This window comes from Diadema antillarum, unplaced genomic scaffold (genome assembly GCF_040938485.1).
Source record: "Diadema antillarum isolate AM-2024a unplaced genomic scaffold, OU_Dant_1.0 scf00000008, whole genome shotgun sequence".
In the NCBI taxonomy this organism is placed as follows: domain Eukaryota; kingdom Metazoa; phylum Echinodermata; class Echinoidea; order Diadematoida; family Diadematidae; genus Diadema; species Diadema antillarum.
Window position 1 is genome coordinate 2,648,894 of NW_027270897.1, and position 288,358 is coordinate 2,937,251.

Below are 288,358 nucleotides of genomic sequence, written 5' to 3' on the forward strand. Positions count from 1 at the left end.
CACACTGCCCAGTCGACTGTTGCGTGCGGGCGGGGTGCGCTATGCTCAGCCGCTTCTCACATCCTGGTCACTGATTGGTTGGTGAGGAGACCGTCGACGCTGATGTGCTTGAATAAACTCTTCGGGGGTTGCTAGGGCTTATCTTCTATTGTCCAGAGGTGAAAACTGACTTGCGTGTCCCTTGATCGCGATTACGTTGAAAGGAAGACTTTTAGGGTGCTTTTCTCGAAACAGTGATTTTCCAGACGTCTCGACATGCTCTCTTTTAAACATCGATATCTCCGAATTTTTATAAAATGTGTTATATATCAATTTAAAGCAGAAAGATTAGGAAATTATATCATGCAATTTTCAAATAATCGACCTCACCCGACTTTAGGATCATTTTGTTGTAGCGGGTCACACACACACACACACACACACACATATATATATATATATATATATATATACATATATGTAATCATGCATTATACATTATCTTTTTTCTGTGCATATCATAACACTGGATGTCATGTTGCAACTGATATCGTAATGTCACGTGGATGAATATAAAACTGAGTTGACAACATTTTTCGCCTGACCATTGGATTAAGGAGTCATAATGTGATGTTTCAATAATGCAACTCTAATTGCGTCAAAGTCCACACATACTTTAATTTAATGGATAGTATATTCAAGTAAATAAACTTTTTTTATAGAAAGAATGAGAAGCTTCAAAGTATCATGCGTACTGAAAGCTATTCTTGAATCTAAATGTAATGAAGAATAGTAACGAGTATACTTGATACGTGATATATCATAAATTTGAATTGGCGATCAACGACAAAATTAACCCGTTCCTTACGGGAACCTGGTTCCCGTGGGAGCAACTGATATACGGGAACCTGGTTTACCAGGTTCCCAAAATGAAGACAAGGGTGCCTGCTTCAGTGGCCTAAATTCATGTTTCTTTGTGTTAAAATGCTCAGAAAAGTGGGTTTGATAAAAAGATCAGAGTTTATTCTATCAGGATTTGTTCTCCTGCTGTTTAAAAAAAGGGGGTTTTACAGTATTATGTACCTTTTCGTGATTTACTTTTTTGCCTGTTCTGCTGTAAACTCGTACGAACATGTACATAATGATCAAGGCCGAGATCAGTTGGAAATGCGTGTTCGCTGACCCCAGTCACCTCATTCAGGTACCTGGTTTTGTGTAGAACAAAAGATTCTGAGAGCTCATCAGCGCACGCTCTATTCATACCTCGCGGGCACATGTAGTTGACTGTAGAAAGGGGGACACAATGAACCGCTTGAATGCCTTCACACAGCTGGATTACCAACTTGCGTGCCTCTCTGTCGACGGGCGAAAAGAATCTCGTTTGGGGGCATTAAAGGCACTCAGAGAATTGCGGAAGGAACGGGTTTAAAGACTTTGATATTACAATGTGAGTGATTCATGATTCCAGTATACTATGCCGTTTGTGGGTAAAAATAATGTTAGTGTTTATCAAGTATGTAAATAATTATGTACATGAACACGTAAGAAATGTGAAAGGTGGTTACTCATCACTTAAGTCTTTATGTGCCACGTTCGCACGTCCGACTCAGTCGACGGCTTGCCAACTTCGCATATTCTGCTCAACAAACAAAGCCGCCAAGACCGATCGATAAACCGCTAATTACTGCTAATCCCACGGGACAATGAAAGCGTTTCTCGTGCTTTTGTTCCTCTCATAAACGGCTTGCATTCTATGTGGTGATCGACTATCAAGCGATGTTCCCGACTGGATTTGCTCGTACATTCTAAGTTTCTGTCACGGTTTTATGTGCAAAAGTCATGCCTTTATACTAATGTAGCAACTGGTCATTCAAAAGAAAAATTGAAAATAGGCTCGTCATATAATTTATATCGAAACGAAGCTTGGCATTCTTCTTTAACTTTGCCTACTAATATGCCCATCCTAACAGAACTTTTGTAGAAGTTATACAGATTGGAAAAACATAATTCTTTCTCAAAGCATGACAACCTTCGTGTCTCAGAATAACGTGGCACTCAGGGGGTTTCCACCATGGCACATAAAGAGTTAAGTAATTTACCTAAGGATGTATATTCTTGTAACTCGAACATGAATAAAACAAAATAAGGAAAAAAGGCAAACGAACAGGCACGGAAAAATGTGAATGTTACAAGTCATTTTGAGTGGTATAGTTACTTCGTTATGTAGTAATCCTATAACGACCTGAATTTCAAAAGTACCCTATTTCATTTGAGAATTTGAGAAAACGAAAAAAAAAATATTATCATGAGAGTGAACTGTTTCCGAAACATGAAAATGAAAAAATGAAAAACATGAAAACTTATGAAAATGTTACGAATATATGAAATTTAATGCAAAGTCGTCATTTGAATGAATATCTATATTTGCTTTTTTTTTGGGGGGGGGGGTCAAAGGGTCTTCAAAGATGATAGCGTTATACTTTGGACTTCGGCCGTTCTAAACTTATATTCAGGTATTCAATCATCCAAACGATTTGTTGTAGAGTGAGATTTGACATCGCTATAAAAATGGAGTTGATTTTATTTCTTTTAATAGCCAGTGAAACTCGATATTCTCGCCGCTTGAAATCAAAACACAGTGTTGTAGTTGGATTTGCATTTCTTTTTCAATCTCTCTTTTATGTGTCCTACAAATTATGAAACTGTTATCATCAGTGAGTAAGGCTAACTTCAGACACTAAGATTAATATGTTCAGCACTCTTGGTAAAATATTGTTAAATACACAATGATCCCACTGTAAAACTGTTCCTAAAGAAATTTCCTTTTTACATCACACAACATTTCTTAATCATACCTGTAGTGAGAAGAAGGAAATACTATACTTTTCTTGCTGAACGGGAAATATAAATTGTAAAGAAATATTTGTTACCACTAACTGAAGGATACGCACTTTTATGAATATCCCTCTTTATGTCAGCCTTTGCCAATTTAACGCATAGGTTGCTATAGAAAAGAGTTGTGTCAAAACAAAACCAGAAGAATCGTTTGAAACTTCGATATACAATTAATTTGAAAAAAATATATATATATATATATTGAAACTATAGTTGTTAACACTGTACATTAATTTATTGCACTATCAGACACTTGAGCGGTTTTAATGTAGTTGCCATGTATGTAAAATATAGGACGTGAATTTGATTTCACTTCTTTTATCAACACAGTGACTGAAATGTACGCGGAAATAAAATATATTAGTTGAAAGCAAAAAGTAGTCAACTTGGGTATCACTTGCGAGTTGGGAAAGAAAGTGGATTCAAAACGAATCTAAATAAGTCATCAAAAATATTTGATGTAGAATATAGAGAAAGGTATCTTATATTTCAAGGTTTTATGAGGTAACTGTTTATTGGACGTCATATCATCTAAGTGTGTTGATCGACTTCAGATAAGGCAGTTTGTTGTCCCATTTATTTCTTCGGTTATAGAAGACCGTATATCAGCAGTTGCTAGTGCCCGTGTGATCTGTGTGTTTTCGTAAGAGTTTTATCATAATCAGGGACTTAACCATGTACATTGTATTATTATGCACATGATATTATTTTGTAGGTTGAATTCCTTCGAAGCTCATGTGGAGCTGCATCGATGACGGGCAACTCAAACTCATTCTTTTTGGCAATGCCACCCGTAGTGGTTCTTTTCCCTTATTTTTCTATCTGTTTATAGGATCAGTCTTTCGATTATGGTCCATGTACCCTGTGTGACCTAGGGCTACATTTCTCAAGCAAATCCATCTGAAATTAGTTCGTATGGAAGCTTCATTGTTAATCATCCAAAGGTCTACAGCCACCTAAAACGTCTGATAACAGGCAGTTCCGTCTTTATACACATTTATTCTAATATCTAGGATGTTGTTATTACCACTCAATTTACAGATTTAGGTCAAGTGTTGAACATAAATGTGTACCATTGTGAAATCTTGATCTAGCAATGGAGACGCAAAGTTCCACCCAATTAAAGTCAAGGGTCATGATAATTAGCTACTATCGATAATTAGCCTCCGTGTGGACATACCTAAAGTATAATAAAAGCATAACTGGATAAGGGAAGAAGAGAGGAAGAGAAAGAATGAAATATAATAATATATACATATATATATATATATATATATATATATATGACCCGATACAACAGAAGGATCCAAAAGTCGGGGGAGGAAAATTTTCTTAAAATGGCATGACATTATTCCCTTCCTCTTTTACTTTAATTTCATACATAGCATTTAGAAAAAGTACTCGGTTGCGGAGATATCGATGATTTTATTAGCGCATGTCAAGTGGTTAAGGAAATCACAGTTACGAGAAAAACGCCTTCAAAGTTTTCCTTCCGACGCTGTCATGATCAAGGGGAGGCGAGACAGTTTGCACCGCTTGACAATAGAAGGCACGCTCCTAGCGACCTCCGGGATGTTCATTCAAGCTTTAATAGTGCCAGCGATCTACGCATGACCAATCAGTAATTAGAATGCCAAGCACTGACCAATAAGATCACTCCCTCGTTGCTAGGGGCGGAGTCTACCTGCGGCGCTACATCCAAATTTTCGGACATGTCTCTGTTATGTTGAAAGTCGGAAAATTATGGCCCAGAAAAAAAACATTAATTTCTTGCCTTTCCTTTGATCATTTAGCTACAAAATTTCGGCAGATGATCGACAAAACATTAAACTACAAAAGTATGCCAAAACAGAAATCCGATTGTTTTGACCAATTTTGATGATGTGGCTTCAAACTCAATTTTCTCGGCTCAGCCGTCAGCGACTTTAGGATCCTTTTGTTGTAGCGGGTCACATATATATATATATATATATATATATAACATGAAGAGTTTAATTACACAATGGGCTTAGCGGGATTTTTAAACATTTCTTTTAGATATTAACATAATGAATTATGGTGTTTGTTGTTGTTTTTTTAGCAGCTTCAATAACTCTATCTCAACAAGAACGACCTAATGTATATATATATATATATATATATATATATATACAATAAGAAAGGAAAGGCAGACAGAGATAAAGAGAAAGGGAGAAAAGCAAAGGGAAATATTTGCGGTATCAAGAGGTATTATGATTGCATAAAAGGCCACGGCCAATGTTGATTCAGGTTTCCTTTCAGTCTTGTTTGTTTTGGATATATCATTATCCCGAAAGGGGGGGGGGGCTACAAATAATTTCATATGCTCATACAGTCACCGACATTTTCATTCTTAGATGCTTAAGACTGAAACAATGCAATTATTTTATGATCCCATGCAGTTCAAAAAGTAAAGAAAAGGCCGAATTTTCACATAATTTAGGTAAATAAAAAAGATTTGATTTGTACAACGTAAATATGATAATGATAATGAATAACGGATATATACTCGTTTGTTTTGGTCATAACAATTTTCCCTTTCAATGTAAACCTATTTCTTTGTTGACTAAATTGCTTTTGTTTTATTTGTGCTGTAGTGTACTACACAGAGTCCAGCGTTTCTTTTGTTTTTCTACAACCCCAGTTCGGGAAGCGATAGTATATCACAACAATGTTGTCACATTGAAAATGCATTTCCAGGTTGTTTCATGTACAACACCTATCGGTCATTCAACTAGACAAACATGTTTACGGGTAGGGATAACGAGACAAAAAGTGCGAGTGAGTGAGCGAGAGAGAAAACGAGAGTGAGAGAGAAAAAGTGCTAGGACAGGTGTAAATGTTTTACAAGTCGCGCCATCGATGACCGAGAGGAGTTCATTTATTTTTGCATGTCAATTAATGTAGAAAGAAAAGACAGGAAATAGCTCCAGTTCCGGGAGAGTGCGGTATAGGTGTTTTCGTTCAAGTCCTTTTAGTTGTATCAAATATTCCAAATGCCTCGAAAAGGAGTGTCGTAGTCGAGTAGCAATTTAACAGTAGAGTTGGATCTTTTCGTGGCAGACACCATTTTGATTTCACCGAGAGAACATTGAGTTAGCTCCGTGATGGCAGAAAACCAACCTGCCACACCCAGGCGCCAGTTGGCAAGATAATTTTGTGTCTAAGCCCAATTTCGTTTGCGGCCAGGAGCCGTCCGTCCACCTTACCGTCAGCCTGTATACTGGCTGATTTGAGTTCAGATTTTGTTTGCTGCCAGAAGGCATATTCCAACAGCCTTTGCAGCCTTCCAGTAGCCAAGAAGAAGAGGCATTTTGGTTATATTACACCGGTCATTGGTAAGTTAAATTGCGATTTTATTTCTGCTTTGTCGTGTGTAAGGATGTGAATGTGTTTCAGGGCACCACATATAGCCCCGGAGAACCCCGTGAATAAGGGATAAAGTATATTATAATGGTGTACAGTTTTTGAAAACGATGCGGTGATGTTTGATAAGCTATGCACTGTTATATTTCCAATGCTTGAAACATTTCATTATGTGAATTTTGTATGTTAATTGGATAATAATGCAGTTCTCAAATTTTCACTGTGATGTCAGGATTTTAAGCTGAGAATGTTTTTGTGTGTGTGGTTAGAACACACCCCATTGGTATATGTTGCATTTAAACAATTTTGTAGATGGCGCCGAGGCCGAGGTCGAATCTACTCCCAGGCCGACGCATTCGCAGCAGAGCGACTGTGCCCGCCCCTCGCTAGGGAGAACTTTCGACGCCAATGAATACGGAACGCGGGTCCCTCGCGAGACTTTGGAGCTGGAACAGCAACCTCGCATACAAGGACGCTCCACCCACGAATCAGTTATGTTCTGGAAGCGAATAGTTTGACAATTAAGGTGACTCTGTGGACAACGCAGGTGAGCGATGAACCTGGCGGGTGCAGGACACCCTGTTGATATGATTGGTTATGACGAGGAAGTGTCGCCGAAGTAGAGAGGTGAAGGTCATGTTAAATTGGTAAAAGGATGAATATGATGTGCACATAATTCGAATGTTGGTATTTATACACTCCATGATAGTTGCGGGTTAACACAGAACCCGGATGTAAACGGAAGCAGTGTAATTGAAGGCAAGTGTTATAACCGCGGTAAACCGTCGTGCGTGCAGGCTGGTCATCTCAGGATCAGCACTACGGTGGTGTGAACCATATAGTGTTGCGCTTGATAGCAGATAGTGTATTGTCAGGGATAACGAATTAATAGTGAAGCTGTTATAATTATTCAGAAGAAGTGTCAAGCCAAAAGTACAGGTGGAACCGGACCAAGACAGGGTCCCGTTCACATGGTTGTCGAATATAAGAGTATTGTAATTTAATTTATCCCACTCAGAATTTTGATTTTGCATTTTATGTTGGTCACAACTCCTTGATTTCAGTCTTGTAAATATTCTACAAATGGTTTATTAAATTGTACATTAAAGTGAATGGCACGAGTGTGATTGAGTATTATTTAAGTCCGCCCATGTGACAAATGTAAAGATCGTTTAGCATATTTCATTTTCCAGCATGATTTGAGAACACTTGGCTTACCGCTTTTAGAAAGCATAAGAAGAATATCACCCTTGACGTGATTCATGTCACTAACATGTCGAGGAAACTTATGCTTTTTATCAAACCAATGAAAGGCATGGATATATTGTTGTTCTGCAGTGACGTTACAAACTGTTGCTGCCTTCATCCAACGATGGTAAACTTAGAAAAAAAAATATATCATTTTTTAATCGATGTTCCGATTTACCTCAATTTTCACAGTTTTTAACTAATATTTCTGCACATTTCGCATAGATATTTGGGATTTATTCTCCACTAAAAATGTATGTTATTCATTATTAAATCTATCCAATTCATTATTTTGATATGACAATAGTTTGCAGTCGTCGCCTACGTTAGAATCTACTAGTGCAAACTTGTTAACATTTATTAGAATAATAGCAGAAGCTGTCTCCGGCAAAGTGATTCCATAACGGGAAAGTAAGCAGTTCGATATGCATTGAATCATTGTACATAAGACATGCGACACAATACACAGATATCAATACGCGCAAGATGAAAATCTGCTGATGGAGAAAAAAGAGAGAATGAAAAAAAAAATAAAAGATGCAAAATTGCAGAAGGAAGAACACATTGAGAAAGTAGCACTATGGCGGGTGAACTTTTGTTACATATTTAAATTTGTTAAATTATGACTCATGCTTAACGTTTGCTGATATAAGATTATGACGATGAAGAGTTTGCGGGTGTGTGTCTGTGTCTGTGTACTTTTTCATTCAACTTGTGTTCGAAACTGAAAATTTTGGAGACTGATATCAGTTTCCTGTAATAGAAGAAGGAAGATTAGTGTTACAATCAGTTATTTTTCTTATCCCGTCTGAAGGAGACATCATACCATTGTTCTAATACTAATACGGATTTGAAACTATGTTACGATATGGCTTTGATATCATGCGGACATTTTGCGATTGTTTTCATACGAATTGGAGACATGAGTGACACCCTGAAGTGCTTATTCTAGCTTGTTTGAAGCCTGACAAAATCAGCAAAATATCTCATTCAACATTGATTCAATGAGCTCTCAGCTTGACTAAGTTCCGATTACATAATGAGTCCCCCACCCCCATCCATCACTATAATGTGATTGCTGCTCCTTCTTCAACTGCGCTAGAAGTTTTTGAAGAAGTTGGAGCGTCGGTAACTCCGCACTTATCCGTAAGCCTCTGCAGCGAATGCCTTTACTGGATGCAAATTGTATACCGCCCAAACGGTTTCTGAACATATATAGAGAAATTTGTTCCGTTTGAATACCTTGGGAAAAATGGCTGCCATGGCATTACTGTTTGCATGTGTCATCTCTAGTATCTCCCCCACTTTCTCAAATCATGCAGTCAGTAAGTAGCGTTAACATCATAAATACTACTACGATAGTAATAAAAAATGTTAATGTTTAACGAGTATTATTGCTACTAAAGAGGATTTCAGTTGCTATGACGTTCTATATTTCATAATTCGTAGCATGGTTATGTCTAGAAGAGCAATACAGACCAGAGTGCATGAAACTCATATTTCAATTTTCCTTTACACACTGTCATTGGTTCATTATTGTAACGAGCTGGGGTGATTATTTCAACTGGAACTGGAGATTATCATGCGTATTACAATGCATCTGAATACTGAAGTTACAATTGAATGATTTAAGAAGAATGATGAGAATAGATTGTAATCAAACTTAGCTTGATAATCGTAACTAGTTCAAAGTGTGTCACATTTGGCTATGCACCAAAGTACCAACTGAAAATCGTAGGGTCAAGTGTATCGACTTGAGGTAATATTCTAAAATATGATATCATGTTTTATCTTTAGATGGTCTGTTCCAAAATCACCGGAAAGGAACAGATGATAGAAAATAAACAAGTAAAAAAAAAACTTCGCTGTAAGAAGAGGACTAAAAAGTTCAGGGTCTTTCGAGCGTACTTAATAACAGTCATCCTTAATTTTGTGCATAGCACAGAGATTAAGTAATGAATGCAACCAGGATTTACTCACTTACTTACTTGCACTCTTAAACAATTAATGACATTGTGAACCATTGAATATATCAGAACAGTTTGATATGACGAAACAGGACTACAAATGAAAAAAAAATATCATACCATAGCAATCTTAGCTAGCTATTAAAATCATTTATGCCATGTAACCGTACTTGTCCCTGCCAACACTGCCTGATTTGTCTTTTTTATATCCTGCAGATATAACTCTGAACTGTATGGAAGGGTCTGTGGAGCGTATGATTTCGTGTAATACAAACTGTTTCTCCAGCAGTTATGGTTGGGTCATACAGGCACCTATTGGACGGCGAATTCTCACTAAAATTGAGTCTCTCAATAACAGATGGGTTGGATTACAGGTATCAGATGAAATAGCACACAAAACTTCTAACATCCGTATCGTAAGTCACCTGCCGTCTTCGCCCTTATTATCACTGGCCCATCAGACGAAGCTGACTATACGGTATATAGGACTATATATCTAGATACCCTGCAAAGTTCAACATGACCGTGAAATGTTATGATGGTAAGTATAAATTCTTGGGTCGATGTGATTATAGATAGTTGTGGTTCATACAGATGTATCGTACGCTTTAATACAAAATTGCTGGTTTCATTTTGTTATGATCGTGGTTTTTTTTTTTGTTCCTGACCGTCGCATCTATTTAGTAAATACGTATTGGTAAAGCCTTATTAATTACGATACATACGCCTAATTTCAATAATTGCCGTAGAATGAACGGCATGAGATATCTTCATTAAATGTTTATAAAGTGAATAACATTATAAATGAGGCCCTCTTCCTCTTCAAGCAATGGCTTCTGATATTGGTCTCCTACACTTCTGTTTGATATACTGAGAGCTGCTTAACTTGTCTCTTGACCAGTAGGCACATGTACTTCTAAAGTTTAAATAAACATGAAATAACACGCAGACGAACATAATATTATGCTCGTGTTCATTTATCGCATTATCATGGAATGATTCCATTCATTTAAGTCACTTTCCTGTGTTAACTATTAGATCTAAGCAATACTCGATAAGTTTGTTTAATTGACTTGTGTTATTTCTATGCATAAAAACGCAGAAAAATCAAACAAAAATCAACCGATCGATCAATCAATCAAGCAATCAATCAATCAGTCAATCCATTCATCAAAATAATAACTTGCACCGCGGAGTAAAAAGCAAGGCCGGTTTATACGGTGAAAATTAATACATAAATTATATCTCACTGCTTCTGAGTGTTTAGTGTCACATCTTTAATATAAAAGAGTTGCTCTGTGATTATTGGAATGTTGTTTTTGGTTTTCTTTGTCCTATGAAAAACTGCTACATGTAACTAATACATAACTACTATACAGTGCTCACTAAATGCCGAAATCGCAGAGTCGTAATCATAGAACATGCAACTTCAACAGAGAAAAGAAAGGTTTTCTACACAACATTGTACTAGTTTGAGTCGTATGTGGGAATGGCAAGAAGACAATGGCGATAATAAGATAAGAGTATGCGCATCCTTCCGTAAAAATGGAACTTGATTATCGGATATTGCATATCCCGACATTTAGTATTTCACTTACAATAATATTATTGACTATTAGAATAAAAGTGGACCATTCCGAGTCGGATCTTGAAACATTTCTGTCAAAAGTGGTAACACCGGTTACTGTAACCATTACCAGCCATCAGGAGGCTGAAAATTACTCCATCTCTTGCTACCTATGGTGTTAACCCGTTGAGAAAAAGCTGATTTTGTTAAAACACGTATTTTCCAGAGACATCTGCTCGAGTATATTTGGGCCTAGTCTTCAAGTGGTTATGGTAACATTACTGCCTCAGCATGCTTATGTGTTATCTTCGTTGAATGAGAGACGATTTAACAGTAATAAAAATAAACAACATTATCTTTTCTCTGTTTAGTGGTAAGGAAAATGCTGGACACGGTTCACTAAGAATCAACGCGTGGTGACAGATTTATCCCAACCCCCCCCCCCCTTAATCATGTAGGTGTGGTATGTCAGAAGGGTAGATTTCGTATTGTATGTGCGCGTGTGTGTGTGTGTGTGTGTGTGCGTTGGTGGGTGTGTTTATTATGAACTCGTTACCTACATACAGTTTCTTCAATAAACGAGTGTTGGATTGATTGGTAGTAGAAGATCAAACGTCAAAAATGGTACATTGTCCTATTGTGACCCTACCGCCGACTTTTACCACTTCAGTGGCTTTTCTGAATGTAACAACAATGCAAGCACTCTTCAAATTTCATTGTTCAGCAAATTTTCACAATTCTAAATCCCTGATATAGAATCAATGGATCAATAAATTTAGAAATAGCTGCTTTCTAATGGAGCGCTTTGAATTGAATGTCTACACAAATATAGTCTTAATCTATTAACTTCCATGAATGTGCAAGAATTTGGGAGTAGATTTTATTTTGTAAATGTGCCCTTGCATCACAAAAAAACTCCACAAAAAGTAACACTAAATAAATTTTTAGTTAAGGGCAGATTCTGAAAGAACAAACTCTAAGCTTTAAAATGGTGTATAGCTCAATTAAAATGGACTCTCCTAACATATCTAAATATTGGAAAGAAAGTACACACTCTGGAAAAGTGTGAACCGAGAAAAGAGGCTCTGAAGTACAGGGTCTAGCTGTTTATTTAAGCATTTATTCTTTACCAAGCCGTGCTAGCTGTGAGATGAATGGGACAAAAACAGGATGTAAACCACTGGGGCAACAACAATGAACGGATTATCAGATTAAATTGAAATTGAGCATGCTCTATCAACACATTCTGTCCATGAATAATAATAACTTTCAAAGTAGTAGCTTTATCCCTTCAAAAGTTATCAGACTTGAAAGTGAAGAAAGTGCAAGTGGTTATCAAGAAATGAAAACGGGCCTCTAAGACATACCTGATCTCACTACTCTACAAAAAAAGGTTGTAGAAATATTGCTTAAATGCACTTTTGTATTCATTTTATGATCCCAAACTTAAGAATAATGTAGAAGAAGGGTAGCTCTTTCATAAAATATGTGACCCTGCATCATAAAACAAACAAAAAGTCGCCAGGCATGAATTTTTAGTTAAGACCATATTCTGAAAGAGCGGACTTTAAGCTTTAAAATGATGTATAACTCAAATCAAATGGACTCTCGTAACCAATCTAAATATTGGAAAGAAAGCACAAACTCAGGAAAAGTGTGAACTGAGAAAAGAGGCTCTGAAGTACAGTGTCTATTCAAGCGCTTAATCTTTACCAAACCATGCTGGCTGTGCGATGAATCGGACAAAAAACAGGAAGTAAACCACCAGAGTAACAACAATGAAGGGATTATCAGATTAAACTGAAATTAAGCATGCCTCATTAACACATTCTGTCCATAATTAATGCCAACTTTCAAAGCAGTAGCGCTATCCTTTCAAAAGTTATTAGGGTTAAAAGTAAGAGTGTGTACAAGGTTTTTCAGAAATGAAAAAGGGACTCTAAAGACGCACCTAATCAAAATATTCTATCAAAAATGTTCGAGATTGACTGCTAAAAAACACACTTTCCCGCCCGTTTTATGACCCCTATTTTAGCATACTGTAAAAGAAGACTTGCTCTTTCAGAAAATATGAAAAAGTCAAGATTGGATAGGTTGACCCATTCCACTAATTTTCAGTCCTCACGCAAAATCAGCGTGTGCGACTTTTTGTTCGGTTTTGTGATGCACGGTCACATATGAAACACTTAACATTGACTTTGTTGACCCGTTTCATCTTTTCTTAGTCCTCACATAAATTCAAGGGGTGCGACTTTTTGTTCGTTTTGCGATGCACGGTCACAAATGAGGGTGCATATGTGAGTGCGTAAAATGTATTTTCTCATGAATCGTTACTTGGACAATCCCTACAATAAATTGGGGCTGCATCAATGATTATAAGATTTTTTTTCCCATCAAAACAGCCACTTTACCACTGGTTTGATTGGCTTTTGCCAGTCCAGTTATGGCTAAGAAATGCAAGAAACTCTTAAAAAATCATTGTTCAGAAAGTTCCGAATCTCTGTTTTAGAGCATTTTGGCCACAAATCTGTGAATATAGGTATTCTTCAGAATTAATGTCTACACTTTCACCATTATTCACTTTCAAGAAATACCTTCTTTGAGGCTGGTTGACGGGCCCTCTCCGCTGGAAGGTTTAGTTGTCATCGGATCAGACGGATATGTCTGCCACGATGGATTTAACGCTAGAGCTGCTGACTTGGTCTGCGGGGAGCTCGGTTTCCCAGCGGTAGAGAAGTATTCGGCTCAGACTTTGCCCAGTACAGCAACACGGAGAAAGACTCAGCGCGTATCGTGTCCACCTCAAGGTATAGCTTTATTATCAAGCACGTCGATTTAATGAAAAATAAAAACAAAAACGCATACATGCAATATTTTATAACAAACGAGGTAAAAAATGAATACAGTTTGATTGAAATTGTGCATAACAAAACCAAAAAGTTTGCCAGATTGCGATGCATTTTCGGTTACCATTTGTCCAGATAGTGATCGACATTGTTACCGGAAATGTAGAATAAAACAAACACGTGAAATAATTATTCTATTTACAATAGGAGTAGATAAGAGAAGACACAATAATGAGCCAGCTTTGATTCATTATATCAATCACGTTTGCAAATTTCAAAGCCCCTTTGATAGAACGAGACATTTGTTTGTTTCCTATATAGCTTCTGATAATTACTTTTATATCACCAATGTCCGATTCCACTAGAAAATTGCTGCTGCTTTTGTATGGCGTTCTTCGCCCATATAACGTGACAACTAAGTTGTTGTTGCATGCGAAGGGTTTGATAAACACATTTAAGATCTTTAACTGCCATTAATGCACAGATTCCAACGGGTTCCAACGTTTAAGCGATTGCCCAATGACAACTACCGAATGTTCCTCTAACAAGGGAGTCACACTGAAGTGCCGAGGTAAGGTTAACACAGCAGAATGTGATTGTCGTTATACTTTTCAAAATTCTTCATTTAAAATACCAAATAACACAGAAATCTATTTAATATCTATAACTTTATTCAAATTAATTTCATGTTAATTTTCATGTCTATGAAACAAACAGACTTCTAGGCTGTGGTGTTCATTTCTTCACAGATATATTGAAGAGTTGCAAAATAATATTGTATTGCAAACCAAACAAACATGATTATGGATCGAACTTGTCGTGGTGCAAATTAACTGTTCAATTCAAGTTTTGACAGGAGTTGACGAGAAAGAAATCAATAATGTTAATTAAGCAGGTCATAACCATCATAGCTTGTTTCCCACAGAGCCTGGATTTCTTGGATGCTACGAAGGCAACCAACAGGCATTTCCTCTGCTGTCTGAACTTGGATTCGACGTGCATTCCGATGAGAAGTGTATATCTACCTGCAGAAGTGAATCAGAACAAAATGAGATTGCTCTCATACACCAAAGGACTTGCGTATGTTCACGGTCCAAAGCGTATGTGGATGTACTTTCTGACAGAAGTTACTCACACAAATGGACATGCCATAGCCAGGGGGAGGTTGGATCCAGTCATTTTGTCTACTATTTATATAATAGTAAGTTCCAAAATTAAGGAAAAAAATCGTCGTCGATATGAATTAAGATCAAGTTTAAATTACCTATCATTAACTCACAGATAATCACGAGTATTATTTTCCTGTCAGATTCTCATTTTGTGATTCTAATTCTATTAAGCTTGGATGACCAACCAACACGAAATTAACGCTGGAACTACAAAAATGCACTAATAAGTCTTTTTAAGGCAATTTCTTTTGATTATGGTTTTGTTCATTTGCACTAATTTACCCTTTATTGTATTAAAAAACCCAATAGATGACAATGAAATAACAACTACCCTGAACACTATGAACTCTGTATATTAAACAATATTAATTGGTAGCTACAAATGTACGGTCTTCAAATTTCTATATTAGAGGGTATACATAAATCTACTGGATACAAAAAGGGTAAGCTAATATTGAAAAAAAAAACATTGTACCATACAATTATACTTTCAAATTTTGAATTTATGCAGAAATGAGGTACGTTACTATTCTAGCTTCTTCCGGTCTTCTAGAGCACAACCAAGTGAATTATGTTGTGAGTGTGGTGGAAGTGGTGATGGTGCTGGTGGGGGTGTTATTATATTTTGTTCACATATGCTTATGTTCACATATTGACACTAACAGCATAAATGATAATGACTGGTACAATGAAATATTCAGTAATTTATTCATTGACATAACTACTTCGCGCATATACCAATTCATCGTGTATGTACCTGTAATTGTGATGCTGTAATTAAGCAACGTATACAACGGCTCAGTGTGATCCAAAAAGGTTATGAGTTGTATTGGCCCTTTTTGTGTAAAATGCTGTTCTAAACAAAAGAAAAATACATTCATGTCCTCTCTCATCGTTACCAGGCGGTGAACAGATAAATAATAAGTGTGTTCCTTCATGCCTTCTTTTGACATTAATCTGCGCATATTTCAACAGGCAATCCTGCTTTTTTTTTTTCTTCCTGTTATAGTTTCGGTAGGATTTTGTAATCATCCCGGACATATGATGAATGGTCACTGGAACTCAGATATCACGACATATGGCTCCAACATAACTCTCACCTGTGACAAAGGATACGCCATCAATGGCAGCGCTACGTTCCAGTGTGTGGAGCTACCCGGATGGTCGACTTACTACCCGGTTTGGAACACGTCAGTCCGGTCTTGCCAACCGTTCGAAAGTGAAACAAATGGTCTGTACTAGTAAAGTTAAAAGTAACCCTTCTTTATTTGAAAATGAGAAGGATGACATTTAGAAGTGCATTATATGTAGGTCTATTGTTTCCACAAAATGAGGTACATTTGTATTATATCTTACTTGTGCAATCCCAAGAAAGCTTACCAAAAAATGAGGTACTGTAAAGCATCTCACAAATTGGCTGTGTTATATAAGTATGTAGATTAACAGGCCGATGATCCTGATAAATTTCGTTCTGAAACTTTATTTCCTACTCAAATCTATTTTGGTATGGACATTCCCACAAAAATGGACGAGACTCTTATCATCACAATTACATTTTCAAACGTAATCTTTACTTTAAATTGTGCATTTGGGTTTTGGTTCTAACGGGTTTAAAAGTGATGTCATCTTCAAACGAGTTAGAATATGAAATCTAATAATTCCCTCTTCCATGAATTATCATTACATAACATACGGAAAATGTTTGACTAAAATACAGCATTATAATCTACATCTATAACAACAACAACGCAAATTTAGTTAATTGATAAGTTTTAGGCAATTATTAAAACTTATCTGCAATTTCAACATTTCGAATATAAAGAGGGAGTTTGTTCCAAAGAGATTGCAAATGACAGAAAAGCGCTATCACCATAACGGGTACGGGTGCCGGGACCATGTGATATTTGCAGAGTGGAGGGAGAATGGAGAAAACGGGTTAAGTGGAGGAGCGGAAGAAATCAAGTCTTTGAGAAAAATGGGGCAATATTCATTATTACATATCTTATAAACAATGAGAAGGATTTTAAAGGTGATATGATGATGTAGGGGAGCCAGTGGAGGGATTGGAGAGAACTGTAGTAAAGAAAAGCGAGTGTGTATGTGCATGTAAATAAATCATTTGCGTCTTGTTTGTTTTTGTTTTTTCTTATGACCTTCCTGCAACTTAGGAAGTAATGGCAACTTTAAGCCTTTATTTCAAATGATTTGATAATTTGCAGATTTTATTAATCTGATATGTCCTCGTGGCTTGTGTAAAATAAGTGTACCCATGATTCATTCTTCTTCTTTTTTTCTAATTCCAGTTTTACGCTTTGTGTTTGTACGCACTTTGTTTGTAGACACTGAATGGTATAGTACCAATTTGTCCACGTCAACAACACAAACTGCAATCAACACTTTCAGTAAGTATTACAATATTACAGCTTGCTCTTTGATTAGAAACAACAACATCCCTTGTTTTCGCATGCGTGTAAGTGAGTGTATATGTGCGTGTTAATATGTCTTCTCTTGGGATCTTAATGGTATTATTGTTTTCGTTGTTTTATTTCACTAACCTATACAGCAGTAACTATGCAGAAAATTGACAAATGCGAGCCCGACATCATTGGACATGTTGCTGGGCTCACGCATTTGTTTTTTGTTATCATCTTTCAATCAGAACAACGCAATAATCATTGACTTTGTTGTCCACAGGTGTCTTTATAGTGGTGCTCCTTTTTGTGTGTGTATTTCTGGATATTTACATGCCTGCACAGGACTATTAGTTAGTTATGTCATCGATGACAGAACTACTTAGGTCGTTGTTCTTCATTACTTAACATCCAGACAGCAGAGAGGCTACTCAAGAGCTAACAACAGTACGTGAGACCTCCATATCTTATTCACGTGAGTTCTACGTCGATATTGATAAAATACGTTCAATGAGTATTATCTTTATTTGCCGCTGCCTTTCTTTTGCACTCTTTGTCAATGGCTTCTGTGAACACAATTAGTTAAAATGCTTTCCTACATTAACTTTTCTTAACAATGGAGGTAAATGTCATTTAATGTTCTTAGGTTTCTAAAATTTGATTTGTGCCGTGTCACTTTTGGAAATAGAAAAGGAAAGGTAAACTAATACCTTGATATAGTTATGGCATGGTAATATTCACTTTTCATAGGTTTCTTGATGCATATTTTCATATGTGACCGTGCACCTCAAAACGAACATAAAGTCGCACACACTGATTTTGCGCGAGGACTGAAAATAAGTGAAATGCGTCAACCTAGCCGAACTTGACTTTTTCATATTTTCTGAAAGAGCGGGTCTTCTTTTACATTATGCTAAAATTTGGTATCATAAAACGGGCAGGAAAGTGTGTTTTTTTAGCAGTTTATCTCGAACATTTTTGGTAGATTAGTGTGATTAGGTGTGTCTTTAGAATCCCCTTTTCATTTCTGAAAAACCTTGTCCACACTCTTCACTTTCAACTCTAATAACTTTTGAAAGGATAGCGCTACTGCTTTGAAAGTTGGCATTAATTATGGACAGAATGTGTTTATGAGGCATGCGTAATTTCAATTTAATCTGATAGTCCCTTCATTGTTGTTACTCTGGTGGTTTACTTCCTGTTTTTTGTCCCATTCATCGCACAGCCAGCACGGTTTCGTAAAGATTACGCGCTTGAATAGACACTGTACTTCAGAGCCTCTTTTCTCAGTTCACACTTTTCCTGAGTTTGTATATTTTTTTTCTTTTATATATTTAGATAGGTTAGGAGAGTCCATTTGATTTGAGTTATACATCATTTTAAAGCTTAAAGTCTGTTCTTTCAGAATATGGTCTTAACTAAAAATTCATATCTGGCGACTTTTTGTTTGTTTTGAGGTGCAGGGTCACATATACTTGACTGATACAAAATATAGAAACCTATGTGATATTTTTCGTTTTCATAGGAGATAATTCCGAAAATGTGATATCATAAAAATATCATAATATGCGATATGTAGTATTCTCATTTTTTTTTTTGCTCTTTTATAAGTGTTTTTATAATGAACTGATTTACAAGAAACATACCGCCTCCGTCGTTTACAGGGTACACCTGGTATACTTTCTCATTTCAATATTGAAGCATGAACTATAAACCTGACACCCAATAGCTATGTCAAGTACATGGGTATTTTTTTCTTTAAAGTAATATGAGTGCTCGTTGTTTTTAAAAGGCAAATCATACATGGAGTAAGATTATGTTGTTGACGCCAATTTACAATGTCCTTGTACGCAGACAAAGGTCGGTATGTTCAAGATACGACGGCACGAGAGACGACGTCTTCTTTAAGTGAGTTTGTTTATCCAAATGGCTTCTCTACATATGTACGCTGAAAGAATTTAAGCTTATTATATTATACAAAAATGGTAAATGTATATGGATAACTTTCTGCACTGTCTCTCACTGAAGTGATATTTGTTTAATAGAATTATCTCTGAATAATTTTCTAAGCAGATACGTTGGCATATATGGAAGACATCAAAACGATAATCATTCAAAAATAATATAAAATACTATCAAGCTGCTTAAGACAAAAGAAATATATCGATATCTCAAGTATTAAAAGATTTTGATGTTGGACTGGATCTAATAAAGACACACATCTTTTCATTTAGCAATTTCAGTATGACATAACTAATCCACAAACACACAAACAAACACACACACATGAAACCTTATTAACCGAAGAACTACAGTCATTTTGCTGTTCTACATCACTTTAAAAAATAGGCAATGGACAGTCTACGCAAGAGCTCATGACTTTTCATGACACCGCCATCGCTTCTTCAGGTAAGTTGTTTGTAGTTATAAATGTTAAAGCGTTAAATGAATAGTACCTTTACTTGCTTCTGCTTTGCTGTTGCAAGTGATAATGTTTTGTCAAGGGTTACTGTGAGCACATAACAAATGCTATGCTATGTCATAAGCTGCATCACAGAGCCTACAAGAAGTGTAGCGGTGGATTTTGCAATATACGTCAAAATAGGCATTGTGGTTGCCTTCGGTCGAACTATTTTAGTTCGCACAAAATATGGGTTGTCTGAAACGTGGAGTACAATAAAGCAGTGGATCCAGAGTTACATAACATGTATAACATGTCAATGATAAAGTTTCCAAACAAATTCAAATTTCAGTATAACCGCTTCCATTAAGATTTTTAAATATCAAAACTACCGAGCCGCGTTAGTTGCAGATTTAGTTGAATTATGGCAACTTTATCCTACTTAATCCAGCCTTATCCAACTTTTATATATTTTTCCAGAAAATGATAATTAAGAGCCTGTGTAAATTTCTAAGCTATTTTTTTACAGTCAACTCCAGACTTCAACCCATACACAAACAACCTAAAATGTACACAATACACCCGGTATTGGCATTCAGTAGAGCTCCCCCCCCCCCCCCCCCCCTCACACACAAACAAAAAACCACAAAGAAAAAGAAAAGAGTAACAACAACATACTAGCACTGGATGGTTCCATGCAATAAATAGTAAAGCGAAGTTAAAAGAATCAGTTGCTAATACAATAAAATATCACTTGTCGAATACACAAACAATAATTTCAAAGTATGTCGATCCCATCAAGGTATGATATCAATTCTTTTGTGTTATGAAAAGATATGAAAAGCATTCATGAACTTGTTGAGATCTTCTAACCTAATGAATCATCGTACAGATTCTCCAGTTCCTGGAAGTGAATTTATTACATACATCCTTGGAGCCTTACTGGGTGTCGCTCTTCTAGTCCTTGTCACAGTTTCCATGGCATGGTGTCGCTACCAGCAGAAGAGGTGTGTCTTATTTATTTGTGTAAAGTAAGGTGTTATCATTTTCATCGGTTTTGTTTTTTTCTTTAGAGGAAGACAGGTGTTAACATCGTTACTTTATTGATGATATGATATGGTTTGAATTAATGTAAAACAATGTTGTGCACGTTGTGTGTAAACATCATGATACATAGTTATAATCCTGCCTGAAAGAAGGCATTGTTCTACAGTGTGTTCAAAGTGTGTTCACATAGTCAACTGTGTGAAAACGCTCGAATTTATCAGAGTTAAGATAGTTTCACACTGTGGTGTGGTTTTCACAGCACCTTCACAATGTAATGTCATGCTTAATACTGTAAATTAGATGATTCACAATGTGTTCACAATCTGTTCACACTGTGTTTGCAAGACACTGTGTTTTTACCAGCAGGATGACCATGAATCATAAAGATCAGTCCTACTTAAAGGACAAGTTCACCTTCATAAACATAAGGATTGAGAGAATGTAGCAATATTAGTAGAACACATCAGTGAAAGTTTGAGGAAAATCAGACAATCCGTTCAAAAGTTATGAATTTTTGAAGTTTTTGTGCAGTAACCGCTGGATGAGAAGACTACTGCAGTGTATGTATAACTTAGATGTCACATGCGTACAACAATATAAGGAAAATATTAAGAGAATTTCACAAAATTCCATCTTTTGAAAAAAAAAGTACACATTCCCCTGACTCGTTACCGACAAATGTTATGGGTAATATTATTCCCCCCGCCTTTAGAAAGAGGCAAGTCAAGTGCTCTTTTATTATGCGAAAAAAAGTGAAAATATGTTACATTTTCTTTTACATTTTCTTTATACTGTTGTACGCATATGACTCACAAGCTGTAGTAGTCTCCTCATCCAGTGGTTCCAACACAAAAATTTTAAAAATTCATAACTTTTGCATCGATTGTCCAATTTTCCTCAAACTTTCACTGATGTGTTCTACTATCATTGTTGCATTCTCTCAATCCTTATGTTTATGAAGGTGAACTTGTCCTTTAATGATTTATGGTCATCTTGTTATGGGTAAGAAGGCCGATGTTATTGGATGAATAGGTCTAAATAAATTATTGTAAATGTTAAAATTTCATATTTTGCATAAAAATATACACGAAATTGTAAACATATGCACATTCATAAAATAAACTGAATTGACACGAACACTATCAGAATTCACATGCAAGAATCTAGACGCTTGTATTAGGTAAACATGATATCAACATGACTATAAATATAGGCCTAGAAGTGTGTGACAAACAAATACTGAATGATGTGCGACCTAACGGTTCTCAATGTCACGAATAATTGTACAATACATTAATGCACATTATTATACATAGGTATACATACATGTATATGTGTATTTCAATGTCCAATTAACGAAATACGAAAAACAGATAATAAAAACGGACTTATGTACTGAAGAGGGTGATACAAATTCATTGAATTATTTCTTGCATAACTTATTCATTTCATTCATATCATTTTATTTCATCTCCGGCCGAAGTAATACAATATGAAAATTGCATATAAACAAAGTAAAGTACAATGTAACTTTTACATATGCGAATGAGATTTAAATGGACGTCATTTGTTTACAATGAAACAATAAACATGCTTTAGATGAAGAAATACATCTACAAAATGTGACCGAATCATGACAAAGAAAAAGTCGGAAATGGAGAACTATGCTGCCAATGAATGAACTATGGTGCAGAAGTCTATTTCATGGATTGCAATACAATGTATTACCAATAAATACTTGCGTCATTACGTTGATGTCAGTGATACTCTGGACGTCACAATAAGATATTAGCCTTTTATGTATTTCCCTCTCCTAATACTAGAAGACGCGGAACATCTCGAATTTCAAATCGGGCAAATGACTACTCAGATGACGGTCAACTGCAGATGCATGCTGTAAACACTTCAATCCGGAATCAAAGAACGACGAATATCGTTCCCTCTTCGGGTATTATCGCTGGCGCAGAGGCTCTTCCGTTACCTAGTCGTGAGGAAAAACATATTTGGGGACGCTTCGCTTGAACAAGAGGACCCTTACCACATCTACCAGGACACTGCGGAGGTAGACAGGGAAGTTCCTCAACCTGCCGGCATGACTTCGATGACTGCAGAAAATAATTTGGCTTGGCATGAATACCACAGCTTGCAAGAAACATCGCTGCAACAGGCAGTGAACAACTATGAAGACTGTGTCTACCAGGACGTAGACCTTGATAATAGAACTGGCAGTATGACGAAAGATGGCTTTAATTCCTCTGCTAAAGCGTGTTTGTTTGATGATAGCTGTTATAATTCGCTGAACTTTGGCGAACGGCCTGACCGTGTCTTTGCTCAAATTGGCAATACGTGTTTGGACAGTGAATATGATTCCATCGATCGTATCTCTCGGGACGACGTGGCACCGATACAAGATCCGGTTTTCTCAGCCTCTTCTTCCACTTCTCGCAAAGACGACAATATGGCTTGTTTCATTCCAGCAAAATCCGAGCCTTCTGACGATCTTCTGGAAAATAAAGTATATTGTGAAAACTCTCATGATTTCGACTCTGGCGAATATAGTCGTATCAGAGAAGATGACAACCACGATACCAAAAACCTAGTTTGCTTCACCAAAGAGCCTAAACCTTGTGAGGAACTGTATGCAACTGTGAACAAAACAGCAAATACATCTTCGTCAGCATCCCCACCATGCGAAGAGTTGTACGCAAAGGTGGACAAAAGAAGGGGAGAACACACGGACGTCAAACAGACATCGCGGGAGGAATTGTACCTGAATGTTACAAATATCATTTAGACAGACGCGAGAACATCACTTGCGTTTTACAGTGCTTCATTGATATCAATATCTCATTGCAGTTTTATGGTGTAATTGTTAAGTACCTGTGTTGTTTGTCTGCTCAAGATATGGATGTCTTTAGTGTGGAAAAAAAAACACTTTTGTTTTGTGAAGTGTTAAATTCTGTATTTTGAAGTGAATAGCTAGGACTGGCGTATTGTAGCTATAACGTTATGTAGTGCCACACAAATCTCTTCAAAACTTTAGCTAACAAAATGTTTCATTACACCTTTGAACTTTGATTATGACTCCATGATTCCATAAAGTGGCACCCACTGTGTTCAGGTCCGCGTGGTAGAAATCAATATTTTGTTATACTCATGAGTATGGGCAAAATCGGTGAGAGAGAATGATGAACTATCAAGTCTCATGCGTGCAAGTAGCATCCTGGTTTTATGAGTAAGTAGCTACGAATCTTTTTGATGTTTGAATAGTAGACTAAAAATGTTAATATAAATGTAATACGACAACATCCAAAAATGACATGTACAATAGTTGTTTATACATTGGATTGAATAATTAATGACTCCAGTATACAATGTGCCTGCTGTTGTGGAAGAATAAAGATGGAAATACATTGTTATGTAGTGTTATGGAAATTATTCACTTTCGATAATTAAGCCATGTAACCATATACATAAACAAGAACTAATTTTCATGTCCATTTTATTAGTTGACAATGTTCAAGTTGTTGACCTTCAATAGGATGGAAGCCTCTGATACTACAGAATCATGCATTTTCTGAAAGAGAAAGTCAAGTGCTCTTCCGTTATCCTAGACAAATGGAGAAAAAAAAAACTTTTGAATATAATTGTGTCCATGCGTGACGTCACAAAATATTAACGAGTAGATCAATTGGGCCTGTTTTGTGTTCTCCTTGGTCGGGATCAATTTCTCACATTGTATAATATACGATCATTGTCGATTATATACACAGTGACACGGTTACAGAAATGGCGTCTGATTCACCATTATTTTTTTGTTTGTCAATAGCGTGCTATAGTAAGCAGAAGTATGAATGGTAGGTCCTAGAATACAGCAAACGACATAAAGGTTATTATGTATGTAATAAAAACAATTTTGATGGTTTCATCGTACTTGCTCAAACCAAAGTGAAGTTAAGAAAAGGTCCAGTGGTGTCTTTGAATTTTTCTTTTTGTAATCTGTGAGTTTGAAGTGCTTAGTAGAAATTCTGCAATGAGAACTTCTGCAATGATAAACTTAAAATGAGATATTTACATCAGTATCACTATCGGAAGTGTGAAATGCGCCATGCAAATGTACCAAACAGCGTCATCCATTGAAATAGCAACAACCCATGTCAGCATTCTGCACTTTGAAAAGAAAAGATCAACATCGCAGATGACCGTCGATCATAGAATAACGTTCATATTAGCTTAGATAATTGTTGTACATGTACAATAAAAAAAAAGAAAAAACAGAACAATGGAAATAAATGTCTGGGCATGTATGTGTGATTTTGTGTGGTATATTTCCATGCTTGGATGGGCACGGGGAATTGTTTTCCAGAATACTAAAATCGACTTGCGCAAATGTATAAAGTGAGAGAATGAATTGGATGCATCAAATGAGATGCAATGCATATGTTTGTTTGTTTGTTTTTCAGAGGCAAAGTCGCAGTCACACTCACACACACGCACACACACAACCATACGTCTACAAAGTCATCTGACGTTTGTTAAAACGCCGTTATCGAAAGTATCTCAAAACCCCTGTCATATTATTACCTTGACGCCCCGTGCACTTTCTATCCCGAAGACACATCACTGTTGTGGGGTAACCCGAAGGCACAACATGTTTGCCCTATTCAGTACTGATGATGCCTCCAAAGTCAGGCAAGACTTGAAGCACTAGTTCACACATAAGATCAAAAGCTTATTGAATGCTGCCATTCTTTGTGAGTAATTTTCCCTTTTTGTACATATGTGATGACTACTTATATAAGTCAGGCATGGGTTTGGAAATCATGCTGAAAAGAACAAAAGCCTATTGAAAATTTGGGAATGAAAGAAGGAACCACTGATTATTCCTCTTTATTATAGTCTCGTTTAGAGACAGTGCAAAACTACATAATTTCTGTGGTTAACAATTTGAAACCAAGTCATCATAAAGTTATGAACATTTCTGTAAAATCGCAAATTTCCATTTTATATGGAATGAATTCAAATTCAATCATAATGCCGTGATGACAATTCTATGCATTAGCATCACAATAAATTGCTTTTTCGAAAGAGCTTAGTCAGTTTGCATCTTAATGCGTTATGTGCAGATGATGATGTGTGTGAGTAGTAGCGTGTGTATTCATCATGTACGGGCGCGTGCGTGTGTGTGCGTGCGTGTGCCTGTGTGTGTGTGTGTGTGTGTGTGTGTGTGTGTGTGTGTATGAGTCTGACATGCTGTGTGTGAATCCTTGTGTGGTTTGACATATGTGGCATAGTTGATATTGCTAGGGATGTTATTAAGATCGGCAAAACCAAATAAAAACCCAAATCTCAACTGTTTCAATCTTACATCACATAAGCAAGCTATGCTCTGGCACATGTCGATTTTTGCACTCCTTATTACTTACCAGTTGCAGACGAAACAAAACCCCAGCTTTAGTGCGTTGAAATAGTCCTTAAAGGTGAGTTAGGGATGGAAACAACCTATGTAAAAATTTGAATAAGTATAATCAATGTTAAGTATTGTTATATATCGTCGGCCTCATGCCAAAAGGGCCCTAGCAGTGTACAAAGTCTATGGTGTTAAGGCCCTTTTGGCATGAGGCCGATGATATACAAAATGTGAACAATAATTAGAATGAAAAAAAGAATTCTAGACTAAACCGTATACAGTCTTGGTTTAATGGGAAAAATCGTGATATCTCCTTATATTTTAGGTTTTACTACGAAATTTTACTACCAATTACAAGATGAAAGCCTTATCAGCTCAAAAACTGATTTACAACGTGTTTCACAACTTGCTACATTGGGGTTGAATAATCGGAACATGACACCATTCTTGCTAATATTCAGGCTGCTTGCCTATCGATACTAGATTGCGTCACTTTTAAAGGGATGGTATAGTATCGGTTGAGGTGAGAATTAAACTTTTAACTTTTTGCAAGATACTTAGAAACTGCTTTATGAAATGTAAAAAAAAAGAAGCACAATTCCTACAGGAATTCAAAGTTTATTTGATGAAATTCGGTTTTGAAAAGGCTTGGATATGCAAAAACAAAGCAATCCTATCATTAGTATAGCTTCGTTTTGCATATCTCAGCCATTTCAAACCCAATTTTTATCAAGATTTTCATCAAATATACATATGATGCCTCTTAGAAGTATGTGTTCTGTCATATTTTACAAAGAGGTTTCTCTTTCTCTTTCTCACAAAGTCATTATCAAAAAACGTTGGTAACCTCAAGCCCAATCAAACCCGAAACTGTACCCTACCTTTAAACCTCGTCGATGTTCCCTTCGCTTATAGATTGCAAAATATGTTACCGGTTTCTTCATCAGTAGCAGCAGCTCTGCCTCACCCTTAAAAAAATTCGTTTTAGATTTGTATTAATGACTTCAACGATGGTGAAGTAAAAAAATTATCATGTACATATATATGTAAATATAAATTATATATATGTATATATATATATATATATATATATGTATATGCATTATATATATATGTATATATATATATATATATAAATTATATATATACATGATATATATATATATATATATAAATTATATATATACATTATATATATATGTATATATATATATATATATATATATATATATATACATATTTATATATATCCGTATTCAGTTAAAGATTGAAAGCAATTGTAGATTTACTGATCTACATGTAATTTCACATTCAAATCAATTACAGTTGAGTATTTATCACATGGGCAGAGAGTGATATATCTTCTTCTTTTCCCGTTGCGACATTTCTGTTATTACATCATTAACATCGTATAACAAATAACATCATTATATCACACAAATCCCACCACGCAGTGGTTTGAAGTGGCTTGATTCTCGTTACTTCGAAACTGAAAGTTATGGAAGAAGATAATGAGCTAACTCATAGAGCACATAACAATGAGATTCTTTGTCCATTTTAATTACTTTAATAGTATGCATACCTGGAAGTCCTTTTTCTCAAGCCGTAATTAAACACTGATGTGAATGTAAGGGTGAAGGAGTCGTCTTTCTGTTGAGAGAAAGAGAGAGAGAGAGAGAGAGGGGGGGGGAGGGGGAAGCAAATTGTATTTATAATGATTCAATGCACGGAATTCATAAAAGTGGTCAGTGTACCTTCCTCCAAAAACTGTCTGGAATTAGGCTACTTGAATATCAGAGCAACATTGCTCTGACGAACTGCAGTTTGTCACGCACACATGAGTGTCTGCGCAATTTTTAATACGCGTACTTCGGTCCTTCTTGCCGATCATGATCATTGTTGTAATTGTTTCTTGTAATAGAATAAGGTTCGATCACTCCGCACTCCGGGCAGACCTGGGCGTAAATCTTTATTGAGCAAAGGTATTACAGAAGAGTCAAGGGCAGGGATAACCAACAGAGAAAAGGGACTAATCATCAATTTAGACCGAAAGTTTGCAGTTGATACCGCGACAAATAATGACTTCGAATATCGCACAGGACGGAAGGATGGTCTACCTAGCATGGTTTTCTGTCGTTTTCTTGTGCTTATTTCCTTCACTCACAGTGTCAAGGCCTACATGTACGTATGTATGTTTTTTTCTTAGTTTAGTCGGGTTGCATTGTCATTAAAAGGACGGGATCGCTGAGAAAAAAAAGGCTTATCTCCTTAATCCTGGGAGTTGAACTTTTGGAAAGTGCTATCTTTATGTTACTACTTTTTTCCTGCTTTCTTTGTTAAAAATTAAAATTTTCTAGCTTGTCCTCTGTGCTGATGCGTACGTTCGTTTTGTTTTGTCATGTTTATTTGCCAAAAATAAATGTGTGCATGTTTCTCTCTTTTTTTTTCTCTCTCTCTGTACGTGTTGTTGTTGTTGTTGTTCGTGTGTGATGGAGGAAGGGTTGGTACATGCAGGGTTCTCGTCAGCATAGTTCTAGTCTAGTTCTCTAGTTTCTTACCTTCTGTCATTATAGCTGCTAGCAATTTGTGTTGTCATTACTAGATTTAATCGTTATTGTCAACGTAAATAGTTTTGCCTGTGCTACAATCTTATAATCCTACATCGTAGCACGGGCTACATGACATGACATATTATGTAATTGATGTACCATGTTTTTTGAAGGTTATTGTGTGCCTATGATTGCCAAGACTCAGAAACCGCAACTGATAGCTTGAGACTCAAAACACTGCTCATATATTTAGTATGCGTTCATATTATTTAGCTCGAATATTTTATACCCCTTTCTACAACGACTGTTGTGATTTCTCAGTCTTAAATTCATACACAATTAAAAAGAAAGTTTCGTGAATGGAAAGCTAACACCTCGAAAGCCAATGTGGTTCTGTCCTGTAAAAAAAAAGAGGATTTCAAATCAAGTAAAAAAATGTGAACATTTTTTTTTTAAAGTGACAAGTGTACGAGTAATCATGGTAATATTGCCTTCTTCTTCAAGTCATAAACTTATCACTAAATCATGATGCACTCCATCTCTTCCTCTGTATCCACTTTAGATTTATCCCTAAACTGCTCGGGGGAACCACTAGAGCGAGAGCTGTCGTGTGACAGATATTGCGTCCTCAGAAGGGACAGCTGGATTCTACAAGCACCTTGCGGGTCGAGAATTTCACTTGAAGTGAAGTCAATCAATAACCTAGAGTTAGGGGTAAATTTGCACGATACGATAGCAGACAAGTCATCTATCATCAGGATTCAGCGTGGCGTTCCGTCTTCTTCCATCTTATCACTTGCTCATCAGACGAAGTTCACTATACGTTATATATACTTACCCAGTGAAATTCAACATCAGGGCAAAGTGTAACGAGGGTAAGTACAACTGTATTCACTGATATCTGTATGATAATGATTACAAATACAGTTACATAAACGAACCTACCTGTATATCACATTTTTCAGTTTTTTTTTATTTCTATCACTTGAAAAAGCGCATAAAAGGTTGACAACAGAGGAAACGGTCGACATGTTCTGGATTGAAAGTCGAAAATACAATGGGCTGATTGCAACCCAATGACGTTAACTCGAGGGTGGAATTGCACTTTTTTCCTTCCCCATTATCTCCTCTTACGTCAAAATAATATGTCGCCATTATTTAAAAAAAAAACAACAGTCCCATAGCGTCCACCCTTGCTATTCATATTTCTACCTTTGAAAGAGTTAGTGAGCATACGATGCATATCTTTCAAACAAACAAGCAAACAAACACCAAACAACGTATTACATCGACTTTCATCAAGTCCCTAAACATCCTGATATCAATGAGCTCCTATGGCTATAACGAAGATAATGCACTATTGACATACCGGTCGTAAAATAAAAGTAAAATGCGCAATTACAAAGCAAATGTGATGTCTCTATCACGCCGCTACACAATAAATTACTCACTTCTTTAATCTGATTATCTTGTAAATTGTGATTACTTGTTACTGCGTGGATTTGATGATTTCCCCAACCAATTCAACCATAATTCCAAAATTAAAAAATGCCTTCCTTTTCAAAATTTATGTAGCGAAAGCGGTTACAGCTCGTTATTCCGAAGGTTCGTTGTTCCGAAGGCTCTTTAGACCAAAGATTTGTTATTTCGAAGGTTCGTTTTTTTTTTTTTTTTTTGAATTTCATTTTCGGAATGACGAACCTTCGGATTAGCGAACCTTCGGAATAACGAACTGCACCCGCGAAAGCAACGCAAAGCAGAACATCTATGTGGAAGATATTGATGGAACACTAATTACAATAAAACTAATGATCTTAGCCGGAAGGCCGAGAAGTGAACAAAATTAAGCATGAGCACATCATGAACTTATCTTAAAAAAAAAACCAAAAACAAACCAAAAACAAATCTTACTGCAGTCTTTATTGCCTGTCATTAAGACTGTCAGAATTAAAATTTAAAACGTGTAAACAGGTGTCTTTAATATTTAATGTAGGAGTATACACTTTAGGTAGAAAATAAAACACTACCAGAGGTAATCGTTCTTATTTCGAAACAGCAACTCCCAGAGTAATGCTTGGTTTTAATCGTGCTATAATTTCATTGATATGTTTCGATGTGCACGTAAAGACAATGTGTTATCATTTTAAAACTGTTCATGTATTCATCATTCGCTTCAAAAGAAACACCTAATGTGACCCTGGGTGATGGACCCTCTCCCCTTGAAGGAATGGTCGTCTTCGAAAGGGACAGATATGTCTGCTTTGAAGGATTCAACGCAGGAGCTGCCGAACTGATCTGTGGAGAGCTCGGCTTCCCAGAGGTTGAGGAGTATTCGGTTCAAACCTTGCCAAGAACAGTACCACAGAGCAGGACTAGACGGTTATCATGTCTTGATGGTGATTACAGTATTGCTTATTTGTAAAATAAAAAAAAAAATACACACAAGGTTATTCCTTTTAAATCATATAGATTTCGAAGCCAAATGATATTGTGGCATTACAGACTGTCGGAGGTCAAGTCTGCAGTTAAAAATTTGTGAGTGAATGTCTGTCACGAATATTCATACTGCTACCATTTGCTCTCTCTTTAACCTCCAGATGGACTTCATGCAGTTAAAAATGTTTATCATAATTTATGTGCTTTCCAGACATTACTTTTATATTCGTTGGTAATTTGAATGTGTATGAGTTTCTTTATGTCTTTAAAGGACCATTAATGAGTTCCATTATTGTATATTAATAACCAGTTCCAGGCAGGTTTCAACGTTTGAAGGATTGTTCATTGACAGCCGATAACTGTTCCTCGAATGAGGCTGTTAGACTCCAATGCCGAGGTAAGCCTATTATTACACGTTGATATAATTATGTTAATACACTGAAAAAAGCCCACTTTCAGCAATAGAGACGAGGAACGTTCCCAAATTGCACGGAACATGTGAAAATGTTGTCTTTTTTGGTTAATACTATCATTATTATACTCTTTGACGGCAATATATTCGGTAGTATGATACAATGACGACATGGACGAAGGGCACAGTGCATGTTTATGCTGACCACATCTTCATCCTGTAAACAAGGAATCCATAAATTAAAGTATGAACGATTTTCTTCTATTTCTGCTCCGAGTTAAATGTTGGTGTATTGATAAAATGCTTTGAATCAAATGTAATGGGCAGTCTTATCGGAAGTAAGTATGTCAAATATCAAATCAAGTCAAGTCAAATGTCATAATTCATTTAACAAGGCTTGGCCTGATAATCATTACCAGAGTATGACTGGTATTTCTTTCCCAGGCTACTATCACTTTTCTTTGAATTTTATAGGAAACCTAGATTTCCGAGATGCTACCAAGTCCATGAACGGACATTTCCTGCTTTGTCTTTCTTTGAAGGACATTATAATAAAATCTTATGTCTATCTGTTGTAACAAATCAGAGAATATGATCCTTCTGTTCTACGCAATAGATTTACACAAAATATTTTCCGTCAGAGCCTTACGGAGAGATAGGGTCTGATTCTCAAGCATGGACATGTCCCAGTCAGGCAGCGCATGAATCCGACCAAGAAATCCATTATTTATTCAACGGTGAGTACGAAAGTCTTATAGACCATGCATTGGAATTAGAGAATTCAATAATAAATAGATAATTATTGATATAATAGTGTAGCTTTGGTCTCGGATGTGTGTTTTATTTTACTGCAAAACGAAATCATTTAAAGGGGATTCGAACATAATTATTTACTTAAGTGATTTCAATACTGCTTAAATGCACATGCAGATCGTAAAAATAGGGAATTCATAAAATTTTGCATAACCCTATATCAATTTGTGTGGACATACGGACAGAGTTGTGTTCTAAAAGGAAGGTGTTCGTGTTTACAACTCATGTACGTATATTATATATACATATACATATATACTCAACCAAAAAAGTAAGTTCCCCCTTAGCATTTTGTATATATCTCAAAAATATTTTACCTATTTTCATAATTGAAACGGGTTTGGATAGGGAATTTATTACTCATTTCATGAATGGCATATCATTGCCACCAGATATCACTATTGGTGTGAAAACGCATTTTATTTCAAAATGCATGGAAGAAAAGTTGCACTTTAGTGATTGCATTGACTTTTACACAAATAATCAAACAATTACTCATGGCAGATCTTTGACCTCTCCAGTTTCCTGAGACCCCTAGTATCCTGGCCAACTCTTTATAACCGGAACCCCATCTTCAAGGAAAGCTGTAGCTCTCCCTTTTTCAAAAATTTGCAGACGCGGCATGATGAAAAATGGCCATAAGCACATTAATGTGATCAACCCAAATTGGAATTAAAAAGCTTAGACCAACATTTTCATATTAAAAAGGCCTATTGTTTAAAAAGTATGCATAACATCTCTTTAATAGGGAAGCATTGTACCTGAGCATAATAGCATAGTAGTAGCATAATAGGGAACATTGTACCTGAAAAATTTCCAGACAATTACATAACAATTTAAAAAGGTCATGTGCTAACTTGCGTAGGAAATGTTCACAATATGCTTATATAACCTTAAATGCAACTTGTTTTCCCATGCATTTTGTCATAAAATGCATTTTTTTTTTCACACCAACAATGACATCTGGTGGCAATGATGTGTCATTCATATTGTGAGTAATAAAATTCCCTATCCATTCCCGTTTGAATTATGAAAATCGGTATAATACTTCCTAAGATATATCCAAAAATGCTACGGGGGGGGGGGGGGGACTTACTTTTTTGGCTGAGTGTTGTTTTATTCAACTCAACAGTTCCGGTGGGGTTTTGTGTTTACCCCGGTCATGTGAGAAATGGTCATTGGGACTCAAATATGACAACTTTTGGGTCTAAGATAACTCTCAACTGTGATGAAGGTTACAGCATCAATGGCAGTGCGACACTGCAGTGTGTGGGTCTACCCGGACGGTCGACTTACTTTCCTATTTGGAACATGCCAATCCCATTCTGCTGGAAATTCGAAAATGTAACAAAAGGTATGTTGTCAATAAGCTTGTATCATATCAAAGGCGAACGTTTCAGTTGGCTGCATTAAACAGAAGTTTTGGAAGAGAAAAAGAGGAAGAGAAAGAGAGCTGGAAATTTTTTTTATCATATCATAACAGAAATCTCTGGGGATTTTAATTTCCAAAAATTCCCTTGTCAAAGTGATATCAGTCGAAATCAGAAGCGCTTATTTAGGCTAAAATTTAGACCTACTGTTCACTAAAATTAAAGAATAGTGAATTACGTTGTGAGCTGTTCATAATTCTGTAACTAAAGATAAGAAGACTGCGAATACGAATACCTTAAATTGTAATGACGGTCTTGCCGTAAGACGTCGAAAGCAGAATAAGTTGATTTTGCGAACAATTTGAGTAATTTTGAAATGCAGTAACTAATAACCGTCATTCTCATGTTGTTTTTTTTTTCTATGGAAGTGAATTATGAAAGTAGCAACTAAAATGCGACGAAATACTGTGGTTGCAAATTATTTGCACACTTCAACTTTGAAACGTATAGGTAGTTTCTTGTTTTACACACTGATTTGTCTTATCCCTTTGCAACCTTCATTATGTTCAAGTTTTTGAAAGTCCGCATTTGATTTTGTAATTTTGGTACTTGACGCAGGGCTCCATTGCAAAGCAGGCCACTGTGGCTCTTAACGGGACAAGCCTGCTTTTAAAGAAAACATGAATTAATAGAATGAATAAGTGGAATGCGAAATCAGTGTCCATGAAATGTCGTTATTGGGATATAGTTTTGAGGTGTTCGTACTTCTTGTGCCATCAACAGCGTTAAAAGACAGACCGAATCTCACAGCGTCCATAAGAGTGTTTCATTATTATGATTATGTGCCAGATGAGTTGCCGCTCTACGTTGTAAACTAAAAGCTGTTTGCACGTTTTTGTTGATGCGTAGGTGGAGCTATCAGCACAACGCCTACACAAAATACAGATTACATTTCCAGTGAGGAGCATCTTAAATACTTACAAGGTACTCGTGTGCTTTATCAGAGTTGATGCTGTTGTGTTGTGATGTGATGTGTGTGCCTCATTTTATTTTGTTGTGTTGATTGTGCAAATACTCTCCTTGTTTTAGTAATTTGATCATCGTGAAATGACTACAATATCATTAACTTCGTTATGTAATAATGTTTTGTGCACTGTAGAAATATCAGCCATTGAACAATGAATGCCATTATTGAGGGAAAAAGGGCAGCAGCAACAACAGCAACAACAACACAATTAATTTCATTCAATTTTTCTTTGTTTTTTTGTTCTGTTTTTAATAAATACCCGGTAGCACAGGGATGGCAAAGAAATCCCAATTTAATCGATGCTCATTCGTACTTCCCGAGATACATTTAAAAAAAAAACACACACACACAGGCCTGCTAGAATAGACTTGCTCGTAAAGGAATATAAATATGTGCATCGAATGTTACGCTTATCGGTAAAGTTCAGATCTAGACGACATTTTTTTTTTTCCAGGCTGCATGTGGCGCTTATAATGCATCATGCTTCCTTGCCGGGATTTCCGAATATGGCCGAAAGTGGTAAGCATTCTTCCCATTACCTAGTCTCCCCACAACCTACCGGGTCGTTTATTTGGTACTAGGGGGAAAACGCGTCGAAATGTTTTGTTGCCTACGAAGAGGCTTAAGCAAGCTTTGGCTAGGTCTTGGCATCTTTCATTTAAAGCAATGTATCCCCGTATTGCCGTTGTTCTCTTTTTTTATGGCACAGGCGAGGGACTGACAACTCAAGAATTAACCCAAGTGCCAGAGACCACAGCCACGTCATTTTTAAGTAAGATATTCTTCAGTCGAATACAATGTGTATACAGTGGCGTATCTAGGGGGGGGGGGGGGGGCAAGGGGGGCACGTGCCCCGGGCGCCACTTTTTGGGGGCGCCGAAAACGAAAAAAAGAAAAGAAAAAAAAAAGAAGAAGAAAAAGAAAAAAAGAAGGGAAAAAAAAAGAAGAAGAAGAAAAAAAAAAACTCGCCCGGACCGGGAAGGAGGGAGAACGGGGGTGGGGGGGGGGGGGGGGGGGGAGAAAACCAAATCAAACAAGATGAAAACAAAAAATGACAATGTTTATTGTGTTCACACAGGAATTCCATGTTTTGTAAGCTGAAATTTTGGTTCGCTCGTTGCGCTCGCTCGCCAAAATTCATATAAAGAGAAAAAAGAAGATAAGAACAAAACGTGATGATGACGCGGACAAAATGACAATGTATAAGTGTTCACACATGCCATCGTTAGAAGGCAAAATGTTACACGGAGCAGCGGCTGCAATTTTATTTCTTTCGTTCTTAAGCGATCGCCTATTGGATCAAACGAGGGCGCCAAAGGTGTCGAACATAAGGGGGGGCGCAAAAAACCAAATCAAACAAGATAAGAACAAAACGCGGAAATATACAAATTTCGGCTCACTCGCGCGTACTAATTTAGAGTATTATTTTTTCAAGTCCTCAGTTTGTTGGTATAAATCGTTATCTATAAGGCCGTCACCATTAATTTTCTTGATTAGAATTGTAAGATTTAACAAGCAAAAAAATGACAAGAATTCCATGTTTTGTAAGCTGAAATACAAAAATTTTCGGCTCGCTCGCTGCGCTCGCTCATCAAAATTTATCACAAAAAAAAACTAAGAACAAAACGTGATGATGACGCGGAAATATACAAAAATTTTCGGCTCGCTCGCTGCGCTCGCTTCGCCAAAATCTATCTACATTTATTACATTTAAATCACCCTCATCTATAAGGCCGTCACTATATCTTTATTAGAATTGTAAGATTTAAAAAAGCAAAAAAATGACAAGAATTCCATGTTTTGTAACCTGAAATACAAAAATTTTCGGCTCGCTCGCTGCGCTCGCTCGCCCAAATTTATCACACAAAAAAAGATAAGAACAAAACGTGATGATGACGCGGAAATATACAAAAATTTTCGGCTCGCTCGCTGCGCTCGCTCGCCAAAATTTATCTAAATTTATTACATTTAAATCACCCTCAAAAGACCCCTTTTAAGTGCTTGAAAAAGCATATCATGTAGACTTTTTTAAAGTCCCTACCGGGATGGGCTTGGGGTTGAACACTTTTTCAGAAATTAGGGGCGCAATTTTCGCGCTTGCCCCGGGCGCCGTTTTCCCTAGATACGCCACTGCATACACACACACACATGCTCTCTCTCTCTCTCTCTCTTTATATATATATATATATATATATATATATATATATGTATATATATATATATATATATATATATATATATATAAGTATATACATGGATATATACATATATGTATATATATATATATATATATATATATGTATATATCACTCACACAACCTTTCGTTTCAAGTATACATTCTGAATACACATTTTCATATTGCTTTTGTATGACACGTCCCAGCGTTTATTCAACGATCATTTTAACCATAATTAAGTTTTTAAGGCCTATAGATCTGTTGTTTCTTATGTTAAGAGAAGAAGATTGAACAAAAAAAAATCTTTTTAATTAACCTCCCCCATAAATAGAATAAATGTTCATGTCGAGAGGATTGTTGATTTTTATATATATTGTATTGTCATTCTTCGATAAAATCACTCAGCATTCAAAAGCAATCTACTTTCCGCTATGGTTTTATGCTTTAGTATTTAAAGTCGGTTATCCTCAAAGTGTATAGAAGTGAGTACTATGATGCAGCCACTACATTATGCTGTAGCATTAAGAAAACCCCCAAAAACCCAGGTACGAATAGCAAGATAAAATACCTAGAAAAACAATTTACACTGTGATAAGGGAATATTTGACCCAAAAAAGACACACACATACAACTTTTTGTACACACACACGAATGCTGACGACGGAAAAATGATTTGAAAGACTTATGAAGATGTAAATAACTTCGTAAACGTTTTTGCCATAATAACCATGCCTCATTTCTCGATGAGCATGCACTTACAACTACATGATAGCTGACACAAATGTGACCCTGCACCTCAAAACAAACAAAAAGTCGCCAGACATGAATTTTCAGTTAAGACCATATGTGACCCTGCACCTCAAAACAAACAAAAAGTCGCCAGACATGAATTTTTAGTTAAGACCATATTCTAAAAGAGCGGACTTTAAGCTTTAAAATGATGTATGACTCAAATCAAATGGACTCTCCTAACCTATCTAAATATTGGAAAGAAAGCACAAACTCAGGAAAAGTGTGAACTGAGAAAAGAGGCTCTGAAGTACAGTGTCTATTCAAGCTCTTAATATTTACCAAACCGTGCTGGCTGTGCGATGAATGGGACAAAAAACAGGAAGTAAACCACCAGAGTAACAACAATGAAGGGATTATCAGATTAAACTGAAATTAAGCATGCCTCATTAACACATTCTGTCCATAATTAATGCCAACTTTCAAAGCAGTAGCACTATCCTTTCAAAAGTTATTAGAGTTGAAAGCGAGTGTGGACAAGGTTTTTCAGATATGAAAAAGGGATTCTAAAGACACACCTAATCACACTATTCTACCAAAAATGTTCGAGATAAACTGCTTAAAAAAACATATTTTCCTGCCCGTTTTATGATACCAAATTTTAGCATAATGTAAAAGAAGACCCGCTCTTTCAGAAAATATGAAAAAAGTCAAGTTCGACTAGGTTGACCCATTTCACTTATTTTCAGTCCTCACGCAAAATCAGTGTGTGCGACTTTATGATCGTTTTGAGGTGCACGGTCACAAATAATAAAAAAAAAGAGAGTTACGCATGTTTGTTTTTTTGTTGTTTTCTTTTACGACTACATCCGATATGGAGAGGTTTACAGTATGTATAATGTGGTACGGGGGAGGAGGTGGGGCTAGATACCGAGAGAAAATCATTGTTGCCATCTGTACCATTTTTCTTTCTAAAAATAAACTGCCTTTTGCTCCAAACAGGAGATGGAAAGCCAACTGAAGTTGCAGTGGTATTACCAGCAACAAACAACACCACTCCAAGTAAGTTACATACTATGTAAAAGCGTTAGCCTGATAGCTCTTCTCTCTAGGTATACTACCGTTGCTCCACATTTTCCTTAAGGAGTTTGGTAGAGAAGTATAAAGCCAGATAAAAACATAACCAAATTTGAGGATGTGTGTTTGTGTATTTAGATATTTTGTGCACAAGGCATAAATACAAAGACAATCAACGTTAAAGTTTATCTTTATAAAAGGCATTTAAATAACTTATTGTTAATTGAATCGAACGCTTGTATTTCTAAAGCAAAAACTTTCATTTTCTGTCATTTTTCTTTTAACATAATAATTATCTTAGGCTTCTCTTAACATCGACTTCGCTGACGAAAAACTTCGTTGTTTATGTTGTTGAAACATTGATTCAAACGCAAACCCCCAGCAAAATACACATAACAACTTCCACCTTTTGGTACCACATTGTCATTATGAAGTTTACCGAAGAATACCGTTCCTAATAATCTTTTTGCTCGGTTTTGTGTAAACTTATTGTATTCTTTGTGACCATGTCTGTATCTGACAATGGATGACATATCATTGTTATTCGAAACAAATCTTAACAGCCTGATTGAATTTGTCATCTCTTAAGTTGCAGACAGAGAAGGATTCAGGAATAAAGCGCTACTTTAGGCCTGCGGATTGAGGCTGAATTTGGGGGTCAACTGGCAACTATCGTATAACAAACAAATTTTGTAATTTTTTGAAAGTATATGTCTTAACAAACTTACCAGTAAAATTTACCCGAAATTTCTGCGTCGGAACATGCTCAAATGACGTCATCAATATGGCCACCCCAAAACCAAAACCAAAAAAAAAAAAAAAAAAAAAAAATCAATGAGAATTTTAGGATATCTCAAGTGTTCATTATACAACTGACATTATAATCATTAGATAAGTTGCCAGTGTATGTATTTCTTATTTCCTGCCTTTCTTCAAACAAAATTGGGCCCATTTGTGACCTCTTTTCAAAAAATCTGAGCCCAAAGTAGGTCATTTCTATGGCAACTTTATGCTGAAAACATTTTTTTTTCTCAAACAAAAAATGCAACACCCTCTCAACGATAAACACCATTCTAAATTTATATAAGTATGTAAATTTAATAGACTAGAGTTGAGACCTAACCTGTGAGAGACCATAGCTACCATTGTTACACTCAAATTTGCCTGTAGCCATTACGTGAGTATAACACAGCTGTCCAGATATCACAGTTTTCATTATTAGTGGTGTATTATGTATATTCCATCTCAGTAGCTGGATTTTTTGTTGTTTTTCGTTTTGCATTTGGCACAATCATAAGACAATCTGACATTTCGTTCAAGCCAATTAGGCATAGAACATAGATTAAGTCAATTTCTCATATTAGATGAGACCCTCCTCCACCTCAGCCCCCCTTGTTAGTTCATGGCTGTTCCTTTCTTACAGTCCTGTTGGGTGTTTCACCAAACTTCTCATTGGTTTCAGTTTCACTTCACTGGTTTCAGTCTCGCTATCTCACTTTTTTTATTATGTTTCAGTCACGAGGACTTGATAAGTGAAACTGAAAACACTAATTGACACTGATCTCACTGAAATCAATGTCGGTGAAACGGGTCTTGCATGGATTTCTGTACGATATCAAAGCAAGCTCATTATACTCGATGGACTACTACAACAAATACTGTACTTCTGAAAGAAATGAAGCACTGTTAACAGGATACACATTTTCACATAGATCACATTAGTCCAGTCAAAATAGGGTTTCACCCACCATACTAATTGCAGTAGGAAATTCCACTACAGTGCTACTTGTTATGGGCTACTAAACACCTTACTCAAAGTCCCAAGAAATCCAGTGGGGCATAGTGGCTAAATTTCCATAATATGCAAATTAGCACCCATTATGATAAAAATACAGTGTTTCCATGAAAACTATGCTTCTAGGTTTTAGATTGGAACACCGAAAGTGTTGAAACCTATGTTTATAATGTCAGTTAGTGTGATGCAAACATTCGCCATGACATGTACGTAGTCTGGGCCTCATTTGCATAATATGCAAATTAGCTCCCATAGGCCTAATGATAAAAATACAGTGTTTCCATGAAAAAAAAAAATGCTTCTGGGATTGAGACTGGAACACCGAAAGTGTTGAAATCTATGTTTACGATGTCAGTTCGTGCGATGCAACTATTTCCATGTAGGCCCTACATAGTCTGGGCCTCATTTGCATAGTATGCAAATTAGCTCCCATAATGATAAAAATACAGTATTTCCATGAAAACATTGCTTCTAGGTTTCAGATTGGAACACCGAAAATGTTGAAACCTATGTTTGCAATGTGAGTTAGTGCGATGCAAACATTTCCACGTAGGCCTATATAATCTCGGCCTCTTGCATAATATGCAAAGGGTTCCGAGCCAACGGAATATTCTAATGCATCAAGGTGCCCGATATGAGCATATCAAGAGTGTTCAAATATGATATTTCAGTTTCTCTTCACCAAACACAAACTTTACAGCCTTAGTAAACTAGCATGAATAATATCATAAAATTAGAGTTTGTTATCCACCAGATAATGATAGCTTAAAAGTACGAAATTAAACAAGTGTCAACATCTATAACTTGTCTAATTTTGTAATGAATGAACTCTATTTGGAGGGTGGTTTGCTCGAATCTTGATGATTCATCTCTTGCATCCTTGAGGGTTTTGAGATATTGAAGATGGCACAGTCAAAGGAAACCCTGTAGGTAGTGCCCAAAGTCACCCCAGTCGATCATATTATCCCCACGACCATTTACACAACATGCATCAACCAACGCGATTTCCGTTGTTTTAAGCGTACGAGATTTTATTTTTTTTTAAGTCGTTTGGCCGTCTAGCAAAGACTCTTTTATTTCCATGAAATAGAATTGGCATTGACAGAGACATTTTCCTACAATGTGTATAATTATCTTTAAAAAGTGGTGCACAGTCAAAGCGACTCGTAGGGAGGTACCCGAATTCATACCTATACTCTCACGGATCGGTACAAAACATAATTATACACACGTGAATACAGCTGTTTGAAGCGAAAAAAACTCTGTGCATAACGTCCTTTTAGTTTCATTTCCATTAAAATTCAGTGAAAGTTATAGAAGAATTTTTGTTCTACAATATCTATAGAGTAAAAATGGTTCACATACGAAGGCAACCACGTGGAGGGCGCCAAAAATTACCCCACCCAAAGGCAGTCTAAGACATGCAATAATCATGCACCAACGCAAATACATAATTATGTTCTATGGGTACATGCCTTTAAACAGTCCTTTTGGTCCTCTAGCAAAGAAACTTTAATTAAATGAAATTTAACGGAGTCAACAGACGATATATTGCTCTGCAATTTTGACTTACACTGACATAGTTAGAGTGGTTATCATTCGAAGGGAGCGTACTATATGGGAAGTACCCACATCAATTGCCTCTATACATGACTCTTTGTAAGGCAAATATCAACGCAATTACAGTCGTTCCAAAAGTGCATGTCTCAAAAAAAAAGTCGTTCCTTGAGTTTTATGACTATCACTTGAGTTTTATGTTTATGTATAATTATCGTATGGTGCTATCATCATTGTAAATTCGTTTCATTCGACATAGTTTTACGCACCTCATTTTCTTTTACAAAGAAAGTGATGTCTCGATCTGTTCTTGTTGAAAATGAAATAAAAATTAAATTGAGTCGTATTGAATTGGATTCCTGCCATATCAAGACACTTTTTTTCTATAAAAGTTGCCGGGGTAGAGATAAAATAACAACATTGATCTACAATGTCTATGCAGTCCAAAGGGCTCACTTGCAGAGACCACCTTAGGAGAGGTGCTCAAAGTAACTCCATGCATCCTAAAGGCGATGAAAAACATGCAGTATACAACCGAGAAAAATGTTTCATGGTTACATACCTCTGAAAAGCTCTTCCGCCTGTGTAGCACATACGCTTTTATGTTCGTAAAATGCAATTAAGGTGATATAGGACACGTTGCTTTACAATATATATTTTGTCAAGCCCTTGGGAAGTGCCCAGATTACCCCTACCCTGACCGTCGTGGTCCTGAAACAGATTAACAAAACATGCATTTATGCCAAAGCAAACTCACTTGTACATGCATGTAAAGTCGTTTTGCCGAGTGGTAAGTAAAGACACTTTACTTTTCATGATTTCTAAATGGTAGAGACACTGCTTTGCAATCATCATATAGTCAAAGGGGTGCACATTCAACGGCAACCGAGTGGGATGTGTTCAAAATCATCTAACCCCACGGCAATCATATGGCAATATAGAAACATGCACTAGCATATAGCACAAATATGTTTCAATTTTCCATGCCTTCACATTTTCCCGATCGTTATGGTTGTAGAGCAATAGCCCTTTTGTTTGTAAGAAATGCAATATAATTACAAAAAGAAAACTATATTGTCAAAAGGGTGAACATTCAAAAGCAATCCCTTGGGAAATCTCCAGAATTACACCGCCGCTCAAGACCCGTAATTACATCACACGGATACTATGAACGCAAATGCCGACGTTCTTTCGTGCATGCATGGTTTTAGAAGTAGTTGCAGCAATACAGCTACACACTTTTATATCAATGAATGTCGTGGAAATGATAGGAAAAGCGTTGCTTCAAAATATGTGGGAGGATGTACATTAAATGCCAATCCTGTGGGATGTGCCCCCAAAGTGCACCACCCTCATGGCAATATAGAAAACATTGAATATCAGTAACGCGAATACACTATATGTTCCAAACATATATGTTTTCAAACTTCGATCGAGCCGTAAATCAAGGGCACTTTTGTTTTCAAAAATACGTTGTACTTAATAGAGGAGACATTGCTCAACAATATCCATATCGTCAAGAGGGTGAACATTAAAAGACAACCCCATGGGATTTGTCCAAAGTACACCTACGCTCAAGCCCCCTTAAGACAAAATATAGATATTAGCAACACAAACATCGTTGTTCTATAGCGTGGATGGTTTTAAAAGCAGTTCCGGCAATATAGCAAATACACTTTTTAACAATGAAAAGTCATGGAAATGATAGAAGAGGTTTAACTTTACAAGATCTATGCAGTGAAGAGGGTGGACATTAAATGGCAACCCTGAGGTATGTGCCAAAAATATTCCACCCTCACGGCAATATATAAGACATATAAAATCCTATAACGCGAATATTATTATATATGTTCCAAACGTGTATGACTTCAAAATGTCATCGTGCCATACAGCAAAGGCACTTTTATGTCCAAGAAATACAACTTATTAACAGAGGAGACATTGCTCTACAATAAATAAATTGTCAAAAGGGTGAACATTTAAAATTAATCCCTTGAGAAGTGTCTAAATTCACACCTAAGCTTACGCCCTCTTGTTACAGAACACATAACATTAGCAACGCAAATACCGTTGTTCTAGCGTGAATGGTTGTAAAAGTAGTCCCGGCAATACAGCAAATACAATTTTCATCGACGGGAAGCAATGGAAATGATAGAAGAGACTTAACTTTACAAGATCTATACAGTGAAGAGGGTGCGCATTAAGCGGCAACCATGTGGGATGTGCCAAAAATACTCCACCCTCACCGCAATATAAAAAACATTGTAATATCATATAACGCAAATATATATATGTTCCAAACGTGCATGTTTTCGAAATTCCATCGTGCCGTATTGCAAAGGCACTTTTGTATCCAAAAATGCAACCAATTACTAGAGGAAGCATTGCTCTACAATAGCTACATTTTAAAAAAGGTGAACATTCAAAGGTAAGCTTTGAGGAGGTGTCTAAATTTACACCTACACTCACGGCCTTTATTACAAAATACGGATATTAGCAACGCAAATACAGTTGTTCTAACGTGAATTGTTTTAAAAGTAGGTCCGGCAATGCAGCAAATATACTCTTACATCAATGAAAAGTCATCGAAATGATAGAAGATTTACCATACAAGATCTACATGATAAAGAGGGTGCTTATATTGAAGGGCGACCCGGTGCCGTGTGCCCCCAAAATGCCCTTTATCCCCTTGGCAATATAGAAAACATATATTATCCTATGACGCGAATATATTATGTTTCAAACGTACATGCTGTCATGCCTTATAGCAAGGGCACGATTGTTTCCAAGAAATGCAATGTAATTAATACAGATTGTCACATAGTTCTTTACCTCAAATGTGACATCCATATTAATATATTTTGATAAACAGAATACACAAGCAAAATGACACTTGACAGATATGTTGAAATTGCACTCTCATTCCATTGCGTAAACCTGTTTCCGAAGCTCTTTCTCGTTGCCATGGAAACAATTTTGGTGACCATGGTTAGCCTTACAATGAGTTGAGTCATCTAGTGACTGGATACGTTTACTGGGCACCTACTTATTTGAAAGTTATTAAGCTTAATTTATAACTATTTGCGTAGAAGGAATTACATTTTATCATTTAGGGGTTTTTTTTTTTCATGAAAGCGTTACCATGGCAATGACTATATTCCCCCATATTAACACATGATTAAGACGGAAATTGGTTCGGCACTTCGCTGAAACCAACAAGACACATCAAAAAATATATATTTAGGCATTCTTATTATATTTCAACAAATTAAATGAAAATTATGAAAACTATTATGACTTTTTTGTTTATTTCTACTACGTCAGTGTAAGGTTGCTATAGAAACGCTATTGGTATGCGTACAACTCACCAGCTCAACTGAAAATGAGCATGATTGATGGCTGATGACCTGAGGTACATGAGAAATAGCATTACTGTAGCTAGAATTACCTCCTTTCCGAAATATTCAATTTTTATTATTAGAGATGTCGAAGTGACAATTACTCTGGCAAAATTGCAGATCTTAAGAGGCCATTTTGATGACGTCATTTGAGCATGTTCCGATTAGATTTTTTTGGGTAAATTTCAGGTGGGATATTGTCAGGATGTATACTTTTTAAAAAAGTTAGAATTTGCTTGTTATACGATAGTTGCCAGTTGAACCTTTTTTAAGCCACTTTTTGGCCATCGTCTGCAGGCCTATAACGTCATCGGTGGTCTTGGGACTTCTTCTTCTCGCTATGTTGGGTATTGGTATGCTTCGAAAGTTTCTCAACAAACGAGGCAACAGTGTGACAGTAAGAAGTGCATCTATTATCAGTGACGTTATACTATGAATTTAAATCGATATCTTTTACCTGTAGATATATATCTTCAATTCTAAAATGAAATGTCTTTCAGAATATTCCTTTGGAACTAACGGTATCATTGTGCCTTGAAAATCAAAACAGTTTTAATGCAAAGTTGAATATCGCCTTTATGATATTAATCCTGTCAGTTGTTATTTCTATTTCATTTTTTTTTTGGGGGGGGGGTGAGTGTAGTTGTAGAAATCAATGTCAAGTACAACTTCTCTAAGTACTCTGGATAGTGCCTTTTTTTCACCAAAGACACAAAGCAAATTGAATAGTCCTATTTTACACGCGTCTCTTGAGGATGATCAAGTATATCGAGTGATCGTGTTGGCGGTGCAAACATTGTTATCCACATTTTCCTGTGTGCTCTATGCATCCTTACAGAACCACAATCATGCAGAGGAAATGGGCAGCGTGAGAGATATTCCTAGTTCTGCATCCGTGTACTCAAGGCAACGAAAAGAAATACCAAAGATGGATAGAAATGTTTCTAACGCAGAAAATTCCGGTGAAATTACTCCAGACCGCCAATTCGAGACAATTCAAGAACAGCATACACGCTCGGAGTACGAGAATATCAGGAAAAATGAAATGACCCTAAAGCATTCCTTTTATTGTACGTCCATCTACTCAGCGAAATCAAGAGAAAATCTTGAGGTAGATGAAAATGGATATCTTATCCTCGAAGCAAATACCGGTGAAATTACTCCCTACCAATCTTAAATCAACCAATACCACATTCACATCCCGAGTACACGCTTAATGGTAGAAATGAAAAACGTTTCCATCTCAAAATGAGTCTTGACGATCCATTATATTCTACAATCATACGGATGCACGTAACGAGATCGTCACCCACGAGTCATACAGCCCTCGAGTCATAGAGCTCAAGAGTCAAACAGCCCATGAATTATACAGCTCACGAGTCATACAGCCCATGAGTTCTATATTAAGCGAGAAAGGCCTAGGAGACCGACAAAAACCCGTCTTGTATCTGTCGAATTCGTGGGCTTTATTTGCCTAGTGTTGAACTCATGGGCTGTATGACACGTGAAATATATGACTCATGGACCTGTTTTCAATGTCGAACTCGTGGGCTGTATGACTCGTGTGTGTCGGTCTTGTGGGATGACCCCAATCATACATTCAAGGAAATCAAGCGAAAAGCCTGGACTGGAGGAACACGACTGCCTCGCTCCAGAATCAAATGCCGGTGATAATACTCCAGACCGATTCGAGGCGATTCAAAGACAGCAACCATGCACCGAAGACACGCATAGCGGTTGAGGTAAGAATAACATTACATTCGCAACACACAGAAATAACCTATTATATTCATCATCTATCTTCTGAGGCAAACCAACCGAAAAACCGGAGATTGATGATCATGGCTTTCTTATTCTCGAAGCAAATGCCGGTAGGATTACTCCATACCAATTCAAGAAATTCCAAGAACCGCAGTCTTGCGCCGGGTACACGTCGGTCGGTAGAACTGCAAAACGTACCTCTCTTTTGACGAACCTAAATAATCTATTGTACTCTAATGTATTTACTCGGACGAACCAAGCGAAAGGATGGAAGTGGATGAACAGGGCTATCTCATTCTCGAGTCACATACCGAAAGAATTACTCCAGGCCAATCCGAGACCCTCCAAGGACCGCAGCCTGTTTCTGAGCACACGTTTATCGGTAGAAATAAAAATGCGCACATCTTACCTGAATGATCAGTTGTACTCTACATTTATCTACTCGGGCAAATCTAGCGAAAAGCGTAAGGTGGATGAAAATGTCTTATCTTGTTCTCGAAACAGATATTGGTAGAATAATTACTCCAGATCAATCAGAGACACTCCAAGAACCGCATTATTGCCAAAAGTACTCGTAAATTGAACCGCGCATATTTACACGAATACCAGACATGCCACATGCTTAAAAGCGTGATCTAGACTTTGCATAATAGATATTCATTGTATACCTTTTCATCAATAAACTAATAATTATAATAATAGGAATTCAATTCAGTTATTGATTTCCATCAATAACAGAATGTACAAGATACAAGGCTATACACTTACCAACTCCACTGTTAAACAGTGTGGAAGGACAAATTATTTTGTTTATTGGATTTCATATCTTTCCATTAAACTATTAGACCTGTCACAATTATAAAATATCGAAAAAATTACGAGACGATTATGCACAAACAAATCATAAATTGTTTATAAATTAGTTGAAATTGATCGATGGTGTCCATTTATTATTTCAATTTGTAATTCCGTTTTGTATTTAACAGCCATAGATTGTTTTTGCGTGTCATATTAGCTGACTGATTAATGTAATCAAATCTGATGTGAAAGAGTGTATTTTGTTTTTATTAAATTGATATTGTTTATAAAAGATTTTTTTCTCTTTCTCTCTCGCTCTGCAAAGCCATTTTTTTGTGTGTGTCAAATAGTGATATCCGGTAGGGCAAGTCAAAAGTCTATGAAGCGGTAGTTGTTCTTTGCCATTGCTATTATCTCTTTCTTAAACGTTACACGTTCAACAACTAAACACATTTGTTTAAGGGAAATGTCTCACACTAGCACATGCACTGTATATAATAATATTATTATGGGTATAATATTGTGTACACGATTATTACGCGTATTCTAATATTATAGTAACGCAGACTGATAAAGTTAGAAAAAAAATTGTCTGTTAAGTTATGAATGCGAAAGATTTCAATCCTCTATTATATATATATATGTGACCGTGCACCTCAAAACGAACATAAAGTCGCACACACTGATTTTGCGTGAGGACTGAAAATAAGTGAAATGGGTCAACCTAGCCGAACTTGACTTTTTCATATTTTCTGAAAGAGCGGGTCTTCTTTTACATTATGCTAAAATTTGGTATCATAAAACGGGCAGGAAAGTGTGTTTTTTTAGCAGTTTATCTCGAACATTTTTGGTAGAATAGTGTGATTAGGTGTGTCTTTAGAATCCCTTTTTCATTTCTGAAAAACCTTGTCCACACTCTTCACTTTCAACTCTAATAACTTTTGAAAGGATAGTGCTACTGCTTTGAAAGTTGGCATTAATTATAGACAGAATGTGTTAATGAGGCATGCTTAATTTCAGTTTAATCTGATAATCCCTTCATTGTTGTTACTCTGGTGGTTTACTTCCTGTTTTATGTCCCATTCATCGCACAGCCAGCGCAGTTTGGTAAAGATTAAGCGCTTGAATAGACACTGTACTTCAGAGCCTCTTTTCTCAGTTCACACTTTTCCTGAGTTTGTGCTTTCTTTCCAATATTTAGATAGGTTAGGAGAGTCCATTTGATTTGAGTTATACATCATTTTAAAGCTTAAAGTCTGCTCTTTCAGAATATGGTCTTCACTAAAAATTCATGTCTGGCGACTTTTTGTTTGTTTTGAGGTGCAGGGTCACATATATAATGTATACCGTATGTCCCCCCCCCAAAAAAAAAAAAATACAACGGGGCCCTCCGCAATGATATCTTTAAAAATAGTGAATCAATCTAAATACTATAAAAACTATAAAAACTATAACTCATTGCCCACATCTTACAGAAAACCCCATTCGATTTACTGCAGTGGTCAAAGAGATATACGGAATTTTGTAGAGTATGTCGGGAATCTCTTCCCTCCAAGTTCTGTCTATTATTCACACACAAGATCATCGAAGTGCTAAACTTGGAAGAATGATACTCATGACATGCTTCACAACAATCCACATTTCTCTGTGACCGCTTAACCAAATCGAATGGGGATTTCTGCTAAATAGAGCTGAAGTATCATTTAAAAAAAAAATCATATTGGGTGTTATCAATGCGAAAATCTGATTTTAATTTTTTTGTGAGATATTGCAGTATGTCCCCCCAAAATAAAAATTTGATTTTCAATTTGATAACACCCAATATAATCGACCTGTCTAAGTGTTTCTTTAGGGTCTTTAAATATAACATTTTAGCTCTATTTTGCAGAAAATCCCATTCAATTTGGTTAAGCGGTTACAGAGAAATGTGGATTGTTGTAAAGCATGACATGAGTCTGATTCTTCCAATTTAGGCAATTCAATGCTCTTGTGTGTGAATAATAGACAGAACTTGGAGGGAAGAGATTCCCGACATCCTCTACAAAATTCCTCATTTCACTTTGACCACTGAAGCAAATCGAATGAGTTTTCTGTTAGATGTGGGCAATGAGTTATAGTTTCATACCCTGAATTTGTATTTAGATTGATTCACTATTTTAAAGATATCATTGCGGAGGGTCCCGTTGTATTTTTTTTTTCGACATACTATATATATATAGTTTGGGACGAACACCGATCTAGGGCTTTCAATAGCTCAGTCGGTAGAGCACCGGTCTAGTAATCCGGAGGTCTCGGGTTCGAATCCCGATGAAAACCCATTTTCTTTTCTCAAAGTTTTCACTATATATATATATATATATATATATATATATATATATATATACATATATGTATATGTTTTTAAACAAAGAATGGGAAAACTGACCAGAAGCAAATGATAAATAGTGAAAAAAATTGAGCAAAGAAAATGGTTTTTCATCGGGATTCGAACCCGAGACCTCCGGATTACTAGACCGGTGCTCTACCGACTGAGCTATTGAAAGCCCTAAATCGGTGTTCGTCCCACCGATCGAACACCGATCTAGGGCTTTCAATAGCTCAGTCGGTAGAGCACCGGTCTAGTAATCTGGAGGTCTCGGGTTCGAATCCCGATGTAAACCCTCTTTCTTTGCTCAAAGTTTTCACTACATATGAATATATATATATATATATATATATATATATATATATATATATATACATATATATTGACTGGCCTTTTGTGTCAATAAATCTGATCATTGGTAGGAAAAATCAATAATCTATGAAGTGATAGTAATGTTCTTTGCAACTGAGGTTTTCTTTTAACGGTAGACGCTTACATCTCAACATCCCACAGCGTTCTGGAGTCGAAATAGAATAATAATTTTGTAATGTGTAATGAAAAGAAATGTTTTCATTTTCGCAATCATTTTAAAAGTAATATGATACATATTATATATCTTCAACTTATTTGCCAGATTAGAGTATCGAGTAAAATAGAATTAACAAATTAATTGTCAATGCTAGGGTTACACTCAGATAAGCGTCGTACTTTCATGTTTCTTGCAGCGACATGTTTGAGCGTATATTATTTGTATCCCTCCCTCTTTTTCCCTTTTGTGTCTTATTTTAACTTGACAGAATGTCTGTGTGTGTGTGTGTGTGTGTGAGTGTGTGTTTGTGGTACCGAATAGTGACACGAATATCAGTTTAATATAGTTTTAACCACTGTTTCAATAAAAGAGAAATATGTAAAGGCTATCAACTGTCAAGTTTCTTCAGGTGAAATAAGTGATAAGGAGAGAGTTAACGTTGGACGATTCTTCACAGAAATCATATATCAAAGGCTTACATTATAGCACGATGCAAACATATAGCTCTAATATAATATGCTCTAAGAAATATAAAGACATAAGAAAGACATAAAGACATTTTAATCTATCCATTGCATTTATATGATATAAGTGTGGGTGAGTATGTGTGGGTGAGTATGTGTGTGTGTGTGCGTGCGTTGTGTTTACATGTGGTTATGGTGTGACTTGTGCATGCATGGTAACAGAATATCAGATTATCTTCAAAATTTAGAATGTTGGTGATTTACCACGAAGAAATGGAAACATAACATGGCTGTTGATAATGTAGCGTAAAAACAAAACATGGAAAAAACTAAAGTTATCAAACCTCAACAGTTTCTAATATCTCAGAAGGACAAGCACATCGAAATATAAGACAACTGTCAGCGATCAAAACGTCTTCGTCTTGAAAAAATGATTTTTTTTAAATTATTATTTGTATAAGAATAATCAACGATGTTGAATCACCTATGTTGAATCAAAGCAAGTCTGCAATCAGAAATGTATCTTTCAAAAATACGAATCATGCTTGAATTTTGAATCATCGTGGTATTTACAGAATTATTCATTACTTCTAAATATACAAAAAGAAAAGATAGGGTCCCAGAAAGTTAGTGCCACGATTGCCATGACAAGCAACATTCAAAACGCAATTTTTCTTCTTCAACAATGTGCTGAAATATCGAAAATCAACTGTCACACTCTCTTGTTTTCGCTTTTTTGTTTTACAAAACAGGAAAATCATTGACAAAGAGTAAATACTTTTAACGGGACATGATTCAGAAATTGAATTGTGACAAATTAAGAATGAGAGAAATTATGTCAACAAGTAATGCATCATTGCTGCTGATATTCAATTTATACAAAAAAGTATTAGCACCTTGAATACTTTAGATGGCAGCAAAATGAGCATAAAATCTTTCTGGGTGCAATGCAGATAATATTGAATAGAGGAAATATTTGTGCACGAATTCAAAGCCGCTACTATTGATATTCTGAATATAATTGTGATAACTTAGTTGACGGCAATACTTCTAAAGCGTGTTGGTGTTCCCTTCGGTTATAAAATGCAAAATATGTTACGGTTTTCTTCATCAGTAGCAGCAGCTATCTCCCCCACCCTTAAATACATTCATTTTCTGTTTTCAGATTGATACTCATATGACCAGACCAACGATCGTGAAGTTGACATGATATTATGTGTGTGTGTGTGTGTGTGTGTGTGTGTATGTTTGTCTGTGTATGTGTATGCGCTCGTGCGCGCGGGCGTATAAGTGTGTGTTTTACACACACACACATTATATCATGTCAACTTCACGACGATTATTGGTGTGGTCATACTAGTATCAATCTGAAAACAGAAAACAAATGTGTTTAAAGGTTGGGGATATATATAGAGCTCGACATAAGCGATGTATTAGCAACATAAGCCGGCACTTACAGTACGACTCAAATTTTCTGTTTATTTCCAACTAATATAAGTCTTTTCCTCCAGCCACTAAAATTCTGGATGTTAGGATTTTTGTGGCCGAACGGTCCACCGGAGAACAAAAAATCAGTGTCGAGCTCTTACTATTATCATTATTCAATTCAAGATCTGAAGTATAATGATTTGCATGTAATTTCGCATCAACACATCAAAACAGATTTTTCTGTTGAAAAATGGTGACATATCTTCATTTTCTTGTTACTAGTCAGGTCGCTTAATGTCAAAATTTGGGCTTACCGTTACAAAGCGGATAAAGCACTAAATTTGGAGAGGTGGTCCCCTGGGACCTACTCATTGATATTAGAGTAGGAGCCCTCTGGAATTTTTCGATTTTTATGGTAAAAATGCTAAATTTTAATATTTCTTTATTATATGACAGATATATACTGTGTTGCGTATAAGTAAGGGTACGATAACATATAAGTTAAGATTTATTTTTCATGGAACTGAAAACATAAACCCAAACTTCAGACCATGATCCACATCAAAGCATCTGAAACATGGAGTTAGTGGAATTAATTACCGATCAAATGTAATATACATATATTTTTAGTTTCTGAAATAGACAGTTTTACTACTCAGTGGCGGATCGGGGTGGGGTGCACCAGGCCCGCCCCTTCTATTCTTTAGCAAAACAAAGAAATAAAAGGAAAAATTGAGGAGGAAGGCATGCGCCCGCTTTTATCTTGTAAAGGCGCCCCCTCCTCCTTGCGAAATTCCTGGATCCACCCCTGTTACTCCCATGCTCTGAGACCCTAAGACGCATTTTAAACTGAAATTATTTTCAGTGCAGTAAAATGTATTTGTGCATACAGTGCACTCCAGAGCTGTTATGACGAACACGGTAAGAATTTTCGTAATTACTGAGTAAAAATGAGGTCCCAAAACTATAATGTTATATCTTCCTACATACTTTACTGTTCGTTTTATAATATAACGAAATGTCGATATAAGGGGGGGGGGATGCCGGTCCCGACGACGTTTGTTATAACGGGATTGCATTTATACTGCTACTACTATTACCTTCATCATGATGTGCTTTCTGCTGTATAACATTCCAAAGCAAGATGTACGTGTAAGGCCCACAGAGATCAATTTTACCAGAAAATGTCTTTGCTGCCAAGTGCATGAAAACATTAAGAACAGGGTGGAGGATGTCCTTCATAAAGTTTCAACATTCGACGCTGATAAAAATATCCGGGACATGATCAAAAAAGCTCAATATCAGCTTACTAATGGTCAGTACAGCTGCAATTGACACTCGCAAGCCGGCCAGACGCCAGAAAACAGATAAGAGGGCTCCCACGTAATATTGTTTTATGATCTCAAGGAAACCTTGTGCCGAATTTGAACTTTATTATCTGCCGTGTAAAAGCAAAACGAAAAAAGAGCACTCAAAAGAACAAGCAAACAGCAATTTTCTAGGTAAACCCGCCCCTTTTGTAGTCCCCCCCCCCCCGAGTTCAGACACCTATATTACGCAAAAAATGTAAACAATGCTCCTACCACAATGTCCAAATAAAGTTTCTTAGCCAAACAAAAAATAAAAAAATATACAGATATTGTCATCGAATCACCTATATTGCATGAAAAGCGCCAGGGGTTTACCATAAGTGCTAGCCATTTAAAAATTTGATTGTGTGTGTGTGCGTGCTTTCCTTTAAATTGCAGGAGGACTTATACTTAAATATAGTTTAATAGTCCTCAAGAAATCCGTGCGCCAAATTTGATGCTTTTATCTGAAGTGTATAAAGCAAGACGAAAAAAAAAAAGAAGCACGTAAACGAACAAGCGAAGCATCACTTTTAAAATGGGGGGGGGGGTGCACCCGTTTGTCCTACCTCCCTACCCAGCCGTTCAGAGACTATACTACGCAAGAATATAAATAATGCTCCTACCGCAATGTCCAAATTCACGTATCATCTACATGACATGAAAAGTGAGGAGTTTGCCATAAGTGTCGGCCATTTTGAAACTTGATCTTCTGTGTGTGTGTGTGTGTGTATTTTCCTTTAAAGTTCCAGGAGAGCTCCTATTCTAATATTGTTTCTTAGTCCTCAAGGAATCCATGCGCCGAATTGATGTTTTATGCGTCTTGTATTAAGCACAACGAAAAAACAAACAAACAAACAAACAAACAAACAAAAACACGCAAACGAACAAGCGAGTCACCACTGTTTAAATGGGGGTGAGGGGGGGGGGCACCCCTTTGTCCTACCTTCCTCCTCAGCCATTCAGAGACTACATTATGCAAGAATATAAATAATGCTCCCACCGCAATGTCCAAATTCAGGTTTTAAACCAAACAAAAATAAAGATATAATAATTATACTAAATATTGTCATCGCATCACCTACGTGGCAAGAAAAGTGAGAGGTTTGTCATTCGTGTCGGTCATTTTGAAATTTGATCTTCTTTGTGTGTGTGTGTGTGTGTGTGTGTGTGTGTGCATGTGTGGAGTGTGTGTGTGTGGGTGTGTGTGTGTGTGCGTTTCCCTAGGCCTTCCAGGAGGGCTCCTTCTCTAATATTGTGTCCTAGTCCCGAAGGAATCCATGTGCCAATTTTTATGCTTTTATCCGCCGTGTATAGAGCAAAAACGAGACAAAACATGCAAAAGAACAAGCGACCAACCATTTTTTAAGGGGGGGGTGGAGGTCCCGCCCTTTTTGTCCTACCCCTCCCCAAGCAGTTCAGAGACTTTAGATTACGCAAGAATATAAATAATGCTCCTACCGCAGCGTTCAAGCTTATACGAGGTTCTAAAGCAAACCACAAATACAAAAAATAATATACATATATATACACTGTATAATGAAATTATTGTCATCATATCACCCATATTACATGAAAAGTGAGGGTTTTGCCAGTTAAGTGTCGGCCATTTTGAAATTTAATCATTTTAGTGTTTTCCTTTTCCTAAAATTCCCAAAGGGCTCCTATTCTATGGTATTGTTTAATAGTCCTCAAGGTACCCAATGTGGCAAATTTGATGCTTATATCCGCCGTGTAACGGTTATTTCACTATTAAAGCGACATGACTATTACTACATTTTTGTGATTGCCTCCATTCTTTCAAAGAGGGGATAGGTTTAAACATCATTTTATTATTCAAATTCCACCATGCAGTGGATTGAAGTGGCTTGATTCTCAATAACTCGAAACTGAAAGAATGAAAGAGTATAATGAGCTCACTCATAGAACGCAGAAAACAATGAGATTAACAATGAGTTACTTGTGCCTGCAAGTCTTTTTTTTTTTCTCAAGCCGTAACCAAACACGGATGTGAATGTAAGGATGAAGGAGTCGTCTTTCTGTTAAGGAGAGAGAGAGAGAGAGAGAGAGAGAGAGAGAGAGAGGGGGGGGGGGGCATGTGCAAATCGTAATTATAATGAACCAATGCATGAAATTTATCAAAGTAGTCACTCTACCTTCCTCCATTGTCTGGAAATAGGCTACGTGAATATCGGACCGAAATTGTTTTAACGATCTGTAGTTTGTCACGCACACACGAGTACCTGCGCAATTTTTAATACGCGCACTTCGGTCCTTCTTGCCGATCATAATCATTGTTGTAATTGTTTCTTGTAATAGAATAAGGTTCGATTACTCCGCACTCCGGGCAGACCTGGGCGTAAATCTGTATTGAGCAAAGGTATTACAGAAGAGTCAAGGGCAGGGATAACCGGCACAGAGAAGGCACTAATCATCAGATTTGACCGAAAGTTTGCAGTTGATACCTCGACAAAATGATGACTTTAAATATCGGAAAGGACGGAGGGATGGTCTATCTAGCATGGTTCTCTGTCGTTTTCTTGTACTGTTATCCGTCGTTCACTTTGTCAAGAGAGACATGTATGTATAACATTTTGTTTTCTATATGGTTTGTCGAGTCGCAATGTAATTGGAGGGAGGGGGTCGCCGGTGAGCACAAAGACTTCTCTTCCTGATCCTGAGAGTGAAACTTCTGTTCTTTTAATTTTGCATTTTTTTAGAAATTATTTTTTCTTGTTCTGTGTGTTGATCTGTATGTTCATTTTTTTGTCGTGGTTGTTTGCATAAAATGATTATTATTTTCACGTGTGTGTGTGTGTGTGTGTGTCGTGCGTGTGTGACGGAGGAGAGATGTATGTGCATGGTTCTAGCCTTTCCGCATTACACAATCCATTATTTGTTTATGCAGTTTCATACCCAATGTGACTATAGTTTTCAATTTCGTTGTCATTAGATTCAATCGTTATTGTCGACGTAAATATTTTGCCTGTGCTACAGTGTAATGTGTCATAGGTGTATCATGCTTCTTTTAAGGTAATTGTGTGCCTGTGATCGCAAATACTAATGATCCTTAACAGATAGCTCAAGACTGAAACAGTGCTCATAAATTCAGTGTGCGTTTATATCATTAAGTTCGAATGTTTTAAACCCATTTCCACAATGAGTGTCGTGAATTCCACAAACAATTAAAAAAAGGTTAATGAATGGAAAGCTAAAACCCTTAAATGCACCTTCAGAACCCAACAATAATCTTTTATTGAAAAAAAAAATCAACTCGAGTTAAAAGAGATGAAACGATTACTAGTATGTGAACATTCCACCTAAAAGAAAAGTGAAAAGTGACAGGAGTAATGTTACCTTCTAGCATGTTGTCCTTCAACTCATGACTTATCACTGAATCACGATGGACTTTATCTCCCCATCTTTATCCACCGCAGATCTATCTCTAAACTGTTCGGGGGAACCAGTACAGCGCGAGCTGTCGTGTGACAGATATTGCGTCCTCAGAGGGGACAGCTGGATTGTACAAGCACCTTGCGGGTCGAGAATTTCACTTAAAGTGAAGTCAATCAATAACCTAGAGTTAGGGTTAAATGTGCAGGATGAAATAGCTAACAAGTCATCTATCATTGTAATTCCGCGTGACTTACCGTCTTCTCCCATGTTATCCCTTGCTCATCGGACAAAGCTTACTATACGTTATATATACCTTACCAGTTAAATTCAGCATCAGGGGAAAGTGTAACGAGGGTAAGTAATCATTGATATCCTTATGATTATGATTACAAGTACAGATATTGAAGTGGGCCTACCTGTATTTCACATTATTCAGTTTGTTTTATTTTTATCACGGAAAAAAGTGCATAAATAGGTTGACTACAGAGGAAACGGTCGACATGTTCTGGATTGAAAGTCGAAAATACAACTAGCTGTTTGCAATCCAATAACGTACAAGCGATGGTGGAATTGCACTTTTGTCCTTTACCATAATCTCCTCTTACATCAAAATATGTCTCCATTATTAAAAAAAAAAATATCAAAGCGTTATTTTTAATGAGTGAGCATACAATGTATAGATTTCGATTTTGAAAATTCGTCTAATTCCGCATCTCACAAAAAAAACATAGTATGTCAACTTTCATCAAGTCCCTATACCACCTGATATGAATGAGCTCTTACTGCTATGCCGAAGATAATGCACTACGGACATGGCGGTCGCAAAATTAAAGTAAAATGCGTAGTTACAAAGCAGATTAAATGTCTCCATCACGCCTCTTACAAAATGAATGGCTCACTTCTTCAATCGGATTATCTCCATAGATTGTGATAAATTGTTACTGCCTGGATTTGATGATTTCCCCTATTAATTCAACCATAATTCAAAAATTGAAAAATGATTTCCTTTTGGAAATTATGTAGCTAAAGCAATCTATGTGGGAATATATTGATTTCACACTAGTTACAATGATACTACACATGATCTTAGCCAAAATATCGAGAGGCGAACGCGGGGCTTTTTACAAAATTAAATATGAGCACACCATTCACTATCTTTTTAGTATCTTATTCCAGCCTTTATTGCCCCCCATTAAGATTTTAAGAATTGAAATTTAAAACATGAAAACAGGAGTCTTTAATATTTCATATGGGAGTACATCTTTAGGTAGAAAAAACAACCCCACTACGAACGGTAATCCTTCTTATTTCGAAACTGCAAACCCTCCCAAAGTCCTGCTTGGTTTTAATCGTGCTATAATTTCATTGATATGCTTCGATCTAGACGTAAAGCCAGGATGTTATCATTTCAAAAATGTCTATGTATTTATCATTTTCTTTAAAGAAACACCTAATGTGACCCTTGTTGACGGACCCTCTCCCCTTGAAGGGATGGTCGTCTTCGAAACCGACAGATATGTCTGCTCTGAAGGGTTCAACGCCAAAGCTGCCGAACTGCTCTGTGGAGAGCTCGGCTTCCCAGCGGCTGAGGGGTATTCGGTGGAAACATTGCCAAGAACAGTAACACGGAAGAATACTAGACGGTTATCATGTCTTGATGGTGATTTCGGAATTGCCTGTCTGTAAAATAAAAAGTACACATAAGAAAAATGCTTTTGAAATCACCCCATCGACTTCAAAAATAAACAAAGCTATGGTTTTACAGACTGTCACACGGTAAATCTGCATTTACAGAACATAGTTAAAAAATTGTCATTAAAAAATGTCCGTCAGAAATATTCATGGTGTTAAGATTTGCCTTTTTCTTCAACCTCAAGATGGACTTGATGCAGTTAAAGCATATCTTTATAATGATTATGTGCTTTTCAATTCAAACCAATTTAATTCAATTCAGATATTTTCAGATTTTACTTTCAGAATATGTTTTTGTAACCTCGCTTTGTATGAGTTTCTCGATGACTTTAAAGGTTTATAAATGAGTTCTACTATTACATAGCATTATATTTATCAATGCATAGTTCCAGGCAGGTTTCAACGTTTGAAGGATTGTTCACTGACACCCGATGACTGTTCCTCGAATGCGGCCGTTAAACTCAAATGCCACGGTAAGCCTATTAATGCAATTGCACGTTGAAATTTGCTATATCAATGTGCTGAAATAATACTTTAAGCCACAAAGACTAGGAATGTTGGCAAATTGCAAGGGACATGTGTGTTTCTTTTTGTTGTTGTTATGATCAACATTCAACTAAATACTATTTGACGGCAATATATTCGATAATAATATATTGATAATACAGACGCCATGGACGAAGGGCATATGCTGACCATATCTTTATTCTGTAAACAAGAAATACATAAGTTAAGAGTATGAAAGAACAACATATTACTTCGAATTCTGCCCTGAGTTATTGGTGGTGTCTTAAAGTGCGTTTAATCAATTGTGATGGGCAGTCTTATCAGAATTAAGTGTTATAATTTATGTAACAAGGCTTGCCGTGATAATCATGACCAGAGTATAATTGGTAATTTTTCCCAGGGTACTATATCTTGCTTTGCATTTATAGGAAATCTGGATTTAGCAGATGCTAACTGGCCGACGAACGGACATTTCAGGCTTTGTCTTTCTTTGGATCTGACTTACATTGTAATAAAATTTGTATGTTAATCTGTTTCTACAAACCCAAGAATATGACACTACTGTTGTACGTAATAGATTTACACAAAATGTTTTCCGTCAGAACCGTACGGGGAAATAGAGTCCGAAGGAAGTAATTTTCAAACATGGACATGTCCCAGACAGGCAGCGCATGAATCCGACCAACAAGTCCATTATTTATCCAACGGTAAGTACGAAATGCCTACAGACCATATATGAATTATATATAAGCATAATAATGAATATATAACAAATTAAGATAATAGTATGACAAAAGTCGAGAGAAAAAATAAGCAATACAATTATTTTTTCCTTTTCCTTTGTATGAATCGTATAGGTGTAAGGAACTGCGTGCTACATGTAATGGGCGAAAGGATGAATCAGTTACTGATTAGTAAATTGTGTTTGTTTTGTGACATGTATTTGCATGCAAGTAGCATGCAAGTGAGCGAATGGAATAATTATGGTCGGTGTATTTAGTGACGTCGCTTCTCTGCATTTGCCAAGCTTTTGATCTTCTTTGCTTTGGTCGCAGATGTATGTGTTTTGAAGCAAAACGAAATCATAATAAGAGGGATCCGAAAATATCTACATTAATGATTTGAATATTGCTTTATTGTAGTGTACACCATTAAAAAAAAAAAGGAATTCGTGATATTTCACAACATCCTACACATGTTTGCATGCAGATAGAGTTGAGCAGATAGAAATGACATCCAACTTATAACCATGATAACTGCATTGCTTGTGTTCGTCAACACGACAGTTTCGGTGGGGAATTGTGAAAACCCTGGTCATGTACCCAACGGTCACTGGGACTCTAATATGACAAGCTTTGGGTTTAAGATAACTCTCACCTGTGATGAAGGCTACAGCATCAATGGTAGTGCGACACTGCAGTGTATAGGACTACCCGGACGATCGACTTACTTTCCCACCTGGAACGTGTCAATCCCATTTTGCTGGAAATTCGAAAATGCGACAACAGGTATGTTGTTGATTTTCAGCTTGTACTTTGTCAAAGGTGAAAAATCCATTTGGCTACATTGAATATAACACTGTATAACACTGAGCGTAAGAGCGGGATTGAGGATGATACCTCGTTACCGGACATGAAATATGCATTCATGGGTTCACTCAAATTTTCACGAAAAATCTAATGTCTGAGGAATCAGCCGTATAACATTCCGAACAATGTTGCAATTTGGCATAAAGTCAAAAGTGTAAGTGAACAGCAATGATGTTTTAGATCTGTTCATGATTCTGTCCCTTTATGTAAGAAAACTGTTTTTCTCATATCACGTTATGATTCACCAAAAAGAGGATAAGTATCTAATGCTTCGTTATTTGATTGTTAATTACAATGTAGCTCTGAAAGATTGCCATACTACATCAGAGCTGCCAAGTCTCGCTGATTCTGCAGGAGGCTTCCTGAAAACGTCAATATATCCTCATGTCTAGATAAGAACATATCAAAAGTCTCACTGATTCATTTGCCCATTGAGATTCATTAATTACAAAAGTATCCCCTGAATGATCTTCGTTTAATGATGGGAAAATGTTGGCAGGCCTGCTACATACTCCATAGACACTTCTAAAAGGCGGACAAAATCAAGTAATACTAGTGACAGTGTTTCATATCTCTAAAGTACGACAGAAGGTTCCCGCTCTACTTTGGAAATTTAATCAAGTCTTAAACATTCATTCTAATGTCTAGGTGAAACCATCAACACAATGCCTACTCAGAATACAGATTTCATCTCCAGTGAGTATATTCAAAATGTTCACAAGTTAGTTGGTGGTATAGAGTTGCTGTTGTTGTTTGGTGATGTGTGTTTCGTATCTGTCGGCATGTTAGGCCAAAAGCTTTGTTTTAACCTTGTACTGTTTTGGTAACAAGCTGATTTGTTTCATTCAGGATTGGTCTAGGAATATTTCCATAATATCAAATCAAAATTCCTCAAAAATGGCAAAGGGGCGGTTTGATTGCGTCACAAAACTGGTTATTATTTCCTATTCTTCTCACTGCTTTGCAATTGTTAACTTCTACTATGTCTCAATATTCTAAGCTAATTAGAAATTTAACACACGAGTACCAATAAAAAACATTGAACTTTTCTTTAAAGTTTTGAAATCTTTATATGTGTTTTAGAGATAAAGACCCCCCCCCCTGAAAAAATACAAAAATACTTATGGCTGTCATTTATTTTTTAAATATATTTGGGGTTCCTCTTCTATCAATATGCATATAAGATGCGAGAATGTTTGCATAACTTCGGATATGCATGGAAAACGGGTCATTTGGAGAATGTAAGCATACCTGGTGTTTTTTTGAAGTTGTATTTTCTTGCTAACATATTGAATCTTGTGGTACAAGACCCTCTTGCGCTTGTCGATTCAATGCTTCACTGATCCCTTGTTAACGCATAATTTTTTTTTTCAAAAAAGGCAATAGCTATCCCTTAATTCCTCATTGAGTAAAGCATTGAAACATGTTGGTGCCTTCGAATATATTATATTGAGCCAAGTTTGACTCAGTCTGTCTGGATCTATGTCATTAGTTTTATTTACCCATAATGCCCCTGTGTTTCTCCTATAAAACAGGCGAGAAACTACCTACCCAAGAATTGACGACATTGCCCGAGATCACCGACACGTCGTTAATAAGTGAGAATAATAGCATAGCCAGTATACATCATCCTCTAAAATAAACAAAATGAAGATTTGTCTACTTTTTCCTTCCTAACACTCTAGATATTGTTCCCTTAATGATTACTTCAATTACAAGAGTCTTTTCCCCTGCTACAGACCTACAATTTAAATCTGTTTATTATTGATTACTGTTTTTTTAATGTAAAGACTTGTCTATTAAAAAGATAAGAAGACTAAAAGTATAAACCTTTCATACTACCCATTCACAAATCATTGTAATGTTCTTCATGCCCACAGGTTTGTGATTTGAAACTACATATTGTATTGTCATTTACTGAGTAACATTCCAGTGCAACTTGCTTTCAGTTTGTCTTGTTTCTTTTGCCCTTAAGCACACTTACAAGACAAAGGACACCCACTAAATTTGACAAATATATGAAGACCTGAATATAAGAACGACCCAAGTCCAATTTTTGGCCAAATTCAGTTTGACAGGGGAAATTGTAGCTTATGCATGGACTCATCTTGTGTATAAATGATAAATCCTAATTGCACCCGGAAGTGCCTGAAATAAATGAGTTAAATCTTATATGAATGTAAGAATGAAGGACTTGGGTCATTCTTACATTCATATTATAGCGCCCTCTCTCGTCCTTCTCACATCTCTATAGCAGAATATCATGTATATGAATCAAAGAACGACCCAAGTCCATCACACAAAATGGCCTCTCCACAATTAATGTAAATGTTGATTGTCATAATAATGTATGTTCTAATTTGTATAAGCAATGTTGCCTTCCCATCACAGTTAAATAGAATATTATTGGACAAATAAAAAAATATATGAAGTTTTTTTAAGTTTACTCGAAATGGTCTTCCATGGACTTGGGTCGTTCTTTTATTCATATACTCATATATGTAAGAGCATTTCTAAAATTCCAACTTATAAAACGTGAAAGCAAGTCATAGAATGTTAACTTTAATTTCAAATACCCATATAAATTTGACAGATATTGACTGCTATTTGGGAAAAACAAGTACTCGTGTAATGAAAATCGAAATTCAATCGTACTACAACTTGAAAATCTCTGTGATCGGCATGGTATCCTCTTAATAAACATCTCCTCATCAGTATGCGCATAAATCAAAACAACACCAAGATGTAAGTAAATAATTATTTACTTCATTGACGTTACTTCAGCGTAAATCATGTGATGATGTCATAATGCACAAGTGGACTAATTTTCGAGAGGGACTTAATCATTGTGGCTGTCTGTACTAAACTTATATTACTATTTTTCCTCTTTTCATGAACAGGAGATGGAAAGTCAACTGACGATGCAATCATACGAGACACGCACGTAACGACTAGAAGTGAGTTGCATATCTCTATCATTTTGATACCATCTAATGTATATACACATATTCGTTATATTTATATTCAATAATTTAGCAAAAAAGATTATACTGAAAGGCGTTTATTTATTTTTTTTTTTTAGATTGACGACGAAGCAATTCATATTATAATATTCATAATCATAATAACATATATTTTTTCAAACACGGTGTTTCACGTTTTCAGTCACGGTCCTCACACATGGGCACAAACCTGATTTATTGCGTGTGCCTTGTTGACATTAAATAATGTTAATCTGCTTGTCTGTTATGAAGAGAAAAAAGGTAATTATGAATTCGGAATGTAATTGGTTATAGTGTCATCGTAAAACAGAACAGCAAGTTATGACTCGTGATACATTAGAGCTAAAGTTAAAGGTAAAAAAAGATGGGCACTTATGTGTTTTCGTGTTTTCGATGAATGGATAAAAAAAGATACTTTTACGCTAAGAGTGATACTGTAAACTACTTGGGAAACATTTCTTAAAATGGTTTTCATGGATGAGATTTTGACATGAGACGAAACAAAGATTTTTTGAATGGGAACGTGTATTACCTCGTCAACCTGAACGATTGGCAGCTTAAAACATCATAGACAAGTACCAACTAGAGTGATTTCAAAGAAATTATTAAAGATTCCTATCTTACTTCTCAAAATTGCACACCTTGTGTTGACCCTTCCTTTTCATATGAAATGTAATATTCGTTTTTATTCTTTTTTTTTAATATTATTATTGCAGTTGCGGGATATCATTTCATTATTGCTTTCATGAGAATACACTCATCTCATTTTGCTATGCAATAATACTTTTCTTTTTTACCAATGTTGACAAAGATTTAATGTTATGGATCCTATTCCAGTTTCTGAAGTTCCTGACTCGACTGAGAGAGATGATGTCATAATTACAATGGGGACTCTTCTGTGTGTTGTTCCCATACTGCTTGGCATTCTGTACATGACATTGTGCAAGTTTCACAGCAAAAGGTAAGCGTTTGCATCATCCTGTATCCTGTGTACATGTGGGTGCGAGTGTGTATGTCTGTATGAATTTTGGGAGGGGATGTTTTGGGGTTGATGCGGGAAGATATGTAAAACTATATTGCCATCAATTCATGTTCTTCCCTCTAATGTATCCATTATAGTTGTGTGATATTTACGCCATTGTCCTGTCGCTTTCAACTTGGTAGTGCAATGTATTTAATGTTTGAAATTTTGAGTAGTAGCAGAATAAGTTATGCATGTGTATGTAGCCGGGGAAAATGTTACCATATTCCCAAACTATGTGAATGGATATATCTTCCGTATAGAACAATCTAAAAGAAGTTAATATGTTGCACAAATGTATATTTGTGATGGTGAGTCAAGAGCCTTTGCATAAGCAAGCATCGTGTGTTCGTGTGTGTGCTCGTGTGAATGTGTGTGAGACGATCGGAGGTGTGTGTTTGGGCATTGCTGCATAAAGGTAATATTGTCACCCAGAGACACTTTGTTTTCTTTCCCTCTAAAGTGTCAACTGTAGTATTTTTATGTTTGTGCCATTGTAGTATTATTTTCAACATTATCAAATGCTTGAAACTACACAAAATGAAGGGTAGGCAGCCCTGGAAAACATAGTACATTTTAAAAGTGTGTGAATGGATATCAATATGCAGACAAACTATTAAATTTATTTTCCGTGTAACAACCCGAACACCATTAATTAAAATTATGTTGCAGACACTATTTATGATGCTGCGATGTATGTTTCCATCCCATGTCATGAATAGAGTGTTATTATTAGTTGTTTATGGCAGGATGTACTTTGTTTCTTTTTTTTTCAAACAATTGTATCTTTCTTATCATTGCCGTTACAGACGTAGATCCTCACAAATTCCAAATCAGGCACACAACAGACAGCTGCAGATGCATCCTGTAGACAATTCAAACCAAGTTTTGAGCTCGACGGATCATGTTGTATTGAGGAATACTAGTACCGACGCTGTAGCAGAGGGAAATCCTTTCACCAACCACCATGAAAGTGGCGTCATGACTCATCGAGAGAACCCGTATCACATCTACCAGGATGCTGCGGAGGTAGACAGTGGACCTTCCCACGCATCAAACTTAGAACAAGTTTCCCCTTGCACAGCTCCATTACAGAGCAACGTCACTTGCTCTGTACTCCCCTCTATAAGTTTTCCGTATGATCATGAGAACCGTGGTCTACAGGACACATCATTTGACGGAACGGTGAGTGTCTATGATGACTGTGAATACCAGGATGTAGACGTCTGTAGAAAAGATTGCTTGACGAAAAGGGGCTCTAGATCCCTTGATGAGGCCCACTTGATTGATGAAAGGTGTTATAATTCGTTAGATTTCGGCAAACGGTATACCCAAAAGATTGATATCAACAGAGACAGTGAGTACGATCACTGCAATCGTGTCTGTATAGATAAGAGACTGCAATGTTCCCCTACAGGTCTCCCAGCTTCTGGTCCAGCTTCTCACAGTGAAGTTCACTCCGACAGAAACGATGACATTTCGTATTCCTGCGTGGATTCCATACCAACCGTGAATTGTGAAGAGACCTTCTATTATCAACTACATCCTGACGAAGCTAATAGTATCGAAACGTTCAACAGACCACAGTTCATGAACGCTTTCGACTCAGAGGAATACTGCTTGCTGACTCCTGATAAAGGTTCCACCCATGACAAGCATCCTGAAAAGAAAGATGACATCTTGAGCGACTGCAATGACTCCGAGAATTTCATGGGTTATGTTTCAAATACCAGACCATGTGAAGAATTGTATGCAACGGTGAACAAAACAGTTGGGACATATTCTGCAGCAAAACCAGCAACATGCGAAGAACTATATGCAAAGGTGAACAAAACAGTTGAGGTATATTCGGCAGCAAAACCAGCAACATGCGAAGAACTATATGCAACGGTGAACAAAACAGTTGGAGCATATTCGGCAGCAAAACCAGCAATATGCGAAGAACTATATGCAACAGTCAACAAAACATTTGGGGCATATTCGGCACCAAAACCAGCAACATGCGAAGAACTATATGCAACAGTCAACAAAACAGTGGAGGCATATTCGGCAGCAAAACCAGCAATTTGCGATGAACTGTACGCTAGGGTGGACAAAACAAAAGGAGGCCACAGTGACAGTAACGAGACATCACATGAGGAGCTGTATATGAACGTTATGAATACATAGATGAATCTTTGAATATGTTGTACTAACCACCTATTTATACAGTCACAACACCAGCAGAAGCGTCTAACGGGTCAGTATCCTAATGTTCGTTAAAAACATATCTTATGCATTTAATGATGGGCATTTAGAGCATAATTATTTTAATGTTGACGATGATAATTTCAATAATACACTTTTTCAATATGTAAATATGAAATTTGGGAGAACAAACCCGTGTGGATTTAGTGTTTTTATTAATATACCCACGATTTTTTTTTAATCTGATTTTTTTTTTGTTGGGGGGGGGGGGGCTTTGTTCTTTAGTTTGGCACATGGAAATGTTAAAACTTACAAGATAAAGGAAAGCAAGTAGGCATTGCCAATTTGAGATTTTCAAGGATAAAGTGCGCCTTGTGACAATACCAAGTTTTCGTGTTGTCTGAAGATTTCTTTGTTGTGGTCTTTACCTCATTCTCCTTTACATTTACACGGTGAAGAGAAAAATACAAATGCGTTCCAGTCGAGCCTTATGTTTTCTTTTAATAGTACAAGTTTAAACGACCATGTTATTACTATGTCTTATTTTAGTTCAGTGGGATATCAAAATTTGATGGGTTCACTCGTTTTGAGGCTGATATAATCCTCTATTCACGAATCTGACTTACCTACTAGTGATTAAATCTTACTTGTCAACTCTACTTTTTGTTTTGTTTTGTTTTGTTTTGTTTTTTGATGCTGGGAACATGATAAACGTTCACGTATATATTGATTTATCCAACTACTTTCACCAAATGGAATTTATGACAGCATTATGCCATTTCTCATGAAAACTGTGCTACGTCTTTGAGTGGGATGTTCGAAAATTATTTTCCAAACTGTGTCTTCTTTTATTTTGAACATTAATTTTGCCAGGTAGATCAGAGGGAGGTTTTAGAACAAAGACGATACAGCGAATCATGACTCTATTACTCGCCATCGCCATTCATTGCAAGCAGTTAAAGATTGTACCTGATCCGAAAATCTGAATCATACGGAATATTTTTCGAGATTGTCGAAAGCGTCCATGCGGTTTGCAGATTTTGTGTACACACAAATTGATGTCCCATTCAATCATTTTGATGCAGCAGTCGATCAGAGAAGAAAAATAAATCATTTTCGTAGTTGTTATTGATAATGCTATCGTACGCGACAGGGTCTGGTTCGCTTTTTCTGCTATCCCTGTGAAAGTTTTAAAATGTTTATATAATGCATATTTCAAGTGTCAAGTATTGTTCCCGAATACGAATACACTGTAACGTCTATAGCCTTTACTTTCTGTTTTACTATATTTTTAAATTTCAAGTAGAAGATGGTGAAAGTGCCCTCAATGAGCATGTACTTCACTTACTTTCAATACAACGAATTGATATAGGATATACACTGCAACTTTATATGCATTTATCTAATCACGTACTCCATTCACAATAATGCTAGTACACATGTGTTTTCTAATACTAAAAGTCTGATGACCTCTAAAAGAAAAACAGTAAGAAAAAAAATGGGTGCATTAGATATATATAAGGCCTACGGTTTGGAGACCGATATAGCATTAATACTATTTATGACATGATGTCATTCGTAGTGCTGCTGATGATGATGACAATAGTAATAATGATAATAATGAGAAGAAGAAGAACATTATTAATGATAACAACAACGATAATAGTAACGATATGTACATCATTACGCGCCGTCGATCTTGAGACTTAATCTGAGGCGCAGAGACCTATCAAGAGAATTACAGTTATACACATCAAAGTGAAAAAGAGAACGAAAAACAGAAATATGTACAATATGTCTGACAAATAATTAAAGATATTGTTAAACATTGGGAGCAATTATTCAAAAAGAAATGTTCAGCTATCACATTTGATTCATATGTGTAGGTCAGTTGCATTACAAAACATCCTCGCATATATGAATTAAAATAAAATTAAAACATAAGGAGATATCACTATTTATCTCAATAAACCATAACTAAAGACGGTTTATTCTACACGATCGTTCAATACGATCATTTTCTTCAAGAGCTGAGGTAGTTTTTTAGGTAATTGTTCACTATTTGAAGAGCACAGATTTCTGTTAGGAACGTATTCTGGGACAAGGATATACAGCTTTCAATGTGTGAAATAGGCTTGTAAAAGTTATTTCTTTGTACACCGATAGCCACTGAAGCCAATTGAGGTAGTGTTGGCAAAAAGACTGAGGACCCTAGCGGTAGATTTTGAGCATGTTGTAGTTGGCAAGTTGGTATTAGATGAAGCCTTAAATAATTATGGATTTCCGTAATCGATACTGGACATAACAGATGAATGGATAACAGAGGGTGCATGTGATTAGTTTCTGATACTGTGAATACTGCATAACTGTATCTAAATTTTGCCTAGATGTGTGAATAAAGGTACATAACGTAACGACAATGTTATATCACACATGTGTGAATAGCAATTATCTACAGCCTTATGTTTACATGGCGTGCATGGTGTACATTATTGTTGGGAGGCAAGCATCATAAAGGCACATTACAGTACTGAATAAATTTTGGAACAGCATATACCGGGTGTCCCAAAAAAAGCGGAACGGTGGATTTTCAGTACCTTGCGGTCTAAAAGTTATATATCTTTTGACATCATTAGAAAGAGAATCTTCCGCAGAAGACTGTTATACCAAATCATTCAATTTGGTTCAGTGCTTTTTATTCACGCCAATTTCTGAAAATGCAGTCATTGTCAAATTTCGCCGGATTTTGGCGACTTATGAGATAATAATTTGAGTGCGACACGCAATCCATACGGTGAATATTGTGTAAGCTCGGTGATCCATGTCAACAAAAGATACAGTTTTCACACTGGGCACGGGCCAGGAAAAAACAGTGTGTGTGTGTGTGTGTGTGCGTGTGTGCGTGTGTGTGCGCGCGCTCCCGATATGAAAGCTGTATCTTTTGTTGACATGGATCAACGAACTTACACAATTCACCGTATGGAACGCGTGTCGCACCCAAATTATTATCTCATAAGCCGCAAAAAATTGAAAATGACTGCATTTACAGAAATTGGCGTAGAATATAAAATACCTCAACAAACACAGTGATTTTGGTATCATGGTCTTCTGCGGAAGATGCTCTTTCTAATGATGTCAAAAAATATATCACTTTTAGAACGCAAGGTACTGAAAATCCACCGTTCCGCTTTTTTGGGGGACACCCGGCAGTGCCCGGTATACGTACATCCACCACCAAATAGGCAGATGCTTATACGTGTTCATGCACATACCGTATGCACTCAATATATGAAGAGTTTGTTTGCAAAAACCGATAAGTCCATATTTGCCAAATTGAGATATTTGCGATTAAAGGTCAAGAAAAATATAGAGAATAATAAGAAAATGTTTGCCTTCAAAAATGTACCTGTATATGTATTGACCAATATATCATTTAAAAGGTATTATTTTGTACTTTAGGACAGAGACCGTACTTCAAAATCTTCAAAAATGGACTTATCAGTTTTTGCGAACAAACTCTTCATATACTGCTACACTAAATATATGTATGATTCCTTTGCAAGCTAGAAATGATAATGCAAGACGTTTCCAGAAATAAAAGATTGCACGTCTCCTGAGACTGGTTAGATAAACCAACGTTCACGCTATTAGCATCATTTATCATTATTTTTCATAAGTGTGTGTGTGTGTGTGTGTGTAAGTGAAAGTGTGCATATGAGTATGAGAATTTTGTGAAATATTAGAAACATTCCCCCACCTTCCCCACCTACAAATGTGTACAGAACAGCCGGTATTTGTGCAACATTCGTGGTCGTTCTTCGGCGTTTCAACGGCTCGATCTGTTGATTCAAGTGCATCTAAATGCATCTTGAGGCATTTCGACGTCCACGCTGCAGTATATATGTGACCCTGCACCACAAAACCAACAAAAAATCGCCAGACATGGATTTTTAGTTAATGGCGGATTATGAACGAGCAGGATCTAAGCTTTAAAATGATGTATAACTCAATTCCAATGGACTCCCCTACCCTACCTAAATACTGGAAAGAAAACATACATTCTGGAAAAGTGTGAACTGAGAAAAGAGGCTCTGAAGTACAGGGTCTATTCAAGCGCTTAATCTTTACCAAGCCGTGCTAACTGTGCCATGAAAGTGACAAAACACAGGATGTAAACCATTGGAGCAACAACAATGAAGGGATTATCAAATTAAGCTGAAATTAAGCATGTTTTATTAGCACATTCTGCCCATTATTAATGTAAACTTTCAAAGTAGTAGCGTCATCCTTTCAAAAGTTATTAGCTTAAAAGTGCAGAGTGCGCAAAGGATTTCAAGACATGAAAAGTGGCCTTTAAGACATACCTGATCATTTTACTCTTCCCCCAAAAGGGTTGTAGAAAAACTGCTAAAAACACACTTTCCCATTTATGTTAAAATGCCAAACTGAAGAATAATGTAGAAGAAGAATAGTTCTTTCAGAAAATATGAAAAACTCAAGATTGACTTGGTTGAACCATTTAACCTTTTTTGAGTCCTCACGTAAAATTAAGGGGTGCGACTTTTTGTTTGTTTTGTGATGCACGGTCACATATATATATATATATATGTGTGTGTGTGTGTGCGTGCGTGTGTGTGACCGTGCATCGCAAAACAAACAAAAAGTCGCACCCCTTGATTTTACGTGAGGACTCAAGAAAGGTGAAATGGGTGAACCGAGTCAATTTTGAGTTTTCCACATTTTTCTGAATGAATGTGCATAACATAGTTGAATAAATATCAGGGAAAATACTCCAAAAGACATATACATCTCTTAATCATACTATTTTACAATTACTTTGTTTTCATTATAAATGATCAATTCATCTTAATAATACAATGGTTATAGAACGGGTAAAATTTTGAGATCTTATTGGTTGTGTGGATCTTATGTGTGTTTACTGACTTCATGACGATAGGTACTGTAAACATGTTTTTGCGTAAACTTGCAGCAATGACAATGACAATGGCATTTTTGTTTCCCTTGTCACCCGTACCAGGTTTTTTGGGGAACTCATAAGAAATACATCAGTGATAAAATTTCAAAACTATTAACAATATTTACAATGATATTTACAAAACACGAATGAATACTAACAGGTATAATTTCACTAACTTAATGTACATTACATTTGAAAACGGAAAGGAGATTGTGCAAAATAGTTTTTCCTACTTACTGTATATAAACACAAAGAAACACTTTAAAAAAAATCGCTGAAACTTCCAAAGCACAATGAAACGTATCGCATTAACGTATTATTTACAACCGGTGCAGAACATAAGCAAAAGCGGAGCATTATCTCATTGCATTTTTTTTTGTTAACTTAATGAGTTCGTGAAATAAGCAATCGTTAGCGTACTTTGTAAGAAATTTGATTGGATTTGATTTGAATTTATTTCCACTTTGTTGTCACGAAAGTGTGAAATAAACAAATAATTTACAATGATTATAACAATCATATTTTTTATACGATAATATTTTGTCCATTTTTATGCACAAACATAATTAAAACAATAATACATGCACTAATAACATAACTTGCAATACTTGGAGTCGTAAGAATCAAAGTGAGGGAAACTAAATCAAAAGCAAAGCTTGTGTTACTTAGCCCCCCCCCCCCCCAAAAAAAAAAAAAAACAACAACAACAACAAACAAACAAACAAACAAACAAACAAACAAAAAGAAAGAACAAAACAAAACAAAAACAAAACAACAACAAACAAAGTGTTATCATTTTAAGACACTACAGAATATATTCTGGAATGGCATAGAGAACCAAAGCAATAACTGAAACTGAAGCTCTGCATCATAAAAGAAATCCACCCAAAAAATAAATAAACTTCAACTGAAAGAAAAAATATTCCTTACAGGTTGATAAAAAAATTACAAAAATCGGGTAAGAAAATAAGGAAGATATGACATTTTGAAATTTCACTTTTTTTTTTCTGGAAACATTTCTTGACCATGCAGTCCTTATGAATATTTGAATGAAAGAATGCAATGATGTCCTGCCCTCACGATGTTTTGTTGTTTGTTTGTTTGTTTGTTTTGTTTTGTTTTGTGTTTTTTTTGGGGGGGGGGCTTTTGAACCCACAAATGTAAAAACGTTCACAAACGTAAAAACGCCCACAAATGTAGAAATACATCGCCTACAAATGTAGAAAATCGCCCACAATTGTAGAAATTTGACATCGCCCACAATGTAAAAAACGCCCACTAATGTAGAAATGATTCCAAAACGTCGCCCTCAAATGTAAAAACGTCAAAATTAATACGTTGATAGACCTACTTCTTATCTAACTAGCACTGTGCTTGTAAAATAATGTGCACGACTATGCGTGTGTGGGTACGGTGGGGAGATGTGTGTCTGTATGCATGTCTGTAGATGTGTTGCAGTGTGCTGCGTGTCACACCTTTCCGGGCAAGCTACGTGGGCTTGTTGCGAGTACAGTAGGGATTTTCCAGCACGCAGGTCAATTTTCTGCGGGCGGACAAGGATGTTGGCGAGTTCCGTAGGTCCTACACTGTACTTGCGTCTTACCTGCTACATAGATGCGTGCTACCTGCGTGTATTCTGTGTGACCTGGATGAGGAGCTTCGAAACCGACCCGTTTTCAGTTTACGAGCGACATACGAGGAATGGGGGTGTTTCACAAAGCTGTTCTTACAGTTAAGAAGGACTTTAGAACGACTGGTGATCAGTTCTTGTGCTAAATTATGAGATTATGATAAGTAGATCTAGATCTATAGCACATAAGAAGTGATCACCAGTCGTTCTTAAGTCCTTCTTAACTTTAAGAACAGCTCTGTGAAACACCCCCAGGTACTTGCGTTACAGCAGCGATACCTGCGTGGGAGTTGCTTGCGAGGTGCTGCCGCTGGTGGTGTTCTGCGTGTACCTTCTGCCGGCATACCCCATGCGAATCACCCGCAGAACACCAGTAGGAGGCCCTTAATTACGGCGGCAGCACCTCAGTAGCAGGCAACTCCCAGGTTGCAGGTACTTTGCAGCTGTAAAGCTCTCACGCAGGTCACACGGAATACACGCAAGTAGCAGGTCGCAACAAGCCCGCGTAGCTTGCCCGGAAAGGTGTGACAGGGCCTTAAAATTTGCAAAGCCCCCCCCCCTCCCCCCCCCTCCAGTCAGGCCCTCACTTACAGAATTCCTGGATCAGCCCCTGTGTTCAGGACCCCCAAAATGAAAAAAAAAAAATCATAAACGCCCACAAATGTAGAAATACGTCAACCACAAATGTAGAAATTTTCTACGTTTGTGGTTGATGTATGATTTTTTTTTTACTACATTAGTGAGCGTTTTTTACATTTGTTGGCGCTTTTCGTTTTTACATTTGTGGTTGAAATTTCCACATTTGTGGGCGATGTATTTTTACAATTGTGGGCGTTTTTACATTAGTGGGCGTTTTTACAGTTGTGGGTTCAACAGGGGCATGTAAATTATATATGAAATTTGGAGAAAAAAAATATTTCAGGGCAGTAGGAAGGAGTTAAGTACAAACCATAAACAAATTATATTTACTAGAAGAATACGACATATTTCAACTTGCAAAGTCATTTCCGCTTTTGTCCTACTTGGATTTCATAGCTTGAGCGAGAGCTTCTTACGTGCCGCGATATACAAAACTTCATCCTCTAGCAACCACCCAAAGCTGTTTCGCTGGTGATGATGTGATTTACGTTAAGAATTCATTAAAGAAAATGATCCAATAATTAAAGACTCATTATTCAAGAAGCTCCAGAATATCATGTTGGAACATATCATATATCGTATTTGTCTCGGTGGCTGACGGGACATAATCCTCGTGCACAACCTCACAATTCAAATCAAATCAAATGAGTGTCAACTATATGTGACCCTGCACCTCAAAACAAACAAAAAGTCGCCAGACATGAATTTTTAGTTAAGACCATATTCTGAAAGAGCAGACTTTAAGCTTTAAAATGATGTATAACTCAAATCAAATGGACTCTCCTAACCTATCTAAATATTGGAAAGAAAGCACAAACTCATGATAAGTGTGAACTGAGAAAAGAGGCTCTGAAGTACAGTGCCTATTCAAGCGCTTAATCTTTACCAAACTTTGCTGGCTGTGCAATGAATGGGACAAAAAACAGGAAGTAAACCACCAGAGTAACGACAATGAAGGGATTATCAGATTAAAGTGAAATTAAGCATGCCTCATTAACACATTCTGTCCATAATTAATGCCAACTTTCAAAGCAGTAGCACTATCCTTTCAAAATTTATAGAGTTGAAAGTGAAGAGTGTGGATAAGGTTTTTCAGAAATGAAAAAGGGGTTCTAAAGACACACCTAATCACACTATTCTACCAAAAATGTTCGAGATAAACTGCTAAAAAAAACACACTTTCCTGCCCGTTTTATGATACCAAATTTTAGCATAATGTAAAAGAAGACCCGCTCTTTAAGAAAATATGAAAAAGTCAAGTTTGGCTAGGTTGACCCATTTCACTTATTTTCAGTCCTCACGCAAAATCAGTGTGTGCGACTTTATGTTCGTTTTGAGGTGCACTGTCACATATAATAATTCCTCGAAGAATTGTATTATACATAGATATAGGTAAATATTGCAGATCGCTTATCACTTGTCAAGATCAACTGTATTACCACACATTTTCATACATGTGATTAAAATTATTTTTAAAAAATGGTTTACACGTTTTTGAACATTTATATTGAGTAATCAACGATTTGGTACTAAAGACAGTTCGTCCTATGAAATATATTTTTTGCAAAACAAGCGAATATTTAAAAAGAATATATATAGTTCATGATTTATTCTGTGTTATGTTTTGCTGGAAAAAAAAAGAATGAAAATAAATGAATTGAATTGAATTGAATTTTGCATGTATAAATATTTATTTTTTGACGTTCACATAAAACAATTTTAGCTCTTAGTATTAAAAAAAAATGAGTTAATTAACAGGTTAATGTCGACGGAGTAGCGTGTTACGATTGCCGTAACAAGCAACATTCAAACACAGTTGCTTTCTTTTTTAATCATGTGATGTAATATTGATAAACAACTTACAGCCCTTCGCTTGTTTGTTTGTGTGATTCTTATTTCCGAAACAGTAAAATTAAAAACAAAGAATAGTTAGTAATATAGAAAATAAATATAATGATAGTTATCTAAGCACAATAACAATAAAGTGACGTGTAGCATGGAATGATTGGCAACAATGGAAAAGGCTATTCAGATCTTTCTACATGATAGATCTCTTCTTTCATTGGGTCCCTGATGGGCACGCATTACTTAATCTTTTTTTTTTAGTAAAACCAAGAGAAAAGGCCACAAATATTATTGAAAGTGAAAAAATGTCGCTCGATCCTATTCCCTGGGCCTCAGAGAAGGAAGTCAGATCACAGATTCCTTGATCGTTTGTGGTCCGCCGTGGTGACGGACAGATGAACCACTCACCGCTTCGCCGGTTGCGCTGTGTTTGTTGTTGTTACACGGACGGAGCGGTGCGAGTACCCTGCGATGCGCAGCTGCCCGGAAGCTCGAGTTATATACACACACTAGGAATACACATTTTGTCGGAAATTACTGGAGAAGACTGAGAAGTATTATTATTTTCATGAACAGAGCACATTATTCTTTCTGAAATTTTCTGAGTGACAATTTTACGTACCGTGATGAGAAGTTGAAAACGTCTTTCTGTTTCCATGTTGGTTCGCTAAATTTGTTTGAAGTCAGGTTGGGTGAGCCATCTCAAAAACAAAAGAGATAGTGAACAACAACCATGACTTACGACTTTCTCTACATTTTGTTGTCATCAAACCACAGAATTCCAGCGAATTAGATCATACACTTCTCATGAGATCGTTTCGTGTAATGTCTTATAAATCAAAATAAAATTTGGACGCAATGCGCATCAAAAGAGTAGAACAGGATTTCCCAACTGGTTATTAATACGTTGCAACGAATTTAAACACCGAGAAACACTACTGGCTGACAGTAAAAAAAAATAAAATGAATAGATAAATAAAATCAGGCGCTGTTTAGGTGCCAGCAAATTGTGTGGAGACTGCAAGAAACGTGTAAAAGAAAACAACAGACCATTCACAATAATGGTTTGAATTTGAACGTTTCTATGACTTAAATGTATTTTGCCCAAGAAGAAGGCTCTTTATTTAGTGTTATCGCCCAGGTCAAATGCTAACAGATTTGATGTATCTATTTTGAACATTGGTTCAGGACGAAAAAAATTTGCCACAGCACAATACCATTGAATGCACCATGTACAGCAATATTTAATGAGATCGATTACATTGTATTTGCTAACCTAGCCGACCTCCGCACTTTAGCTTCACAACTGTATATTGAGTTACTTGTTCACGAACAGGTCATCATACTTTGAATTATGATATACTGTGAATTTGCATTTGTTTTAAAACAAAAATATCCGATAAATGTTTCGTCGTCTCTACAACGACCGTGAGTGGTCAATTCATTTCAATGCGAAGGATTTCTACAAACTTTAATCTTGTGGAAAAAAATGCTTGTGACCCTGGATCACAAAACCAACCAAAAGGCGTCAGATATGGATTTTTAGCTAAGGGCAGATTCTCAAAAAGCAGATTTTAAGCTTTAAATTGGCATATAACTCGATACAAATTGACTTTTCTAACTTATATAAATAAAGAAAGGAAAGTACAACCCCTGAAAAAGTGTTGTCGAGCGCGGGCATATTACTTACTTTAAACGGGGCAACTGTCTGTGACTTGCGGCAGCTTCGGGCCTCCTACTTGCGTCCTACTTGCTGCTTGTAAATCGGACTTGCGTGCACACCTCCGGACAACTACTGGCGAGATACGCGCTAGTTACTGTCAGGTGCGGGCCAACTGCTGGGAGGTGCGGGTAGCATTTTTTCCCCGCAAGTCAATCCGCAAGGCTTCCCCAGATGCGGCGTGACAAGGCCTTGAGCATGCTCAAAACTCGTTCCGGGTGAGTCGCAGGGGTTTGCCCGCAGAGGTACATGCAGAACACCAGTAGGAGGCCCTTAGCGCCACACCTCGCAGGCAACTCCCACGCAGGTACTTTGCAGTCCCCGTAAGTCGCTCGTAACTGAAAACGGATCGGTCTCAAATCTCTCACGCAGGTCACACGGAATAGACGCACGTGGCAGGTAAGTAGCACGCGTCTAGCAGTAAGACGCAAGTACGGAACTCGCCAACATCATTTTCCTACGTGCTAGAAAATCCCTACTCGCAACATGTCCGCGCAGGTTACACGGAAAGGTGTGACAGGGCCATTAAGCAATGAATGAATTGGCCCCTCCTTATTTACAAGGTTTGTTAAAAACAACCAACATTATTGTTCGCTTAGGTCCCACGGACAATTATTTTTACCAACACCCAATACAGATCATTGCAAAAGAACGTTTTCTTTATAGAGGTTCTTTCCAATTTAAATGTCTTCCTTCTGAGTTAAAGTTGTCTGATAGTGTATTATCTTTCAGAAGTAAGTGATAAAATGTTCTGTCCATTGTTCTTGTCCATTTTAGGTATTTCGTACTCATTTTTAAAGGGTCATTTTATACGTGTATTTTGTTGAATTAGTTGATTATTCATACTGACATTTTTCGTTCCATCAATATTCTCGGGACCCCTTGGAAGAACAGCGGTTTCCTTCTTGTCACAGCTTAATTGGCAATTCCTCCGTATCCATGTATACCTGATCTCTTTTATGTACTGTCTCTGTATGTGCCATGTCTTAAGATTTTTTTTTTCACTCTGCCTTTTTTTTCTTAGCGCTTCAATACGGAAGTTAACAAAATAATACAAATACAAATCAATAAAAGATTCAAGTATCAATATGAAATTTAATGACTCAATGCCTATTCACATCTGATAAGATCACATACTGTTTTTGAATTGAGTATTGTCAGATGTAGAGGTGGAGATATTATAGTTTTATTTTCTTGTCGTTACATTTCTTCGATTGCATTGCCTATTCTTTGAAAGAGGAAATGAATGAAGACAACATTATATCACACAAATCTCACCATGCACTTGGTTGAAGTGGCTTGATTTGCAATACTTCGAAATTGAAAGTTATGGAAGAGGATAATGTGGTAATTAATACAACACATAGACAATTGAATTCTTTGTTTATACATAATTGTTCTCTCTGAACGTACTTTTTTCTAAAGCCGTAACCAAACACGGGTATGAAAGTGAAAATGAATAAGCCGCCTTTGCGTTTGACAGAGAGAGAGAGAGGGGGGGGGGGGGGGGGGAGAGGGAGAGAGAGAGAAATGAGGGAGGGACTCCACGGGCATATCGTCTATTAGTATTGAACTAATGCATAACATTCATAAAAAAGTGGTCCCTGTATCTTCCTGTATACAATACTGCCTCGGAAAAGGCTACATGAATATCGAAATGCAAATCGTCTTGACGAACTTATGTACTTTGACACTTAAACGAGGGTACCTGCGCAGTTTTACCACGCGCACTTTGGCCCTTTGTCATTTTTGTGTCGATTATAATCATCGTGGTATTTGTTTCTTGTTATAGCATTACGTTCGATCACTCCGTATTCCTCGAAGACCTGGGGCTAAAACTTTTTTTGAAAATAGGTATCACAGCAGAGCCACAGGTAGGGATAACCGGCACAGAGGCGGTAACAATCAGCAGATCGACGGGAAGCTTGCAGTTGATACTTCTACAAAATAATGACTTTGACTATCTCAGCAGGTGAAAGGATGGCCTACATAGCGTGGTTTTCTGTTGTTTGTTTATGCTTTTACCCGTCGCTCACTTTGTCAAGAGATACACATGTACGTATGCATATCATTTTATCTTAATTGTTAGTCGGGGCGCGTGGCATAAGAATTTAGATCTGCAACGCGAAGGCTAATATGACGTTAATTAGGAAAAAAAAAACACCCTCCCCCCCCCCCCAAAAAAAAAAAAATAATAATAAAAATAACAAGTGTTCTGCTTCGCAAATATAAAGCTCGGTATTGTAATTCAGGGGAAGGGATTGGTGAGCACAAGGACTTTTTCAATAACGCTGAAGTGTACCTTTCAAATTTATGCTGTTCTCTTATTTTTTTTCTTATCTATTGCTTGTTGGCGATTTGATTTTCTTAGTTTGCTTCCTCTGTTGATATGCTTGATGGGGGTCTAGGGCTATTACCCCCTGGGCAATTACCCCCGGACCCTTCCCCTGGCCCTGATCCTAATCCTAATCCTAATCCTAATCCTGAACCTAATCCTAACCCCAACCTAAACTCTCAACCCATAACCTAACTCTAACCTTTTTTTTTTTAATCTTTGCTCTAATCTTACCACTAACCAGTACTTAGCCGGGGGGGGGGGGGGGGGGGGGGGGGGGGGATTGCCCTCTGGGGGTAATTGCTCGGATACGGCTTGATGGTGTTGCTCTGTCATGCATATTTGCCGAAAGCGCTCGAAACTTGATCTATCAGTACATTCATAATGTACTCTAGTAAGGGTTTTTAAAACTTAGTTCCACTATGACTATCGTGATTTCCCAATCATTTATTGCCTCACATGATTAAAAAAAATACTTTTTTTCTGTGGCTTCTATTAAAATGGAAAGTAAAACCCAACTGGCAACTTTTCCTGGATACAAATCAATTCAAAACAAAGAAAAAATAGGTGAAATGATATCTGAAGATTTCTGGCAAAAAAAAAGTGAAGCGTCACGTGAAGTACTGATTTTTTTTTCCAATTTCGTTCTTCTTCAATTCATGATTTATCACTGAATAACGATACACTCTATCTCCCCTTCTTTATCCACTGCAGATTTATCTCTAAACTGTTTCGGGGAACCACAAGAGAGCGAGGAGTCGTGTGACAGAGATTGCGCCCGCAATGGGGACAGCTGGATTCTACAAGCACCTTGGGGGTGGAGAATTTCATTTCAAGTGAGGTCAAGCACTATCAGAGGGTTGGAATTCAACGTGCAGGATGAACTAGCTAACAAGTCATTTAACACCGTGATTCAGCGCTTCCCCCCGTCACCTCCCATGTTATCACTTTCCCATCAGACGAAGCTAACAATACGGTATATATGCCTCCCCAGTGAATTTCAAGATCAGCGGGAAGTGTAACGAGGGTAAGCATTCATATCTGTTTAGTGCTTGGTATTGACATAGGCCTACTTGTATTTCACTTTGTTCAGTGTTTCTTTATTTTAATCACGCGACAGAAATGTATAAGGGGTTGACTAGAGGAAAATCAATGCCATACTTTGGTTTAAAAACCGAAAATACAACTGATTGCATTCCAATAACGCACAAGCGAAAGGGGAATGGCACGTGTGTTTTTTTTTTTACCAAAGTTCCCCCCGCCATGTCAAAAATATGCCTTCTCTGTCGTTAAAAAAAAAAGTTCTTTCACATCGTCCACCTACGCTATTAAGATTTGCACCTGTTAAGATTTGGACTATGGAGGGAATGAGTGAGCGTACGAGGAAGGCTAAGATCTTGAAAATAAATCCAATTCCGTATCTCGCGAAAAGAACAGCATGTTACGTCGCCTTTATAAACCAAGGCCCTATACATCGACAATACATGATAATAACTAACTTCCAGCTTTTACCGGAGGTAAGGCAATAAACATAATCGTGCATCATAAAACCAACAAAAAGTCCTTCGCATTGATTTCGTGTGAGGACTCAAAATAGGTGGAACGGGTCAACCTCGTTAATCTGGACTTTTTTTCAAATTTTCTCAAAGAGCAAGTCTGCTTGTACATAACGGTAAAGTTTAAGGTTATAAAATGAACGGGAATCTGTGTTTTTAGCAACTTTTCTAAAACACCTTTTTTATAGAATAGTGTGATTCAGTATGTCTTAGAGTGCTGTTTTCATTTCTTAAAAACCTTTTACACACTCTTCACTTTTAACCCTAATAACTTTTGAAAAAAATAATGCTACTGCTATGAGAGTTGGCATCAGTCATGGGTAGGATGTGTTTAAAATGCATGAAGACTTTCAAGTTAATCTGATAATCCCTCGATGGTTGTGCTATGGAGTTTTGTATATTGTTTTTTTGGTCACATTCATTGCTCACAGCGCGGTTAGATTAAGCGCTTGAATAGCCCCTATACTTCAGAGCCTCTTTTCTCAGTAAACATTGTGCCACAGTGTGTGCTTTCTTTCGAATAATCTAAATATCTGAATTAAATCATACATCTGCTCTTCAAGAATCTGCTCTTTTTGTTGGTTCTGTTTAAATATTTCCACAGGAAATGGCCGATGTATTTAATGATTACTTTGTCAACTTAGGACCTGATCTTGCTAGCAAAATACCAAATACCCAGACAACTTTTCATTCTTTTTTAAAAGACAGGAATGTACAAACCATGTTTTTCATTCCTATTGTTGAAGAAGAAATCAAAGAAATTGTTGATAACCTAAATATTAAGAAAAGTATAGGTAATGATGGTATTTCGGCTTTTCTTCTGAAGAATATAATAAATGAAATAATTTCTCCACTCACTCATATTTTCAATCAATCTTTATCTAGTGGCAAAGTCCCAGATAATATGAAAATCGCTCGAGTTGTTCCCATATACAAAAAGGGTCCAAAAGAATTTGTGAGTAATTACCGCCCGATATCTCTCTTAACCTCAGTCTCAAATATTCTTGAAAGGCTTGTTTACAAACGAACTCTTAGATTTCTTGTTAATTGCAATATTCTTTCTAATTTCCAATTTGGATTCAGAAAACAACATAGCACAACTCACGCATTATTAGCCTTCATTGATAAAGTAGCTCATGCTTTAGATGATGCTTCCCACACCATCGGTGTTTTTCTCGATTTTTCGAAGGCTTTTGATACCATTGACCATCAAATTTTGCATTATAAGTTAAGCCATTACGGTATCCGTGGGAGGGCTTTAGAGTGGTTTAAAGACTATCTCACAAACAGAAAACAATTTGTTTACATAAATGGCTATGAGTCAGGTATGACGTCAACTTCTTGCGGTGTCCCCCATGGTTCTCTTCTTGGCCCACTTTTATTCATCCTGTACATCAACGATCTCCAAAATTCGTCACAGATTCTTTCTTTTATTTGTTTCGCCGATGATACAAATCTATTTCTGTCTCACCGCAATCCCAATACCCTTGTAAGTATAATGAATAATGAATTGAAATCTGTTCAGTCCTGGATTTACGCTAACAAGTTATCATTAAATGTTGATAAAACACATTATATGTTATTTAGCAATTCCTTGCAAGTTATTCCTGATGATGTTAAGATTAATGATATTAACCTAACCCGAGTAGATAGTACAAAGTTTTTAGGACTTTACATCGATAGTGACCTTTCCTGGAAAACTCATTTTAATTTTTTAAGCAAAATTTTGTCACGAAATACAAGAATCCTAAACAAACTGAAACATTTTTTGCCCAACCATATCTTGCAGATTGTATATTCAACCATGATTTCCCCATATCTTAATTATGGAATTCTTGCGTGGGGTAACGCATCTAAATACTTACTGGATTCACTTTTTCTTCTTCAAAAGCGAGCGATCAGAATTATTAACCATGCTGGGTATTTATCTCACACTAACGCCTTATTTCAGAAAAATAAGATTTTAAAACTGATAGATTTGTTTGGTTATAATTTAGGTATTTTTATGTATAAATTTTCTTCAAAAGATCTTCCTGGTGTCTTTTTACAGATGTTCATAAGAAACAATTCTGTCCACCACTATCCAACTCGCCAGAGTGACGCTTATCACCTTCCACGAACTCGAACAGTTTTCGCTAAAAACACAATTATGTATACAGGTCCTAAATATTGGAATGATCTCCCAACAGAGGTGAAAAGCTGTCTGTCATTATCATCCTTTAGGGTGGGATTTCACGGAGCACGCGAACGATTTGCGAATGACGCGAATGGCAAAATCCAGCATTCGCATTTTAGTCTGCAAAAGATCGCCAAACAAACGTGAGGGTTCGGAAGCGTCGTCAATTGTTCGCGAATGTCGTTTTTACTTCGGCGATAATTTCAAAAAAGTTTGAAATTTTTTGCGAACCTTTTCCGCACACTTAGTCGGGATTTGCTCGTGAATTGTTCTCGAAAGTGTCTTTAAAGCTTCGTCATATGCGCAAGACCTTCGCAAGACACGCGCGATGTTCGCAAAATGTTCGTGAAACCCCAAACAGACTCCGAAACTTCGGAGAATGTCTCGCGTATGTTACGCGAAATCTGCGAAGTTTTTCCGATCATTTTACGACGTAATCGCGAACTGTTCGCGTACCTTTTGAGACATTCTCGCGAACGTTTAGCGCACGTTTGAGGGATGTATGCCCTGTACGTTTTCTACAAATAAAAATCGTAGTATACATCTAAACATCAAACAATTAAATATTAACAACTATAGTAACGAAAGAAATTAAAGACTAGCAAAGAGAAAGAATATTTGATATACAAAAAAAAAAATCGCAGAATACACTTAAAATCAATCTTAAAGGGAAGGTAAACCCCAAGAGCAATGTGGATTGAGTGAAAGCAGCAGCATTAGTAGAACACATCAGTGAAAGTTTGAGGAAAATCGGACAATCGATGCAAAAGTTATGAATTTTTAAAGTTTTTATGTTGGAACTGCTGGATGAGGAGACTACTAGAGGTTATGACGTATGAGTGGACAACAATACCAAGAAAATATAAAGAAAATTCTGCAAAAATCCATTTTTCATGAAAATTACAAATTCCATCAACTTGATATTGACATATGTTAAGGGTAGCAATTATTCTTCCTGCTTTCTGAAAGCGGTTGGTCCATTGCTCTTTCATAATTCTAGAAAAGTGAATTTTTGTTGAATTTCCTTTATATTTTCTTGGTATTGTTGTCCACTCATACGTCATATCCTCTAGTAGTCTCCTCATCCAGCGGTTCCAACACCAAAACTTTAAAAATTCATAACTTTTGCATCGATTGTCCGATTTTCCTCAAACTTTCACTGATGTGTTCTACTAATGTTGCTGCTTTCACTCACTCCACATTGTTCTTTGGGTTTACCTTCCCTTTAAGTATGTAAATTTCATTTGAACTATAGAGATTATGTGTTGGAGGAACTGCAAAAAAAAAAGGAACAAATGCTTTACTAGTGGAGATACGTCCTAGGGGGAAAAAAATGTAGGCAAACACACGATAGAGAAATGAGAGAAAAAGAAAGGAGAAATACAGGAAAGAAAAAAAAATCAACTCAAGAAAGCTTTTTGAGTTGATTTTTTTCTTGCTTCCACCTCCACTTGCTACATTTTCTCCCATGATTATTGAAAATGTTTCGTTGTTCGCATTTCCGTCGCGTGTTCTTCGTGTACGTAACATGCTGTACTTTAGCAATGATACACACGACAATCGCACATACGTCGTGGGAACTTCGCACAAATTGCGCAAGAATAGTTTTCGGCTTCATTGTCGGAAAACATTCGGAGAAAAACTTTTCCGAATGTTGGATTTTGTCATTCGCGTCCTTCGCAAATCGTTCGCGTGCTCCGTGAAATCCCACCCTTAAGCGTAAACTCAGACAGCATGTATTGAATAGCTACAACACACAAGTGCACTAAAATTTTTTTTATTATGCTGATGGCTGTTCTGTTATACTATACTCGGTTGCTGCCATGTGAACAGACTCATGCATATACATTTTAGTTGCATGCTCTCTCAAATTCCTTCCCATCGGTGTTTTTCCTTCCACTTCTAGTAAGACCTTGGTCGTGTCGCATAGTTTTCCCCTCCTTTCTTTCTTTCCTTTCTTTTATGCATCATTGCAGCTGGCTGGTATATCACATATAGGAATTTCAATTGATTCATGTTCTCCATTTTTCAAATCTTTCCCCGTGTCTATGGAAGCCGGAATGTTTAAACCCTAATAGTACTTAAGTATTCACGTCATTATCACTCCCATGTCTAGATAGCTATTAGAGCAACTGCTATAGTGTGCAGCATGTGGTTACTTGTTCTCATAAATGCATGTGAGAAGAATCTTCTGAGCCCCGAGTAAGAGTCATTCTCTTTTGTTTATCCTTACTTTGGTCTTAATTGTACCTGTGCTCCTCATCCTATTCCCCTCACTAGGCTTTTGTTGGGACCTACACTCAACAAGCTTTGCTTTTTAGTAGGTTCCATCGTATTTCTCTTCGCATCCTTTACTTTGATTGAAAATGACACATCGACCGTTATGTATTACTCTTTGTATTCCTATTTCTTCATGTATATATCCAAGCTGGACATTCTGTATTATATTTTGTTATATACCATGTATTTTCCATCGAGAAATACGAAAATAAATTGAAATTTAAATTGAAATATGCAGGGTCACATATGGGCGTAAAATGAAGTCAAAATGCTAAGTTATCATGCAAATTATGTTTTTTATCACTTCTCTATAATACACTGATATGCCAAATACGTCGTACACTACTTTAATCGGTTTGTCTCCGTAGGTTTTAATTGCTTGAAACAGTGAGGATGTAATGATTTCTCCAAAAGATTGATAGTTATGTACCCAGCACCCGAACAATGCGTCGAAAAGAATTCATGCCTTATCTCCATCTGTATTTTGTTTTTACGAGTCATTCGTATAATGTCTTCTTCTCAGACATGTTTCAAACATGGAATATGCCTTCCACTCGGAATTTCTGTTATGAAAGCAACACAAAATAAAAATCAATATGAAAATATATTGATGGCTAATCATGATAGAGTGCACCAACTACTCTTTTGACATGTTGTTATTGTTATTGCCATAAACATTTTATGGAGTGCAATCCCAAACGTGAAAACAAGTGCCTCTAATTTTTAATGTAGGAGAAGTACATACTTTGGGTATAAAATAAACACACTGTCAACGGTAAACGTTTCCATTTCGAAACTGCGACCCTTCTAAAGTCTTACTCAGTCTTAACAGTACTTTAATTTCATTCATCTGACTAGATGTAGCAGTGAATCCAGAGTTTCATTATCAAGGTTCCAAAAATGTTCATGTCTTTACCATTCGCTCTAAAGAAACACCCGAAGTGATGCTGGTTGACAGACCATCTCCCCTTGAAGGCTTGGTCGTCTTCAAACCAGACAGATATGTTTGCTATGATGGATTTAACGACGATGCTGCCGAATTGGCATGTGCAGAGCTCGACTTCCCAGCGGCTGAGGGGTATTCGAATCAAACAATGCCAAGTACTGCAACAAGGAGCAGGACGGGGCAGTTATCATGTCGTGATGGTGACTACAATATTGCGTATTAGTAAACCAAATAATAAACACAGGAGAGATTCTTCAGAAATTATACAGATTTCGAAAATAAATAAGGCTATGCTATTTCAGATTTTCAGACGGTAAGTCTGCATTTTCAAGCAAAGTTTAAAGGGGTTGTATAGTTTTGATTGAAACCCAACTTCAGGTTTCTATTTTAATTTTGTGTGTGTGTGAGAGAGAGAGAGAGAGAGAGAGAGAGATAGAGATAATGAGAAATCTTTTATGAAATGTATGACTGTCACGAATATTATTCATGTAGGCCTACTTTTAAGATTTTTCTAAACCTTTCTTTTCCTAAACCTCCAGAAGGACTTGCTGAAATTAGAATAAGAATATATCCATTATGTCTATTTTATTTGCTTTCGGAGCATACTTTCAGAAAGTTTCATTTTGTTTTACTAAACTTTGTAAGAGTTCATCAATATCTTTACGATTTGTAAATAAGTTTCACAACATCCATGCATAGATGGCAGGTATCGACGTTTCAAGGATTGTCTTCCGCCGAACGCCGCTGACTGTTCTTCGCATGAGGCTGTGAGACTCAAATGCTTGGGTAAGCCTACTGATGCAAATATACAAGCTCTGTTGTGCCATTATGATGAACTAACATTGTATCAAGCAATTAAGAGCAGAAATGTGCCCAAATTGCACGGAGCACGTTTGCTTGGTTGTTTGTTTGTTGTTGTTGTTGTTTTTCCTGTAACAAGGCTTGGCCTGATAGCTTTTGACGTCAGTGACACGATAAAATTAGAACAAATACCCAAGCTCCTAAATTCCGACATTGCTATGTTAAACAGTCCAAGGCGCACAAGACATTAAAGCAAGATGAATATTAATCAGATGGGTGAAGAGTGAGGTGTGCATTTTCTTCAAATTTGTCTACCTCTACAAATAAATTTTTGTAAGATCGGAACTGCTGATCTGTAATTAACAAACATGTCGGAACAAAGGAACCACGGAACTCGAACCTGTCATCTACTGCTTTCCGGAGCTTGGGTATTTTGCCGGCTGGGATAGCCTGGTGGCAGCGTCGCTGCTCGGAAAGCACTAGATCACAGGCTCGAGTCTAATAGTGTCTTTTCTGCGGCATGTTTTTTTTTTTTTTAATTACAAATCAGCAGTTGCGATATAACAAACATTTAATTTGTAGAGTTGAGCATATTGCTATGAATATATAGTTATGAAAATTAGTCTAATGTGGTCAGCCCACGTAGGGCAGAGGAAGATTGGAGACTCTGTGGACTGACTATTGTGCTCAACAATTCGCTCGGGGGGGGGGGGGGGGGAAGAATAAAGTTCAGTTGCTGTTACTCCAAGAAAGTTTGGTAAAGTGGTGATCTGTTTGTTGTCACTGATGATTATGTGAAAAGTTGTTGAGTTGCCACCATCTTTTTCGTCTCCTCCTTATATCTGTAAAAGAGTGTTAATTCACTGTCAGACGACATTCAACTTTCGACATGTGTTCGAGTGCATCGAGTGAAAAGACCATTTACTTGAATAGCCAAATACGTATATATATGTATTATTGTACATATACATAGAATTATGAATATACACTAAAATATGCATTATATATATTATTCATTTTATATACACATACATGTATACATAAATATACGTATATATTCAAATATGTGCATATATATAATTATATTTATACATGTATATATATATATATATATATATATATATATATATTCTTTTTTACTTCTTTATTCATATTGCTCCATTATTTCTTTTCTTTTTCTTGACAGCTCCTTTGGGGTTTTGTGTTTACCCCGGTCATGTGTCAAATGGTCATTGGGACTCTAATGTGACAAGCTTTGGGTCTAAGATAACTCTATTCTGTGATGAAGGTTACATCATCAATGGCAGTGCGACACTGCAGTGTGTAGGACTACCCGGACGGTCGACTTACTTTCCTATCTGGAACGTGCCAATCCCATTCTGCTGGGAATTCGAAAATCTGACAAAAGGTTGGTAGTTGATATACACCTTGTATCATGTGAAATGTCAAAGTTTTATTTGGATACAACGGACAGAGTAGTAGAAAAGAATTTGAGGACGAATCATTGTAACTTAACATAAGGTAGGAAATTATGTGACTTAAATGTCCAACAACAAAAAGCAAACAAACACTGAAAGCAGCCGTAATCAGTGCATAACTAAAAATCCGACCACTCTCGCTGGTTAGCTGAAAATCAAGAGTAAAAGCGAGACAGTATTAAATGATCCTTTCTATGTGTTCATATTTTTGGAGATATCATATAAGAAAATAGTGTTCACGGTTTTTTTCTCCTATTAAAGTTATAAGATGCACCGATGGGGAGGGAAGTGTTTTACGTACCGTTATCTAAATGTCAATTAGCCGTGGAAGAATTTTGTACTGCAAACGCTATCGACATTTTTAAAAAGCTTACCGAATCTTGCAATGCTAGTTACAGCGTTTCATATCTCCTAATTGTGCCAGAGGATTTACCGCGCTACATTGAAACTGAATCAAGTCTTACATGTCTATGTTTAATTCGTAGGTGGGACAGTCACCACAACAACGACTACACAGAATACAGGCTACATCTCCAATGAGTAGCATTCAAAATATTTACAAGCTAGGTGCTGTTAGAGTTACTGTAGTTGTTTTATGATGTATGTTTCAATATCTGTTGGCATTCGATGTCATGTTTGCTTGTTATTTTTTTATCCGACTTAAAATTGCTGTTAACCCTACCACTACCCTACCACTTTAGCAAATCACATCAACACCATGAGAAACTTAAATCCAACAGTTGTAAAAACTACTGATGATTGTTACAATGTGTTCTCTAAATTTGTATTTTAGTAAACCATTACAACATTTTGTTGGCTACGAATATGCGTAAGCAAAGATTGATTCTATGTACCTCGGTCATTAACAGATATCTATCACCCACAATGCCCCTGATTTCCTCCAATGAAACAGGCGAGGGACTGCTTACTGATGAATTAACGACATTGCCCGAGATCACCGCCACGTCGTTTCTAAGTAAGATGGCTTGTTAGCCACTTTACAGTTGTGCACCACTCTTTTGTACCCCTCTCATTGTTCAGTTTATGATTACTGTAATCACTTTTTCCGTTTGTTTTTCTATTTGCTTACGGCTGAAGGCTCCGTTTCTATTCACTGCTTAAAGACGTGGTTAAAAAAAAGGAAAAAAAAACTGTCAAACTTATCTTTTTCTTTCTTCTGTTGCGAAAATTATTGTAATGTACACTGTTAGTCATGCAGATAGCTTGGTGACTAAAAAAGTATATCTCACTGTCATTCAATGAATAATATTCCAACGAAACTTCCTTTCTTCCCTTTCTTTTTTTTTTTTTGGACATTTTGACATGTTCATGGACAAGTTACATCAAATGTACACAAGTGCACAGATGAGCCTTCTAGATTTAACAGATAAATTATGTTATAGCAGTTATAAAGATCTATATGAACAAATAAAGTAAAATCATAATGTCATTTTGAATTTGAAGTATTTATTTGAAATTTACAAGTATTCCGGCTATTGGTAAATAATTCGTCCTTGTGGAAATATAAACTCAGTCATACAGTAACTGGTAAAAGTCTTTTCCATGGGCATAGTATCCTGTTTTAATTATCTCCTGATCAGCATACGCACAAGTAATACCACTATGTATGAAAATTAATTTTCTTATCTACTCCATAGGTGTGTATGTTTTGTACTTTTGCTATGCTATTGTTCGTATAGTATTTGTATTTGCTTGATGACATTTAAGTTTTTGGTTTTTTTTTTCTTACAAATCTTGTTTAAAATCGCCGATGTTACTTTGCAATATTTTTGTAGTATTTGTATGTGGAAATAAAATGAAATATAATCATTAGGTGACGAGGTCATTGTGGGTTTAAATACCGTGATGTTATTATCGTGGTGGTCTGTAACATTTATCTTTATACATGGGTCTTTTCATAAACAGGAGATGGCAAACCAACTGAAGATGTAATCCTACGAGATACAAGCGAAACGACTAGAAGTGAGTTGCATATCCTTATCATTCGGTATCATCTAACTATACACATATGTGACCCTGCACCTCAAAACAAACAAAAAGTCGCCAGACATGAATTTTTAGTTAAGACCATATTCTGAAAGAGCAGACTTTAAGCTTTAAAATGATGTATAACTCAAATCATATGGACTCTCCTAACCTATCTAAATATTGGAAAGAAAGCACAAACTCAGGAAAAGTGTGAACTGAGAAAAGAGGCTCTGAAGTACAGTGTCTATTCAAGCGCTTAATCTTTACCAAACTGTGCTGGCTGTGCGATGAATGGGACAAAAAACAGGAAGTAATCCACCAGAGTAACAACAATGAAGGGATTATCAGATTAAACTGAAATTGAGCATGCCTCATTAACACATTCTGTTCATAATCAATGCCAACTTTCAAAGCAGTAGCACTATCCTTTCAAAAGTTATTAAAGTTGAAAGTGAAGAGTGTGGACAAGGTTTTTCAGAAATGAAAAAGGGATTCTAAAGACACACATAATCACACTATTCTACCAAAAATGTTCGAGATAAACTGCTAAAAAAACACACTTTCCTGCCCGTTTTATGATACCAAATTTTAGCATAATGTAAAAGAAGACCCGCTCTTTCAGAAAATATGAAAAAGTCATGTTCGGCTAGGTTGACCCATTTCACTTATTTTCTGTCCTCACGCAAAATCAGTGTGTGCGACTTTATGTTCGTTTTGAGGTGCACGGTCACATATTCATTATATATCCAATAATGATTTCACTGATACCATTTTTTCTCAGATTTCCAATTCTACCTTGTATATCAAATGGTAATTGCAAACATGTTTTGCTGCTTGCGATATTAACGCATGTTCATTATTGTAAGCAGATTTATCTTTACACACACACACACACACACACACACACACACACAAAGTTTTCATGCGTACTGATCTAAAATGAAACAAAGGTTTTCTGCATGGGAACCTGTATCATCGCGTCAACCTGGTCAGTTAATACATCCGAGACGACAAAATATATAGTGATTTAAAATGGAGTAATTTCAAGTCACGTAATAGCAATTTCTCAAAATTGCGTACTTGGTGGTGCCCTATCCTTTGCACATCCTTGCAATGTAGTGTTTTTATTACATTGCATTTGTGGGCTATCATTTCAGGATTATTTTGTTGATGATACGATGATGTGCACTCATTACGGGATTATGTCAAGAACAACGAAATATTTCGTTTTCCAATGCAATGTACTTTTGTATATTTTACAAAGGGTGACAAAGATTTATTGTATCGAATTTCATTTCAGCTTCTGAAGTTCCTGAGAAAGATGTTGACATCTTTGCAATGGCAGTTCTTATGTGTGTTGTTCTCATACTTATTGCCATTCTGTTAATGGTATTGTGGAGGCATCACAAGAAAAGGTGAGTGTTTACGTAACCTGATATCGTGTACACGTGTGTGTGTGTGCGGGGGGGGGGGGGAGTTAATCTACATTGCCACCCGCAGACACTCTTTTCTTTTCCCTAATTATATTAACAATTTGTAGTTGTTCGATATTAGCGCGATTGTTCTGTCATACAATTTTATTTTACTATTCTATATAACAATGTCTAAAGTCATGTAATTAATGCTTGAAACTTTGAGTAACAAAAAAAAAATGCATGTGTACGTAGTCCTCGAAAACACAATTTTCATATGTCAAAGGGTACAAATGGATTTTGATATTCAAACAATATTTTACTAGACATGTTATGTCTTTTCTTCGGAAGAAATCAAAATAAGTTGAATATCGATATGTTCCACAATGTTTTTGATGTTGGAAAGTAATGTTTCAACCCATCTTGAAAATGTATTGTTGATTGTTTATGTTCTGCTTTTTTTCTTTCAAGAACGTGTATGTCTCTTATAATTGTCTTTACAGACGTAGATCATCACAAACTTTAAATCAGCCAAACATTAGACAACTGCAGGTGCATCCTGTAGATACTACAAACCAAAGTGTGAGCTCGACGGATCATGTTGTATGGAGCAAAACTAGTACAATGTGTACTGACGCTGGAGCAGAGGGTCACCCTTTCCCGAGCCACTATTACAACACTTGTAGAGAAGTCACTGCTCATCAAGAGGATCCGTATCACATCTACCAGGACGCTGCGGAGGTAGACATGGGAACTTCACAGGCACCAAACTTGGAACAAGTCTCCCTTTGTGCATCTTCGTTACAGAGCAACGTCACTTGCTCAGTAAGTATCCCATATTTTTACTCTGTGTGTGTGTGTGTGTGTGTGTGTGTGCGTGCGTGCGGAAATGAAAGTGTGCATATGAATATATGGATTTTGTGGAACATTGATATGCATAATACATTTTCGTAAATATCAGAGAAAATACTCAAAAGGGCATTCTCATACAGATTTCTTAAGCATGCTTTTCTACTGTGACTACGTTTCCATTGATAATCGATTCATCTTCATAATGCGATGATTGTAGAACGGGTAGCGAAAATCCTGGGAACTCTTTGGTCGAGAGCTCTGCTTTGTTTGTTTGTTTGTTGTTGTTTTTTTGTTATTTCCTGGCCGAAGGTTGCCTCGTGATGATACCTATACTATTAACATGTTCCTATTAGCAATGACAATAACAATAGCAATGATAATGACAATTATTTATCCCTTGTCACTCATAGCATGGAATTGGGGAACGCGTTAGAAATATATCAGTGATAAAATTTAAAAACTATCTCGAATGTTTACAAGGACTTCTAAAAAGTATAATGAACACTAAAAAGATAGATTCACTACTAATATTTGGGAACATTACATTTTGAACCGGAAAGGATATTGTGCGAAATAAATGTTTCACTACTATTATAAAAACATTAAGAAAAATAAACGAAAAATTGCTTCTTCTGAAACTACCTAAGTGAAACGAAACTTAGCGCGTTGACATGTTATTCTCAATCTGAGAAGAGCATCTATGTGAAGCAGGAGCATCATCTCACTACAACATATCGCTATATCTATAAGTTCTCGCACCCAGTAAGAATAGCCTATTGCCTAGCAAATCATGTATCCAGTAAATTTACCGTGCGCTCAGTAGTTACTTGATACACGGCCGGAGGTATTGATTCCATGTTTTTCGTCAATGGCAAGCAATTAAAAAAAAAAAACATCCAGTAAGCATTCCATAGCTCATACACGAATTAGAATTGACACATTCAGACCTTTGCAGCATTTAAATCATCACATTAACGATCCTCATGGTGTCAATTGTGTAGTTCTAGAAGTCGTTATCAAATGTAACTTCTCCATAAAATCTGGATATTGGTGTCATTGTTGACAAAACACACAAAGCAGATTAAATATTCCTAATGTAGTTTTCACGAGTCTCTAGAGAGATGGCCAGGTAAATCGAGTGATCATGTTATAGCTGCATCAACTTGCTCACATTATCCTGCGTGTTGTATGTATCTTCACAGAACAACAATCATGCAGAGAAAATGAACAGCAAGAGAGACAGTGCTGGTTCTGCATCCGTCTACCCAAGCCAACCAAGAGAGATATCCGAGGTGGATGAAAATCTCTTTCTCTCAGAAAATTCCAGTCAAATTGCTCCAAACTGCCAATCCGAGACAATTCAAGAACAGTCACGATGGAAGACACGAGTTGAGTACAAATATACCAAAAGAAATGAAGTGATCACGACTGATCCATTATATTCTACAGCCATCTACTCAGCCAAATCAAGGGAAAAGCCTGAGGTAGATGAAGATGATTACCTTGTTATCGAAGCAAATACCGGTGAAAACTCTCCCTACCAATCTAAAACCCTCCAGGTACCATGTTCACGTCCCGATTACAAGCATAATGCCAGAAATGAAAAACGTGTCAATAGAATGAGACCGAACGATCCATTATATTCTACAGCTATCTACTCAGGCAAATCAAGCGAAAAAATGGATGAACATGGTTACCTCGTTCTCGAAGCAATTGCCAAAGAGATTACTCCAGACCAATCAGAGAAAATCCAAGGACCGCAGCCATGCCATGAATACAGGCATGCCAGTAAAAGCGAAAAGCTTACCCCTCTTCCGACGAGCCTGAACGATCGATTGTACTCTACATCTATCTACTCGGGCAAACCGAGCGAAAAGCTGGAGGAAGATGAATATCTCATTCTCGGAGCAAATGCTGGTAAAAATTACCCCAGACCAGTCCGAGACCCACCAATAACCGCACTCTTGCCCAGAGTACACGTATGTCGACCCACGTATATGACACGAAAACTAGACGCCTGAAGGCCTGACCTACATTTTGCTTATGTATAAGGAAGCAACCTTCTAGCTTCTCTGAGGATTCACATTTATTCATTTTTTCTTTATTTTACCATGTCCTATGCATCTATTGCACTGTAAGTATCAACGGTACCAGCGGTAACAGCTGGTATTGTTGTCCTCATTTTATTGCAACTGGCTGGTAGATCATTATTGAACTGTTAGCGTTGTGTTTTGCTTTACCCAACTACTTTCGCGTCTCTTCTGAGGAACGAACTGTATAGTTTTCTAATTGTTAAATTTACACTATAAAACTTTACTGTCAACATTGCTATGATAACAACTGATAATACTTCTGCAGCGTGTGGTTTATTCGTTTTCCAACTTTTATCTAAAAAGAATTGGCTGTATTCACAGTTGTTGTTTTCTTCTGTACTCTCGTCCTATGTTGTAGTGCTCCTTATTTTGATCTTTACACTCTGTTTCAATACTGGGAACTACGTTTAATAAGCTTGCTTTGCAGCAGGTTCCATCGTCAGCGTTTATACTTAGATTCAACTTTCATAGATTGACCGTCATGTTCTATATGTTTGCAATAGTCTAGTGTGCATCCTAGCTGGATATCATGTATCATTTTGCTTTGTTATGTTTGATGTATTTTCATTGAGAAATGTGAAAAAAAATAGATTGAAATTGAAATTAGAATTGGAATACAGTAAACAATAGAATGATAAGCGGGTGGTACATGTACCTTCCATGCCATGAGAAATCACTTTAGATACCAAGACCACATTAATCTGATAGGAATCAAGCGGAGTAATTACAGGGATGAATCAATATGATTAAACTTAAAAACAATAACCGTTTGCCTCGGGTGGAATCATCTCCAAAATAATGTTGAAATTCCTTGTGCAAAGTGGATACACACGCAAGAACACATTGGCAGAACAAAAACGTTAACAAACATAAAAAAGTGTTTCTTTCCGTACTGAATTTCCTTCACATTCATGACTTCACACAAACAAACAAAAAAAATTAAAAAGAGATAGCTTTCCAGTGACGCTGTCATCGTGTCAACTTCCCATTAGGATTCCCTCTCAGTTTGTTGCTCGGCAAATCGACAAACATGGCAAAGGGCGTTTCGTTTCAATTGGTGAAGCTCATTATAGAATTGTGAGTTCTACATGTTTCCTTGAAACGCTGCTATCGGTCACAATATCAAATCAACTGAGAATGATTATACGAGAGGATTATAAAAGAAATCATAAAAAAGTTAATGAACACTAATGAATGAGCTGGGAATTACGCGATATAATGTCTTCCTCTTTTTACAACATTGATTTGTATCTGTAGGTACAACAATGTGTAATTTTGTGAACAGCCCTCGGTTGTCCTCTTAGGTCATAACTACTGACTGATTAATGGAATTCTAGTATGTGATGAAAGGATATAAGTCCTCCCTAATTTGGAACTCTTATTGTTAAAAGAAAACAATGATTTTTTTTCCTACAAGGCCCAAGGCATTTTTCTGTGTGCCTAGTTTGTGATCTCGCGTAGGAAAAGCCAATAACCTATGAAGGGACAATTGCTTTCAGTGACTGATGTTTATCTTTAATTCTAGACTATCTAATCTATCCACTCATGTTTGTGGATGCAAATGCCTCGCACTATATGGCTACTGTATGATTCTACTATTAAACAAGGTCATGATAAGTACGTGCATGGTGACATTTAACCAGACTCCTAAAGTAACAATTAATGAGATGAAACGCACCAGGTCAGTATCTTTGCAAATACATTGCACTATACACAATATCGAAAGCCGTCACTGTACCTTTCTAGTAAATTTGCATAGACCAAATATTACTTGGCAAAATATTTGATAATATGGACGGTGTGTCGTTGAATATGTCATGATGCTATTAATACTATTATTATGAATACTAAATGTTTGAAATATTATGTCGCTCCTAGTACATGAGTTTCCCTTTACCTCTATGATTCTATTTCCTTTTTTTTCAAATCTCTCCACTTTCTGATTTAATTCTGATATAATTCTGATTTCTGATTCAATTGCTTCCTTTCTTGTTATTGTTATGGCATGTTAAATTTGGCAGATATTTGCTGGGTTCAAACAGCAACAGTATAATGCTGCATTAGCTTAAAAAAAGATTATGTTTTTATTGTAACTCATATAACGGAAAAATATGATTAAAATCATTATTATTTGATCAAAGATATTATTATTGTTCCTACTTAACAGGCTAGATTAGAGTATATTGGATTTTTTTTAAATGTTAAATGTTTGTCCGGATTAGCATCCCATTTGCAGTGACTTCAAACATGTATTACTGTCTACTCCTCTATCTCTCCCTTCCATCCCATGTTTGTTTTTCCCTCACTTTTTATTTGTTTGTTCTCTGTACAATACCTGATTGTTGTTTGAATATTCGCTTTAAAGTAATGAATTTGTGTCCTGTTTATAAACAAAAGAGAAAATCGGTATACAGACTGATGTTATGTAGTGTATTAATTCAACTATGAAAGTGGCTTCAAGCTTAGTAAATGAGTGATTTAATAAGTGATCACATAGGGTGAAGAGCACGTTAAGCAGCACGTTGCAGACACATGATACCTGATTACCTATGATGGAATAGATGAAAAACATGAACACAACAACTTAGTAACTTATTAAATTGTGTTGTATAACTGAATTACTTTTATGAGCATTCATGTGAAGTTCACTGTTTATATTTCAGAAAACCAAACACAAACTCGAGTAGATGCCATTTATTTCTCGAGAGGGCGCTAGTACGGCAATAAAATCCTACAGTTCAAGCACTTTCCCAGTGATATACAATTTATAAAATTTAGTGTTTTCACTCGGGTCAAAATATGAAAATTGAAAGGGTAAAACGGTTTGTATCAAACACATAATTACCTTACGAACTCTTTCCTCCCGTTGACAGTATCTATGAAAACAAATGTTATTACGTTTGCACATGTCATCAACAAGTAAACTTGGAGGAAGGAGTTTCAGACAAATCATCGTCGCCTCTGTTTTTGATGCGATCATCTTCAACACTGAAATACTACCTTATCCTTAAAGGAAACTGAAAACCCAAGTACAATGTGGACTGAGTGAAAGCAGAACACATCAAAGAAAGTTTGAGGGAGATGGGAGAATCGTTTGAATAGTTGTGAATTCTTAAAGTTTGGGTGCCGCGTCGCTGGGTGTGGACCATTACTACAGTTCATGTCTTCATTATCAACAACAAAGAAGACGTAAAGAAAAGTCAACACACTTTTAATTTTCTAGTATAATGAAAGAGCACTTGACCCAGGTCTCCAACGCGGGATGAAAATATTATCCTGACCATATATCAGTACCAAGTCGATAAAATGTGCACTTTTTGTGAGTAATGGAATGCCATTGTTATTCATTGTCTGTATAATTGTTTTGTCCATAATGATGTCATAAACTATAGTAGCTTTCTTATCCACAGATGCCGGCACAGACATCTTCAACTTTGAGTCTATTGTCCAATTTCCTCAAACTCTATTCATGCTGTGTTCTACTAATAATATTAGTATTATTAATATTAATAAACTATTAATAATATTTATAAACAATATTATTGTTTATTTCAATCAATCCTTACCTATATTTGGGTTTTGATTTCATTTAAATGCGTGTCCCATCACGTCAAACGCTAGCACACGCAACCGAGAAAATCCAGATATTGGTCCAGTAGATTTTATCTTTGATATAAAGTTTGGGATGATTTATCCTTCAAAGGCATTTCTGCTCCTTTGTGCAAGTTCATTCGCTGGCCCTGAAGTTATTTAAACTGAAATTCAAGTTCAGGGAAACAATACATCACAAGCTGGAACAGCTTAGTAGTTATTACTGAAGAGGGCTACAGACTACATCCTGTTGAATCAAACAATTTTCTTATCCGCCTTCGTGGCTCACGGGATATCCTCGTACAACACTGCATAATGAGCGAGATGTATATCCGTAGGTAAATGTAGATCACTATCGCTCATCACTTGTTAAAACCAACGTAACAATCCATTCATTCATTCATTCATTCATTCATTCATTCATTCATTCATTCATTCATTCATCATTCATTCATTCATTCATTCATTCATCATTCATTCATTCATTGATTCATTCTTTGTTTCATTCATGCATACAATTCGGATTTTATTACTCATCAGAACGTCTTAAGACTGAGCTGTAGGTCTACATAAAAATTGACATTGAAATGAAAAAAAAAAGGAAAGTGAAATTCATATCAGCATTGTAAAATTGTAAAGCATTATATTTTATACACTGTAAAACAAAATACCTACAATTAAGAATTACATCAAAACACATTGAAAATCACATAAAAAACTAGCATCTATATGAATGAGAATTGCGATGAATAACATAGCAAAGGAAAGATAAGTGTGGAGAGGGAGAGGTAGAGACAGAGAGAAAAGGAGAAGGTAAAGAACGTTTGTGCAAAAGGAGAGAAAAAGAAAGAATGAATAATGTACGTAAAATTACTTTCAAAATTGTGTGCATGATAGAACCAGTTTTGTTATAGCTTACACATACATAGAGAGAGAGAGAGAGAGAGAGACATTGATCACAAATGTTACTTTTTTCATTGCATGTATACTCTACGAGTATGGGTGTGTGTGTGTGTTTGTGTGTGTGTGTGTGTGTGTGTGTGTGTGTGTGTGTGAATTAACATTTCATTATGGTCGTGAATTGTGCATTCATGGCAGTAATGTCTCTACATTAGGTTGAATTCAGTTTATGTTCATATTTCAGTACAGCTGTATTTGCAATTCAACATTAACGAATCGAAAGATAATGCAATGTTTTATATAACTGAAAAAAAAAGAGAGAAAGTACTCCCAATTCACAGTTTTTAACAGCTTACTTGACAAAAATAATACATAGGTTAGAGGTAATCGAAATGTTAAGACCACTTTAAGCGACCATTATCTTCCTCATAAAAAGAAGTTTTAACATGAAATGACCTGCTGCTTAAAAAAGGTTATTATCACATTTTTGCACCTGTCTTCTCTAACGACAGATCAAGCAGCATCAAAGAAACAGTTAGGCTCTTAGAAATGGGATAGGGTTAGGCAAGGAAACCACTGGCTTGCACATTAAACTCATAATGCATTTGCACATTAAACACATAATGCTTAGATTTGTGTTTGCTTCAGCGCTGAAGGTAAACTTTGCCACATGTTGTAAGGCCTACATGTAACTTATAAAGAAGTGATACTTTTGTTCATTTTTTTCCGTTATCGACTGCTGTCAGACACTCTTTCAGAACTGCCTGAGTAAGGCAATGTGTACTTATCACAGTTATATTTGTAAATAAGATGCATATGGGCTTTATATAGCAGCATTTGAGACATACCATTCCTTTGATGTATTACAACACATGTTTATACCTGATCTTAAAAATGATAATTAACCTCATTTTCTGGAGGGAATTTGTAGTAGAATAATCAGCAATGTTGCATTAATGAAAGCTCGTCCTCAGATAAATGTATCTTTTCAAAACACTAAAATCATGTTTGTACACACATTCTGGTAATCCCAGGATGTCACTTAAACACACACACACACAAGCACACACACACAAACACCTGAACGTAAAAGGTCCCACAAAGTATAATGTTAAGAGTGCTATGATAACCAACATTGTAAATACATTTCTTTCCCCTTAACCATGTACCACAAAATTGATTAACAAAAATATCTGCTCATCTCTTTCTTTTATTTCTTGCATGCAGTCGTAGTGACTAAACAATGCAGAGGACAACACAAATGTAAATAATTCAATATGTGACCGTGCACCACAAAACGAACAAAAAGTCGCACACACTGATTTTGTGTGGAGACTGAAAATATGTGAAATGGGTCAGCCTAACCCATCTTGACTTTTTCATATTTTCTGAACGAGTAAGTCTTCTTCTACATTATGTTACAATTTGGGATCATAAAATGGGCAGGAAAGTGTGTTTTTTAGCAGTTTATCTTGAACTTTTTTTGTGGTAGAATAGTGTGATTATGTGTTTTTTTAGAGTCCCCTTTTCATTTCATAAAAACCTTGAACATACTCTTCATTTTAAACTCAAATAACTTTTGAAAGGATGATGTTACTGTTTTGAAAGTTGGCATCAATTATGAACAGCATGTGTTGATACGGCACTCTCAATTTCAGTTTAATCTGATAATCCCTTCATTGTTGTTACTCGGGTAATTTACATCCTGTTTTTTGTCCCATTCGTTGCACAGCCAGCACGGCTTGGTACAGATTTAGCGCTCGAATAGACACTGGACTTCAGAGCCTCTTTTCTCAGTTCACACTTTTCCTGAGTGTGTGTTTTCTTTCCAATATTTAGATAGGTTAGGAGAGTCCGTTTGATTTGAGTTATACATCATTTTAAAGCTTAAAGTCTGCTCTTTTAGAACATGCTCTTAACTAATAATTCATGTCTGGCGACTTTCTGTGCGTTTTGTGATGCAGGGTCACATATATGCATACATACATGCACATGGGACCCTGCATCACAAAACCAACAAAAAGTCGCCAGATATGGATTTGTAATTAAGCGCAGATTCTGAAATAGCAGACTTTAAGCTTTAGTATGATGTATAACTCAATTTGAATGGACTCTCCTAACCTACCTGATATTGGAAAGAAAGCACACACTGTGCTTTTCGTGTGAAAGGGACTTATCGACAAAAAATAAAGAACTTGAAATGAAATCTAATACTCTTTTTGGGCATTCTTTAATGTTTCATTTTGTATTTAAAAAGAGTTTGAGTTGGGGTATTTCCATGAAAATAAAAATCACTGTGCCAAAATGTTTTCGTTGAAAGTTATTTCAGATTAGATTAAAAGTGGTCCATCAATATGTGTTTGTTTAAACCTTGTTGTCCGAAAATAAAGAGATGAATTCAACTTGACAGCCAGAAATCCACTTTGTGAATAGAGACTGCTATTTCAATGTGGATTGAAATGAAGAGTTTGTTCGCAAAAACCGATAAGTCCATTCTTGAAGATTTTGAAGTACGGTTTATGTCATAAAGTACAAAATAATACCTTTCAAATGATATATTGGTCACTACATATAAAGGTACATTTTTGAAGTTATGGTAAAAAAAAGCAAACATTTTCTTATTATTCTCTTTATTTTTCTTGACCTTTAATCGCAAATATCTCCATTTGGCAAATATGGACTTATCGGTTTTTGCGAACAAACTCTTCAAATTCTTTTATTTTGGAATATTTGCAAATGAATCGCTTTGTGCTTACATTCTGCATTCAATTTCAACAAAAGAAAGTTCAAATTGTTTGGAAATTGTCTGACACAAGACACAATATTTGAGTTATGATCAAAAGAGAAAGTGGTTAGTTACATTTTGTGAGGTGTGTATATTTTATCTTTTTCCGTTATTCACTTTCACATGTTGTCATCAACATTAGTATATTTGACCTCTTTTGACTTTTATTTTAGGGGATTTGTGCATATGAATTCCCATAGTGCAAACATTCTTCATTCGATTTCAAGTTGGAATTAATTTTTCTTCAGATTCTATTGATTTTTTTAATACAACGCACCATATTTGTGCTATAATCCAAAGACAAAGTGATTATTCACACTGAAGTTTTTATATTTTGAGACTTCTCTTGTGTCAAACTTGCTTTAAAGGGACTGTACAGTAATGGTTGAGGTAGGGATTCATGTTTTGAACATTCCTAAGTGAGATAATGAAAAGCCTCTTATGAAATACGAAAGAGCATGTGATTTTAAGAAGGATTCAACGTTTATTTAATGAAAATTGGTTTTCAAATGGCTGAGATATCTCAAAAAGTGCTAATAATAAAAGGCGACATGCCCCAACTTTATTAGTATCTCTTTGTTTCACCTTGTTTTTGGATATCTCAGCCATTTCAAAACCAATTTTCATCGAATAAACTTTTGATACCCCTTAGAACTGCATGCTCTTTGACATGTCATAGAGTGGTCTCTGAATATCTCACAAAACGTTAAAAGCTAAATCTTCACCTCGACCAGAACTGTACACACTCTTTAATCATGCCAATTACCATCTCAATCGATTCCTCATGCCCCGTTTTCTCTGAAGAAATATTTCATTTGTCCCTGTATGTTGTGTGGTTCAAAAGTTGAATTATTTAGGTACTTTCCTGGTGAAACGACACTGAATTGTTCATACATTTGGACTTTTCTTGTATCAGACATGCTTTAATCATTTAAATAACCACATTAATCTATTTCGCATGCCACATTTACCCTGAAGAATTTTTATTTATCCCTGTATGTTGTGTAGTTCAAAAGTTATGACCATTAATGATTTTTTTTTGAAAATCCAAGATGGCCTTAAATGACCCCCATGGGACACGATTTTTACTTGGGAACAAAAAAAGATCATTAGCTAGACACCATGTAAGGGTTACAAAAAAAGTAAGTTAAAAAAAATGGAGGGTGCATGAGGACCCCCATTCCTTACAGACTATCATAAGACACACCTAATTCAATTCAATTCAACTTTATTTTCATTTCCATTAAATCAACAGGGAAAACTATATACAATGCTTTAACAGAACATATTTGTAGTAGTTTCAAAAACGTACATTAACAAAATACATGTGATCATGAGTAACAACATAATCGCATTTATAATGTATATACATACATAATTGTATGCATGTTACACGGATGGGAATGGAAATGGAGGGTCCCACTAAAAGCCAAGTTTGTACGATATGGGACCATCAGAAATACATAAGAGAACGAATAATGACTTCACGAAACTACAAACTAACATATGAAACAAACTCAAAGAAACCAATGTCAACTGACATGAAATAGAATAACAGGAAAGAACGGGGGAAAAAAGAAACAAAAAAAAGGAAAAAAGAAAGAGAAAATGAAACTGCAACACACGCCGTCGTGGACACAAGCAAACTGAGTTCCAGGATGTAGGAGTGATAAGACGCACCCTGGAATGATATTGCGAATTAAAAATTGGGTACATATGCCAGCAAAAAATACAGAAGAGCGGACATATTAAAAGGAAGGAATAGACACAATGATACATTCTTCAGTAACAGTAACATTTGAGGAGAACTTATATTCGACAGATTATTTTACTCTAATAATAGAAAATAGTTGATATGTAATTGATTAATGCATATATGTGACTGTGCACCTCAAAACGAACATAAAGTCGCACTCACTGATTTTGCGCGAGAACTGAAAATAAGTGAAATTGGTCAACCTAGCCGAACTTGACTTTTTCATAGTTTCTGAAAGGGCAGGTCTTCTTTTACATTATGCTAAAATTTGGTATCATAAAACGGGCAGGAAAGAGTGTTTTTTTAGCAGTTTATCTCGAACATTTTTGGTAGAATAGTGTGATTAGGTGTGTCTTTAGAATCCCTTTTTCATTTCTGGAAAACCTTGTCCATACTCTTCACTTTCAACTCTAATAACTTTTGAAAGGATAGTGCTAATGCTTTGAAAGTTGGCATTAATTATGGACAGAATGTGTTAATGAGGCATGCTTAATTTCAGTTTAATTTGATAATCTCTTCATTGTTGTTACTCTGGTGGTTTACTTCTTGTTTTTTGTCCCATTCATCGCACTGCCAGCACGGTTTGGTAAAGATTAAGCGCTTGAATAGACACTGTACTTCAGAGCCTCTTTTCTCAGTTCACACTTTTCCTGAGTGTGTGCTTTCTTTCCAATATTTAGATAGGTTAGGAGAGTCCATTTGATTTGAGTTATACATCATTTTAAAGCTTAAAGTCTGCGCTTTCAGAATATGGTCTTAACTAAAAATTAATGTCTGGCGACTTTTTGTTTGTTTTGAGGTGAAAGAAAGATGATGACTTAATTGAGTTAATGAAACGAACCTAATCCGGTTGTATGTTATAAGATTTCGATAGAAATAATTTCAATTTATTCTTGAAAGAATTAAAAGTTCGTGCTGTTACAATATCGTTAGGAAGTGAGTTCCAATACTTTGGCCCATCGTAAATGAAGTTATTCTGAGCCAGCAGAGTTCTGAAAAAGGGCAAATGAAATTCGTTCGAACGCCTTGTTGGGTAATTATGAACGGACTGATTTCTTGGAGACATTGTTTCAAATATATTTGGAAGATTATTTTTATCATAATTATACATAAATTTTCCTAAATTATACAAATCCTTAATTTTCAATATTTTGTTTTCAAAAGATAATCACGCTATCCTACCAAAAAGTGTGCGAGAAAGACTACTAAAAATAAAATTTCCTGTTCATTTATGATCGCAAACTTTAGAACAAATGTAGAAGAAGGCTTGCTCTTTCAGAAAATAATGAAAATTTCAAGATTGACTAGGACCCATTTCACCTATTTTCAGTCCTCATACAGAATCAGTGAGTGCGACTTTTTGTTGGTTTTGTGATGCATGGCCACATATGACCTTGCATCATAAAACTAACAAAAGGTCGCACTATTATTTCAAAGTTTGGAATCATAAAATGAACTGGAAAGTGCGTCTTTAGCAGCTTTTCTAAGGTGTGCACGTCACGAGACTGACACCCACGAGTCATACAGCTCACGAGTCATACAGTCCATGAGTTCAACACTAAGCTAATAAGGCCCACAAGACCGACACATTAAGCCCCGCGTTGTATCTGTCGAATTCGTGGGCTGTTTTTACCTAGTGTCTAACTCATGGGCTTTATTTACCTATCGTCGAACTAATGGGCTGTACAGTGCTGTATGACTCGTGAGCTGTATGACTCATGGACCTCTTTACAATGTCGAACTCGTGGGCTGTATGACTCGTGGGTGTCGGTCTTTTGGGATGACTCCATTGCTACAACCCATAAATATTATTGTAGAGTAATGTAATCACGTCTGTCTTAGTGGCCCATTTTCATTTCTTGAAAATCCCTTGCAAACTCCTCATTTTCAACTCTAATAACTTTTGGAAAGTTATACTACTGCTTTGAAAGTTGCCATCAATCACAGACAGAATATGTCAATAGAGCATGCTCAATTTTAGCTTAGTCTGATAATCTCTTCATTGTTGTTGCTCCGGTGGCTTACATCCTGTTTTGTCCCATTAATCACACAGCTATCCGGTTTAGTAAAGATTAAGGGCTTTAATAGACCCTGTACTTCAGAGCCTTTTTTCACAGTTCACACTTTTCCAGAGCGTGTGCTTTCTATCCAGTATTTACATAGGTTGGGAGAGTCCAGTGAATTGAATTACACATCATTTTAAAGCTTAGCGTCTGCTCGTTCAGATTCTGCCCTTACCTAAAAATCCATGTCTGGCGTTTTGTTGTTGTTGGTGGTGGTGGTTTTGTGATGCGGGGTCACATGTAAAGTACATAACTATCTTTCACTGAATTATCAAATAATATCAAAATAATAATGTTAAACCTCTTCAAAATTGCCCTTTTAAGCACTTGCACAGTGTATAAAATACCTCCAAACCGAATATCCCATATTACGGAAAATTTTGCTAATAATCCGTATAAACAGTATTCAATTCAATTCAATTCAATCATAGTTTATTTCCAATACTAGAAAGCATTATCACTATATCTTTCAGACGGCACCAATATGAACATAGTACTTGGTAATCTGTGTGTCACATGAAGCTGAAATACAGTAGAGGAATAGTTTTTGTGCAACCTCGAAGGGATATGCTGAATACAGTATATAGTCCAGTGGATAATATCCGCTGGACTATATACTGAAAAAATCATGCACTTAATGGTAAAAGCACCATATTTGGTACACATGTACATGATGCCTATACAAGTTATTTCTGATATGGAAGTTACTCTGATTCTCCCTTTGGCGGCCGTGGCGGCCATTTTTCAAAATGGTCGCCATGTGATATAGCAATACTATGTATTTTGGAAACTGTAAGTCCGATTGTCGTGATTTTTGTACCAAAGTATAGGTTTTCAGGGTCAAGGAATCCAATAAAATAATTTTTGAGAGGATAAAACCGTGGCAACCTACTTATTGGCGGCCATTTTGAAAAATATGGCCACCATGCTACATACAACATATCCTTAAAACGTATGGACAAAGGGTCATGACTCTGGTACCAACTTATATGTTATCAGGGTCAAGGATTCCGATAAATTCAACAGTAAATGAATATGAATCGTTTCATCCTACGTTTTGGTGGCCATTTTAATAAACATGGCTGCCATACAAGCGATGATGAATATTGTATATCTTCGAACTCAAAAGATACATAATCACGATTCAAGTGTTAAAGTATAGTTTTGGGGTGAAGGTTTTCAATATAATGATGTTTTAGCAAAGTGAATAGGTTCATCACATCCTTTGTTTTGGCGGCCATTTAATAAATGTGGCCTCCCTCCAGTTTCATGTTATGAAAGCGGGATGCCCATTGTGGATTGATTCTGGTGTAAACGTTTGTTTTAGGGGTCAGCAATTACTTGTTCACTCATTTTTATTATTCTAATCCGGAACATCTGGGCATAGTTAACTTTGTAAGCATTTTGGAAAATATTGCTCAACTTCCTCTATAGGATTTCTGTGTGTACAGTGTATATGAAAAACATGTCTGAAGTCTGAAGTGGGCCTACATATTAATCAAGATTATACATTTTCTAGAAATATATTAGACTTTCGCTTTCGCTGGTCCCTTGACAATGAAATGAAAGAACATATAGTTTCCAACCAATATAGTACATCTGTTTTCTTTGGAAACATGACACTAAGTGTGAGAAAACTTCTGAAACTTCTTGGGTCACTTAGGCTACATCAAATGTAAACACACTATAATATGTATGTCTATAAAATCCTTGATTGACCAGGCTGTTCTGATACTTACAACTGCACTGAATCTTATACATCAAGCGATAAAGTAAATATAATAGGTATTATGAAATACATCTTTATAGGTTTATATCTAATTGTCATTTGCAGCGTAGTTGGTGAAGAATCGGTAGCATGAAAAGAAATCAGATCTTCTGCTAAAATGTTGTATCCTATACCAACATCAATTCTTTTAGACAAAGCTATACATGATATTTTGTGTGTGTGTGTGTGTGTGTGTGTGTGTGTGTCATCATCTTGATATATCATGCACTTGGTCTAATCTGTTTCTTTCCTGGGAGTTTGTTTTTCGGTTGAAATAAGCTTTACTTTTGAAGCCATGTTATCCTGCAAATGAACCCAATTACCAATTACTTAAAAAGATAACATGTGCTTAACAGAGGTAAAGCAAAAAAACTTATGTGTACATTTTTTTCCTAGAAATGTGCCAAACATTTTCTTTAAATGATTGTGGTTGTGAATCTTACCTTTTTATGTACATTCATTTCATTCATTCATTCATTCATTCATTCATTTATTTTTCATTTCCAACAAAAACATATAAATATATTACAAAAATTGAATACAGTGCATATATTTCATTACACAAAGTAAAGGATAAATTTACAGAAAACTTGTAGGTATAGGAAAATGTTGGAAATGGGGAGGAATGCTAAAAAGCTGAGCTTGTAGGCTGCATTCCCCCCACACGTAATACAAAAAAAAATTATATGATCGATTGACTGATAAACATTGAAAATGGATGAAACAAAGAAACTAATACAAAAAGACCTATAACCTAACTTATCCGAAACAAAACCCTGAACAAATCCCTACACTAAGTCGCTGTCATACCGGAAAAGAGAGGAGAGAAACCAAGTAGTATGTGTGTGTGTGTGTGTGTGTGTGTGTGTGTGTGTGTATGAGAGAGAGAGGGGGGGTAGAAAACAGCTTAATGCGTGGAGTGAAGATAAGAGACAAAAAAAAAGATAGAAAGACACGAGAGGTAGTGGATGGATGGAGCCGCTTAGCTGTAATTTCAACAGAATATAAGGTTGGATTTTACACTTCTTTGCAATCAATAAAGAATCAACAATTCTTATAACTATTCAAAATATTTTTCTTCAGATTACTCTTAAAAGAACTTAAACTTGGAGATGTCCTTAAACTGTTAGAAAGGTTGTTCCAATATTTAGGTCCAGCAAATGTAAATATAGATTGTGTAAACATAGTTCTAGTTAAAGGCAGATGGAATTCATCGGAGTGACGAGTCGGATATTTGTGGAACGAGCGGTTTCTCGCAAACATACTTGTGAAAACAGACGGCAACAAATTATTAGAAAGTTCATACATAAATTGGCCAAGACAATAATAATAAATATCAGTTGTCTTTAAAATTTTGTTTTCAGAAAATAAAACATCGGTGTGGGCTCTCCAAGAAACATGACAAATTATTCGAAGAGCTTTTTTTCTGGAGACGGGACAGTCTGTTAAGATATGTTGGATGTGTGTTCCCCCAAGCTATGATGCCATAATTCAAATAAGGTAAAATCAAAGCTGAATATAACATTAAAAGGGTGGGAATAGGAAAATAATATTTAACTCTATTAATAACACCAATATTTCGAGATATTGTGTGACAAATACGATAAATATGTGACTTCCATGAAAGTTTATTGTCAATAACCAAACCTAAAAACTTCATTGATGCAACTTCATCTATAACTATATCATCTATTTTTATATTATTAGAAGATTATTTAAAGTATTACTAAATAATATACATTTAGTTTTAAGAAGATTTATAGACAACTTATTTGACCTTATCCAACATGACAATTTCTTTAATTCAGAATTTAACAAATCCACCAAAATATGAGGATCTGAATGAGAAAGAAAAACAGAGTCATCTGCAAAAAGTACAAAAGATAACATATTAGAAGCATTTGTTATATCATTTATATACAAAATGAATAAAAGAGGTCCCAGTAAACTACCCTGAGGAACACCACAGGTGACAGATTGGTTGCAAGAGTTTTGACCAGATAAAAAAAAAATACTGTTTACGATCAGAGAGGTAACTCCTGAACCACTCCAAGGCCTTGCCACGTATACCATAGTGACATAATTTATGAAGTAATATTTTATGATCAATGGTATCGAAGGCCTTGGAGAGGTCCAGGAAGACACGCACTGTGTGATGAGCCCTATCTACTGCTTTGGCTACTTTTTCAATAAAGGAGAGAACTGCTTGAGAAGTGCTATGTCCTTTGCGGAAACCGAATTGTGAATCAGAAATGATATCATAAAAATCTAGAAATTTAAGGAGTCTAGAATAAACAACTTTTTCTAACAATTTTGAAAACGATGACAACAATAAAATTGGTCTATAATTACTAATATCTTCCTTGTTACCTTTCTTATAAATTGGGAATACTTTAGCAATTTTCATTCGTAGCGGAACAACACCACTGCTTAATGACAAATTAAAAATGTAAGTTAAAGGTTCAACAATATTCTCAGCTATATTTTTCAAAATAACGTTATCAATACAATCAGGTCCCGAGCTTCTTTTACTTTCCAAACTCATAATGATATCTTTTACTTCATAAGTAATAATCGGATAAAAAAACAATGAATTTGAGTTGGGTGATTTAAGAAACTCATAGAATTTCTTTTGACAAGTAGGAATTTTATTTGCAAGATCATGTCCAATCTGCGAAAAATAAAGGTTAAATGCATCTGCAATCATCACAGGGTCTGTTATTTCCTTGTCACCAGAAACAACTCTTGTAATACAAAACTTATCATTTTCTTTATTTATAGCACTGTTTATTATTTTCCAAGTTTTACTCACGTCATGCTTAAAGAAAAGATATGTGATCCGCGTAATACTTCTTTTTTTCATAACGCAATATTCTTGTAAGAATGCTTTTATACATAATATATTTACGATGAGATTGTTCAGTACACTAATTTGTAAAGAACAAGAACAAGGAAAAATCAAATTATCTGTTTCTGTGTGTAGTTCTACTCAGAATACATTACTTGATATGATTGATCTATGCATTAATCTTTATCAATGATATTGCCTCTTGAACTGAATTTCACCCTACCCTAACCCCAAAGAAATTATACAAATATAATTTGACGCATTCGCCATTCTCTTAAGGAATAGGGATTAAGGTTTCATAATTCAAAAGCAACTTCCACAGGTAAATGGACAGTGGGCATTTCAACATAATTTTATAATGTAACAGCGCCCATCCAAAATATAAACTACAAGAAAAGTTATGCTAATTTATGAATTTAAGGAAAACCTCAAAGAAGTACAAACTTTTAGGTTCATAATTATTGGAAGATAAAACTGCAGAATAAAATATTCAGTAAATCGATGTTACTTACCAGCACCAGTAGAAATACTGAAGACGTTCTCTATGTACAGCGCACCTGCATCTATGCATTCACGTTCATCACCACTCATCAATGGATGATCAGGAACAATATTGTTATGGATTGTCAGAGCTAATTCTATTTCTTCATAATTATGATTCCTTATAAATTTGTGTAACAGTTTTGACATGGTCATACTATGAAATAATGAACAAGAACTGGAAACAAACTTTAGAAATCAGAAGGTCTTATAAGACTGCAATAATCATGTCTTTGTGGCTGGAAACTATGACAGTACACTAATTGTATTCTCCTGTCTATGCATTCAAAATTGGGGGGGGGGGGAGTCTTCTATTCCATTCTCACCATTTATTCTGCCTTTGATATTCAACATGATTATCTTTAGTATTCCAGGTATGCAACAATTGTACTTATGTGATGTTTAATACCTTATTGAATGGTGAATGTGATAGAGGTAGGGTCAATCAACAACAATCAATGAACAATAAAGAACTAAACGCTGCAACAACAAAAAGGAGATTCATTTACCAATAATAGGTAAACGATTCTTGTCAATGGGACAATACATATGGCAAGTGAGGGTGCCCCTTAGAAAATGGAAACGAATATTTTTTCTTTCAAAACCAAAACGAAATTGTCCAATTTGTCGAGTACTTTTCTTTCTAGACATGTTTTTGTTGATCATTGATTTCTTACTTCATTTTTATCAAAGCTCAGTAACGGAGACTACCCAACAATTGAAGGTCAATTTTCGACCATAATCCTAATCAATGGACATGTAAACGAAATGTGTTAGCTCTATTCATCAACAAATACTTGTTTAGAATCATTGACCCCAATTAGTTTCAAAGACGTACAGTATGGTACATGTATTGAAGTGGCCATGTTTTAACCCTATAAAGCCCAAGGGGGGGGGGCACATTGTGCCCCCTACCATATTTTCGTTTGCCACGCCTACACCCTTTACCCAATTCCAACCAAATTTAGTGACTTTTCCTAATATCTTATTACAAACATATTGATATATAATTTAGTTATGTCCGATACTGCTGGTTGCCATGGCAACCGTAAACTGACAACTATGTTCGTCAGATTTTGCATGATTTTCTGTTCCAATTTCAGTTCACAATATAATAATGGATGAAATGGGGGTTTTCTTGGCTCTAAGGACCAAAATGTGATGTAATTATGGTTGTGAATTACCCAAAATTGGTCTTCTTTTTATTTCCTTTATGTTTTATATGACATAGGCATCACACAATAGATATAATAGAAATAATCGAAAATACAGCATTTTTCAAAGGCTACCCTTTTATTTTGTGTTATCTTCACACAAGCTTCTCCTGTAATATAATTTGTTTATCATATTATCAATCTGCAAACTCAAAATTCAATATTTTGAAAATATGAAACGTGATACCAATATATATCAAGCAATATTCCAAGCAATATGTCATGTGTTTAATTATATTTCTTTATATTGTAATGAATGGCGCCCCCACATGTTGACCTTGAGAAATGTCAACCATAACTAATAGTCAAGGTTGACTTGCTTTTCCTTTGTGGTGAATATGAAAATGATTGATATAAAATTAAAAATATATATACTGGGGATAAAGAAATAAAAAGAAAAAAACATGATTTTAGCGTATTTCATATGTATATCTTTGTATTTTGGTAAATAGCGCCGTCAGTGGATGACCTTGAGAAATTTCAAAAATTGGGTCATGTAGAGTATGAGTTGCTCTACCCATGTGCCAAAGATGACGGTCATACATCATATAATTAAGAAGTCATATGGGGGGGGGGGCACAATGTGCCCCCTCCCTTGGGCCTGGAAGGGGTCAAAATAGCTTGGGCTTTATAGGGTTAAAATGGCAGCCAAAACATAGGATGTGATGGTTGCATACAGAAAAAGATGTATCCATTTCTATAATTGAGCCTCAAAAACACATTTTTTGTACCAGAATCGTGAAGATGCATCCATCGGTTTTAAGGATATATGAATAGAATGTAGAGCGGCAGCCATGTTTTTTTTTTTCAATATGGCCGTTAATAAGTAGGTTGTCATGGTTTTATCCTCTCAAAAATTATTTTATTGGAATCCTTGACCCTGAAAACCTATACTTTGGTACAAGAATCACGACAATCGGACTTATAGTTTCCAAAATACACAGCATTGCTATGTCACATGGCGGCCATTTTGAAAAATGGCCGCCACGGCCGCCACAGGCAGAATCAGAGTGGCTTCCATGTCTGAAATGACTTGTATTGGCATCATGTACATGTGTACCAAGTATGGTGCTTTTACCATAATGTGCATGATTCACCCTATATTTGCTCTATATCCGCTGGACTAATATGCAAGTGTCTCCGTTAATGTCTGCCCAATTCATGCTGAACATAATTGTGATAGCTCAGTTGATTACGTCACTTGGAAAGAGCATTGATGCGCGTTGATGCAATTAAGAAATGCGAACTGTCTTATCATTTTCATCAGTAGCGGGAGCTCTATCTCCCCTGAACAAATTAATTATCAGATTCATATTTATGTGTTAAAAGCAACGTTCATGAGATCTGGGTAACATTAATAAGAATGTGACTGAGAAAAGGAACGAGAGTGCCGAGCAAACGTATAATACTATCATACATCATAATATCAACCATCAATAAAAGATCCAAATGTCAATATAAAATAATATGATTTTAATGTATTTTCATATTTACTAGGATTACATACTGCTTTTGAATTGGGTAGTATCAAATGTGGTATTGTCATTTGATTGTGGAGGTGGTGTTTATTGTATCTTCTCGTCGCTATATATCTTTTGCACACTCAATTCAATTCAATTCAATTCAAAGTTTATTTCATTTTTCGACAAAACATATATGTTTCACTTCCTTTGATAACAGAGAATAAGGTAAACAGAACATTGTGTAATAAAAAGACTGTACAATAATTGAGAACCTTATAGTAATTATACATTGTAGTAAAAAAGAAACAGAAGTGGTCAAAATGAAGTACATTATAGCATTCTTTGAAAGAGGAAATAGATTAAAACATCAGAACATCACACAAATCCTGCCATGCAGGGGATTGATATGGCTTGATTCTCAATAAATCAAAACTGAAAGTTATGGAAGAGGATAATGAGCTCACTCATACATCACACACAAAATGAAATTCTTTGCTTATTCATGTTCTGTCTGAAATTACTTTTTGTAAAGGCATATCCAAACACGGATATGAAAGTAAGGAAACATGAGTCGTCCTTCAGTTTGAAAGAGTAGTTGAGAGAGGGGGAATTCTACAAGCGTTTTCTTCTATAAATATTGAACGAATGCATAACATTCATAAAAAGCGGCCTCCGTTCTGCCTGGTTATAGGCTGCTAAATATAGAAATGCAAATTATTTTGTTAAACTATACTTTGACACACAAACGACGGTAACTGCGCAGTTTTAACACGCGCACTTCGGCCCTTTGTGCCGATTATAATGTGGTTAATGTTTCTTGTTATAGAATTACATCTGATCACTCCGCACTCCTTGCAGGCCAGGGAGTAATCCTTTAATATTGACAATAGGTATTACCGAAGAGTCACCGGCAGGGATAACAGAGACGGGACCAATCATCAGATTCAACGGGAAGCTTGCAGTTGCTACTTTGACAAAACAATGGCTTTGAATATCGCAACAGACAGAAGGATAACCTACCTAGCATGTATTTCTGTAGTTTTCTTGTGCTGTTATCCGTCGTTCACTCTGTCAAGAGATACATGTACGTATTCATTATTATCTTATAAATATTGTTTGTCGGGGCAGCGTGACAAATTGATGGGAAGAGAAAAATGGAACATCCGGAAAGTCCTATTTCATGTGATTCTCTCTTTTTTCTCTCTTTATTTCATTGTTTGTTGGCGATTTGATTTCTCTAGCTTGCTTTGTCTGTTACGCTTTTTCGTTTTGTTTTGTCGTGTATAATTGTCAACAACTCGAAACTTAAATACAGATATCAACAGATACATTATGCACTTAAATAATCTATTACGGACGTTTAAAACCGACTTCCATACACTATGACTATCGCTATTTCTTACTCATTTATTGGCTCTCGTGCGACAAAATGATTTTTTTTCTTTGCTTTCTCGGCGGAAAAGCTTATACCTTCATATGATGCCTTAAAACCCAGCTGGCCCTGCAGACATACAATTTCAAATCGAAGAAATATAGATGAGATATCTGAAGATTTATTGACAAACATGTAAATTCAAGCATTACGTGTACTGCTGATTGTTTTTAATTTTGTTCTTCTTCAATGCATGATTTATCACTTAATAACGACGGACTTTATCTACTTCTCTTTATCCACTTGCAGATTTCCATCTAAACTGTACGGGCGAAACACTAGAGACCAAGGTGTCGTGTGATGAAGTATGCGTCCGCAGTAGGGACAGTTGGATTCTTCAAGCACCTTGCGGGTGGAGAATATTATTTGAAGTGATGCCAATCAGTTACCCAGCCTTTGATGTGCAGGATGTGATGGCTAAGAAATCATTTGACATCACGATTCTATGGCGCCGCCCGTTTTCTCCCATTTTATCACTTGCCCACCAGACGAACCTAACTATACGTTATATATACCTATCCAGTGGAATTTACGATCAGCGCAAAGTGTTACGAGGGTAAGCATTCATTGATATCAGTATGATTATGAATATTGGTGCTCGATAAGAACATGGGCCGAGTTGTATTTACGTTCTTCAATGTTTTTTTTTTCTTTTAGTCGCATGAAATACATGCATAATGTGTTGACTAGAGGAAAACGAGCGACTTGCTCTGGTTTAAAAGGAAAGAAAGAAAGAAAATACAACGAATTGATTGCAATCAAATATCGAACAAGCGAGAGTGGAATGATACATTTTTTTTCCCCGACCATAGTCCATCCTTTGTCAAAACATGTCTCCATTTATACAGAAAGTATTGTAACATCGTCCACCTATGCTATTAAGATTTGGACCCTTGTGGAGGGAGTGAGTGAAAATACGATGAATTGACTCGCATGAAAAGAACGGCATGTTACATCGCCTTTCATCAAGGTCCTATAGCACATAATAATAATCAGCTTTTTTAATTTATATCGCAGATATCAAGGCAGCATGTACATATTGCTTTTTAGATAAAAGTTATAACGCAAATTACGTTTGTACAATATCAATCACGAGCATATCATCCACTATACACTTCAACATGTTATTGCAGTCTTTATTGCCTGACATTAATTTTTTAAGAAGTAAAACTACAAAGTATTAACGTGAAAACAAGTACCTTTATTTCATGTAGAAGGAGTACATACTTGGGGTAGAAAATAAAACACTCCCAACGGTAAACCTTGCTTTTTTCGAAACTGCGACCCTTCCGAAGTCCCACTCTGTTTTCATTGTGCTTTAATTTCATTCATCAATTTAGAAGTAGAAGTGAATCCAGAGTTTCATCATTACAATTTCAAAAGTGTTCGTATTGTCACCACTCGCTCTATAGAAACACCCAGTGTGACACTGGTTGACGGACCCTCTCCCCTTGAAGGATGGGTCGTCTTCGAAACAGACAGATATGTTTGCTTTGAAGGATTTAACGCCGAGGCTGCCAAACTGGTCTGCGAAGAGCTCGGTTTCCCAGCCGCGTCTGGGAGTCATTCGGGTCAAGCATTGCCACAGACAGTATCGCGGATCAGGACTGAACGATTATCATGTGAAGGTCCACGTAAGCTGAAAATAAAATTATCGCGGGGATTTTTTTTTCAAGGAAAAAAAAGTTTAAGAGAAGAAATGTTGCAGAAAATTATACGTTAACGCAATGTGAGGTAGATTAGGTATATAGATTGTAAAACAATATTATAAGAATTGGGAACTGTACAGAGCGATGGCAAATATATTGTAGAGGAGACCAAGGCTAGAAGCCGGGCCCCGGAGTTACTTGACCCTTAATTTTGGAAAGTTAATGTTTATTCCCCGTGTCGCAACTGATAATAATATTTTTTCATGTGAAAGTCTTTATTTTTTCTTTTCATTTTCTTTGTTATTCTAAGGGTGGTCTCATGATTCTGTTTACTCTTTGTTGGATGGAAAAATAAAATTGAATTGAATTGAATTGAAAGATAAAGTAAGAAAACATTGTATTCCCTTATTTTCTTTTTCTTGCTGTTTAAAATACCCATTGAATTTTGTATAATCCTACCATCAATCTTCACTATTTATCCCGCAATTCATATCAACAATTCCGTTCGTATACCTTTTCTTGTATTACTTGGAGTTATCTACCGCTCTTATCGTTTTTATTATTTTTGTTTTGTTTTTGGTATATGGACATATTATGCTGATTACCTATTCCTAGCCCATTGTGTTTCCATGTTTTTGTGCTTTTGACTAATCCACCTCCCCTTGTTTCTTTACGGTCATGCCCGCTATTCTTCACATTGCCTTATACCATCTCATAAATCTCATTTCCTGTTTTGCATTGTTTACTATGTCATTATTGAAGCTTAAGTTTGATGTGTATTTATTATAATTTGTGACGTATTTTATTCTCATGCATATATATTCAATGCAAACGTACATTAATTTTAGTTGTGTATTCTATGAGGTCTGTGATGTACCTAAAAGCAACCATATGAGCCTTCGAGCTGCTGGATTGTTATTTTACATTTGACCAATAAACTATTAAGCTATAACTTATTATTATTTTCATTAATATCATGTCTTCATAGTGACTGCAGTATTGCGATTTTGTAAAAAAAAATAAAAATAAAACAAAAGATGAAGTATTCTGAAATCATGTAGATTTCGAAAACTAGGCGACGCTATTTCAGACTGTCAGACGGTAAGTGAATAATGAATGAAGCAAGTTCAGAATTTGACGATTTTTTACTTCAACCTCCAAATGGACTCGAGGCATTTGAAACATGTCTACTGTATTTGCTTTCCAGACATTATTTTCACAGTTTTTTTTTTCTGCTTTGCTTTGTATGAGTGTGTAAATGTTTTTGAAGTTTTGTAATTGATTTTCACGACATCAATGCATAGCTAGTGGCACGTATCAACGTTTGATGGATTGTCAACTGACACCAGCTGACTGTTCCTCGAATAAGGCTGTTAGACTCAAATGTGAAGGTGAGCCTACTGATATAATTACAAGTAATTTTTTGTTGATGTTTTGTATGTCATAATGCTAAAATATCATTGTTTTAGGGAATCAAGAGCAGAAGTGTTCTCTTTTTACACTAACATTCTGTTTTTTTAGATAGCATTATTATCATCTACATGCAACCATACCCTTTTGCGGCAGTACACTTATTCATAGAATACATTGGATACCTTATTGATAAAGGGAGTTTGCTAAGCACGTCTTTATTATTTGTAAACAAGGAATGAGTAAAGGGAGTATGAAAGAACAAAATCATATTAGTTTTTGTTTTGCACTAAGTTATTGGTTGTGTAAGTGCATTGACAAAATGTGATTGGCAGTCTATCATAATTAGGTATGTCACAATTACGTAACAAGGATTGGCTGATAATTTTAGAGTATATTGGATACAGCTTTCCCAAGTGGCCATCACTTTGTTTCACACCTATGAAAAATTTGGATTTCTTGGATGCTAGTAAGACGATAAACAGACTTTTAAAACTGTGTCTTTCTTCGGATCTGACGTTTATTCTAACAAAACTACATATTCATGTAGTCTAGAGGCATACCCGGGAATATGACGCTGTTGTTGTACATAATAGATTTATACAAACTGTTTTCAAACAGAACCGTTTGCCGCAATAGAGTCTGAAGGACGGAACTCTCAAAAATGGACATGTCCAAGACAGGTTGACCATGAATCTGACCAACTGGTCCACGAGTCATTTAACAGTGAGTATGAAAGGCAAATACAGCATGTGTGAATTGAAAGCATTCAATAATAAATGGATGACAATTTTGAAAAAAAAAGAGCACAACAAAAGTCGAAAGAAATACATACGATATATTTTCCTTTTCTTTGCTTCAATCGTTCAAATACTAAGTGTCAGGAATTGTGTACATTGCATGACAAATGGACAGTGTATGATGCATTTTACAAACGTGAGGTTGGTAGATGTTTATGTGACTATAGAGCCGCGTTCACTGCGGATCCACCGTAATAGGTACGAGGATAAATCAGTTGGATAATTATAAATCGTTCTGCATTGTTTCGTGATATGCATGTGCATCTAAGTTAATGAATAAAATAGGGTTGAATAATTAATACGTGACGTAGCTTCTCAGCATTTCATTTGCAAAGCTTTTGGCTTTGTTTGCTTTGGTCGCGGATGTATGTGTTTTGCAACAAACAAATCAATTTATGTGAGAATCTTAACGTATCCATTATACAGTGATAATTTGAATTATGCTTGAATGTACATGTAGATCATAATACATACAAAAAATAAGGAATTCATAAAATTCTACATTGACCAACATCGGTTTAAAAGTTGTGTTGTAGATGATGTTCATGGTTCAAGCTTCAAATCTATCTTCATTTCAATCAAACAGGGCAAATTGTGTACAGTGATATTTGAAATAATTTCAAAAACTTAAAGTAACAAATACATGTGGGAATGAGTAACAGCACAATTGTATTTTAAAGTATAAATACATATACGAATACTGACTTTATAACAAAACTGCAAACAGATATAGAAAACAAAATCAAAGGAACCAATGTCAGCTGACATGAAATGAAATTACGGAGGAAAATGGGGAAAAGAAAACAAAATGCAAAAAAAAAAATGAAACTACAACACGCACCATCGTGGACTCAAGCAAACTGGATTCCATGATATAAGAGTATTAAATGATAAGACGCACTCTGGATTGAATATATTGCGAAGAATTGTGTACATATACCGGTAAGAACGCAGAAGAGCGGGCATAAAAGAAGGAGAAAATAGACACAATGACATACGGTACAATAACAGGAATATCTGTGGAGAACTTATGTTTGACATTTTTTATTCTGTAATAAAAGAAAAATGATATATGTGACCCTGCACCTCAAAACAAACAAAAAGTCGCCAGACATGAATTTTTAGTTAAGACCATACTCTGAAAGAGCAGACTTTAAGCTTTAAAATGATGTATAACTCAAATCAAATTGACTCTCCTAACCTATCTAAATATTGGAAAGAAAGCACAAGCAGGAAAAGTGTGAACTGAGAAAAGAGGCTCTGAAGTACAGTGTCTATTTCAAGCGCTTAATCTTTTACCAAACCGTGCTGGCTGTGCGATGAATGGGACAAAAAACAGGAAGTAGACCGCCAGAGTAACAACAATGAAAGGATTATCAGATTAAACTGAAATTGAGCATGCCTCATTAACCCATTCTGTCCATAATTAATGCCAACTTTCAAAGCAGTAGCACTATCCTTTCAAAAGTTATTAGAGTTGAAAGTGAAGAAAGTAGACAAGGTTTTTCAGAAATGAAAAAAGGGATTCTAAAGACACACCTAATCACACTATTCTACCAAAAATGTTCGAGATAAACTGCTAAAAAAACACACTTTCCTGCCCGTCTTATGATACCAAATTTTAGCATAATGTAAAAGAAGACCCGCTCTTTTAGAAAATATGGAAAAGTCAAGTTCGGCTAGGTTGACCCATTTCACTTATTTTCAGACCTCACGCAAAATCAGTGTGTGCGACTTTATGTTCGTTTTGAGGTGCACGGTCACATATGTGACCGTGCATCACAAGACAAACAAAAGAGTGAAATGGTTCAACCAAGTCAATCTTGAGTTTTTCATATTTTTTGAAAGAGCTATCCTTCTTCTACACTATTATTAATTTTGGGATGTTAACATGAATGGGAAAGTGTGTTTTAAGCAGTTTTTAAAATGATCTGGTATGTCTTAGAGGCCACTTTTCATGTCTTGAAATCCTTTGCTGACTCTTCACTTTCAAGTCTAATAACTTTTGAAAGGATGACGCTACTGCTTTGAAAGTTAGCATTAATCATGGGCAGAATGTGTTTATGAAACATATTCAATTTCAGCTTAATTTTATAATCCCTACCTTCATTGTTGTTTCTCCAGTGGTTTACATCCTGTGTTTTGTCCCTTTCAAGGCACAGCTGGCACGGCTTGGTAAAGAGAATTTCTCGCTATCGCCAATGACGTAAAAAACTCCTGCGCACGCTGAAGAGCTCTGTCACAGGTGCACTCATGCTGTGGGATTCCTCGGTCCCTTGTTTGCTTCCGGTTGTCTCACGCGAGTCGCAGTTCCCATACGATTCAATGGAGTTCTTTGTCTGATTTTCCGTTGTTAGCCCCCCTTTTTTTTTTCTTGGCTATAATTCAGCTTAAAAGAGTTGAAAATGTCTAAGCTTTACTGATTTGCGGTCACTAGAGTCATGGTTCACTACTGCAAGGCTTCAATGTGCTGGTCACATGATGGAAAGCGAAGAAATCTTCAAAAAAAAATACCTCTTTATAAAGACAGAGCGTGATGTTAGTGCATGTGCAGCCAAAACCGGGGCAAGTTTGTCCCATGAGCTATCCCATAATGCATCTAAAACGCTGCTCTGCGCACGGCACCTACGTATTGGCGATACCCTCAATACACCGTGTACTTCAGAGAATATTTTCTCAGTTTACACTTTTCCGGAGTGTGTGCTTTCTTTCCAGTATTTAGGTAGGTTAGGGGAGTCAATGTGAATTGATTTATACATCATTTTAAAACTTAGTGTCTGCTCTTTCAGAATCTGTCCTTAACTGGAAATCCATGTCTGGCGACTTTTTGTTGATGTTATGGTACAGGGTCACATGTGCATGTATGTATGCATATAATATGTGACCCTGCATCACAAAACGCACAGAAAGTCGCCATACTAGGTGTTTCAAAAACAATTCCCACTTTTGATCATTAATAGTTCAAAAACTTTTCATCCGATAAAACTGTCATTGATATGAGTAATAGCTGAATAGTGTACAATTTTGTTGGAGGTGATTTGAATGTGAAAGCATAAATCAGTTTCACTAAATCTAAGATTTATTTTGAAGTAAGGTTTCAGATTTTGGTCAAATTTTAACCCTCTGTACAATAATTGAACTTTGCACAAGAACCAATGATGTGTATGTGAGTGTGTGCTGACAATGGCCCGGAACAATGGACATGCCTGAACTACCTGTTGACTAGGCGTCAGTCTCGCGCTCCCAGGCACATGAATGCTTAATCAGCATTTCATGTGGATTGCCCTGGGCACTGCTAGTCTGAATTCATGCACGGTAAAGGGTAAAATGCATGCACATGGAAAAAGTAAGCACATGTTTCCGTGTGCTTGCAAACACCACATTTCATTCCAGCTGGCAATCATTTTAAAATTTTTCTTGACAAATCACTAAATTTGGGATATAAATAAGCATAAAAGATCTAAAGTTCTTCATTTTAATACAACTGGCTACTATTAGTCTGGCAAATTTGTCGCTTTTTCAATTAAAAAAAAGATGATTTTTAGTAAAGAGTTCAGCAGCATTTTTCATTGGGGCGATTTGTTTCACAGTAGATTTATTTAAGGCTCCATATACACAAGTGTATATTCTCATTGATTTTCTTTGCTTTCTGTCACCATGTTTACGACAGAACGAAAGGTATTCATTGCAATTTTGTTTTCAGAAGTACATGTAGGGAGAGCACTGTCACGACTCAACGACAGTATCGGCAGGCGTTTGACTTTACACAGATACTGCCAGAGGCTGAATAAAGACTAGTTGTGATAGTGGGATTTCTCATGAATAAATAATGAAGCATTCAAACCCTAGCCATTGTTCAGGACCATTGTCAGGGTGTTAACCACACACTCCCATACACACCCATTGACCCCTGTGCAAAGTGAAAGTTTTGTACAGAGGGTTGAAAATAGAGCAAAATCTGGAACCTAACTGTGAAATTAATCATCGATTTCATGCATCTGATTAATGCTTTCATATTCAAACCACCTCCAACAAAATTGTACACTATTCAGCTATCACTCATATCAATGACAGTGTTATTTGATATATAGTTTTTGAATTATTAAGAATCAAAAGTGGGAAATGTTTTGTGAAAAACACCTAGTATATATATACACTCAGCAAAAAAAGTAAGTTCCCCCCTAGCATTTGTGGATATATCTCAAAAAGTATTCAACCGATTTTCATAATTCAAACGGAAATGGATAAAGAATTCTATTACTCATAACATGAGTGGCAAATCATTGCCACCAGATATCATTATTGGTGTGAAAAAATGCATTTTATGTCAAAATGCATGGAAACAAAAGTTGCACTTTAGTGATTTGCAATGACTTTTACACAAATAATCAAACAATCACTCATGATTCTGAACATTTAAGCATGGGTTATTGCATATTTCTCTATCTCTTTCTTTTCATGAGCATATAGTGAAGTATTTTATAATTGATATGTCCACCACCCGCAATGACCAGCCGCCATCTCCTCCTCAAACTGTTAACTAAAGTTTGTACTTGGCGCTGCTCAATGTTGGTCCATGCTCTCTGCAAGATGCGCTGAAATTCTTGCAGTGAAGTGTCATCTTTCAACTTCTTGCTCGCTTTCCACTTAATGATATCCCAAAGATTCTCTACTGGATTACAGTCAGGGGATCTTGCAGGCCACTCCACACGTTCGATGCCATTTCCCTCAGCAAACTGATCTACAACTTGAGGGCATGATGCAAAATGCCCACAGGCACATTAATGTGATCAACCTGAATTGGAATTACAAATCACATGGCTTCTACCAATATTTTCATATTGAGAAGGCCTATTGTTCAAAAAGTATGCATAACATCTGTTTAATAGGGAAGCACATTGTACCTGAAGAAATTCCTGAGAATTACACAATTTAAAAAGATCATTTGATAACTTACATAAGAAATGTATACAATATGCTCTCTATGGCCTAAAGTGCAACTTTTTTCCCCATGCATTTTGACATAAAATGCGATTTTTTACACCAATAATGATATCTGGTGGCAATGATATGCCATTCATGTTATGAGTAATGAAATTCCCTATCCATTCCCGTTCGAATTATGAACATCCGTAAAATATTTTTGAGATATATCCAAAAATGTTAGGGGGGAACTTAATTTTTTTGCTGGGTGTATATATATATATATATATATATATATATATATATATATATATTATGTGACACTGCACCTCAAAACAAACAAAAAGTCGCCAGATATGAATTTTAAGTTAAGACCATATTCTGAAAGAGCAGACTTTAAGCTTTAAAATGATGTATAACTCAAATCAAATGGATTCTCCTAACCTATCTAAATATTGGAAAGAAAGCACAAACTCAGGAAAAGTGTGAACTGAGAAAAGAGGCTCTGAAGTACAGTGTCTATTCAAGCGCTTAATCTTTACCAAACCGTGCTGGCTGTGCAATGAATGGGACAAAAAACAGGAAGTAAACTGCCAGAGTAACAACAATGAAGGGATTATCAGATTAAACTGAAATTAAGCATGCCTCATTAACACATTCTGTCCATAATTAATGCCAACTTTCAAAGCAGTAGCACTATCCTTTCAAAAGTTATTGGAGTTGAAGGTGAAGAGTGTGGACAAGGTTTTTCAGAAATGAAAAAGGGATTCTAAAGACACACCTAATCACACTATTCTAAAAAAAATGTTCGAGATAAACTGCTAAAAAAACACACTTTCCTGCCCGTTTTTTGATCCCAAATTTTAGCATAACGTAAAAGAAGACCCGCTCTTTCAGAAAATATGAAAAACTCAAGTTTGGCTAGGTTTACCCATTTCACTTATTTTCAGTCCTCACGCAAAATCAGTGTGTGCGACTTTATGTTCGTTTTGAGGTGCACGGTCACATATATAGATATATATTGGAAGGGGTGAAAATTGAGATAAAATAATAAAAATGTATCTATTTTTATTCATTGGGCGACGTTTTCTAATTCAGAATTGATTGTATTTACCAGGGTGAGAGGATCATTGAGCAAAAAAGAAAAAAAGAAAAAAAAAGAGAGACATCCACAGTTGCAGATAATGTCAATGTCCCTTTCCTTTTACACATGACGTGGAACTTACGAGTTAAAAACAAAATATATAAAGATAGGATGTGGAAACACTTTTCACGCACACACCCACACACATGCGTGCACACATATTGACCAGGCATAAATTTTTAGTTAGGGCAGATTCGTAAAGAGCATACTGTAAGCTTTAGAATGATGTATAAACTTGAAGAAATGGACTTTCCTAACCTATCTAATGGAGAGAAAGTACACACTCTGGAAAGGTGTGCACTGAGGAAAGAGGCCTTGAAATACATGTATAAAGTATGGTCTATTCACGCGCGTAATCTTAAGCAATCCGTGTTCTGTGTAATGAGAGGGACCCCCTCCCCAAACACACACACACACACACACACACACACACACACACACACACAAAACAATGTAAAACTGCATAACAGCGAAAATGAAATTATCATCAGGTTACACTCTTTCCAAGACAACTACCTTATTCCCCCCCCCCAAAAAAAAAAAAAATCTTTCGTAACAGAGTTATAATCTTTGAGAGTGAATTAAGACTGTGTAAAGAGTTTTTAAGTAATGGATAGGGGCCTCCAAGATATACCTTATTACAATATTCCACAAGAATAGTTTAAAAATACTGCTTATAATTTTTCTTTTTTTATGATTCAAACTTTAGCAGAATGTAGAAAAAGAAATAAGATTTTAGGAAATAGTATGATAAACTCAAGGTTGTCTAGTTTCACCTATTTTGAGTCCTCACGTAAAACCTGGCGTACGAATTTGTGTTTGTATTGTCATAGACAGTCATACTCTCTCTCTCTCTCTCTCTCTCTCTCTTTCTCTATCTCTTCATTCAGCAAAAAAGAAAGTTAACACCTTTTCTAGTTTATGTTTTTCATAGAAGATTTCGATAAAAAAGAATGTATTGATTGGTCAATACAAAGGAAAGCTCTACGCATGAGTGAATACATTCGTTTTGGTCCTTCAAGGCACAAAAGAAAAAAATTGCAACAAATTGACATGGTGTTTTTCATTTCGAAATGCCCTGCAATGTAACAATGATAACAAAAGACCAATGAAAGACAAGCATGAAATAACGAATTTTTTTTTACCCTCTTTATCTATTTATAACCTCAAACAAAATCAAGGTTGAAAACTGAAAGGGGAAGCTAAGAATTTTCTGTCAACACAAAGTTCAAATGACATAGGGAGTAAGGGCACAAAAATGATTAAATGAACAGGATATTTTTATTTCATGTTTTAATATATTAATTTAAACATTCATGAGACAATTGCAAGAATGAAATATTATTCACAGGTCTCCTAATTCAAGAAACGAAGTCAAATTCATTTCATTTCTGTTTATATTGCTCCTCTCATTTTTTTTTTGAATTTGGATTTGACAGAAGATTCTTCATTTTCCTCCAGTACTTCAGCGTTTATTTATCTTTTGGGCTTCAAAGATATCACAGAGGTCATAGCTATATTTTTGTAACTTAGTTGACGTGTTTTATCATGTTGAATTTGTCTATTGACCTACCAGTTTTCCAGCCCAATTAAATTACTTTGCATATGGTTTATAATACATCAAATATAAAGTTGAAAAAGTGTTTACTTTCTTTCTTCTTTGTTTGTTTGTATGTTGTTGTTGTTGTTGTTGTTGGGTTTTTTTTTTTTTGCTGAGTGTATAGATATATCATTTGCATCATTACATTTCTTAAAATTGACAGTTTCTGTCGGGTTTTGTGTTCACCCCGGTCATGTGCCAAATGGTCATTGGGACTCTAATATGACATACTTTGGATCTGAGATAACTCTCACCTGTGATGAAGGTTACATCATCAATGGAAGTGCGACACTGCAGTGTGTATGGATACCCGGACGGTCGACTTACTTTCCGACCTGGAACGCGACAATCCCATTATGCTGGAAATCCAAAACTATAACCGAAGGTTTGCCATTGATACACATCTTGTGATTGTCAAAGTTAAAACATTCAATTGGCTAAACTGAATAATTGTATAACACTGTACAATATAACACTGAGCATGGGAAGAAGAGAAGGAACTGAGGATGTTAGCTCGTACATGTAATTGGACATAAAGTTGGACATTTATGGGGTTTATTCAAATTTCCGTGAAATTTCACCTAACAGGGAAATCAGCCGTAATCATGACTGAAGATTTCATTTCATATTCATTTCATTTCAATTTATTTTAAAATTTCTCACATAAATCACAATAAAGTATAATTACGAAAATTGTAGAGAATATATATTAAATGAACCTTCACCGGAATGTACTAAAGCTTGTCTTGGAATAGGTGCTAGTTAAACTTCGGTCATAACGAAAAAAATATGACAGGGTCTGCTTAAAAGCAAGCTTGTAGAGCCACAGGTCCTGTGATGAATCAGATGGCCGGCCATCTTTTCAAGCTATGCTTACAATGGCGGCCTTCTGCATTATCGCTCCATAATTATAATTGTTGTAATCCCCGCTGGATAGACATGCATACTGTATATTGTATCATTAATTACCTTTTATATCTTTGTTTACGCAAGTCAAACGACTCTGTTTTGAATCTATTTTGTATATTTCCCACATGTTCATGATCATGTGCCTTATGTATATTGATTTGCTGATTGATTTGTTGATTTGCAGAAAATAAAGTATCTATTAAACAAATTAAACAAGATTAGGGGAACTATGAATTTCAAGTATTTTTTAGACCATACAATAATGTGGGGAACCGATAAAAACGAACAAAAATCATATCAAATAAGTGTGACTAAATTAAAAAAAAAAAATTCTGGCAAATGTCGCAGTTTTGCTGAAAGTCAAAAGTATTAGTCGAAATACAAGACAGATACACCATTTTGATCTATTCATTATTCTGTCAATCGATATATTAAAGAAAACAGTTTTTCTCATATTAAGCCAAGATATAGACCGATTCAATTTCGATGACCTATTCACCTACCGCCGCTAGCGGCGCTATAACGGTCGCAATAACTGGGGGCCAACGGGGGCTTCCAGCGAGCTAGCTACCCAGCGAGTTGCACTTACAGCTCAGCAGCCTAGCGTACCCATCGCGCATACTGTAAACGTCAATACTTTCGCGCGATTAATTTTTCGCGCTGAGCGGCTCGAAAACGTATTCGCGGGTTCTTAAATTCGCGCTCCGCAGCAGGTTACTTTACTGTAGTACACATTCACTGCTTTCATCCAAAGCCTCTGCTACATAGCTTGCTATGCCAGCGTACGACAAGCGACGTAGCGAGCGGCTCGACTGCGAGTACAAGCACTCAAATACGTAGTACAGCTGTGACTGTAGTACCGTAGTCACGGGGGAATGTAGCATCGGTGCGCGCGGTGCACACTGCATGCTACAGTACACAGCAATCTATCGTCTCTTCGCACAGTACTAGTAGCGTAAACATGCCTGTACATTGTACTACGTAGCAGTATCATCGATGAAGCGCACACAATTCATCCCGTTCAAAATGTGCATAGAAAATTGTGAAGATATATTCGCGCGTTTTTGAATTCGCGCTAGCCGAACGTAGCGCGAAATCCGCGAAAATTAATGTACCGCGAAAATTTCCACGTTTACAGCGTAGTTAGCCGGGCGCGGCAGCTGCGCCGCGGCCGGCGACCGCCGCGCTAATATTGTGATTGTTTACTCACTGTGGGAAAAGTCATTCAGCGGCTTTTAATGCTTTTCTTTTGGACAAATTGAGGGATTCAGACATATTGATCTACGATGAAAGCTTCAAAGGAAGGATCAGGAAAACACATTGTGCAGTTGTTGGGTGCACAAATAACAGAAAAAATGGAAATGGAAGCTACACGGCAGTGTGTGAAATTCAGACACCGCTGACGCATGATAAATTAAGGCAAAATTAAAGACAATTAAGTGAAATGCAACGGTATAAAAAATGCACAGATTTCGAAACAAGTTATGTCTACTAGATTCTCTATTTAATTAGGTTATCACTGCATATTCGTAAAATATGTTGTTCATCTTAGAAGACAAGTTTAGATCAAAGAATTTGATAATTCACTGATTTTGTTTTTGTTTTTGTTTTTTTATCCTTGGTGTCCTACTTGCCAAAGTTAGAATACACTTCCTGGCTAGACTTTATTATTATGACAAACATTTTACAGCCTACACTACAGCTAAATAAATGTTTCAAGATGCGTTAAATTCTTATATTGTTTTCACTTCCTCAATGTTCAGCACTGAATTGACCATAGGCCTATTAAATTTTGGCCTGGAACTCTGAATTTGACTTTTGATAAAGTGATACTTATAAATATTAAACCATGGATGGTGGCAAACATCCGTTTCATAATCATACTAAGAAAGTATGATTTAAAAATCACTTTTGTAGATTATAATATTAGGCTTTAGCGTGATGTTATGCAAGGTTACTTTGACCTAAAACAGTAGAGGTTTTGGTTGTAGACATCAGGCGACATAGTCGTAACTTAAGTCTTATAGGCACATACGGCCTAGAAGCGCCTAGATTTATATTCCGTTTGGTTTACTTAGTTAGGCTTGCCTGAAGTTATCGACAACCGAAAATGATATAGGATATATGGTTCTAGAAGTCAATAGGTCTAGATCTAGTCTGGATTCTTGCCTAGATTTCTAACAAGATCTAACGTTAGACAGATTCTAGATTTCTACCCTGCTGGCCCGACACTCCCGAGTAAAGGCAAAAGCCTGCCCTAAAAAGGTTAAGTTAAGTGATAGCTTGCAATTATTGCGCCATATCTAGCTCAAGATTCTTATTCATTATTTGTATTTAATTATATCAGTTAACTTGTCAACAGCCTAGGCTTATTAGCAAGACGTCTGCCTGCGCCTAGCAATAATTCTCCCCAGCGGTTTTTATTCTCTTACACAAATGTGAATATACGGGGCTTACACGCGAGTACCCAAGTCATCGCCAAAGAAATGGAGTCTACAAACATTCACGGATCGTACCGATATTTACCTTGAAATTCAAGTTTTGGCTACAGCCGTATGTCATCTACCCATTCGCTCATAGTCGGTATAAGTTGTTTAATTTTGTCTATTTTTAATTAGCTAGCGAAAAAAAATGTAGACTCTAGTTGTCACAAAGCTAGATGCGTCCATCGCTGCCAGCGCCAGAGATAGCTAGCTGGCCGGCTGGCCGGGTGGTAAAAGCACTGGCTGCCGCTGGCACCCTTGCCACGCACGCAGGGCGCTTGCCGACCCGGCCTGTTTGGCCCCCAGTTATGGCGTCGCCTTAAGAGGGCGCACTTCCATGAACAGTCGCTTGAATCGGTCTATACCAACAGGGGTTGGTGTTTAACGTCCTTTTAATTGAGAGATTTCTATGATACATACGTTAAGGACAGTTTTTAAAGACCTACCGATTCTTCAAATGATCGTGACAGAGTTTCATATTGTCCAAGAGTGCCAGAGAATTTGACAAACTACTTTGAAACTGAATCAAGTCTTTCACGTCTATGTTTAATGCGTAGGTGAAACAACTACCACACCAACACCTACACAGAATGCAGACTACATCTCTAGTAAGTAGCATTCAAAATATCTACAAGCTAGATACTGTTAGAGTAACTGTAATTATTTTGTGATGTATGTTTCAGCATCTGTTGCTATTCGATGTGATTTTTTTCCTTTTTTAATCTGACTTAGATTTGTCGTTAACCCTAACGCTACCCTACTGATTTAGCAAATCACCTCAGTTCCATGAGATATTGAATTCAACAGCTGTAAAAACTACTGATGGTAGAATTGTTTTTTTTTCAGTAAGCTTGGAAACATTTTTCTGTTGCGAATATGTTTAAGCAAATATTGATTCTATGGACCACTGTCATTAATGAATATTATTCATTACCCACAATGCCCCTGATTTCCTCCAATAAAACAGGCGAGGGACTGCTTACTGATGAATTAAGGACATTGCCTGAGATAACCAGCACGTCGTGTATAAGTAAGATGACTTGTTAGCGTCTTTAGAGTTGTGTACCTTTCCTTTGTACTCCTCTCATTGTTGAGTTTATGATTACTGTAATCACTTTTTTTCGTTTGTTTGTTTGTTTTTCTTGCTTACGGCTGAAGGCTCCGTTTCTATTCTATAAAGACGTGGTTGCAAAATAAGGAACAAAAAACTTTCAAGGTTACCATTTCCCTTCTTCTGTTATTATTGTAATGTACACTGCCAGTCAAACAGATAGCGTGGTAACTAAAAAAGTATGTCGCACTATCATTCAATGAATAAAATTCCAATGCAACTTCCTTTCTTCCTTTTCTTTTGAAATTTTAAAATTACGTTCAAAATCAAGTTGTATTAACTGTACACAAGGGCACAGATGAGCTTTCTCAATTTTACAGATACGTTAGGTTATAGCAGTTACAAAGTTCAATATGAACAGTAAAAGTAAAAGTATAATATCAACTTAAATTTGAAATATTCATATAAATTTGAATGTTTCCGGCTATTGAGAATAATTCGACCGAGCTGTGGCAATATAAACTCTTTCATACAATAACTGGTGAAAGTCTTTTCTATGAACATGATATCCTGTTTCAAATCTTCTCTTGATCAGCATGCTTACAAATGTGACACAACTAGGTATGAAAATTTGTTATTTATTCAATCAGTGTGTATGTATTTTTATTACACTATTTTTTGTAGTTGTATATGATTCATGACATTTAAGTTTTTGGAACAAATTTTGTACAAATCGTCAATGTTACTTTGCAATAATTTGGTATTATTTGGATGTAAAAATGAAATGAAATGAAGTGAAATGAAATGAAGCGAAATGAACTGTTAGGTGACGAGGTCATTGTGGGTCTAAATATTATGATGTCATTATTGCGGCTTTGTGTACTAATCATCTTGCTTCTTTTGCTCTTTTCATGAACAGGAGATGGCAACCAAAATGAAAATGTAACCATACTAGACACAAACGAAACAATTAGAAGTGAGTTGCATATCCTTATCATTCGAAATCATCCAATTATACACATATTCATTACATATATGATCAATAATGAAGCAGAAATGATTTCACTGATACATATTGTTTAAATTCTTTTTTTTCTCCTCAGATTTTCAATTTCACCTTGTATATCAAATTGTTATTGCAACCATGTTTTGCTTATTTCGATATTAACTTATGTTCATTAATGTCAGCAGATTTATCTTCACACACACACACACACACACACCTCAACCTCATCAATTTGCTATCAATACATCAGAGACAATAACAAAAATCTATAGAGCAATTTCATATAAAGTAATGATAATTTCTCAGAATTGCATACTTATTGGTGCCCTATCCATCCAGATGCAATATAATGCTTTCAGTATATTACATCTGTGGGCTGTTAATTAAGGATTATTTTGTTGATGATACGATAATGTGCTCTCTACGGGATTGTATTAATGCAATATACGCACCAATGCAATGTAGTGGGTTTTTTTTCCAAAGAAAGGGTGACAAAGATTTATTGTATTGAATGCCATTTCAGCTTCTGAAGTTCCTGAGAAAGAGGTTGAAATCTTTGCAATGGCAGTTCTTCTGTGTGTTGTTCCCATACTTGTTGCCATTCTATTCATGGTATTGTGCAGACATCACAAGAAAAGGTGAGAGTTTGTATAACCTTATATCATGTGCACGTGTGTGTGCGTATGTGTGTGTGTTAAAGTGTTGGAGGTTGGTGTTTGGGGATTGCTGCGGGAAGTAGTTGTACGTTGGTGGGGTGACAAAACCTCGTATCTCAAAAATGTCAAATGTTCAGGAGAGCTAAAAAACATGGCTGCCATAACATGTAAGTCAATGGAAACAGCCAACTTTTATTTATCATTTGTGACCTTATTTTTGCAGATGGGCATGTAAGTATTGGGAATTACATAGTAATGGTTCCTAGCTTCAATATGATGAAGAAAACTCATTTTCACCAAATACTGAGATACGAGGTTTTGTCACCCCACCAACGTGTAGTTGTTTCCTATTTGTGCCATTGTACTGCCGTTTTCAACATTTTTTAGTGATGTAATTAATTCTTTAAACTTTGAGTAAACAACTAAAATGTATGTGTATGTATCCCAGCAAAACATATCATATTTTCAAATTGTGTAAATGGATTTTGATGTTCAATCATTATTTCAATGTCCTTATTACATCATTTTCAGTTAGACAAACTGAAACAAGTTGATAAATTCCACAATTGTATATTTATGATATTTGTTTCCATTCCGTCTTGAAAATGCAATGTTGTTACTGGTGGTTTGTGTTCTGTTCCGTTTCTTCTTCCTTTTTTTTCAAAAAAAAGTAAACATTGAATCTTTCTTATAATTACCGTTACAGACGCAGATCCTCACAACTTTCAAATCAGTCAATCAGACAACTGCAGATGCATCGTGTAGACGATCCAAACCAAAATCTGAGCTCAACGGATCATGTTGTATTGGGTAGTACTATTACTGACGCCGTAGCAGAGGGTCATCCTTCTCAGAACCACCATGGCAATATTTCCAGAGACGTCACGACTCATCAAGAGAACCTTTATCACATCTACCAGGACGCTGCGGAGGTAAACGATGGACCGCCCCATGCATCGATCTTACAACAAGTCTCCCTTTGCGCAGTTCCATTGGAGAGCAACGTCACTTCCTCTGTACACGCCTCAGTCAGTATCCCGTGTGTTTATGAGAACCATGGAGTACAGGAAACATCTTTGGATCAAACGGCAAGCTGCTATGAGGACTGTGAATACCAGGATGTAGACCTCTGTAGAAACGATTGGCCGACGAAAAAAGGCTCTAGATCCTTTAATGGAGCCCACTTGTTTGATGAAAGGTGCTATAATTCGTTGAATTTCGGCAAACAGTCTGCCCAGAACATTCCTAGAAATAGAGACAGTAGTGAGTACGATCACTGCAATCGTTCCCTCCTGGATAAGAGACCGCAAAGTCCCCCAACAGATCTCTCAGCTTCTGGTCCTTCTTCTCATGGTGAAGTTCCCTCCGACAGAAACGATGACATATCGTATTCCTGCGTGGGATCCCTACCAACCGTCGATCGTGACGATGCCTTCTATTATCAACTACATCCTGACGAAGCTAATAGTATCGAAACGTTCAACAAACCACAGTTCACTGACGCTTTCGACTCCGGGGAATACTGCTTGCTGAATCCTAATAAAGGTTCCACTCATGACAAGCATCCTAAAAAGAGAGACATCTTGAGCGACTGCAATGACTCCGAGAGTCCCATGGGTTATGTTTCAAATACCAAACCTTGTGAAGAATTGTATGCCACAGTAAACAAATCAGTTGGGGTATCATCGGCAGCGAAACCAGCAACGTGCAAAGAATTGTATGCAACGGTGAACAAAACAGTTGGGGTAAATTCGGCAGCGAAACCAGCAACGTGCGAAGAACTGTATGCAACGGTGAAAAAAACAGTTGGGGCAAATTCGGCAGCGAAACCAGCAACGTGTGAAGAACTGTATGCAACGGTGGACCAAACAAAAGACGGTCACATTGACAATAAGGCCACGTCACAAGACGAACTTTATATGAACGTTACTAATACAAATACAAATGTGGATCTTTGAATATGTTTTTCCTAACAAACTGTTTATGTTTATGTTTTCTTTTGTTTGAACACAATTACGAGTAAAAAAAAGCGTTTCAGAGAAGCCTTACTTTTTATTTAAGAGTACAAATTTAAGACACTGAGTTTTTACTGATTCTTATTTCAATTTTGTTGGATTCACTATGGTAAGTTTCAGAGCTGATAATTCTCTATTTATGAATCTCACCTACCTAATAAGATCTTACTTGGCGACTCTCGCGGATTTTATGATGGAGGTATAAACAGAAATTCAAGTTTAAGTTCAATGACATTTATTTCAAGCAAATATGAATATATACAAGTAAAAGTAACATGCGGTCGATTTGAAAGGAAGACCTGAAAAGGACCCATGGGGTTTGGAGATTATATGTACACACATGCGGCAAAATTATGTCTTGTTAAATCCTTAACTGCAGCAGTGGTTCAGAGAGGGGGGGGGGGGATAATAGTTTCAATTGCATAGTCGTTATTGATCATGTTATCTTACGCTACAGGGTGCAAAACATTGTATGTGTGTGTGTGTGTGTGTGTGTTATCCACATGTAGAAAGAGATGTGTAAATGGTATATGTTTTAAGAGGGCAGCAATTATGGTATCCGGATTCAATAGAACTATTACGACATTGTCCGTCTCTTTTTACCGGAGAAATTTCTAAATTTCACGTAGAAGATTGTGTAATAGTGCACTCAATGTACACGTACTGTAATTTGCTTTGGCCAGCTAAGGACGCACAACGAGCAACCCATGAGAAGCTAGCAGGTTGATATAGAAATGCAACACCTTTCTATGCATTTATTTCATAATTTCAATGGCAATGATACCAATAAAAATGTGTTTTCTAGTACTGAATATTTGATGACTTTTAAAGGAGAATCAGTAAAAACACAAGACAGGCCGTATTATTGCCCAAAGGACGACGGTTATGACGTTGTGCGATTGCTACATCGGTGGTTGATCACGTAAGCGCGGACAGCGGCTGGATATTCTGTTTGGAGGCCGATATATAGCAGTAACATTGATTATGACATTATGTTTTTAAAAATTTGCATAGATGTGTGAATGAAGGTGATAAACAAAGGACAGTGATATATCACACATGTGTGAAGAGTAATATTAATGTGAACGTGCATCACAAAACCAACAGATAGTCGCACGGCACGATTTTCCGTGAGGACTCAAAACAGGTGTAAAGGGAACACCTTGTCAATTTTTACTAGTTTTCTTCTTTTTTTCTGAAAAAGCATCGTAAGTCAGTTTTTTTTTCAAAGTTTTGGATCATAGAATGGATGGGAAATGATCTTTTCTGCTTTTCTTTTTTCTAGAACACTTTGCTTCGGTCTGCCGTAGGCTTTATCAGATTTACGGATCCCGGTCACTAGAAACCTTTCAAACACATTTTACTTTCAACTCTGTTAAATCTTGAAAGGGTAATGCTATTGCGTGTGAAGTTAGTATCGGTCAATAATAGAATGTACTTTGTGATGTGTAAGTCTTCAGTTTAGTTTAGTAATCCCTTCACGTTGTGGCTGCAATGGAGTTCTATAATTATCATCTTAATTTTTATCACTGCAGTGCAGAGTGACTTATGCACTTGACTAGAAACTTAACTTCAAAGCCTCTTTTTTTAAATGTACACTTTTCCAGAGTGTGTACTTTCTGTCCATTATAGATAGGTTTGGAAAATTCATTTGTATTGAAGTATACGTCACTTTAGATCTTAGATCTTTCAGAATCCGCCCTTAAGTGAAAATCCATGATTGGCTGTTGTTGTTGTTGTTGTTGTTTTTTTTTTTTTTTTGGTTTTTGTGATCTTTGTGATCCATGATCAGAAATAGCCACAGACTCAATGCTACTTGATGTACAATAATCATAAAGATGTATCATAGTGATGGATAGATGAAAATGGTAATGAGAAAATAGCAACAAGATAGCAGCAACACATATTACATAGTATAATTATACACATTCGTAAAAACAGATGCTTGTACATAATTACGTGTATAAACAGTGTACGTACATGCACTTAAACACGCACAATACTAAAGGCCGTGTCACACCAGCCTTGCGTGCGACTTGCAATTTTGACTACCCGGAGGTCCCCGTAGATGATCCGCACATGACAGTACCTAGCATGTATCTCAAAAGTGGTCGCCCGGAGGTGCGCACGCATATTTTTTTTTTACCCGCAAGCGTGTTTAGGCCCTGTAACACCTTTCCGGGCAAGCTACTCGGGCTTGTTACGTGTAGGGATTTTCTAGCATACCGCACATTCCTGAGGGCGGAAAAGGATTTGTGCGAGTCAGTGCATGTGTCTTACTTGCTGGACGCGTTATACTTGCGAATATACTGTGTGACCTTTGTACCAGTCGCGTGGGGGCTGACAACTCAGTGAAGGAATTCCTCTAATGGAATGGCTGAAATCTCACAGAATTTCATTGTCTTGGCTGCATACGGGACTGCGAAGTACCTGCGTGGGAACTGCCCGAGAAGTACTGCCGCTAAGGGTCTCCTACTGGCGTTCTGCGTGGACCTCTACGGGCATTCCCGCGACTCACCCGGAAAAAGTTTTGGTCATGGTCAAAACTTGGCTGCGGTTAAATCGGACTTGCGTGAGCACCTCCGGGCAACTACGCGCTAGATACTGTCAGATGCGGACCAACTGCGGAGAGCTCCGGGGAGTAAATTTGTTTCCCCGCAAGTCAAGCCGCAGAAGTTCCCCCGTACGGTATGACAAGGCATGAATGAAAATTGCAAACATTCTTGTTCGCCCGCTGAAAATCTTCTACGTGCTGGAAACTACCTCCTCGCCACAAGCCCGCGTAGCTTGCCCGGAATGGTGTGACACGGCCTTACATCTTGTATCATAATGGCACGCAGTGATATACAAGTATGATAATAGCCAATAACACATTGCAAACAAGAAACAATACGCAATAGAGAAATAAAATATTGCACGTCTTATGCAACAGGCCACTTAAATGAGACAAGTCTTCAATACGGTATAGTGTGCTTTTACATGCGTGTTTTGTGTATGAGTAGGTCTGCGTGTGAAAGGGAAAGTGTGCATGTGAATATGTGACCGTGCACCTCAAAACGAATATAAAGTCGCACACACTGATTTTGCGTGAGGACTGAAAATAAGTGAAATGGGTTAACCTAGCCGAACTTGACTTTTTCATATTTTTTGAAAGAGCGGGTCTTCTTTTACATTATGCTAAATTTGGTATCATAAAACGGGCAGGAAAGTGTGTTTTTTTAGCAATTTATCTCGAACATTTTTGGTAGGATAGTGTGATTAGGTGTGTCTTTAGAATCCCTTTTTCATTTCAGAAAAACCTTGTCCAAATTCTTCACTTTCAACTCTATTAACTTTTGAAAGGATAATGCTACTGCTTTGAAAGTTGGCATTAATTATGGACAGAATGTGTTAACGAGGCATGCTTAATTTCAGTTTAATCTGATAATCCCTTCATTGTTGTTACTCTGGTGGCTTACTTCCTGTTTTTTTGTCCCATTCATCGCACAGTAAGCACGGTTTGGTAAAGATTAAGCGCTTGAATAGACACTGTACTTCAGAGCCTCTTTTCTTAATTCACACTTTTCCTGAGTTTGTACTTTTTTCCAATATTTAGATAGGTTAGGAGAGTCCATTTGATTTAAGTCATACATCATTTTAAAGCTTAAAGTCTGCTTTTTCAGAATATGGTCTTAACTAAAAATTCATGTCTGGCGACTTTTTGTTTGTTTTGAGGTGCAGGGTCACATATAAAATATATAAATATATATAATTATTTATACCGTATATATATATATATATATATATATATATATATATAATTATTTATACCGTATATATATATATGTATATATATATATATATATGTTATATCAGAGGTAATCCCCCCTCCACACACACACACACACACACACACACACACACACACATTCCTTTCGCTATACAGAACAGCCAGTATTTGCATGGGAGTCGTCTGTCGGTGTTTCAAAGTTTCAAGTTCGTATGAAATGCACCTAAATGCATTTTGAAACAATTCGACGTCTACACTACATTACGATTGGAACAATTCGACGTCCACACTACATTACGATTGGAACATTAATCATTTCAATGCTAAGACTGAATCAACTAGTGTTTGCGTCATATACAAAAAAAAACTGCAATATATATATATACATATATATATATATAATATATGTAAATATATATATATATATTATACATACATACATATAAAATACGATATATTGTTGTAAATGTAAGAGAATATACTCTGAAAGACATTCTAAATATGAATTTCTTTAACATTCTATTCTACAGGAACTGCATTTTCATTAAAGATCAATTAATTTTCGTAAAATAAGAAATACTAAGGTAGCTATACTTTCCAAAGGAACACACGATACTTGATACGGTTTTGATAATACTTGCTTAGAGTTCCTGTTCATGATTACCATTTTTTTTACTCTGCTACAATGGGTCTGCATTGTTCTGCACAGTAATACATATTGTGAAATGACCCGTACGTTGATATGCTGGGATCTCAGTGCTGCACAAGAAACATCCAATCTTACCCTTCATCTGTTTATAACGTACGTTTTTCAGCTTATAATATCTCTATTGCTTTGTAGCGTTACAGTGAAAATGTATCATATTATGCAATCACGTTGTTTAATAATGGCAAACTAGTATCTGTCTGATCTAAATCAGTGTATATAGCACAGGATTCGAACTAATTTCCTATTCGAATGTTAGTGCCTGAATGTGTTCCCTCCCAGAGTCGAATTGTGTGTTATGAAGGAATGGCAATTAGCTCAGAAGCGATGTGGAAGACTGGGTGTTGAATGAACTGTATGGTGCCTGTGAATCTGGTTTTATAAATGTAATTCTCTCGTTGTAATATTTTAAAGATATCAGAATCCCTTCTGAGAGGAACACACAGGTAGAAATATGCTTGTGATTATTATTGCTGCTTTATTGAAGAAAGTGCCAAGATAAATATAGTATGTTGTCTGGTTTTGGTTTTTTTTAAAAGAAAGTTTGTTTTCATAAAAGACGTACGTGAAGTCTACTATACTCCTGAACAGAAAAATGTACTTGGCATTGTTGAAAATCCCCAGCCTGATGATTTCGCGAAAACAAAAGAGTTCGCAAGTGTGCTTGACGAGCCTGCGCAACTACTCGGCCTCTCACTGTGTATGCAGAGGCTCACGTAACTGTGGGTTCAACATTTTTTCAAGGTGCTGACGTCGTTGCGATGCCGTGTTTCACTATACTTTCCCAGCCTTTCACGAGAGCAAAACAATGGTAGGTGAAGATACCAGTCAACAGTGTCAGTAATTTATTCGAGTGATATATCAAGCAGTGTATGTCATTTCACTATGATGCCTTACTATTGAAATTACCCAGGCTTTCGAGAAAGCGCCACAATGATCAAGATACTTTTCAAATGTCCCATTGATTCCTTCAATTTCAATTTAAGAAAGATTAAAAGAAAAACAGTACTTGTACAATTTCTGTAAGACTATCGGTCACGAATTTCTTCAACTGTTTCGAGTCCCTCTTATTTCTTGGGCGAAAATGCTTTATTTTCATAAAATACTGTACAGAGTGAAAGAAAGCATCACGTTGGCAAATATTTGACTCCATGAATTGGAGTGGGTATTGCAAACAAAAGTTCTGTAAATTAAAGGATTATTTAGCACTTAAAAATGGCAGAACAGCACAGTACATTCCACTAAATCTTCTTTGCAAAATATTCAAATGTATGTTCAGATTGTAAACAGACAACTATGGCTTATAAAGAATTGCTTATTTGCTGCATCTCGTTTTGTTGACATTATTATATCATGTCTTGTCACTATTCATATAGACTTTTCTCTGATCATGTACAGATGTATGCCGACAAAGAGCATTATACAACACCTAATTAGAATGTAGCTATCCGAATTGTCTATTGCCCATCACGTGACTTTTAGTTAAAAGTTCCATCGCACGCTCTGGCTGTCAGCCCTGCAATTTTGTTTGATCAAAAATGAACAGCTGCGCATGGTTGACGTCACCATTTCCCATAAACTCCCGTGTAAAAACTTACGATTAACCCCCCAAGTTTTTGTTCCTTCGCACAGCTCTGATGTCACAATAAACAAACGCACTCAACAAGTACAAGCGCACTTACAAGCGCGTACTTTTTTGTCACCCATTTTTACCTCCGCCAAGGGAGGTTATGTTTTCGTTGCCGTTTGTTCGTCCCTGTGCAAAATAACTCAAAAAGTAGTTAACGGATTGGGATGAAACTTGCAGGAAAGGTTGAGAATGACACGAGTAACAAACGATTAACATTTGGTAGTGATCCAAGAATTTTGGGGGAATTAATGAAGGATTATTGATATTTTGGCAAGTAGGGTCAATGAACTTGGGAGTTCAGGCTGCGCGTATTAAGTTGAGGTTTGCATGCGCGCACTAAAGTGCGTGCTCTAGTTTCTGCTAGGGCTATGCGCGCCGTGCAGCGAGGGTTTATGACGTAACAAAGGCTTCTAAATTGGGAAATCTGGCGACTTTTTAGCACACACAATGCTATATAAATACGTTTGGGTGGAAATCACTGATATCTCTATGGAAGAACAAGATCAGTGGTAGAAATGAGCTGCATGCTTGGCGGAGGTCTGCGCTCTCAGAGTGCTTTTCTAGTTTGTAAATAACTTCAACCGATCGGCTTCGCGTACAAGTAAGTACACGGTGACTGTGCGGCTACTCATTCGTCTTTCACGGAAAATGGTTGCCATTTCTGTGCTAAATTCAAGAATCTGTGTGGACCACGTCTGTCGACTTTCGAGGTGTTGTACAGAACAAAGAGTGTATGGTCTTTACTCGTGCAATGGAACAAGATCTCGCACTCGGTGAAAGATGAGGCGCACTTATGGCAAGCCCTTTTTTACATTTAAAGTTAATTTTTTATATCACAAATTCCATTTTGTGATATCAAAAAATCAAATTTTTGATATCAAGAATTAAATTTGTGATATCACAAATTCCCGCAAGTGTAGCACATGAACTTAATTTGTGATATCAAGAAATCGAATTTGTGATATCACAAAATCCATTCTTGATATCACAAATTCAATTTGTGATATCATAAATTCGAATTTGTGATATCTAAAATTCAATTTGAGATACCACTGAATGAATTTGTGATATCAGAAATTCAAATTCTTCATATCAAAAATAGGTTCCACGTGAAAAACCAATGGTAATTCGTGATATCACAAAATGATTTTTTGATATCACAAATTAGAATTTGTGCTTTCACGAAATAAATTTGTGATATCACTAATTTGAATTTGTGATATCAAGAATTCTTATTAGTTATATCAAAAATGCGAATTACTGATATCACAAATTCCATTTTGTGATATCACGAATTGAATTATTGATATCACAAATTCGAATATGTGATATCAGTAATTCACAGGGAATTCGAGCGTTAGTTTTGCGCTGAAATTCAACTGTGAATTCGAGCGTTAGTTGAGCGCAGAAATACAAAGTGAATTCGAGCGTTAGTTTTGCGCTGAAATTCAACTGTGAATTCGAGCGTTAGTTGAGCGCAGAAATACACAGGGAATTCGAGCGTCAGTTCAGTGCAGAAAATCGCTGTGAATTCGAGCATTAGTTTAGCGCAGAAATACAAAGTGAATTGGAGCGTTAGTTTGCGCTGAAATTCACCTGTGAATTCGAGCGTTAGTTGAGCGCAGAAATACAAAGTGAATTCGAGCGTTAGTTTTGCGCTGAAATTCACCTGTGAATTCGAGCGTTAGTTGAGCGCTGAAATACACAGGGAGTTCGAGCGTCAGTTCAGTGCAGAAAATCGCTGTGAATTCGAGCATTAGTTTAGCGCAGAAATACAAAGGGAATTCGAGCGTTAGTTTTGCGCTGGAATTCAACTGTGAATTCGAGCGTTTTTGTTTTTTTTTTTTGGTTCTTTTTGCGCAGAAATACACAGGGAATTGGAACATTACTTTTGAGCTGATATTCAGATGGAATGTATACTACTGCTAACTTTTTTTAGAAAAATGTTCAAAATACAAATAACTATATATGAGAGATTTACACATCCATCATTCCCTAAATGACCATCAAGGTATATTCGATGAATTATTAATACAAATCAATTGTTTTGCAACATGTTATCATGAATTCAATGATACTATGTTCACTTAGGGCCTACATTTCATTCATCGTTTTGGTCCTCAAATTGTCATCTATTACTACATTATTGTTAATTATGATACATTTTTCATGTGGTAATCCCCTTTACAGTAAGACTCTTCCACCAAATCGATGATAATTATGTGTGGTTGTATGTGTATGTGTGTTATAAAAGCATACCATGTGTTTGTATTGCGGAGGACCGACCGAGGGCAATCACCCCTCTGGTCTGTGTATGTCAGCAGCGGAGAATAAGATAGAGAGACTGTGAGTCATGCAGGGTGCGAGAGGGAGTCGCAAACTTGCCAAATGTCCACCACTGGTGTCGGCTGGTGGTCACATAAAGCAACGTGTTTCTCCTAAAGACATTTTCTCACTCCTCAAAATCAGTCCTCCAGAACAAAGGGGTGTATCCATTAAGACCAATAGTGTTGGGTGTACAGTTTACCTGCCCCAATATGTTCATGATTTTGTAAAATGATTTAAAGTGTAATTTATAATAGGCAAGTTTATTCAAGAACCAAAACCGGGAAGAACAAAACTGGAATGCACAAGCCCAAAAGTCTTCAGACCACAGCAAGAAGAGTGAAGATATCCAGATCTTATGAGGAGTTTATGCAGCAGTATGCATGGCAAACAAACAGTTAGAATTTGTAGTAAGAAAAAAGCAGTGGTACGAAGGACTTCAATTTTGTTAATCTGCGCAATGAGAAATTTCTCTTATTAACTCGGAGGAGTAACAGGGGGAGGTCGGGAGAGAGTATCTTTCATGTGACAGAGTAAAGAGAAACGCAAACAAAAGTTGTAAGTCAACCAGTCTCTGCCAAATGAGTGGCGAGAAATGGAGAAAAATAAGAATATAATAATATGTGACTTTGAAGTAATTGGCAACATATCAATAATGGCATTTTAGATATATTGCTAAACGATTTATTTTTATCGATTCTTTTGAAATCAATCCCTAATCACTTTAAATGAAGACGCTAAACTAATGCTCGAATTCACAGTGTATTTCTGCGCTCAACTAACGCTCGAATTCACAGTTGCATTTCAGCGCAAAACTAATGCTCGAATTCCCTGTGTATTTTTGCTCTCAACTAACGTTCGAATTCACAGTTGAATTTCAGCGCAAAATTAATGCTCGAATTCCCTGTGTATTTCTGCGCTCAACTAACGCTCGAATTCACAATTGAATTTCAGCGCAAAACTAATGCTCGAATTCCCTGTGTATTTTTGCACTCAACTAACGCTCGAATTCACAGTTGAATTTCAGCGCAAAACTAATGCTCGAATTCCCTGTGTATTTCTGCGCTTGCCGTACGGACTTTGGCTTGCCGTACGCACTATTCAACTCGGCTTCGCCTCGTTCCTCTATCTTTTACCCAGTGCGAACTCTTGTACCATCGCACTCGTGGCCATTCACTATTTGTATAATATGTCGCCACATTCTCTACGAGGTCGATGTCAATAACTTTACGGACAAGGATCTGTGCTAAAAGAGATGAGACAAAAAGAAAATAACAGCATACGAGGGCTAATGAGAGCAGTGTTCAGAGTTTTCTTTTAATGATAGCATTGTTATAATTATGAAAGCAAGATGTCATTAAGCAGAGGTGTGAAGGTTAAGATGTGAGTTGTTTTCGATTTTCTTCGATTTTGTCTCCCTCTACAAATATCGATATGTACAAAAATAAATGATTCAATATTTGTTGGGATTTCACTATTCAGAAATATGTATCAGCCATAAGTCAACATCATAATCTTTTATCCCGAAATGCTATAGACGCAACAAAGTTATTAAAACAAGAATACTGTAAAAAATATATTGTATATGAAATGATTCATGATTGAAAACGTTCATTTCATTTATATAATAGAACAGACCAGAATAAAATCTCAACACTTGAATGACAGTTGAATAGTTGTGGATATAACTTGTTTACTCTAAATACAATTCTCAATTCTGGTGATACCAATCCACTTTCTCCCCTTTTCTCATGCGACCAATGCAACACCCAACTTCATTCTAATTATTGAAAATGATATTCCTAGCATTTTATATAACAGTTATGTTGTATGTATAATTAGCTTTATTTTTTTTTTGTGTGTGTGTCCAAAACTAATATAGATTAGATTAGATAAGGAGATTAGACCACTTTTGCCCCGCCATCTTGTTAAGGTAAATTTGTCAAAAGTTTTTATATCTGTATCTTGGGAAATAGATGCTCTATCAACCCCATATTTTGAAAATGCTTAGAACTTATCAATAAGGCATTTTCCTGTATAACATAACCATCTTTCTTATCAGACGCCCTTGTGACTATTCAGATTAGGGTGAAAGGTCATTTTTTCTCAGTTCACGCCTCTTTAGAAACTATGTGACCTATCGCTCTCACAATTTGCACTTATTTGGACGATGCCATATTATGAATCGTTGTATACATGTAAAACAACACCTCTTTCATTAATCACCGTCTTGGCTTTGGAAACTAGGGCCAAATAATGTCAGTATGTAATCAACCTGGTAATAGTCTATAAAATTCTATCATTCTCAATTGTATTCAACTTTTTAATGTCATAATGACGTGACTATGTCCAATCAATAGCAGCTTACTTATCCTTGGCCATTTTATTTTTAGCTTTTGATACACCCTCGATCACGACTAAGGTAACCCCCAACATACCATTATTCGGTTGTTTATCCCCTTTTCACTGGAAAACCACGTTTATGTGTAACTCTACGCGGTGTTTAGTGTCACTGTGGTACTTTCAAGCAATATGCACACAGCGACTTCATGGGAAAAGAGAAAACTGGACAGAGTTTTTTTTTATGTCTTTATTCATTTTCATCAATAAACGAATAACAGTTGCAAAACAGAAATAAGTACGATTAGAAATCACAGTATTCCATAATAATACTGTAACAAAGGCAGAGTGAAAAAAAAGGGAAAAAAGGTACAATATTAAAAAATAAAAAGGGGGGGGGGCTTTGCACGTGTAACATTATGGTCCTTCAGGACAATATCATTAGCAATATAACCAACAGGATCATGATAAAGAACAGTTTTGAGACATTCAAAGCATTATACATGTAGAGAATATGTAAAGCTGGGGGTAATACAGGGTAGTGCTAAAAAAAGTCTTACAGGTCAAATTTCTATTTTCCACAATGAACAGACAGCTTGTTTCTATTTTTAGCAACAAAATATTCAGATTCTTTGAATGTTTTCAAAAAAGACAAAGGCTATGGATTTGGAGAAGTATTTCTAAATTTACATGTATAAATGTGACCGTGCACCACAAAACAAACAAAAAGTCGCGCCCCTTGATTTTAAGTGAGGACTCAAAAAAGATGAAATGGTTCCACCAAGTCAATCTTGAGTTTTTCATATTTTCTGAAAGAACTATCCTTCTTCTACAATATTTTTTACAGTTTGGTATCATAACCTGAATGGGAAAGTGTGTTTTTAGCAGTTTTTCTACAGCCCTTTTAGGGGGAAGAGTAGAATGATCAGGTTTGTCTTAGAGGCCGCCTTTCATGTCTTGAAATCCTTTGCACACTCTTTACTTTCAAGTGTAATGACTTTTGAAAGGATGACGCTACTGCTTTGAAAGTTAGCATTAATCATGGGCAGAATGTGCTAATAGAATATGCTCAATTACAGCTTAATCTGATAATCCCTTCATTGTTGTTGCTCCGGTGGTTGACATCCTGTGTTTTGTCCCTTTCATGGTACAGCTAGCACGGCCTGGTGAAGATTAAGCGCTTGAATAGACCTTGTACTTCAGAGCATCTTTTCTCAGTTCACACTTTTCTAAAGTGTTTGCTTTCTTGCCTGTATTTAGGTAGGCTAGGGGAGTCCATTTCAATTGAGTTATACATCATTTTGAAGCTTAGAGTCTACTCTTTCAGAATCTACCCTTAACTGAAAATACATGTCTGGCGACTTTTTGTTGGTTTTCTGGTGCAGGGTCACAAATACAATATTTCAACATCAAACAATAAAGAAAGCCGTTACAAATTTGTCACCAGGAATCCGAAACGTTTTTTTTTTTTTTTTTTTAATTGGATAAATCAAAGCCCTTATCATATTTTTCATGGGTTATGTACGAGCTTTTGCCAGATGGGGAAAACTTTTTCACAATCACAAAAAAAATAAATGAATGAATCATCGTTTCATCGAATCTATCTCCTCCAAACACGCACACATACACACCACACATACACCCGTACAGAAAGACCACGATTTTCATAACACACACACACACACACACACACACACACACACCATACTCATTACACACATACACACCAAGTCACCAAGCACATACAAACACACGCAGACACACACATTCACACAGGAACACGTATACACACACACAAACAAACCACTACCACTATCCAATCACCACACATGCACACGGTTCCACATATTTTAGTATACTCCAAACACACAGACCCAGCTATGAGCACACGCATACACAAGTCACATATACGTACCTACACACCATACACAACTCATACCATGCAGCCCCCCCCCCCCCCTACACACACGCACACATCACATTTACCAGTCATACCCACCCCACCCAAGCATAATACGGGAACAACCATCCCAACCACACAATTCGTTGTGCATCTTAGCATTATCTCCTGCAACTTGAAGACAACGACCGACGACAATTTGTGCAGCTATGTTTCATTTTACCTGCACAATTGTCGCCATTGAGGTCAAAAATTAGGAACTGCACAAGCAGCATAATCTGTCGCCAAGCGACAACATGAATTAGTACCGTCTCTCACTGCACAAATTGTCGCCTCGTGCCGGGGGCGACAATTTGTGCCGCAACACACCCCATGATTTTATGTAAGGATTCAAAAAAGGTGAAACGGGTCAACCAAGTCAATCTTGAGTTTTTCGTGTTTTCTGAAAGAGCTGTTCTTCTTCTTCATTATTCCTAGGTTTAAAATCATAAAATGAAAGGGAAAATTTGTTTTCATTAGTTTTTCTCCAACCTTTTTTTTTTTTTTTGTAGAGTGGTGTGATTAGGTGTGTCTTTATAGAGGCCCCTTCTCAATTCTTGAAAATCCTTTTCACACTCGTCGCTTTCAACTCTAGTAACTTTTTAAAACATAATGCTACTATTGCAACTGATTTACAAATTGCCCTACAATGTACATCGACTTAAATAAGCACTGAATTGATCAGTGTTTTAGTAGTAGCCATGATAAAAATCATGGGCGTACATACTTAAGCAGGATTCGAACCTACGACCTCCTGATCACCGGACAGGCGTCATCTCCACTAGACTACCGAGCTTTCGCCCGACAGCAAGTGTTGGTTCTAATCCTTATAGCATGCAGCGGGTACTGCGTAATTATTCAAATTCATGAAATTCTTCCGTCGAGGTGTTTTCATTGCAACTGATTGACAAATTGCCCTACATCGACGTAAATAAGCATTGAATTGATCAATGTTTTAGTAGTAGCCATGATAAAAATCAGGGGCCTACATACTCGGGCAGGATTCGAACCTCCGACCTCCTGGTCACCAGACAGGCGTCATCTCCACTAGACCAACGAGCTTTCGCCCGACAGCAAGTGTTGAATCACCGATTGCTTGATTAATTGTGGACCGAAGTGGTGACAGACAGGTGGGCCACTCATCGCTTTGAGTGACAGGTGAGCCACTCATTGCTTTGAGTGACAGGTGAGCCACTCATCACTTGACCAAAGCTCCGTGTTTGTTGTTGTTACAAGGACGGAGCATTGCGAGTACTCTGCGACTACCATAGTACAATTCTATTAAATGCACCATATACAACAAATAGGAAGAGTGAGATCAATTACATTGTATTTGCTAACCCCGCCTAACTTGGCACTTTAGCGTCGCAACTGTATAGGGAGGCACTTGTTCACGAACAGTTCATCATACTTTGAAGTATAATATGTGACCGTGCACCTCAAAACGAACATAAAGTCGCACACACTGATTTTGCGTGAGGACTAAAAATAAGTGAAATGGGTCAACCTAGCCGAACTTGACGTTTTCATATTTTCTGAGGTAGCGGGTCTCATTTAACATTATGCTAAAATTTGGTATCATAAAACGGGCAGGAAAGTGTGTTTTTTAGGAGTTTATTTCGAACATTTTTGGTAGAATAGTGTGATTAGGTGTGTCTTTAGAATCCCTTTTTCATTTCTGAAAAACCTTGTCCACACTCTTCGTTTTCAACTCTAATAATTTTTGAAAGGATAGTGCTACTGCTTTGAAAGTTGGCATTAATATTATGGACAGAATGTGTTAATGAGGCATGCTTAATTTCAGTTTAATCTGATAATCCCTTCATTGCTGTTACTCTGGTGGTTTACTTCCTGTTTTTTGTCCCATTCATCGCACAGCCAGCACGGTTTGGTAAAGATTAAGCGCTTGAATAGACACTGTACTTAAGAGCCTCTTTTCTTAGTTAACACTTTTCCTGAGTTTGTGCCTTCTTTCCAATATTTAGATAGGCTAGGAGAGTCCATTTGATTTGAGTTATACATTTTGATAGATACTTTATTTTCTGCAAATCAATATACATAAGTTACATAATCATGAAAATACAGGAAATATACAAAGTAAATTCAACGCAAAGTCGTTTGACTTGCATAAACCACGATACATATTAAGTACATAATCATGAACATGTAGGACATATGTAAAGTAAATTTAACACAGTCTTTTGACTTGCATAAACAACGATATGAAAGAAATTTAATATACAGTATGCATGTCTATGCAGCAGTGATTCAATAAGAATAACATTTATAGTTAAGAAACGATTATGCAGAGGGCCGCCATTATAAGCATTGCTTGAAAAGATGGCCGGCCCGAGGAAAAGATAAGGACGTACTAAATTCGTAAGAATATAAATTCTGCTGCGAAGGTAGCAGGGGAAAATAAACTCTGGTGTGTGATGGTGGTGGTGGTGAATGTGTGTGCAGGTGCAGGTGCTTGAGGGTGCACAATAGCAGATAGGCTGGAATTTAGAATAGTGAAATTGGTTTACTGAAAGAGGGGACGATATGCGCTGTTGCTATCAGGAGACCAACATTAGTTATATAATTTATTTGTTTTTAGTTCATATTTGAAATATACTGTAATAAAATGTACTTCTTTAAGTTTGCTTTAAATGAAAACAAGGAGGCACACTGTTTCAACTCCTCAGGAAGAGTGTTCCATGTATCCGGACCTTGATGTCTAATCGACTTTTGAGCAAGTAAAAGCTTCGGATTACTTAAGTGAAAATCATGGGAACGACGGGTAGGGTATGAGTGAATATGGTCATTGGTTACTAGGGTATTATGAAAAAATGGTAATGCATTTCGAGTGTGTTTATACATAAATATGGCAGTTAGGTATAAATGTATATCATGGGCCTTCAAAGTTTTTAGGCGATAAAATATGGGGTCAGTGTGAGCCAAAAAAAGTGAATGTGTGCATATACGAAGAGCCTTTTTCTGGAGAAGAAAAATTGTGTTCAATTTTGTTTTGCTACTATTGCCCCATACAATATTACAGTACATTACATATGGTAAAAATAAAGTGTTGTATAACATAATTAAAGTTTGATCATTAATTAAATATTTTATTCTTCTTAAAACACCAGTTGCTTTAGATATTGCTGTTGTAGTATTCTGAACATGAGTATTCCAAGTTAGATTGCTATCTAGGGTTACTCCTAGGAACTTGGTTGAATGTTTCTCAGCAATGTTTATATCATCAATAAAAATACTTTGAGGAAGGGTGGGTTGGGATTGCAACGTATGAAAGTGTGTAAAACATGTCTTATCAATATTCAATGAAAGCGTATTACTTCTAAACCACTTCGAGATCATTTTAAAGCTTAAAGTCTGCTCTTTTAGAATATGGTCTTAACTAAAAATTCATGTCTGGCGACTTTTTGTTTGTTTTGAGGAGCAAGGTCACATTTACTGTGAAGTGACATTATTTTGTAAAATATTCGATGAATGTTTCGTCGTCTAGAATGACTGTGAGTGGTCAATTCATTTAGTGCAAAGGATTTCTACAAACTCTAATCTTGTGGAAAAATAAGAACGATAGAAATTAATTCAAAAAGTGATGCACTATATGTGACTTCAAGTTTTATTGCTGCTAATATTCCATCAGAAAGCATTATTACTTTATATACTTAAGATGACAGAAATGTATAAGCATAGCAATCTATGTGCACCACAGCTGAAATACAACAGAGGAATAGCTTGTGCGCAGCCTTAAAGGGGAAGGCTAGTAACTGATCAGTGGGAATCAGTGGAAATGCTGGGAGATAATTGTTCCAATCCATATGGGATTCATTCAAGAGTTCATTGTATATCTATTGTTGTGTGAAAATGATTTGCTTCAGAACGGTCTCATATTCAAGTAATGTGCAGATTAATGCTCCGTCACTGACCAGGGACGCTAACCTGGAAGCATTAAACTGCGCATTACTTGAATATGAGACCATTCTGAAGCAAAATCATTTTCACACAACAATAGATATACAATGAACTCTTGAATGAATCCCATAAGGATTGGAACAATCATCTTCCAGCATTTCCACTGATTCCCACTGATCAGTTACTAGCCTTCCCCTTTAAATTGGCTACTGAAGACAGCATATGCCATCTCCGTAAATGCCTTCTCAATTTGTTCTTATCATAATTTGTGATAACTTAGTCGATTGTTTCACTTTGAAAGGACGTTGATGTTCCCTACCGTAAGAATGTGAAATATGTTGAAATATGTAAATGTAAATATGCTATTAGTAGCAGCAACTCAATATCACCCTTACACAAATTGATTAATAGATTGATATTTGTGTCTTACAAGCAAAGATGTTGAGATTCGGATATGTGTAAAAAAGAAGCACCAAAACCTCCAGCTAGACATAATATCATAATATCCATCATTAATGATATCGATATGAATTTTAATGATCTGAATGCATATTCATATTTGATAATACATGTATTATGTACTGCTTTTGAGTTGAGTTGTATCAGATGTAGAGGTGGTGATATAGTTTTATTTTCTCGTCGCTATATTTTTGCGATTGCATTGCCTGATCTTTGAAAGAGGAAAAAAATCAAGACAACATTGTATCACACAAACTTCACCATGAAGTTGGTTGAAGTGGCTCGATTCTCATGGATTCGAAATCGAAAGTTGTGGAAAGCATAATGAGCTCTCTTAAGGAACACATAAATAATGAAATTCTTTGTTTTTCCATATTCTGTCTGAACGTACTTTTTCTAAAGCCATAACCAAACACGGATATGAAAGTAAGAATGAATAAGTCGCCTTTGTGTTTGACAGAGAGAGATAGAGAGAAAAAAAAGAGGAGGGAGGGACTCCACGAGCATATCGTCTATTATATTGAACTTATATGCATAACATTTACAAAAAATGGTCACTATATCTTCCTCTACTACTGCTTCGAAAAAGGCTACATGAATATCGATATGCAAATCGCATTGACGAACTGCACTTTGACACACAAAATAATGAGGGTACCTGCGCAGTTTTACCACACGCACTTCGGGCCTTCGTTATATTTTTGCCGATTATAATCACAGCGGTATTTGTTTCTGATTATAGAATTACTAGTAGGTTCAATCACTCCGCACTCCAGGCAAGCCAGGGCGTAAAACATTTTAACCGGAACAAAGACGGGACAAATGACCAGATTCGACGGGAAGCTAATATTTTGATAAAGTAACGACTTTGAATATCGCAATAGATGGAAGGATGGCCTACCTAGGATGGTTTTTTGTCGTTTATTTGTGCTGTTATCCGTCGCTCACTTTGTCAAGAGACACATGTACGTATACATAATTATCTTATCTTTATTGTTTGTCTGGGCAGCGTGGCACTTGTAATTAGGAAGGGATTGGGGGGGGGGGGGGGGCGGAAAGACTTTTTTTCCCCAATCCCGTTAAAAAGAACATCCGGAAAGTCCTTTTTCATGTTGTTCACTCTCTCTCTCTCTCTCTCTCTCTCTCTCTTTCTTATATTGTTTGTTGGCGATTTGATTTGTCTAGCTTGCTTGGTCTGTTACGCTTCTTCCTGTTGTTTTGTCGTGTATATTTATCAAAAGCTCGAAACTTTAATACAGATATCAATACATTCATTAAACACCTAGATATTCTAGAACGAATGTTTAATCGATTTCCATGCACTATGACTATCGCCATTTCTTACTCTCTCATTGGATCTCATGCTATAAAATGATTTTGTTTCTTTGTTTTCCGAGTGGAAAAAGCTTATACCTTCAATTAATCTTGAAAAACCCAGCTGGCATCTTTCCCTGCACACCTATAATTTCAAATCGAAGAACTATAGATGAGATAGCTGAAGATTGTGGTCATACATGTTAAGTTGAGCGTCGCGTGTAATACCGTTTTGTTTTGTTTTGTTTGTTTGTTTGTTGTTGTTGTTGTTTTGGGGTTGTTGTTTTTTTTTTTTTTGGGGGGGGTCTTCTTTAATTCATGATATATCACTGAATAACAATGCACTTTATCTCTCCCTCTTTATCCACTGCAGATTTACCTTTAAACTGCCCGGGGGAAACACTAGAGACCAAGGTGTCGTGTGACGAAATATGCGTCCGCAGTAGGGACAGCTGGATTCTTCAAGTACCTTGCGGATGGAGAATATTATTTGAAGTGAAGCCAATTAGTTACCCAGCCTTTGATGTGCAGGATGTGATTGCTAAGAAATCATTTGACATCACGATTCTATGGCGCCGCCCGTTTTCTCCCATTTTATCACTTGCCCATCAGACGAAGCTAACTATACGGTATATATACCTACCCGGTGGAATTTACGATCAGCGCGAAGTGTTACGTGGGTAAGCATTCATTGATATCAGTATGATTATGAATATTAGTGCTCGAGAAGAACATGGGCCTAGTTGTATTTCTCGTTGTTCAGTGTTTCTGTTTTTTTTTATCGCTTGAAATAAATGCATAATGTGTTGACTAGAGAAAAAAACGAGCGGCGTTTTTTTTTTTAATAGAGAATATACAACGAACTAATTGCAATTAAATAACTCACAAGCAAAAGTGGAGTGATTTTTTTTCCCGACAATATTCCATTCTGTGTCAAAATGCCTCTACAAAAATACAGAAAGTGTTCTCACATCGTCCACCTATGCTATCAGGATTTGAACACCTGTGGACGGAGTGAGTGAGCGTACGATGAATTGGCTTAGGTCTTGAAAATAAATCTAATTCGCATTAAAAGGACGGCATGTTACGGCACCTTTCATTAGGGTATATAAAACACACAATAATAATCAGCTCTTTAAGCTATACCGGAGATAAGACAGCATGTACATATGGGTTGTGAAATAAAAGTAAAACGCGCAGTTATAGTGCAAAGAACATTTTCTTTTATCACGTACGTCTGTACCAAATAAATCTTACACTACTTTAATCTGTTTTCTCCATAGATTGCAAAAACTCGTCACCGCAAGGTTTAGATGATTTCCCTCATAATCAGTTGTAGTCCCACACCCTGCAACCGAATAGGTCAAAAAAGAGTTCACAGCTTGTGACAAACTGCAACTTTTTTTTCTAATGAGTGGCTGGTAATTCGTTCTTTTTTCTCTCTCAAACATAGATTCAAGAATTAGAAAGTGCCTTCTGTTCCGAAATTATGGAGAGAAAACAATACAGAATAAAAATTGATCATGATGTCCAATACATTATAGTGCACGCCTTACGAAATAAAACACGAGCATACCATCCACTACCTTCATCGCCTGTCATTAAGGTTTTAAGAAGTAAAGTCACAAAGTATAAATAATAATATAGTAATAATAATAAAAATAAGCGCCTTTAATATTTCATGTAGAAGGAGTACATACTTTGGGTAGAAAATAAAAACACTCCCAACGGTAAACCTTGCTCTTTCGAATTTGCGACCCTTCCGAAATTCCACACGGTTTTCATCGTGCTTTAATTTAATTCATTAGTCTAGATGGCAGAGTTTCATTATTACAATTTTAAAAGTGTTCATATCGTCATCACGCGCTCTATAGAAGCACCCAATGTGACACTGGTTGACGGACCCTCTCCCCTTGAAGGATTGGTCGTCTTCGAAACAGACAGATATGTTTGCCATGACGGATTTAACGCCGAGGCTGCCAAATTGGTCTGCAAAGAGCTCGGCTTCCCAGCGGCTGAGAGGTATACTGCTCACGTATTGCCACGGACAGTATCGCGGAGCAGGACTGAACGGTTATCATGTCCAGGTCCACGTAAGCTGAAAATAGAATTATTGCAGGGATTTTCTTCTTAAGGGAGAAAAAAAGTTTAAGGGAAGAAATGTTGGAGGAAATGATACAACGCAATGTGAGGTAGACTATGTATATAGATGGTAAAAAAATAAACAATATGATAATAATTGAGAACCATACAGAGCAATGGTAAAAATATCTTAGAGGAGACCAAGGTAAGCAGCTGAGCCCCGGGTTTACTTTACCCTTACTTTTGGAAAGTTAATGTTTATTCCCCATGTCTCATTTTTCATGTGAAAGTCTTACATTGTTTTTACTTTCTTTGTTATTCATAGGGTGGTCTTATGATATTGTTGGGGTTTTTTTTCTCTTTGTTGAATGAAAAAAAAATAAAGAAGACTTGAATTGAATTAAAGGATAACGTAAGAAACATTGTATTCCCTTATCTTCTTTTTCTGGCTGTTTTAACCTATTGAATTTGGTATAATCCTGCCATCAATCTTCCTTATTTATCCCGCAATTCATGTCAACAATGCAGTTCTTCCACCTTTCTTGTACTACTTATACTAGTTATCTGCCGCTCTTATCGTTTTTATGTTGTTGTTGGGGGTTTTTTTGGTATATGGAAATAATATGCTGATTACACATTATTGCCCCTTGAGCTTCCATGTTTTTGTGCTGTCGACCTATCCATCTCCCTTTGTTTAATGCCCGCTATTCATCATATATCATCTCAAAAATCTCATTTCCTGTTTTGCATTATTTACCTATTCCATTATTGAAGCTTAAGTTTGATGTGTATTTATCATAATTTGTGACGTATTTTATTCTCATACATATATGCAATGCTAACGTACATTTAGTTGTGAGTTTGATGAGGTCTGTGATGTACGTATAAAGTAACCGATATGATCCTCCGAGCTGCTGGATTGTTATTTTACTTTTGAACAACAAACTAAAAAAACTCCAAATTATTATTGTTATTACCATTACTATTATATCTCCATGATGACTGCAGTATTGCGTTTCTGTAAAAAAAACCCTAAAACTAAAACAAAAGATTAGGTATTCTGAAATCATGTAGATCTCGAAAACTAGGTAACGCTATTTCAGACTGTCAGACGGTAAGTGAATTTCAAGGAAAGTTAAGAATTTGATGATCTCTTACTTCAACCTCCAGATGAACTTGATGCATTTGTAACATGTCTATTATACTTGCTTTCCAGACATTACTTTCACATTTTTCTACTTTACTTTGAATTAGTGTGTCAAGCGGGGTTCCCACTATCGTGCGATCCATTGCGAACGCCGCGATTGGACATTCGTAACTGATCGTGGAAAATTTGTTCAACTCGTCTGAAACTTCACGTTTGGATACGAGGTTATGCGAGTCAATACGTGTTGGTTCGCTGGGATGCGATATGGTCACGATTGGTCTATTTCAAGCAATACGATCTGTCACGATGTGGTCTCCGATTTAAATATGACCCGATAGGATTGTCCCGATTGAGTCTACGATTGGTTTCGATCTAACACGATCATTACGATCGAGATCCCCGATCTGGTGCGTGCAGCTGTGTTCTGATACGTTCCAGTACGAATACCGCGAAGCAATGCGGGCTGTTGAGATAAGATACGATATCTTTCACGATCGGGATCAAAAGCGACTCGATTTAAGGCGCGATTGGACCCGAATGGGAATATTATAGTCCGACTGACAATGTCTTTCATTATTTCTCTAACTTCTTAAGAGTGATTAGGCCTATTTATCCACAACCATTGATGATGGCAAGGGTTGACTGAGGATGACGACAACGTGACCTTTGCAATATTGCGAATGACAATTACGTTATCATCAGAGAGAAAGCAGCGCCTATACAGCGTGTCCCAGAAAAAACGAAACCGGGTTTCCATGCAACTTTTTACTATCGAAATCATATATTTTCTCTATGAGATATACATCAATGGAAAGATAAACCCTTCTTCTTTCATTTGATGTACAACTTAATGTTCATTGTTCATGCATGACTGAGTTAGAACAATGAAAAGTGGTGCTATCAAAGTTTTATTTGCACGCGCAAATGGTGACTTTAAGTGAATTTTTCAGACTTATAACGTTACGTTTTCGAAAAACAAAGTTCATAACCCAAATATCCATATTTTCTTCTTTCATATGAGACCTTACGCGTCAAATGAATAACGTATGCTTGAGAAAAATCTGTATGAAAGCATGCTTCATTTCTACCAATTCTACGAATAAGCGAAAAAACAATCACTCAGCACTCCCGTCTTAGCATAAGACAATGGGCTCATATGCACTATTGAATTCACACAAAATAACCGCAGTGCTACAGTGAATGTTGTTCGGGGGGGGGGGGTATTTACAGAGAATGCTGTATGAGACGGACAGCCTTTTGTTGTCATGTATTTAGAATAGGCTATGAGACATAATCATTTATAATAATTGAAGACTAATATCGCGAGTTTTGTCAGGCTGCACGTAGTCCAATGGCTACGGGAAATCAACATTACAACAATGATACACATTTTGATGATTTTATACCTCAAACGTATTAACTGTTTTCATTCCTCCCTACATTTCCCTCACGCGTGGTTAGTCCTTCATCACTGACAGGGTTTTGAAGTTTTTGAAGGGGGTGGCGAGGCAGAAAGAGAGGGTACATCACTTTATTTATCACTGAACTTGCGCTTCTAACATTTCAAAGGTGCAACTGCAGGGCAGAAAGTTGTCCTTTTTTTTGGAGGGGGAGGGGGGCTCGGAAGGTGTTTTGTCGGTCCGTTACTCCCACCCTTACCTTCCCAAACATTCCGCTGATGAACACCCTTTGCTCTGCAGTTATCTGCATGGTCAGGCAAGGTCATGATCACGTGCTAATTTAGGACCCTATTCACAACCGAATCGTCTGTAACATTCCCTTTTACCCCCTCCCTTCATGTTTGTGGAAATTCATTGAAGCATGAAGGCCATTGTTATCTGCCAAGTCGGGCAGGAGTCGGGAAAGCTAACTGCTCCTTTTTTTACTATCCATATCTGGGTAAAATGTAAGGATGTTTTCAAATTAAGTTTTCTCGAGCAGGCGTTGATCATTTTTTACGCATGGGATATCATATGAAAGGAAAAAGAATGGATATTAAAGCTATGATTCTATCTTTTGCAAAAGATTGCTGGAAAAGTCTGAAAAATTAATTCAAAGTTGTCATTTGCTCGTGCAAATGAAATTTTAGTAGCACCACTGTCTATTGTTCTAACTCAGTCAGGCATGAATTATGAACAACGTGTTGTGCATCGAATGAACGAAGAGAAGTGTATCTTTCAATCCATGTACAACTCATAAAGCAAATATGTGATTATGATCGCAAAGAATTGCAATGAAGCTCGGTTTCGTTTTTTCTGGGACACGCTGTATAGGCCAGTCACAACGTCAGAAATTCCCTTTTCTAATTCAACCTAAAGATTATTGAATCGACATGCTCGGCCTCAGCACCCCCCTCCCCTTAAAAAAAAAACAAACAAAAAACAACTGCATACGCAAGATCAAATCATTGCCCCCCCCCCCCACAAAAAAAGAAAAAAGATAAAGTCAAATGTTTTGCCTTCCTTTGAAACACATGAAGAAAATATGAAATGGAAGCTTAAAGAGAGGATTGGATCTTTTTGAATGCTGACATTATTATGTGTTATAGGCTCAGTATAAGAAAGTTGACCGAACTTAGTATTGTTTATGTGTTTGATTTCATATTCGCATAGTACGTATATATGCCTTTCTATTTCAAAATGTCGTTATCTCATGGGGTATTGAAGGTTTGGTGGGTTTAGCTTGATAAATAGTTTTTTTCAACAACGTTTAACAAAACCGATATACACACAACAGAAAAGTAACTCCCCTAATATCACTTTTTAACACAAAATAAGTTTGAAGCAAAATTATTTCGCAGGGATATTGTTACACGTCTTATCAACTAACCTCTATGTGAAAAATGACAATAGTGACAATGGTCACTTTTCAAAAGTCACAAAAGTTTTCGTGGGGTATGAGAAACATTCTGCTTTCAATAGTGTTATTTTAGGATTCATTGTGCCAGCCCTCCCCTATTCAATCTCAGAAGTACAGTTTTGCAGTTTTTGCTCCATCTTTAAAGTGTACATGCTTACTCAATGAAGACACAACTACTCTTTCTTATGCTCACTTGACATGGGCTGCTAGATCTTGGCTGCATCATCTGACAACAATCCTTAACTAAATGGATTTTGCAGTTTAATAAGAGTAGACACAGCTATTTTCCTCTAAAAACCAAACCACAAAAAAAAAGAAAACATGAAAATTGTTACAATAGATGTGAAGGGGTCAAATGATGGATGATGAAACAACAACAGCGATTGATAATTATATACACAAGAAACAATACTTTACCCCCCCCCCAAAAAAAAAAAAAAAACCAAACAAACAAACAACCCAACAACAACAATTACTGTAGTATAGTTATAAAAAGTAATCAAATTTGCCTTTGATGTGTGCTCACTCATGCACGATTCAGGAAATCATTCTCATTTTTATACTGACCTTAGTCAATACGTGCAGACATACCACAGTCATTATAGTTTTGCTATTTTTTTTTGTTAAAAAATTACCCCAAATTGATTACGGGGAACTCCGTTTTTGTGCGTCTGTGTTATGGTAAAACAATGTATAGTGATAATAATGATATGTATGAAAATACATAATACAAAATACGTACGATCTTGGAGCAAAATAAGGGCAAATATAAAAAAAGAAGAATGAATATATGTATATAAGTAGGAGGGAAGTGAAAAAGTCGATCCCGATCAACACGATTAAGAAGTACGATTAGATGAGATTTGCTGCGTTTTGATACGATCCAAGACAACCTGATGCGATGATCTCGATCAACAATTAATCGTGTTAATCGTAGAAAATTTTTGAACCGTCCAAATTTTTTCTACGATTAATGCGATTGCCACGACTGACGTCAAGATCTGATAAGATCACCACGATTCCTTCACGATTAAGACCACGATTTCAATCGTGGCGCCAATCGTGATAGTGGGAACCCCGCTTTAATGTTTTTGAAGTTTTCTAACTGTGTTCCCAACATCAATGCATAGCTCCTGGCACTTATCAACGTTTGATGGATTGTCCATCGACACCCACTGACTGTTCCTCGAAGAAAGCTGTAAGACTCAAATGTCAAGGTGAGCCTACTGATACAATTACAAGTAAATTTGTGTTGATGTTTTGTATGTCGTAATGCTCAAATAACATTGTTTAAGAGAATCAAGAGCAGAAGTGTTCTCTTTTTGCACGAACATTCTGTTTTAAATGGCATGATTATTACCTACATGTTACTATACGCTTTTAAGGCAGTATACTTATTATTAGAATACATTGGATACATTACTGATAAAGGATATTTGCTGTTACGTCTTTATCATTTGTAAACAAGGAATGAGTAAAGTAAAAGTATAAAGGAACAAAATCATATTAATTTGTATTTTGCACTAAGTTATTGGCAGTGTAAGTGCATTGACAAAATGTGATTGGTAGTCTTATCAGAAATAGGTATGTCACAATTACGTAACAAGGATTGGCTGATAACTTTTAAACATAACATTTTGTTAACAGCTTTCCCAGATGACTATCATTTTGTTTCACATCTATGAAAAACCCGGATTTCTTGGATGCTAGTAAGACGATGAACAGACATCTAAGACAGTGTCTTTCTTCGGATCTGACGTTTATTTTCACAAAAATATATGTTCATCTCTAGAGGCAAACCCGGAATGTGACGCAACTGTTGTACGTAATAAATTTTAATACAGAAACTGTTTTCAATCAGATCCGTTTAGAGATATAGGGTCCCAAGGAAGGCACTCTCAAAAATGGACATGTCCCAGACAGGTAGACCATGAATCTGACCAACTGGTCCACGAGTCACTTAACAGTGAGTATGAAAGCCATATACACCATGTGTGAATTGTAAGCTTTCAATTATGAAAAGATGGCAAATTTGAAAATAAAATGAACATCACAAAGGTCGAAAGAAATACATACGATATGTAATAATTTCCCTCTTCTTTGCTTCAATCGTTCAAATACTGAGTAAGTGTCAGGAATTGTGTGCATTGCGTGACAAAGGGACGGTGTATGATGCATTTTACAAACGTGAGTTTGCTAAATGTTTGTGTGACTATCCTTGAAACTGTGCAGCCGTGGTCACTCTGGATCTACTTATTTATATGCGCAATAATGAATCAGTTGGATAAATGTAATTCGTTCTGCATTTTTTTCGTGATATGCATGTGCATGGAAGCTAGGGAAATAGTACGTGACGTAGCTTCTCCGCACGTTATTTGCCAATTGCTTTTGACCTTCTTGGCTTTGGTCGTGCAACAAACAAAATCAAAATATGTGAGAATCTTAACGTACGCTATAACATTATACATTGATAATTTGAATTATGCTGAAATGTACATGTAGATCATAATACATACAAAAATACGGAATTCATAAAATTAATACATAGACCTACTTCGGTTTGCAAGGGTATGGAGACAGGGATGTGTTCAAGGTTCAAGGTTCAAATCTATTTTCATTTCCATCAAATAAACAGGGAAATATACATGCAATGGATAAGCAGAATATATTTGTAATAATTTCAAAAACTTCAACTTAAACAAAATACATGTGATAATTAGTAAGAAAATAGTTGTACTTGTAGTTATAAATACATATGATTAGTACACATTAAATAAGAATTAGAATGGAAATGGAGGGTCCCACTAAAAGCAAAGCTTGTACGATATTGGACCCTCAGAAAATACATAAGACAACGAATATTGACTTTACAGTGAAACTACAAACAGATACAGAAAACAAAATCAAAGGAACCAATGTCAACTGATATGAAATGAAATTAGGAAGGAAAAAAGAAAAACAAGAGCAAAGAAATGAAACTACAACACGCGTCATCAAGAACTCAAGCAAACTGGATTCCGTGATATAAGAGTATTACATTATATGACGCACACTGGATTGACTTTGTTGCGAAGAATTGTGGACATAGTATTATACAAGTAAGAATGCAGAAGAGCAGACATAAAAGAAGGAGAGAATTGGACACAATGACATACGGTACAATAACAGGAATATCTGGGGAGAACCTATGTTAGACAGATTATCCTTCTGTAATTAAAAAAAAGGTTTCCACAAAATTTGTTAATGTTTAGAAAAAATTATGACTTGATTTTGATGATGAAATGAATCTAATTCGGTTGCATATTATACAAATTTTACAAAAATTATTTCAATTTATTCTGACCAAGTGGTTCACGAGTTATTTAACAGTGAGTATGAAAGGCATATACACCATGTGTGAATAGTAAGCATTCAATAGTAAATAGATGACAAATATGCATATAAAAAGAGCATAACAAAAGTCTAACAAAAAACGATATATTTTACTTTCTCTTTTCTTTGCTTCAATCGTTGAAATATTGAGTAAGTGTCAGGAATTGTGTACATTGCATGATTAAGGGACAGTGTATGATGCATATTACAAACGTGAGGTTGCTAAATGTTTGTGTGACTATCGTTGAAACTGTACAGCCGCGGTCACTGTGGATCCACTGTAATAGGCGCAAGGATGAATCAGTTGGATAAATGTAAATCGTTCTGTATTTTTTCGTGATATGCATGTGCATGGAAGTCAAAATATGTGAGAATCTTAACGTACGTTATAACATTACACATTGATAATTTGAATTATGCTTAAATGTACATGTAGATAATAATACATACCAAAAATTGGGAATTCATAAAATTCGACATAGACCTACTTCGGTTTGCAAGGTATGGAGACAGAGTTGTGCTGTAGATTGTGTGTAAGGTTCAAGATTCAAATTTATTTTCATTTCCACGAAATAAACAGGGAAAATTACATGCAATGGATAAGCAGAACATATTTGTAATAATTTCAAAAACTTAAACTTGCAAAATACATGTGATAATGAGTAACAAAATAATTGTATTTTTAAGTATAAATACATATGCTTAGTACACATTAAATAGGGTCCCACTGATAGCAATGCTTCTACGGTATTGGACCCTCAAATATACATGATAAAACGAATATTGACTTTATAATGAAACTACAAACAGATACAGAAAACAAAATCAAAGGAACCAATGTCAACTGATATGAAATGAAATCAGGAAGGAAAAAAGAAAAAAAGAGCAAAGAAAATGAAACTACAACACGCGTCATCATGGACTCAAGCAAACTGGATTCCGTGATATAAGAGTATTACATTATATGACGCACACTGGATTGAATATATACCGGTAAGAATGCAGAAGAGCAGACATACAAGAAGGAGAGAATTGACACAATGACATACGTTTTACATAATTTTTTAATGTTTAGAAAAAAATATGACTTCATTCAGATGATGAAATGAACCTTATTCGGTTGCATATTATAAGAATGTAATAAAAATTACTTTAATTTATTCTTAAAAGAATTCATAGTTTTACCTGTTGCTATATTGTTAGAAAGCGAGTTCCAATACTTTTGCCCATCGTAAATGAAGGTGTTCTCAGCCAGCGAAGTTATAAAAAATGGCAAATTGAATTCATTCGATAGCCTTATTGGATAATTTTGATTGAACTGATTTCTTCGAAACATTGTTTCAAATATATTTGGAAGATTATTTCTCTTATGATTATGAATAAATTGTTTTAAATCAAACAAAAACATTTTTTCAGCATTTTGTTTTCTAAAAAATAACGCATCGGCATGAGACAAAAATGCAGAATGACATAGGATACGGAGTGACTTATTTTGTAGTAGTAAGTAATTTATCTAAGAGTGTTTGATATGTATTTTCCCGCGCAAGAATACCATAATTTAAATACGGAAAAATACTATGGGTTAATATAACGTAAACAGGGACGGTAAAGGAAAACAAAATTTAAGCTTCTTAATTATACCGATATTTCGTGAAATAGTTTTACATAATATATAATATCAAAATAAAATTTCCATGAAAGCTTAGCATCAACTGTTATTCCAAGAAATTTAACATAGGAGGAGGAGTACCATCAAAAGCAATATCAACAGGTAGTGTCTCTGTAGAGTTGCTAAAACGCATGTATTCGGGGGGTGGGTTGAAGATTGAGAGATAATTCAATTCGCTTTCATCCCCATTTATAATTCAGGGTTGATTGTATTTACAAATGTGAGAGGAATATTGTGCGAAAACAAAAATAAATTTGAGTCATCCGCAGTAACATAATGTCTATGTTCATTCCCTTTTACAGATGACGTGGAACTTACGAGTAAAAAGTATAAAAACAGGTAGTAGAAACACCTTACACACACATGCGTGCATATATATGATCCTGCATCACAAAACCAACCAAAAAGTCACCAGGCATCGATTTTTTTTTTTTTTTTTGTCAGGGCAGAGTGGTAAAGAGCAGATTCAAAGCTTTAGAACGATGTACAAACTTGATAGAAATGGACTTTCTGGCTATCTAATGGAGAGAAAGTACACTCTCTGGAAAGGTGTGCACTGTGAAAACTGAGTGGCTCTGAAGCATAATTATGGTCTATTCACGCGCTTAATCTTAAGCAGTCCGTGTTTTGTGTTATGAAAGGGACCCCCCCCCCCAAAAAAAAAAAAACAAAACAAAACAAAACAAAACAAAACAAAACATAAAAAGGATGTAAAACTGCATAACATCAACAATGAGAGGATCATCAGGTTACGCTGAAAGAGTGCTCTTTCAACACACTCTATCCAAGACAACTACCTAATTTTTTTAAAGTAGCAATTTTCTCTGCGAAGTTATTACATTTGAGAGTGGATTATAGACTGTGTAAAAGGGCCTCTAAAATATACCTTATTACAGCGTTCCACAAAAAGTGTTCTAGAAAAAAAAAAACTGCCTATAATTTTCCATTTGTGCTATGATCCAAACTTTTGCAGGATGTAGAAAAAAATCAGATTTTCACCAAAAAAATGATAAACTCAAGTTTGAATAGGTTGACCAGTTTCCCCTATTTCTAGTCCTTACGTGAAATTAGGGCGTGCGACATTTTGTTTGTATCGTGATGGACAGTCATATACTCTCTCTCTCTCTCCAACCCCCCTCTCTTTATATATATATATATATATATATATATATATATATATATATATACAATGCATATACTATACTGCATCATTTCATTTCTTAAAATTGACAGTTTCGGTCGGGTTTTGTGCCCACCCCGGTCATGCGCCAAATGGTTATTGGGACTCTAATATGACATACTTTGGATCTGAGATAACTCTCACCTGTGATAAAGGTTACGTCGTCAATGGAAGTGCGACACTACAGTGTGTATGGCTACCCGGAAGGTCGACTTACTTTCCGACCTGGAACGTGTCGATCCCATTCTGCTGGAAATCCGAAACTATAACAGAAGGTTTGCCATTGATGCACATCTTGTGATTGTCAAAGTAAAAAACATTCAATTGGCTACACTGAATATAATACTGTACAGTATTACACTGAGCATAGGAAGAAGAGAAGGAACTGAGGATGATAGCTCGTACATGTAATTGGACATAAAGTTGGACATTTATGGGGTTTACTCAAATTTCCGTGCAATTTCTCGTAACAGGGAAATCAGTCGTAATCATGACTGAAGATTTCATTTCATTTCGATTTCATTTCACTTCAATTTATCTTCATATTTCTCACATAAATCACAATAAAGTATAATTACGAAAATTATACAGAACATACATTAGATGAAACTTCACCGGAATGTACAAAAGCTTGTCTTAGTATACATGCTAGTTAAACTAAGGTCATAATGCGAAAAAAAAATATGAAAGGGCCTGCGTAAAAGCAAGCTTGTAGAGCCACAAGTCCCGTGATAAATCAGATTAGGGGAACTATGAAATGCAGGTATTTTTTCAGACCATACTATAACTGGGGAACCGATAAAAACGAACGAAACTCAAATTAAATAAGTGTTACTAAATAAAACAAAATTCTGGCAAATGTCGCAGTTTTGCTGAAAGTCAAAAGTGTTAGTCGAAACACGAGACACAGACACCATTTTGATCTATTCATTATTCTGCCAATCGATATATTAAAGAAAACAGTTTTTTCTCATATTAAGCCAAGATGTACCAACAGGGGCTGGTGTTTAACGTCCTTTTAATTGAGAGATTCCTATGATACATACGCTAAGGACAGTTTTTAAAGACCTACCGATTCTTCAAATGATCGTGACAGAGTTTCATATTGTCCAAGAGTTCCAGAGAATTTACAAAACTACTTTGAAACTGAATCAAGTTTTGCACGTATATGTTTAATGTGTAGGTGGAACAACTACCAAACCAACACCTACACAGAATGCAGACTCCATCTCCAGTGAGTAGCATCCAAAATATCTACAAGCTAGCTACTGTTATAGTAATTGTAATTGTTTTTTGATGTGTGTTTCGGCATCTTTTGGCATTCGATGTCATTTTTTTTAATCCGACTTAAATTTGTCGATAACCCTAACGCTACTCTACTAATTTAGCAAATCACCTCATCTCCATAAGATATTGAATCCACCAGCTTTAAAAACTTTAAAAATTTCATTTTTAAATATATATATATATATTTTCAGTAAGCTTTGAAACATTTTTCTGTTACGAATATGTTAAAGCAAAGTCTGATTCTGTGGACCTCGATCATTGAACAAATATAAGTCATTACCCATAATGCCCTTGATTTCCTCCAATGAAACAGGCGAGGGAGGGCTTGCTTATGAACTAACGACATTGCCCGAGATCACCGCCACGTCCTTTCTAAGTAAGATGACTTGTCAGCCACTTCACAGTTGTGTACCTTTCTTTTGTACCTCTCTCATTGTTTGCTTTATGATTTGTGTAATCACTTTTTTCGGGGGGGGGGTTGTGTAACGTTTTTATGATTTTTGGTTACGGTTTGAGGCTCCGCCTCTTTTCACTGTTACAAGATTTGGTTAAAAAAAACAAAGATAAGTATAAGTTTGTTGATGATACGTTTAAATGTGCACTCATTATGTCAAGAAAAAAAGAACTACTCCCGAATCTCGTTTTCCTCTTAAATGCCATTTTTTTTTTACAAAGGTTAACAAAGATTTATTGCAATGAATGGCATTTCAGCTTCTGACGTTCCTGAGAAATATGTTGGAATCTTTGCAATGGCAGTTCCTATGTGTGTTGTTCCCATACTTCTGGCCATTCTACTCATGGTATTGTGCAGGCACCTTAAGAAAAGGTGAGTGTTTGCGTAATCTGATATCGTATTCAGGTGTGTGTGTGTGTTTGTGTATGTGTGTGTGTGTATGTGTGTGTGTGTGCGTGTGTTGGAAGTGGGTCTTTGTGGATTAATGCAGGAAGGTTAGCTACATTGCCACCCACAGACACCTCTGTTCTTTTATCCAATCTTAACAATTTGTAGTTGTTTGATATTAGCGCGAGTGTTCTGTCATTTTTGCCATTCTAAATTCATCTTATTAATGCTTGAAACTTTGAGTAACAACAGAAAGTGCATGTGTATGTAGACCTCGAAAACACAGTTTTCATATTTCAAAGGGCATAAATGGATTTAGATATTTAAAAAAATACTAGACATTTTATGTCTTTTCTTCTGAAGAAATCAAAATAAGTTGAATGTTAATAATCATGTTCCAAAAATATTTCTTTTTGATTTTTTGATGTTGGAAAGTAAAGTTTCCAACCAATCTTGAAAATGTATTGTTGGTTGTTTTTTGTCCTGCTTTTCTTTTCTTTCAAGAACGTGTGTGTCTCTTATGATTGCCTTTGCAGAAGTAGATCATCACAAACTTCAAATCGGCCAAACAACAGACAACTGCAGGTGCATCCTCTAGATAATTCCAACCAAAATTTGAGCTCGACGGATCATGTGGTATTGAGCAAAACTAGTACAATGTGTACAGACGCTGGAGCAGAGGGTCATCCTTTCCCGAGCCACTATTACAACATTTGCAAAGAAGTCACTGCTCATCAAGAGGATCAGTATCATATCTACCAGGACGCTGCGGATGTAGACAGTGGACCTTCACATGCATCAAACTTGGAACAAGTCTCCCTTTGCGCATCTCCTTTACAGAGCAACGTCACTTGCTCAGTAAGTATCCCGTATGTTTACTGTGTATGTGTGTGTGTGTGTGTGTGTGTGTGCGGAAATGAAAGTGTGCATATGAATATATAGATTTTATGGAATATTTGTATGCATAATACATTTTAGTAAATATAAGAGAAAATACTCAAAAGGGCATTTTCATATAGATTTCGTAAGCATGCTATTCTACAGTAACTATACGTTTCCATTAATAATCAATTCATCTTCATAATACGATGATCTTAGGACGGGTAGGGGAAATTCTGCGATCTCTTTGGTCGAGAGCTCTGTGTTGTTTGTACGTTTCCTGGCCAAACGTTGCCTCATAACGACACCTATACAGCACCGTAAACATGTTATCGCGGACTTGTAGCAATGGCAATGACAATAACAATGACAATGACAATAATGTTTCCCTTATCAGTCATACCTTGGAATCAAGGAACGCATTAGAAATATATCAGTGATAAAATGTCAAAGCTATTTCGAATATTTACAAGGATATCTAAAAAGTATAATTAACACTAAAATGTAGATTCACTCTTAATATTTGGGAACATTACATTTTGAAACGGAAAAGAGATTGTGCGAAATAAATGTTTTATTACTCATATAAAAACATAAAGAAAAACTAAACGAAAAACATGCTTCGGCTGAAACTCCCAAAGTGCAATGAAACTTAGCGCATTAGCATATTATTCTCAGTCTGAATAGAGCATCTGTGTGAAGCGGAGCATTATCTCGTTGCAAAATTTTGCCAAGTTTATAAGATCTCGCACCCAGTATTTAAGAGACGCCTATTTCCTAGCAATTCATGCATCCAGTAAATTTACCGTGCGCTCAGTAATTACTTGATACATGGCCAGATGTATTGGATTCATGTTTTTCGTAATTGGCAAGCAAAAAAAAAAGAAAAGGAAAAAGAAGCATCCAGTGAGCATTCCATTAATACCTCGCACACGGATTCCAACTGACGCATGTAGACCTTTGCATCATTTGTGTAATCACATTAATCATCTTGATGTTGACAATTAGGTAGTTGTAGAAATCATTGTCAAGTGTAACTTCTCCATATAAACTCTGGATATTGGTTCATTGTCGACAAAACACACGAGTCTCTTAAGAGATGGCCAAGTACATTAAGTGATCATGACCAGTTGCATATGATCATGTTATAGTTGCATAAACATGTCCACATTATCCTGCGTGTTGTATGTATCTTCACAGGACCACAATCATGCAGAGAAAATAAACAGCAAGGGAGACAGTCTTGTTTCTGCATCCGTCTACCCAAGCCAACAAAGAGAGAGATCCGAGGTGGATGAAAATCTCTTTCATTCAGAAAATTCCTGTCAAATTGCTTCAAACCGCCAATCCGAGATAATTCAAGAACAGTCACGATGGAAGACAAGAGTTGAGTACAAGTCTACAAATAGAAACGAAGTGATCACGGCTGATCCATTATATTCTACAGCCATCTACTCAGTTGAATCAAGGGAAAAGCCAGAGGTAGATGAAAATGGTTATCTTGTTCCCGAAGCAAATACCGGTGAAATCACTCCCTGTCAATCTAAAACCGTCCAGGTACCATATTCACGTCCCGATTACAAGCATTATGGCAGAAATGAAAAACGTGTATATTTGACAATGAGGCCGAACGATCCATTATATTCTACAGCTATCTACTCAGGCAAATCAAGCGAAGAAATGGATGAACATGGCCACCTCGTTCTCGAACCAATTGCCAAAGAGATTACTCCAGACCAATCCGAGACAATCCAAGGACCACTGCCATGCCATGAATACAGGCATGTCAGTAAAAGTGAAAAGCTTACCCCTCTTCCAACGAGCCTGAACGATCGATTGTACGCTACATCTATCTACCCGGGCAAACCGAGAGAAAAGCTGGAGGAGGATGAACACGGCTATCTCATTCTCGGAGCAAATGCTGGTCAAATTACTCCAGACCAATCCGAGACGCACCAAGAACATCACTCTTGCCCAGAATACACGTATATCGACCCACGCATATTACACGAAAAATAAATGCCTGAAGGCCTGACCTAACGTGTACATATGTATACAAAAACAACATTCTCTCCCCTCTGAGGATTCACATTCATTCATTTTGCTTTATTCTACCGTGTCATTGTAAGTATCAACGGTATCAGCCGTAACAGCTGGCATTGTTGTCCTCATTTCATTGCAACTTGCTGGTAGATCGTTATTTGACTGTTAGCGTTATGTTTTGCTTGACCAAAATACTTCCGCGTCTCCTCTGAGGACCAAACGGTATAGTTTTCCAATAAATGTTGTTAATTTGCACTATAAAACTTTCATGTCAACATTGCTATGATAACAATTGCTAATACCTCTGCAACATGTCATTTATTCGTTCTCCTACTTTGTATCTAAGAAGAATGGGCTGTATCTCAAAGCATTTTTTTTTTCTGTAGTTTCGTCCTACGTTTTATAGTGCTCCTTATCTTAATCTTTACACTCGCTTTCAATACTGGGAACTACGCTAAACAAGCTTGCTTTTCAGTAAGTTCATCGTTTATACTAAGATTCAATCTTTCATATGTTGACTACCATGTTCTACATGATTGCAATATTCTGTTGTGCATCCTAGCTTGGAATCATGTATCATTTCACTTTGTTATATTTGATGTATTTTCTATTAAGAAATATGAAAAAATAAATCGAAATGGAAATTGAAATTGAAACTTAATTACAGTAATTGGTACAACAATAGGATGATAAGTTGGTGGTACATGGACCTTCCATGCCATGAGAAATCACTTCAAATTTCAAGGCCACATGTATTTGACAGGAATCGAATGTAGTAATTTCAGGGATGAATCAAAATAATGAAACACAAAAACAATAACAGTTTGCCTCGGGTGGAATCATCTCCAAAACAATGTTGAAATTCCATGTACAAAATTATTACATGCGCTTACTAACACTTTGGCAGGAAAGAAAGATTAACAACCATATTGAAATTAGAAATGACTCTATTTCTTTCCCCCAAGAATTTCCTGCACAGTCATGACTTCAGACACAAAAATAGAGCAACAAAAAACTTTCCAATGACGCTGTTATCACTCAGCGTTTCCACTCAATTTGTGACGAAAAACCAACAAACGGTATAGCCTTCAGTTTGACTTTCGTTTCAATTGATGAAACCCATAGAATTGTGAGCTCCACCTGTTTCCATGAAACTCTGTTATCGGTCACAATATCAAATCAACCGAGAATGATTATACGAGAGGATTATGGAAGAACCATAAAATAGTTTTTTGAACACTAACGAACGAGCTGCGAATTACGCGATATTGTCTTCCTCTTTTTACAACATTGATTTGTATCTGAAGGTACAACAATGTGTAATTTTGTGAACAGCCCTAGGTTGCCTTCTTAGGTCATAACTGCTGACTGACTAATGGAATTCTAGTATGTGATGACAAAGATATTAATCCTCCCTAATTGGAATTCATATCGTTAAAAGAAAATTTTGATTTTTTTTTTCTTTCCTACAAGGAATTTTTGTGTCCAGTTTGTGATCTCGCGTAGAAAAGCCAATGATCTATGAAGGGACAGTTGCTTTAAGTGACTGATGTTTTCTCTTTGACTCTCGACTATGGAATCTCAACATCAAACATGTTTGTGGATGCAAATGTCTCCCACTGTATGGATACTGTATGACTCTACTATTTGACAAGGTCATGATAATTACGTACATGCTGACATTATAAAGCACACAAGTAATGTAACAATGCCATGATACGCACCACGTCAGTATCTTTGCAGATACATTTTACATTCTGTTCTACACACACGATCGAAAGCAGTCACTGTGCATTTCTTGTAAATATGCGTAGAACAGATATTACTAGATAAACTATTTGATAATATGGACGGTGTGTCGTTGGATAGCTAGTGATGTGATAGATACCATTATTATGAATACTAAATGTTTGAAATATTTGTACATGACTTTCCCCTTGCCTCCGTGATTCTATTTCCTTTTTCCATCATCTCTCTATTTCCCTTTTCTGGATAAATTGTTATATTTCTTGCTATCACTGTGGTACGTTCATTGTTTGGCAGATAGGTGCTGGTTCCAACAGCAACACAATTATGCTGCACTAGTTTTAAACAGTTTTGGATTTGTTTTTATTGCAGCCTATGAAATGGTAAGAAATTTGTATGTTTTAAGTCATGTTGACTCAAAGATATTTCTGTTCTTAAAGGGGATGGCTAGCAACTGATCAGTGGGAATCAGTGGGAATGCTGGAGGATGATTGTTCCAGTCCTTGTTGGATTCATTTAAGAGTACATTATATATATATATTGTTGTGTGAAAATTATTTGCTTCAGAATGGTCTCATGTTCAAGTAATGTGCAGTTTGGTGTTTCCAGGTTAGCATGCCTGTACAGTGACGGGGCATTAAACTGCACATTACTTGAATATGAGACCATTCTGAAGCAAATAATTTTCACACAATAGGTATATAACGTACTCTTAAATGAACCCCACAAGGATTGAAACAATCATCCCCCAGCTTTCCCACTGATTGCCACTGATCAGTCACTAGCCATCCCCTTTAATAGTAGGCTAGATTAGATTATATTATACGTGGAGGATTTTTTTTTTTGGTCAAGTTTTGAAGGTATGTCCGAATTACCATCTCATTTCCGTATTTCTTGCCATGACTTAAACCATGTTTTACTGTCTAATGCTCTATTTTCCCTTCCTTCCACTTTCCGTTTTCCCTTACTGAGTTTGTTTCTTCTTTGTACAGTACCTGTTTGTTTCATGTATATTCATTCGCTTTAATGTAATGAATTTGCGTCCTATTTAAAGACAAAAGGGAGATTAAGTTGGCTTAAATGCTATTAGTGTGTTAACTCAACTATGAAAGTGGCTTCAAGCTTGATAAATGAGTGATCTAGTAAGTCATCGCCTAGGTTTGTTTGTTGTTGTTTTTTGTTTTGTTTTTTTGCGGAGAAAATTTCAAGGACTTCTGCTCCACTTTGTATACAATCATATGATACTGAATTATCTATCATGGAACAGATAAAAAGCATGAACACAACTAAGTCGAGGAGTTGCGTATAAATTGTGTTGTATGACTGAATTACTTTCATGAACATTCAAGTGAAGTTCACTGTTAATATCTAAGAAAGCGAAACACATACTTGAGTATTTGTCATCAACTTCTCGAGAGGGCGTTAGTGGTAAGTACGGCAATAAAATCCTACGGTTGAAGCACATTCCTATATATATACATATATAGATACATATCTTATATATATATATATATATATATATATATATATATATATATATGTATATATATGTATATATACATATATTTATTTATTCATATATTAATCTAACATCACATCGCATCCTGGTCGCTGATGAAGAATGCGATGACTAACCAGTTTGGTGTCTTGTTTCTAAATCATGCGCTTTCCTCGCCAGGATAAAGCGTTTTTACATCTAATGCCATTTTAGGTTTTGATCACATATACACTGTTGGTCATAAAGGTGTATTCTTTTTTATCAAATTTTAACGGCATATCTATTACATTGTGCTTGGAAAATAATATGTTTGATGTATGTCAATCACTTAACTTTGTTTTCATGCCTCTTTAACACTTTCACAGTGATTTAAACAAGACACAAATTTATATATGTCTAAATCATAATAAACTATGGGCATGAAACAGCATTGATAACATTACAAATGAAACTTTATCAACAGAATATTTGTTTTGAACGTCATTCAATTTTCCAGATTACTTTTTTTTATAATTCCATTGACGAGTTCACATCAAATTTAAGTCATTGTTCTAAGATTTCACTAATATCGGGTATGTCCACCCCGGGTATATCCACCCCTAGCACGAATCAGAGCGCGTAGGCGTTGTGGCAGGCTGTCCACCAGGTTGTTGATGACGTCGACAGGTATGGCTTCCCACTCTTCCCTCAACGCAGCTGCCAACCCCTGCAGATTTTGAGGAATGACCTCTCTGCCGTTGATGGCTCGGCCTAGGGCATCCCATGCATGTTCTGGCGAACAAGCTGGCCATAGCAACTGCTCGACCTCCTCTACCTCCAGGAATTCTCTTACCACAACACCACTAGTGGCGTTTTCCCTCCGTAATGGATTCCGGCCCAGACCATCACTGGGCCTCCTCCACCTTGGGTTGTCTCGTGGACACAGTCATCCCGAAGGCTTTCCCCAGCTAACCGACGAACTCGCTGTCTCCCATCTCTACGGTCAAGGATGAACCGGCTCTCGTCCATGAAGATAACGTGTTGCCAATGTCCCAGATGAAGCGCCCTGTGCTGCCTGGCCCAAAGGAGACTAGCTACCCTGTGGCGAACCGCCAGGCGTGGACATCTAACCAATCATCGTGCTCGGTAGCCATGATGTATCAATCTGAGATTGACTTTTGATCTTAAGACGTTGATTCCATGATGCCTCCTCCAAAAGCGTTGAAGACGACTCGCGGGTAACTTCCGGTTTCTGCGGTTAAGATTCAACAGTTGCCGATCATCTCTACTTGTTGTCAGTCTGGGACGTCCTGGTGATTTCCGTGGCCGCACATTTCCTCTCTCACGATGACGCTAAAATGATTTAGAGACTGCACCCTGTGAAATCCCTAGGATTCCTCCCATACGAGTCTGCTTGTAGCCCTCCTGCCTAAGCGCTATCCTTCTCTCGCTCATTGCCGTCAGCATTGAACCAGGCATAGTCTAGGGGGACTCTGTGCCGATTTATAATGCAAAGTGTACAGGGAACCTGGAAAAATCAACTTTTTTCACTGTGCAAAATTAGCAAAAAGGGCAATATTTCAACTGCACATGGTTTTATAGTCTGCACAAGGTAACTTTGTTACGTAATAACACATTCCTCTGTTCAAATATCACCTGAATAATAGGGTAACATTACGCGATCAATAACATACCAGCTTGTCTACAGACAGTACTTTAAATGTAAATAAAACGATCTACTTTTATTCAATACAAAATTATTCCACCTTTTTTGCCAACAGTGTATATATATATATATATAGAATACAAACTATGTACATCCGTTGGGTATATATTCGTAGAGAATATGTAGAATTATTTTGTTGAGGATTGATGAAAAGTGTTCGATGCTGTAAAGCAGAGCATAATTTCGTGCCTGTGCCACTTGGCGTCTTGTCTGCTACCGGCGGCTTCACGCTGTGGCGATCTTCAGGCAGACTGACATTCAATTAGAAAGTTATGTGCTTCTTTCTTTATGTGGCACGGTGGATCGGCTTGATGCATGGGTGGTTCGCCAGTTCCGGTATCTACATTTTGGTTCGGAGCTTTTGTTGAGCGCGTTTTTGTTTCGAATGATAATGACCTTCTCAGCGCGGGAAGGATTGCATAGGCCACTCTTTCTTGGAGGTAAGTTTGACCTTTTGTGGACTTTTTTTGTTTCTCTGCCTCGATGAGAAGGTCATTATCATTCGAAACAAAAACGTTTGAGAGACCGGTTCATACGTACCATAATATCCTAAACTCCACCGTCTATAGTGACCACCCCAATCTAATTTGCTGGTGAAGATGTGATTTGAATTTGATTTGATGTGATTGAAATTCAAGTTCAGGAAAATAATCTAACACATGCTGGAGCAGTTTCTTATTGAAAAGAACCACAAAATACATCATGTTGACTTCCACAATGTATCGTACCCGTCATGGTGGCTGATGGGAAATAATCATTGTACAACGCCACACAATGAGCAAAGTGTCTATGCGTACCTATAGGTAAATATTGCAGATCACTCCCGCTCATCACTTGTCAAAATCAACGTAACAAAAACTTTGGTTGCTCATTGACTTGCTTTTTCCCTCCGTAGATCCATACACCTAATACGCGTCGTTTGAAAGTAGGACCTGTACGAGCACAGCAGTCAGCAACACACTTCGATTGCTGCGATGGGTTGCAGATATTATTCATGTTTTAATTGCATGGAACGACGCAAAAATCCGTAGCATTTTACTGGAAAAAATAGGAAGACATAGGTGACAAATGTTACTTTCCCCTTGCGTGAATACTCTATCTGCAAATGATAAATAATGCCTTTAACTCTTTATGTGCCATGGTGGAAACCCCCTGTGTACCACGTTATTCTGAGATACGAAGGTAGTCATGCTTTGTGAAAGAATTCTGTGTTTCCAATTTGTATAACTTCTTCAAATTTCTGTTAAGCTGTATATAATAATGAGCAAAGTGTTAGAGGAATGCCAAACTTTGCTTCAATATACATTGTATGACAAATCTATTTTCAATATTTCTTTTAAATGACCAGTTAGGAACACCGCTTGATAGTTAACCACCACGTAGACTGCAAGCCGTAAGTGAGAGGAACAAAGGCGCGAGAAACGCTTTCATTGTACCGGGGGATTACCGATTTATCGATCGGTTTCGGTGGCTTTGTTTGTTGAGCAGAATATGCGATGTTGGCACGCCGTCGACTGAGTCGGACGTGCGAACGTGGCACATAAAGAGTTAATGTCTTTTTTTTTTATTATTAGGGTGAATTCAGTTTCAGTGTTTGTAATTCACTATAAATGGATTGTCAGAAAGATAACAAACTTGTTGGTAATGTAATGTTATACAATCACAGAAACAAACAGTAAGTAGGCAACATTCTCACAGTTTTTAACAGCTTCTTTGACAAATACAGTTAGAGGTCATCGGAATGGTAAGACCACTAGAAGTGAATATAATTATTGTCTTCTCCCTAGAAAGAAGTTTTAACACAGAATGACCTGCTGGTTAATGAAGATTAGTATCACATTTAGCACCAGTCTTCTACAGACAAGCAAATAGGTTTAGCTAATAGACCACCAAGTCTTATATGTGACACTGCACCTCAAAACAAACAAAAAGTCGCCAGACGTGAATTTTTAGTTAAGACCATATTCTGAAAGAGCAGACTTTAAGCTTTAAAATGATGTATAACTCAAATCAAATGGACTCTCCTAACCTATTTAAATATTGGAAAGAAAGCACAAACTCAGGAAATGTGTGAATTGAGAAAAGAGGCTCTAAAGTACAGTGTCTATTCAACCGCTTAATCTTTACCAAACCGTGCTGGCTGTGCGATGAATGGGACAAAAAACAGGAAGTAAACCACCAGAGTACCAACAATGAAGGGATTATCAGATTAAACTGAAATTAAGCATGCCTCATTAACATATTCTGTCCATAATAAATGCTAACTTTCAAAGCAGTAGCACTATCCTTTCAAAAGTTATTTGAGTTGAAAGTGAAGAGTGAGGACAAGGTTTTTCAGAAATGAAAAAGGGATTCTAAAGACGCACCTAATCACACTATTCTACCAAAAATGTTCGAGATAAACTGCTAAAAAAAACACACTTTCCTGCCCGTTTTATGATACCACATTTTAGCATAATGTAAAAGAAGACTCGCTCTTTCAGAAAATATGAAAAAGACAAGCTCGGCTAGGTTGACCCATTTCACTTATTTTCAGTCCTCACGCAAAATCAGTGTGTGCGACTTTTTGTTCGTTTTGAGGTGCACGGTCACATATTATTCAACGAAGAAAGATATAGGCAGTTAGAAAAAAGATAGGGTTAGACAGGGAAGCCACAGGCTTACACATTAAGCATAACTATGCATAGATTTTTTGTTTGTTTCAGCGCTGAAGGTAAATTCTGCCAAGTGATAGTTTTGTTCATTTTTTTTTTTCGTCACTGACTGCTGGGCATACACCACATGCCGTGAAAATACTCTTCGAGAACCCCCTCAGCAAAGCAATGTGTACTCATCAAAGTTATGTTAATAACTTAGGTTAACAAAAACCTCCTGTGAGGTGCCCACGTTGTACAAGCATAGTCTTTTGAGTGGGTACCTCCACTTTTTTTTTTCGCAGAATGTATAAATATGTCTGTATGAAAAATGCCTAATTTTGTAATGATTATTGACAAATGTTATTCTTTGCTATCTTTGTATCATTCCTTCAAACGCATGTAGAATCTATATTTTTTGTACATTCTGTTGAAAGAAGTGAAAATAAAGCCTTTGAATTGAATTGAATTGAATCGAATTGAATTGAATTGAATTGAATTGAATAGATAAAAATGCATATAGCTTTCACACAGCAGCATTTCAGACATTTCATTCCTTTGCTGTATTAAAACACATTTCAGCGATGTTGTATTGATAAAAGCTTGTCCTCAGACCCATATCTTTGCAAAACACACACACCATGTTTGTACACATAATCTCTTTGGTATTTCTAGGATGTTACTTTACTTCCTAATATGAAGACTGAACGTAAGGGTCCCACGAAGTGTTCTTTCCCTTTAACCATTTGCTACAAAATATTAAACAAATAACAGCCCTTACCTTTCTTTTATTATTTGGACATGTTTTCTACCCCGCACCCCGTCAACTATGTCAAAATATGTACATGAGAATCAATTCAATTCAATTCAATTCAATTCAATTATTTTCATTCTTTTTCCAACAAAACATAACACATAATAAATCTGGAATTACATAATAAACATAAACATTCGACTTTGCAACCGACAAATGATACAGATAAACAAAATAATGCATGCTGGCAAACAAAAAAAAATACAAAGTTATGCTTCAGTTGAGAAAACAAGAATTGAGAGGTTCACTAAAAAGCAAGCTTGTATGCTGTGAACCACTCAAAAAAGAACAAACTTATGAATTAGTTATTTACAAACATTTATCACAGATACAATTTACGACAGAACGGAACAAAACAGGAGAAACACAAAAACATGACACGACTTGACAGAATAGATGGAAAGAATGGAAGGAGAGGAAGAAAAAAATGAATGCCTACACGCTGAACTGGGGAAATGGAATAGACTGTGATTGAGGATGTGCTTCAGAGAGCTGGTACTGCATGCAGCTGTGCAAAGATTGTGATGGCTACTTCAATACGTTATACTGAATTCAGAGATCGATTGATTGGTGGATGGATGATGAACCCTGAGGCTGATGAGATCTAACTTATAAAGAAAAAATATCAGAGAGGATTTAACAGAAAGAATTTTAATTTGCGCTTAAAAGAATGCAAAGATGGGGATTTTTTTATTATTTCACTGCTCAATGAATTCCAAAATCTAGGACCGGTGTGTATAATGTATTCTGAGCTAATAAAATTCTCAGGAGGGGTAAATGAAACTCATTAGATTGCCTAGTGGGATAATTGTGAGAAAAAAAAATGGTTCCGTAGGAACATTGAATTGAAAATACTGGGAAGTACATTTGCATTGTAATTAAACATAAACTGACCAAGTTGAAAAAGGTACAAATCTGTAATTTTCAAAATCTTATATTTAGTAAATAAAGGCTCTGAATGGGAGCGTGGTGGGACGCCACAAATAATACGAAGTGCCTTTTCTTTTCTTTTTTGCAATAACAGTAATTTATCTAGTAAAGTTTGATGGGCATTACCCCATGTTAGGAGTCCATAATTAAGAAAAGGTAAAATTAAAGAAAAATACAATGTCAAAAAAGTGGACAATGGAATATGAGACTTGAGTCTATTTATGATACCAATATAACGTTAAATTATTGTGCTGATGTTAATAATATGCGGCCTCCACGAAAGATTATCGTCCACTGTGATACACGTTCTAGCAGAGATAGCACATGACAGTCGCAGTGTATTAAACATCCAGTCGTACAGGCAAAAGGATGAGGGCAACATGAATTATACACTGCATACTATATAACCATCATTCACTGAATTATCGATTGATATTAAAACGACAATTTTTAACCTGTCCAAAATGCACTTTTAAGCACTTATAGAGTATGTGAAATATATCCAAATGCCATATCAATTCTCTCATATGATGAGACGCTTTCCCCGAACACGGGAATTGCTCCTGATATCCCGTCTAAAAAAAATAGAGAGCATTATCACTATAAAGATTATATATACTTCAGATGACACCAATATGAGCATAGTAATCTTTGTGTGAAACATGTTGAAACTGCTGAAATACATTAGAAGAATAGTTAATGGGCAACCTCTAGAAGGCTACTGAAGACAGTAATATATGCAAGTATCTCCGTTAATGTCTGCTCAAACAATGTCGATTAATGTGTCACTTGGAAATCGCGTTGATGTTCCCTGAGGTTATGAAATGCGAACTGTCTTATTATTTTCATCATCTGTAGCAACAGCTCTATCTCACTCCTAAAAACATATTGTCATATTCATATTTATTGTTATCAGTTTTTCGTCAACCATTTCAAAGACATCGCATTCAAAATCGTCGATTGTCATTGAAATTCGTCCCCGCCACCCGTCGACTGGAGAATGTCCTATTTAAGAGAGGTGATAAACTTGAAGTCAGTAATTATCGCCCAATTTCATTATTGTCTTCACTTTCTAAGGTTCTAGAAAAACTTATTTATAAGAGAATGAGCAATTTTTTGAAGGTACATGAAGTTTTTACGAACTATCAGTTTGGTTTTCGTGAGAAACATAGTACTTCGCATGCTCTTTTATATTTCGTTGATAGAGTAGTTCATGCCATCGATAATCACTCTCATTTAGTTAGTATTTTCTTGGACTTCTCCAAGGCCTTCGACACCATCAATCATGACATTTTACTTTATAAATTATCGCATTATGGAGTACGTGGGAAGGCCTTGGAGTGGTTCAAGAGTTATTTGTTCGATAGAAAACAATTTGTTACAATTAAAAACAATGATTCAGTTATCAGAGAAGTCAAATGTGGCGTCCCACAGGGAAGTCTTTTAGGGCCGTTATTGTTCATTATTTATATCAATGATTTTTGTCGTGTATCTGATGATCTCTCTTTTATTCATTTTGCAGATGATACTAACGTATTTTTTGCCCATAATGATATTGATTTTCTTGTTCATAAAATCAACATTGAATTGAATAAAGTGACAAATTGGGTCAGAGCTAATAAGTTATCACTTAATGCTCAAAAAACGAAATATATGATTTTCAGCAATACTGTTGATAGTTTAAACACTAATATAGTTTTAGATGATTCTCATCTACAAAGAGTATCAAATATTAAATTCATGGGGGTCATTGTAGATGATAAACTTTCCTGGAAATCACATGTTGATAATATTTGTAATATAATATCGCGTAATACAGGTGTTATTAATAGATTGAAATTTCATATTCCTCAAAAAACATTACTTATGTTATATTCGTCGTTAATATTGCCTCATTTGAATTATGGAGTTTTAGTATGGGGCAACACGCATCAGAATTTACTTGAAAGAGTGTCCCTCTTGCAAAAGAAAGCCCTCCGCATTATCTGCCATTCCCCTGTACGTTCTCATACAAACACGTTGTTTACCTCCAATAAGCTCTTAAAAAATAAAGATTTATTTTTGTATAACTTAGGCCAATTTATGTATAAGTATTGTAACAATTTGCTTCCGTCTATTTTTAATTCCATGTTCCTAAAAAACCAATCATTTCATGAATATCCCACTAGGCGTTCCAATGAATTTCACTTACCCCTCTTACGCACGATTCTTGCTAAAAATACACTTATTTATATCGGCCCAAATTATTGGAATTCTCTTAATCATGATATAAAAAACGCCCCATCCATACATTCTTTCAAGAGGAGACTGAAGTCCTTTCTATTGCAGTCGTATGACTTTCCAGGACTCAACTAGCCATTTGGCCTTCTTTCTCACATACAGACTTACTTTTTCCTCTTTGAAGAATAAATTCTAATCTTTTGGATGTCTGCTGCTGTCTACGCTTTCGCCAAAAGAGTCAAAGACATGAATGTCTGTCTTATTCCTGTTCTCACGTCCCTTCATGATTTCCTTGCTTTTCTCCTTTCAGACGCTACAATCACTTTTTTCCCCTCCACAACTATTTTCTGTTTCCCTTGATACACTTCTGTCGAAGATCGCTGTCTCTGTTGTGCATTTTCGTTTGCTATTTTGTCTTCTATTTGTTCATCGTTTCCATTCCGTTTTGTCCCGTACAGCCTTTTCTTCAGTAGTTGTTTTGCTGTCTAGTCTCGTTTCATGTTTTTTCGTGTCTGTTAGTCTTGTCCATCCCGTTTTGTCCCGTACAGCCTTTTCTCCAGCAGTTGTTTTGTTGTCTAGTCTTGTCCTATGTTGTTCACGTCTGTAATAGTAAGTGTATTTATCTGTGATTCTAGTTCTCAGTGGGCTTCCAGACTTCTTCCTCTTTTTTTCCCTCTCCTATAGTATTTATAATGCTTTAATTAATTTTTCCATTGATGTTATTATTCCAGAGGGGCCCACATTCTACAAGCTCTGTCTTTTTAGTGGGTCTCTCAATTTTTCGCACTTTAAGCAAAGTTATACATGTACTATATTTCGATCACTTCTGGTTTTTTTTTACTACAATGTATAATTACTATGTGGTCCTCCTCAATTGTTTTATATTCTTTTCGATACATAATGTTCTGTTTACCTTATTCTCTGTTGTCAAAAGAAGTGTAACTTATATGTTTTGTCGAAAAATGAAATAAACTTTGAATTGAATTGAATTGAATGTGAGAATCAAATTCGTTTTTGTCCGTACAATTTTATATATATATATATTTTTTTTACAAACAAGTTAGTCAGTTGGTATTGCGGTCTTTTCTTGCGAGGGTGAACCAATTCTAAGCCGGCATTTTCACACTTGTCCCCGGTATTCGGCAGTCAGACAACATGAACAACAGTACAGTTGCTGCGACATAAATTGTCGCCCCGTCACAAATTGTCGTCTGGCGACAATTTTTGATGCTTGTGCAGTTCCCAATTTTTGACCTCGATTGCGACAATTTGTGATAGCAAAAAACAATTATTGCGACATAAATTGTCGCCCCGTCAAAAGTTGTCGCCCCCGGCTCGAGGCGACAATTTGTGACGGAGTGTGTGTGTGTCTGTGTGTGTGTGTGTTGTGTGTTTGGAGTATAATAATACAATATGTGGAAACTCTGCATGTGTGATGGTTTCACAGTGGTAGTGGTTTGTTTGTCTGTGTGTATACGTGTGCATGTGTGCGTACGTGTGTATGTGGGTACGTGACGTATGTGTATAGGATGTGTGGTGATGGTGTGTTTGTGGGTGCAGTTTTGTGCCTGCATGACTGTACATCTGAGGGGTTTGGTGTACGTGGGCTCCGTACGTATGTGTCATGTGTGCGAGCGTTCGTGTGTCTACGTAAGCCCGCAGGAGATATAAGGAACGAAACATCCAAGCGACACAATTCCCACAACACGCACAGCGCTCCATCACACACACGCACACACACACACACACACACACACACGCACGAACGGACACTCAATAATCATGTGCGCGCGCACATACACACTTCCTTGAAACCTCACCATGACTTTTAACACGGCGCGTTTGAATGGATGTAGCCATGTAAGTTATGTTTTGGTATTTCAATGACTATTACCCAGCAAAATGTGCTTCGAAGGCGGGCGACAATTTTTTTGCCGTCAGTCCTCATCATAAATTGTCGCCAGACAACAATTTGTGACGGGGCGACAATTTATGTCGCAACAACAGTCTTTAATCATGTCGTGACAATATTTGGAATTGAACTCTTTTCTTTTTCTGATTTTATGTTATTGCATCTTATGTATGAAACAAACTTTATTCAACATGGAACACGGCCCCAAAAAAAAAATAATAATAATGCCGTACCATAATGCCTTTATTTTTTCTTAAACTGGCTTAAACTCTAGGGCCCTACACATGTACAATAAGTGTGTATTGTCTTTCACCATAATGTGCCTGGAGATCGTGGGTCACTGATTTCGTATGTGCGACTAACACTTGCAGTTATGTGTGCAGCGAGTGTGACGGACGAATTTGAATTGTAAATGACGAGAATGTGTGACAACTAACTAAATTGAATAGACTTTGAGCCGAGAAAATTGAGTTAAAAGTCAGATCATCAAAATCGGTCAAAATCATCGAATTTCTGATTTTAGCATAATGTTGTGGTGTAATGTGTCGTCTATTATCTGCCGAAGTTTCGAACCTAAATAATCAAAGGAAAGGCAAGAATTTAGCGTGGGTTTTTTTTTTTTTTCTGGGCCATGATTTTCCGACTTTCAACGGAGCAGGAACGTGTCAGAAAATTTGGATTTAGCGCCGCAGATAGACTCCGACCCTAAAGGCCGTGTCACACCATTCCGGGCAAGCTACGCGGGCTTGTGGCGAGGAGGTAGTTTCCAGCACGTAGAAGATTTTCAGCGGGCGAACAAGAATGTTTGCAATTTTCATTCATGCCTTGTCATACCGTACGGGGGAACTTCTGCGGCTTGACTTGCGGGGAAACAAATTTACTTCCCGGAGCTCTCCGCAGTTGGTCCGCACCTGACAGTATCTAGCGCGTAGTTGCCCGGAGGTGCTCACGCAAGTCCGATTTAACCGCAGCCAAGTTTTGAGCATGACCAAAACTTTTTCATTTTTTCATTTCATTTTATTTCATTCTCCTTTATCCAACAGAACACAACACAGTATGAATTAGGTTATTATCACAATCGCATACACACAACTTGGAAATGATATCAAATGATACAATAATAAAGTTACATATATATGCATGTATACGCAAAATAATACACAAGTCTATGTTTCAGTTGGAAAAAAAAGGAGAACTGAGAGGTCCACTAAAAAGCAAGCTTGTAGATTGTGAACCACTCAAGAAACTCTAACGAAATATTATTTGTATATGCTTAACACAAGTATAATTCAAACAAGACGGAACAAAACAGGAGACACACAATAACATGACACGACTAGACAGAAAGGTGGAAAATGGAAGGAAGGAAGGAAGAAAGAGAATGCCTACACGCTGATCAAAGAAACGAAAGAGGGAATTGAAGAGGGAATTGAAGAGATGCTTTACACAGCCGGTGGTTGCATACAGCCGTGTAAAGAATATGATGGCTATTTCATGAATTAATGAGTTCACTGATGAATTGATTGATGGTTGGATGATGAACTCTGTGGTTGTTGGGACTTGGTTAATAAAAACGAACATCAGAGATGGTTTAACAGAAAGGATTTCAACTTACGCTTAAAAGAAAACAAAGAAGGAGAATTTTTTATTTCACAACTTAATGAATTCCAGAATCTAGGGCCTGTGTATATAAATGTATTCTGTGCCAATAATGTTCTCAGAAGGGGTGAGTCGCGGGATTGCCCGTAGAGGTCCACGCAGAACGCCAGTAGGAGACCCTTAGCGGCAGTACTTCCCAGGCAGTTCCCACGCAGGTACCTCGCAGTCCCGTATGCAGCCAAGATAATGAAATTCTGTGAGATTTCAGCCATTCCATTAGAGGAATTCCTTCACTGAGTTGTCAGCCCCCACGTGACTGGTACAAAGGTCACACAGTATACTCGCAAGTATAACACGTCCAGCAAGTAAGACACATGCGCTGACTCGCACAAATCCTTTTCCGCCCTCAGGAATGTCCGGTATGCTAGAAAATCCCTACACGTAACAAGCCCGAGTAGCTTGCCCGGAAAGGTGTGACAGGGCCTAAACACGGTTGCGGGTAAAAAAATCTGCGTGCGCACCTTCGGGCAACTACTTTTGAGATACATGCTAGGTACTGTCATGTGCGGATGATCTACGGGGACCTCCGGGTAGTCAAAATTTATTGTTCTTTGCAAGTCGCACGCAAGGCTGGTGTGACACGGCCTTAACAAGGAGTCTGGTCAGGGCGTGGCATATTAGCTACTGATTGGTCGTGTGTAGACCGCTGGCGTTAAGCTTGAATGAACATACCTTCTATTGTCAAGAGGTGAAAAATGCCTTTTTAATACCTCCCTTGATCACGATTGCGTCAGAAAGAACACTTTGAAGGTGATTTTCTCGAAATGCTGATTTCCTGGACCACTCAGCATGGTCTCATAAAATCGTCAATATCCCCACAACCGTAAACTTTTATGAGTCATGTTATAATAAAAAGTTAAAGCTGAAGAGTAAGGGAATAATGTCATGTCATTGTTAGAAAATCGACTTCCCTCGACTTTCGGATCCTTTTATTGTAGCGGGTCAAAAATATGGCAGTGAGGAGGTGGTGTTATATTCTTATTTTCTCGTTGCTACATATCTGCGATTGCACTGTCTACTTCACATTCTTTGAAAGAGGATATAAATTAAAACATCAGTACATCACACAAATCCTGCCATGCAGTGGATTGATGTGGCTTGATTCTCAATAAAATGAAAACTGAAAGTTATGGAAGAGGATAATGAGCTCACTCATACATCACATACACAATAAAATTCTTGCTTATTCATGTTCTGTCTTAAAATACTTTTTCTAAAGGCGTATCCAAACACGGATATGAAAGTAAGGATAAATGAGTCGTCCTTCCGTTTGAAAGAGAAAATGAGATGGGGGAATTCTACAAGCGTTTTCTTCTATAAATATTGAACAAATACATACCATTCATAAAATTCCTTCCTCTTCTGCCTGGGTATAGGCTGCATGAATATCGAAATCCAAATTGTTTTCTTAAACTGCACTTTGACACACAACCGACGTTATGCCTGCGCAGTTTTAACACGCGCACTTCGGCCCTTTGTGTCGATTATAATGTGGTTGTTGTTTCTTGTTATAGAATTACATCCGATCACTCCGCACTCCTCGCAGGGCAGGGCGTTATTCTTTGATATTGATAATAGGTATTACGGAACAGTTACGGGCAGGGATAAGTGGCACAGAAACGGGGCCAATCATCAGATTAGACGGGAAGTTTGCAGTTGACACTTTGACAAAATAATGACTTTGAATATCGCAAAAGACAGGAGGATGGCCAACGTAGCATGGGTTGCTGTTGTTTTCCTCTGTTGTTATCCGTCGCTCGCTTTGTCAAGAGATGCAGGTACGTATATCATTGTTTTTATTTATTGTTAGTCAGCTTGCATTGTAATTGAAAGGAGAGAATTAGTGAAGACAAAGACTTCTCTCCCTGACACTGGGAGTTCAACTTCTTAAAAGTTCAATTTTATGCTGTTCTCTTTGTGTGTGTGTGTGTGTGTGTGTGTGTATGTGTGTGTGTATGTATTGTTTGTTAGCGATTTGATTTTCTTAGCCTGGTTGTGTTGTTTTGTTGTGTTTATTTGCCAGAAGCGCTCCAAACTTGAATACTGCTTTCAACAGATTCATTATTCACTTAAATTATCTAGTACGTGAGTTTAAAAGCCATTTGCAATTTGACTATCGTGATTTCCCATTAACTTATTGCCTGACATGATCTTTGTCTTTGTTTTGAAAAGCTTATACCTTCAATTACACCTTGAATGCCGAACTGACATCTGTTTCAGCATACAAATTATTCCAAATAGAAGGAAAATTAGATGAATGATATCTGAAGATATCTGGCAAAAAAAGTTAAAGCGTCTCATTAAGTGACTGATTTATTTTTTCCCATTTTTTCTTCTTCAAATCATAATTTATCACTACTGAATAACGATGCACTTATATCTCCTTTTTTTTTTACCACTGCAGATTTACGACTAAACTGTCCGGGGGAACCACAAAAGATCAATGTGTCGTGTGACGAAATATGCGCCCGCAGTAGGGAAAGCTGGATTCTGCAAGCACCTTGCGGGTGGAGAATATTATTTGAAGTGAAGCCAATCAGTTACCCAGCCTTCGATGTGCTGGATGTGATAGCTAAGAAGTCATTTGAAATCACAATTATACGATTTCGTCGCCCATTTTCTCCCATTTTGTCACTTGCTCATCAGGTGAAGCTAGCTTTACGGTATATATACCTACCCAGTGGAATTTACGATCAACGCAAAGTGTTACGAGGGTAAGCATTCCTTGATACCAGTATGATGATAAATATTAGTGCTCGATAAGAACATGAGCCTAGATGTATTAAACGTTGTTCAGTGTTTGTTTGTTTGTTTTTTTCTTCTAATCGCATGAAGTAAATGCATAATGTGTTGACTAGAGGAAAACGAGCGACATGCTCTGGTTAAAAAAAAAACAGAAAATATAACGAACTGATTGTAATCAAATAACGTACAAGCGAAAGTGGAATGATACATTTTTTTTTTCGACCATAGTCCATCCTGTGTCAAAACATGCCTTCACTAATATAGAAAGTGTCTTTACATCGTCCACCTATGCTACTAAGATTTGGACCCTTTTGGAGGGAGTAAGTGAGCGTACTATGAATTGGCTTTAGATCTTGAAAATAAATTTAGTTCTCATGAAAAGCACACCATGTTACATTGCCTTTCATAAAGATCCGAAAGCACATAATAATAATAATCAGCTCCAAGCTATACCGGAGATGAGGCAGCATGTACACATCGGTTGTAAAGTAAAAGTATAACGGGCAATTTTATAAAGATAAAAAAAACTACATTTTCTTTTTATCAGGTATAGTATACGTCTGTACCAAAGAAATCACAGACTACTTTAATCTGTTATCTCTATAGATTGCAATAACTTGTAACCGCAAGTATTTGACGATTCCCCTCAAAATCAGTAGTCCTACACCCAAAAACCGAATAAGTCAAAAAGAGTTCACGGCTTAGGACAAACTGCAACTTTTCTTTCTAATGAGTTACTGGCAATCCGTTCTTTTCTCTCCCTCTCTCTCTCTCTCTCTCTCTCTCTCTCTCAAACCAATTCAAGAATTATAAAATGTCTTCAGTTCCAAAATTATGGAGAGATAGCAATACAGAATAGAAATCGATATTGATCGCAAATACAATGTAGCGCAGGCCTTACAATGTCAAACACGAGCATAATTATCCTCCACTACACTTTTTATGTTGTTGCAGCCTTCATTGCCCGCCATTAAGGTTTTAAGAAGTAAAATTTTAAAGTATTAACGTGAAAACAACAACCTTTATTTCATGTAGAAGAAGTATACTTGGGATACAAAATAAAAGACTCCCAACGGTAAACCTTGTTATTTCGAAACTGCAACCCCTTCCGAAGTCCCACTCTGTTTTCATCGTGCTTTAATTTCATTCATCAGTTTAGAAGTAGAAGTAAATCCAGAGTTTCATTATTACAATTTCAAAAGTGTTCATATTGTTACCATGCGCTCTACAGATACACCCAGTGTGACACTGGTTGACGGACCCTCTCTCCTTGAAGGATTGGTCGTCTTCGAACCAGACACATATGTTTGCTATGAAGGATTTAACGACGAGGCTGCCAAACTGGTCTGCGAAGAGCTTGGCTTCCCAGCGGCTGAGAGGTATCGTGCTCAAGCATTGCCATGGGCAGTAACGGGGAGCAGGACTGAACGGTTATCATGTGAAGTTCCACGTAAGCTGAAAATAGAATTATAAGAGGGATTGTTTTACTAATTGGGAGAAAACACATCTTTAAAAGGGAAAAGAACAGGAAAAAAAGTTTTAGGGAAGAAATGTTGCGGGGAAAAAGTGAAGTAGTTTAGGTATGTATGATTATAGATGGTAAAACGTTATGATAAGAATTGAGAACTATACAGAGCGGTAGCAAAAATATTGTAGAAGAGACCACTGGACATTAGATCTAGTGAGGATTAGACTAAACGGGCATCAGATGAAATTGATAGTAGACAAAATGAGGTTAGCCGTATAGTGGTGTTAGACGAACTGGGAGTAGACCATCTGATATTAGACCATGTGGCAATAATCCGAGGAGACCGAGGTTAGCAGCTAGGCCCCGGGGTTACCTGACCCCTTATTTGGAAAGTTAATGTTTACTCTCCATGTATCAACTGATCGGATACTGACATTTTTCATGTGCCAAGTCTAAAGTATTTTAGATATCTGGGTTTTTTTTTCATTATTTTCTTTTTTCAATTTCAATTCCAATTATTTTCGTATTTCTCGATGGAAAATACATGGTATATAACAAAATATAATACAGAATGTCCAGCTTGGATATATACATGAAGAAATAGGAATAGAAAAGTAATACATAACGGTCGATGTGTCATTTTCAATCAAAGTAAAAGATGCGAAGAGAAATACGATGGAACCTACTAAAAAGCAAAGCTTGTTGAGTGCAGGTCCCAACAAAAGCCTAGTAAGGGGAACAGGATGAGGAGCACGGGTACAATTAAGACCAAAAGTAAGGATAAACAAAAGAGAATGACTATTACTCGGGGCTCAGAAGATTCTTCTCTTTTTATCAATAAGGTGTCTCAAAATTCTCCTTCACTCTTCGTTGGACGGACGAATAAAAATGAATTGGATTGAATTGAAGGATAACGAAAGAAAACATTGTATTCCCTTATTTTCTTTGTCTAACTGTTTTAAACCTAATAAATTTTGTATTATCCTACCATGAATCTTAACTATTTATCCCGCAATTCATACCAACAATTCCGTTCTTATACCTTTTCTTGTACTACTTGGAGTTATCTGCCGCTCTTTTTTTTTTTTTTTTTTGTATATGGACATATGCTGATTACCCATTTTTTTTTTCCTTTTGTGCTTTGGACCAATCCACCTCCCCTTGTTTCTTTACGGCCATGCCCGCTATTCTTCATTATTCCCTCATACCATCTCATAAATCTCATTTCCTGTTTTGCATTATTTACCTTTTCCATTATTGAAGCTTAAGTTTGCTGTGTATTTATCATAATTTGTGACGTCTGCCCATTATGTTTCCATGTTTATGTGCTTTGAACCAATCCACCTCCCCTTGTTTCTTTACGGTCATGCCCGCTATTCTTCATAGCGTTAATACCATCTCATAGATTTCATTTCCTGTTTTGCATTATTTACCTATTCCATTATTGAAGCTTAAGTTTGATGTGTATTTATCATAATTGGTGACGTATTTTATTCTCATGCATATGCAATGCAAACGTACATTTAGTTGTCAATTCTATGAGGTCTGTGATGTACGTAAAAGCAACCATATCAGCCTTCGATCTGCTGGATTGTTATTTTACATTTGAACAATAAACTATAGAACTAGAATTATTATCATTATCTTTAATATTATGTCTTCGTGGTGACTGCAGTATTTCCTATTTGTAAAAAAACTAAAAATAAACAAAAGATGAAGTATTCTGAAATCATGTAGATTTCGAAAAGTAGGCGACGCTACTTCAGACCGTCAGACGGTAAGTGAATTTCAAGCAAAGTTCAGAATGTGACGATTTTTTACTTCAACCTTCAGATGGACTTAACGCATTTGAAACATGTCTACCATATTTGCTTTTCAGACATTACTTTCACATTTTTCTACTTTTGCTTTGAATTAGTGCGTTAATGTTTTTGAAATTTTGTAACTGAGTTCCACAACATCAATGCATAGTTCCTGGCACTTATCAACGTTTGAAGGATTGTCAACTGGCACCCACTGACTGTTCCTCGAATAAAACTGTTACACTCAAATGTCAAGGTGAGCCTCTGATACAATTTCAAGTAAATTTGTGTTGATGTTTTGTATCTCATTATGTTTAGATAACATTTTTTCTTGACGGAATCAAGAGCGGAAGTGTTCTTTTTGCTCGAACATTCTGTTTTTGAATGGCATGATTACTATCTACATGCAACTATACCCTTTTGCCGCAGTGCACTTAATATTGAAATACATTATTCATAATGGGTGTTTGCTGATCACGTCTTTTTCATTTGTAAACAAGGAATGAGTAAAGTAGAGTATAAAAGAACAAATCATATTTGTTTGTATTTTGCACTTCGTTATTGGTAGTGTAAGTGCATCGACAAAATGTGATTTGTACTCTTACCAGAATTAGGTATGTCACAATTACGTAACAAGGATTGGCTGATAATTTTTAAACAAAGTATTTTGGTAACAGCTTTCCCAGGTGACCATCATTTTATTTCACATCTATGAAAAATCTGGATTTCTTGGATGGTAGTTAGACGAGAACAGACGTTTAATACGACTGTGTCTTTCTACGGATCTGCAGTTTATTCTAATAAAGCTGTATGTTCATCTGTAGCCGCAAACCCGAGAATAATATTCTCGGGTTTGCAGCTACAGATGAACATACATTTTTATTAGAATAAACTGCAGATCACTGCAGATCACCTGCAGTCATATTATGACTCTGTGGACGCAGCAGTTGTGCGGAATAGTTTTATACAAACTGTTTTCAATCAGAACCGTTTGGCGAGATAGAGTCTGAAGGAAGGAACTCTCAAAAATGGACATGTCCTAGACAGGTAGACCAGGAATCTGACCAACTGGTCCACGAGCCATACAACAGTGAGTATGAAAGACAAATACACCATGTGTGAATTTTAAGCATTCAATGATAAATAGATGACAAATTTGAAAATAAAAACAGCATAACAAAAGTCGAAAGAATACATACGATAATATATCATAATTTTCTTTTCCTTGCTTCAATCGTCCAAACACATTGCATGATATTAAGGGACTGTGTATGATTCATTTTACATACGTGAGGCTGCTAGATGTTTGTGTGACTATCGTTGAAGGCATTGTCACACCTTTCCGGGCAAGCTACGCGGGCTTGTTGCGAGTAGAGATTTTCCAGCACGCAGGAGAATTTTCTGCGGGCGGACAAGAATTTGTGCGAGTTTTACACTTTGGTCCTACCTGCTAGATGCGTGCTACTCACCTCCTACTTACGTGTATTCCGTGTGACCTGCGTGGGAGCTTTGAAACCGATCCGTTTTCTGTTACGAGCGACTTACATAACAGGGATGCAAAACTGCATAACAAGAAAAAGGAAAAGATCATCAGGTTACGCTGAAAGACTGCCCTATCAACACACTCTTTCCAAGACAACTGCCTAGTTTAAAAAAATAGCATCTTTCTTAACAAAGCTATTAGATTTGAGAGTGAATTAAGACTGTGTAAAGAGTTTCTAAGTAATGAACAGGGACCTCAAAGATATATTATTACAGCATTTCAAAAAAAGTGTTCTAAAAAACAGCTTAAACTTTTCCATTTATTTTATTATCCAAACTTAAGCAGGATGCAGAAAAGGAATTGCAATTTCAGAACATATGATAAACTCAAGTTTGACGAGGTTGATCCGTTTCCCCTATTTTGAGTCCTGACGTAAAACCCTGGAGTGCGAATTTTTGTTTGTATTTTGATAGACAGTCATACTCTCTCTGTCTCTCTCTCTCTCTCTCTCTCTCTACACTCAGCAAAAAAGTAAAAACCTTTTCGAGTTCATATTGTTCATAGAAGATTTTGATGAAAAACAATGTATACCATATTAAAGGTAATTTAATTGGCTACCACATTGGTAGGTCAATACAAGGGGAAGCTTTACGCATGAGTGAACACATTCGTTTTGGTCCTTCAAGGCACAAAAGAAAAAAAAAACGTCATGATGTTTTTCATTTGGAAATTCCCTTCGAGATAACAATGACACCAAAAGACCAGTTTAATACAATGAGAGACATGCATGAAATAACAAAAATAAGTTTCTGTTCTCTTTATCTATTTATAACTTCGAACAAAATCAAGGTTGGAAACTAAAAGGGTCAGATAAGAATTTTCTGTCAACTCAAAGTTCAAATGACATAGGGAGTAAGGGCACAAAAATGTTTGAATGAACAGGATATCCTTATTTCATTCTTTTAGTATAGTATTTTAAGAATTCATGAGACAAATGCGAGAATCAAATATTATTTACAGGTCTCCTAATTTGAGAAACCAATTCAAATTCCTGTCATTTTTGTGTATAATTATTGTTCCTTCTCTCGTTTCTTTCGAATTTGGATTTTACAGAAGATTCTTTACTTTCATTTTATCTTTTGGGCTTCAAAGATATCACAGAGGTCATACCTTTATTTTGACAACTTAGTTGATATGTTTTAATATGTTGAATTTGTCTTTTGTTCTTATTGTTACATGGAAGAGCACTTATGAACAGCACGCATGAATGACAACTTGCTCCTTTTTTATTGTTTATTTCTCTCATGCGTAAGGTTTAACTTTTTATTGACCTACCAAGTTTACAGCCAAATTAAATTATCTTGCATATGGTATATGGTACATTAACTTTTAGCCAAATATTCTATGAGAAATGTAAGGTTGAAAAAGTGTTTACTTTTTTTTTGGCTGAGTGTGTGTATATATATATATATATATATATATATATATATATAATATATTATTTGCATAATTTCATTTCTTAAAATTGACAGTTTCCGTCGGGTTCTGTGTTCACCCTGGTCATGTGCCAAATGGTCATTGGGACTCTGATATGACATATTTTGGATCTGAGATAACTCTCACCTGTGATGAAGGTTACATCGTCAATGGAAGTGCGACACTGCAGTGTGTATGGCTACCCGGACGGTCGGCTTACTTTCCGACCTGGAACGTGTCAATCCCGTTCTGCTGGAAATCCCAAACCGCAACAAAAGGTTTGTCGTTGATATACAGCTTATATTTTTTCAAAGGTGAAACATTTCATTGGCTATAACACAGTATAACACTGAGCATAGGAAGAAGAGAAGGGACTGAGGATGATAGCTCGTATATGTTATTGGACATAAAGTTGGACATTTTAGGGGGTTAATTCAAATTTCCGTGAAATTTCTCGTAATAGAGAAATCAGCCGTAATCGTGACAGAAGATTTCATTTCATTTTTATTTCATTTCAATTTATTTTCATATTTCTCACATAAATCACAATAAAGTATAATTACGAAAATTACACAGAACATGCATTTCATAAAACTTCCCCAGAGTGTACAAAAGCTTGTCTTGGTATACATGTACATGCAAGTTAAACTAAGGTCATAATGCGAAAATTATCAATAGTTGTAGCTGTTTCTTGTCTGTGCTATTGTACTGTCGTTTTCTCCATTCCTTAGTAATGCAATTAATGCCCAAACTATGAGTAAACAACTAAAATGTATGTGAATGCATCCCAGTAAAACATAATTTTTAAAGTGTGTAAATGGATTCCGATGTTCAATAATTATTTCACTGTCCTTATTACATCTTTTCCATGGGACAAAACAAAACAAGTTGATAAATTCCACAATTGTGTATTTGTGATATCTGTTTTCATTCTGTCTTGAAAATGCAATGTTGCTATTGGTGATTTGTGTTTTGTTTCGTTTCTTCTTTTTTTTCACAAAGAAAGTAAACGGTGTATCTTTCTTATAATTGCCGTTACAGACTCAGATCCCCACAAATTTCAAATCAGTCAATCAGACAACTGGAGACGCATCCTGAGGACAATCAAAACCAAAATTTGAGCTCGACGGATCATGTTGCATTGGACAGTACTATCACTGACGCTGTAGCAGAGGGTCACCCTTCCCAGAACCACCATGTCAATATTTTCAGAGAAGTCACGACTCATCAAGAGAACCTTTATCACATCTACCAGGACGCTGCGGAGGTAGACAAGGGACAGTCCCAGCCATCAAACTTACAACAAGTCTCCCTTTGCGCAGTCTCATTCCAGAACAACGTCACTTCCTCTGCACACGCCTCAGTAAGTGTCCCGTGTGTTTATGAGAACCATGGAGTACAGGAAACATCTTTGGATCAAACGGCGAGCTGCTATGAGGACTGTAATTACCAGGATGTAGACCTCTGTGGAAACGATTGGCTGACGAAAAAAGGCTCTAGATCATTTGATGAAGCCCACTTGTTTGATGAAAGGTGCTATAATTCGTTGAATTTCGGCCAACAGTCTTCCCAGGACATTTCTCGAAATAGAGACAGTGAGTACGATCACTGCAATCGTCCCCTCCTTGTTAAGAGATTGCAAAGTCCCCCAACAGATCTCTCAGTTTCTGGTCCTTCTTCTCGTGGTGAAATTCACTCCAACAGAAACGATGACACATCGTATTCCTGCGTGGGATACCTACCAACCATCAGTCGTGACGATGTTTTCTATTATCAACTACATCCTGACGAAGCTCGTAGTATTGAAACGTTAAACAAACCACAGCTCACTGACGCTTTCGACTCTGGGGAATACTGCTTGCTGAATCCTGATAAAGGTTCTACACATAACAAGCATCCTGAAAAGAGAGACGACATCTTGAGCGACTGCTATGACTCCGAGAGTCCCATGAGTTATGTTTCAAATACCAAACCTTGTGAAGAATTGTATGCAACGGTGAACAAAACAGTTGGGGAATCATCGGCAGCGAAACCAACTACGTGCGAAGAATTGTATGCAACGGTGAACAAAACAGTTGGGGGATCATCGGCAGCGAAACCAACTACGTGCGAAGAACTGTACGCAACGGTGAACAAAACAGTTGGTGTAAATTCGGCAGCAAAACCAGCAACGTGCGATGAACTGTACGCAACGGTGAACAAAACAGTTGGGGCATCATCGGCAACAAAACCAGCAACGTGCGAAGAACTGTATGCTAAGTTGGACAAAACAAAAAACGATCACATTGACAATAAAGCAACGTCACAAGAGGAATTGTATATGAACGTTAATAATACAAATACAAATATGGATCTTTGAATATGTTTTTCCTAACCAACTGTTTATGTTTATGTTTTCTTTTGTGTTTGCACAATCAGTAGCAAAATATAAAAGCGTTTCAGAGAAGCCTTATCTTTCTATTAGAGTACAGATTTCAGACACGGCGTTATCACTGATTCTTATTTCGGTCTAATTGGGATATCCAATTTTGTTGGATTCACTCGTTTCAGAGCTGATAATCCTCTATTTATGAATCTCACCTACCCACTATAATCTTACTTGGCGACTCTCGCGGATTTTATGATGCAGGGCACAGAAATTCAAGTTCAAGTTCAATGACAATTATCTCAAGCAAATATGGATATAATTATACAAGTACATGTAACATGCGGTCGATTTGAAAGGAAGACGATGTTTATTGCTGCATTTAAATACTTTCACCGATAAGTGTATGACAACATTATGCCATTTCAACCATTTCTTATGAGAACTGTGACGTTGTCTTTGTAAGATAGGTTTGAGAATTATTTTTTCAACCTGTGTCGTTTTGCATAATTGGTATGGAACATCACTTCTGAAGGTAAAACGGGAACGTTTTTGTTGTTTTTTTAAGTAGGAGATAGTGAATCAAGACTCTATTACTCTACATTCTCATTCATTGTAGACAGTTAGAAGACTACAAAAACAGTTTCTGATCTAAGCAATCTCAGATCATACATTCCAGAGATCATTCCTGAAAGGGCCCATGGGGTTTGCAGACTTTGTATACACACATGCGGCAAAATGATGTCTTGTTAAATCCTTAACTGCAGCAGTGGCTCAGAGAGAGAGAGGGGGGGGTGGGGGGGGGGTGGGGATAACAGTTTCAATTGCATAGTCGCTATTGATCGTGTTACCTTGCGCTACAGGGTAAAGTACATTGTGTTTGTGTGTGTGTGTGTGTGTGTGTGTGCGTTATCCACATGTAGAAAGGAAAGTTATGAAATGTGTAAATAGTGTATGTTTTAAGAGGGCAACAATTATTGTTTTCGGATTCAATAGAACGTTTGCGACATTGTCCGTCTGTTTTTACCGGAGAAATGTCTAAATTTCACGTAAAAGATGGTGTAATAGTGCACTCAATGTACACGTACTGTAATTTGCTGTGGCCAGCTATATCTAGGACGCACAACGAGCAACCCATGAGAAGCTAGCGGGTTGATGTAGTAATACAGCAAATTTCTATACATTTATTTCGTAATTTCAATGGCAATGATATTAATGAAAACGTGTTTTCTAGTACTGAATATTTGATGACTTTATAGGAGAGTCAGTAAAAACAACAAAAACAATTTAGAACGCACAAGACAGGCCGTATCATTGCCCAAAGGACGACGGTTGTGACATTGTGCCATTGCTACGTCGGTGGTCGATCACGTTTAATAGCGAGGACAGCGGCTGGATATACTTTTTGGAGGCCGATATGTAGCAGTAATATTGATTATGACATTATGTTGTTAAAGATTTGCATACATGTGTAAATGAAGGTGCATAAACTAATAACAGTGATATATCACACATGTGTGAAGACTAAATGTGAACGTGCAGCACAAAACCAACAAAATAGTCGCACGACACGATTTTCCGTGAGGACTCAAAACAGGTGTTAAGCAAACACCTTGTCAGTTTTTACTTGTTTTCTTCTTCTTCTTCTTCTTCTTCTTCTTTCTAAAAGAGCATCTTTGTATTGTTTTTTACAAAGTTTTGAGTCATAAAATGGATAGGAAATTATCTTTTCTGCTTTTTTTTTCTTTTTAGAACACTTTGCTTCGGTCTGGCGTAGGCTTTATCAGATTTACAGATTCCGGTCATTAGAAAGCTTTCAAACACTTTTTTCACTTCTAACTCTATTAAATCTTGAAAGGATGATGTTGTTGCGTAGGAAGTTAGTATCGGTCATTAATAGAATGACCTATACTTTATGATATGCAAATTTTCAGATTAGTTTAATAATCCCTTCACATTGTGGCCGCCATGGAGTTCTATATTTCCTTGTTGTTGTTATTTTTTTTCATTCATTGCAGAAACCACATCAGGGTGAAATTAGAATACACTTGACTAGAATCTAAACTTCAAAACCTCTTTTTTAAGTAAACATTTTGCCAGAGTGTGAGCTTCCTTCCATTATTTTGGTGGATTTCAAAAGCTAATTTGTATAGAAGTACATGTCATTTTAAATCTTAGAATCCGCCCTTTGAAAATAAAAATCCATGATTGGTGGTTTTGTGATGCATGGTCACAAATTGTCATAGGCTTATCTTTACTTTGTGTACATAATTGTCCGCAGTTAATAATCATAAAGATATATTAAAGTATTGTACAAATGAGAAAATATAAATAAATGTATGACAACTTGAAAGCAACACATTATACAGTATATACACATTCGTAAAAATAAATGCTTCTATGCATGATCACAGTACGATCATAAATATATTATACGTATATTATACCTACATGCACTTGTACACATGATACTTGTATCATACCGGCGCGCAGTGGTATACATGTATGATATCACGCATTGCAAACAAGAAACGATAACGCAACACTCTTCCAGAAATAAAGGATTGCACATCCCATGCAACAAGCCACATTAAATGAGACAAGTTTCATGTTATAAGTGTCACTTACAATGTACATACTTTCCCATGTGTGTGCAAGTGTGTGTGTGTTTGTGTGTGTGTGTGTGTGTGTGTGTGTGTGTGATAGTGTGTGTGTTGGAAGTGGGTCTTTGTGGATTACTGCAGGGAAGGTTAGCTACATTGCCACCTACAGACACTTCTTTTTCCTATTCATGTTATCAGTTTGTAGTTGTTTGATATCAGTCTGTCATTTTTACCATTCTAAAATCATGTAATTAATGCTTAAAACTTTGAGGAACAACAGAAAATGTATGTGTATGTAGCCGTCGAAAACACAGTTTTTCATATTTCAGAGGGTATGAATGGATTTTGATATTCAAACACAATATTTTAGTAGATGTTATGTCTTTTCTTCAGAAGAAATCAAAACAAGTTGAATGTTGATATGTTCCACAAATATTTGATTTTGATATTGCAAAGTAATTTTCCAACCCATCTTGAAAATGTGCTATAGGTAATGTATGTTCTGCTTTTTTTTTCTTTCAAGAACGTGTATGTCTCTCATGATTGCATTTACAGACGTAGAACATCACAAACTTCAAATCAGCCAGACAACAGAAAACCGCAGATGCATCCTGTAGATAATTCAAACCAAAATTTGAGCTCGACGGATCATGTTGTATTGAACAAAACTAGTACAATAGGTACTGACGCTGGAGCAGAGGGTCACCCTTTCCCGAGCCACTATTACAACATTTGCAGAGAAGTCACTGCTCATGAAGAGGATCCGTATCACATCTACCAAGACGCTGTGGAGGTAGACAATGGATCTTCACAGGCATCAAACTTGGAACAAGTCTCACTTTGTGCATCTCCGGTACAGAGGAACGTCACTTGCTCAGTAAGTATCCTGTATGTTTACTGTGTGTGTGTGTTTGTGTGTGTGTGTGTGTGTGTGTGTGTGTGTGTGTGTGTGTGTGATTGGGTGTGTGTGCGGAAATGAAAGTGCGCTTATGAATGTATGGATTTTGTGGAATATTAATATGCATACTACATCTTAGTAAATATGATTCCCAAGAAAAGATACTCAAAAGGGAATTATATAGTTTGCTTAAGCATGCTATTCTACAGTGACTACGTTTCCATTTATAATCGATTCATCTTCATAATACGATGATTGTAGAACGAGTAGCAAAAATCCTTAATTTCTACTGGCCGAACATTGCCCCATGACGATAGCTATACTATAAACATGTTACAGCGGACTTATAGCTATGAAAATTACAATGACAATGATAATTACAAATGATTCATTTCTCCTTGTCACTCATGCCTAAATATAAAAACTATATAGACAGATCATTTTGGCTGAAACTACATTGAAAGCGCAATTAACACATTACCATAATATTTTCCATCTGTGAAGAGCATACTATAATGAAGCGGAGCATTATTTCCTTGGAAAATTTTGCAAATTTTATGAGTTCGCGCAAACAGTAAGAAACTCCGATTTGCTGGCATCCAGTGAATTTACTGTGTATCCAGTAATAATTGATACATGGCTGGACATATTGGGTGCGTTATTTTCGTCTATGGCAGGCAAAAGAAAAAAAAGTGCATCCAGTAAGCATTCCATAAATGCCTTATGCACCGAATTCCAACTGACGCACTCAGACTTGTGCCTCATTTTGTATAATCACATTAATGATCTTGATGTTGCCAATTACGTAGTTGTAGAAATAATTGTCAAGTGTAACTTCTCCATATTATAAACTCTGGATATTGATGTCATTGTCAACAAAACATATCAAAGCAGATTAGATATTCCCCATGTAGTTTTTACGAGTCTCTAGAGGGATGGCCAAGTAAATCGAGTGATCAAGTTACATAAACATATCCATATTATCCTGCGTGTTGTATGTATCTTCACAGGACAACAATCATGGAGAGCAAATGAACAGCAGGGAAGACAGTCTTGGTTCTGCATCCGTCTACCCAAGCCAGCAAAGAGAGAAATTCGAGGTGGATGAAACTCTCTTCCAGTCAGAAAATTCCGGTCAAATTACTCCAAACCCCATAGCTGAGTACAAGTCTACCAATAAAAATGTAGTGATCACGGCTGATCCATCATATTCTACAGCCATCTACTCAGTCAAATCAAGGGAAAAGCCGGAGGTAGATGAAAATGGTTATCTTGTTCTCGAAGCAAATACCGTTGAAATCACTCCCTACCAATCTAAAACCATCCAGGTACCATATTCACGTCCCGATTACAGGCATTATGGCAGAAATGAAAAACGTGTGGATTTGACAATGAGACCAAACGATCCATTTTATTCTACAGCTATCTACTCAGGGAAATCAAGCGAACAGATGGATGAACATGGCCACCTCGTTATCGATTCAATTATTTCCAAAGAGATTACTCCAGACCAATCCGAGACAACCCAAGGACCGCAGCCAAGACATGAATACAGGCATGTCAGTAAAAGGGAAAAGCTTATTCCTATTTCGACGAGCCTGAACGATCGATTGTACTCTACATCTATTTACTCGTTCAAACCGAGAGAAAAACTGGAGGAGGATGAACATGGCTATCTCATTCTCGGAGCAAATGCTAGAAAAAGTACTCCAGACCAGTCCGAGACCCACCAGGAATCGCACTCTTGCCCCGAGTACACGTATATCGACCCAAGCATATTACACGAAAAATAGATGCCTGAAGACCTTGGGCCCGTTGCATAAAAGTTCCAATGGTGGTAACTTTGCCATCCGATGGTAACTATATACCATGGCAACAATACTCAACAGCCAATCTCAATCAAGAATTCCATGGAAGTTATCATTGTATGGCAAAGTTACCATCATTGTAACTTTTATGCAACGGGCCCCTCAACTTTTGCATACATATGTACACTAAAGCAACATTCTCTCCCTTTCGGAGGATTCACATTTATTCATTTTTCTTTATTCTACCGTGTACTATGCATATATTGCACTGAAAGTATCTGTATCAGCGGTAACAGCTGGCATTGTTGTCCACATTTCATTGGAACTGCATGGCTGGTAGACAATTAACTGTTAGCGTTGTGCTTTGCTTTAATAGCCAAATACTTCCGCGTCTGTTCTGAGGACCAAACTGTATAGTTTTCCAATTGTTACTTTGCACTTTAAAACTTTCATGTCAACATCGCTATGATAACAACTGTTGCTATGATAGCAACCTCTGCAACATGTGATTTATTCGTTCTCCCACTTTGTATCTGAGAAAGAAGGCTGTATCCCAAAGTATTTCTTTTTTCTTTTCTGTAGTTTCGTCGTACATTGTATAGTGCTCCTTATCTTGATCTTTACACTCGGTTTCAATACTGGGAACTACGCTTAACAAGCCTGCTTTGCAGTAAGTTCATCGTTTATACTATAAGATTCAAACTTTCATATATTGACCACCATGTAGTATTTGATTGCAATATTCTATTGTGCATCCTAGGTGGGTATAATGTATCATTTCACTTTTATTATTATTTTGATGTATTTTCATTAAGAAATATAAAAAAAGATGGAAATTGGAATTAGAATACAGTATTTGTCATGACAACAGATTGATAAGTGGGTGGTACTCTGGACCTCCCATGCAATGAGAAATGACTTTAGATATCAATGCCACATTTATTTGACAGGAATCGAGCGTAGTGATTTCAGGGATGAATCAACATGATAAAACACAAAGACAATATCAGTTTGTCTCGGATGGAATCTTCTCCAAAACAATGCTGAAATTCCATGTACAAAGTACATACACGCGCGGAATTAAAAATGGCTCTTTTTCTTTCCCTGTAGGATTTTCTGCACATTCATGACTTTAGACGAAAAAAAAAATTAACAACAGATAAGTTTGAATTTCGTTTCAATTGGTGAAACGCATAGAACTGTGAGCTCCACATGTTTCCATGAAACTTGCTATCGGTCACAGTATCAAATGAACTTACGAAAGGATACGACTATACAATGTACGAAAGGATTACGGAACAATAAGCGAAATTTTGAATACTTGAGAATGAGTTGTCAGTAACGCGGCATACATGTAGTGTCTTCCTCTTTATGATTTGTGTCTAAAGGTATCACGAATGTGTAATTTGCATATATCAAACAACCCTAGGTTATCTTCATATGTCATAACTGCTAACTGACTAATGTAATTCTAGAAGGGGATGCAAAAGAAATAATTTGTAATTAATGCCGTTAATAGAAGATTTAGATTCTTAATTTTTTCTTTTCTTTTAGCTGTAAGGCACCTTTGTGTCCACTTCGTGATTTCTGGTAGGAAAAGTCTATAATCTATGAATGGACAGTTGCTGTTTGGAATTGATTTTGACTGTACGGCTGTTGTATGATTCTACTATTCAGCAAGGTCATAATAATGATATGCGTGCTGACATCAGACAGGTATAAATAATGCACAGAAATGCACTAGTTAAGTATGTTTGTAGATACAATGTACTACACACAATGTCTAAAACAATCACTGTGCATTTGTTGTAACTTCAAATAGAACAGATATTACTAGACAAAGCACTTGATAATACTGACGGTGCGTCGTTGAATCATATCGTAATGCTGTAAATAATATCATTATTAATACTTGATATTTGAAATATTGAAATATGTCGCTCCTAATACATGAGTTCCCCCTCACCTCCATGATTCTTTTTCCTTTTCAATATCTCTCAACTTCCCTTTCTTATTTCTTTGTATTCTTATTGTTATGGTTATGGTACGTTAGTAGTTTGGCAGATGCATTATGCTGATATGGTTTTTGAAATATGGATATTTAATTGCAACCTGTGTAATGGTTTAAAAAAATACATAAAATGATTTAAATCATGTTGAATCAGAGATATTTTTGTCTGTTCTTTACAGGCAAGACTAGAGTATACTGGAATTTTCGATTTGTGAATGTTTGTCCGAATTAGCATTCCATTTTCACATTTCCTACAATGACTTAAGACGTGTATTATTGTCTTCTACTCTATACCTCTCCCTTCCATACCATGTTTGTTTTTCCCTCACTTTGTATGTTTGTTCTTTGTATACAGTACCTGATTTTCGATGAATATTCGCTTTAAAGTAATGAACTTGCTTCCTGTTTAAAAATAAAAGAGAAAACTGGTTTATAGACTGAACAGATGCTATGTAGTGTATTAAAACAGCAACGAAAGTGGCTTAACGCGTAATAAATTAATGATTTTAGTATTAATGATCATGTTGATTAGAAAAACTCAAAGACACTGTATGAAGCACGTTGTAAACACATAATACTGAATTATCTATGATGGAATAGATAAAAGGCATGAACACAAAAACGTCGACTTGTTACGTATCAAATTGTGTTAAATAACTGAATAACTTTTATGAACATTCATGTGAAGTTCACTGTTTATATTAAAGAAACCAAACACAAACTTGTACACTTCAAGCACTGTCCCATTGATATGCAATTTATCAAATGTAAGTGTTTTCACTCGGGTGAAGATATGGAAATTTAGAGGGTAAATGGTTTGTATTAAACAGATAATTACCGTACAAGCTCTCTCCTCCAATGATTGTATTTATGAATATAAACACCATTATGTTTGTACGTGTAATCAACAAGAAAACTTGAAGGAAGGAGAAGACAAAAGCACAACCGCCTCTGAAAACAATAGGACAGTGTAAGCGTCATTGTTGTTGTTGTTGTTGTTGTTGTGTTGTTGGTTTTAATGCGATACTCTTCAACGGTGAAATAGTAACCTTATCATTAAAGGAAAACAAAACCCAAGTATAATGTGGACTGAGTGAAAGCAATAACATTCGTAGAACACATCAATGAAAGTTTGAGGAATTTGGCGATCGTTTTGAGTTTTGAATTTGTAAAGTTTCGGTGCCGCGTCGCTGGGTATAGACCATTACTACAGCCTATGTCTTCATTATCGACAACAAAGAAGACGTAAAGAAAATTCAACCCTCTTTTCCTTTTATAATATAATGAAAGAACAATTGACCCAGGTCTCTAACAAGCAGGTAAAAATTTTGTCCTGACCGTATATTAGTAGTCCATGAATTGTGTACTTTTCATGAGCAATTGAATTTCCCTTATTATTTATTGCCTTCATATTTTTGTCCATAATGACGTCATGAACTCCACTACCCTTCTTATCCAGCGATGACGGCACCGACATTGTTAACTTTTGAATAGATTGTCCAATTTCCTCAAACTCTCATTCATGTGTTCTACTAATTGAATGGAATTGAATTGAATTGAAATGGTGTTTTATTAATCAATATCTTTTGCAGCCCGGAGGCTGAATTACAGACATTGTTAACAATGGCCATGTATACATTAAAAATACTCACAAAATACAATGTAGCGATGAAAAAAAAATACATAAAACAACAAAGGGTCAAGCTTATTCATCTTAATCATTGCACAATTAGATTAACCTATAATACAAAACAAAAACAGATATTACAGATACAATATATTACTGTTCTCAATTATCATTAAAAAAATGAGTTTATGTTAATTATGTATACCGGTCAATTATACTTATTAATTAATACAAATGCTGTGTTGCCATACGGCTCAAATCAGCACATTTTACGCAACAAAAATAATCAGTTTATCAAAGATAATCAAAGATAGTCAGATTAACAAAGATAATCAGATAATCATACGGCTCAAATCAACACATTTTACACAACAAAGATAATCAGTTTGATTTAAAAAAAAAGTTCCTCACAATCTTCTCTTCGTAATATACATAAACTCCCATATTAGAATACATTCAATCTGTACACAGCGCATTACATCAAATCAGTCAATCAATAAATAATATATTCGCATTACATATGTGCATTGTATATACGAAAATAGCATCTGATAATTGCACATTTCTCGCTCTCTTTCTCCCCCCCCCATCTCTGTCTCTTCTAACTCCCATTCCACTATCACACACACTCTCATGTACAATATGTATATCTAACAAACAAATATATACTATTGTTTCCATAACCAACACTCTGTGTTATATTATTGCACATTTTACACCAAGATTCGATCTCATAAATAACCAACACCAAAACGCTAAACATAACATTATAAAAAAAAATAAATGTTTCTGAGAATAATACTATAGAAAGATACAATTATACTTTTTCAACTTGTCGTTAGGCCCTTGATCCTGTGATCCAAAACCTTTTTTATATCAATGATAAACTCTCCGGCAACGCATACCTACACATCATAATTATTAAAAACAATATGTGACCGTGCACCTCAAAACGAACATAAAGTCGCACACACTGATTTTGCGTGAGGACTGAAAATAGGTGAAATGGGTCAACCTAGCCGAACTTGACTTTTTCATATTTTCTGAAAGAGCGGGTCTTCTTTTACATTATGCTAAATTTTGGTATCAAAAAACGGGCTGGAAAATGTGTTTTTTTAGCAGTTTATCTCGAACATTTCTGTTAGAATAGTGTGATTAGGTGTGTCTTTAGAATCCCTTTTTCATTTCTGAAAAACTTTGTCCACACTCTTCATTTTCAACTCTAACAACTTTTGAAAGGATAGTGCTACTGCTTTAAAAGTTGGCGTTAATTATGAACAGAATGTGTTAATGAGGCATGCTTAATTTCAGTTTAATCTGATAATCCCATCGTTGTTGTTACTCTGGTGGTTTACTTCCTGTTTTTTGTCCCATTCATTGCACAGCCAGCACGGTTTGGTAAAGATTAAACGCTTGAATAGACACTGTACTTCAGAGCCTCTTTTCTCAGTTCACACTTTTCCTGAGTTTGTGCTTTCTTTCCAATATTTAGATAGGTTAGGAGAGTCCATTTGATTTGAGTTATACATCATTTTAAAGCTTAAAGTCTGCTCTTTCAGAATATGGTCTTAACTAAAAATTCATGTCTGACGACTTTTTGTTTGTTTTGAGGTGCAGGGTCACATATGTACATATACTTTCAAAAATTACATCTTCACATAATGAGGGAAATAGTGAATGCTCTATGGCACTTTATGAAAGAGACATAAAACAAAACAAACAAGAAACAAAACACTGTACTATTCATTGATAAATGTATGAGGTAGGGAATGGAACTTGAAACCATTTTATTTGAAACCGTTTTAAGAAAGTCTGATATTTGCACGTCTATCTACCTCTCTCCACCTCTCCCTCTCTCTCTCTCTCTCTCTCTCTCCTAACTCTCATTCCACTTATACACACACTCTCTCGTACATCTAACCAGCAAATAGACACTATTGTATGTAACCAACACTCTGTATGATATTAATGCACATTTTTGTACCAGAATTTGATCTCACGTAATAAAACAACATCAAAACACTGAAAGATAACATTATAAAATATTTTGAAACGTGTCCGAGAATAATGATATAAAAAGGATACAATTAGGCATATACTCTTTCAACTTGTCATTAAACCCTTTCCCCTGTGGTCCACAATTTTTTGTTTATTTTGGTGGTATACTCTCTGGCAACACAAACCATGCACATAATAATTTGCATAATGAGGGAAATAATGAATACTCTGTGGCACTTTATGGAGGAGACATAAAACAAAACAAACAAACAAAACAAAACTACACTATTCATTTAATAAGTGTATAAGGTAAGGGAATGGCACTACTTTGAAACCGTTTTGTTTTGCAGTTAAATTGTTGATATCTATGTCTTTTACGTAGGCTATAGTTGACATTCTGAGTAGTAGGAATCCAATCACTACACAATGGGTTTCTGACTATTTTGGTTGCAAAATCCAGGCAAAGCTTGTTTCGCCTGTTTCTGAGCGTATCCAAGGAACAAATTTCAAGTGCTTCATTATACGTGGTATAATTGTCGCCTAGTATTATCCTGCAAGACCGTTTTTGAATGGCTTCAAGAAGATCATTTCCTTCTTTTGTTAAGCTGCCACTGAAAAAAGGTGCTCCATATTCAAGTATAGGTCGGATGTATCCACAATAGACTGTGATTATGTCAGGCAATGGCAATCTGTGTCTTTTCAGACACCTTAGCATGTACAGTTTTTTGTTACACCGTTTTAGTATGTCAGATATATGGGAATCCAATTTCAGGTTTGATTGAATGGTGATGCCCAATATGTTGGTTTTGTCAACTGTATTGAGAATCTTGTCGCCTATTGAAAGAGGGATTAAAATTGCCGGGTTTCTGGAGAAACATACTGTCTAACTTCACGTTTTGCGGGATTTAAAGTCATGTTATTGCAAAGAGACCATTCATGGAAATCATCAAGGGCACTTTGAATATTTGGGGGTTGGCTTTCTTTCCTGCTTTCAACAAGCGTCAGATCATCCACATATTTGAAATAGGGCACCACGGAATCTTTACAGGCATCATTTATCATTAAAAGAAACAGTACTGGACCCAATTTCGTTCCCTGTGGAACACCAGAACACACCGTTGACTGGTCTGACAATTTTCCAAAATATCTTGTACACTGTTGCCGAATTTCCAGAAAGTTTAAAATCCATGCAATGAGACACGGTCGAGCTTTCGAGGCGATCAATTTCTGGGCGAGGATATTGTGATCAATGCTTATGTCACTCAATCCTCATTTATATTTTGGTTTGGGTTTCCTTTAAATACATGATCCATCACGTCAAACGCTAGTACACGTAACCAATAAAATCCAGATTGATGGTGCAGTAGATTTTACCTTTGATATTAGTGTGAGAAATGTATCTGTCAAAGGCATTTCTGCTCCTTTGTGCAACTTTGGTTTCATTACTTTAGGCAAAAGCTTTTGAGTCACGATATCATAATCTCCACCCTTTATCAACCACTCGATTTGAAAGCCCATTAGATGGTGCTGATGTTATTCAAATTAAAATTCAAGTTTAGGGAAATAATCTATCACATGCTGGAACAGCTTAGTAGTTATTACTGAATCAAACAACTATCTAATCCGCCCTAGTGGCTTACGAGATATCGTACAACACCGCACAATGAGGGAGGTGCATATCCGTAGGCAATCTGTAGATCCTTTTCGATCACCACTTGTCAAAACCGATATGACAATTCATTAATTCATTAATTCATTTTATTTATTCATTCATTCATTCATTCATTCATTCATTCATTCATTCATTCATTCATTCATTCATTCAATTTGGCTTTTATTGTTACTCACGAAGGAGTCCGAAGACTACGCTGTGAGCCTACATAAGAAGAAATAAAATATAAGGTGAAAACATTACAAGGAAACATAAGTGTGGAGAGAGACAGAAAGAAAAGAAGAAGATAAAGAAAGTTTGTGCAAAAATAGGGGGAAAGATAGCAATGAATAATGTACGTAAAATTCCTTTCAAAATTGTGTGTATGAAAAAACCAGTTTTGTCATAGTTTACACATACATAAATAATGCAGAGAGTGACATAATAGACTAATATATATATATATATATATATATATATACATACATATATATATATATATATGTCTGCTAGAAATCTAGGTGTCAGACTCGGCAAACATCTTACGCTGAATTCTTACATAAATGATACTTGTAAAGCTGCATCCTTCGCACTCCATAAAATTGGGACAATACGACAGTACTTAAACCGGAAATCAGTAGAGAGACTTGTTCACGCTCATGTGATGTCACGTATTGATTTTTGTAATAGTATTCTGTATGGTCTTCCTGACATACAAATAAACAAGCTTCAGAGGATACAAAACTCTGCTGCGAGATTGGTGACACATGCTCAAAAGCATGACCACATCACTCCTATTTCATATGAATTGCACTGGCTACCAATAAAGGGCCGTGTGCAATACAAAATACTGTCGCTGACTTTCCTATGCTTACAGGGTCCGGGTCCCACATATCTCTAAGACCTCATCCAAAGGTATCATCCGACTAGAAATCTTCGCTCAAAATCCAAGTCTCTCTTAGTTTGTCCCCAGACTGTCACCAAATTTTATGGAGCACGAACATTTGCTGTACCGTCAGCAGAATTATGGAATAGTCTGCCTGATAAAATCAAAGATGCTGAAACAATTGATTCATTTAGAAGAAATGTTGAAAACATATTTATTTTTGCAATGATAAAGGCTTATGGCCATCAGTGTTTCTCAGTGTCAGCTTAATCTTAATTTTCCTTTGTTTACTTACCTCTCCCATTTTCACCTTACTTCCTTTACTTGTATTGTTTCATTCTTATAGTGCATAGAGACTTCTACCTGAATGTGATATGCGCTATACAAGCACAGTGTATTATTATTATCATTTATTATTGATATAATTATATATATATATATATATATATATATATATGCCTTACAAATCTAACAAAAAAGTCCCACCCCTTGATCTTACAGGATGAAACGGGTCAACCAAGTCAATCTTGGGGTTTTTAATACTTATTGAAAGAGGTATTTTATCTTTAACATTACTTTTTAGTTTGGGATCACAAAATTAACTGGAAAGTGTTTTTTCTGCATTTTTCTACAACCCTTTTTTTTAAGAGTAGTGTCGTTAAGTATGTCTTGGTGGCGCCTTTTTATTTCCTGGAAATCCTTTGCAAACTCTCCATTTTCAACTCCAATAACTTTTGAAATGATATTACTCTTGCTTTGAAAGTTGGCATCAATCAGAGACAAAATGTGTTAATTGTGCGGCTCAATTTTAGCTTATATTCTAAGTCTGATAATCTCTCCATTGTTGTTGCTCCTGTGGTTGACATCCTGTTTTATCCCGTTCTTCACACAGGTGGCACGATTTGGTAAAGATTAAGCGTTCGAATAGACCGTGTACTTCAGAGCCTCTTTTCTATTAAAGTTCGCACTTTTCTAGAGCGTGTGTGTTCTGTCCAGTATTTAGATAGGTTGTGCGAGTCTAATGAATTGTGTTATACATCATTGTAAAGCTTAGCGTCTGCTCCTTCAGAGTCTGTCCTTACCTTTAAAAAAAATCATGTCTTTTGTGTGTGTATGTGTGTGTGTGTGTGTGTGTGATGCAGAATCACATCACAGAACTATCATTCACTGAATTATCAAATAATATCAAAATGATAATGTTTAACCTCTTCAAAATTGCACCTTTAAGCACTTCCACAGTGTGTGAAATACCTCCAAACGGAATATCACTTCTCTCATCTTAAAGGCAGCCGATCGCCATCCCTGATGGTACGTAAACTCCGAACGACCGAAGTTTGTGCATGCAATTGCGCAATGCCAGATCGGTGCTATATCCATAAACGTATGGGACAATGCTACCACTGAGACAAGTGTGTGTGTGTGCGTGTGTGTGTACGCATCATACACAAACATTGTCACCGCGAGCTGCGGTGATTGGAGTAGAGAGGCCAGAAGACGCTGCGGCGTGTGTGTCTGTGTGTGTGTGTACGCATCATACACAAATATTGTCACCGCGAGCTGCGGTGATTGGAGGAGAGAGGCCAGAAAACGCGTGGCTCTTTTGGCCTCTCTTCATGCGCATGCGCACTGAGAGTGTGCGTCCATTCGGAAGCTCTCGTGGCTCGCTGGGACGGCCATTTTGGGTTAGGAGATAAGCACAGGGAGCTCTCTTGTAGCCTACCGTATTTTCGCTGACCCATTGAGCCAGCGCTATTCTCATTCGGGGGTCACTACATTTGATACAGAATGGGGGAGGCAGCGTGTTGCGTTCGTCTCCGTGCCGCACAAACCACTCGCCACGACTGAGTGTCTTTAACAGAGGCACTCTCATATTACGGAAATTGCTGCTAATATTCCGTCTAAACAATACAAGAAAGCATCATCACTATATCCTTCAGACGACACCAATATGAGCATAGTAGTCTTTGCGTGTCACTGGTAGCTGAAATACGGTATAGGAATAGTTTTTGTGCAACCTCAAAGGGATACGCTGAATACAGTATATGCAAATATCTGGGTTAATGTCTGTCCAATTCATGGTTATTGAATTGTGATAGTTCAGTTGACTACGTTACTTGGAAAGCGCGTTGATGCGCGTTGATGCAATTATGAAATGCAAACTGTCATGTCATTTTCATCAGTAGCGGCAGCTCTATCTCCTCCTGAACACATTTCTTATCAGATTCACATTTATGTGTGAAAAGCAACATTCATGAAATCTAGATGACATTATAAAGAATGCGACTGAAAAAAAGATGAACGAGAGCCCCAAGCATACACCATACATACTATCAACCATCAATAAAAGAACTAAATGTCAATATGAAATAGTATGATTTTAATGTATTTTCATATTCAGTAGGATTACATACTGCTTTTGAATTTTGGTAGCATCAAATGTGGTATTGACATTTGATTCTGGAGGTGGTGTTTATTGTTTCTTCTCGTCCATATATATCTGCGATTGCACTGTCTTTTGCACATTCTTTGAAAGAAGAAATAAATTAAAACATCAGGACATCCCGCAAATCCTGACATGCAGTGAATTGATGTGGCTTGATTCTCAATAAATCAAAACTGACAGTTATGGAAGAGGATAATGAGCTTACTATACATCACATACACAATGAAATTCTTTGCTTATTCATGTTTGGTCTGAAAGTACTTTTTCTAAAGGCGTATCCAAACACGGATATGAAAGTAAAGACAAATGAGTCGTCCTTCTGTTTAAAAGAGAGAATGAGAGGGGGTGAATTCTACAAGCGTTTGCTTCTATGAATATTGAACGAATGCATAACATTCATAAAAAGCGGCCTCCGTTCTGCCTAGGTATAGGCTGCTAAATATAGAAATGCAAATTAGTTTGTTAAACTATACTTTGACACACAAACGACGTTACCTGCGCAGTTTTAACACGCGCACTTCGGCCCTTTGTATCGATTATAATGTGGTTATTGTTTCTTGCTATAGAATTACATCTGATCACTCCGCACTCGTCGCAGGCCAGGGCGTAATTCTGTAATATTGAAAAAAAAAGTATTATACGGAAGTGTCACGAGCAGGGATAACAGAGACGGGAAAAATCATCAGATTCGACGGGGAGCTTGCAGTTCTTACTTTGACAAAACAATGGCTTTGAGTATCGCAACAGACAGAAGGATGGCCTACTTAGCATGGATTTGTGTAGTTTTCTTGTGCTGTTATCCGTCATTCACTTTGTCAAGAGATTTATGTACGTATATATTATTATATAATTAATATAGGTATTGTGTGTCGGGGCAGCGTGACATTTGTAATTGAGGGGAAGGGATTTGGGAGTGCAAAGACTTTTTCGCCCAATCCCTGGAAATGGAACATTCGGAAAGTCATATTTCATATTGTTCTTTCTTTTTCTCTCTCTTTGTGTGTTATTTGTTGGCAATTTGATTTTTCTAGCTTGCTTTTTTTTTTGTTACGCTTCGTGTTGTTTTGTCGTGTATATTTGTCAATGGCTCGAAACTTTAATACAGGTATCGATAGATTCATTGTGCACTTGAATAATCTAGTACGGATGTTTAAAACCGATTTACATGCACTATGACTATTGTCATTTTTCATTCATTTATTGGCTCTCGTGCAACACAATGATTTTTTTTTTTCACGGTGGAAAAGCCTTTACCCTCATATGATGCCTTAAAACCCAGCTGGCCCTGCAGACATACAGTTTCAAAAAGAAGAAATATTGATGAGATATCTGAAGAGTTATTGATAAACATGTACAGTTAAGCATCACGTGTAATGCTGATTTTTTTTTCAATTTTGTTCTTCTTCAATTCATGATTTATCACTGAAATAACGATGGACTTAATCTACCCCTTATCATCCATTGCAGATTTACCTCTAAACTGTATGGGGGAACCATTAGAGACCAAGGTGTGGTGTGGTAACGAAGAATGCGTCCGCAGAAAGCAAAGTTTGATTCTTCAAGCACCTTGCGGGAGGAGAATATTATTTGAAGTGAAGCCAATCAGCTACCCAGCCTTTGATGTACTGGACATGGTAGCTAATAAGTCATTTGACCTCACGATTCTGCGATGGCGCCGCCCATTTTCTCCCATTTTGTCACTTGCCCATCAGACGAAGCTAACTATACGGTATATATACCTACCCGGTGGAATTTACGATTAGCGCGAAGTGTTACGAGGGTAAGCATTCACTGTTATCAGTATGATCTTAAATATTAGTGTTTGATCCTGATATGAACATGGGCCTAGTTGTATTTCACGTTGCTTATTTTTTTTCTAATAATCGCATGACATAAATGCATAATGTGTTCATTAGAGGAAAACGAGTGGCATGCTCTGGTTTAAAAAAAAAACAAACAGAAAATACAACGAAGTGATTGCAATCAAATAACGTACAGACTAAAGTGGAATGATTCTTTTTTTCCCCCGACCATAGTCCATCCTGTGTCAAAACATGCCTCTACAAATATATAGAATGTTTTCTCACATCGTCCACCTATTCAAATAAGATTTGGACCCTCGTGGAAAGAGGGAGTGAACGTACGATGATGAATTGGCTTTAGAACTGAAAATAAATCTAAATCTCATGATAAGCATACCATGTTATATCGCATTTTATGAAGGTAATCACATAATAATAATCAGCTGCTTTAGTTAAAGCTATACCAGAGATAAGCAGCATGTACACATCGGTTGCAAAGTAAAAGTAAAACGCACAGTTTTATTTAGCTAAGATAACATTGTATGTTCTTTTTATCAGGTATAGTGTACGTCTGTACCAAATAAATCGCAGACAACTTTATTCTGCTATATCCATAGACCAGTAGATTGCAATAACTTGCTACCGTTAGGTTTTGATGATTTCCCTCGAAATCAGTAGTCTTACACTCAGCAACCGAATAGGTCAAAACAGGTCACGTGTTGTGATGAACTGCAACTTTTCTCTCTAATGAGTGACTGATACTGCGTTCTTTATTTTTGCTTTCTGTCTCTCTCGAACAAATTTCAAGAATTAGAAAATGCCTTCCATTACGGAATTATGGAGAGAAAGCAATACAGAATAAAAATGCAGTATTGTGTACGCCGTATAATGTCAAACACGAGCATATCATCCACTACACTGTAACATGTAATTGCAGTCTTCATTGCCTGTCATTAAGGTTTTAAGAAGTAAAAATGCAAAGTATCTTAACTCTATTTCATGTAGAAGGAGTACATACGTGGGGTGGAAAATAAAACGCTCCCAACGGTAAACCTTGTTATTTGGAAACTGCGACCTTTCCGAAGTCTTACTCGGTTTTCAATTTAATTCATCAGTCTAGATGTCAGAGTTTCATTATTAAAATTTTGTTTCTACCTTTACCACAGTGGCTAACAGTTATTTGTATCTCTGTTGATAATTTACCTGTATCTCTTTTGCAATGTTATTCTGTTCATTGCATTGTGGTATTTCCTGACATCTGTGTATATTATACGTGTGTTTCATGGTATTTGTTTGTGGGAAATGGAATAAATCAACTTGAACTTGAACTTGAAAATTATAAAAGTGTTCATATCGTTACCATGTGCTCTATAGAAACACCCAATGTGACACTGGTTGACGGACCCTCTCCCCTTGAAGGATTGGTCGTCTTCGAACCAGACACATATGTTTGCTTTGAAGGATTTAACGCCGAAGCTGCCAAACTGGTCTGCGGAGAGCTCGGTTTCCCAGGCGCGTCTGGGAGTCATTCGCCTGAAGCATTGCCACGAACAGTATCGCGGCGCAGAACTGGACAGTTATCGTGTCGAAATCCACGTAAGCTGAAAATAGAATTATTGCAGAGATTTTTTAGAGGGGAAAAGCAAAAAAAAAAAGAAATTTTGCAGAAAATGATAAAAAGCAATGTGAAGTGAAATAGGTATATACATTGTAGATGGTAAAACAATTTAAAAAGAATTGAGAACTGTACAGAGAGATGGCAAACATATCCTAAAAGAAACCAAGGTTAGCAGCTGGTCCCCTGGGTTACTTGACCCTTAATTTTGGAAAGTTAATATTTATTCCCCATGTCTCAGCTGATAATGATATTTTTTATGTGAAAATCGTACATATTTTTTTTAATTTCCTTCTTGTTCATATGGTTTTCTCATGATTCTGTTTCACTCTTTGGTGGATGGAAAAAAAATGAATTGAATTGAATTGAAGGATACATTGTATTCCCTGATTTTTTTTTCTGGCTGTTTTTACCTATTGAATTTTGTATAATTCTACCATCAGTCGTCATTTTTTATCCCGCAATTCATGTTAACAATGCCGTCCTTCTACCTTCTTGTTCTACTTGGAGTTATCAGCCGCTCTTATCCTTTTTTAATGTTTTTTTTTGGTATATGGACATAATTGTCCTGATTACCTGTTCCTGTCCATTTCCATGTTTTTGTGCTTTCGACCTATCCACCTTCCTTTGCTTTCAACAGTCATGCCCGCTATTCTTCATTGCCTTGTATCACCTCATAAATCTCATTTCCTGTTTTGCATTATCTACCTATTCCATTATTGAAACTAAACTTTGATGGGTATGTTATCATAATTTGTGACGTATTTTATTATCTTACATATATGCAATGCAAACGTACATTCGTTCTGAATTCTGTGAGGTCTGTGCTGGGTCTGTGATGTAAGTTAAATCAAACGGATGAGCCTTCGAGCCGCTGGATTGTTATTTTACATGTTCTTGTTTTGAATGATAAACTATGAAATAATACATTATTATCATTACTGTTATGTCTTCATGGTGATTGCAGTATTGCGTATATGTAAAAAAAAACAATACAAATTACACGATATAATATCATGAAGTATTCTGAAATCATGTAGATTTCGAAAACTAGGCAACGTTTTTATCAGACTGTTAGACGGTAAGTGAATTTCAAGCAAAGTTCAGAATTTGGCGATTTTTTTTTTTTACTTCAACCTCGGCCTTCAACGTTCAATGTCTATTCTATTTGCTTTCAAGACATTGCATTCATTTTTTCTACATTTGCTTTGAATTAGTGCGTTAATGTTTTTTGAAGTTTTGTAAGTGTGTTCCATTACATCAATGCACAGTTCCTGGCACTTATCAACGTTTGATGGATTGTCAACTGACATCCACTGACTGTTCCTCGAGTAAGGCTGTTAGAATCACATGTCAAGGTGAGCCTACTGATACAATTACAAATAAATTTGTGTTTATGTTTTATTTGTCAAAATGATCAAATAACATTGTTTTACGGAATCAAGAGCAGAAGTGTTCTCTTTTTGCACAAACATTCTGTTTTAAATGGGATAGTTTTACCTACATGCAACTATCTGCCCCCCCCCCCCCCCGGAAGAAAGCAGTAACTGCATAGCTGCTGAGCTGAGATAAATGTGATTTTGTGTTTTTTGCAGATTCTTTAAAAACACAGAAACATTCAAAAATAATTTTGTGGTATGATTATGCACCATACCTAGTTGTCTAACAATACCTAGGAAAAATTGATGTTTCCGTTATTTTTTAAATGTTATTTAGGAAAATGTAGTTACTGCGGTGACTCACCCTTGATTCTGGGTAGTTTCCCCACGGAAAAAAAGCAGTAACTGCAGACGGCCAGGAGTCTGCTGTTTTCCCCATGGAAAAAAGCAGTAACTGCACATGTCACATGACCATAGGAGGAGAATTGTTACCACCACCAGCTTATAAAGTTCTTCTACTTTCTGGTTAGTCTAGATCTATAAGATCTAGGACCTAACGTTAGACCTAGACTAGGTCTTGTCGATTGAATGGCATTCTGTGTATCAATAAGGTAATTGAACTTTGAAGTGCGCGGCCTGGCCCCTGACACATGACCCTGGACTAGACAATAAAGTATCATTTACTATCAAGTCTCTTCGTCTTAGCTCCTAGTCAAACTCTGACGTTACACTTAAGCTATACTATGAAAATCCAGGACTGATTTTCTTATTTACGAGATAAATCTATGTACCCACCTATTTTGCTAGTCACTGACTACGCACGCGAAACGAGCAAGTTTTAACACAGAACCAAGTAGAGTGCACACCCCACCCCCTGACTCCCCACCCTGACTCCCCCACTTGCACCGTCCGCGGGCGCCCTCTTCCTCGAACACTGCCGCAGCCCTTGGGAGTCCCAATCAGTGGGACATGTCGAGGAGCGGGGATGGTGGGTGGGTCATAGGTGGGTACATATATTTATCTCGTAAATAAGAAAATCAGTCCTGGATTTTCATAATTTACAGCAATAAATCAATGTACCCACCTATTTTGCTAGACTTACACTGATAACGTCAGGGGGGCATGTCCCTCTGGGAGGAAGGGTCCACCAGGAGTCAGGCAACACTTCCTGCGGCGGTCAGCACTGCAGAGGCGAAGGATTCCTCCCCGGCTGGGATGTCCCGCAGGTAGTGAGAGATAAAGGAGTTGGAAGAACGCCAGTATGCTGCTTTCTGGATCTCCGCTAGAGGCACCCCTTGAAAAAGTGCCCAGGAAGTGCTAATGCCACGCGTATCAGGGGCCCGGGGGGTAGCTCCTGGTAGTAAGGCTTCTGTACCAGCGGCCTGGATGGCTTCCACAATCCAACGGGAAATAGAATCTCGCGATGCTGGTGTGTAGGGCTCGCGTGTAATAATGAATAACTGGTCGTCCTTGCGTAAACTCTTGGTCCTATCGAGGTACAATTTCAAGGCTCTGACCGGACACCAAACCTTGTCTTCTGCAATAGAGGACAGTTCCGAGAGTGGGCTAATAAAAATCTCCACTGAACCTGAGGAGGCCGTTTGATTTTTAGCTATGTAGGTAGCCCTGGGGTGAGGCGTACCCCACGCCTCTCCCACCTGATATGGCGTGGGGTAAGGCAGAGAGCATGTAGCGCACTGCGCCTCTGGCCTGAAGCAATTGCTATCAAGAAGGCTGTCTTCATACTAAGGTGGTGTAAGGAAGATGTGGCCATGGGTTCGAAGGGTGGTCTGGCCAAAGCATCTAAGACGCGGGGCAAGCTCCAGGCGGGGACCAACTTGGTCATGCGGGGTCGTTTCAAGAAAAAGGAGCGGAGCAACTTAGTAAGATTTGGTGAAGAGGAAATTCCTGACCCGTCTGGAAAACCTGAGTGTATTGCTGCGATGGCTGAACCGTAGCCCCTAATGGTAGAGAGAGCCCTTTTCTTGTCAAAGAGAGAGATAAGGAAATCAGCCACGCATCCTAAAGGGGCTGTACGGGTTTCTACCCCCCTAGACTCGCATCACTCCGAAAAGGCAGCAAGGCGCGAATTGTAGATCTCTCTAGTGGAGTGCCGGCGGCTCTGCATGACAAATTCTGCTGCCCGGTCTGAAAGGCCCGATTGTCTGGCCGATTCCCCGATAGCGGCCAAGTCGTTAGATGAAGTGAGGCTGGTCGTTGATGTAGGATTCCCGAGATCGGTTGAACCACTAGATCTGGTCGCAGGGGGAGACTCATCGGACGACTTGCAAGGAGATCGAATAGCTCCAGGAACCATGGTCTCCTGGGCCAACAAGGGGCCACCAGGAGTACCACTGCTCTGCCCTCCCTGATTTTCCGTAGGACGCGAGGAATTAGAGCTATCGGAGGAAAGGCATAAGCTTGGATTCCCCTCCAGCTGATAGAGAAAGCATCCAGGGCCCATGCTCCGGGGTCCTGTACCCGGGAGCAGTAAAGAGGGAGCTGGTGGTTGAGGGCCGAGGCAAATAAGTCCACTCGAAGAGGGCCCATCGTCCTCTGGATGAGGGACATGACCTCTGGGTGGAGCATCCACTCGGAGGGTAAACAGCGTCCCCGGGAAAGGAAATCTGCAATCAGGTTGTCCTGTCCTGGGAGATAGGAGGCGACCGGCGTGATGTCCCTGTGGCGACACCACCTCCAAAACTGTGCCGCTAAACTGCTGAGGTTCGTTGAGCGGGTACCTCCCTGTTTGTTTATTTATGCAGCTACCGTAACATTGTCTGTGCGTATCAGTACAGTGCGTCCCCTTAAGAGGGGGAGGAACTGCTGTAATGAAAGCTGCACTGCTTGAAACTCCAGGACATTGATGTGTCTTATAGCAGCTCTGTGAGACCATCTCCCGGCTACCATGTTGCCCTGACAGTGCCCCCCCCCCCCCCCCCCAGCCCTGCAGGGATGCATCCGTGGTGACAGTGACAGACGGCTGTGGTACCCGCAGGGGTTTTCCCTGGCTGAGAAAACTGAAGTCCGTCCATCTGGCTAAAAGTAGCCTGATGCCCGCTGGAATTGGGGTCTGGCTGGATAGAGGGTCCCTGCTTGGACGATAATGCCGCAGCAGGTGGTGTTGAAAGGGCCTCATGAACAGCCTGCAGTCCGGTAGGACATCTACCAGGCTGGCCAGGTATCCCACAAAATGGAGGAACTTCCTGGCTGAGGTCCTGCGAGTCCTCCGCAAAGTTGCTGCTGCCCGGCGGATTTTCTGAATCCTGTCTGGGCTGGGGCGGGCGAGCTGGTTTCGCATGTCTATCTCCGCTCCCAGAAAAATGGGGGTATGAGTCGGAGATAGTTCTGACTTGTCCCAGTTTATTATGAAGCCCAGTGCCTGCATAGTCTGGACCAGGATTAGGACCTGGGCTGCAAGGAGTTTGCTACGAGGAGCCAATCGTCCAGGTAGCAAAATAGGCGGAGCCCGCGTCCCCTCAGGTATGCTGCTACCTCCGACACTATTCGAGTGAACACCCGTGGGGCTGGTTTCAGGCCGAAGGGCAGGGCCCGATAACGGTAAGTCTTGCCGTTTACCGAAAATCCCAGGAGGTCCCGAGAGTTGGGATGAATGGGAACATGGAGGTAGGCATCTCTCAGATCCAATGAGACCGCAAGATCGTTGGGTCAGTGTAGGGGAAGGATCGCGGATAATGTTTCCATGCGGAAGGATGCCGATGGAATTCCCGAGCGCTTGGGAATTATGAATACAGGGGAGAGGCAGAGATGGGTATGATCTCTCACCCTTTCTATGGCCCCTTTGACCAGCAGGGCTGTGATCTCTGTCGCAAGCAGCTGGCGGGTAGGGGGCCCCCTGTAGGGGGGTGCGTCTTCTGATAGCTCCGCCCGGGAGCGGGCCGGTTAGACCAATGGAGAAGCCGTCGCGCACGATGGAGAGCACGTAGGCGTCTGATGTGAGGGTTCTCCATGCTGATAGGAAGAAATGAAGACGCCCCCCCCCCCACCCCCACAGGGGGACAAGCGCTCGGGGAAACCCGTCAAAAACGGCGTCCGCCTTTGGCGGACTTGCGGGTTTCACCCCGCAGTTTTTCGCCCCGCTGATTGGGCGGAGCTGGGTGCCGGTACCGTCACCGTGACACGGCGCTGGGATTGCCGGTATGCCCTCCCGCAGTCGAGGGACGAAAGGTCTCCTTCCGAGGTCGGGGGGTATGCCCCTGTCTGGGCTGCTTTAATTGTTGTGCTATCTCAGCCGCTTGTTTGCGGCTGGCTACCTCCCTCTCGATTACCTGAGCAAATTGTCCGGCAAAGAGGAGGGGGCCACGGCAAGAGAGGCCCTGGGTGAGGGTGGGGAAATCCCCCTGCTTTACACCCAAACTTTGCAGAGTCATCTCGCGGCGGCGATGGGTAGTATATACCGCGGCCTGAGATAACTGGGACCATTGCAGTCCTGTCAGGGAGAGGAGTAAGTCATCTATGACTGCTCTGTCCCCTTCGGATACCCCAAGTTCCTGTGCACGGGCGTTGAGCCCAATGAGGGCACCCATATAGGCCGTAAGCCGCATGCCCGAGCGTACCATAGTGGACATGGCCGCCCAGCGGGCATCATCCCCCCTGAATGTGCGGGGAGCGCAAGGGGTTGCGGAGGCTACACGTTCCCCTACCGCTAGCGTGTCAGGGGAAAGTTTCTCCGCAAGAAGAAGGATTGAAAATCCTCCGCCTGGAAGGTGAAGGCCTTGCCCAGGGCTCTGCCGGATTTTTGCGGGGGTTGCCCGGCAATGCGGTCAAACTCTCCTTTTGAAATCGGCAGTCAGGGGGAATGCCTGTGGGCGGGGCTTGTTGCCTAAAGAGCAGTGAAGCCCGCGATTCCTCCTGCCCTGCCTGTTTGTAAGTATCGGGCAGGTATTTGTGCAGCAAGGTATGGGCTTCAGTGCCCATCCGCTGAAGAGTAGGGGGGGTCCTGGGCCTCCGTGGGTGTGGGGGACGGGCCCCTCGAGCTGGTTGAAAGGCAGGACACCGAATCGGTGTCGTCCCATGCTCGGTCGGGAGAGGCCATGACCTCAAAAGGCGGGTCCACATACAAGGGAGTGGTACTAGCCTGGTACGTCTCCTCCCCGGGGGGGGGGGGGGCGCACCCAGCACCGCCGGAGGATGAGATGGCCTGTGCGGTGGTGCTGGCGGCGATATGATAGCCGCGGGCCCAGTGGCAGGGCTTCCCGTGCTAGGCGGGTTGCTGTTCGCCCCAGTGGGGGGCGTTAAAGACCAGCCCTGTTGGGCGGCAAATGCCTGAAGCATGCCCGTAAGTTTGCCTTCCGAAGGGACAGCTGTCGGGCGATCTTTGCCGGACTTTTTGTCCTTATTCTTCTTCCTTTTCTTAGCTTTCTTATCCTCTCTCTCGTAGGAAGGAGAGGCTTCTGCTACCCGCTTTAAGCGGGAGGAAGGCTCGGCTGGTGGTGGGTCGAGGTTGTGGGTCAGAAGCGGGAGGGGGGACAAATCCCCAGGGTCCTGAGCCACGCGTCGGTCCGTGGCAACCACGAAAGATTGCCCGGCCCCCGGCGCTGCACCCCGAGCTCGCTCCCCAAGAGGTGGCGCAGAAACCACCGCTGGCTGGGAGGAGAGATCGGCTGCGCAAACCAGGGGGGGGGGGGGGGCGGGGGACAGAACCCCTGCCGCCTGGGATGCGCTCCAGCCCGTAACGGGCGCAGAAGCCCGCCCGGCCACTGGCTGTGCATGCCCCGCCGGCTCCCCTAGCGGAGGCGTAAAAACCCCCGCTGGTTGGGAGCGCGGCGTCATCCCCTCGCCCTGGCCGGAGCCACTGACGGGGCGAAACCCGCCTGGGACGGCCTGGGCACCCTGGTCGTTGGCAGGCGGAACAGCCACAGGGCTTGGGGAAGTCGACTCGGGCGAAGGCCCGGCCGATGGGCACCATGGACGACCCGAACCATATGAAACTGTCTCCGAAGAGGAGCTCATGTTTCCAAATATTTGTAACCTAGAAACATACGCCTTGAAAAAGGCGGTTGGGTTTATATATCTAAAGTCAAGTAATCTCGAAACAAGGATATGAGAAACTTACAGGACTTACTCTGATGCTAGGCCACAGGATATGCACTCACGTCCGGACACGAACGTCTGCAGTCACGCAGAAAGGATCAGGAGCCGGCGCATGCACGGCGCGCGATATGCAAAGTCCCGCAGTGAAACACGTACGCGGGACTACCGTATCGGTATATGAACGAGGAGGTTACGATAGTACAATAAAATCGTCTAAAATCCCTCGAAGTATTTAGGCTCTCAGATCAAAAAAGGTTACAAAATTATACCGGGTGTCCCAAAAAAAGCGGAACGGTGGATTTTCAGTACCTTGCGTTCGAAAAGTGATATATTTTTTGACATTATTAGAAAGAGCATCTTCCGCAGAAGACCATGATACCAAAATCATTAAATTTGGTTCAGTACTTTTTATTCTACGCCAATTTCTGTAAATGCAGTCATTTTCAATTTTTTGCGACTTATGAGATAATAATTTGGGTGCGACACGCGTTCCATACGGTGAATTGTGTAAGCTCGTTGATCCATGTCAACAAAAGATAACGCTTTCATATGGGAAGCGCGCGCGCACACACACACAGACACACATACACACGGTTTTTTCCTGGCCCATGCCCAATGTGAAAGCTGTATCTTTTGTGGACATGGATCACCGAGCTTACACAATATTCACCGTATGGATCGCGTGTCGCACTCAAATTATCTCATAAGTCGCAAAAATCCGGCGAAATTTGGCAATTACTGCATTTTCAGAAATTGGCGTAGAATAAAAAGTACTGAACAAAATTTGATGATTTTGGTATCATAGTCTTCTGCGGAAGATGCTCTTTCTAATGATGTCAAAAGATATATAACTTTTAGACCGCAAGGTACTGAAAATCCACCGTTCCGCTTTTTTTGGGACACCCAGTATAGAACACCATAAAACACTAGAGAAAAAGAAGATAGTAATACTCTTAAAGTTACGATGGAAGGGGATGAATTCCCCGTCCAAAAGAACTTAGCTGCTTCGTCTAGGCTGCGAGCAAAAAGAGGAAGAGGGCGCCCGCGGACGGCGCAAGTGGGGGAGTCAGGGTGGGGAGTCGGGGGGGGGGTGGGTGTGCACTCTACTTGGTTCTGTGTTAAAACTTGCTCGTTTGGCGTGCGTAGTCAGGGGCGTCACCAGCTTTTTTTCAAGGGGGGTGCGTTTTGACACTAAAATGTAACGAGATTTTTTGGACAGACATTGGAGTATAGGAAGCTCTCATCCCTCGATTTTTATTGTTTTTTTAGGAAAACCAAGCGGGAAAGGGCACCGGCGTAGCTAGGATTTCATTTTTTTTTTTTTTTTTTTGGGGGGGGGGGTTAGTATGCGAGGGAGCGAGCAAGGGGGGGGGGAGGATGTAGAAGTGCCTGTTGTCCCCCCCCCCCCTCCTCCCACGGTTAGAACTGAAATTGCATTTTTGATGTTGTAGATGGTGCAATTTGATGCATGTTTTGCTTGTTTTATCGACTTGAAACAGTCCCACTTGTTTAAGGTATAATAGCAGTAAATTTTGATGTAGATTATTAATGAACAATTTGCCTGTAAAATAGTATCATCCAAATGAACTTCCTGTTTTAATATTTACACTAAATATCATGAACGCGGCCAAGCAAGAGAGAGAGAGGAGTGAGCGAGTGGAGGATGTGGGTGTCTCCCTCCCACGGTGAGCACTTTTTGCATTTTGATGTTCTCTGATGCAAGTTTTTTATCGACTTGAAACAGTCCTACTTGTTTAAGGTATCCGTACATTTTGAAGTAAATTGTTATTGAATAATTTGCCTATAAATGGTATGATTTAAATAAATTTCTAGTAGCAATTCTTACACTGATGTCATGAACGCGACCGAGACCGAGCAAGCGGAACGAGCAAGAGGGGAGGTTGTGGGAGGGGGTTGTCCACCTATAAATGGATTATGGAATGGCGGTGTGAAACGACAAATTACTGGCAGCAATATCAGGAGAATGGCATAACGATTACATGCGAGCGAGCGGAGCAAGCGAGCTTGAAAATTTTGACATTTTACAGTCCAAAAACTGCCGTTTGTACCCATATTTTTTTTTTTTTTGCTTTGGAAATTAAGGGGGAAGGGCGCACCGGGCGCAACTGCTGGCAATTACTGGCAGCAACATCGGGTGAATGGCATAACAATTAAATGTGAGCGAGCGAAGAGAGTGAGCTTGAAAATTTTGACATTTTACAGTCCAAAAACTGCCGTTTGTAGCCATATTTTTTTGCTTTGGAAATAAAGGGGGGTACCGGCCGCAACTGCTGGCAATTACTGGCAGCAACATCGGGTGAATGGCATAACAATTAAATGCGAGCGAGCGAAGAGAGCGAGCTTGAAAATTATGACATTTTACAGTCCCCAAACTGCCGTTTGTAGCCATATTTTTTTTGCTTTCGAAATTAAGGGGGGGCGCACCGGCCGCTACTGCTGGCAATTACTGGCAGCAATATCAGGAAAATGGTATAACAATTAAATGCGAGCGAGCGTAGCGAGCGAGCTTGAAAATTTTGACATATCACAGTTAAAAAAACTGCCGTTTGTAGCTATTTATTTTCGCTTTGGAATTTAAGGGGGGGCGCATCGGCCGCAACTGCTGGCAATTACTGGCAGCAATATCAGGAGAGCATAACGATTACATGCGAGCGAGCGGAGCGAGCGAGCTTGAAAATCTTACATTCACAGTCCAAAAACTGCCGTTCTTAGCCATATTTTTTCGCTTTGGAATTAAGGGGGGGGGGGACGCACCGGGCGGAACTGCTGGTAATTACTGGCAGCAACATCAGGTGAATTGCATAACGATTAAATGCGAGCGAGCGAAGAGAGCGAGCTTCAAAATTTTGACATTTTACAGTAAAAAAAACTGCCGTTTGTAGCTATATTTTTTCGCTTTGGAAATTCGGGGGGGGGGGGCACCGGGCGCAACTGCTGACAATTACTGCCAGTAACATCAGAAGAATTGCATAAAGATTAAATGCGAGTGAGCTCGCAAGCTATACTGGCAGCAATTCAGGAGAATTTAAATGCGAGAGCAGCGAGCGAGCTTGAAAATTGTGGTATTTTACAGAACTGCGTTTGTAGCTATCTTTTTTCGCTTTCGAAATTAAGGGGGGGGCGCACCGGCCGCAACTGCTGGCAATTACTGGCAGCAATATCAGGAGACATTTAAATGCGAGCGAGCGGAGCGAGCGAGCTTGAAAATTGTGACATTTCACAGTTAAAAAAACTGCCGTTTGTAGCTATTTTTTTCGCTTTGGAAATTAAGGGGGCGCACCGGGCGCAACTGCCGGCAATTACTGGCAGCAACTTCAGGAGAATGGCATTACGACTAAATGCGAGCAAGCGGAGCGAGCGAGCTTGAAAATTTTGACATTTTATAGTCTAAAAACTGCCATTTGAAGTTATATTTTTTCGCTTTAGAAATTGTGAGAGGGGGGGGGGGCGCCCGGTGCGCCCGCCCCCCCCCCCCCCCTGGATCCGCCACTGGTAGTCAAGGGTGTCGGTTTATGTTCATGACTGGGGGAGGTATGACCAACGAGGTGGCGTCGAAGTGACCAAGCGGGGGAAGGATGTCCAAAATCTGCACTTTAGAGCATCCCCTAATTGTGAGTGTTTGTTTGTGTGTGTGTATTATAATGGAAAAGTTAGGAATTAGCCCATAAAGGCCAAGTCTTTTTATTGGCAATGCAAGACGTTTTTATATAGACTAGTATGTAAAGCAACACTGCAAAATCAATGATATAGCTTTGATATAACGAAGCGTAAGGTACAAAGGTGGAAATTCTACATCACATTGTGCAACATTGTAGCGACTCTTTTTGCCGTTCGGATATTCTGAGTACACACTGCGCACATACTGCTTATATGCAGAATGCCAACCAGGAATCACGCTGAATCACAATCTTTTGTCGGCTCCGGGCTTTTTGAACAATGCTTCACTCTATACACCTATTTTATTATGATTAAAAGAAATCATAGAAGATTTTCTTACCTTAGAAGATTTTCTTACCCCCCCCCCCCCCCTCCCCTCCGTAGTTGCGCCACTGCTTTTGGGTGAAATAATTGGACAGATTTCTAACAAAAAAGCAAGAAAATCTTTTCATCGCGGGAATTATGATCATGTGGGATGGGGCAAATGATGCGCTTGCCTTCCAATATTTTTTATGGGGGCAACATTTTTGTTTTCTTTCAAAAGCAAGAAAATCTTCTCATTTTGGGAATTATCAATTATGGGGGGAGGGGGGCGAAATTATAATAATTATGCTTGCCCCTCCAATATTTTTATGGGGGCAACTTTTTTTTTTCTGTCAAAAAAAAGGTAAGAAAATCTTCTCGTCTCTGGAATTATGGAGGGGGGGGGGGGTGGGCAAAATGATATGCTTGCCCCTCCATTTTTTTTTTTTTTTTAAATGAGGCTAATTTAGGGCTCGCTCTTGGGCTGGCAATATGGATTAGTCAGAAGTAACCTACATAAACCCTACATACTTGTAAGTAGCACACGTACATGCAAACGTGTACGTGCTCCGTACCGTACGGATGTACAGTACGGTCGATACATAGTAAACACTGTATAGAATACTAGTAGATATGTATAAAATCAGTTCTGCCAGAACCAGGGGTGCAAATTGTTTTTGCCCACGATTTTTTTATTTTTATGTCACTGGTGCAAAAAAAAAAAATAAATAAATAAAATAGAAAAGAATAATTATTTAGCGGCCGGCGTTGAGGTCGCTTGCAGACTGAAGCTTCTTTTTTTTTTTTAAGGATCTGAAAGGGGGTGCGTTCGCACCCAACGCACCCCCCCCCCCCCCCCCCCCCTGGTGACGCCCATGGTAGTCAGTGACTAGCAAAATAGGTGGGTACATTGATTTATTGCTGTAAATTACAGATCTATGCCCAGTGTTAGTGCTAGACCTAGATCTAACGTTAGATTAGGCCTACTGACATTTTGTCGAACAGTGTAAACAGTTAACACTACTCTGTAACGTTCCAGATCTGGTACGCGGTAGACCGAACTTTAGGGCCTACATCTAACGTTAGACTGACTTTAGTGTATTAATACTAGTGCTCATCTCCCTTCAATGTATTTTCAGCTCACCTAGATTTTCTGGTTCTGGCCAAAGCCATGGCTACCATGACTTTTCCTCTGCAATTCATGACATATTTGCAGGCATAACTGGACCGCAGAAACTGTGTGACTGCATGGTTAGCACTGGCATGATCACTCAGACTGTACCAGACCTGCAAACATACTGTGCAAGTGATGACTGTGTGATGTGATGCAGTGTTAGCTAGTTACTGGACACAGTATGCTGCAGAATTTATGCGCATGCAGCTAGCTGCACGCGTATTCTGCACTCTGAGCGCACTGAGTCTGCCAGGTTTGCTAGTCTCCAGAAAGAAACTTTTTCTACAACTTGTCATATGATTCCCTGCGGGCAGAGTCAAGTTACTGGTGAAACCATCTTTTTATATCTACTCCCCTAAATTATGGAAGAAACTGCTGTTTATATTGTTTTAAAAAAATTAGTAGAAAAAAATAAACGGTATTAGGGGAAAAAATATACAGGAAGGACTATACAGAGTCTGAATGATTAGACTAAATTGTTAGTTACTACTTTCTTCCGCGGGTTTTGTTAGTTACTGCTTTCTTCCGTGGGGAAACTTGCGAAGTTGAATCAACTGGATGCAGTCTGCTTTTTGCAAAAGTGAAAAATTGCATTTTTGGTCACTTTCATTTTTTGTTTTTTTGCGAAACTGACCTATTAACATTGAAGAGCATTGGGTAAACTATTCATTTTTGCAAAAAAGTAAACATTGCATAAAAATGTCAGTTACTGCTTTTTTCCGTGGGGGGGGGGGGGCAGCATACGCTTTTGCGGCAATATATTTATTAATAGAATACCTTGGATACATTATTGATAAAGGGTGTTTTCTGTCACGTCCTTATCATTTGTAAATAAGGAATGAGTAAAGTAAAGTATAAAAGAACAAACTCATATTAATTTGTATTTTGCACTATTAAAGTTATTGGCAGTGTAAGTGCATAGACAAAATGTGATTGGTAGTCTTACCAGAATTAGGTTTGTAACAATTACGTAACAAGGATTGGCTGATAATTTTAAAGAGAGTATATTGGATATAGCTTTTCCAGGTGACCGTCATTTTGTTTCACACCTATGAAAAACCTGGATTTCATGGATGCTAGTAAGACGATAAACAGACCTCTAAGACTATTGTCTTTCTTCGGATCTGACGTTTATCTTAAGAAAACTGTATGTTCGTCTGTAGAGGCACACCCGGGAATAATATGGCGCTGCTGTTGTGTGTAATAGATTCATACAAACTGTTTTCAATCAGAACCGTTTGGCGAGATAGAGCCTGAAGGAAGGAACTCTAAAAAATGGACATGTCCAAGACAGGTAGACCAGGAATCCGACCAGCTGATCCATGAGTCATACAGCAGTAAGTATGAAAGGCATGTGTGAATTGTAAGCATTCAATAGTAAATAGATGACAAATTTGACAATTAAAAGAGCATAACAAAAGTTTGATTTCATTTACTTTGATTTTATTGGTTTCTGCATTATATCAGCGTTCATGCAGATACACACACACATATATTATATACATTGTTGGTGCCATGATGATATACATTAATATTAAGTGTTAACAAAGTAAATTTCTTCATTGCCTTAATAATATACAGGAATACAGTTTCTTCCTTGCCAAAGTCGAAAGAAATACGATATACTTTCTCTTTTCTTTGCTTCAATGGTTCAAATATTGAGTAAGTTTCAGGAATCATTGTGTACATTGCATGAGAAAGGGACAGTGGAGGATTCATTTTACAAACGTTAGGTTGCTAATTGTTTGTGTGAATGTTGTTGAAACGGTCAGTGTGGATCCGCAGTAATATAGGCGCAGGGATGAATCAGTTGGATAGATGTAAATCGTTCTGCATTGTTTCGTGATATGCATGGGCATGAAAGTCAATGAATAAGAATAGGGTTACTTGCGTGACGTAGCTTCTCCGCACTTTATTCGCCAAGCTTTTAGCCTTCTTGGATTTGGTCGCGGATGGATGTGTTTTGCAGCAAACAAAATGAAAATAGATTCGAGTCCCACTGGTTCCTTTTTTTTCGACATGTTTGTTAATATGCATTAATTTTATTTTATTAATTCAGCGGTTGCGATCTTAAAACAAACTTTCACCACTCTGAATTATATTTTTCTTTCATTTAATATATCTTGTCCGCTTTGGACTATTTAACATAACAATGTCGGAATTTCGGAGCTTGGGTATTAAAATTTGATCCATGTTCATCGTGTCACTGCCGGCAACCAGGGACAGCTTGGTGGTAGTGTCGCTCCCCGGAAAGCAGTAGATGGCACGTGCGAGTCCCGCTGGTTCCCTTTTTCCGGCATGTTTGTTAATTTACAGATCAGCGGTTGCGATCTTAACAAATTTTTGTAGAGGAAGACAAAGTGAAGAAAGTCGCTACTGAACCGTCATCCCTCGGTTATAATATATTTCTTTCAAAATCAAAATAGTATATGAGAATGCGAACACATACAAAGAACATTCATAGTTTGAATCATGGTTAAATGTACATGTAGTCATGATGCATACAACATAACGAATTAGTAGTTAGGCCTTTATTGGTCTGCAAGGTTATGCACACAAAGTTGTGCTCTAGATAAAGAGACTGTTCGTTCCCCTTTACAGACGACGTGCAAGCTACGAGTAAAAATAAAAGGATGTGGAAACACATAACATACACACACCATCCACTCAAACGCATTCGTACACACAAATGTATAATTATCTATAGTCGTGACGAAAAAAGAGGGCTAGATGTGACAGTGCACCTCAAAACAAACAAAAAGTCGCCAGACATGAATTTTTAGTTAAGACCATATTCTGAAAGAGCAGACTTTAAGCTTTAAAATGATGTATAACTCAAATCAAATGGACTCTCCTAACCTATCTTAATATTGGAAAGAAAGCACAACCTCAGGAAAAGTGTGAACTGAGAAAAGAGGCTTTGAAGTACAGTGTCTATTCAAGCGCTTAATCTTTACCAAACCGTGCTGGCTGTGCGATGAATGGGACAACACCTAATCACACTATTCTATCAAAAATGTTCAAGATAAACTGCTAAAAAACACACTTTCCTGCCCGTTTTATGATACCAAATTTTAGCATAATGTAAAAGAAGACCTGCTCTTTCAGAAAATATGAAAAAGTCAAGTTCGGCTAGGTTGACCCATTTCACTTATTTTCAGTCCTCACGCAAAATCAGTGTGTGCGACTTTATGTTCGTTTTGAGGTGCACTGTCACATTATATGGTATGTGTGTGTGTGTGTGTGTGTGTGTGTGTGTGTGACCCTGCACCACAAAACCAGCAAAAAGTCGCCAGGCATGGATTTTTAGTCCTAAGTTCAGATTCTGAAAGAGCAGACTCTAAGCTTTGGAATGATGTATTACTTGATACAAATTGGACTTTTCTAGTACAAGGCTATGGTCACAACTCAGAGCGGCGTCCAACCGATTTGTAGTCTGCTCTGTCGCCACTGAAATTTTGGCACTGCCTATCAGTTATTAGATATGTCGAGCAGGCCCTAACATCCCAGTGACGCCCGAGCAATGCTCCGTCGATTTCCCGTCGGTTACGGGTCGATTTTAAGTATGTTGCGAAATACGGGCATCTTCTCGTAGAGTCCGAGCAGTCACCGAGCGATGCCCCATGCTGAAATAACAAAGATATGATATCAAGTTTACATAATGACCCAAATTTCTAGCTTTAAATCCGTTCGTCCTACAGTGGTTGTCCCTGTCTGCCATGTCTCCAATATTGCTAGTCCTCAGCTGTGTTGGGTATGCACCTGCTGAGAATGCTATATAGAAGCTGCTAAGCATTTGGTAGGGTTATCTTGCCTCTATCCCTCCCCCTGCCTCTTTCAGATTGTGATTGTTTCCTCTTCTTCATCTAGTCCCTTGGCTTTCTTCTGTGCTTTTGTAATTTTTATCTTTATTATTTTTGTTCTTTAAATCATTCGACGGTGCTCACATGATTAGGTCGGTGTCTGGGTAGTTGCCGCTAGGACACCAAGAGTATTTTGGGCAGCGAGTGAAGACTGGTCAGTCGCCGGTGAAGTTTTAGTTCCCCGTTAAAACCGATGCCATGAAAAAAAAAAATTGTGCCTGGTCGGTCATCAGTCGGTCACCTGTCGGTGTCCGACCAAAATTGGTTAAAAACTCGCTGAACAGTCACCAAGCAGAACCGTAGCCTACCCTCTAAATAAACGAGAGAAAGTACACACTTTGGAAAAGTGTGTACTCAGAAAAGAAGCTCCAAGGTTAATAGCCTGTCAAAGCGCTTAATCTTAAGCAATCCTTGCTCTCTGCATTGGGTGGGAAAAAGACAGGACGCAATGAAAACTGAATAGCAGCACCAATGAAACGATTATCAGGCTGCGCTGAAAGAATGCTCTTTTTGAATGCTCAACACACTCTGTCCAATTCTAGTACCAAATTCCAAACAAACAGTGTCCTCTTCGAACAATTATCATGGTTAAAAGTGAGGACTGCGTAAAGAGCTTTGAAGAAGTTGAAAGGGGCCCCTGTAAAGATATACCTTATCACACTATTCCACGCCGAATGTTCTAGGAAAATGGTAAAAACACAATTTTCCATTTGTTTTATGACCCCAAACTTTCGAATGATGAAAATGTGATAAACTCGTATTTGTTTGGGTTGACCCATTTCGCCCAATTCGAGTTCTCACGTAAAATCAGGGCGTGCACCTTTTGTGAGTATCGTGATGGACAGATGATACTGCATCATTTCATTTCTTAAATTGACAGTTTCCGTCGGGTTTTGTGTTCACCCCGGTCATGTGCAAAATGGTCATTGGGACTCTAATATGACATACTTTGGATCCAAGATAACGCTCACCTGTGATGAGGGCTACAGCATCGATGGCAGTGCGAAACTGCAGTGTGTATGGCTACCTGGACGGTCGAATTATTTTCCGACCTGGAACGTGTCAATCCCATTCTGCAGGAAAACCGAAAATGTAACAAAAGGTTTGCCGTTGATATACAACTTGTATTTTGTCAAAAGTAAAACATTCAGTTGACTACACTGAATATAATACAGTATAACACTGAGCATAAGCGAAGGAACTGAGGATGATAGCTCGTATTCGGACATAAAGTGGGACATTCATGGGGTTTATTCAAATTTCCGCGAAATTTCTCGTAACAGGGAAATCACCCTAAGTCGTAACTAAAAATTTCGGGCAATGTCGCAGGTTTTTTTTTCTAAAAGTCAGAAATAGTAGTCGAAATACAAGACAGTATTACTATTTTGATATATTAATCATTCCGTCCCTCGATATAAGAAAACAGTTTTTTCCTCATGAAGCCAAGACGCGCCAACAGGGGGTGGTGTTTACCGTGCTGTTATCTTGAAGATTTCTATGATACATACCCTATGGACAGTTTTTAAAGACCTACCGATTCTTCAAATGATCGTGGCAGAGTTTCATATGTTGATTGCGCCAGCGAATCTACCGCTCTACTTTTAAACTGAATCAAGTCTTACACGTTTATGTTAACGCGTTGATGGAACCATCAACACAACAACGCCTACACAAAATACAAACAACATCTTCAGTGAGTAGCATTCGAAATGATATAATTTACTAGCCAGGTGCTGTTATCGAGTTACTGTAGTTGTTTAATGATGTGTGTTTCGGTATCAGTTGCGATTCGATGTCATGTTTGTTTGTTGTTATGTTTTTATCTGACTGAAATTTGGCGTTAACCCTACCACAAACCTATCGATTTAGCAAATCATATCAGCGGCATCAGTGACCATGAGAAACTTGAATCCAACAGCTGTAAAAACCACTGATGAGAGAATGTGTTCTCTAAATATGTCTTTCAGTAAACTATTACAACATTTTGTTGCCTAAGAATATGTTTAAGCAAAGATTGATTCTATGGATCTCGGTCATTGTTAGATATTATTCATTACCCACAATGCCCCTGTTTTTCTCCAATAAAACAGGCGAGGGACTGCTTACTCATGAATTAACGACATTGCCCGAGATTACCACCACGTCGTTTCTAAGTAAGATCACTTGTTAGCCACTTTACAGTTGTGTACCTTTCATTTGTACCTCTCTCATTGATTACTGTTATCACGTTATTTTCCGGTTCTTTTGTTTGATCGTCATTTTTTTTTTTTTTTTACAGCTGAATGGTCCGTTTCTATCCACTGTTTAAAAGCGTGGTTAAAAGAACAGGAAAAAAATCCTTCAAACTGACCGTTTTTTTCTTTCTGTTATTAAAATGAAAACTGTTAGTCATGCAGATGGGATAGTAATTCCAAAAAAAAGACATATTACACTGTCATTCAATGAATAGCATCGCGACTCAACATGCTTTCTTCCTTTTCTTTTGACAAATTTGATAATATTGTGTTCACAGTCAAGTTACATCAACTGTATACATATGCACAGATGAACCTTTCCGATTTAACAGGTACATGATAATTTTGCATTATTTGGATGAGGAAATGAAATGAAATGAAATTAATAGGCGACGAGGTCATTGTGGGCTGAAATGCTTTGATGTCATTATTGTGTCTGTCTGTCCTAATTATCTTGCTGCTTTTGCTCTTTTCATAAACAGGTGATGGTAAACCAACTGAAAATGTAATCATACTAGACACAAACGAAACGACTACAAGTGAGTCGCATATCCTTATCACTTGATATAATCTAACGTATATGTACATATTCATTACATTATATTCAATCATTAGGCAGAATCGATTTTACTGATAGCCGTGTATCTTTTTTTAATTGAGGCGTAGAAACGGTTTTAATAATCGTCATTGTACATGGGTACAAACATGACTTATTGCGTTGATTTTAATCTATTCTAATCTGTTTGTCTGTTTTCTAGTACCATAGAAAAAAATAAAGGCGATTCTGAATTCAAAATATCAGTGGTTAATGTCATCGTAAAACACTATGAGGAAAGACTTTGGCTATGCGAGAGCTAAAGCTGTACAAAAAGTACACAAGGCCATAAATGAGTTTTTTTTTTTGTAGTGTATGAATACGAAAGAAAACTTTTGAACAATTACAATAGGACTCCAAATTTCATACAACGGAACAATGATCTTCTCATAGGATGATATCCGTCCATTTAACACTCCAGTCAATCCAGTCTGTATTTTTTTTTTAATCCTTTCAATTTCACCTTGTTTTTTCAAATATAGTTATTGCAACGAAGTTTTGCTGCTGATAAATTTATGTTTATTATCTTAAACAGTTTAATCCACACACACACACACACACACACACAAACCAACACACTCACAATTTCCATGCGTATTGACCTGAAATGAAACAAAAGTTTTCGATATGTGAACTTGTATCATCGCATCAGTCTGATCAATAGGCAAGTGATACATCACAGACAACGACAAAATGATATATAGTGATTTAGAATAAAGCAATTTCATATCAAATAATAGTCTTTTCTCAAAAGTGGTGATGCCCTACCCTTTCAAGTGCAGTGTAATAGTTGTTAGTACATTCGAGCAGTAGGGGTTCATTTCAGTATAAGTTTGTTGATGATACGTTTAAATGTGCACTCATTATGTCAAGAAAAAAAGAACTACTCCCGAATCTCGTTTTCCTCTTAAATGCCATTTTTTACAAAGGTTAACAAAGATTTATTGCAATGAATGGCATTTCAGCTTCTGACGTTCCTGAGAAATATGTTGGAATCTTTGCAATGGCAGTTCCTATGTGTGTTGTTCCCATACTTCTGGCCATTCTACTCATGGTATTGTGCAGGCACCTTAAGAAAAGGTGAGTGTTTGCGTAATCTGATATCGTATTCAGGTGTGTGTGTGAGTGTGTATGTGTGTGTGTGTATGTGTGTGTGTGCGTGTGTTGGAAGTAGGTCTTTGTGGATTAATGCAGGAAGGTTAGCTACATTGCCACCCACAGACACCTCTGTTCTTTTATCCAATTTTAACAATTTGTAGTTGTTTGATATTAGCGCGAATGTTCTGTCATTTTTACCATTCTAAATTCATCTTATTAATGCTTGAAACTTTGAGTAACAACAGAAAGTGCATGTGTATGTAGACCTCGAAAACACAGTTTTCATATTTCAAAGGGCATAAATGGATTTAGATATTTAAAAAAAATACTAGACATTTTATGTCTTTTCTTGTGAAGAAATCAAAATAAGTTGAATGTTAATAATCATGTTCCAAAAATATTTCTTTTTGATTTTTTTATGTTGGAAAGTAAAGTTTCCAACCAATCTTGAAAATGTATTGTTGGTTGTTTTTTGTCCTGCTTTTTTTTTTCTTTCAAGAACGTGTGTGTCTCTTATGATTGCCTTTGCAGAAGTAGATCATCACAAACTTCAAATCGGCCAAACAACAGACAACTGCAGGTGCATCCTCTAGATAATTCCAAACAAAATTTGAGCTCGACGGATCATGTGGTATTGAGCAAAACTAGTACAATGTGTACAGACGCTGGAGCAGAGGGTCATCCTTTCCCGAGCCACTATTACAACATTTGCAAAGAAGTCACTGCTCATCAAGAGGATCAGTATCATATCTACCAGGACGCTGCGGATGTAGACAGTGGACCTTCACATGCATCAAACTTGGAACAAGTCTCCCTTTGTGCATCTCCTTTACAGAGCAACGTCACTTGCTCAGTAAGTATCCCGTATGTTTACTGTGTATGTGTGTGTGTGTGTGTGTGTGTGTTTGCGGAAATGAAAGTGCGCATATGAATATATAGATTTTATGGAATATTTGTATGCATAATACATTTTAGTAAATATAAGAGAAAATACTCAAAAGGGCATTTTCATATGTGACCCTGCACCTCAAAACAAACAAAAAGTCGCCAGACATGAATTCTTAGTTAAGACCATATTCTGAAAGAGCAGACTTTAAGCTTTAAAATGATGTATAACTCAAATCAAATGGACTCTCCTAACCTATCTAAATATTGGAAAGAAAGCACAAACTCAGGAAAAGTGTGAACTGAGAAAAGAGGCTCTGAAGTACAGTGTCTATTCAAGCGCTTAATCTTTACCAAACCGTGCTGGCTGTGCGATGAATGGGACAAAAAACAGGAAGTAAACAACCAGAGTAACAACAATGAAGGGATTATCAGATTAAACTGAAATTAAGCATGCCTCATTAACACATTCTGTTCTTAATTAATGTCAACTTTCAAAGCAGTAGCACTATCCTTTCAAAGTTATTAGAGTTGAAAGTGAAGAGTGTGGACAAGGTTTTTCTGAAATGAAAAAAAGGATTCTAAAGACACACCTAATCACACTATTCTACCAAAAATGTTCGAGATAAACTGCTAAAAAAACACACTTTCCTACCCGTTTTATGATACCAAATTTTAGCATAATGTAAAAGAAGACCCTCTCTTTTAGAAAATATGAAAAAGTCAAGTTCGGCTAGGTTGACCCACTTCACTTATTTTCAGTCCTCACGCAAAATCAGTGTTTGCGACTTTATGTTCGTTTTGAGGTGCACAGTCACATATAGATTTCGTAAGCATGCTATTCTACAGTAACTATACGTTTCCATTAATAATCAATTCATCTTCATAATACGATGATCTTAGGACGGGTAGGGGAAATTCTGCGATCTCTTTGGTCGAGAGCTCTGTGTTGCTTGTATGTTTCCTGGCCAAACGTTGCCTCATAATGATACCTATACAGCACCGTAAACATGTTATCGCGGACTTGTAGCAATGGCAATGACAATAACAATGACAATGACAATAATGTTTCCCTTATCAGTCATACCTTGGAATCAAGGAACGCATTAGAAATATATCAGTGATAAAATGTCAAAGCTATTTCGAATATTTACAAGGATATCTAAAAAGTATAATTAACACTAAAATATAGATTCACTCTTAATATTTGGGAACATTACATTTTGAAACGGAAAAGAGATTGTGCGAAATAAATGTTTTATTACTCATATAAAAACATAAAGAAAAACTAAACGAAAAACATGCTTCGGCTGAAACTCCCAAAGTGCAATGAAACTTAGCGCATTAGCATATTATTCTCAGTCTGAATAGAGCATCTGTGTGAAGCGGAGCATTATCTCGTTGCAAAATTTTGCCAAGTTTATAAGATCTCGCACCCAGTATTTAAGAGACGCCTATTTCCTAGCAATTCATGCATCCAGTAAATTTACCGTGCGCTCAGTAATTACTTGATACATGGCCAGATGTATTGGATTCATGTTTTTCGTAATTGGCAAGCAAAAAAAAAAAAAAAAAAAAAAAGGAAAAAGAAGCATCCAGTGAGCATTCCATTAATACCTCACACACGGATTCCAACTGACGCATGTAGACCTTTGCATCATTTGTGTAATCACATTAATCATCTTGATGTTGACAATTAGGTAGTTGTAGAAATCATTGTCAAGTGTAACTTCTCCATATAAACTCTGGATATTGATTTCATTGTCGACAAAACACACGAGTCTCTTAAGAGATGGCCAAGTACATTAAGTGATCATGACCAGTTATAGTTGCATAAACATGTCCACATTATCCTGCGTGTTGTATGTATCTCCACAGGACCACAATCATGCAGAGAAAATGAACAGCAAGAGAGACAGTCTTGTTTCTGCATCCGTCTACCCAAGCCAACAAAGAGAGAGATCCGAGGTGGATGAAAATCTCTTTCAGTCAGAAAATTCCTGTCAAATTGCTTCAAACCGCCAATTCGAGATAATTCAAGAAAAGTCACGATGGAAGACAAGAGTTGAGTACAAGTCTACTAATTGAAACGAAGTGATCACGGCTGATCCATTATATTCTACAGCCATCTACTCAGTTGAATCAAGGGAAAAGCCAGAGGTAGATGAAAATGGTTATCTTGTTCCCGAAGCAAATACCGGTGAAATCACTCCCTACCAATCTAAAACCGTCCAGGTACCACATTCACGTCCCGATTACAAGCATTATGGCAGAAATGAAAAACGTGTATATTTGACAATGAGGCCGAACGATCCATTATATTCTACAGCTATCTACTCAGGCAAATCAAGCGAAGAAATGGATGAACATGGCCACCTCGTTCTCGAACCAATTGCCAAAGAGATTACTCCAGACCAATCCGAGACAATCCAAGGACCACTGCCATGCAATGAATACAGGCATGTCAGTAAAAGTGAAAAGCTTACCCCTCTTCCAACGAGCCTGAACGATCGATTGTACGCTACATCTATCTACCCGGGCAAACCGAGCGAAAAGCTGGAGGAGGATGAACATGGCTATCTCATTCTCGGAGCAAATGCTGGTCAAATTACTCCAGACCAATCCGAGACGCACCAAGAACAGCACTCTTGCCCAGAATACACGTATATCGACCCACGCATATTACACGAAAAATAAATGCCTGAAGGCCTGACCTAACGTGTGCATATGTATACAAAAACAACATTCTCTCCCCTCTGAGGATTCACATTCATTCATTTTGCTTTATTCTACCGTGTCATTTTTATGCATCTAGTGCACTGTAAGTATCAACGGTATCAGCCGTAACAGCTGGCATTGTTGTCCTCATTTCATTGCAACTTGCTGGTAGATCGTTATTTGACTGTTAGCGTTATGTTTTGCTTGACCCAAATACTTCCGCGTCTCCTCTGAGGACCAAACTGTATAGTTTTCCAATAAATGTTGTTAATTTGCACTATAAAACTTTCATGTCAACATTGCTATGATAACAATTGCTAATACCTCTGCAACATGTCATTTATTCGTTCTCCTACTTTGTATCTAAGAAGAATGGGCTGTATCTCAAAGCATTTTTTTTCTGTAGTTTCGTCCTACGTTTTATAGTGCTCCTTATCTTAATCTTTACACTCGGTTTCAATACTGGGAACTACGCTTAACAAGCTTGCTTTTCAGTAAGTTCATCGTTTATACTAAGATTCAATCTTTCATATGTTGACTACCATGTTCTACATGATTGCAATATTCTGTTGTGCATCCTAGCTTGGAATCATGTATCATTTCACTTTGTTATATTTGATGTATTTTCTATTAAGAAATATGAAAAAATAAATCGAAATGGAAATTGAAATTGAAACTTAATTACAGTAATTGGTACAACAATAGGATGATAAGTTGGTGGTACATGGACCTTCCATGCCATGAGAAATCACTTCAAATTTCAAGGCCACATGTATTTGACAGGAATCGAATGTAGTAATTTCAGGGATGAATCAAAATAATGAAACACAAAAACAATAACAGTTTGCCTCGGGTGGAATCATCTCCAAAACAATGTTGAAATTCCATGTACAAAATTATTACATGCGCTTACTAACACTTTGGCAGGAAAGAAAGATTAACAACCATATTGAAATTAGAAATGACTCTATTTCTTTCCCCCAAGAATTTCCTGCACAGTCATGACTTCAGACACAAAAATAGAACAACAAAAAACTCTCCAATGACGCTGTTATCACTCAGCGTTTCCACTCAATTTGTGACGAAAAACCAACAAACGGTATAGCCTTCAGTTTGACTTTCGTTTCAATTGATGAAACCCATAGAATTGTGAGCTCCACCTATTTCCATGAAACTCTGTTATCGGTCACAATATCAAATCAACCGAGAATGATTATACGAGAGGATTATGGAAGAACCATAAAATAGTTTTTTGAACACTAACGAACGAGCTGCGAATTACGCGATATTGTCTTCCTCTTTTTACAACATTGATTTGTATCTGAAGGTACAACAATGTGTCATTTTGTGAACAGCCCTAGGTTGCCTTCTTAGGTCATAACTGCTGACTGACTAATGGAATTCTAGTATGTGATGACAAAGATATTAATCCTCCCTAATTAGAATTCATATCGTTAAAAGAAAATTTTGATTTTTTTTTTCTTTCCTACAAGGAATTTTTGTGTCCAGTTTGTGATCTCGCGTAGAAAAGTCAATGATCTATGAAGGGACAGTTGCTTTAAGTGACTGATGTTTTCTCTTTGACTCTCGACTATGGAATCTCAACATCCAAACATGTTTGTGGATGCAAATGTCTCCCACTGTATGGATACTGTATGACTCTACTATTCGACAAGGTCATGATAATTACGTACATGCTGACATAATAAAGCACACAAGTAATGTAACAATGCCATGATACGCACAACGTCAGTATCTTTGCAGATACATTTTACATTCTGTTCTACACACACGATCGAAAGCAGTCACTGTACATTTCTTGTAAATATGCGTAGAACAGATATTACTAGATAAACTATTTGATAATATGGACGGTGTGTCGTTGGATAGCTAGTGATGTGATATATACCATTATTATGAATACTAAATGTTTGAAATATTTGTACATGACTTTCCCCTTGCCTCCGTGATTCTATTTCCTTTTTCCATATCTCTCTATTTCCCTTTTCTGGATGAATTGTTATATTTCTTGCTATCACTGTGGTACGTTCATTGTTTGGCAGATAGGTGCTGGTTCCAACAGCAACACAATTATGCTGCACTAGTTTTAAACAGTTTTGGATTTGTTTTTATTGCAGCCTATGAAATGGTAAGAAATTTGTATGTTTTAAGTCATGTTGACTCAAAGATATTTCTGTTCTTAAAGGGGATGGCTAGCACCTGATCAGTGGGAATCAGTGGGAATGCTGGAGGATGATTGTTCCAGTCCTTGTGGGATTCATTTAAGAGTACATTATATATATATATTGTTGTGTGAAAATTATTTGCTTCAGAATGGTCTCATGTTCAAGTAATGTGCAGTTTGATGTTTCCAGGTTAGCATGCCTGTACAGTGACGGGGCATTAAACTGCACATTACTTGAATATGAGACCATTCTGAAGCAAATATTGAATTAATGATAAAAAATGAATGATAAAAAAACCCGGTTTACTTATAGATGTTCCTGGTAAACAAGTCCATTACTGGTTTCCTCCAAATGGATTCCTCAAGTATAGGTTTCCTTTTAGGCTGTAGGAGTTTTACCTGGCCGACATGACGGTTGTCAAGTCACTTCATTGTGATTAGAGTCTGCACGATGTCATGATCCATCCCAACCAAATCTAAATGTATGAAGTGATAAATATATATATATATATATATATATATATATATATATATATATATGTATACACATATATATTTCAATCAATTGGTAGCTCAATTCAGAACCTTAACAGCCGATGTTTTGAAAATAGAGCTACATGTATTAGTATGCTCCCAAATTACCCAACCTTTTAGCAGTCAACGTACGCAAGCTATACACACTTCATTATCATTAATGCAAAACGCTTAAGCATTTTATGCAGATTGTTTAGTCAACTAGGGTGATTTGTCCAGTCTGTTTTTTTTTTTTTTATTCAGAATGGCATCTACAAAGGGTGCCATCTGAACTGAATACAGTATCAGCCGAGTGTTATATTCTTCTCCACTCATGCAGTGGACCGGCTGTCTGTACAATGTATTTATAATATGTTAACCTGTATTTTGTTGGAATTTGGTGTGTGCTTTGTTCGCTATAGAGTTTTACTTGGCAACCGTGTACTTGCACCATATAGTGATGGTTGGCGGTACCAGGGTGTTGGTCTTCTTGGGGCATAGGGATGGGGTGATCTTTTGCTCCGTAGTTATGGAACAGGAGAAATCCGTATAAATGATAAAAACGGTTTATTCATAGATATTCCTTGTGAACAAGCCCGTTGCTGGTTCTTTCCAAATTGATTCCTCGGGCAAGGATTCCCTTACGCTGTAGCTGCCTGAGATCTGTACCCTGCAGGCATGATGGTTGTCAGATCAATTTATTGTAATCTAGAGCCTGCACGGGATTAGGATTCATTGTAGTTAAATTTATGGTTATATCATAGTGTATGTGATAAATATATTGATATGATTGCCGGAATTTTATTGCGATTAGATCCAGCACGGGATATGGTCCGTGACAACCAAATCCACGCCTACCGCATTATCCATGTGAGAGATATTTGTTATGATTCTCAATATTCATCAAACCCACCTGCAATTAAAGTTTTTTTTGTTGTTGTTGTTGATAAATACCCTTATGATATAATGATAGTAAGTTATATCCTTTTGTTGAGATATAGTTTTTTTTTCTGATTAATTGACATCAGTCGAATGCTATATTTTTCTCCACTCACGCAGTGGACAGGCTGCACAGTGTATTATAATACAATTGGCGTGACAATAGGCCCTACATAATTCTGTTAACCTGCATTTCGTTCGAATTTGGCGTGTGCCTTGCGCTTTAGAGTTGCCCTTGGCAACCGTGTACCTGCCCTATGTAGTAACTGTTGGCGGTCCCAGCGTGTGGATCTTGTTGGGGCATACTAGGGACGGGGTGATCTTTTGCCCTGCAGCTATGGGAGAAGAGAAATCCTCAAAATAATAAATGATAAAAATGGTTTATTTATAGATATCCCTTGTGTTCAAGCCCATTGCTGGTTCTCTCCGAATTGATTCTTCGGGCATGGGCTCCCTTAGACTGTAGCTGTTTGAGATCTGTACCCGGCAGGCATGATGATTGTCAGGTCACTTTTTGTAATCAAGAGCCTGCACAGGGTAATGGTTTATTGTAACCAAACCTGTGTTCATACCATAATTTATGTGATAAATACGCTGTTATGATTTTCGGTATTTTATTGTGATTTGAGTCTGCAAGGGGTTATGGTCCATGCAACCAAATCCACGTACACATTACAATACATGCGAGTTGTTATGATTTTAAATATTTACTAAACCTACCTGCAATTAATATTTTGTTGTTGTTGTTGATAAATACCCTTCATGATGTAATAATAACAAATAAAATATGAGTTTTGGGATCTTTTTTTCTCTTTCTCTTCTGGTCGAAATATTTTTCTGATTAATTGGCATTCTCAGTCATAACTCCAACAACTGATGTTTTTTTTTAAATTAGAGGTATGCTCCCAAATTACTCATTTTTTAGCAGTAAACGTATGCAAGTTACATTCCATTATCATTAATGCAACACGCTTAGGCATTTGATGCAGGTTGTGTATGGTTACCCAGGGTGAATTGTACAGTCTTCTCTTTATTGTTCAGGATGGCATCTGCTACGGGTGCCATCTGAACTGCATACAGTATCAGCCGAATGCTATATTCTTCTCCACTTACGCATTGGACCGGCTGTACAGTGTATTACAATACAGTAGGCCCCATGTTAACCCTCATCTTGTTCGAATTCGGCGTGTGCCTTGCGCTTTAAAGTTGCCCCTGGCAACCGTGTACTTGCCCAGCGTGTGGATCTTGTTGGGGCATACTAGGGACGGGGTGATCGTTTGCGCTGCAGCTATGGGAGAAGAGAAATCCGTAAAATATTGAATGACAAAAATGGTTTATTTATAGATATTCCTTGTGTTCAAGCCCATTGCTGGTTCTCTCCAAATTGATTCCTCGGGCATGGGCTCCCCTAGACTGTAGCTGTTTGAGATCTGTACCCGGCAGGCATGATGATTGTCAGGTCACTTTTTGTAATCAAGAGCCTGCACAGGGTAATGGTTTATTGTAACCAAATCTGTGTTCATACCATAATTTATGTGATAAATACGCTGTTATGATTTTCGGTATTTTATTGTGATTTGAGTCTGCAAGGGGTTATGGTCCATGCAACCAAATCCACGTTCACATCACAATACATGCGAGTTGTTATGATTCTAAATATTTACTAAACCTACCTGCAATTAATGTTTTGTTGTTGTTGTTGATAAATACCTTCATGATGTAATGATAATAAATAAAAAATGAGTTTTGGGATTTTGTTCTCTTTCTCTTTTGGTCGATATATTTTTCTGATTAATTAGCATTCTCAGTCAGAACTCCAACAACTGATGTTTTTTTTTTTTTTTTTAAATGAGAGGTATGCTCCCAAATTACTCAACTTTATTTAGTAGTAAACGTATGCGAGTTACATTTCATTATCATTAATGCAACACGCTTAAGCATTTGATGCAGGTAGTGTATGGTTACCCAGGGTGAATTGTACAGTCTGTTCCTTTTTTTTTTCTTCTTTTTTTTTGTGTTCAGGATGGCATCTACAAACGGGTGCCATTTGAACTGCATACAGCATCAGCCGAATGTTATACTCTTCTCCACTCACGCAGTGGACCGGCCGTATATACAGTGTATTATGTACAGTACAATGATTATGTTAACCTGTCTCGTGTTCGAATTCGATGTGTGCCTTGCGCTTTGCAACTGTTACTTGCCCTATATAATATAATGGTTGGCGGTCCCAGCGTGTGGATCTTGTTTCGGCATAGGGATGAGGAGATCTATTGCTTTGCAGCTGTGGGAGAGGAGAAATCTGTATAAGAATGAATGATAAATACGGTTTATTCGTAGACATTCCTTGTTTTCAAGCCCATTGCTGGTTCTCTCCCCTGTTCTCTCCAAATGGATTCCTCGGGCATGGGCTCCTTTAGATTGTAGCTGTTTGAGATTTGTACCCGGCAGGCATGATGGTTGTCAGGTCACTTTATTGTAATCTAGAGCCTGCACGGGGTAAGGGTTCGTTGTAACCAAATCTATGTTTGTATCATAATCCATGTGATAAATATGTTGTTATGATTTTCGGCATTTTATTGCGTTTAGAGCCTGCACGGGGTTATGATCCATCGCAACTAAATCCACGTTTATGCCATAACCTATGCAAGAAATATTTTCAATATTGACTAAAACTGACTGCAATTAATACTTTGTTGTTGTTGTTGATATATACCCTTTACGATAACGACAATAAGTTAATAAAATGTGTTTGGGTGTTTTTTTTTTCTCTCTCTCACTCTCTCTTGGTCGAAATATTTTTCTGATTAATTGGCATACCAATTCAGAACTCAATCAGCTGATGTTTTAAATATCTAGGTATGCTCCCAAATTACTCAACCTTTTAGCAGTCAACGTACACAAGCTAAATTTCATTATCATTATTGAAACACGCTTAAGCATCTTATACAGGTTGTATAGTTATCCAGGGTGAATTGTTCAGTTTGTTCTTCTTGTTCAGGGTGGCATCTGCCAACGGGTGCCGACAGTATCAGCCGAGTATTGTATTCTTCTCCACTCACGCAGTGGACCGGCTGCACAGTTTAATACAATTTATTACAACATACTATGTCAATTTGTAACTTGTTCGAATTTGGTGTGTGCTTTGTTCGCTATAGAGTTGCTCTTGGCAACCGTGTATTTGCCCTACATGTTCTTTTTGTCCAGGATGGCATCTGCCAACGGGTGCCATCAGAACTGACAGTATCAGCCGAGTATTGTATTCTTCTCCACTCACGCAGTGGACCGGCTGCACAGTTTAATACAGTTTATTACAATATATTATGTCAACTTGTAACTTGCTCGAATTTGGTGTGTGCCTTGTTCGCTACAGAGTTGCCCTTGGCAACCATGTATTTGCCCTATATAATATACTGGCCGTCGGCGGTCCCAGCGTGTTTGTCTTTTTGGGGCATAGGGATGGGTGATCTTTTGCGCTGCAGTTATGGGAGAGGAGGAATCCGTATAGAATTAATGATAAAAACGGTTATTTTTTTTTTCATTTCTTGTAAAATTGATTCTTCGGGTAAGGATTTCCTTCCTAGAGTTGCCCTTGGGAACCTAGTATTTGCCCTATATACTGGCGGTTGGCGGTCCCTATGAGACTTGAGATGTCTTCTCTTCTGTCATAACACAATACGTATTACATACATGTGTTCCTTCTATTGATCGGATATAGAACAATTACCGGAGTTTTATTATAACTTATTTTGAATATTAGTATTCATGCTTATGACAAACTGTTCTCTTTATGTTTGTGCCTACTTAGATCGTATTAATGTTATGTATAGGACGATCCTATTTTCCTTTGTAGACAACGTTATATTAAGAGACAACGATAAAATGTGTAACTGCAATATTGCAACAATCTCCACAGTCAAATTGTTCTATACTGCCCTCTACAGGTGCCCTCGTGGACTCAAGCAACGGACAACACGCTCACCCTTTAATACGCAATTCTATAGACACAGCATTCAATTCAATTAATGATGATGACTTTTTTGATTTGGCAGGACCTTCTTTTGAACAAAACGAATCAAATATCAATCAAAATGACAATTTTTTTGATAATTATGTTTCTGACAGTTTTAATTCATCGCCGCAAGAATTAGATTATGATTTTGACACAGAGAACCAATTGCAAAGTCCGTCTTCTGAATATCTTACTCAATCCCAATTTACCAATGTTGTCAAGGAATATGATAGTACTACTTTTTCTCTTTTACATTTTAATATTAGAAGTATTAATAAGCATTTTGAAGAATTGAGGTTATTTTTAAATAGTCCCATCATGCATAATATCTCGGCGGTAGGTTTAACCGAAACCTGGCTCTCTCATGACTCCAGTCTTCCCTTCGCTCTCGACGGGTACGATTTAGTGGTTAATAACAGACAAAATAGGGTAGGTGGAGGCGTTGCCATATATGTTAAACAAAATTATGATTATGTAGTCCGCGATGAGTTCACCAGTATGACTGATTTTTTTGAGTCTTTATTTATTGAAATCACAGTTCCAGGCAGCAAAAATATAATCATAGGTGTAGTATATAGACCACCAAACGCGAATACTAAATCATTTTTAGATTATTTTTCGGATCTGGTTAAAAACCCACTTTTTATCAACAAAAATTGTTTTATAATGGGTGATTTCAATATAGATTTGCTAAAACAGAATAATATGTCGCAAGATTTTTTGGAAATATTTTTGTCTGCCTCTTTTTTACCCTTAATATCTAAACCCACACGTATAGTTAATGAATCTGTTTCTTTAATTGATAACATTTTTTGTAACATTCTTCCTCCTCCTGATTCTTTTGTAGTACTCTCAGATATCACCGATCATTTCCCCATCTCGACTGGTTTTTCTTTAAATGAAACAGTTAATAATAAAAACAACAATATATTTAAACGAAGAATTACTCATGAAAGTATAGCTAGGCTAGGTGCTAGCTTAGACACCGCAGACTGGTCCTGTATCTTTGATACAGATGATGTTAATTTGTCTTATGAATATTTTATGAAGATTTTTATCCAACATTTGGACATTTGTATTCCAAAACGTAGAGAAAAATCAGCTAATTACAAAAAAATACCCAGGCTCCCATGGATTTCAAAATCGCTCCTGCGTTCAATAAATAGAAAGAATAATTTATATTACAGATTTAAAATGAAACGTGCTGAGCAATCAAAGTTGAAATACACTAGTTACAAAAATACTTTGACGAAAATTATACGAATAGAAAAGAAAAAATATTATACTAGTCAGTTACAATTTTACAGGCATGATATGCAAAATACATGGAAAGTTTTAAAGCAAGCCATGAATATATCAAATGTTAAGTCAAATATTACAAAAAATTAGATTTGATGGTGAAATTGTTGAAGATTCTCAACAAATTTGTGATGTTTTGAATAACCATTTTTCTTCAATTGGGGAAAGCCTGGCAAGTAATATTCCTCCCTCCACAAAACATTTTTCCGAATTTTTGGGTCCCCCAAATTCTAGTTCAATATTTTTTAATCCAACATACACTCAGGAGATAATTAATATTGTCTCTGATTTCAGTTCCAAAAAAAAGTGCTGGACACGATGACATCAGCAATTTTCTTTTAAAGGGGGTAATATCGTCAATTTGCGGATCCCTTAGCTCATATATTTAATCTATCCCTTTTTAATGGCACCTTCCCCGAAAGTATGAAAATAGCAAAAGTCATCCCCTTGTTTAAAAAAGGTAACAAATCAGATGTAAATAATTACCGACCAATTTCTTTGTTAAGTGCATTGTCAAAAATTCTTGAAAAAATTATTTATAAAAGAACTATTAATTTCTTTAAATTTAATAATATATTTACGAATTCTCAGTTTGGATTTAGGGAGAAACATAGCACCACACATGCATTATTGAGTTTTATAGAAAAAGTGGCACATGCTATTGATAAATCTTCTCATTTGATAGGTTTGTTCCTGGACTTCTCCAAGGCCTTCGACACCATCAATCATGATATTTTACTTAACAAATTACACCATTATGGAGTGCGTGGGAAGGCCTTGGAGTGGTTCAGGAGCTACCTCATGAACAGGAAACAATATGTTTCTTTAAATGGTTGTAATTCACAAATATTAAATATTAAATGTGGGGTGCCACAGGGAAGTTTATTAGGTCCACTGTTGTTTACTGTTTACATAAATGATTTTTGTAGATCATCAGATGTTCTTTCTTTTATTCTTTTTGCAGACGACTCAAATCTATTTTTTTCACACAATAATCTTTTCACCCTTGTTAATACAATAAATTTAGAATTAGAAAATGTTGCCCAGTGGATAAAAGCAAATAAGCTATCTCTTAACCTTCAAAAAACAAAATATATGCTCTTTAGTAATTCTACTGAGGCATTACCTGTTGATATTGTTTTAGATGGTACTCCACTCGAAAATGTCTCCCATATAAAATTTCTTGGAGTAACAGTTGACAATAAGCTGTCCTGGAAATTTCATATTGACAGTATATGTAAAATTATTTCACGTAATATTGGTATAATTAATAAGCTTAAGTTTTGTTTTCCTTTGTCGTCCCTGCTCGTATTATATTCATCCTTAATATTGCCATATTTAAGTTACGGTATTCTCGCGTGGGGAAATACATATAAAACATTCTTAGATAAATTACTTTTATTGCAAAAGAAATCACTCCGTGTTATATGTCATACTGCATTTTTGTCCCATACTGACCCACTATTTTATGAGCATAAAATATTGAAAATTAATGATTTGTATTTGTTTAATCTAGGACAATTTATGTATAATTATAATAAAAATAATCTCCCAAATATATTTGAAACAATGTTTCAAAGAAATCAGTCCATTCATAATTATCCAACACGGCGATCAAATGATTTCCATTTGCCATTTCTGAGAACAAAACACATTTATTTACAACACGGCGATCAAATGATTTCCATTTGCCATTTCTGAGAACAAAACACATTTATTTACGACGGGCCAAAGTACTGGAATTCACTTCCCAGTAACATTACTACTGCTCAATCTCTGAATTCCTTTAAGAATGAATTAAAATCATTTTTATTGAAATTTTACAACATCCAACAGAGTTAGTTTCCCTTTATCATCTCAGTCAAGTCATCATTCTTTTTTACATAAGTCCTCCTATTAAACTATGTCCCTCTCTGTGTTCTAAATATAATGATGTGGTTTTTTTTTTCTCCTGCATTCTTACCAACATAACTGCGTATAATAAATGTTTTGTATTACATTCAATCCAGCTTGTATTTTATCACTTATTTTACATTATGAAATCCAGATTGCTTGCGTCCACGATGGCACATGCTGTAGTTCCCTCTTTTTTCTCCCTTTTTTTCCTCTCTTTTTTTCCTCTTCTTTTTCCTTTCCTTTTCTCTCTTTTTCCTCTTCCCAATCATTTTGATGTCAGTTGACATCGGTTCGTTTATTGTGTTTTATATTGATGTTTTGTGTATTTTTCTGAGGGTCCCATATCGTACAAGCTTTGCTTCTTAGTGGGACCCTCCACTTCCATCCTCATCCTTAGTTGACTTGTATTATACGCTTTATGTATTTAACAAAGATGTAATCACATCTACTTTTCATTTTCATAATTTTCTTATGTACCTTTTCAAGTTTTGTTCTGTATCACAAATATCCCGTGTATAAGCAATGTACATAAATTTCTTTGTTCATTTTGATGGAGGTGAAAATAAAGTTGAAAGTTGAAAAGTTGAAAGTTAAATAATTTTCACACAATAGGTATATAACGTACTCTTAAATGAACCCCACATGGATTGAAACAATCATCCCCCAGCTTTCCCACTGATTGCCACTGATCAGTCACTAGCCATCCCCTTTAATAGTAGGCTAGATTAGATTATATTATACGTGGAGGATTTTTTTTTTTTGGTCAAGTTTTGAAGGTATGTCCGAATTACCATCTCATTTCCGTATTTCTTGCCATGACTTAAACCATGTTTTACTGTCTAATGCTCTATTTTCCCTTCCTTCCACTTTCCTTTTTCCCTTACTGAGTTTGTTTCTTCTTTGTACAGTACCTGTTTGTTTCATGAATATTCATTCGCTTTAAGGTAATGAATTTGCGTCCTATTTAAAGACAAAAGGGAGATTAAGTTGGCTTAAATACTATTAGTGTGTTAACTCAACTATGAAAGTGGCTTCAAGCTTGATAAATGAGTGATCTAGTAAGTCATCGCCTAGGTTTGTTTGTTGTTGTGTTTTGTTTTGTTTTTTGCGGAGAAAATTTCAAGGACTTCTGCTCCACTTTGTATACAATCATATGATACTGAATTATCTATCATGGAACAGATAAAAAGCATGAACACAACTAAGTCGAGGAGTTGCGTATAAATTGTGTTGTATGACTGAATTACTTTCATGAACATTCAAGTGAAGTTCACTGTTAATATCTAAGAAAGCGAAACACATACTTGAGTATTTGTCATCAACTTCTCGAGAGGGCGTTAGTGGTTAGTACGGCAATAAAATCCTACGGTTGAAGCACATTCCTATATATATACATATATAGATACATATCTTATATATATATATATATATATATATATATATATATATGTATATATATGTATATATACATATATTTATTTATTTATATATTAATCTAACATCACATCGCATCCTGGTCGCTGATGAAGAATGCGATGACTAACCAGTTTGGTGTCTTGTTTCTAAATCATGCGCTTTCCTCGCCAGGATAAAGCGTTTTTACATCTAATGCCATTTTAGGTTTTTATCACATATACACTGTTGGTCATAAAGGTGTATTCTTTTTTATCAAATTTTAACGGCATATCTATTACATTGTGCTTGGAAAATAATATGTTTGATGTATGTCAATCACTTAACTTTGTTTTCATGCCTCTTTAACACTTTCACAGTGATTTAAACAAGACACAAATTTAGTATATGTCTAAATCATAATAAACTATGGGCATGAAACAGCATTGATAACATTACAAATGAAACTTTATCAACAGAATATTTGTTTTGAACGTCATTCAATTTTCCAGATTACTTTTTTTTTTTATAATTCCATTGACGAGTTCACATCAAATTTAAGTCATTGTTCTAAGATTTCACTAATATCGGGTATGTCCACCCCGGGTATATCCACCCCTAGCACGAATCAGAGCGCGTAGGCGTTGTGGCAGGCTGTCCACCAGGTTGTTGATGACGTCGACAGGTATGGCTTCCCACTCTTCCCTCAACGCAGCTGCCAACCCCTGCAGATTTTGAGGAATGACCTCTCTGCCGTTGATGGCTCGGCCTAGGGCATCCCATGCATGTTCTGGCGAACAAGCTGGCCATAGCAACTGCTCGACCTCCTCTACCTCTAGGAATTCTCTTACCACAACACCACTAGTGGCGTTTTCCCTCCGTAATGGATTCCGGCCCAGACCATCACTGGGCCTCCTCCACCTTGGGTTGTCTCGTGGGCACAGTCATCCCGAAGGCTTTTCCCAGCTAACCAACGAACTCGCTGTCTCCCATCTCTACGGTCAAGGATGAACCGGCTCTCGTCCATGAAGATAACGTGTTGCCAATGCCCCAGATGAAGCGTCCTGTGCTGCCTGGCCCAAAGGAGACTAGCTACCCTGTGGCGAACCGCCAGGCGTGGACATCTAACCAATCATCGTGCTCGGTAGCCATGATGTATCAATCTGAGATTGACTTTTGATCTTAAGACGTTGATTCCATGATGCCTCCTCCAAAAGCGTTGAAGACGACTCGCGGGTAACTTCCAGTTTCTGCGGTTAACCCGTTCCTTACGGGAACCTGGTTTACCAGGTTCCCGTGGGAGCAACTGATATACGGGAACCTGGTTTACCAGGTTCCCAAAATGAAGACAAGGGTGCCTGCTTCAGTGACCTAAATTCATGTTTCTTTGTGTTAAAATGCTCAAAAAAGTGGGTTTGATAAAAAGATCAGAGTTTATTCTATCAGGATTTGTTCTCCTGCTGTTTAAAAAAGGGATTTTTACAGTATTATGTACCTTTTCCTGATTTAGTTTTTTGCTTGTTCTGCTGTAAACTCGTACGAACAAGTACATAATGATCAAGGCTGAGATCAGTTAGAAATGCGGGTTCGCTGACCCCAGTCACCACATTCAGGTACCTGGTTTTGTGTAGAACAAAAGATTCTGAGATCTCATCAGCGCACGCTCTATTCATACCTCGCACCCGATCGATATTTCCATTGTTCACGGGCACATGTAGTTGACCGTAGAAAGGGGGACATAATGAACCGCTTGACTGCCTTCACACAGCTGGATTACGAACCTGTGTGCCTCTCTGTCGACGGGCGAAAAGAATCTCGTTTGGGAGCATTAAAGGCACTCATAGAATTGCGGAAGGAACGGGTTAAGATTCAACAGTTGCCGATCATCTCTACTTGTTGTCAGTCTGGGACGTCCTGGTGATTTCCGTGGCCGCACATTTCCTCTCTCACGATGACGCTAAAACGATTTAGAGACTGCACCCTGTGAAATCCCTAGGATTCCTCCCATACGAGTCTGCTTGTAGCCCTCCTGCCTAAGCGCTATCCTTCTCTCGCTCATTGCCGTCAGCATTGAACCAGGCATAGTCTAGGGGGACTCTGTGCCGATTTATAATGCAAAGTGTACAGGGAACCTGGAAAAATCAATTTTTTTCACTGTGCAAAATTAGCAAAAAGGGCAATATTTCAACTGCACATGGTTTTATAGTCTGCACAAGGTAACTTTGTTACGTAATAACACATTCCTCTGTTCAAATATCACCTGAATAATAGGGTAACATTACGCGATCAATAACATACCAGCTTGTCTACAGACAGTACTTTAAATGTAAATAAAACGATCTACTTTTATTCAATACAAAATTATTCCACCTTTTTTGCCAACAGTGTGTGTATATATATATATATATAGATATACAAACTATGTACATCCGTTGGGTATATATCCGTAGAGAATATGTAGAATTATTTTGTTGAGGATTGATGAAAAGTGTTCGATGCTGTAAAGCAGAGCATATTATTCGTGCCTGTGCCACTTGGCGTCTTGTCCGCTACCGGCGGCTTCACGCTGTGGCGATCTTCAGGCAGACTGACATTCAATTAGAAAGTTATGTGCTTCTTTCTTTTATGTGGCACGGTGGATCGGCTTGATGCATGGGTGGTTCGCCAGTTCCGGTATCTACATTTTGGTTCGGAGCTTTTGTTGAGCGCGTTTTTGTTTCGAATGATAATGACCTTCTCAGCGCGGCAAGGATTGCATAGGCCACTCTTTCTTGGAGGTAAGTTTGACCTTTTGTGGACTTTTTTTTCTCTGCCTCGATGAGAAGGTCATTATCATTCGAAACAAAAACGTTTGAGAGACCGGTTCATACGTACCATAATATCCTAAACTCCACCGTCTATAGTGACCACCCCAATCTAATTTGCTGGTGAAGATGTGATTTGAATTTGATTTGATGTGATTGAACTTCAAGTTCAGGAAAATAATCTAACACATGCTGGAGCAGTTTCTTATTGAAAAGAACCACAAACTACATCATGTTGACTTACACAATGTATCGTACCCGTCATGGTGGCTGATGGGAAATAATCATTGTACAACGCCACACAATGAGCAAAGTGTCTATGCGTACATATAGGTAAATATTGCAGATCACTCCCGCTCATCACTTGTCAAAATCAACGTAACAAAAACTTTGGTTGCTCATTGACTTGCTTTTTCCCTCCGTAGATCCATACACCTAATACGCGTCGTTTGAAAGTAGGACCTGTACGAGCACAGCAGTCAGCAACACACTTCGATTGCTGCGATGGGTTGCAGATATTATTCATGTTTTAATTGCATGGAACGACGCAAAAATCCGTAGCATTTTACTGGAAAAAATAGGAAGACATAGGTGACAAATGTTACTTTCCCCTTGCGTGAATACTCTATCTGCAAATGATAAATAATGCCTTTAACTCTTTATGTGCCATGGTGGAAACCCCCTGTGTACCACGTTATTCTGAGATACGAAGGTAGTCATGCTTTGTGAAAGAATTCTGTGTTTCCAATTTGTATAACTTCTTCAAATTTCTGTTAAGCTGTATATAATAATGAGCAAAGTGTTAGAGGAATGCCAAACTTTGCTTCGATATACATTGTATGACAAATCTATTTTCAATATTTCTTTTAAATGACCAGTTAGGAACACCGCTTGATAGTTAACCACCACGTAGACTGCAAGCCGTAAGTGAGAGGAACAAAGGCGCGAGAAACGCTTTCATTGTACCGGGGATTACCGATTTATCGATCGGTTTCGGTGGCTTTGTTTGTTGAGCAGAATATGCGATGTTGGCACGCCGTCGACTGAGTCGGACGTGCGAACGTGGCACATAAAGAGTTAATGTCTTTTTTTTATTATTAGGGTGAATTCAGTTTCAGTGTTTGTAATTCACTATAAATGGATTGTCAGAAAGATAACAAACTTGTTGGTAATGTAATGTTATACAATCACAGAAACAAACAGTAAGTAGGCAACATTCTCACAGTTTTTAACAGCTTCTTTGACAAATACAGTTAGAGGTCATCGGAATGGTAAGACCACTAGAAGTGAATATTGTCTTCTCCCTAGAAAGAAGTTTTAACACAGAATGACCTGCTGGTTAATGAAGATTAGTATCACATTTTGCACCAGTCTTCTACAGACAAGCAAATAGGTTTAGCTAATAGACCACCAAGTCTTATATTATTCAACGAAGAAAGATATAGGCAGTTAGAAAAAAGATAGGGTTAGACAGGGAAGCCACAGGCTTACACATTAAGCATAACTATGCATAGATTTTTTGTTTGTTTCAGCGCTGAAGGTAAATTCTGCCAAGTGATAGTTTTGTTCATTTTTTTTTTCGTCACTGACTGCTGGGCATACACCACATGCCGTGAAAATACTCTTCGAGAACCCCCTCAGCAAAGCAATGTGTACTCATCAAAGTTATGTTAATAACTTAGGTTAATAAAAACCTCCTGTGAGGTGCCCACGTTGTACAAGCATAGTCTTTTGAGTGGGTACCTCCACTTTTTTTTTTTCGCAGAATGTATAAATATGTCTGTATGAAAAATGCCTAATTTTGTAATGATTATTGACAAATGTTATTCTTTGCTATTTTTGTATCATTCCTTCAAACGCATGTAGAATCTATATTTTTTGTACATTCTGTTGAAAGAAGTGAAAATAAAGCCTTTGAATTGAATTGAATTGAATTGAATTGAATTGAATAGATAAAAATGCATATAGCTTTCACACAGCAGCATTTCAGACATTTCATTCCTTTGCTGTATTAAAACACATTTCAGCGATGTTGTATTGATAAAAGCTTGTCCTCAGACCCATCTTTGCAAAACACACACACCATGTTTGTACACATAATCTCTTTGGTATTTCTAGGATGTTACTTTACTTCCTAATATGAAGACTGAACGTAAGGGTCCCACGAAGTGTTCTTTCCCTTTAACCATTTGCTACAAAATATTAAACAAATAACAGCCCTTACCTTTCTTTTATTATTTGGACATGTTTTCTACCCCGCACCCCGTCAACTATGTCAAAATATGTACATGAGAATCAATTCAATTCAATTCAATTCAATTCAATTATTTTCATTCTTTTTCCAACAAAACATAACACATAATAAATCTGGAATTACATAATAAACATAAACATTCGACTTTGCAACCGACAAATGATACAGATAAACAAAATAATGCATGCTGGCAAAAAAAAAATACAAAGTTATGCTTCAGTTGAGAAAACAAGAATTGAGAGGTTCACTAAAAAGCAAGCTTGTATGTTGTGAACCACTCAAAAAAGAACAAACTTATGAACTAGAGAGGGGCCGTCAAAGGCGGCAGACCCACGCCTTAAGTACAAAGTCGGGGTAAACATAATGTGCATTCGGTCAGCTACCAGAATTCGGTCACTTAATTGCCAGTGTGCTTTATCACCAGCCAGTGAGTTGTACCAAAGATCGTACACTTCAGTGTACGATCTTTGGTTCTACAGTCACATCACACGCAAATCACATCATTACCCACGCCGATGAAAATCGGCAGGGGGTTATGTAAAGGGTTCCGTATGTTTGTTTGTTTGTTTGTTTGTTTGTTTGTTTTTTTGTTTTTTTGTTTGTTTGTTTGTTTGTTTGTTTGTGTACAAGATAACAAGAGAACGGGGAAACGGATTTGCACGAAATGTTCAGGGAATGTTTGGATAATGACAGGAAAGAATCGATTAGATTTTGGTGATAATCGGTTGACCCTTGCAAATTCTGTGTGACCTTGAAGTTTTGACCCCATGGTATAGTGACCATTCCGAAAATTTCCCGTTTCTCACTTTGCGATTTTCCGCTACCATACGAAGACATAAACTCCCCAACGATCCGACTTCGCTGCTCAAATGTTCGTAAGAATTCCGAAATTTACGTTTAGGCCTATTTGAGGGACTATGTCCTTCTAGATTTATGAAAGTTCGTTCTCCGTCATCACAAACTGGCCCGTATTTTGATGATTTTTCAAATTAACATTGATTGTTTTTTTCGTTGGAGGAGCATTTTGCTCGGTCGCAGTCACACTGCACGATATGCGTGCTCAATGTCAATGCGTGTGCAAGGCCGCTGAAAATGCATCGCGCTCTACACTGTTGGTGCAAAATTGCACCGGGGACGTTGCGGCGCTCGTTGGTGGCCGAATACTGGTGCAGTAGACATTTGCATTCAACCCTTGCATTGAATAATTCCCGTAGACACTAATCATAGGGGTAATTGCCTAGGGGGTACGTAAATTTTGTTTTTCTTTTTTTGCTTTTGTGGATACCATCAAAGATCGTACACTCATACGACCTTTGATATTTGATGATTTTTCAAATTAACATTGATTGTTTTTTTCGTTGGAGGAGCATTTTGCTCGGTCGCAGTCACACTGCACGATATGCGTGCTCAATGTCAATGCGTGTGCAAGGCCGCTGAAAATGCATCGCGCTCTACACTGTTGGTGCAAAATTGCACCGGGGACGTTGCGGCGCTCGTTGGTGGCCGAATACTGGTGCAGTAGACATTTGCATTCAACCCTTGCATTGAATAATTCCCGTAGACACTAATCATAGGGGTAATTGCCTAGGGGGTACGTAAATTTTGTTTTTCTTTTTTGCTTTTGTGGATACCATCAAAGATCGTACACTCATACGACCTTTGATATTTGATGATTTTTCAAATTAACATTGATTGTTTTTTTCGTTGGAGGAGCATTTTGCTCGGTCGCAGTCACACTGCACGATATGCGTGCTCAATGTCAATGCGTGTGCAAGGCCGCTGAAAATGCATCGCGCTCTACACTGTTGGTGCAAAATTGCACCGGGGACGTTGCGGCGCTCGTTGGTGGCCGAATACTGGTGCAGTAGACATTTGCATTCAACCCTTGCATTGAATAATTCCCGTAGACACTAATCATGGGGTAATTGCCTAGGGGGTACGTAAATTTTGTTTTTCTTTTTTGCTTTTGTGGATACCATCAAAGATCGTACACTCATACGACCTTTGATATCATCACACTCTCGGTTTGCTATAATCAAAATATCCCGCAAGAAAACGGCGTATTTCTCAATTTTTAGCGCTTTTTCCGCGACCCGTCGCGTAGACAATACTCTTAAAACTGGACTTAATTCGCGCGCGCTTGGAAAAGTTCCGATTCTGCACTTTTGACGGTGGAATTTGGGATTTTCGATGGATTTTTGGAGGAGACTTAAGGACTTTCCTGTACGTGAATGAGTGTTAATACCGTATGTGTAATCATGTGATTTGCGTGTGATGTGACTGTAGAACCAAAGATCGTACACTTCAGTGTACGATCTTTGGTAGAACTCACTGGCTGGTGATAAAGCACACTGGCAATTAAGTGGCCGAATTCTGGTAGATGACCGAATGCACATTATGTTTACCCCGACTTTGTACTTAGGCGTGGGTCTGCCGCCTTTGACGGCCCCTCTCTAGTTTAACATACGGTAACACTCATTCACAACAGAAAAGTCCTTTAGTCTCCTCCCAAAATCCATCGAAAATCCCAAATTCCACACTGCAAAAAATGCGGTGTTAAAAGTGTAACACCAACCGGGTGTCAAACTGTGGGTGTTAAATTTGGTGTTAAATTGACACAATTTGACACCCTTCGGTGTTAATTTAACACCAACATTCTCTCATTCATTGGGTGTTAGATTCTCGGTGTTAAAATGACACCCAAGTGGTGTTATAGTTTTGTCATGAAAAGGGGGTTTTCACTAGTAACACCGTATCGGTGTTAGTTGTCCACCAGAGAAAGTCACGTGTTCGCAGTCCGATGATCTCATTGGTTACACATGCCAATGCCTGAAATTTGTTGCTGTGGCGCGGAGTCGTCAACGTCTGTCATCGCGATAGTCAGGTTTTCGATGTCGTCTGGGGCTAAAAATGACATTGAATCTATGATGGTGACTTTGCTAAGTCTGTCAGCGGGGATAAGTATCTTTTAAGGTAATTATTTCGTGTACCAGTTATTTTCTATCATAAACGATGTGCATGATTTTCACGGATTTCATCGCATATTATAGACAACTTTGTCTTAGCACGCACATAATACTATAGTATACTATGTAGCGCAGCATACTAAGTACATGTAGCCTATAGTGTTTGCCATACATAGTAATAGGCCATAACACCAACGCGCTATACAGCGGTGCATTGAGTCCGAATTTCGCTGAGGGTTCCTTTGTCCAATAATTGCATTTTAACAATATCATCAAATTTTAAATATAAAAGGTTCCGTGGCATTTTGTATTGTTATTGATGTAGTTTTCTTACCTCTGAGGCTCTGGTGCGGATCTTTGTTAGCGCGCAAATCATTACCCGCTACTGACGTGCACGAAGACGAAGTTCGAACAATGTTTGTGTGTACATGTTCGTAGGTTTATACATGTTCGTAGGTATACTATATTTTTTGTAGGGCCTACTGTAACTGTTCTAGGTCCAAACTGTTAGGTTTAAATTAGTACTAGGTACTAGTAGCAAATATCGCGTAAATACCCGATTAAAGGGGCTGGGTGGGGGTTCTCCCGACCTGATTTTTGTTTATCACAACAGGTTACATCATATCCATGTACGTGATGTTTTCAGTAGCTACACGTAGGAACGTAGGGGCCTATATAGGACGCTAGTGTTTGCGCGTGGATCTTACGTTAGAATCTACTCACTAGTTTCTAATATGAGTACGTTGTACTACTATTTATGAGTTTGCTAACCGCTTAGAAATTTAAGAATATGCTCTTATAAAGTTGATGACGTCACATGCATGTAAAACCGGTATTTCCACCGAGTCCATGTTAAGACTCTAGACTCTAGATCTAATTGTAAGGTGCGAGTTCAAGGGTAGCGAGAAACAGAATCACAGCCCATATTAATAACTGGCAGTTGTTCTCTGTCTGAGAACTGATCCTAAATTTCACAAATGAGTCAAAATGGAATACATGTATCATCGCTTTTTTCATGATTCAGGTGAGGGAATATACGTCTACTTTGATGGTAGTATTTGTTGAAATAATCTCTTGGAAAAAAAAAATCCCTCCTGGAATATGCCTCTTCCCCATACTTATGTTATTGCCACACTTAATGATATTGGCAATAGTGCACTTGAGAATCTTGAAAATGACAGAATTGCAGAAAGACCTTTTACTTGTATTATCTATCTAAAAAACCTTGAAAATGAGAGTAGATCAATTGCAAAATGGCATTTGATTTTTCCATTTCTCCTCAAATAATATTTGCATAAATTTACACTGCATAAAGATGATGAATACCTGGAAGCAGGATATTATTGCCCCCCCCCCCCCCCGTGGCTAATTAAAACGAACTTGAAATTATGAGCATATCTCAAGTAGGTATATATGATAGAATCACCGACTGAATTAATCTGAAGCCACCTGAACAAAACCCTTTGTTTTCTGCAGTTCTGATCAAATCTTTCATGCACACAAGATAAATCTGTTTCATGCACTTGTATACAGTAAATACACTAGTGCAGTAATATGTGGATGTTCAGTACTTTGAATCCTAAGCCAGTGCACCACACCTTGCGCACCAGTTTGACAGTTTGCGGACTTGTAGCCACTTGATAATTATGTATGTTCATGGTCCTTACACTTGCAGGTTGAACAGTACTTCTCACTCCTTCTCCCAGGCAACGATGCCAAGCTTTTTTGAGCAGTGGCCAGTTTTTGGTGGAAGGTCTTGTCAAGCTAGCAAGAGGAAAGCCTTCAGAAACCACAGTCAAGCTGTTGAGTTTGCTGGGAGAACACACGCGGAAAACTGATGTGGATTCATGAGACTTGGAGCAATCATCAAATAGTGTACCACCAGACCTGGTAGCAGTCAGGGTATGCACAATACTATAGGTTTTGAAAGCCCCTTTTTTTATGTTCTAGATGTCTATCCATCCAATATCGTTTCTTGTGTATCATGCCGCAAGTTGAAAACAATCATCTGTGAATGAAACTTGGTAAGGCTATGTAAATCCAGGGGGCGTTCCACAAAACTTGTCATTGGTGACAACTGTTATAAGTAGCTGAAATCTTTGCATCTGACAATACATTTTATCAAACGTTTCCCTGGAGTCGATGAGGGTCGTGAGGTCAATAATCAAGGGTCAGGAGCCCTTCGTTATGAAAAAAAAAATGCAGGAAATATCTTGTGACTTTGATTTTTTAAAAGCAGATGAATGGATTTCACCAAACTCAATTGTAATATAAAAGTTCACAGTCACAAATCAATATGTAATGTAATTTTGTTATTTTGGAGATGCTGATGAAATAAAGAAGACTTTTTTTTTCTTGTTTTTTTTTAAGAAGTCACACAACAACCCATGGGTTCATCCTACATGAAGGATCATATGTTTTACTTAATGCTCCCTGATTATGCAGTGCAATTCACTGATAATTTCTGTTGATACCTGGATACTTTGTTAATGAGTCGTAGAATATATTGTATATAACATGCATTTCTTACAACACAGCATAGAATGTAAGTAACCTGCAAATCCTTCTTGTACTCTATCTGCTTCCACCTGTGAACCAGGGCACAAGGATTGTGCAAGATTTCTGTGGCTTTGGCTATAGACTACCTTATCCGATTTCAAAAGGTAAGTCTACATGACTATAAGGTTTGTTCAAATATGATGCGACAAACCCCCTGACATCTTTAGTGTTCAGATATGGTGCGCCGAACCACGCCACTTTCATTATGTTAATGAATGCACATGACTCAAAAAAAAAAATAAGATAAAGATAAACTCATGACATTGTATCTTCACTTACTTTTGAGCTTGATTGCACCATAACTTCTTGCCACTGTGTTGCAAAATATATTCCTCTTGCCTCAGTGTTTTTGTTTTGTTTTGTTGCATTTTGATCTGTTTATTTGTTTGTTTTTTACCATCTCATATCGCATTGATTTGTGCACTAAAATGTTGCCGGAGTTTGACTCATCATATCTGAACAAGCCTTTATGAGTCATTTTGGACAGGCAATTAGAACTCACAGTACTTTGGTATTCTGAAAATGAAATTGATTTTTACGAGTTTAATTGATTTTGCATTTTCTACTTTCTATGATCTGTTTTTGTATTAGAAAAGAAATTAGAGGTCAAGGGAAATTTTCTGGGGTTTTTTGTGTTGTTGGACTATGTAATTTATTAAGATCACTTGCTTTTCAATGTTTCATAGGTTAACTTTTTTTTTTTGGATGTTGTGAATATTTTTGCGCACTTGCCTTTGTCAGGGTTATGTCCTGATGTCGACGAGAACTTTACTCGTGAATGCTTCAAAGTCGATCCTTGAACTTTAAAGATTGTCTTCCCCATATGTAGGCTAAAATTTTGAAGTTGCTTTTTGATCAGTCACGAATAAGAGAAAAGTGATAAATTTCAAAGCTTCTTTAAGAAAAAATAGGTATACAAGTGTAAGTGAGTTTTAATTGTGAAATTATAGTGATCTTTAAGTAAAATGGAATAAGATCCATTTATTATCCTCTGCCAAGAAGTGGTGCCTGAATTGTTATGGTTTTGAGTAGTCCATCCCTCCGTGTGTGTGATAGCTTGAAATCTGTTAAAATAATCATAAATGTGAATAAAATGTGTTAAGCCTATGTGTGACTGAGTCTATCAAATTGCATTATGGAATCGAAATAAATGTCACAGTCAAATTTGTCTAGTTTTTATTTGTAATAGATTCATACAATGTCTGTTTGTTTTTCATTGTTTCCTTACATTTCAGCCTGATGCTAGTTTTGATCACCACTTGAAGAGGGAAAGCAGAAGAAGATGCAGCTCTTGATGCAGCTTGCTTGCTTGAAGATCAGAAGATGCAGCTTGCTTGACAGAGGACGTCAGAAGGATAACATACATGTGTACCAATATTACTTCATTGTTGACCACTTGGTACTACCCTGCCCTGGTGATATCATTCAGAGTGCCTTCGACACATTGTTCAAAGCACATTAAATATGTGTTTTGTCTACGGTATGCAAAACCTCTCATCAACCTTTGGACATTTGGAATTACCCCGAGTTCGTGAACCGAGATCTAAACTTTCAAATAGATAATGAAGTGATGCATTCTTTAGGAGTTCCCACTGAAACTGCTTTTTTTTTCACTGTTTGCCATACGAACATGGACTGAGTGATGGACAAACAATAAATTGCGCCCAGGGGGCCTGTGTACGGACATAATTTGATTCGTTCAATGGTTTTAGAAGACACTTGAAGAATCATCATTGTGACAGTGAAACTGTGAAGATACTCCAAGTCCAGTTCTATGGAGGAACCGAGATAGAGACTGATGATATACAGTTGATGAAGCAGTACTCTTCATTAGTCGATGACAGTTTTTGATGAGGAGGTGATTACCTTTAGTCCAGGGGACATTGAACAACGACCTTGTAATTTTTACATGTCCTAGTTTACATGTGTCAGTATGGAGTAATGCATTACCATGGTAACATCAAATTTTCATAAAGATTACAAATACAGAATGTGGATCAAGCTACTTAGTTTTAAATCAATTCTGTTGAAATTCGATTGTCCAGAAATCTGTTGCCATGGCAATTGCAGTTTTTAAACAAATCATACAAAATTGTGTGGATCACGCTGCTCTCGTAGTTTCTTTTTTTTTTAGCATTTAAATCTGAATTTGATACATATGGTCACTATGATAATATGTTATCGTGCAAGACACTTTTTGTGGGGGGTCATAAATCCGTTTCCATGGCAACAGCATCTTCATACAAATCATCCACAAGTACGATGTGGATTCAGCTAACTTCCTCAGATTTTGAGCATTTGACTTTAAATTTGGCACATGTGACCACTGTATTATGTACCTGTGCAAATTTTATTTTTCGTCATTGTCAAATAGTATGTTGTCAAGTTAATAGTATTTTGTAATGAGAATCGTATAAACTACAAGTGGATTGAGCTTACTCTCTCAATTTTTAGCAATAACCTTGAGATATGACACCTATATATTGTGACAAGATAAATTCTAGATGTGCAAAACACTTATCTCGTCAATGTTAAACAATGCGTTGCCATGCTAACTTATTTTTTTTTTTAATACAAAGCAATCGAAGATATTGTGATTGACTCATAACTCCCTCATGTTTTAGGCATTTGACTTGAAATTTGGCACGTGACCACTGTAGTGCGCTAATGTGCAAATGTCATCTTTTGTATCGGTCAAAGAAAGTGTTATCATGGCAGTGACATTTTCAAATTAAAAACTTACACAACAGTTGATTATGCAATCTCCCTCAGTTTCTTAGCATCTGGCCTGAAATATTGCACAGAGTGCTAATGTAATGGCAACCATCTTTTAAAATGAAAATCAAACAGAAAATACTGTGAATTGGGTGAGCTCCCTCAGTTTTCTAGCATTTGACTTGAGGTTTCGCTCATGTAACCAGTGTAATCTTAAAATGAGTCGCACACTGATCTCACTGTTGAGTAATCTTGCTATGGTAACAACTTTTGTTACATTGTACTTTTTTTTTTCAACAAAAGGCATACAAGAATATCATGAATTGAGCTAACTCTCTAAGTTTTAGGTGGGGGTATCAATTACATCCAGTTCGAGTTGAAAATATTGGCCCAAGAAGGCCTTATGTGTGTCATTTGAATATTTAAATGATCAGAATTTCACATGCTTGTATCGTCACTTGCAATAGCATTGATCAAAAGAAAGAGTATAATTTTTTTTTATGTTAACATTTTACAACCAGACTGGATGATCTATGTTGAATATTTGAATTATACAGCTGAGTAGGCAATTCAATTTGAACATTTGAATGATAGAGCCAAGAAGATATAATACTAGTATCAATTTCATTTGAAAATTCAACTTGATAGTGCCAAGAAGGCCAAAGGTATTCAGAGTGAGTATTTAAATTTGATATTTTAGCCTACAATAGCCATAATGTATCTCATTTGCATAGATAATCAAAGAACCAACTGACAGGGTCAAAGGTTTTCCATTTTGATACTTATATTGTAGAGATGAGGCTTTCATTACATGTAATAGAATTATTTGTGTTTTGTTGTGACAGACAGAATTTATTAAATATTTTGATCAACCTAGTGGCACGTGACTGTCTTTCACCTACTTACATTACTGTGTTATTTTGTGCGATTGAATGTGGAGAGTGTGAAATGATGTCGAGGTATCGACACTTCAAATTGTTAATAAGTTGGCATCACTTGGAATTTATTTCTCACTCTGAAGCGTTGAATCAACACTTCAGTGGTGTCAAATAAACACCAAATAATGCAAACTTATAACACTTTGAAGTGTTAGAATAACACCATGACAGGTGTTGGGGTATAGATTCTAACAACAAATAGTGTTGAAGTTACACCGTCATTGGTGTTAAAGGGTGTCAAAAGAACACCAAAGTGGTGTCAACTTATCAATAATCTAAGCAACACCAAAGCTGGTGTTGGTATATTTTAACACCACGGGTGTTGAACTTACACCATAACTGGTGTTGGGATGTCAAATGAACACCATTATGGTGTCAACTTCTTAACACTCTCTTAAGTGTTGAAAAAACACCGAGGCTGGTGTTGGTATATTTTTACACCCTTTAACACCCATGGGTGTTGGATATTTTAACACCAGAGACGGTGTTACTTCAACACCAGATGGTGTGGTCCTTTATTGAAGTTCGGCCGGTGTTAGATTCAACACCAGTGGTGTTAAATCTAACACCACTGTTTTTGCAGTGCACCGTCAAGTGCAGAATCTGAACTTTTCAAGCGCGCGCGAATTAAGTCCAGTTTTAAGAGTATTGTCTACGCGACGGGTCGCCGAAAAACGCTAAAAATCGAGAAATACGCCGTTTTCTGATATTTTGATTATAGCAAGCCGAGAGTGTGATGATATCAAAGGTCGTATGAGTGTACGATCTTTGATGGTATCCACAAAAGCGCAAAAGAAAAACAAAATTTACGTACCCCCTAGGCAATTACCCCTATGATTAGTGTCTACGGGAATTATTCAATGCATGGGTTGAATGCAAATGTCTACTGCACCAGTATGCGGTCACCAACGAGCGCCGCAACGTCCCCGATGCAATTTTGCACCAACAGTGTAGAGCGTGATGCATTTTCAGCGCCCTTGCACACGCATTGACATTGAGCGCGCATATCGTGCAGTGTGACTGCGACCGAGCAAATGCTCCTCCAACGAAAAAAATAATCAATGTTAATTTGAAAAATCATCAAAATACGGGCCAGTTTGTGACGACGGAGAACGAACTTTCATAAATCTAGAAGGACATAGTCCCTCAAACAGGCCTAAACGTAAATTTCGGAATTCTTACGAACATTTGAGCAGCGAAGTCGGATCGTTTGGGAGTTTATGTTTTCGTATGGTAGCGGAAAATCGCAAAGTGAGAAACGGGAAATTTTCGGAGTGTTCACTATACCATAGGGTCAAAACTTCAAGGTCACACAGAATTTGCAAGGGTCAACCGATTGTCACCAAAATCTAATCGATTCTTTCCTGCCATTATCCAAACATCCCCTGAACATTTCGTGCAAATCCGTTTACCCGTTCTCTTGTTATCCTGTACACAAACAAACAAACAAACAAACAAACAAACAAACAAACATACGGAACCCTTTACATAACCCCCTGCCGATTTTCATCGGCGTGGGTAATTAGTTATTTACAAACATTTATCACAGATACAATTTACGACAGAACGGAACAAAACAGGAGAAACACAAAAACATGACACGACTTGACAGAATAGATGGAAAGAATGGAAGGAGAGGAAGAAAAAAATGAATGCCTACACGCTGAACTGGGGAAATGGAACAGAGTGTGATTGAGGATGTGCTTCAGAGAGCTGGTACTGCATGCAGCTGTGCAAAGATTGTGATGGCTACTTCAATACGTAATACTGAATTCAATGATCGATTGATTGGTGGATGGATGATGAACCCTGAGGCTGATGAGATCTAACTTATAAAGAAAAAAATATCAGAGAGGATTTAACAGAAAGAATTTTAATTTGCGCTTAAAAGAATGCAAAGATGGGGATTTTTTTATTATTTCACAGCTCAATGAATTCCAAAATCTAGGACCGGTGTGTATAATGTATTCTGAGCTAATAAAATTCTCAGGAGGGGTAAATGAAACTCATTAGATTGCCTAGTGGGATAATTGTGAGAAAAAAAATGGTTCCGTGGGAACATTGAATTGAAAATACTGGGAAGTACATTTGCATTGTAATTAAACATAAACTGACCAAGTTGAAAAAGGTACAAATCTGTAATTTTCAAAATCTTATATTTAGTAAATAAAGGCTCTGAATGGGAGCGTGGTGGGACGCCACAAATAATACGAAGTGACTTTTCTTTTCTTTTTTGCAATAACAGTAATTTATCTAGTAAAGTTTGATGGGCATTACCCCATGTTAGGAGTCCATAATTAAGATAAGGTAAAATTAAAGAAAAATACAATGTCAAAAAAGTGGACAATGGAATATGAGACTTGAGTCTATTTATGATACCAATATAACGTGAAATTATTGTGCTGATGTTAATAATATGCGGCCTCCACGAAAGATTATCGTCCACTGTGATACACATTCTAGCAGAGATAGCACATGACAGTCGCAGTGTATTAAACATCCAATCGTACAGGCAAAAGGATGAGGGCAACATGAATTATACACTGCATACTATATAACCATCATTCACTGAATTATCGATTGATATTAAAACGACAATTTTTAACCTGTCCAAAATGCACTTTTAAGCACTTATAGAGTATGTGAAATACATCCAAATGCCATATCAATTCTCTCATATGATGAGACGCTTTCCCCGAACACGGGAATTGCTCCTGATATCCAGTCTAAAAAAAATAGAGAGCATTATCACTATAAAGATTATATGTGACCCGCTACAACAAAATGGTCCTAAAGTCGCGCACGGTCGAAGCCGTGAAAATCGAGTTTGAAGTTAGAGCATCAAAATTGGTCAAAACTTACGATTTTCTGAATTTAACATATTGTTAGAGTCTGACATGTCTTCTATCATCTGTCGACATTTTGAAGCAAAATGATGAAAGGAAAGACCAAAAAATAGCGTTTTTCTGGGCCATGTTTTTTTGGCGTTTCAACGAAGCAGAAACTGGTTCGAACATTTGGATTGAGCGCCACACATAGGCTCCGCCCCTAACAACGACCAGAGTGATCTCATTGGTCAGTTTGCTGCTTGCCGCTAACCGAATCGTGAAGCTCGCACACTGCCCAGTCGACTGGTGCGTGCGGGCGGGTTGCGCTATGCCTAGCCGCTTCTCCTGACATCCTGGTCACTGATTGGTCGGTGAGCAGACCGCCGACGCTGTGTTTGAATGAGCATTTCGGGGGTTGCTAGGGCTTAACTTCTATTGTGCGGAGGTGAATACTGACTTGCGTGTCTCTTGATTGTGATTGCGTCGCAAGGAGAACTTTTAGGGCTCTTTTCTCGAAACATTGATTTCCCAGACGTCTTGACATGCTCTCTTTTAAACATCGATATCTCCGCAGCCGATTATTTTTACAAGACGTGTTATATATCAATTTAAAGCAGAAAGATTGGGGAATTGTGTCATGCAATTTACAAATAATCGACCTCGCCCGACTTTAGGATCATTTTGTTGTAGCGGGTCACATATATACTTCAGATGACACCAATATGAGCATAGTAATCTTTGTGTGAAACATGTTGAAACTGCTGAAATACATTAGAAGAATAGTTAATGGGCAACCTCTAGAAGGCTACTGAAGACAGTAATATATGCAAGTATCTCCGTTAATGTCTGCTCAAACAATGTCGATTAATGTGTCACTTGGAAATCGCGTTGATGTTCCCTGAGGTTATGAAATGCGAACTGTCTTATTATTTTCATCATCTGTAGCAACAGCTCTATCTCACTCCTAAAAACATATTGTCATATTCATATTTATTGTTATCAGTTTTTCGTCAACCATTTCAAAGACATCGCATTCAAAATCGTCGATTGTCATTGAAATTCGTCCCCGCCACCCGTCGACTGGAGAATGTGAGAATCAAATTCGTTTTTGTCCGTACAATTTTATATTCTTATTTTTTTTTTTTTACAAACAAGTTAGTCAGTTGGTATTGCGGTCTTTTCTTGCGAGGGTGAACCAATTCTAAGCCGGCATTTTCACACTTGTCCCCGGTATTCGGCAGTCAGACAACATGAAAAACAGTACAGTTGCTGCGACATAAATTGTCGCCCCGTCACAAATTGTCGTCTGGCGACAATTTTTGATGCTTGTGCAGTTCCCAATTTTTGACCTCGATGGCGACAATTTGTGATAGCAAAAAACAATTATTGCGACATAAATTGTCGCCCCGTCAAAAGTTGTCGCCCCCGGCTCGAGGCGACAATTTGTGACAGAGTGTGTGTGTGTCTGTGTGTGTGTGTGTGTGTGTGTGTGTGTGTTTGGAGTATAATAATACAATATGTGGAAACTCTGCATGTGTGATGGTTTCACAGTGGTAGTGGTTTGTTTGTCTGTGTGTATACGTGTGCATGTGTGCGTACGTGTGTATGTGGGTACGTGACGTATGTGTATAGGATGTGTGGTGATGGTGTGTTTGTGGGCGCAGTTTTGTGCCTGCATGACTGTACATCTGAGGGGTTTGGTGTACGTGGGCTCCGTACGTATGTGTCATGTGTGCGAGCGTTCGTGTGTCTACGTAAGCCCGCAGGAGATATAAGGAACGAAACATCCAAGCGACACAATTCCCACAACACGCACAGCGCTCCATCACACACACACACACACACACACACACACACACACACACACACACACACACACGCACGAACGGACACTCAATAATCATGTGCGCGCGCACATACACACTTCCTTGAAACCTCACCATGACTTTTAACACGGCGCGTTTGTATGGATGTAGCCATGTAAGTTATGTTTTGGTATTTCAATGACTATTACCCAGCAAAATGTGCTTCGAAGGCGGGCGACAATTTTTTGCCGTCAGTCCTCATCATAAATTGTCGCCAGACAACAATTTGTGACGGGGCGACAATTTATGTCGCAACGACAGTCTTTAATCATGTCGTGACAATATTTGGAATTGAACTCTTTTCTTTTTCTGATTTTATGTTATTGCATCTTATGTATGAAACAAACTTTATTCAACATGGAACACGGCCAAAAAAAAAAAAAATAATAATAATACCGTACTATAATGCCTTTATTTTTTCTTAAACTGGCTTAAACTCTAGGGCCCTACACATGTACAATAAGTGTGTATTGTCTTTCACCATAATGTGCCTGGAGATCGTGGGTCACTGATTTCGTATGTGCGACTAACACTTGCAGTTATGTGTGCAGCGAGTGTGACGGACGAATTTGAATTGTAAATGACGAGAATGTGTGACAACTAACTAAATTGAATAGACTTTGAGCCGAGAAAATTGAGTTAAAAGTCAAATCATCAAAATCGGTCAAAATCATCGAATTTCTGATTTTAGCATAATGTTGTGGTGTAATGTGTCGTCTATTATCTGCCGAAGTTTCGAACCTAAATAATCAAAGGAAAGGCAAGAATTTAGCGTGTTTTTTTTTTTCTGGGCCATGATTTTCCGAGTTTCAACGGAGCAGGAACGTGTCAGAAGATTTGGATTTAGCGCCGCAGATAGACTCCGACCCTAAAGGCCGTGTCACACCATTCCGGGCAAGCTACGCGGGCTTGTGGCGAGGAGGTAGTTTCCAGCACGTAGAAGATTTTCAGCGGGCGAACAAGAATGTTTGCAATTTTCATTCATGCCTTGTCATACCGTACGGGGGAACTTCTGCGGCTTGACTTGCGGGGAAACAAATTTACTTCCCGGAGCTCTCCGCAGTTGGTCCGCACCTGACAGTATCTAGCGCGTAGTTGCCCGGAGGTGCTCACGCAAGTCCGATTTAACCGCAGCCAAGTTTTGAGCATGACCAAAACTTTTTCATTTTTTCATTTCATTTTATTTCATTCTCCTTTATCCAACAGAACACAACACAGTATGAATTAGGTTATTATCACAATCGCATACACACAACTTGGAAATGATATCAAATGATACAATAATAAAGTTACATATATATGCATGTATAAGCAAAATAATACACAAGTCTATGTTTCAGTTGGAAAAAAAAAGGAGAACTGAGAGGTCCACTAAAAAGCAAGCTTGTAGATTGTGAACCACTCAAGAAACTCTAACGAAATACTTATTTGTATATGCTTAACACAAGTATAATTCAAACAAGACGGAACAAAACAGGAGACACACAATAACATGACACGACTAGACAGAAAGGTGGAAAATGGAAGGAAGGAAGGAAGAAAGAGAATGCCTACACGCTGATCAAAGAAACGAAAGAGGGAATTGAAGAGGGAATTGAAGAGATGCTTTACACAGCCGGTGGTTGCATACAGCCGTGTAAAGAATATGATGGCTATTTCATGAATTAATGAGTTCACTGATGAATTGATTGATGGTTGGATGATGAACTCTGTGGTTGTTGGGACTTGGTTAATAAAAACGAACATCAGAGATGGTTTAACAGAAAGGATTTCAACTTACGCTTAAAAGAAAACAAAGAAGGAGAATTTTTTATTTCACAACTTAATGAATTCCAGAATCTAGGGCCTGTGTATATAAATGTATTCTGTGCCAATAATGTTCTCAAAAGGGGTGAGTCGCGGGATTGCCCGTAGAGGTCCACGCAGAACGCCAGTAGGAGACCCTTAGCGGCAGTACTTCCCAGGCAGTTCCCACGCAGGTACCTCGCAGTCCCGTATGCAGCCAAGATAATGAAATTCTGTGAGATTTCAGCCATTCCATTAGAGGAATTCCTTCACTGAGTTGTCAGCCCCCACGTGACTGGTACAAAGGTCACACAGTATACTCGCAAGTATAACACATCCAGCAAGTAAGACACATGCGCTGACTCGCACAAATCCTTTTCCGCCCTCAGGAATGTCCGGTATGCTAGAAAATCCCTACACGTAACAAGCCCGAGTAGCTTGCCCGGAAAGGTGTGACAGGGCCTAAACACGGTTGCGGGTAAAAAAATCTGCGTGCGCACCTTCGGGCAACTACTTTTGAGATACATGCTAGGTACTGTCATGTGCGGATCATCTACGGGGACCTCCGGGTAGTCAAAATTTATTGTTCTTTGCAAGTCGCACGCAAGGCTGGTGTGACACGGCCTTAACAAGGAGTCTGGTCAGGGCGTGGCATATTAGCTACTGATTGGTCGTGTGTAAAGCTTGAATGAACATACCTTCTATTGTCAAGAGGTGAAAAATGCCTTTTATACCTCCCTTGATCACGATTGCGTCAGAAAGAACACTTTGAAGGTGATTTTCTCTAAATGCTGATTTCCTGGACCACTCAGCATGGTCTCATAAAATCGTCAATATCCCCACAACCGTAAACTTTTATGAGTCATGTTATAATAAAAAGTTAAAGCTGAAGAGTAAGGGAATAATGTCATGTCATTGTTAGAAAATCGACTTCCCTCGACTTTCGGATCCTTTTATTGTAGCGGGTCAAAAATATGGCAGTGAGGAGGTGGTGTTATATTCTTATTTTCTCGTTGCTACATATCTGCGATTGCACTGTCTACTTCACATTCTTTGAAAGAGGATATAAATTAAAACATCAGTACATCACACAAATCCTGCCATGCAGTGGATTGATGTGGCTTGATTCTCAATAAAATGAAAACTGAAAGTTATGGAAGAGGATAATGAGCTCACTCATACATCACATACACAATAAAATTCTTGCTTATTCATGTTCTGTCTTAAAATACTTTTTCTAAAGGCGTATCCAAACACGGATATGAAAGTAAGGATAAATTAGTCGTCCTTCCGTTTGAAAGAGAAAATGAGATGGGGGAATTCTACAAGCGTTTTCTTCTATAAATATTGAACAAATACATAACATTCATAAAATTCCTTCCTCTTCTGCCTGGGTATAGGCTGCATGAATATCGAAATCCAAATTGTTTTCTTAAACTGCACTTTGACACACAACCGACGTTATGCCTGCGCAGTTTTAACACGCGCACTTCGACCCTTTGTGTCGATTATAATGTGGTTATTGTTTCTTGTTATAGAATTACATCCGATCACTCCGCACTCCTCGCAGGGCAGGGCGTTATTCTTTGATATTGGTAATAGGTATTACGGAACAGCTACGGGCAGGGATAAGTGGCACAGAAACGGGGCCAATCATCAGATTAGACGGGAAGTTTGCAGTTGACACTTTGACAAAATAATGACTTTGAATATCGCAAAAGACAGGAGGATGGCCAACCTAGCATGGGTTGCTGTCGTTTTCCTCTGTTGTTATCCGTCGCTCGCTTTGTCAAGAGATGCAGGTACTTATATCATTGTTTTTATTTATTGTTAGTCAGCTTGCATTGTAATTGAAAGGAGAGAATTAGTGAAGACAAAGACTTCTCTCCCTGACACTGGGAGTTCAACTTCTTAAAAGTTCAATTTTATGCTGTTCTCTTTGTGTGTGTGTGTGTGTGTGTGTGTGTGTGTGTGTGTATGTGTGGTTGTATGTATTGTTTGTTAGCGATTTGATTTTCTTAGCCTGGTTGTGTTGTTTTGTTGTGTTTATTTGCCAGAAGCGCTCCAAACTTGAATACTGCTTTCAACAGATTCATTATTCACTCAAATTATCTAGTACGTGAGTTTAAAAGCCATTTGCAATTTGACTATCGTGATTTCCCATTAACTTATTGCCTGACATGATGTTTGTCTTTGTTTTGAAAAGCTTATACCTTCAATTACACCTTGAATGCCGAACTGACATCTGTTTCAGCATACAAATTATTCCAAATAGAAGGAAAATTAGATGAATGATATCTGAAGATATCTGGCAAAAAAAGTTAAAGCGTCTCATTAAGTACTGATTTATTTTTTCCCATTTTTTCTTCTTCAAATCATAATTTATCACTACTGAATAACGATGCACTTATATCTCCCTTTTTTTTTACCACTGCAGATTTACGACTAAACTGTCCGGGGGAACCACAAAAGATCAATGTGTCGTGTGACGAAATATGCGCCCGCAGTAGGGAAAGCTGGATTCTGCAAGCACCTTGCGGGTGGAGAATATTATTTGAAGTGAAGCCAATCAGTTACCCAGCCTTCGATGTGCTGGATGTGATAGCTAAGAAGTCATTTGAAATCACAATTATACGATTTCGTCGCCCATTTTCTCCCATTTTGTCACTTGCTCATCAGGTGAAGCTAGCTTTACGGTATATATACCTACCCAGTGGAATTTACGATCAACGCAAAGTGTTACGAGGGTAAGCATTCCTTGATACCAGTATGATGATAAATATTAGTGCTCGATAAGAACATGAGCCTAGATGTATTAAACGTTGTTCAGTGTTTGTTTGTTTGTTTTTTTCTTCTAATCGCATGAAGTAAATGCATAATGTGTTGACTAGAGGAAAACGAGCGACATGCTCTGGTTAAAAAAAAAACAGAAAATATAACGAACTGATTGTAATCAAATAACGTACAAGCGAAAGTGGAATGATACATTTTTTTTTTCGACCATAGTCCATCCTGTGTCAAAACATGCCTTCACTAATATAGAAAGTGTCTTTACATCGTCCACCTATGCTACTAAGATTTGGACCCTTTTGGAGGGAGTAAGTGAGCGTACTATGAATTGGCTTTAGATCTTGAAAATAAATTTAGTTCTCATGAAAAGCACACCATGTTACATTGCCTTTCATAAAGATCCGAAAGCACATAATAATAATAATCAGCTCCAAGCTATACCGGAGATGAGGCAGCATGTACACATCGGTTGTAAAGTAAAAGTATAACGGGCAATTTTATAAAGATAAAAAAAACTACATTTTCTTTTTATCAGGTATAGTATACGTCTGTACCAAAGAAATCACAGACTACTTTAATCTGTTATCTCTATAGATTGCAATAACTTGTAACCGCAAGTATTTGACGATTCCCCTCAAAATCAGTAGTCCTACACCCAAAAACCGAATAAGTCAAAAAGAGTTCACGGCTTAGGACAAACTGCAACTTTTCTTTCTAATGAGTTACTGGCAATCCGTTCTTTTCTCTCCCTCCCTCTCTCTCTCTCTCTCTCTCTCAAACCAATTCAAGAATTATAAAATGTCTTCAGTTCCAAAATTATGGAGAGATAGCAATACAGAATAGAAATCGATATTGATCGCAAATACAATGTAGTGCAGGCCTTACAATGTCAAACACGAGCATAATTATCCTCCACTACACTTTTTATGTTGTTGCAGCCTTCATTGCCCGCCATTAAGGTTTTAAGAAGTAAAATTTTAAAGTATTAACGTGAAAACAACAACCTTTATTTCATGTAGAAGAAGTATACTTGGGATACAAAATAAAAGACTCCCAACGGTAAACCTTGTTATTTCGAAACTGCAACCCCTTCCGAAGTCCCACTCTGTTTTCATCGTGCTTTAATTTCATTCATCAGTTTAGAAGTAGAAGTAAATCCAGAGTTTCATTATTACAATTTCAAAAGTGTTCATATTGTTACCATGCGCTCTACAGATACACCCAGTGTGACACTGGTTGACGGACCCTCTCTCCTTGAAGGATTGGTCGTCTTCGAACCAGACACATATGTTTGCTATGAAGGATTTAACGACGAGGCTGCCAAACTGGTCTGCGAAGAGCTTGGCTTCCCAGCGGCTGAGAGGTATCGTGCTCAAGCATTGCCATGGGCAGTAACGGGGAGCAGGACTGAACGGTTATCATGTGAAGTTCCACGTAAGCTGAAAATAGAATTATAAGAGGGATTGTTTTACTAATTGGGAGAAAACACATCTTTAAAAGGGAAAAGAACAGGAAAAAAGTTTTAGGGAAGAAATGTTGCGGGGAAAAAGTGAAGTAGTTTAGGTATGTATGATTATAGATGGTAAAACGTTATGATAAGAATTGAGAACTATACAGAGCGGTAGCAAAAATATTGTAGAAGAGACCACTGGACATTAGATCTAGTGAGGATTAGACCAAACGGGCATCAGATGAAATTGATAGTAGACAAAATGAGGTTAGCCGTATAGTGGTGTTAGACGAACTGGGAGTAGACCATCTGATATTAGACCATGTGGCAATAATCCGAGGAGACCGAGGTTAGCAGCTAGGCCCCGGGGTTACCTGACCCCTTATTTGGAAAGTTAATGTTTACTCTCCATGTTTCAACTGATACTGACATTTTTCATGTGCCAAGTCTAACGTATTTTAGATATCTGTTTTTTTTTTCATTATTTTCTTTTTTCAATTTCAATTCCAATTATTTTCGTATTTCTCGATGGAAAATACATGGTATATAACAAAATATAATACAGAATGTCCAGCTTGGATATATACATGAAGAAATAGGAATAGAAAAGTAATACATAACGGTCGATGTGTCATTTTCAATCAAAATAAAAGATGCGAAGAGAAATACGATGGAACCTACTAAAAAGCAAAGCTTGTTGAGTGTAGGTCCCAACAAAAGCCTAGTAAGGGGAACAGGATGAGGAGCACGGGTACAATTAAGACCAAAAGTAAGGATAAACAAAAGAGAATGACTATTACTCGGGGCTCAGAAGATTCTTCTCTTTTTATCAATAAGGTGTCTCAAAATTCTCCTTCACTCTTCGTTGGACGGACGAATAAAAATGAATTGGATTAAATTGAAGGATAACGAAAGAAAACATTGTATTCCCTTATTTTCTTTGTCTAACAGTTTTAAACCTAATAAATTTTGTATTATCCTACCATCAATCTTAACTATTTATCCCGCAATTCATACCAACAATTCCGTTCTTATACCTTTTCTTGTACTACTTGGAGTTCTGCCGCTCCTTTTTTTTTTTTTTTTTTTGTATATGGACATATGCTGATTACCCATTTTTTTCCTTTTGTGCTTTGGACCAATCCACCTCCCCTTGTTTCTTTACGGCCATGCCCGCTATTCTTCATTATTCCCTCATACCATCTCATAAATCTCATTTCCTGTTTTGCATTATTTACCTTTTCCATTATTGAAGCTTAAGTTTGCTGTGTATTTATCATAATTTGTGACGTCTGCCCATTATGTTTCCATGTTTGTGTGCTTTGAACCAATCCACCTCCCCTTGTTTCTTTACGGTCATGCCCGCTATTCTTCATAGCGTTATACCATCTCATAGATTTCATTTCCTGTTTTGCATTATTTACCTATTCCATTATTGAAGCTTAAGTTTGATGTGTATTTATCATAATTGGTGACGTATTTTATTCTCATGCATATGCAATGCAAACGTACATTTAGTTGTCAATTCTATGAGGTCTGTGATGTACGTAAAAGCAACCATATCAGCCTTCGATCTGCTGGATTGTTATTTTACATTTGAACAATAAACTATAGAACTAGAATTATTATTATTATCATTAATATTATGTCTTCGTGGTGACTGCAGTATTTCCTATTTGTAAAAAACTAAAAATAAACAAAAGATGAAGTATTCTGAAATCATGTAGATTTCGAAAAGTAGGCGACGCTACTTCAGACCGTCAGACGGTAAGTGAATTTCAAGCAAAGTTCAGAATGTGACGATTTTTTACTTCAACCTTCAGATGGACTTAACGCATTTGAAACATGTCTACCATATTTGCTTTTCAGACATTACTTTCACATTTTTCTACTTTTGCTTTGAATTAGTGCGTTAATGTTTTTGAAATTTTGTAACTGAGTTCCACAACATCAATGCATAGTTCCTGGCACTTATCAACGTTTGAAGGATTGTCAACTGGCACCCACTGACTGTTCCTCGAATAAAACTGTTACACTCAAATGTCAAGGTGAGCCTCTGATACAATTTCAAGTAAATTTGTGTTGATGTTTTGTATCTCATTATGTTTAGATAACATTTTTTTCTTGACGGAATCAAGAGCGGAAGTGTTCTCTTTTTGCTCGAACATTCTGTTTTTGAATGGCATGATTACTATCTACATGCAACTATACCCTTTTGGCGCAGTACACTTAATATTGAAATACATTATTCATAATGGGTGTTTGCTGACCACGTCTTTTTCATTTGTAAACAAGGAATGAGTAAAGTAGAGTATAAAAGAACAAATCATATTTGTTTGTATTTTGCACTTCGTTATTGGTAGTGTAAGTGAATCGACAAAATGTGATTTGTACTCTTACCAGAATTAGGTATGTCACAATTACGTAACAAGGATTGGCTGATAATTTTTAAACAGAGTATTTTGGTAACAGCTTTCCCAGGTGACCATCATTTTATTTCACTTCTATGAAATATCTGGATTTCTTGGATGGTAGTTAGACGAGAACAGACGTTTTATACGACTGTGTCTTTCTACGGATCTGCAGTTTATTCTAATAAAACTGTATGTTCATCTGTAGCTGAAAACCCGAGAATAATATTCTCGAGTTTGCAGCTACAGATGAACATACAGTTTTATTAGAATAAACTGCAGATCACTGCAGATCAACTGCAGTCATATTATGACACTGTGGACGCAGCAGTTGTGCGGAATAGTTTTATACAAACTGTTTTCAACCAGAACCGTTTGGCGAGATAGAGTCTGAAGGAAGGAACTCTCAAAAATGGACATGTCCTAGACAGGTAGACCAGGAATCTGACCAACTGGTCCACGAGTCATACAACAGTGAGTATGAAAGACAAATACACCATGTGTGAATTTTAAGCATTCAATGATAAATAGATGACAAATTTGAAAATAAAAACAGCATAACAAAAGTCGAAAGAATACATACGATAATATATCATAATTTTATTTTCCTTGCTTCAATCGTTCAAATACATTGCATGATATTAAGAGACTGTGTATGATTCATTTTACATACGTGAGGCTGCTAGATGTTTGTGTGACTATCGTTGAAGGCAGTGTCACACCTTTCCGGGCAAGCTACGCGGGCTTGTTGCGAGTAGAGATTTTCCAGCACGCAGGAGAATTTTCTGCGGGCGGACAAGAATTTGTGCGAGTTTTACACTTTGGTCCTACCTGCTAGATGCGTGCTACTTACCTCCTACTTACGTGTATTCCGTGTGACCTGCGTGAGAGCTTTGAAACCGATCCGTTTTCTGTTACGAGCGACTTACATAACAGGGATGCAAAACTGCATAACAAGAAAAAGGAAAGGATCATCAGGTTACGCTGAAAGACTGCCCTATCAACACACTCTTTCCAAGACAACTGCCTAGTTAAAAAAAATAGCATCTTTCTTAACAAAGCTATTAGATTTGAGAGTGAATTAAGACTGTGTAAAGAGTTTTTAAGTAATGAACAGGGACCTCAAAGATATACCTTATTACAGCATTTCAAAAAAAGTGTTCTAAAAAACAGCTTAAACTTTTCCATTTATTTTATTATCCAAACTTAAGCAGGATGCAGAAAAGGAATTGCAATTTCAGAACATGTGATAAACTCAAGTTTGACGAGGTTGATCCGTTTCCCCTATATTGAGTCCTGACGTAAAACCCTGGAGTGCGAATTTTTGTTTGTATTTTGATAGACAGTCATACTCTCTCTCTCTCTCTCTCTCTCTTTCTCTCTCTACACTCAGCAAAAAAGTAAAAACCTTTTCGAGTTCATATTGTTCATAGAAGATTTTGATGAAAAACAATGTATTATATACCATATTAAAGGTAATTTAATTGGCTACCACATTGGTAGGTCAATACAAGGGGAAGCGTTACGCATGAGTGAACACATTCGTTTTGGTCCTTCAAGGCACAAAAGAAAAAAAAACGTCATGATGTTTTTCATTTGGAAATTCCCTTCAAGATAACAATGACACCAAAGGACCAGTTTAATACAATGAGAGACATGCATGAAATAACAAAATTAAGTTTCTGTTCTCTTTATCTATTTATAACTTCGAACAAAATCAAGGTTGGAAACTAAAAAGGTCAGATAAGAATTTTCTGTCAACTCAAAGTTCAAATGACATAGGGAGTAAGGGCACAAAAATGATTGAATGAACAGGATATCCTTATTTCATTCTTTTAGTATAGTATTTTAAGAATTCATGAGACAAATGCGAGAATCAAATATTATTTACAGGTCTCCTAATTTGAGAAACCAATTCAAATTCCTGTCATTTTTGTGTATTGTTCCTTCTCTCGTTTCTTTCGAATTTGGATTTTACAGAAGATTCTTTATTTTCATTTTTTTGGGGCTTCAAAGATATCACAGAGGTCATACCTTTATTTTGACAACTTAGTTGATATGTTTTAATATGTTGAATTTGTCTTTTGTTCTTATTGTTACATGGAAGAGCACTTATGAACAGCACGCATGAATGACAACTTGCTCCTTTTTTATTGTTTATTTCTCTCATGCGTAAGGTTTAACTTTTTATTGACCTACCAAGTTTACAGCCAAATTAAATTATCTTGCATATGGTATATGGTACATTAACTTTTAGCCAAATATTCTATGAGAAATGTAAGGTTGAAAAAGTGTTTACTTTTTTTTTTGGCTGAGTGTATATATATATATATATATATATATATATATATAATATATCATTTGCATAATTTCATTTCTTAAAATTGACAGTTTCCGTCGGGTTCTGTGTTCACCCTGGTCATGTGCCAAATGGTCATTGGGACTCTGATATGACATATTTTGGATCTGAGATAACTCTCACCTGTGATGAAGGTTACATCGTCAATGGAAGTGCGACACTGCAGTGTGTATGGCTACCCGGACGGTCGGCTTACTTTCCGACCTGGAACGTGTCAATCCCGTTCTGCTGGAAATCCCAAACCGCAACAAAAGGTTTGTCGTTGATATACAGCTTATATTTTTTCAAAGGTGAAACATTTCATTGGCTATAACACAGCATAACACTGAGCATAGGAAGAAGAGAAGGAACTGAGGATGATAGCTCGTATATGTTATTGGACATAAAGTTGGACATTTTTAGGGGGTTAATTCAAATTTCCGTGAAATTTCTCGTAATAGAGAAATCAGCCGTAATCGTGACTGAAGATTTCGTTTCATTTTTATTTCATTTCAATTTATTTTCATATTTCTCACATAAATCACAATAAAGTATAATTACGAAAATTACACAGAACATGCATTTCAAAAAACTTCCCCAGAGTGTACAAAAGCTTGTCTTGGTATACATGTACATGCAAGTTAAACTAAGGTCATAATGCGAAAATTATGATAGGGCCTGCGTAAAAGCAAGCTTGTAGAGCCACAGATCCAGTGATAAATCAAATTAGGGGAACTATGAAATACAGATATTTTTTAGACCATACTATAACTTGGCGAATCGATGTAAAAGAGCAAAAATCAGTTCAAATAAATAATACTAAATAAAATAAAATTCTGGCAAATGTCGCAGTTTTGCTAAAAGTAAAAAGTATTAGTCCAAATACGAGACAGTGACACTATTTTGATCTATTCACTTTTCTGTCCTTCGATATATTAATGAAAACAGTTTTTCTCATATCAAGCTAAGATGTATCAACAGGGGCTGGTGTTTAACGTCCTTTTAATTGAGAGATTTCTATGATACATACGCTATGGACAGATTTTAAAGACCTACCGATTCTTCAAATGATCGTGACAGAGTTTCATATCGTCCAAGAGTGCCAGAGAATTTACCAAACTACTTGGAAACTGAATCAATTCTTGCACATCTATGTTTAATGCGTAGGTGGAACAACTATCTCACCAACACCTACACAGAATGCAGACCACATCTCCAGTGAGTAGCATTCAAAGTATCTACAAGCTATGTATTGTTATAGTAACTGTAAATGTTTTGTGATGTGTGTCTCGACATATGTTGGCATTCGATGTCACTTTTGTTTGATTGGTTGTTGTTGTTGTTTTTTTTTTTAATCTGACTTAAATTTGTCTTTAACCGTAAACGCTACCCTACTGATTTAGCAAATCACCTCAGCTCCATGAGATATTGAATTCAACAGCTGTAAAAACTACTGATGGTGAAATTTTATGTTCAGATATTTTTTTTTCAGTAAGCTTTGAAACATTTTTTTTTCTTACGAATATGTTTAAGCAAAGTCTGATTCTGTGGACCACGGTCATTTAAAAAAATATTATTCATTACCCACAATGCCCCTGATTTCCCCCAATGAAACAGGCGAGAGACTGCTTACTTATGAATTAACTACATTGCCCGAGATCACCGCCACGTCGTTTCTAAGTAAGATGACTTGTCAGCCACTTTACAGTTGTGTACCTTTCTTTTGTACCTCTCTCCTTGTTCTGTTTATGATTTGTGTAATCACTTTTTTTCGTTTGTTTTGTTTTGCTTTTTATTTTTGTTTTTGTTTCTTTTTTGCTTACGGCTAGAGGCTCCGTCTCTATTCACTGTTAAAAGATTTGGTTAAAAAAAACAAGGGACAAAAAGCTTTCAAACTTACCATTTCCTTTCTTTTGTTAATGAAATTATTGTAATGTATACTGTTAGTCATGCTGATAGCTGGTAACTAAAAGAAGTATATCGCACTGTCATTCAATGAACGACTTCCTTTCTTCTTTGCTCTTGACATTCTATTTTTATTATGTTCAAAGTCAATTGTATCAACTGTACACAAGTCCACAGATTGGACTTCTAGACTTGACAGATACATTTTTGTTGTAGCATTTATAAAGTCTTAAATGAACAGTAAAAATAAAATTTCAATTTCAATTTGAAATATTCATCAAAAAATAATTATATCAGGCTAGTAATTTGGCTGTGTTGTGGAAATATAAACTCTTTCATACAGCAACTGGTAAAAGTCTTTTCCATGGACATGTTATCCTGTTTCTAATCTTCTCTTGATCAGCATGCCCACAAATGTGACACCACTAGGTATACAAATTTGTTATTTCATCGGTGTGTTAGTTTTTTATTATACTATTGCTTGTATTTGCATGTGACTCATGACATTTAAGATTCTAGAACAAATCTTTTACAAGTCGTAAATGTTACTTTGCGATAATTTTGTATTATGTGGATGTTAAAATGAAATGAAATGTTACGTGACGAGGTCATTGTGAGTCTAAATACCATGGTGTCATCATTGCGGCTCTCTGTACTAATCATCTTGCTTCTTTTGCTATTTTCATGAACAGCAGATGACAAACCAGCTGAAAATGAAATCACACTAGACACAAGCGAAACGACTACAAGTGAGTTGCATATCCTTATCATTTGATATCATCTTACTATACACATATTCATTACATATACATATTCAATAATGAGGCAAAAATTACTTCACTGATATCGTATAATTAACTTTTTTTTTCTCGGATTTTCAACGTCACCTTGAATATCAAATGGTTATTGCAACCACGCTCTGCTGCTTCCGATATTAACTCATGTTCATTATTGTAAGCAAGTTTATCTTTACACACACACACACACACACACACACAACGTTTTCCTGAAATGTAAAAAAAATCGACATGGATCCTGTTTCATCGCGTCAACCTGATCAATTTGATTTGAATACACCAGAGTCAATAACACATTGTATGTGATATAAAATAGAGCAATTTCATATCAAGTAATGGTAATTTCTCAAAATTGCATACTTAGTGGAGCCCTATCATTCCAGGTGCAACGTAATGTTTTTTTGTTTGTTTGTTTGTTTGTTTTTACATTGCAGCTGTGTGCTGTCAATTCAGGATTATTTTGTTGATGATACGATAATATGCACTCTACTGGATTATGTCAATGCAATGTAAGGTCGAATGCAATGTACTTTCTTCTTTTCTTTTTTTTTAACAAAGGGTGACAACGATTTATTTTATTGAATTCCATTTCAGCTTCTGAAGTTTCTGAGAAAGGTGTTGACATATTTGCCATGGCCGTTCTTATGTGTGTTGTTCCCATACTTGTTGCCATTCTGTTCATCGTATTGTGCAGACTACGCAAGAAAAGGTGAGTGTTTTCATATAAACCAGTATTGTGTATACAAACGTACGTGTCTTTGCGTGTGTAAATGTGCTAAAACGTTGAGGGTTGGTTTTTGGGGATTGCTGCGGGAAGTAGTTGTAGCTGTTTCTTGTCTGTGCTATTGTACTGTCGTTTTCTCCATTCCTTAGTAATGCAATTAATGCCCAAACTATGAGTAAACAACTAAAAATGTATGTGAATGCATCCCAGTAAAACATAATTTTTAAAGTGTGTAAATGGATTCCGATGTTCAATAATTATTTCACTGTCCTTATTACATCTTTTCCATGGGACAAAACAAAACAAGTTGATAAATTCCACAATTGTGTATTTGTGATATCTGTTTTCATTCTGTCTTGAAAATGCAATGTTGCTATTGGTGATTTGTGTTTTGTTTCGTTTCTTCTTTTTTTTCACAAAGAAAGTAAACGGTGTATCTTTCTTATAATTGCCGTTACAGACTCAGATCCCCACAAATTTCAAATCAGTCAATCAGACAACTGGAGACGCATCCTGAGGACAATCAAAACCAAAATTTGAGCTCGACGGATCATGTTGCATTGGACAGTACTATCACTGACGCTGTAGCAGAGGGTCACCCTTCCCAGAACCACCATGTCAATATTTTCAGAGAAGTCACGACTCATCAAGAGAACCTTTATCACATCTACCAGGACGCTGCGGAGGTAGACAAGGGACAGTCCCAGCCATCAAACTTACAACAAGTCTCCCTTTGCGCAGTCTCATTCCAGAACAACGTCACTTCCTCTGCACACGCCTCAGTAAGTGTCCCGTGTGTTTATGAGAACCATGGAGTACAGGAAACATCTTTGGATCAAACGGCGAGCTGCTATGAGGACTGTAATTACCAGGATGTAGACCTCTGTGGAAACGATTGGCTGACGAAAAAAGGCTCTAGATCATTTGATGAAGCCCACTTGTTTGATGAAAGGTGCTATAATTCGTT

The 288,358-nt window shown here is 37.2% G+C and overlaps 3 protein-coding genes and 2 long non-coding RNA genes across 6 annotated transcripts; all 5 read left to right on the plus strand.

Moving 5' to 3' along the window:
- The first annotated feature begins 17,280 nt into the window (after positions 1–17,280).
- Positions 17,281–25,568, plus strand: LOC139717953 (uncharacterized). Of its 2 annotated transcripts, none has more exons than XM_071629440.1 (6): positions 17,281–17,457; positions 17,882–17,941; positions 19,321–19,374; positions 19,816–19,875; positions 20,760–20,874; positions 22,738–25,568. In XM_071629440.1, the coding sequence occupies exons 1-6, from the start codon at positions 17,325–17,327 to the stop codon at positions 22,934–22,936; spliced, it is 621 nt and encodes a 206-aa protein (XP_071485541.1). In that variant the 5' UTR covers positions 17,281–17,324; the 3' UTR covers positions 22,937–25,568. The 2 variants fall into 2 exon arrangements, with proteins under 2 accessions (XP_071485541.1, XP_071485549.1); XM_071629448.1 differs by having other exon boundaries at positions 22,741–25,568.
- Positions 25,569–29,407: 3,839 nt separating this feature from the next.
- Positions 29,408–39,544, plus strand: LOC139718548 (uncharacterized). The gene is made up of 9 exons (XM_071630019.1): positions 29,408–29,748; positions 31,054–31,269; positions 31,620–31,706; positions 32,363–32,458; positions 33,667–33,888; positions 34,814–34,888; positions 35,641–35,703; positions 38,840–38,899; positions 39,504–39,544. The coding sequence occupies exons 2-9, from the start codon at positions 31,101–31,103 to the stop codon at positions 39,542–39,544; spliced, it is 813 nt and encodes a 270-aa protein (XP_071486120.1). The 5' UTR covers positions 29,408–29,748; positions 31,054–31,100.
- A 51,552-nt stretch (positions 39,545–91,096) lies between these two features.
- On the plus strand, positions 91,097–242,229 carry LOC139717978 (uncharacterized). Its single transcript, XM_071629465.1, has 5 exons — positions 91,097–91,112; positions 237,213–237,269; positions 238,291–238,405; positions 238,955–239,276; positions 241,187–242,229. Exons 3-5 carry the CDS (start codon positions 238,329–238,331, stop codon positions 241,394–241,396), a joined length of 609 nt encoding a protein of 202 aa, XP_071485566.1. The 5' UTR covers positions 91,097–91,112; positions 237,213–237,269; positions 238,291–238,328; the 3' UTR covers positions 241,397–242,229.
- Positions 167,192–168,978, plus strand: LOC139717971 (uncharacterized). The gene is made up of 3 exons (XR_011710013.1): positions 167,192–167,472; positions 168,381–168,431; positions 168,798–168,978. It is a non-coding gene; the product is annotated as an uncharacterized lncRNA (long non-coding RNA).
- A 21,733-nt stretch (positions 242,230–263,962) lies between the features above and the next one.
- On the plus strand, positions 263,963–267,383 carry LOC139717984 (uncharacterized). The gene is made up of 3 exons (XR_011710014.1): positions 263,963–264,188; positions 264,886–264,949; positions 266,081–267,383. It is a non-coding gene; the product is annotated as an uncharacterized lncRNA (long non-coding RNA).
- The last annotated feature ends 20,975 nt before the right edge of the window (positions 267,384–288,358 follow it).

Excerpts from the sequence above, each read along its gene's own strand:
- LOC139717953 (XM_071629440.1), top strand. The coding sequence starts at position 17,325 with ATGATTCATTCTTCTTCTTTTTTTCTAATTCCAGTTTTACGCTTTGTG. Across the intron at positions 19,876-20,759 it reads CACCGCCATCGCTTCTTCAG|ATTCTCCAGTTCCTGGAAGT; the intron begins GTAAGTTGTTTG and ends ATCATCGTACAG. Across the intron at positions 20,875-22,737 it reads TGTCGCTACCAGCAGAAGAG|AAGACGCGGAACATCTCGAA; the intron begins GTGTGTCTTATT and ends TCCTAATACTAG.
- LOC139718548 (XM_071630019.1), top strand. The coding sequence starts at position 31,101 with ATGGTCGTCTTCGAAAGGGACAGATATGTCTGCTTTGAAGGATTCAAC. Across the intron at positions 31,270-31,619 it reads ACGGTTATCATGTCTTGATG|TTCCAGGCAGGTTTCAACGT; the intron begins GTGATTACAGTA and ends ATTAATAACCAG. Across the intron at positions 34,889-35,640 it reads GCATCTTAAATACTTACAAG|GCGAGGGACTGACAACTCAA; the intron begins GTACTCGTGTGC and ends TTTATGGCACAG.
- LOC139717978 (XM_071629465.1), top strand. The coding sequence starts at position 238,329 with ATGGCAGTTCCTATGTGTGTTGTTCCCATACTTCTGGCCATTCTACTC. Across the intron at positions 238,406-238,954 it reads TGCAGGCACCTTAAGAAAAG|AAGTAGATCATCACAAACTT; the intron begins GTGAGTGTTTGC and ends TTGCCTTTGCAG. Across the intron at positions 239,277-241,186 it reads AGAGCAACGTCACTTGCTCA|GACCACAATCATGCAGAGAA; the intron begins GTAAGTATCCCG and ends GTATCTCCACAG.